Source organism: Lissotriton helveticus, chromosome 7, assembly GCF_964261635.1.
Source record: "Lissotriton helveticus chromosome 7, aLisHel1.1, whole genome shotgun sequence".
NCBI lineage: Eukaryota > Metazoa > Chordata > Amphibia > Caudata > Salamandridae > Lissotriton > Lissotriton helveticus.
The window spans coordinates 1,954,889,290-1,955,176,695 of NC_136068.1; the positions used below are offsets into that span (position 1 = coordinate 1,954,889,290).

General features: G+C 51.9%; 1 protein-coding gene across 2 annotated transcripts; it reads right to left on the bottom strand.

Annotated features, from left to right (window-relative positions):
- Nucleotides 1-39,811: 39,811 nt before the first annotated feature.
- ZYX (zyxin) lies at nt 39,812-220,646 on the bottom strand. 2 transcript variants are annotated; one of them, XM_078655845.1, is made up of 10 exons: nt 220,441-220,646; nt 137,102-137,380; nt 115,697-115,890; nt 115,418-115,519; nt 113,349-114,146; nt 92,112-92,271; nt 87,626-87,795; nt 84,444-84,622; nt 84,023-84,143; nt 39,812-41,005 (listed from the first exon to the last, which is right to left on the bottom strand). In XM_078655845.1, exons 2-10 carry the CDS (start codon nt 137,355-137,357, stop codon nt 40,895-40,897), a joined length of 2,091 nt encoding a protein of 696 aa, XP_078511971.1. In that variant the 5' UTR covers nt 137,358-137,380; nt 220,441-220,646; the 3' UTR covers nt 39,812-40,894. The 2 variants fall into 2 exon arrangements, with proteins under 2 accessions (XP_078511971.1, XP_078511972.1); XM_078655846.1 differs by lacking the exon at nt 220,441-220,646 and adding an exon at nt 154,886-155,260.
- Between the last annotated feature and the right edge of the window lie 66,760 nt (nt 220,647-287,406).

Consider the following 287,406-nt stretch of genomic DNA (forward strand, 5'->3'; position numbering starts at 1 on the left):
ATTTGAACCCCATCCTAAGAGAGTTTATAAGGTTTGGTAGACTCTCTGGTGTTCAATCATTCGGCATAACTGTCACCTCATACGCCGATGATACTCAGTTGATCATCCCCCTAGACGACAACTCCAACAACGCAGAGCTTAATCTTAAACATTGCCTAACTGCTGTATTCCAATGGATGGACTCCAACCACCTCTGTTGTAACTCAAATAAAACAGAGATCCTCCCCATCGGAAAGAACGTCTCTTTCTGTCCTGCCCTCTGGTGGCCTGATAATTCTGCTGCCCCCCCCCCCCCCCCAGACCGTCTCCACCGCTAGAAACCTCGGGGTACTTTTTGACTCTGACCTGTCTTTTGACCATCATGCCACGACTGTGGCCGGCAGATGCTTCGGCATAATCAAATCCCTCAGAAAGTTTTTTGACTTTCTTCCCCTAGATTCTAGAAAAACGGTAACAGTAGCCCTCATTCTTTCGCGCGTGGACTACTGTAACGGCCTCCTGGCAGGGACCAAGAAGTCCACCCTCTCCAAACTTCAAAGTGTTCTACACACTGCTGCCCGTCCTGTCTTAAAATTACCTCGCAAATCCTCAATCTCTGCAGCTCTAAAGACCTTACATTGGCTTCCCCTCGCTAAGGAGATTGTGATCCCGTGCTGTTTGCTGCCCGTTTGGAGCCCCGCTGGACATTGGAATCTGCGAGGGGGAGAGTTGCTGCTGCAGGAGGACGGGACTGCGAGGCCCAGCAGGCTGTGCGTGACCCATCGAGCACACCTGCCGCCTCTTCCCGTGTCTCCGCCCTCTGCCCTGTGCGTCTGATAACTCCTCGCGGCCCCCGCTTCGCGGGAGCCGCTCGCTAAGGAGATTGTGATCCCGTGCTGTTTGCTGCCCGTTTGGAGCCCCGCTGGACATTAGAATCTGCGAGGGGGAGAGTTGCTGCTGCAGGAGGACGGGACTGCGAGGCCCAGCAGGCTGTGCGTGACCCATCGAGTACACCTGCCGCCTCTTCCCGTGTCTCCGCCCCCTTTTTTATAGAACGTATAAGACCTGGTGCACCTACGCGTTAGCGGGACGCGTGTGCGGGACAAATCCCGGGACAAAGCCCGGACTAAGGGCGGACCCTCTGAGACCCTCCGAGAACCACTGAGACCGGACTGGACATTACTCCTTGGTATTTATTATCGTGCTTCCTTGTTATTACAACTTTGTGCTTTTGCGCCCTTATAACCCATTAATTGTGGATGTTTACATTTATCTACCATGTCTGAGAAACAGGGAGCGTCACTAAACAAAACCCTTGATGATTATTTTACCAAAGCTTCTCCAGACATTCCACTGGAAACTGTTCTGGCAGAGCGTCGTGCTGATCGCCGCCGCTCTGTGGAAAGTTAAAAAAAATCGGCGCATGTCACCATTATCCTTACCTCCCCTGAACATTAGTGTAAGTTCCCAGTTAACTGATGTCATTCTTCACATAACTGATAGCCAACCTGTGGTATATAAATAAATAATACCGGATCTAGGTTTGACTGGACATAACAATAACAGATAGCTCAATAAATAAGAGTCAAGATTCGAGGTAGTAGGAGTTTGCAGGTTTAATACAGCGTAAAGGACAGGAACAGGACAACCTGCACGGGAACAGGATGGCAGGGCCCTGCAGGGGGGACAGGGAATGAGCGCGCTAGGGAAAAGGAATCGGCGTCGCATTTAATAACAGTACACAAGCATATATACTAAAACAGTTGCATTACAGTGAATACAGTAGGCGGAGCAGTGGGTGTGGTCAATAGCAGTCGCGAAAGATAAGGGTGAAAGTGGGTGTAACAAGAGGCGTATACATGGACATGTGATGTAAACGTAACAGAATATGTCATAAATGGGGCGGAAACATGGAGGGGGCTACCTAAGGAGCCGGGACCTCTAACCTAATGGTGCGCGCAAACTGACAATGACGTGTTACTAGGAGAAGCTGGGGGCTATGAACTCTGCGCTAGGAGTAGAGACTGAAGTCTGGAGAGTCAGGGCGACATGTACCTAAACCCTATCTAGTATCTAATGTTTAGAGAACATGTTGATATAAACTAAGAGTCAGGAGGGGAGAGGCTAACAGACTCTAAGACTGGAGCATGCATTATTCTACATGTAGTGCGTGTTGAAGAATATTAAATGACCATTAATACAGTATTTCTCCTGCATGGAGACGTAAAGGCTAGACAATGACGGAAACTATTGATGCGATTCAGTAGCTTAGGAATGCAGAGTAGGAGGGCTGGACTGATAACTAGAATCATAACATACTCTTGGCAGACTCGTAGGCAGAGCCAGGCCGAGCCGGGCACTGCGAGGCAGGAAGTAAGTGAAGGGTCGAGGATACAGGTGGGGGCTGTATCGCTCCTCAGCGAGGGTTCAGGAGACAGGAGCTGAATCTGGTGTCCGGGCCCTTTTGAGGCCTAGAAACGGGGACTTTTCAATGAAATAACGTGCACACTGAGAAACGTGGCAAAGCAACTTTACATAGGCCTAATACTCGTAGCTTTCACGAGAACTGGAAACTAGCATACTAGAGATGGACACAACTGTAATTGCGTCTTTAATCGAACATGGGGGATACATATGCATATTAATCATGCACACATAACATAAGATGGGGGACACGTAGGGACACAGAACATGGCAAAATTTACTTTTCCACATTCCCTCCTTGTCACTACGTTTCCATCAGGAAACATCAATATTCATGATACCCTCTATCATTTCATACAGTATCATTTGCTCGTCTCGAATTTTCTTGGAACTGGATTTAGAACGGGACTTGGGGCTAGGAATACAAGAGGTAGCACAAATGCCGCAAATCGCAGGGCCACATTGTAAACAGAGGCAGCAACTGAATATGATCGCTACTGCAATACCCAGAAATGACAATACTTTCCATCCCCAGGCAGAAATTATATTCCAGAACCAACCGGACCATGTCCAGGTGCCTGGATTTTGGTGTAACATATGGGCAATATTATGGAGTCTGGTAATAGCTGAATAAACAGACGGTGCGTTATTAGGAATGAAAATGCAGCAACTAGATCCGATGACTCTACATGCCCCGCCCCTATCGGCCAGTATGACGTCAAGGACGAGACGATTCTGGAGCACGACAATTCTCATAAAGGATTGCTCTTCGGTTAAGTTACTTAGAGCAGAAGTAGTCTCAATCACTACTGCTTCAAGGGTTCTCGTTAATCTACGTATCAGTTTACTATTCACGACAGTACCTAAATAGGGGAAGACACCTTTATTGATATCTATGTATTGCTCTAGAGCAGTTTCAGTATAATCGACAATCGGAAGGTCTCTCTTGTGTCTCGTATGTACTAGGTGGGAATTCCTATGATAGTCAGGTGGGGCTAGGAAAACTGGTGGCAGTAGGAAGGCAATGTAACAGGTACCCTCCCAATCGAGGGGCAAACGAACATATGCGGTCTGACCACAAACAAAATAAGAATGACGTGAAGCTTTGAAAATAGATTTCCTACTGTCACTATACTTGACAATAGTAGTACAATCACTATGGCCTACATGTACGGAACCATTATTTCGGACACATAATTCACCTTTTACTGGTAATACTGACATAGCAGGTAAGTCTGGAGTAGTATCAGACTGAACATTCAGGACCATAAAATTCGAAGAATAATTACCCAAATTATAAACTTCATTTTCTAGATCTAACCCTGTTCTGTGGGGAAGACCTTGCTTGTCTGGAAAACATGTACTGTTAAGAAAAGACATATCTGTTGAGGATGACGTTAACGTGGACCATGCTCCACACGAACTATTATGTGAAAATGGATAAGGAAAGAGTGGCAGAACTCCCTTCGGTGTCTGGAAAGGGGGGAGTCGACCACACACCCAACAATTAGTGGCATTGCTGGTCTGGTGTGAATAATGTAACATGCGGATAAAGGAATTATTTCGCATAGCAAGACGATATGAGAGTTCATGAGGAGGCAGATCACTAAACGTGTGCTCTATTGTAACATTAGAAGACTTATTTACATGAGAGACTGGAAAACACAAATAAAATGCATAACTTGTGCAGGTAAACATAAGGCTGAGATATAGCAGAAAACATAAAATAATAGTGCAACTTTTAGAGTTCTCACTAACTCTCTCTCTGTGGGGGTCTATTATATACATGTCAGAAACCGGTCTAACCGTTTCACCTAGGGGAGGACTTAGACAATCAAACAGGCTGACTTATTTTACTAGACCTTAATTTTAGCTTGTACTCCTGCTGCGGAGTTTTCTCTAACAGGGAGGAATCTGTATCATTGTCTTTTGCGGGACAGTCCTTGAGAATAGTACTTTGGCAGTCTTTAAAATCCTCGGAAATGTTCTTGGAAACAGTCTTTAGTCCGTAAAACTTTTTCACATGAGACAGGTGGACCCAGCCCTTCCTGCCTTCCAGCTTGACGGCAGTACGGGTGGCCAGGAGGACCTGCTTGGGTTCCTTCCAGCGGGGCTCCAGCGGACTTGAACGATCAAAATTCCGGACAAGAACCATGCATCCGGGAACGATTTCATGCGGTGCCACCTCGGTATTGTCTGGAAATGCGGCGGCAACCTGTGAACGACAAGAGTGTAGGGCAGACATCAAGGAAGCTAGGTAATCTGTCAGCATATTACTTGAAACATCGGTAATACTTCGGGGTCTAGGTGTACCCCACATGTTAGGGGGGCGGCCGAATACGACCTCGTACGGGGACAGACCTGATCTGGAATGTGCGACCATGCGCATATAAAACAAAGCAACTGGCAGAGCTACCAGCCAGTCCACACCTTTCTCTTTACATACTTTTGCAATTCGAATTTTCAGGGTCTGATTATGTCTCTCTACGAGACCGGCTGCTGGCGTACACAATGGAACTTCCACTGGTACCCTAACAAAAGGGAGATGTGTTTCATGAGCTCAGATGAGAATGGCTGGCCGTTGTCAGAATATACGACCCTAGGGAGTCCATAGCGGGGGAAGAATTCACGAACCAACTGCTTGGCAGTGGTCGTGGCTGTGTAATCTGGGACTGGATATGCTTCTGTCCATCTGGACAAAGCGCATACAACTACAAGGACATACTTGAAACCTCGACATCGCTCCATCTGAATATAATCCATTTGGAGGACTTCAAAAGGGTGGTCAGGAGGCTGGAATCCCCCTTGTTCCACCGGGACACTTTTACCTGGATTAAACTGGCAACATATCATACAGGTACGGACCTTCTGCTTGGCTGCAGCTCGTAAATGCTTGTTGAACCAAATGTTCTGGATACTATCTAACATGGCTTTTTCTCCTAAATGTGCAGGACTATGTGCGGTATTAATAATGACTTGAACCATTGAGTCGGGGAGAAACCATGTGGCTTTTCCCTTCGTTACCCATCCCTGATCTGTCTGGACCCCTCCTTGTTCGGACCATTTCTTGATTTCATCGGGAGTAGCATGTAACTGGATATCTATGACATCTTGAGTAGGGTCCTTAACTGTCATACAGGTAGTCAGATCTGGAGTATGTGTCTGTGTCGGATTAACTGAAATGTCTGGAGTCTGTGCTGTAAGCTTGGCTGTGCGATCTGCTAGATCATTACCTTGAGAAATAGTGTCAGTAACTTTCGTATGTGCTTTGCACTTCATGATAGCAATAGATGTCGGTAAGTGTATGGCATCTAACAGAGCTTGAATAAGGAGACCATGCTGAATCTTGGTTCCATGAGAAGTCATGAAACCTCTCTCCTGCCAGAGCACTCCAAAGTCGTGTACGACTCCAAATGCGTAACGTGAATCTGTGTAAACATTGACTTTCAGGTTCTTGGCGTATATGCAGGCTTGGGTCAGAGCAACTAGCTCTGCTGCTTGAGCGGACAGAGTGTCAATACGGTGTGTTTCTATAACTTCAGTGTCTGTAGTCACTGCATACGCGGCTACTAGTTCTCCTGTACTAGTTCTCATACATGAACCATCCACATAAAGTGTCAGGTCGGGATCTGGTAATGGAATATCTGTCAGATCTTGTCTTGGCTTAGTCATAGTGTTAACTACTTCCACACAGTCGTGTGTGGCAGGATTCGAATTAACTGACGGTAACAGTGTAGCAGGATTTAGAACGTTGCAGCGTCTGATTTCTATGTGTGGCTGGAACAGTGTCAGTTCATAACCTGTTAAACGTGCAATTGTCAAGTGCTGAGTCTGTGTTCGGTTTAAAAGAACTTCCACAGAGTGTGGAACTTGTACTGTCAAGGAATGTCCTAATACTATGGAATCACTTTGTCTGATAGCTAGTGCTGTGGCTGCAACTGACTTGAGGCACGCAGGCAGAGCCTGGGCTACTGGATCTAATGTGCTCGAAAAATAAGCACAAGGCTTGTATTGTCCTGCTTGATCTTGTGTAAGAACAGATAATGCTGTACCTTCACGTTCAGTGACGAAAAGTGTAAAAGGCTTACTGTAGTTCGGTGTAGCTAGAACTGGAGCTTGGCATAAGGCTTTCTTTAACTCATTAAAACTAAGTGTATGTTCAGATGTCCAAGGGAGGACAGTCGATACGGCTGCCTCCTGTGTCGTTAACTGTATCAGTGGCTTGGCTAGAAATGCATACTGAGGAATCCATTGTCGGCAATAAGAAGTGAGGCCAATAAAAGCACGCACCTCCTTCTGTGTCTTGGGCTGAGGAAGACTCGCTATTAACTGGATACGGTCAGGTGTCAACTGCCTACCCCTCTTGGACAGTAAGTGGCCTAAGTAGATCACTTGCTGGACACAGAATTGAAGCTTCGAAGGGGACACCTTGTGCCCCATCTCGGCTAAGAAATACAAGACTGTAAGGGATGCTCGCTCGCAAGCACGTTCAGAACGGGCTGTGATCAGTAGATCATCGACATACTGGAGCAGGGCAGTGTCAGTTGGCATGTGAATATTGTCTAGTTGTCTCTTAAGTGCTTGACTGTAAATACTAGGACTTTCTGTGAAACCTTGAGGAGCTCGTGTAAATTGGTAGCTCCTTCCATTTAAACAAAATCCGAAAAGAAACTGGCTGTCTGGATGAATGGGGACACTGAAAAATGCGTTCTTGAGGTCTATGACTGTAAAAAATGAGGCTTCGGAATCAATGGCTGTCAATAGGGAAGAGATATCTGGGACAACTGGGTACTGGGGAATAACACATTTATTGAGTTCTCGAAGGTCAATCACTAATCGATATACTGGGGGTGCATTTGGATCAGTACGTTTCATGACTGGAATGATCGGAGAATTACATACATTGGAGTCAGTTTCTACAACTACTCCTTGAGCGATGAGCTCGTCAATAATTTTGGATAAGGCTGTTACAGCCTCAGGTGGCAATCTGTACTGTCTGATTCGTGGTAACACTACACCTGGTTTGAGAGTCACACGATGGGGTGTGATTTGCATGAAGCCAACATCAGTTGGACCTTGCGCCCATAGATGCTGTGGAACATTGGACAATCTCGGATCAAAATCTCGTAATACATAGTGACCCTTGAAGTCACGTAAAAACAAGCGTATTCCCTCGGGGGAACAGCAAATAACTGCACCTAATTCTTTCAGTGTCTTAATACCTAACAGATTTTCTGGACATGACTTCGTAAGTAACAGATCAGTAGTGCGGGACAATGGACCTACTTCTAGAGTAACTGGCTTTGAAATCTCGTTTACAATAGGCTTTCCTGAAAATCCAAGGGAAACATTTCTAGAGCCTGAGAGCGGAGCCCCTGGAACTTCGGCGTGACTTATAGTGGTCCTACTTGCCCCTGTATCAATCAGAAACTTTCTGTCTTTCCCTAATACTTGACTGTGAACATAGGGACCTTCTTGATCTACAGGTATCTCGATGAGAGGCAAGCCTACCTCCCTCTCTAGGCTGTTTCATGAATATGGCTGATACTCTGGATACTCGGACTGTGCATACTGATACATCTGCTGTGTAACATGCTGTGCTGCAGCAATAGGCTGCGGTGCTGGAACTGTCTGTTGTGCATTCTGTGGCTGGGAACTCTGTGAAACTTGTTCTTGTCTAGGCGGACGTGGTCTTTCTTTAGTCTTACCGGTAGCTATGTTGTGTTTCAGAACTGCACACTCGTTTATATAGTGACCTGGCTGTTTACAATAATTGCAGGTCCCTTTAACGGGAACTGCAGGATGACTGGCTTGATTCGTACCCCTCTTCTGACTGTCTTGAGGAACAGATTGTGCAACTAATACTTTCATTTTCGTGTCTTTCATACGTTTTCTTTCATGATCTTGCTCTTCTCTGATTCTATTCTGGTGATATTGAAACATCTGTAACATTTGGGACGGGGTACTAGCTTGCCAGGTACTTTCGACTTTCAAAACTCGGTTCTTAACTTGTGGACTTGAATTCTCGACTAATTTAGTAACAAAGAGATGAGGGTATGACTCGCTACTTGTCTTGAGGCCACTGTTAATACTAAAGCATTTCTCAAATCTAGAATAAAAATCACTAGTGTCTTCGTCTTGTTTCTGTTTACAGGCTGAGATTGCATCCCAGTCTTCCTTTTTAGTGGCTAATAATCTTGGCAAAACTTGTATTAACAGTTCTGGTAATTCTTTACATTTCTCTCCTAAACCGGTACCTGGTACTCGTATCTTATCTTCAGCTTCTAGAACTGCCCAATCGATCTTTTTCTCTCCCACCTCCCATTCTTTTTCCTTAAGTTTTTCATATACCCCTGCGGGCAACAGGACTTTTAACATTTTAATTATATCTGGATACGTGTATTCTCCCATACGGAGCATGTCTTTTAATTTTCGGTGGAACCCTGCTGGATCTTTGTCATGACAGGGAATTAATTTCTTCATCTCTAAGAGTTCCATCTTTGTAATCGGAGTGTACACAAACACTCGTTGCATTTCACCATCCGCTGTCCTAACTGGGTGTACTTCTCGTAACGGATTCTGTCTGTCTATGTAAAAGGGTTTACTTTCTGGGGGTGAGACATGAACAAAATGCGGGTTCAAAAACGTTCTACATTTGTGGCGCTGTTCTAGAATAACACTAATTAAATCGGTACCTAGACCTTTCCATCTATACTGGAGTAACTCGTTCAGGACATCGTGTAACGGACCTGGATCAGAATGTTGACCCTCATACAGAGTAATGAGGTGCTGGATCATATACATACCCACCAGTCGTTGCTCGGCTGGGGGCAGTTTCAGAAACATTTGAGCCACTATTTCATCTGGAAAAGTGGTAGAATCAGTAATCCATCGGACTGCTGATCGGGCTAGTTCTTGTTCATGCATGGTACTTAACTCACTGTAACCGATTCGTGATTTCAGAATGTGATCGGTAGCTTGAAATACTTGTTCTAGAGAACCTTGTTCTGGTGCTGGATGAGGAACAGTTTTCTTGTAATCTAGACGTGAATGGCGGTCTGGAAATCTAGATTTTCCTACATACGCTATTCTGGCGGGATTCTCGTCCTCTACCTCTTCAGTAGAAGAGTCATTTTCTTTCTCGTTTACTAGTGCTTCTTTGCGTTTCTCGTGTAACCTTATTATTTCTTTACGAATTTTCTTGTACATACTCTCTATACTACTGATGGTTCTGTGCTTACCCTCGGCTATATTATCACTCCACCTTGTCAGGATTCTCATTTCGGCCGGATCTTTAGTCGGAGAATCTTGTTCTCTTATTAAACAATTAATCAAAAACTTTAATAACATGAGCTGGATCTCAGCTTTCCTTTGAGACATGGCTTCGCCAATACTTTCTGGATCATCCCCTGTACGGATGAAATGATATATTCTGTCTAGATCTTCTTTCATATTCGGTAGGTTGTCCAAATACCCGGTCACCAGTCTTACACGGATGGAATATATAACTGTACTATCATCACCTGCGACTGGATCATAGCGGCATTCAGTAAGGGCTCGTCGGATATCTGCAACGGACTTATATTTGGGCGTACGCTGTAACGCACGTTCATGTAACTCGACTAACGTTACACGTTGGTGTGGCGGCGGGGTACCAGGAGGACCTCCTCCTGCGGCCCCTAAACTGGAATCGTCGACTGATACTCTTCGTGCTGGCAGAGTGGGAAATTGTAATGTAGGCTGGACCGGGGGTACCGTAGCAGGTACTCCGGTGACTGGAGGAGCAGGATTTACATTATTTACAGGAGCTGGCGGAACAGGATTTGCATATTCTGGTACTGTGTCGTCCAAATAGGACGAAATAAAAATATCAGCTGCGGTCGGTTTGTGACGTAGCTTGATCGGAACTAATGGTGGCGGGAAATTACTGGATGCCTCTGGGGTTGCTTTTGGCAAGCCCTCGGCAAGAAGAGGGTACATACCCTTAATAAGGGCATTCCTCTGTCTGTCTGACTGTTCGGTTTTAACTCGTTCACCTATCTCGATTAATTCCCTTTCTTGGGCTCGTTCTAAGGATTCTCTACTTAACTCTGACTTTCTGATTTCTTTTTCGGTTCTTCTATGAGATTCTTTGCGCCATAACTCGATGGCATCTTTCTGTGACTGTCTGGCTTTCTTTTTCCATAATGCTTCTTCTACTCGCATGATGCACTCGGCATCCCACGTACCTGATACGGGCCATCTATACTTTTCTTCTAACTCTTTGGTGTACTCTACCCATAAATCTAGATACAATATGGCACTTATGCCATGCTTCTGATACATAAAGTGACCTGGACTGTCCCTAGGCGGGACAGGAACTGCTGCTTCTAACAGACCTTTTCTAGTTTTCAACTGACGTAATTTAGAAAATAAGGGCATGACTGAACTGTAATCTAGACACAATACAATACACAATGAACACGATAATTACACCACTTTCATACCACGACATTAAAATACATGAATGACATTTTAAAGTAACAGTCTTGGCAAAATACTACCTGGAATACTGAAAACAGAATACATGAGTTTTCTCGAGAACAGAACTGACTAGAACAGAGACTAGATGCACTGCTGAAACAGTACGAAACTTACCGGTCTCATAAAGAGACACGTCAGGACCCGCATCCACCGGAGTGGACACTTCGTTTTGGGTCTGTGTACCACCAAAACCCACGGACCAGAGTCAATTAGATTGACCCTGTCTAGATACTACCCCAGCAATGGTACTCACCGGGCAGCAAGAACGGAAGGCCTCGGACTGGACTGGACCGCTTCGACGACGAACGGACGAACTTCGGACTTCAGTTACGGGTGGGCCTCCGGATACCTTGGACCTTGGACTCTCGGCTTGGGCTCTGGTCGGGACTCGCCGCGTTCCTCCACCGCCTCGTCTGGATGCTGGACCGCCACCTCCGTCTCCTCCGTGGGCCTGAGGGATACTTGAGGCAGAAATATCTGCACGTGCACGGTATGGTTCCGTCACGGCTGCAGAGGGTCAGGGGGCCGGCGTGGCTTCACCGGCGCGTGGGGAAAGGGCAAGTCCCTGTTCGGGCGCCATTATGTGGTATATAAATAAATAATACCGGATCTAGGTTTGACTGGACATAACAATAACAGATAGCTCAATAAATAAGAGTCAAGATTCGAGGTAGTAGGAGTTTGCAGGTTTAATACAGCGTAAAGGACAGGAACAGGACAACCTGCACGGGAACAGGATGGCAGGGCCCTGCAGGGGGGACAGGGAATGAGCGCGCTAGGGAAAAGGAATCGGCGTCGCATTTAATAACAGTACACAAGCATATATACTAAAACAGTTGCATTACAGTGAATACAGTAGGCGGAGCAGTGGGTGTGGTCAATAGCAGTCGCGAAAGATAAGGGTGAAAGTGGGTGTAACAAGAGGCGTATACATGGACATGTGATGTAAACGTAACAGAATATGTCATAAATGGGGCGGAAACATGGAGGGGGCTACCTAAGGAGCCGGGACCTCTAACCTAATGGTGCGCGCAAACTGACAATGACGTGTTACTAGGAGAAGCTGGGGGCTATGAACTCTGCGCTAGGAGTAGAGACTGAAGTCTGGAGAGTTAGGGCGACATGTACCTAAACCCTATCTAGTATCTAATGTTTAGAGAACATGTTGATATAAACTAAGAGTCAGGAGGGGAGAGGCTAACAGACTCTAAGACTGGAGCATGCATTATTCTACATGTAGTGCGTGTTGAAGAATATTAAATGACCATTAATACAGTATTTCTCCTGCATGGAGACGTAAAGGCTAGACAATGACGGAAACTATTGATGCGATTCAGTAGCTTAGGAATGCAGAGTAGGAGGGCTGGACTGATAACTAGAATCATAACATACTCTTGGCAGACTCGTAGGCAGAGCCAGGCCGAGCCGGGCACTGCGAGGCAGGAAGTAAGTGAAGGGTCGAGGATACAGGTGGGGGCTGTATCGCTCCTCAGCGAGGGTTCAGGAGACAGGAGCTGAATCTGGTGTCCGGGCCCTTTTGAGGCCTAGAAACGGGGACTTTTCAATGAAATAACGTGCACACTGAGAAACGTGGCAACGCAACTTTACATAGGCCTAATACTCGTAGCTTTCACGAGAACTGGAAACTAGCATACTAGAGATGGACACAACTGTAATTGCGTCTTTAATCGAACATGGGGGATACATATGCATATTAATCATGCACACATAACATAAGATGGGGGACACGTAGGGACACAGAACATGGCAAAATTTACTTTTCCACAAACCTGTGGAACCAGCTGTTATTACTCCCTGCATAACTAACTCTTCTCAATTGGACACGATTGGTCCTGATGTTAGTACACATACGAGCACTCCCATTGTTTTAAAACCTCCCACTCCTATATCACCAAAAATAGTGTGCAGTAAAGTAAAGAAATCTATGTTAGCCCCAAGGGTACATGGGCCACCTCCATGTAAAAGAAGGCGAAAAGGGGGGGTTCCACCACAACCAAAAATAAGTCATTCAGACTTTGGAAAAAAGAAGAAGACTCTTGTAGCTAGTACTGAAACTATCTTAGCTGCTACTGAAGGGCCTATTACTATTGCATCCCCGCCACCGCCTGCTATGCCTATAGACATGGAGGATATTGCGGAAGTTTCTGTGATGTCTAAAGCGCCCTCTATAGTTCGCGATTCTGCCACTTTAGACTCCATAGAAGGTTTAATTAACACCTATTCTGCATCGATCCTGGAGAGGTTGATTGAAGTAGAATTAAGATTAAGCTCACTTGAGCGTGTACTGGGAAAGAAGGGCGAGGCGAATTCAAAAACATTGAATCAAGTAACGCATAAAACATCTAGCGCGACCAAGCCTAGCCCAGCCGCTCTAGCTCCACCAGCTAATTCTACTCTGTTGACGAATCCTTCTATTTTGGCGCCTAAAGGGAACACTATAACAACTGCTCAACCAACTCCGCCCCCAACAAATCCAGAACACAGAATGGCATCTATGCCACTTGCTGCTATAACTAAACCACCTAATAATATAGCTAACATTCCAAACGAAAGCCAATCGACGGAGGTGGGGGGACTAAAGCCAAGATGGGGAAGGCCCAAACCGGTCCCAAATCCAGAATTACCACCAGAGGCAGTGCCCTTTGTGGTAGTCTTAACAGGGGTTCCGGTGCTACAAACTAGCAAGCGGGAGGGTTTCGTACAATTAAAAAACAAGATCATGCATTGGCTACGTCTATACAGGCCAATAGCACCCCATATAAATGGTGAAATTGTCCACGTCCGACGCCTCCAATGGTTGGGAAGCAGACCAAAAAATATCGAGGGCGACGTGGTGGTTGTAAATTTTAGGGATCCTAATGCAGTTCAATTTGTGCTAAATTGGCCCCCAGGCATCACAAGTAGCTGCATAATACCCAGGCCGTTGACATATTTTTATCCTAGGTCTGTGGTTTTTCCCTTCCAGCAACAACCAGCCTCCCATACAATATCCCAAACTATACCCTGTTCTTATCCATCAGCTATGCAGAGGGCTGGAAACACACATCAAATGATGCAACCACTTATTAGACCCAATCCTGTGGAGCCCTTTTTCCCCTTAAACCCCGTACCTGCACTTGATGTTTTTGGTTGGAATTGTGTCCCACAAAGGCAAACCAACCCCAACAATAGAAGAATGGACCACCTAAAGCCCTTTACTCCTTTAGAAACTTATAATAGATTTGACATTTTCAGCGGCCTAGACGACTGTGATTGATGCCAAATGTCTAAGGGGCTTGATGGAAACGAGTTGGAGAATGGTAATTTGTTGGGGGGGGGGGGGAGTAGGAAGTGAACTTTGTTTACAAAGAGTTGGTGTTAACATTAATGAAACTAAACATTTGGGGAATGCAAGTTTATTGCCCGTGTTAGTACCAATAACTGGGGATAGCCCAACACCGAGGGAAAGTGTTGTATTCCAAGATGATTCGATGTCTTTAGAATCTGATGTGATTAGCCCAGAATGCCATATTATAGTGCCTGGGGAGGTGGGAAACGTACTGATGCAAAAAACTTTGGAAGCATGTCAGCCCATAAAACTGGTTTCCTGGAATATAGCTGGGGTATTAAAAAATCTAAGGGATCCGGAATGGGCAAGCTTCATTGACACCTTTGATTTTTGTATGCTGCAAGAGACCTGGTCAGTTGAAATTATACATAGGCTAGGATATAAATCTTATGGCATCAGTGCAATACCCTCTAGGAGTGGAAGACCTTCGGGAGGGTTGTTGATCTGGGTAAAAGTTAACCTAAGAGTGGATATAGAAGTAATGGACACCAACTCCCCTGACATACTGATTCTGAAAATCACTGTTTGTAAAGGGAAAAAACTCTACTTGGTGAATGTCTACAATAGACCAACACCCATCTCAAGAGAATCTCCTTTACTAACCCATCTAGATCTACTATTGGGCAATCTGGACACTAGAGAGAATTATGTTATCATGGCAGGTGATTTTAATTGCAATTTTGAGCCCATTGTGGGGTTTAGTGACATCTTCTCAGAAGAAGACGAGGCAAATGGGAACCCTGTTTTAGATAATATCAAACCAGTCAAATGTTCCCCCCTGGCCCTCCAAATGACAAGACTATGTGCAGAACACTGCACTAGGGCATGCAATGGACGGCTACCATCAGATATTGTGAAGAAGCATACCTTCTACAGAGGGAAATACACAAGTAACATAGATTTTATTATTGCCTCGGTGTCATCATGGGAATTCCTTCTTGACATGGAGGTAATAGAAAGATTAGAAAGTGATCATTTCCCTCTAGTCCTTCAGATTGAGGACTCCTTATTTGGAGATATAGTTTGCTTTTCGATTGGAGAAGCAACCAATGGTGACCAAAATGAGATTCATATTAGCAACAATAGACGTTCTCTTAAATGGCCACTAATACTGGGCAATGGTGAAATTATATCAGAAATTTATAAGCTCTTTGCTAGTATCTTTGGAGCATATCTAAATGATATGCCAAAGGAGGAGAATGACAGCCATTTTATGAAGCTACATCAAAAAAATGTTGATGTCTTAAAGCCTTTAGTCACCAAGATGCCGAGGAAAGGGCAGCAGAAGACACATAATTTGCCACACAGTAAACCCTGGTACAATAAGGATTGCAGGGAGTCCAAGAGGGCACTTTTAACCGCGATTAAATCAAAGACACAACTAGACATTATGTCAGCCAGGAATAATTATAAACTGATCCAAAAGACATGTAAAATGGCATGGGAGGAAGCAAAATGGGCAGATCTGCTGCACGCAGCAAAAACACGCGATAACACAGCCTTCTGGAGGTTGATAGCGAATGGGAACCACCAAGGTAGAGTGGTCAAGGACGTCTATTTAGACGAACAGACCTGGGTAACCCATTTTTCAAACCTTTACAAGGAATATGAGGAACCCATTATAGACAGGATTCCAAGCTATGCCACCTCGAGGGATACCTTGGATTTTACTCTAGGAGAAACAGAATTGGCAATAACCCAGATTAAGTCTGGTAAAGCCCCTGGGTTAGACAAAATTCCGGGAGACCTGTATAAACACGAATTAAAAATATGGGCTCCCTATATCAACCATCTGTGTAACGTGTTATCCCGGAATCTAGACTTCCCAGAGAGCTGGAAGGGGGCTGAAATTGTTTTAATTTATAAGAAAGGTGATAGGATGGACCCGTCAAATTATCGTCCAATAAGCTTAATGGATATATTACAAAAAATGTATACAAAACATATCCTATTTCGTGTTAATGATTGGTTGGAGGAAAAAGCAATTTTGTCAAGATACCAAGCGGGATTTAGACCCAAAGTAAGTACAATTGACCAAATCTTCCGCTTTTGTTGCCTCTATTGGAAATACATTAAGATTAAAAAGGGCCAACTATATGTCGCGTTTGTCGACTTAAGGGCGGCGTTCGATTTAGTCCCACGTAATTTACTGTGGGAAACATTGAGCCTAGTAGGGATGCCACCCACCCTGATAGCGCAAATACAAGAGCTCCATAGAGGTAATTTTGCGAGAGTACGCTGGGGCCCAAAAGGCGAACTAACACCTAAAATCCCTATCGAACGTGGTGTGCGCCAGGGGTGCGTACTGGCCCCCACATTGTTTTCGCTATTTGTGAATGACATTCCTCTATATTTGGAGGGATGCAAAAACGACTCTCCCAAGTTGAATGGCGAAAAAGTTACTTCCTTATTGTTTGCGGACGATACCATTTTGATTTCCCAGACAAAAAAAGGTCTCCAAGCTCTCTTAAATTCTTTTAACGATTACTGCAATAAGAAAGGATTGGAGATAAATGGGAAAAAGTGTATGGTCCTAAATCCAACCAAAACTGACAAGGGCTGTCTAACTTTAAATGGATTGAGACTGGAATCAGTTCCGTATTTTGGTTATCTGGGGGTAACATTGGATTCCAATTTTACATGGAAAGCCCAATTGGAAAAGTGTAAGATGATGTTTAGTCAGAACACAAAACCCATTCTTAGAGAGCAAGGCCAAAGAACCAGTAAGGCCGTGTCCCCTGCAGTCGAACTTTTTAAATTCAAGGTTCAACCTGCAGTGCTATACGGTTCAGAAATCTGGGGCCCATGGTCTACAGATACTTTCAGGGTCTTGGATAATAACTTTCTGAGAAGTTTGGTCAGAGTCCCTAGAAGTACTCCTATGGTTCCACTCCAGCTTGATTTAAATTTTCGTAGAACGGACCATCATATTATTCTACGTCCTTTATTGTTATGGATCAGGCTGTGGCGTGTACCCGAGTTGCAAGTATATAGAGATGGGCTCATAGAAATCATGGAGCTTGATAGCTTCAAGGTGATACCCTGGTTTAGAGAAATAAACGGTTAAGGGGGGGTCCGAGGGGAAACAAATTATTATAGACCTACTGGTACCTACTGGTACCTAGTCCCCCAACTAGACACTAACTAACTAGACAGCAAATCTCTCTATTGGGACCTAATAGTGTCCACTATTAGGTCCCAATAGAGAGATTTGCTATTTTCTTTTCTCTCCCTCTGTATTTGTGTGACCTTCTGTACCTTCCGTGTGTTTTAGTGATACCCTGGTTTAAACATGTTAAATTCTGGTTTTCCCTACTAGGTCTGATGCATTACTGGGAACATCCAGATTTACTTCCACCTCATTCAAAAACTATGGTAAAAAAGTGCTTTTGGTCGTACATTATGGACATGACCAAAAACGCTTTATCTAGTGGGTCACTGGTGACAAGGTTTCTTACCTTTAAAGATGATCCATTCTTCGAGACCTTTTTGGATGAAATAGAACCACCTTTAGCAAAGACTTTATTTTTGAAATTCAGATATGGTAATCTCCAAATCGGTTCAACATTGGCGCGTTGGTCTGGCGGTATAAACTCGGCAAACCATGTAGAAGATGAATTATGTACCATGTGTGGATGTAATCAAAAAGAAAATGAGTTACATATCCTCTTCTTCTGCCCAGTATATGCACAGGCCAGAAAAAGATGGATTAAACCAATATGTTTAACATTAGGTGTAAGATCATGTTTCCAGGCTTTAAGGATTCTCTTGACTAACACTAGCCAACCTATTGTATTTAGTGTCAGCAGATTTTTGCATAGTATTTTTTTCCAAAGAAGAAAATTGGGTTATAAATTGTAAAATGTTGATATGTTAAAATTATTGCTTACTAATAACAGAGGGATAATTGATGGAATTTTATTCTTGCCGTCCCTAAACTGTTTCTACTAGATTGAATAGTTATTATGAATGTTTTAAACCTTTTGGTTTTTAGTTGAGAATCGACATGAAAATTGAATGAAATTATACAGCAAGTTGTGTATTTTAAAAGAAATGTTTTATTGTATTTATGTAATCGTTCTTTTATGGTATTCATGCCGAAATAAAGATTTATCAGAATCAGAATACTTTTCAAGATTCTCATCGTTGCCTTTCGGGCCTTTAACAAAACAGGTCCTGTTTACCTCACTAGACGCTTCCCACACTACAACCCGAGTCGTTCCCTCCGCTCTGCCCAAGAAAATTTCATGGCCCCTACCAGGTTTAACTTGAAGTCTAAAGGAGGTAAAACCCTAAGCTCCCTGGCTATCAAAGCCTGGAACAGCATGCCCAGACACCTAAGACATCAGACACTTGAGAAGCCTTTTAGAAAACTTCTCAAAACATGGATTTTCAATCTCCCCGACGAGTGGTCCAAAGCTTCTATTTAGTCTCCCCCCTACCTCTCTGCGACCTGGCCTCAAGGACTACTCAGCGCCATGATGCTCCTTCCGGAGCGAACACCGCGCTCTATAAATACCCCCCCAAATATCCAAATCAATTGGGGTAAATCATGCATATTCCCACTCACGGCGTCCACAGTGCAGTTCGGTCTTGACTACCCCATCACTTGGTGCAAAGGGGATTTTAAATATCTGGGCATTCACATTGAGAAAGATAGGGGTGAATTACTTAGAGCCAACTATGGCACCACTATGACGCGTATTACCGATAATATAACGAGATGGATCACGCTGCCCCTTTCCTTAGCTGGTCGGACATCCTTAATTAAGATGGTGATCCTCCCCCAACTATTATACCTATTTTTGAATATCCCATTTTACCCTGGCAGGTATTTTTTCCAGCAACTTCGGACGGAGCTCATCAGACTGGTGTGGGGAGAGAAGTCGCCTCGCCTACAATGGGAAACCTTGATTAGACCCTACAATCAGGGCGGGTTTGGCATACCAAACTTCGAATTGTATTACCAAGCAGCTCAAGCTCATTATGCCTATTTCTGGGTACACCAGCCTAGATACATGCCCCAACTAGCTGTGGAGCACTGGCTGGCCCATCCCATCCTCATAGAAGGAGCATTCTATGCCTTGGTGCCGGGTAGAGATAAGACACCTACGACAGTAATGAGCACAGTAACTGCGTGGTCTCGACTTGCTGCCAGACTGGAGGCAATAATGCTCTATGCGCCTTTGTTGCCTCTGGCTTACCATCCGCGTTTGCCCCTGTTACAAGAAGCGGGCTTTCGCAAGCTGCTTCACAATATACACGTTGCAACATGGGGGGACCTATACCATAATGGTACGTTCCGCTCTATGGACCATCTATATGAGGGCATACAGCCGACTCCGCTGGATGTCTTCCTATACATTAGACTTCGCCAGGGTCTGAAAACCCTTACACCTGACTTTCCACATGAGCCTCCGACGTTCCCTCCTCTGCAGCTCTTACTTCAAAATGACACCCCTTGTAAACTGGTATCTACGATCTATAGATCAGTGCACACACAAATAGACTACCCATCTTTAGCTGCTAGACTGCGATGGGACCAGGAATTGGACAAGCAATGGGGATTCTGTCTCCAACAGACGGAGCGCATCTCTGCTAGCAGCAGATTTTGGATTCTCCATTATAAATTTATACACCGACTGTACTACACCCCTGTCCGAATGTTTCGATTCCGACTTCGTACTACTGACACTTGTGACAGGGGCTGATTTTTTGCATCTCGCTTGGGGATGCGAGGAGGTGCAACGATACTGGGGCCAGGTATTTGCAGCTTTGTCCAAAATGATTCATGTTGACCTGGACCCCTCCCCTGTTCTAGCTCTCTTGGGATATGTAGAACCCCTACAAGCAGCACACCGCAAATTTATCGCTCTAGCCCTCTTAGTAGCCAAAAGAAGAGTTGCCTGTCGATGGGGCAGAGGCAGAGCGCCTAAATTCAAGGATTGGATTCATGACCTTACTTATTGCCAGGAACAGTTGAGTACGTATTCTGAACTGTTGCCACTCGCCTCACGTCCCAGAGATATCTGGGCCCCACTACAGGGCTACTTAATTCAGGTGCATGATGATACCTCTGATGCGGAGATCACTTGAAAGCTCCGTGGGAAGACGTTCTTAGGCATTCCTCTATGTGCATGTATGTAAACGGAATTGAAAATGTGGGTCTTGGTAGTTGCATGGGGGACCAGGATGCCCTTTTGCTAGGCGAATGGCACTGTATGCTATACAAGCAGACGTTGATTTAACTGATCTACTGGTGTGTGTGACCTGGGGCGGGGTAAACCAGACACCGTCCCTTCAGAATTGCTCACTTATGCCAGGCCTCCATTTGGGGCAATGTGTTGTGGATATCAGAAGCTGAGACTGTAGTATGCACTGTTATCGCATCCCCTGCAGGACTACTTGATGTTCTTACAATGTTATCTTGCAGCATTTGTAATGTGGGTCACCTGGTCTATGCATGCCCTGTGGATTATGGAATTTGTACAAGTAAATGCACTCTTTGAAGATGTACTGTACCTGAAAATTTCAAAATAAAGTAAAAAAAAAAAAAAAAAGAAGTAGACATAATACACATCTGAAAACAGCATATCTCGACGAGACAGCACAAGCGCTGCCTAGGCGAGACCTAAAATGAGCACAGACAATTGTAAAGCCTCAAGCTGACTTCCCTGGGTGACGTGATGGGCAATTTATCACCTTGCAGAAGAACACAGATCTGATCATACACCCATCAACTTATTTGTATATTAAAGAAACTGATCAACTTATGCCTCACGACCAACTCAGCAACCACCATAGCACAGACAGTGCTCATCGCCTCCACAGACATATGCGTGATCCTTGACAGAGGAAACATGGCAGCCATCATTCTGGACCACTCTGAGGTATTTGACATCCTCACATCCCATCTGCATCAGGTCCAAGTGGTAAGCCGGGTACCTTACTCCTCAGAAGCCTCCAATCTCAAGTGTGGAGTGCCTCAAGGTCATTATTCCTCCCCGCCCTCTCCAATGCATACATGATCCCTCTGGACAACGTCATCCGCACACAAGACATCAACATCCTCTGCTATGCACACAACGTATACTCTCCCTCTCAGACAAGAGCCCCAAAGCAAGTTCACAGCCTGCACGACCGACATCACTAACAAGATGAAAGCCAACTGTCTCAATCTCATCTGACAAGATAGTAGAAGGGATCTTCAGCAAGAACACCGCACCATCGGACTCCAACTAATGGCCGGCCGAACTCGAAGCCACACCCAGGACCCATGCAAGGAACCTACAAATAATCATCAGTGGCAAACTAGAAATGACCACACAAGTAAAAGGCCTTCCTGCTTCCACACCTTGAAGACGCTGATGAAGATCTTCAAATTGCTCCCAAACACCATCAGAAAAAATCACTCCTGCTCTAGTCAAAAGCAAATTGGACTATGGAAACACCCTCCACGCCGTGATCTCCAAGCAACTCACAGGAAGACTACAAACCATCCAGAACTTGTCAGCCAGACTCCTCTTCAACCTCCCACACAGAACTCATATCACAACCCTCCTCCGGGAACTACAGTGGCTCCTAAAACACCAATGGTCTCAATTCAAACTTCTCACGCAGACATTCAAGGCCCTACCTATCTGAACTGTTGCATCTCCATCCACCAAATCACCCAGACGCCACCGCTCAGCAGGGTTCCCATTTACACACATCCCATGCATACACAGAACAAGATCAAGAGGACAGGCGTTCTCTTGCATCACTCCTAAAGCATGGAGCTACCTTCTCAGTCCACACCAAAGCCCCCTCACCCCTTCTTGTATCCTGAATCAAGCTAAAGGCCTGGCTTTTCAATTAACTGACCTACCACAGGTACGGTTAGGCTCACACACCTGCTCAGTGGCAAGATACACTAGCGGGTGAAGCTGATTGCTTTTTGACTCAGTTCACCGAGGCCTGCTAACCAGACCTCAGTGCCCATGTCCTGACCTTAAAGTGCATGTTGAATTGGCCGTATCCATTTGGAAATGGCTAACGTACCTGCTTGACAAGGAGTTGGAGCTTGTGGCAGATTTTGGGTCAGTGTGTACAATAATCACATACCAGTATTTTGAAAAAAGGTATAGTGATGTTATGACTCAGGGTGATTTAAGTGAATCAGACATTGTGGCTCAGAGCTTTGATGCATCCGCTATCAGTGTGATGGGTCATACTGAGGTAATCATAGAATTCAAGGGACAGGAAGCCCAGATTAAGTTGTATGTGGTGATTAAAGGGGTAAATGTTATAGGATGGAGAGATCAGTGGAAACGGAGTATCATGTTGAACCCGCACAGTACAGAACCAGTTTTAGTGGTGCATGAACTTGACAAGTCTCAGTTCCCTGATGTATTCACGGAGAACGGTTGGGCAAATTGGAGAGTTACACACACTATATTAAATTTAAGCACGGAGTGCGACCTGTAAAGCAGAAGTTAAGGGGGTACCCATAGACGTGAGGGATGAGCTGAAGAGCTTCCTGGATGAGATCTTCAGTGGCAGTATCATCGAAGAAGTTGAATCTTCCGAATGGGTGTCACCCATAGTTTTAGCAGGCAAGGCATAATAGACTTTGCGGGTGTTGATAGATCTTAGAGCACTCACGGCTAGTATTGTGGTTGAATGGCATCTGTTGCCGAATATTACCGAGGTGGTGCGCTTGTTGGATTGTGCAAAATGGTTTTCCACTCTCAACCTAAGATCAGGTTATCATCAAATTGAAATGACCAAGGATTCCAAATGCTTGAGAGCATTTATTACCCTGCAAGGCCAGTTTCAATTCATGAGAATGCCGTTTGGGCTTGCATTGGTGGCATATGTATTCCAGGGCAATGTTCCACATTTTCGAAGGAATGGAGGGTTTTGTCTAGTGCTTCCAAGATGATAAACTTATTTTTTCTAAAGATGTGCAGGAAAACATGGAACATTTGAAGGAAGTGTGCAGTGTGTTGGGACAACACAGGCCGATATTGAAAGCGAATATAAGTGTGAACTCTTCCATGATTCAGGAGAATATTTGGGACACACATTGTCAAGTGAGGGTGTGGTACCCAAGAAAGCCTTGGATGGATGCGATTGTTAAGGCACCTGAACTAGACAACAAGGAGAAGTTACTTTCATTTGCAGAACTATGAGTATTATAGTAAATTCACCAAAGATTTTACCACCGACATGGAATCATTGAGAGAGTTGTCCAGGAGAAAAGCAGTTTTTAAATGGTCAGAAAGACAGCAACAAGTGTTTGATTTGATAAAATCTGAAATTGTGGGGTTGCGGTCCTTGAAACCGATTTGTGTATACAGAGTGTGTTAGCACACTTCCCACCCAATACAAACTCGCATCCACTGTTCTGTCACGGAAATGAGGAAAAGACCAGTGGAATGCAGCATTTGCTTCGCACACCCTGAATGATACCAAAGAAGGTATGCTGTAATAGAGAGAGAGCTCTTGGCATGTGTAGGAAAGTAGGATCGGCTTTCATGGTTACCCCCACTTTATGCCTGGTGTTATGCTGTTTCTGACTAGGATCCTGCTAATCAGGACCCCAGTCTCTGTGCTTTCTCCCCTAAATTAGCTATGGCAAGTACTTAGGTACCCCCAGATTGGCCCTTATAAGCCCCCAGTATATGGTACCCAGGGCATAGGTATATCAGAAGTCTCACATGGGCTGAAGCATGCATTATGCCACCCCTGAGAGACCACTCAAACTGTAACTACAGCCCTGCCGTTGCAGCCTGTGTGAGCTGGTGCTAGCACAACTTATGACAGATGTAGGTTTCCCTATATATGAGGTCACTACACTTAAAACCTATAAGTCACCCCTAAAGCAGGCCTTTCAATCCTAAAGTCAGGGTGTTCGGTGGTTCCAAGTATGAGGTGCCCCTGCATGAGCAGGGCACCCCTACAACTTTCTCACGGGTTGTAAGTGCCTCAGTCATTACGACATATAGATTGGTCATGCGTCATTATGCGATGACCATTTATAAACTGGCTGTAATAAACCCTGTCATGTTTGGTTTCAAACATGTTGGAATCATTCCATGCACTGTAAAGCTGCTCCGGGATGCCGCCAGTGCTCCCGGTGCCATTCTTCCAGAACCGTACAGCAAGCTAGTGCTGCTGCTGACCAGAGACACAAGTCTGCCCTCCTGCTACTGAGCCAGGCTCGAGCAGGGAAAGGCAGAACAATAGGTTTCCTGTCACACAGAGGTGTGAACACCACCAGACAGGGCTCAGCACATTGGGCAGGGTGCGGGCAGTTGCCGCACACTGAGGCTGCTTGAAAGGCACATTTGGAGCCCCCTTGCATACTCCAGTTCAAACTAGTTCAGATAGCCGTTGGCTCCAGCTCCGGCATTGAAATTGCACAAATGACAGGGGAGTCTCCTATCCACTGTCCAGCCCCTCCTCTGGGAGGGAGCCCAGAATGAATCCCAACCCTTTCCAAGGGTGCTTGAAGGCTTACCTGAGGGTGGAACCTCCGATTCGTCGCGGGATTCAATTCAGATTTAACTCGGTCATCTTCAACCGTCTGGACATTCTGACTGAGTCGGACTGACCATATCCGACTGACCACATTGGACTTCGCCTTTAAAACTGAGACTGCAACTGGAAAGAGACTGTCTACTCCAGATCTCATCATCTTGCAAGTCTTCTACACTGTCAGTGACCGTGCTACCTATAGGTTCCCCACATGGCCAAGACACCCGAAGGAATCTCCCTTGGAGTGAAGGAGTCACACCTGCATCCACAAGCACCACAACGTAACTGACTGGTTTGCTGCTCATGGGCTCCTATGGAGTCCGGCCAGTACAGTAACACAGGTCATGGTTCTAAAACTCCCGAGGCCTGCACTGTCTTCAGACCAATTATGTGGCAAGTATCCCTCGTGAGCATCGCTGTAACCAAGCCCCTGTGCACTGCGTCCACTGGTCGTTGCTAAGGCTGGGCAACTCTTGTCTCCGGAGATCTTCGGGTCCTTTCAAGAGACTTCTTTGATACCAGTGAGCTCCCGTGATTGCTGGGGCCTACCCAGACTCCCATGCTTGTGGTGAGTTACATTGACCTTGCTGGTCCTCACAGCTGCAGCTCCAAGGTCATTGACAACTCTCCTGCATCACCCAACATCAGTGGGCAATAGTCTCCCGTGCCTCCTGGTCACTCCTGAGTAGGAATAGACTCTGTCCCCTCTGCTTGCAGGTACTTCTCAACTTGAATCCACCTTTGTGTTCCACTGGGCACTTACACCTTGTTGAACAGCGGCATCTTCGTGAAGTCCACCATCAAGTTTGATGGCTGTTTCCAACGTCACTTCGCACCTATGCACCCGGCTTCCCTGTTGTAGGTATTCTGGATCCTGGGGTATCCGTGGATGGGGTCGCTCTCCAACCTTCTGTCTTCCATGGGGTTTCGTCAGGATCCACTGGGAAAGGTCCTTCTTTAAAATTGCAACCGCAACTTACCCATTGACTTGAATTGAGCCCACAGTTGGGTTCCCAGTCTGCCTGCGGCCTCCGTGGGATTCCTGGGTACTTACCTCAGATGGGTCCTTGGGTTCTGAACACTTCTAAGTCTACTTTGTACAGTCTGGACCCGAGTTGCAATTCGCATCCCTCTATTTTAGTATATGGTTTGGTCTTCCCCCCCGGGCGACAACTGTGGATTTGTGCTACTTACTGTTTTTATTGCAACATATTAAGTCCAATGTGTTATATCTCTAGGTAGGAGATATAATTGTTTGTTAGAGAGTGGCTTATAATAAATACCCATTTTTATAAATACACTATGTGGTTCTTTTGCCACTTAACCTATACCAATAAGATTGAGATCTGGTACAACAAGCTGCTTTACACTCCAATCAATCAAATTTATAAAGCGCGCTACTCACCCGCTAGGGTCTCAAAGCGCTGGGAGGGGAGGGGTCCGTTACTGCTCGAAAAGCCAGGTCTTGAGTTGCTTCCTGAAGGAGAGATGGTCTTGGGTCAGCCGTAGGTGGGAAGGGAGGGAGTTCCAAGTGTTGGCCGCCAGGTAGGAGAAGGATCGTCCTCCGGTGGTGGCTCTGCGAATGCGTGGGACGGTGGCGAGGGCGAGGCTGGTCGAGCGGAGCTGGCGGGTGTGTAGAAAGTGAGGCGGTTGTTGAGGTACTTGGGGCCCAGGTCGTGGAGAGCCTTGTGTGCGTGGGTGAGGAGTCTGAACGTGATCCTCTTACTGACGGGGAGCCAGTGCAGGTCTCTCAGGTGGGCAGAGATGTGGTTGTGGCGGGGGATGTCCAGGATGAGTCGTGCGGATGCGTTGGAGTCTTTTCTGTAGTTTGGCTGTGGTTCCCGCGTAGAGGGTGTTCCCGTAGTCCAGTCAGCTGGTGACGAGTGCCTGGGTGACCGTCTTCCTGGTTTCGGTGGGGATCCATCGGAAGATCTTTCGGAGCATGCGCAGGGTGTTGAAACAGGATGATGAGACGCGTTGACTTGTTTGGTCATCAAGAGGGAGGAGTCCAGGATGAAACCCAGGTTTCATGCGTGGTCCGTTGGCTTGGGGGTGGTGCTCAGGGCAGGGGGCCACCAGGAGCCGTCCCAGGCGGAGGGGGATGATCCCAGGATGAGGACTTCAGTCTTGTCTGAGTTCAGTTTCAGGCGGCTGTTCTTCATCCACTCGGCGACGTCTTTCATTCCTTTCGTGTAGGCTGGCTCTGGCGGTGGCGGGCCGTTAGTGAGGGAGAGGATCAGCTGGGTGTCGTCGGCGTAGGAAACGATGTTCAGGTTGTGTTGGTGTGCGATGGCTGTGAGGGGGCTCATGTAGATGTTGAAGAGGGTGGGGCTGAGCGAGGATCCTTGGGGTACGCCGCAGATGACTTCGGTGGCCTCGGATCTGAACGGGGGGAGGCGGACTCTCTGGGTTCTTCCGGCGAGGAACGAGATGATCCACTCCAGAGCCTTCTTTTGGATTCCGGTGTTGCTGAGGCGTTGTATTAGTGTTCGGTGGCATACTGTGTCGAATGCTGCGGAGAGATCCAGGAGGATGAGGGCCGCTGTTTCCCCGTTGTCAAGCAGGGATCTGATGACTTCGGTGGCTGCGAGGAGGGCGGTCTCGGTGCGGTGGTTAGCTCGAAAACCGGACTGGGAGGGGTTGAGGGATCCGTTTGTCTCGAGGAAGGCGGCGAGCTGTTTGTTGACGGTCTTCTCGATGACTTTGGCAGGAAAAGGGAGGAGCGAGATGGGGCGGAAGTTCTTGAGGTCGACGGGGTCCGCTGTTGGTTTCTTCAGGAGGGCGCTGAGCTCGGCGTGCTTCCAGCTCTCCGGGAAGGTCGCGGTGGTGAAGGAGATGTTGATGTCCCAGAGTTGGGGTGCGATGATGGAGTCTGCTTGTTGAAGACGTGATGGGGGCAGGGGTTGGTTGGGGAGCCGGAATGGATGGTGTTCATCGTGCGGGTGGTGTCTTCGGTGCTGACCGGGGTCCAGTTGCAGAGGGTGGTGGTGGGGAGCGTTGGTTCTGTGGTTGGGTGCGTGGTGTGTGCGCCGAAGCTGTTGTGTATGTCGGCGATCTTGCGGTGGAAGAACGAGGCGAGTGAGTTGCAGAGGTCTTGCGAGGGTGTGATGTTGTTTCCAGCGCTGGGGTTGGAGAGCTCTTTGACGATGCTGAAGAGTTCCTTGCTGCTGTGGGTGTTGTTGTCCAGTCGTTCTTTGAATGTTGTCCTTTTGGTGGTGCGGATCAGCTGGTGGTGTATGCGGGTGGCGTTGAGGGCTGTCATGTTTTCTGTAGTCTGGTCGTGGCGCCAGGCTTTCTCGAGGGTGCAGCAGTTTTTCCTGGAGGCTTTGAGTTCGTTGGTGAACCACGAGGCTTTCTTGCCGCCTGGTCTGCTGGGCGGGTTTTTCAGAGGTGTGAGGTCGTCGGCGCAGTTGGTGAGCCACTGTGTGAAGTTGCAGGCTGCTTCGTTGGGGTCCGTCGTGTCGGCGGGAGGGTTCTGGCTGAGGGAGGTGGTGAGCTGTTCGGCGGTGATCTTGCTCCAGCTCCTGTGGGGAACCTGTTGCGGGTGGTGGTGGGTCATGGTTCTCCTGAAGTTGAAGTGGACGCAGCTGTGATCAGTCCAGTGAAGTCCGGTGGAGTGGCTGAAGGAGATGTGCTTGCTGGAGGAGAAGAGGGGGTCAAGCGTGTGGCCGGCCTAGTGGGTGGGGGTGTTCACCAGTTGCTTGAGTCCGAGGTTGGCGAGGTTGTCCAGCAGGGCGGCGGTGTTGCTGTCATTGTTGTTCTCCAGGTGGAAGTTGAGGTCCCCTAGGAGGATGTAGTCTGAGGAGGTGAGGGCGTGCGGGCTGATGAAGTCTGCGATGGCTTTGTTGAATTGTGTGTGTGGTCCCGGGGGTCTGTAGATGAGAGTGCCTCTGAGGGTGATCTTGGGGTCGGTGTGTATCTGGAAGTGAAGGTGCTCGGCGGTGGTGAGGGTGTCGTCAGAGTTGGTTGTGATGCAGATGGTGTTTCTGTGGACGATGGCGATGCCTCCTCCGGTTTGGTTGGTGCGGTCCCTCCGGGTGATCTTGTAGCCTTCCGGGATGGCTATGGCGATGTCGGGGGCTGAGGAGGCATTCATCCAGGTTTCTGTGAGGAAGGCGACGTCTGGTGATGTTGTGTCGAGGAGGTTCCAGAGTTCGACGGCGTGTCTGTGGATGGAGCGGGTGTTGAGCAGGATACACTTGAGGTGATTGTTGCAGGTGCCTGGCCTTTCAGGTGCGGTGCAGGGCTGGAGGCAGGTGTAATTGCAGGCTTGGCAGGTGAAGGGTCAGTGGGTGCGTTTCGGGGTGGCTCGGTAGCAGGCGGGGTTCCGGCCAGGTTTGAGAGCGTTGATGGTGGCGGCGTCGTTAGTCCGTCGTGTGGGCGGGCATCCTCGGGGGCCAGGGGTCCTGCCACTGGGCGTGGTCCAGGCACTGACGGGCGCAGACGAGCTTGCCTTTGGCGCGCCAGCTGCGCGTGTCCGCTGTGCGGTCACTGCGTGGTCTGCATAAGTGTACTGACGGGAGGGAGGAGCAGCTGGGTGGCGGGAGCGGGGTGGCGAATGGGGATGCCGGGGGTTCCGGGGGGCGGGGCCGCAGGGAGCAGCGGCAGGAAAAGCGATCAGCAAGGCTGGCAGCGGGCACCAGGGAGAGCAGGCGGCAGCGGCGTGGGGGCGACCTAACCTGTAGACAGGGTCAGAGGTTGCTCCTGGACTAATCCTGAAGGCAGTCTCAAAAAACAAAGTCTTCTTCTAATGACTCTTGATGTAGCGCCGCCCCATACTGCTCTGCTGCTCTAGCAATTAATTCTTGGTAAGCCACATTATCATCAGGTGGAGAGGGCTTTGCAGGGAAAAGGTCTGGGTCATTGTCTAATGGAGGGCCACTGGTGTGATCCTTCCATGGGTCTACAGGTAGATGAATCTCTTCTTCTTCAGGCTGTGAAAGCTTAGTTACCGGAGGTGTAATGTGTAAAGGATCTAAATGTGGAGAAGAGGCTGGAAGTGGAGGGGATGGTGGAGCAGGATACACAGGGCTGGTAGCCACATCCTTCTTCTTTAAAGGAATTTTATAGTGAGAGTCCTCAGAAGGTAACTTGCTTTTAACTGTAGATTTCGCATGAATATGTCCTGTATCAGGACTGATATAAATCTTCTGCTTGGGATCCAGTTTGGGATGAATGTCGTCTGATTGAGAGTCAGAAGGCTTACTGCTGCTGTCTTGATTTCGGTGCTGAAGGTTTCGATGCCGGAATGTACTTGCTTTTTGGAGCAGAGTGTTTTGGCTCTGAAGAATGCTTTTCTTTTGGCGAGGAGGGTTCTAACTAGAAGGTTTTGGATTTAAAGAGGATTTCAATCAAAATGGTCCCGAGCTGGCAGGCTTGACTATGTGTTTCGGTGCCGTGCCGGAAGGCGGGGTGTCGGAAACCGTCTCGGTGACGACCTTGGCCAGAAGAACCCAATTCGTTTTTGGTATGGGCTTAAGGGGCCAGAGCTCATCGGTACTCACGGCACCCTGTCCCGGAGGCAATCCTTCAGACTCCGTTACTATCTTGTGTTCCGAATCAGTCTCTGCAACCAAGATGGCCTCTTCTTCTTTTCCTGCTGCTGCCACTTCATTCTCGTATTCTTAACCGAAGCAATCCAGTGTGTTAAATATTCCGTTCCAATTCACCATGTTAAGCCCGGTGTGAGAACGTGGCTCTATATATACTGGACCAAGATAAGGTACAGTGTGTATAGAGTCCACAAACCCCAGAGGTATAACAGAGGTTAAAGCCAGGTGTGATCTTACTCTCTAAAGTGGTAGTTTGTTCGAGCAATAAGGCAGTGCCAGAGGACAGTGTAAAGCATTTGTTGTACAAACTCAGTCGGCTAAAGGTTTCCCACATTCAAAGACTGAACTCCAGGCCAATTGTTTTTATATCAAAGATATAGTCGTTTTATTGTTAGAACCAACAGGTATAAAATATACGGTTCTCAATATGAGAGGTCTCAGATGAATACTTTGCAGAAAGATAATAAACTTTGTAAACACAATAGGTACAGATGTTGCAGTAGGCAACACAATTCTAAACACAATTTAGCATTGAGCTCAATGGGTTTTTCTATATAAACACAGCTGATTACTTTGTAGATTACACATGTAGTTCCAGGACTGGATCCTAGATTCAGTCCTGGGGTCTAAGCTGAAAACAATTTAGTAAAAACGTTTTAGTTATTGCAGTGATTTTTCAGGAATATAAAGCTATTTTAAAAGTTCACACTTTCAATGAAAATCTGGCAATGTTATCCAATGGGAGAAAATTCAGGTAGCAGATAAAGTATGATCTCGTTACTTTTGTAACCCAGCACTGGGCTCCTAGGTCCAGCATTGGGGTCTCAACTTAAAACAGGTAAGTAATTAGGTTTCAGTATTTCGTATGATTTTTAAAGAATATTTCAAGTTTTCAAAAGTAGACACTTAGAAGAAGTTTCATAGCACAGCAGACAATGGATTCCTATGGAGAAAATACAGATTACTAGTAATCCCGGTAAGGATTACTTTTGCGATTCAGTACAGGGTTACAAGGTACAGTACAGGCATCTCTCCTGTTCACAGGTGAGTACTTCGGAATTCGGTTGATTTTATAGGAATATTTTAAGGTTCCAAAACTTCACACTTCGAAGATTGTCAAACCAGTCAATGTTATCCAATGGCAGGTAAGTGAGTTACTGGTTTCCAGGCGAGTACTCGGCTGGTCAAGTTAGGGTTCTGGGCATACACTCAGGGGTCCCCCAGGGGCAGGTAGGTACAGTTGGTTCACCCTCAGTGGCACAGGGGCGGCCGGATGCAGAGGTAGTTAGGTCCAATGTTATCCAATGAGGGGCAGGGGGCCTCTGGTTGGTGGCGGCTGGCTAGCAGGCCACGCGGCTGTGGGAGCTGGGCTCCTGGTCACTTGCTCAGGGCAAATGGGGAAGTAGGAAAGGTTGCACGGCCAGCGGCACTCGGGCGGCTAGGTGCAGGGTGCTTTTGAACAGTCGGGCACTCAATGTTATTCAATGGGAAAGGTAAAAAAATGAACAAAGCCAACAGGCTCGGGAACGGAGACTCTCCAGGGGCGACCACCACTTCGAGAGGTAAGTTGAGATCTTGGAGCACAGGTAGGTACCCCGAAGGAAGACACAGGGGGCTGCGGGGTGCCGGGGTGTCTTTGGGTTTCAGGAAAGCTTACCCTCAGCTGGTCGCGGTTGGGGGGGGGGCGCCCTGGTTCTGAGTCTGCAGGCGTCGTCTGGTTCGTCGAGGAGGGTCCTTGGGCACTGGACTTCGGGTCCCAGTCGCCAGGGGGGAGGGGGGGGGGGGGGGACATCCTCGTGGTCTTGGTTAGGGTTGGCCCGGCCCGGGCTAGCTGGTGCAGAGTGGGCTGGTACGGAGCTTCCTGGCTGGCACTAGGGGTGTTGTTGCAGCAGAGCCTCTGCTGATGGGAGTCCCAATCTTCGAGAGGGTCAAGACAGGCAGGTCCTCTGGGTGTCCCAAGGTTGCTGTCCGCAGGAGTCGCCGGGATTAGGCAGGAGCAGGTTCCAGGATCGACAGGCCGGTAGGGCTGGGGCCAAGTCAGTTGTTGTCGTCGTCCTGTTAGCAGCTGCACGGCGAGTCTTCTTGATCTTCATTTCTTCTCGGGATCTGAGGAAGGAGGTTCAGGGAGCCCCTCAGTACCGAATTTAGGGGCGTTACAGGTAGGGCAAGGGCAGGGACTAATAGGTCCCTGTCCTGGGGTGGGTACACCCCCTAGCCTGCTCCTCTCCTGTGGGAGGGGGGCAGGGGCCTAGCTGTGATTGGGCAGGGCTCCCCATCTTCAAGATGCCTGGAGACCGGTGTTGCTTCACCTCGTCTCCCTCACCTGAGGGGTGGGGTGGGGTTGGCACAGGCTGGCACACACCCCTCTTCTGGACATAGATTTTCCCGCCAGAGAGGGAGTCAGGGCTGGTAGGGGCCAGTTGCTGGGTACAGAAAATGGTCTGGTGAAGCTCTCAGAGGCGGCATGCCTTCGAAGCTTCCCCCTGCCCATCCTGGGGGAGGAGACCTAGCACCTCGCCCAGGATGTGCATTGTTGCAGTCCCAGGAGAGCGGGGGCTCTCCACCCAGGGGTCCAGCAACATGTCTGCTGGGTGGCAGCCTCTGCAGCCACTCCGTCCAGACCTGGATTGTGGTTAGGTTTCAGGGGTCATCTCTAAGATGTCCTCTGTGATGCTTTTTTCATTAAATCCCACGCTGGCATCAGTGTGGATTTAATGTGCTGAGAAGTTTGATACCAAACTTGTCAGTCTTCAGTGTAGCCATTATGGTACTGTGGAGTTCATAATGACAACCTCCCAGCACCATATACTCTTAACCCCTTCGATGCGGATGACAAAGCCAGCTCGTCATGGGCGTTACCTGCGCTACGCGCATGACGAGCTGGCTTTGTCACAAACCGCGTTTCTTTTAAATTTCAGCGCACAGTGGGAAAACCCACTAGCGCGAATGCGGTTAATGGCATCACTGCACTTACAGTGCCCAGGAATGGCCCTGGGTACTGTAAGGGTACAGGGCTCATGCACCTGTGCCCACACCACTGGCATAGAGCACCCAGCTAGAGGGGTGACTGATGTATGCCAGGGCAGTGGGTTCTGTGGGCATGGCACACAGGGATGTGTGCCATGTCAACTCTGTATTGTTCTGCACCAGGACACTCAGCCTGCAAAGGCAGTGTGTGGGTGCCAGGGTACAGGGCCCCTGAGGGTGGCACAATAAGTGCTGCAGTCCTCCGGGGTCTTCCCTGGTCACCATGCCCTGGGTACCATTTACCAGGGACTGGCAGGTGACCAGAGATGCCAATTGGGTTTTAGTTTCAACACAGTTTTAGGGAAGGAACACAGACCCTGGGCACCTGGTTGGCAGGGACCCAGGGCACACTCAGTCAAAGCACATCAGCAGTCAGAAAAAAGTGGATGCATACCAATGTAAGAAAGATGGCACTTTCTCACACCCGACGATCGGGAAGTCTTTTTGGATTGAAACAACTTACAAGAGTCTCATGTCATCCACCTTGTGCTTCTGAGGTAACCACAAGTTACACAATTTATGTGAGTCGGTGCGAGGATACTTAGTGTGGCACTGAGGACAGAATTAAACAGTCTGTTCCATCGTCAGAAGACTGGACCGATGCGGTAAGGCACAAAGGCCGCCCAGAAAGTTTTTGATCAAAACTATATGTGGAGCAGTGGGAAATGCGTACGAAACCATACCATCTAGGGTAGAGTGGATTGTGCACCAAGGGCAACCCGAAGAATGGTTTTGAACTGGAGTGCAGCAATACACGTCCGAACTGGATGGTGGAAAAAAGCAATCTAACAATGGGGTTGGTGCCCATGCGTACTATCACCGAAAGGAGGAGTCACCTTACCTCGTGACTGGAAAGACTTCTTTGAAGAAAAAAAACTTGCAAACATCTGGACTCAACACTAGATGGCAGGAGTATACAAAACACGCGTCTCTATAGCACGCATGCCTCAAACAAAGTTTTGTTTCTTGATTGTTAAAACAAACAAAAAAACTTTGAAAGAAAGTTGCCTGAAGACATTTGTGCACTGAACTTTATTTAAACTTTGGTTTTGTTCACAGTAGAAATGGCATACAGCAGAGGCTGTAACAATTGTTATCAGGATTTCACTTAGTGATATTAATACCTTTAATTGGCCAATCGTTGTGCCTTATTTCTCTGGTTAGATAGGTTTCTTAACATGTTGAATTAACTACAGAACATAATGAAATGGATATACTGACACATAGGGCAAGATTATTTACAGATTGTAAGAATAACATCTACCTAAATATGTTGGGACAATATGTCCTTTTCCTCTTTTCAATCCCTACATCTTTCCTCTCATCTCTGCTCTTCAGAAATTGTATGTCACGGTGTTTAATTACGCCAATGACCTCCAACTTATCTTTAATATCTCTTCTCTCTCTTCTTCGGTTCTCAACTTTCAAATCAGTTATGACTTATCAGCTATTGGATGAATTCCAACCACCTTAAGCTCAACCCAGATAAGACCGAGCTCGTGCTTACTGGTGGTGCCTCCAGTCCCTGGTCCTTTTCTTTCTGGCCCTCTTCTCTTGGTCCCCCTCCCTCTCTTTCTGTCAAAAGTCTTGGTATTCGAGTTAGCAGTGATCTCTCCATGCACTCTCAAATCAGTGCGGTGGTCTCATCTTGCTTTCTTAATCTACGTATTATACGTAAAATCTCTTGTTTTTTTTCTACTGCGGCACTGAAACTAATCTTGCTAGCCATGGTCATATCCCGTCTGGATTACGGAAATGCTCTGTATGTCGGTATTCCGGAATACGAGCTCCGCCGTCTCTAATTAATCCAGAACAAGGCTGCCAGGTTAGTCTACAAATTCCCCAAACACTACCATGTTACCGCACTGTTGAAAACATTACATTGGTTACCGCTCTTTGAACGCTCTTTTTTCAAACTTGGATGTCTGATCTTTAAGGCTTTTGCCGGCACAGCGCCTGCCTTCACAACTGCTAAACTGAAGGCTTACGTTCCCACCCGTGACCTTCGGTCTTACTCTAAGTACCTTTTGTGCATTCCTCGTTACAGAAGGAAGAAACATGGTGGCATGAGCTTCTCCTTCTTGGCCCCCTCCTTTTGGAACTCAATAATAATAATAATAATAATATCCACATTTGTAAAGCGCACAATCACCCGTTAGGGTCTCTAGGCGCTGGGGGCCGTCGGGAAGATTAAGCAAGCTATTGCCCAGAGTCACATGGTGCTGGGCTAATCTGCCGCCGGTGCCGGGGATCGAACCGTGATCCCCAGATTCCGGAGTCAGTCGCCCTGGCTTCGGCGCCACACCTCTTCCCTTAGCATTAGGACTACTGCCTCTTACATGGACTTCCGTAGGGTTCTGAAGACCCAACTCTTCTTGCAAGCTTTTGCCGAATAGGCTGCACCCCCTTCCCCCACGTACTTCCGTCCTCAGCGCCAAGAAACCGTTTGGTCTACGAGCGCTTCATAAAACTTTTAACTTTTAAATATGTTGGGACAATATGTGGACATAATGGGAATGAAGAATTGCCCAGTTTGTACCTTTCTTCTGCAGGTGAAGAAGCGACAAATCTACGACTGCCAATCACATGAAACCTTTCTTGTAATGTTTTTGTTCGTATACTTAAGCAAGAGTTTCTATCGCCATACGTGTTAGATTTACATGCTTTGGTGGTAGATCTTCTAACTTCTAAAGATATATGGTGTAGGACACCCAATAGTCAATGTTTGAATACAATTGCATAAACTAACCCGGACACTAAAACTACAAGGGGTACGTTTGTAGGCTGAGTAACGGAGAGTATTAACTTATTGAAGAACATAATGAGAGCCAAGTGAAGTTTTTGAGATTGGAGGGATGAGAAGAAATATCAGATATCAGATCAAGGCCGGAGTAGAATTTAGGTTTTCAAGTTTGCACCCAGGTTTGAGAATGGAACATGATGGTGCAAATTAATATTGAGTTTGTGGGAAAGATAATGTGAAAGGAATTTTGCTGTCCGTGGTAATTTTCTGTTTGGTGAATAACCACTACTTAGAGGGATATGTTATGTGTGGTAAGACTGCTATTTCCACCTAGCACGTAACTGAGTGGGTTCTTGCTCCGTGGCTTTGGTATTTCCTAGAGTGTATCATGTGAATGAGATGTGTGATGTTTGGATGGAAGAGTGAAACAAGGCTTTGGTCAAAATGTGCTAGATGTATTAGGAGCAAAGATTCCATCTATTGGTGTGGCTATGAATGATGTGAAAATGATAAGATTATCTATGCTTGCGGATCAGCCTGCTTTTAATACCACTGATGCGCCAACACAGAATTAACTGCTATGCATGCGATGATTATGCAAAACCACTTAGCGCTAGATAACCTTCTTGCAAAGGAAGGTCATGTTTGCAGGTCAGAAAGTGTTGTATCTTCATCCCGGATAATAGTAGGGTGATTAACAATTATTTATCAAGTATTGTTAATATTTCTCATGAAGTCCAAGTTTTTAAAGAGTGGCTGGTTGAAACCAGTAGATTTTTGGATTAGTGGGATCGGAAAGAGATTTAATAAGTTTGGCGAGTGTATTAATAACTCGGGAGGGAGTGTGTTTAGGACCATAGGAACGCCTGCAACTATTGTGTTGATTTGTGCAATTTTTCTGTTTCTCTTTTTCAAATTTTCTGAAAAAATATTTATAAATTGTGGCTGTAAAGATAAACCAGATCAAAGAGGGTGAGATTGAACTAGAAGATGACATATCAAATGCATAATGAACAAAAGATGCTGGAAAAAGCTAATCGCAAGAAGCAGAAAGTGATGCAGACTATATTGTAGCCAATTGTAGTTTTTAATGATTATGGAATAATCAGAGGAAAGAATTTGGAGACTTTTGTGCATTTATAAAAGTGTGCATTAATGCGCAGAATATGGATTTGTGCTCAAATTCACACTAGTCTGATGTTATTCCCTTTGAAACTTTTTTTGCTATGACCTGTTAACAGTGCCTTTTCTTTGGTGATGCTAACTACATGAAGGTCTCTCCACGCATGTTCATCGTTTATTATTCTAGCTGCAAACAGTCATGCAAAGTTGTGTTTATTTACGGATAATGTTGTCGAAGAAGTCTTTCTAGCTCGGGCTCAGTAATGTTTCAGCCTTCAAGGTATCTTCCACCTGCTCTCAGTACTGCATTCTTTCACAATATTTCACTGTTTTGCAACTAGTTTTTTCTGCCATCTCCGGATGACATTAGCATAGAAGGGGCTGAATTCATATTTCTGTAGTGGGATAGTGCTTAGTTGGTAAGGAAGTGACAGTACAATTTTCTGTGCTCCGATTTCCTGAAATTGTATTCTTTTGCTCACACCAGGAGGAATCTGCAGTTTTCATTCCATCTTACGGGAAGATTTCCTAAATAAACACTTGAATTTGGGCGTGATCCAGAGGTCTTTCAGATGCTACTAGAAATGCTATTTTTATTTCAGATTTTGCTGCTCATTTGGAACTTGGAATATTTTTGATTCTGCCTATTAGTCTGTATCGCCCTATCACCGTGAGCCTTCACGGCCATGATTTATTCATCTGCACTTCAGTGCCTGTATGGTATTTATTTGGAAAGTTTTATATAGCGCGAACAAGATCTTTGCAGATATCAGAGCGCTTTACAAGGGCATGGGGATAAAAATACAAAGTAATAAAGCGTTTTACTAAGAGAACCGACAATGCCCATTTATGTGTTTAAGGACACAACAATCATGCAATTAACCGATGAGAACCGACAAGGACCATACATGACCAGAAGGAAATGGGAGTCATGCAATTATCCAATTACCTCCGACGCGGGAAAGGGTATAAAAAACGAGTCTGGTGATCCCTTCCGGCATAGTCACCGGAGCCGCGGAGGGGTCGATCGGGAGGTATTTCCTCGTAGAAATCGTGAGTAATGGGGCATAGTACCTGCAAGAGTGTTCACCACGATAACTTTGCCAAGTAAGATTAGAATCTGAATGTTCCTTTTTCTTCCCCTAAATAGGTGCTATTTAGCACACCAGACCCTAACGCATGGGCTCATGAGGTTTTACGAAGAGTCCAAAACAGTATGTTGTAAATGTGTATTAGCATGTTTTTCAATGTTCTCGTTCCTCACTCTATAGGGATAGAAACGCAACCCGTACCTCTTCCACATTTAAAAACAAGGGTGTCTTGACGACATGATGGCTCATGAGACTTTACGAATATTCCAAATCAGTATATTGCAAATATGTTTTGGCATGATTTCAGTGCTCACTACATAGGGACAAAAACACAATCTCTATTTGTTCCACACCTACCAACAAGGGTGTAATGTTCACCAGCCACTTATTTCCTCATCGAGCTTATGTTGTTTGTTAGTATGTCTAGTGTGTTTTCTTTACCAAAGATACATTTTTTACTAACAGCACTATAGTATGGCTGCAGTTTGTCACCTGTGAACCACTGGACATTTTACCATTGGATTTGAAAAGAGAGACCACCAGAAAAAAAAAAAATTGTCTCCTTTTTCTTTACAGGTTGATGGAAAGACAACGCTCTTCTTTTTGATAGGCACATAATCAGCACTATTAATAATTTTTTTCCTCACTTTTATTAGAAACTGTCTGGTAAGAGTTCGAGAAACGTGAGTAAGGTGGGGATTTGTGCACCCTGTCCTGAAGAAGGTGCCTCGGGCACCGAAACATGTTGACGCACACAAAAAAAAGGAGGTAACGCACATTGTTAGCGTACAAACCTCCTATCCTCTCTATTTTTAACAGCACCAGCCCGGGGGTTTATTAAATAGTTTTTGGTTACCCCACGAGCCAGGTTCTTTTTAACTTTCACTATTCCCCAAACCCCACGTAACACTCACATTAATTAAAAAAAAAAACACTTACACCAACACCACACATAGTTTCATACTAGTGCTCCCGCGTCTCCGTAGGTCGCAGCACGCCGTATCCCGTAGAGGGGTACGATGGCCCCGATGATGAAGCATGACACCAAGGGGCCTGTTGGTGTGTGAGGGGACGCAAAAACACAGGGTGATTCCCCACTGTGGAAGTGACCCCCTTGTTCCCAAGGAGTGGATTCTAATTGAGGTAGAAATTCAGCCAAAACTTCTATCACGACTGTGGTCTCAATCCCACTACCTGCCAGTGTATTTTCATTTTTTTTGACAGACGAAACGTACAACCAGGCAAACAACGGTGGATTGCTGCATCGGGGTCTCATGCCCAGGAAGGACCGGTCACCCCCAGTCGAGGGTGGAGATCAGACTTGTGAATCCATGAAACACACCAGAATGGACGCACATGGACCGTACAAGAGAGTGACAGGCGAGGCACACGCGACAGGGCGTCACTGCACTTGTACGCCTTAGGCCCAATCCCGGATCTTTCCGACATCTGCGCTTGATAAACACCAGGAAGCAGAAGATAAAGAAAAGTATTTTATTTGATTTATATACAAAGGGTGCATTTCCCAGTACAATCGTTATCCAGTTGTTCAAGCAAGTTTAACAGAGTCATCAACAAAGAACACCCAGGAATGTAAACGCAGGAGACACGTCTGTCTGCAGGAGTGTAGGGAGCACTTCCTGGGGCTTTAGTTCTGACTCATTCTTGGCATCTTGGCAACTTGTATTTATAAAAAGAGCAGCAAAAAGTACAAAATAGAAGCAGAAAAACAAAACCCAATCACTCACTCAGAATTTCCAGTCACCTAAGCTATCATTTGAAGTCTTGCCAACCTACTGCCAGGTGTAGAGTTGTCCTCTCCGTGCCGCGTGGGAGCTCCGAGGAAGAGCAGTGGCACGAGTAGCAGCAAAGTCCTACTTTCAGAGATCACTGTTGCATAGAGGTTAGTGAGTGTGTGCAGGAGCAGGCTGTGTGTGTCCCCCCCCCCCCCCCACTGGAGGAATGAGCTAACCGTGAAGGAATGAGGACTGAACCATTAGTGGAGGGGGGAGTGGGGGCCCTGCACTGAAAGCATGAACCTTTCGAAGGAAAAGAGCCGGCTTTAGCCTTTCCACACAGGAGGAATGAACTATTAGCAGAGCCGGCTGCGACGGTTCCTAAAGCAGAGGTAGGGGCTGGCACTGCAGGAATGGACCACTAGGGATGAAAGCAGCTGCTCAACTGCACAGAAATGATACATGTGACAGGGGCGAGAGTAGCGCCTGTCCCTGTAAAGCATGACTGACTCATAGATAAAAGGCAGGAGCTTTGCCCACAGTGAAGAAAAAGAAGAATTGAGCCCTTACAATAGGCGGAAGGGTGGTCTGAGCACGGCTGTGCACAGGGGTGGTCCGTGTGCACGGCTGGGCTCAGGGGAGGTCCGTGTGCACGGCTGTGCACAGGGGTGGTCCACGTGCACGGCTGGGCTCAGGGGTGGTCCGTGTGCACGGCTTTGCTCTTTGCTGTAGCTATGAGAGGCGACCAGGGAAGGATGAAATGCTGCAGTGGCTCAGGAGCCAGCATGTGGCCTGCATGGTGTGACTCCTGCTCCAGGGCTGGCCTCTCACCGAGAAGCCTTCACGCGGGTGGTGTGGCACTTGATGCACAGCACGTGCCCATCGAGGGGGTAGCAGCCGCTCTCATCTGCCTCGATGGAAAGAAGCTTCCCACAGTCCTGTAGGGAGAAAGTAAGAACAGAACAAACTGTTGGGATATAGACAAGGCACGACAAGGACAGAGGAATCTACATGCATACAGCACTGATTTGGTATCTTGCATAGATGTACATGTGTGCTCTCTGCCAAGTCACTGCTGGATCCAGAACAGTCTGACACATTACAAAAACATGCCTGCTGGCCTTATGAGAGACAAGTCTAAGTGAATCCATATGAGGTGAACAGGCATGCTACTCTACAATGCTTTTATACTGCAAAACTATGACTTACCTGCAATACTGGGGCTACAGCTTGAAATCTGTAACAGATTTACATGCTTGTATAATCTAGTAGTCAAATCTGTAATTTGTAAGCTAGTAGTCTGTAACAATATTTTTCCAGCCTTAGACTCCTCTAGATACAAATGCTGAGCATTGTCTGCCATGTAGTGGTTGATGGAAGTACTTCTATTATATCAGTTTTCAGGTCTCTGCCTACGTAGGCTGTGCTTGCGCAGTCTCACTGGAGAGATTTTATGTTTTCTAGTGTGGGGCTTGAACCCGCCCCTCGTCTCCATTGGCTGGCTTCCTAAACGGCGGCCAGCCATTGGAAAAGAGGTTTGCCTGTCCATTTAAGCCCTGTTATTTTGGGATTGAGGGGTGTGTTTTTTCATTTCTTTCTCTGTGACGTCTTCAGTCAATCAACAGACAGAAGTCTAAAAACACGCCCCCAGTCTGCAAAGGATGGGGCTGTGTGACAAATGGCGAGCATGTGGAACACTTAGCAACTCTTTCATTCGTTTCAAATTTGGTCGGGCAACCCTCGCCTGTACAACTGTGAAATATTTCTACACATGTGAGGGGTGTCAAGGGGCTGGACTGCGGGGACCGGGTTACAAGGAGCAGATGCCGGGGCGGCTCAGAGGGGAAGTGCGCAGAGTGCCGCTTCCCGGAGCAGGGGAAGAAGAACCCAAAGAAAGTGGCGGGGGCACTGCGCGCTGCCTGGTCCTGGAGAGCCCAGGGACTGCTGCAGGTAAGGCCCGGTGCCGGCCTCCGGGGGCGCACCACGGACCTCCTCTTTGTGTGTGGGACTCCTGTCCCCGGTGTCCGAGCCCGGCCTGAGCTGCCTAGTTGGCCCCGGGGTGCTGCAGTGGTTCCTGCAGTGTTTATTTTTCGTTACTAGTGGGAGATGTGGTTTCTGCTCGGCCAAGCTCATGTGTGTGCTTTCATGCCCAGTCATGCGGCCATGTCCATTAGCCACACTATCATCCTGCAGACAGTCTTCGAACTTGCCAACGTATACCAGACTTGACTAACAGCATTTTTGGAGGGACTTGGGAACATTTGATGGCCCTTGCAGATACCGCACTTTCCCCAAATGCCACGAAAATGCACACATGCCTATACACGGACATGCAGGCGTCTTGTTAAAAACAACTTTGAAAGCAGCATAATTCATGGCAGGAGCAGTGTGGCGTGAGAGAGGCGATGTTTCTGCTCGGCCCGCTTATGTGGGTGCTTTTAATCCAGTCCTCTGGGTGCGAGTGTGTGTGTGTGTGCGACTGTGGCTCTGTGTGGCTGTGGCTGTGTGTGGCTGTGGCTGTGAGTGTGAGTGTGGGGCTGTGTGTCTGTGTGGGGCTGTGTGTCTGTGTGGGGCTGTGTGTCTGTGTGGGGCTGTGTGTCGGTGTGGGGCTGTGTGTCGGTGTGGGGCTGTGTGTCGGTGTGGGGCTGTGTGTCGGTGTGGGGCTGTGTGTCGGTGTGGGGCTGTGTGTCGGTGTGGGGCTGTGTGTCGGTGTGGGGCTGTGTGTCGGTGTGGGGCTGTGTGTCGGTGTGGGGCTGTGTGTCGGTGTGGGGCTGTGTGTCGGTGTGGGGCTGTGTGTCGGTGTGGGGCTGTGTGTCGGTGTGGGGCTGTGTGTCGGTGTGGGGCTGTGTGTCGGTGTGGGGCTGTGTGTCGGTGTGGGGCGTCTGTGTGGGGCTGTGTGTGTGGCTCTGCGTGTGTGTGGCTCTGCGTGTGTGTGGCTCTGTGTGTGGGTGCAAATGCAATAGGTCTCGCATTTGCGAGAGATTAAGCTATTGGCATTGTAAATGACAATGCCACTTATTTATCTGTTTTCAAAACCAACACATAAATAAAACAATTGTCGTTTACAATGCCAATAGCTCCAACTTTTGCAAAGGCAAGACTGTTGCATTGTAAATGCTTGTTACTATTGTCAACCTGGGCGGAGTCAGTATGACTGACATTTACCTTGAGCCCTTAAAGTCAAATATGAAAATTCCATTTCAGATCCTTCTTTTCCTCTGGTGGAATCCAGAAGATAAAGCCGTAATGAGACTCCTTCGGTGAAGTTTGAATGAACCCCCCAATTCACCTCTCAGCCTTTACCATCACATTGGTGACAGCAGAAAGCATATCGTTTCTGACCTGTCAGAGTGGTTTTCAGCTTGAATCAAAACCAAAACTCACTCCCGGGCCGATAATGGCGCTGTGACCCCCCCCCCCCCTGCGTATGGGCAGGGTCTGAAGTGAACCCGTGGAAGCCGTTCACGCTGTGGACATTTTCAGTCTCCTGAAATCCTGGGGTCTCTAGTTGTTGGACACGGCCTCGTGGCGTGGTCCGACCCCTCCCGCATGGCGGGCCCAGGACGACATCGGCCCTCCATCGACCTGCTGTCGACCCCCCTGACACGAACATTCACGAAACCTCGATGAGAGCAGCCCCCCTGGCAACCTACGGCTCTCCCCCTTCCTGGTACCCCGGCGGACCCTGCTCGCCAACGCTGCCGGTCTGGCGACCATGCCAGGCCACCATCTCCGGCCCGACGCCATCTTGGGCCCATCACGTCCAGAGCACGTGGCCGCAGCCGCCCTGGCCCGGCCCCAGCGAAGCCCCGACATCGAGGCACCAAGATCCTCCCAGGTGGTACAGTGGCCACTTGGCGGATCCCGGAGGAGGGGAGTTTCGATGGGCCTCCAGCCGTCCCCGGACGCCTGGTATCAATCGCCCTCCAGCCTCCCTGGGCGCTGGCTCCAACCCCCTGCTGGGTGTCTGGACACCTTCATCCCGGCCCCTCTGACCCCCAGGCGCGAGGGTCCGGACATCAAAGGACTCCAGTCCTATATCTGGGCCAGCCCTGGATTAGGGCGGCAGTTGTATCTTGGAGTCGAAGCCCTGCTGACCTCGTCGCGGCTGATCCTGATCCGAACTCTTGCACCTGGAACCTTCGAGGCCCTGCTGACGCTGTCGCGGCCTGACCAAGCGGAACCACCTTCGAGGCCCTGCTGACGCTGTCGCGGCCTGACCAAGCTGAACCACCTTCGAGGCCCTGCTGACGCTGTCGCGGCCTGAGCAAGCTGAACCACCTTCGAGGCCCTGCTGACGCTGTTGCGGCCTGACCGAACTGAGCCATCTTCGAGGCCCTGCTGACGCTGTCGCGGCCTGACCGAACTGAACCACCTTCGAGGCCCTGCGGACGCTGTCGCGGCCTGCTCAACGCCGAACTATCTCGAGGCCCTGCTGACGCTGACGCGGCCTGAACCCTTGAACTATCCACGCACCAGTTGGTGCCAAGACTGTCCCGCTACCCACTTTTCCCCGAATCCAAGACTTTACGGGTCCCTCGACCCCTGTGTTCTGCTACGACGAGAACGTGCCTTCATTACTTATATAAAGATTCTTGAGAATACCTCTTCGTGTGGTGTCCATCTGTGGTAGTGTGATTACTCCGCTGTTACGATTGTAGGAGAGGAGCCTCGCCAAGGAGGCCTCCCTACGGCGCTCGGCCTATTCTAAGCAGAGAGGGGCGTCTCGGGGTGGGCAGTCAGACATCTTCTGTCTCCCCTGGGATCGCCTTTCCAACATTGGTGGCAAGCGACGGGATCCGAGCCCGCGCAAATCGTACAGCGAGTAACTCGTCACTACTAACAGAGGCACACAGCAACCATGAGTACTAAGGAAGCCGGAACGACCACAGAATTCCAGAAGGACCTATTAGAGGAGTACACCCATAAAAAACTGAAACAATTTTGCAAAGACTTGGGTATCGCTACCACCGGACTAAGCACAAAAGACGATTTTAAAGAAGCGCTGCAAACCTGGGTGGAGACCAGAGAGACCCCACCCCAAACTAACGATGACATTGTCCTAGAAGTACCCGTGAGTACCGTCATAGCCCCAGTGGAAGAAATAACCACCAACAGAGAACCGGGCCTCTCGCACGCAGACGCCCGGGAGCGAGAAAGGAGTCGGCTCCATGAACTAGAACTCGCCCGACTCCGGCTGGACGGGGAACTTCAATTAGCAGAAAAGAAAATGGCCCTTGAACAACTGCGGTTAGAGGGAGATCTGGAAGAGAGGCGAAGGCAAAGAGAACTGGAAGAAAAAAGACTCACGTACGAACACGAGCGTGGCCTCAAAGAGCTAGAGATCAAAGCCAAGATCGAAGAGGCGGGCGCCGCGGTGACCCGGAACCCTCCATCTCCTGCCGACCCGAAGGTCCACATCCCGAAGGATGTCGTCAAGGAGTACTACAAGAAAGACGATATCCAGCAATGGTTCAAGGCGTACGAAGTTGCCATGACCGCGCACCGCATCCCGCGAAAAGACTGGGCTGCCGGCTTATGGGGGAGATTTGTCAGCGAAGGAAGAGACACCCTGCTGGACCTGGCCGACGACGTAATGTCCTCCTATGACCACATGAAGGACGCCCTGCTCATCCGGTATGGCCTCACCCCCGAGATGTACCGGCAGAGATTCAGAGACTGCAAGAAAATCCCCGGTACCACGTGGGTCGAGTACGTGAACTTTTATAGCAGGGCCCTGGAAGGATGGATAAAGGGCAGCAAGGTGTCCACCTACGAGCAGCTGTTCGACCTCATAGTTTGGGAGCACCTCTCCAACAACTGCTTTGTCGAGCTCAGACAGCATCTCCTCGACAGCAAGCTGACCGAGCCACGGAAACTCACCATCGAGGCCGATCGATGGGTGAGCACCCGGGTCCCCCGGACCCCGATCGGAGAGACAGGACGGAACGGCCAGGGGCATTCCCGCAAGCGTGGCGGCGGAGGAGGCCAGAACCGGAACCGAGACTTCCCGCCGGGCCCGGGCCGGAGTCCACCTCGGGGGTCCCCCCAGAATAACACTTCGCCATCCATGATCAGAAGAGGGACCCCCCCAGCACGGCCGGGGCCCCGCCCGAACATCACTTGCCACAGATGCCAGCGGCCAGGTCACTATGCCAGTGACCCCCTCTGCCCCATGAACCAGCGCCCCGGCACCACTGGGCCTCCGACCCGCCAGTTCGCTGCTGCAGCCCTGGGAGAAGGGGGAGAAGAAGACGAAGAGGTCTACGATGAAGATCAGACCGAATATGAACCGGCCGCCATGGCCCTAGCCTGCCTGGGCAAAAGAGACATGGTCCCCCAGGCCCCGCTACCGAGTAACACTCGAAAATACCGTCAGTGGGTCCACATCAATGGACGACGGACCGAAGCCCTCCGAGACACGGGAGCCAGTGTGACGGCCGTCCGCTGCCACTTGGTGACCCCCGAACAGATCATACCAAACGTACGATGCCCCGTGAGGGCCGCCGACAACTCCGAGACTCTGTGTCAGATGGCCCGAATCCCCTTTGAATGGGGGGGGGGGGTGGCGGGTACCCTCAAGGTGACTGTCCGGGACGACGCCCCCGTGGACTGCCTCCTCGGAAACGACCTCGAGAGCTCTCCCTGGGTCCAAGTCGAGCGGAGAGAACATCTCGGCATGATGGGACTACCCGAGTGGGTCTACGCGACGACCCGATCTATGGCAGCCCGAGCCCCGGCGGCGACCGAGGCCGCCCCGACCGAAGAGCCAGAGTGGCCCGAGCCACCACCACCCGCAGTCAATGTAGAATCCGACTCCGAGCCCAGGCCATCGGAGCCCGACCGCGAAGACAGCCACGAGCTCCGCGACATACCCGAACTAGCCCAATGGCGCCAGGAGGGTGGTCCCACCCGAGACCAATTCCAGCAGGAACAGAAGGCCTGCCCTTCCCTCGAGGGAACCCGGCAGCAAGCCGCAGCCCAAGCTGCCGGGGACGCCTCGGGGTCCCACTGGATCTACTGGGACCACGGCCTCCTATACAGTGAACAGAAGATTGCCGAGCTGGGGGTCAGCCGAGTGTTGGTGGTCCCCCTACGCTTCAGAGACTTCCTTTTGAACCTTGCACACGATGTGCCCCTCGCCGGGCACCTGGGGCAGGACAAAACTTACAGCCGCCTGGTGACCCATTTCTATTGGCCGAAAATGCGCAACGATGTGCATAACCACTGCCGCACCTGCCCGACATGCCAAGCCAGCGGAAAGAGCGGGGGGAAGGTGAAGGCCCCGCTCCAACCTTTTCCAGTGGTGATCACCCCCTTCGAGCGAGTGGGGATCGACATTGTGGGGCCCCTGGACCCCCAAACCTCGCAAGGGCATCGCTTCATCCTTGTCCTGGTGGACCACACCACCCGCTATCCTGAAGCCATCCCCCTCCGAACCATCACGGCTCCCGTGGTGGGCCGAGCCCTGATGGGGATCTTCTCCAGAGTGGGGTTCCCCCGAGAAGTCGTGAGCGATCGGGGCACAAACTTTATATCGAAGTATATGCGGTCCCTGTGGCAACAGTGCGGGGTCACGTATAAATTCACCACCCCGTATCACCCCCAAGGGAATGGACTTGTGGAGCGGTTTAACCGAACACTCAAGGGGATGATCCAGGGCCTAGAAGAGCCCCTCCGCCGCAAATGGGACGTCCTGCTGCCCTGCCTCTTGTTCGCCTATCGGGAGGTACCGCAGAAGTCCCTGGGGTTCAGCCCCTTTGAACTCTTGTACGGGCACCCTGTCCGAGGTCCTCTCAGCCTGGTCAAAGAAGGCTGGGAAACTACAGTCCAAAACGCACCGCCGGATGTCTACCGGTACCTCCTGACCCTCCGAAACCAGACTCGGAAGTTCCGGGCCCTTGCTGAGGCCAACCTGGAGGCCAGTCAGGAGGACATGAAACGCTGGTATGACCAGAACTCTTCATCCATCGAGTTCGAGCCGGGCCAGCAGGTCTGGGTCATGTCCCCGGTCGAACCTTGTGCCCTCCAGGACAAATGGTCGGGCCCCTTCAAAGTGATCGAGCGCAAGAGCCCCGTCACCTACCTCGTGGACCTGGAGTCCCCCCGGAACCCCCTCCGGGTTCTGCACGCCAATCGGCTCAAACCTCATTTTGCCCGCACAGAACTGAGCCTGCTGCTAGCTACCGACAATGGAGACGAAGACGACTCCGAGCCCTTGCCCGACCTCCTAAAGTGCGCTGAGAAGGACGGCTCCGTCGAGGGGATCTCTCTCTCCCCCGACCTGACCCCCGCACAGCGCAGAGACTGCCAAGAGCTGTTGGGGCAATTCACAGACCTGTTCTCCCTCACTCCCGGGGTTACCCAGTGGTGCGTCCACGATGTCGACACCGGGGACAGCCAGCCAGTGCGACACCGGGCCTACCGGGTCCCCGACCGAGTTCGGGCATGCATCCAGACAGAAGTGAACAAAATGCTGACCCTGGGGGTGGTCGAACCCTCTAACAGTCCCTGGGCCAGCCCAGTTGTCCTGGTCCCCAAAGCCGCCGCACCTGGCACCCCTCCAGAACTCCGGTTTTGCGTCGACTACCGGGGACTGAATGCTGTTACCCGAACCGACGCACATCCCATCCACCGGGCCGACAAACTCATCGACCGCCTGGGAGCCGCCAAGTACCTCAGTACCTTCGACCTCACAGCCGGGTATTGGCAGATCGGCCTCACCCCTGGCGCCCAGGAGCGATCGGTCTTCTCGACACCCGATGGTCACTTTCAATTCAAGGTGATGCCCTTCGGCATGAAAAACGCCCCGGCCACCTTCCAGAGACTAGTGAATAAAGTGCTGGCGGGGCTAGAAGAATTCAGTGCCGCCTATCTAGACGACATTGCGGTCTACAGCCTCCACTGGGCCGTGCACCTGAAGCACCTCTGGGAGGTCCTGACGGCCCTCCGACGGGCCGGACTAACTGTGAGAGCCAGCAAATGCCAGATAGGCCAGGGGTCCGTGACCTATCTGGGACACCAAGTGGGGAGCGGCCAAGTGGCTCCCCTCCAACCAAAGATTGACGCCATCATAGCCTGGGAGCCCCCAGTCACCCAGACCGCCGTCCGAGCCTTCCTGGGGCTCACTGGGTACTATCGGCGCTTCATCAAGAACTATGGGAGTATTGTGGGGCCCCTCACAGAGCTGACCTCGAAGAACCGGCCACAGAAAGTGCAATGGACACCCGCGTGTCAGGTGGCCTTCGAGACATTGAAATCAGCCATGTGCACCGCCCCTGTGCTCCAAGCCCCTGACTACAGCCGAGAGTTTGTAGTCCAGACCGACGCCTCGGAGCACGGCATCGGGGCGGTCCTATCTCAGATTGACCCCGAGGGGATTGACCATCCAGTGGCCTTCATCAGCCGGCGGCTGCTGGCCAGAGAGCAGCGATGGAGCACCATTGAGAGAGAGGCCTTCGCTGTCGTGTGGGCCCTCAAGAAACTCAGGCCCTACCTCTTCGGCACCCACTTCCGGGTGCAGACCGACCACCAGCCCCTACGGTGGCTGATGCACATGCGCGGCGAAAACCCAAAGCTGCTGCGATGGTCCATCTCCCTCCAAGGGATGGACTTCACTGTGGAGCATCGCCCTGGCAACGACCACGCCAACGCTGATGGCCTGTCCCGGTTCTTCCGCCTCGACGAAGAGAGTCCCCAGGAAGATGGGTGACTCTCCCCGCCTTCAGCTGGAGGGGACGTGTGTTGGACACGGCCTCGTGGCGTGGTCCGACCCCTCCCGCATGGCGGGCCCAGGACGACATCGGCCCTCCATCGACCTGCTGTCGACCCCCCTGACACGAACATTCACGAAACCTCGATGAGAGCAGCCCCCCTGGCAACCTACGGCTCTCCCCCTTCCTGGTACCCCGGCGGACCCTGCTCGCCAACGCTGCCGGTCTGGCGACCATGCCAGGCCACCATCTCCGGCCCGACACCATCTTGGGCCCATCACGTCCAGAGCACGTGGCCGCAGCCGCCCTGGCCCGGCCCCAGCGAAGTCCCGACATCGAGGCACCAAGATCCTCCCAGGTGGTAGAGTGGCCACTTGGCGGATCCCGGAGGAGGGGAGTTTCGATGGGCCTCCAGCCGTCCCTGGGCGCCTGGTATCAATCGCCCTCCAGCCTCCCTGGGCGCTGGCTCCACCCCCCTGCTGGGTGTCTGGACACCTTCATCCCAGCCCCTCTGACCCCCAGGCGCGAGGGTCCGGACATCAAAGGACTCCAGTCCTATATCTGGGCCAGCCCTGGATTAGGGCAGCAGTTGTATCTTGGAGTCGAAGCCCTGCTGACCTCGTCGCGGCTGATCCTGATCCGAACTCTTGCACCTGGAACCTTCGAGGCCCTGCTGATGCTGTCGCGGCCTGACCAAGCTGAACCACCTTCGAGGCCCTGCTGACGCTGTCGCGGCCTGACCAAGCTGAACCACCTTCGAGGACCTGCTGACGCTGTCGCGGCTTGACCAAGCTGAACCACCTTCGAGGCCCTGCTGACGCTGTCGCGGCCTGAGCAAGCTGAACCACCTTCGAGGCCCTGCTGACGCTGTCGCGGCCTGACCGAACTGAACCATCTTCGAGGCCCTGCTGACGCTGTCGCGGCCTGACCGAACTGAACCACCTTCGAGGCCCTGCTGACGCTGTCGCGGCCTGACCGAACTGAACCACCTTCGAGGCCCTGCTGACGCTGTCGCGGCCTGACCGAACTGAACCATCTTCGAGGCCCTGCTGACGCTGTCGCGGCCTGACCGAACTGAACCACCTTGGAGGCCCTGCTGACGCTGTCGCGGCCTGACCGAACTGAACCACTTTCGAGGCCCTGCTGACGCTGTCGCGGCCTGCTCAACGCCGAACTATCTCGAGGCCCTGCTGACGCTGTCGCGGCCTGAACCCTTGAACTATCCACGCACCAGTTGGTGCCAAGACTGTCCCGCTACCCCCTTTTCCCCGAATCCAAGACTTTACGGGTCCCTCGACCCCTGTGTTCTGCTACGACGAGAACGTGCCTTCATTACTTATATAAAGATTCTTGAGAATACCTCTTCGTGTGGTGTCCATCTGTGGTAGTGTGATTACTCCGCTGTTACGATTGTAGGAGAGGAGCCTCGCCAAGGAGGCCTCCCTACGGCGCTCGGCCCATTCTAAGCAGAGAGGGGCGTCTCGGGGTGGGCAGTCAGACATCTTCTGTCTCCCCTGGGATCGCCTTTCCAACACTAGTGATTCGAGGCAATAGATATTTGTTTTTGGGGGGGGCGATCACATTAACACCAGTTTCCAACTGGTGATGCTACAGAAAAATTATTGAAGTCCTGTCCTCGAGCGCGCTTTTAAACATGAAGGCAGGAAACAGGCTGAAGGCTGATGGCGGATTATGCATAGTATTGAATCTAGAGAGGTCTGTGCTGTAAAAGGAAAATGCTACTTACCAGTATGCATCTGTTCATGGCATGTAGAGCTGCAGAGTTACACACTGTGCATAGATTGCCACCTAGAGTTGGGCCCGGATGTTTGCAGTTTGTTTTGTTGTAGAAAAGTCTTTGGAAGTCATGGGATAGGTGACTCCTCCTTTGGATGATACTGCACATGGGCATCGGCTCCATCCCCAGATTGTTTTTCGCCATTGGGGAAGTGATGGAGCTGTATATGGGATAGTGATTGTCTAAGATAATACTGGAACAGATAAAAGGTAGCCGGGGAGGCGGGTGGGCGTGTGTAACTCTGCAGTTCTACATGCCAGAAACAGATGCATACTGGTAAGTAGCATTTTCCGTTCAAGGCATATGAGCTGCAGATTGCACACCGTGCATAGATTATAGAGGAGTTCCTACCCCTAGCGGCGACCACCAGTATCTGTTGGAGTTGTTTAAAACAGAGTTTTTAGTACAGCCTGGCCCACAGTGGCTTGTTGTTTAGTTTGCACATCTACACAGTAATGCTTTGTGAATGTGTGCGGTGTAGACCATTGTAGGGGAATGTTCCCCAAGAATGCCAATTAAGCCACTATTTCCCTTGTAGAATGGGCTTTTGGAGGGATTGTTAATGTACGTTTGGCCTTTTGATAACATTTTTGTATACATTTAACAATCCACCTAGCGATCCCTGATTTTGATATGGGATTGCCTTTATGTGGCGGTGAGAAAGACACAAAAAGTTGTTTTGTCTTACGAAAAGCTTGTGTCTTTTCAATGTAGCACAGTAATGCTCTTTTGACGTCTAAAGTATGTAGAGCTCTTTCTGCGACTGTTTGAAGCTGCGAGAAAAATACGGGCAGCTTAGATTGATTTAGATGGAATGGTGAAATGACTTTAGGAAGGAATTTTGGATTAGTACGAAGAACCACTTTGTTATGATGCATTTGCAGAAAGGGTTCTTGAATGGTAAATGCTTGTAGTTCACTAACCCTTCTGAGAGAAGTGATTGCTACTAGGAAAGCTACTTTCCGGGTTAGGAATTACAATTCACATTTATGTAATGGTTCAAAGGGAGGTCCCATTAACCTTGTGAGGACCACATTCAAATTCCACACTGGTGCAGGTGGTGTTCCGGGAGGAATTATTCTTTAGAATCCTTCCATGAAAGCTTTAATAGCTGGTACTCTAAAAAGAGATCGATGTTGTCTATTTTGTAAGTATGCCGCAATGGCTGCTAGGTGTAGCCTGATAGATGTATAGGCTAAACTACACTTTTGAAGGTGTAATAAATATCCGAATATGTTATGAATGGACATGCCTAAAGGATTAATTTGGTTGTTTTGACAGTATATGACAAATCGTTTCCACTTAGCAGCATAACATGCTCTAGTAGTGGGACGTCTAGCTTCTTTGATAACATTCATACATTCTGGAGGAAGGTTGAGGTAACCAAACTATGACCTCAGGAGCCAGATCGCTAGGTTGTGCTGAGCTGGGTCCGGGTGTCTGATCTCTCCATGGTTCTGTGTTAATAGGCGTGGAGATAGGTTTAGTTTTTGGTGTGGTACTACAGACATTTGCAACAGCGTGGTGTACCACGGTTGTCTGGCTCAAGTTGGAGCAATCAGGATGAGCGTCAGGGAATGTTGCTGTAGTCTGCGTACCACTAACGGAAGTAGTGGGAGAGGAGGAAAAGCGTACGCAAATAGTTTTGACCAGTTCATCCAGATCGCATATCTTTGGACAATGGGTGTGGGTATCTGGCGGCAAAGTTTGGGCATTTTGCGTTTTCGTGGGTGGCAAAGAGGTCTATTTGAGGTTGTCCCCACGTTTGAAAGTATGGATGGAGAACTTGTGGATGAAGTTCCCACTCGTGGATTTGCTGTGTTTGTCGACTTAGCAGATCTGCCATAGTGTTTTGTACTCCTGGGACGTGTTGGGCTAAAAGAAAGATCTTTTTTGGTATAGCCCATCTCCATATCTGCTGTGCTAACAGAGAGCTGCAGAGAGTGTGTCCCTCCTTGTTTGTTTATGTAGTAAATAGCGGTCATTGTCTGTGCGGACTAAGACAGCTTTGCCTGACACTTGAGTTTGAAAAGCATTCAGGGCTAGAAAAACAGCTAGCAACTCTAAGTAGTTGATGTGGAGTAGCTTTTGTTGCGGTGTCCACCTGCCTTGCATGGTGTGATGCAGTAGGTGAGCTCCCCAGACGGAGAGCGATGCGTCCGCTGTCATGACTATTTGAGGAACTGGCTCTAGAAACGGTCGCCGTTTGGAAAGGTTTTGGGTGCTCCACCATTGCAGAGAACGAGGAGTCCGACCGTCTACCAACACTAGGTCTGTCAGTTGACCTTGAGCCTGGTTCCATTGGCATGCTAGGCACTCTTGACGAGGACGCATTTGCAATCTTGCGTGAGGTACTACAAATATGCAAGATGCCATCATTCCTATGAGCTGCATGAACACTCGAGCTGGTAGCGAGTGTTGCAGTTAGAATTTTGTTAGGAGAGTTTGTACACTTGTTATCCTGGCTGGAGAGGGATAAGCTAGTGCTAGTTGGGTGTTTATTGTAGCGCCGAGATACTGTTGTATGTGCAAGGGTTGTAGATCCGACTTGCTGTGATTTACTGTGAATCCTAAGTCGTGAAGCAGTTGAATGATAGCGAGCGTGTGTTGTACACACTGGCTGTATGAGCTGGCTTTCATGAGCCAGTCGTCCAGATACGGGAAGACATGAATATGCTCTCTTCTTAAGTGTGCTACTACTGCTAGGCATTTGGTAAACACCCATGGCGCTTGTAAGAACTGGGACCACCAGTTCTCCGGGGGGTAGCTTGGCTCGAGCAGGAAGGCGGCCAGGGGCTTACGTGTAAAGCAGCTACTCAACACACGCATCCACTGAGACACAAAGTGGGCGCAATAATGGAGACCCACACCAGTGGTTGTATTTGAAAATCAAGTTCTTTTATGTAGGCTTTAGATCAAAGCAATTAATGCCTTAGCAAATCAGTTGCATTTCATTCAAGTACCACATTAAAGCATTTTCATGGAAGCCTTTTAAAATGCATTCCCTGTAAAATGGCAAAACATTTCATTACGTACTTTCAGTAAAGTAGAAACTCAGAATAACACAGCCTGTCACGCTATACTAATCAGCAGGCTAAAAGGGTATTGTAATAAACCATGGACTAGCTTTCAGGAAGCAATTATAAGCATTTCCGCTTGTAAATATCAACAGTTTAGGGGCCAAAGTCAGATCATCAAAATAGTACTGTAACAAACCACTAGGATACAAAGGTTAACTCCAGCAGGAACTGTAGAAGCCAGCCCCTGCAAGAAATTCAGTACAGGGAAGTAGAAAGCCCTCTCCTCAGCAGGCTTGATAACATATAAACAGGCATGAGCAGTACAGGCAGCCCACGACAGTCACTAGTTAATGGCCTAGACGCTCTTATCATCCAGTGGGCCGAAAACAGTTAATTTCCGAACAGCCTACTTCTCCGGGCATGCACAGTTTTCCGGGCCCGACACACCTCGACACCCAATTAAGGCCTCCCAGTCACTCGAGGCACATTAGGGGCCTACGGGGCCCACTCTCGGTTCTCCCCAGGGGAGGGGCGACCTCGGGGCCTTACCCGGCCTTCCGCCCTCCTCCCCGGGGGGTTACCTGCTTCCTTCAGCTCTCCGGGGCCCTTGCATTGGCTGGAGTTGGCGGGAGAAGCTTCCGCCGGTTGAGGGACTTCTCGCGGCCTGGCACGGTGCAAGACGCTGCCACAGCGCACCAGCGCCAGGGGCGAGGAAACACACTGCGGGGCCAGGCGGAGGGGCGTCTTCAGCTCCGGACCCCCTCCGCGATGAGTCGCAGCCTGCTCCGGGTGCCGGCCTTGAGAGAGGGGCTGGTTCGGGGCAGCCAATGGCTGTGCGGCTTGGGCGGGGGCACGGCCGATGACGCGGCGGCGCTCCCGCTCACGTGACAGGGGCCCAGGCAGGCCTCAGGCCCAGTGCGGCCTGACAGACTTGATGCGGCGGCCCTCTCCTGGCAACAGGGGCCGCCGAGGGGGGGGGGGGGGGGGGGGTCAACGTCGGCGCTGGACACAGCGCAGGGGCAGTCGGCCACAGGACAGGCCGGAAGCACCTCAGAAGCGTCGCGTGGGCGGCGCCGAAGCCGCGGTGACAAGGTCTACTCAGGCGCCTCAAGGCGACAAGGTACAGCGCTTGGCGCCGATGCAGGAAAGCGCTTAGGGGGCTTCACAGCGCTGGTCGCCGGCAGGGCGAGGGCTCGATTTCAGTGATCTCTAACACAGCGCTTGGCAAGTCAGTCAGCAGACAATGCTGGCAGGAGGGAAGGCAGTCTCACATGCAGCGCTGGACAGGGGAACCGAATATAGTGCTATGAACACAGTTCAGCAGGGACTGCAGGCAGTTCAGTCAGGGGGAGACAGGTAGGGCCAGGTGGGCCCAGATGAAGGCAGAGAGTGCGCAGGGCAGCACAGTCCAGTACCTGGTCGATCCCCCAGCAGTCTCTGGTCAAAGCAAGTAATGTTCTTGGCGCTTGGATGGTTCTGCGCCCTTAGGTGTTTGTTTCTTGAAGAGGGGGGGGTTGAGTTGAAGGCTTGATGAGTTCTCCTCAGTCACTGCAGATGGACCCTGGGGTTACCTACCACTGGGCCAGATCAGGGGGCTAGTCTAGGACACCTCACCCAGCTTAAGAGGCAGCACCTAAATCCTGTCACTCCCAGTAGCATAGGTTCCCAACTAGGCCCTCCCGCCTAAAACTCCTGCGTGGGTTCCCCAGGTCAGTGATGCCCCAACTGACTAGAAAAAGTTCCTTCCCTTGCTTAAGTATGCCCAGGTCAGGTGACCACTCTCTAAGGCGGCAAAAATCAGCTCCGCCTTTCTTCTGGAAGGTTCCAGGAGCTTCCCCACTCGATCTATGGGCAGGCGATGGAAGGCTGGCATTGCAACATTGTATGGGGATCCAGCCTGCTCCTGGCAACTAGGGTGCTACGCTAAAAAGACCACGCTGCAGTAGCAGGGGCCAGTGGCAGCCATGTTTGAAGTAGAGAGCACCTGCACCCTAACATGGATTAGCCATGAAAAGGTGCCCGAAGACCTAAGGGCCAACAAAAAGATGGTGGGAAAAAGGAGGCAAGGGAGAAAAAAACACAGGGAAAGACCACCCTAGGGCTGACAGGTCTAACAGCGCTGTTGTGACTCCGAATGGGAGCACTTTGAACTGGTAGTGCTGCCCGTCTAACACAAATCGGAGACATTTTCTGTGCGCTATGTGAATAGGAATCAAGAAGGAGGCGTCCTTGAGATCTAGGGTGACCAGGAAGTCGTTTAGTACCAGAAGTGGAAGGACTTGTTGGAGTGTGACCATATTGAAATGGTCCGACTATATGTAAATGGTTAGAGGTCTGAGGTCTAGGATGGGTCTTAGAAATCCGTCCTTTTTGGTATTAGGAAATATAGGGAGTATACTCCTTTGTTTTGCTAATGCTTTGGAACTATTTCTATTGCATTTTTCTGCAGGAGGGATATTACCTCTTGTCTGAGCAGCGTTAAATGTTCCTGTGACATTGGACGCTGCATGGGTGGTATGTTTGGGGGGGGGGGGTAGACTTTAGTTCCAGACAGTAAATGTAAATGAGAATGTGAATGTGTATGTACTTGTAAAGCACAACTGTCACCCCATTTCGGGGTCTCCTGGCGCTGTACGTATACCGCTGTGGAACCCTTCCTGGCTTTCCCTGTGAGATGTCCACTCCTGGGCACCCCCAAGGTGAGGCCAGGCATCCAAGCGCTGCTGGGGCCGTTGTGGAGATTAAGCAAGCTATTGCCCAGAGTTGCAGAGTGGGACCCATGATTAGACTAGGCACCGAGGCGAGAATTATCAGGTCCGGAGAAATTGAGTCCAAGAGCCGCCGAGGTGGGAATTGAACCCTGGTCCCGGGCCTGACCTCTGCATCAGGGTCTGCCGCTCTAACCATTGAGCCACGCTTCTCCACCTTACCCCTGTAACCACCCCTTTAGTATCCCTTGCTGTAAGTGGACTGCGTAGGGGCTTTGTATGAGGTAGAAGCGTGTCTGAGGAGTATCCTCTGGTGGCACCTCTATAGGATGAGCGTCGAAATGAACGTCTGGGAGCCTGCGACTGCAGGGCTCCCATAGATTTGGCAGTGCCTGTATCCTTTTTCATTTTCTCAAGAGATACATCCACGTTGGGTCCGAATAGGTGTTGCTCATCAACGGGTTGATTAAGGATGGCAGTTTGTACCTCAGGTTTAAACCCCGCTATACGTAGCCAGGCGTGTCTGCGTAGTAAAACGCTGGTGTTAACTGCCCTAGACGCAGTATCTGCTGCATCGAGGGCACACCGAATAGAGGTGTTTGTAATGTTCTTACTCTCTTGCATAAGCTTGTTTGCTCTATCCTTGTACCTGTCAGGGAGGTATCTCATTAATGACTAACTCGTCATAATGGGCCCTATCGTATCTGGCTAATAATGCCTGTGTGTTGCCGATACGCCACATGTTTGCTGCTTGAGAGGTAGTTCTCTTTCCTGATGCGTCAAGTAACTTAGACTCTTTATCTGGTGGTGCAGCATCACCTGTTTGCGAGTTTGCTCTCTTGCGTGCGTTGGAAACTACAAGTGAGTCTAGTGGTACCGGACCTTTAATATATGCTGGGTCTGAGGGGGCAGCCTTATATTTTTTCTCTATACGAGGGTTAATGACCCGAGTTCTGACTGGGTCCTTGAAGACTTCGGGAGCGTGCTTAATCACTCCCTTAAGCATTGGTAAAATGGATTAAGACCTTTGTGCATTATCAAAGGTATCCATTAGGAATAATTCCTCTATAGGGTCTGTATGTATATCTACCCTGTGATATTGTGCAGCCCTGTGTATTAACTCGTTAAACCCTATAGTGTCTACTGGTGGGGAAGGCCTTGAGGGGTATAAGTCATCCTGAGGGACATTTGGGACATCTGGGGTGGTATAATCATCCCATGGGTCAGGTGATCCTGTAGGAGTGGCTGGATCAGGTATGTTACCCCCCCCATATCATCAGAGCTATCATCCTTGTTGTCATCGTCTGGTACGATAGAGGATGCTGTAGAATGCTTTGGTATGGGAGGTTGTGGTGATGGCATAGGTGGAGGAGAAGGGGAAGGCAGTCTTAGGGGAGAGGTAGCCATGTCCTAGTTCTTTGAAAGTGGAGCTGGAGTGTCCAGTGGTCGCTTCTTTGAGGCCAAAATCAACTGTCCAGTGATTGGGTCCTTAGCTAGAGTCTTTTGAGCAGGGTCTGGATAAGGTAAATCCTCTACAGGAGTCCGATCTTTTGGTGCTGAGGAGGGTTTCGGCACCGAAGCGGCTTGTTTTGGTTTTTTGACAATGCCCTTTACTGGGGAAGCAGGAGTCTTTTTCGGCTCCAAAGCTTTTTTCTGTTCCGGTGTGGTTTTCGGATCCGAAAATTCGGATCAGACGTTTTTTTTCCGGATCCGACGTTTTTTTCGGATCCGAAGCTTGTTTGCTTGGTTCCGACCTGGGTTTCGGTGCCGAAGAAGTAGTGGTGGGTTTCGGCGCCGATAGTTTGGACGTCGGCGTAGTCGCCGGTGTCGTTGTCTTTTTCGGTGCCCGTGAATGTGCGCCGGCACTGCGTGTAGACCGACTCGAGCAGTCTGAAGGCTTGATTGGCTTCTTAGCCGGGCCCGAAGATGGGGCAGTAGAAGCAGAGTGTCGGTGAGCACCGGAGCTCGAGGGCCTTCTCTGGGTGTGCTGAGGAAGGGTCGGGGGTCGACTGTCTTACTTACGACCCGCTGCGCTGGAGTGATTTCCTCGACTTCTGAATTTTCTTCCTCTTCGGAACCGCTGTAGACGTCGTGTTGTTCTGGGACGTTGACACCTTCTTCAAAGATGTCGTCCGGAATGGAAGTTGAAGATAGAGCCATTGTTCCTTTCGCTCTTCGGTCCCGGATAGTCTTTTTGGAGTGGAAAGAGGCACAAGCTGAACCGTCTCTGGCCTCGTGTTCCGGTGAGAGGCAAAGGTTGCAGACCTCATGTAGGTCAGTGTGGGGGAACTTCGACCGACATAGAGGACACCTCTTTAATGGCGTCCTTTCCATGAGCTGGAGTTGAGGCCTAGTTAGGCCCGATGGCCGTGGACGACGATCGGAATCGAAGTATTCGATGTTGAAGAGTAGCGTTGACTAGAAAAGCGTTCAAAACTTATTTTCTGTAAGTTGGTGAGGATTGCGCGCCAAAAGAAATTGGTTCTGATAGAGCAAGCTTCGCATCGCGACTTGCTCGAGTCATGAACCTCGCCCGTGTGTAATCAATTAATAAAATTTGTACGTCTTACTAATCTTTATTTTCATATTCGAACGAAGTAGATGAAGCTTGCACATGTATTTCTAATACAACTAATCCATGTCCCTAAAACATGGCCGCCGCTTGGAAAATTGCTTCTGCGCATGCGTTAGTCACACTCACGTGACCTGACGTAGTTATAAGTTTGGTGGGAAAGGATGCGCATGCGTAATACACAGCTTTCGTAGATAACGTGGTGATGCTCTTGTGAACGTGTATATGTTGCTAATGTTTAAACTGCATAGTATATTTTTATAATGATAAGGTTAAAGTACAAAACCATGATGTGTTTTTCATGCATTCACTTCTATGTTTTAATTTGTTTTCGCTTACTTTTCATGTATCCTCGACTCGGAGGGGTGCTGGGCTGGGGAGTCCATCTTGGAGGGTATTTCTGCGCAGAATCACTAGAGGGTGCCATGACATTGAACTCAGGCCAAAGAAGGTTGATGCCAGAGCCACCCTGGGAAAGTGCACCTTCACCCAGCAAAGGCATCATGATCATGTTCTATTGTATCGAAATGTATTCTTTCTATTGTTTGCTGTACAGCTTCCCATGGGAACCCCAATCTTGCTAGGCGGTACCCAGAGATGCAAATTAGGCTTCCAAATAGTCTGTTCTGATTGGTGTGTTACCCAAATCCTACCTTAGGACCAATCCAAATTGAGGGATTCTGACACTTTGCAACATTTGGGGGTGGTACACCGTCCCAAAACAGTATATCTACCCTGGGTTCACCTAGGGAAATTGTCCGACTTGTCTGGTTTAGCTGACCTGTCACTGACCCAACGCACTCAATAGGTGACTGAAGATACAGAGCGCTGCGGAGCACTCTGTCCGAAATTTGACCATAGACTAAGGTTTTACTAAACCTTAAAAGTGCTGGCGAAGCACTTTGCTGGGAGTTCGCTGACCCAATCGGGGTCTTGATCGATAGCTGCAGAGAGGGTGGAGCGCAGGCGTTGCTTCCGAACTGCGGGTGCCGGTCCTGTCCTGAGGGTCCTGTCCTGAGGGTCCTGTCCTGACGGTCCTGTCCTGATCCTAATCTGGTCTTCCTATCCTGTCTTGGGTGTCCATTCTGCACCTGCTTTCCATTGAGGGGTATCCTTCCTTGAGGGTTTTCCTGTCCTTAACTGACCCGTGGCCAGGGTTTGGTTTCCACACCAGTCTAGGTAAATATTGCTCTGAAAACTCGGAATCTTGCACCTTTCTAAATTTCTGTCTTTTGCTTTAATAAAGACATACCTTTGCATATGTTACTTTTCCATGCTTTTTTCCGCAACCGTTGAATCATAAAGTCATTTGCATTTATTTCATAACGTGTTCCTATGTTACCCTACCTGTTAGAAATTATATTTTGCATTGCAGTTTGTCATTTCCTGATATGGTCTAGAACATCCTTACTTAAACTGTCTAAAGAACTTTTGCCTTGAATGCATAGCGTGTTTTTCTTCATAGTCTCTCCTATAGATATATATATATGTCCCGAAATCCTGTCTCATTTCTTGAGATAATTTCAGATTACTAGTCCTAATCAAAGACTATCCCATCTTTAGTGAGTCATCCTAAACGTTCTGATTTCTGGTCCTTCACTTTGAATGTTCCATTAGCTTATAAATGGTTGCACTGACTGATTTGCTGTTTAGCTATATACTTTCTGTTATTTGATTATTGATTGCTTAATTACTGTGAATTTGATATTCTCTGAATTTTACTAAATTAGATAAAGACTTTAAAACTTCCAGTTGTCCGTGGTCATTTTACAAGGAGTTTTGAATGTTATTTGTTGGGTTTGTATTTTGCTGCCTTTCCTTTTACAGCTAGCTCCCTGATCCATTGTGGTCATAGGTACCCGCATCGGTGGATGGTAAGTCGGGTACTTTAAAGAAATAACGAAAGGAACTCACAAATTATTGATAGTAGAACGTGAGGTCATCCGATCAATGTATATGGCGATTTGAAATATATGGGCCGGAAGCGGCGAAATTATTGGTCGGGTGACCCGCGCGCTCTATCAGTTCCAACACGGAGCGCTGGAAACTCATCCGAGCCCGGTGGTGGAAAAAAACAATCTGGGGATGGAGCCGATGCCCATGCGCAGTATCACCCAAAGGAGGAGTCACCTATCCTGTGACTTCCAAAGACTTTTCTACAAAAAAACAAACTGCAAACATCCGGGCCCAACACTAGGTGGCCATCTATGCACAGTGTGTAATCTGCAGCTCATATGCCTCGAACATGTTATTTTTCACCTTTTCCAGTCCCGGCCACTAGATGGCGGTCAGTGCAGGGCGTGTGGCTCTATGACAGGCTCCTGCTGCAAAGAGCTGCCTGGGTCAAAACTGGACAAACCTCTAAATATACTTAAACATGCTCGAGAGACTGTTCTGAACTCAGACACGAGGGGGCGCGAAAAGACCAGAGTTCAAATCAGTGCTGTACTAGCAGACGGCGAGAAGCAAAACGTGTTACCTCGGGAGAGAGAGCAGCTGTGAAGAGAAGAGAAGGACAGAGGAGGAAAGGAGAGAAGGAAAGGAGATGGGAGGGAAGGCGGGAGAAGAGAAGGGAAGGAGAGGGAGAAGAGAAGGGAAGGAGAGGGAAGAGAAGGGAAGGAGAGGGAAGAGAAGGGAAGGAGAGGGAAGAGAAGGGAAGGAGAGGGAAGAGAAGGGAAGGAGAGGGAAGAGAAGGGAAGGAGAGGGAAGAGAAGGGAAGGAGAGGGAAGAGAAGGGAAGGAGAGGGAAGAGAAGGGAAGAGAAGGGAAGGAGAGGGAAGAGAAGGGAAGGAGAGGGAAGAGAAGGGAAGGAGAGGGAAGAGAAGGGAAGCAGAGGGAAGAGAAGGGAAGGAGAGGGAAGAGAAGGGAAGGAGAGGGAAGAGAAGGGGAGGGAAGGGAAGGGGAGGGAAGGGAAGGGGAGGGGAGAGAAGGGAAGGAGAGGGAAGATAAGGGAAGGAGAGGGAAGATAAGGGAAGGAGAGGGAAGATAAGGGAAGGAGAGGGAAGAGAAGGGAAGGAGAGGGAAGAGAAGGGAAGGAGAGGGAAGAGAAGGGAAGGAGAGGGAAGAGAAGGGAAGGAGAGGGAAGAGAAGGGAAGGAGAGGGAAGAGAAGGGAAGGAGAGGGAAGAGAAGGGAAGGAGAGGGAAGATAAGGGAAGGAGAGGGAAGATAAGGGAAGGAGAGGGAAGATAAGGGAAGGAGAGGGAAGAGAAGGGAAGGAGAGGGAAGATAAGGGAAGGAGAGGGAAGATAAGGGAAGGAGAGGGAAGAGAAGGGAAGGAGAGGGAAGAGAAGGGAAGGAGAGGGAAGAGAAGGGAAGGAGAGGGAAGAGAAGGGGAGGGAAGGGAAGGGGAGGGAAGAGAAGGGAAGGGGAGGGGAGAGAAGGGAAGGGAAGGGAAGGAGAGAGAAGAGAAGGGAAGGAGAGAGAAGAGAAGGGAAGGAGAGAGAAGATAAGGGAAGGAGAGAGAAGATAAGGGACGGAGAGAGAAGGGAAGGGAAGGAGAGAGAAGGGAAGGAGAGATAAGAGAAGGAGAGATAAGGGAAGGAGAGATAAGGGAAGGAGAGAGAAGGGAAGGAGAGAGAGAGCAAGTGAGAGACAGAGGGAGGCTGTATTTTATTTATCTATGGCAGAGTAGTGTCTGAAAGAGTGGAAGGACAGAGAAGGAGGAAGAAGAGAGCCAGAGGCCGAGAGAGACTGAGGAGAAGAGAGAAAGAGACAAGTAAGAGAGACGAGGAGAAGGAAGACAGAGTAGAAGAGAGACAAGGAAGAGAGAGGGGAGGCGACAGAAGGAAGAAGAGTGACAGGAGAAGGGAGAAGATACGCATAGGAGGGAGAGGAGAGAGAGGAGGGAGAAAAGGGACAGTGAAGGGAGGAAAGAGGGAGAGAGGGAGGGAAGGAGGGCAGGAGGGAGGGAGGGAGAACAGAGGAGGAAGGAAAAGAGCGAGAGGAGGAGTGAAAAGAGAGGAGAAGGGAGAAGAGTGACAGAAGAGAAGTGAGAAGAGAGACTGAGGAAAAGGGAGAAGAGAGAGGAGGAGGGAGAAGAGTAACAGGAGAAGGGAGAAGAGTGACAGAGGAGGGAGAAGAGTGACAGAGGAGGGAGAAGAGTGACAGGAGAAGGAAGAAGAGTGACAGAAGAGGAGTGAGAAGAGAGACTGAGGAAAAGGGAGAAGAGAGAGGAGGAGGAGGGAGAAGAGTAACAGGAGAAGGGAGAAGAGTGACAGAGGAGGGAGAAGAGTGACAGAGGAGGGAGAAGAGTGACAGGAGAAGGAAGAAGAGTGACAGAAGAGGAGTGAGAAGAGAGACTGAGGAAAAGGGAGAAGAGAGAGGAGGAGGAGGGAGAAGAGTAACAGGAGAAGGGAGAAGAGTGACAGAGGAGGGAGAAGAGTGACAGAGGAGGGAGAAGAGTGACAGGAGAAGGAAGAAGAGTGACAGAAGAGGAGTGAGAAGAGAGACTGAGGAAAAGGGAGAAGAGAGAGGAGGAGGAGGGAGAAGAGTAACAGGAGAAGGGAGAAGAGTGACAGAGGAGGGAGAAGAGTGACAGAGGAGGGAGAAGAGTGACAGGAGAAGGAAGAAGAGTGACAGAAGAGGAGTGAGAAGAGAGACTGAGGAAAAGGGAGAAGAGAGAGGAGGAGGAGGGAGAAGAGTAACAGGAGAAGGGAGAAGAGTGACAGAGGAGGGAGAAGAGTGACAGAGGAGGGAGAAGAGTGACAGGAGAAGGAAGAAGAGTGACAGAAGAGGAGTGAGAAGAGAGACTGAGGAAAAGGGAGAAGAGAGAGGAGGAGTGTTGAGAGAGGAGGGCAGAGAGAGAGGAGGAGGAGGGAGAAGAGTAACAGGAGAAGGGAGAAGAGTGACAGAGGAGGGAGAAGAGTGACAGAGGAGGGAGAAGAGTGACAGGAGAAGGAAGAAGAGTGATAGAAGAGGAGTGAGAAGAGAGACTGAGGAAAAGGGAGAAGAGAGAGGAGGAGGAGGGAGAAGAGTGACAGAGGAGTGAGAAGAGAGAGGAGGAGGGAGACAGGGAAGAGGGGCCAGCCAGAGCCCCGGAAAGGACCAACTACCGTGCCGGGAAGGGGGCAGTGTGTCTGGAAGGGGCAGCTATTGCAAAGGAAAGCTCTGATGCTGAAAAAAGGTTACGGTGTTGAACGAGGCAGTCAGTGTCGGAAGAAGAGGCCTGCTGTTGCGAGGTACACTTAGAGAGCTAAGTCAGTCTTGTCACTGGCTTAGTTCTTAGATGCTTGGCTCACTGTGGAGCCAAAAACCATCAGGGTGGTGTAGAGGCCAACAAGCATGGAGGCGGAGGCCACATGAGGATGGTGTGGAGGCCAACAAGCATGGAGGCGGAGGCCACATCAGGGTGGTGTAGAGGCCAGCACAAGCATGGAGGCCGAGGCCACATCAGGGTGGTGTAGAGACAAGCAAGCATTGACCCGGGGGGACAACGGACAACGGACAACAGGCAAAGTGGTGATCGGAGGTTGCAGCGCAGCCCAGCGGAGTTGCCTGAGCCCCGAGGCGGTTGGGGAAACAAAACAAAGCAAAACACACGACAACACGTCGCTGCCCAGGGGATCCACAGGGCAGGAGTGGAGAAACAGGCAATCGGGTCTTATTAAAAAAACAACGCCTATCGGATGGGAAAGGGCTGCAGCTCAGCTGATCCGGTCTTGCACGCACTTCAACCTGCCAGCAGACGCTGCACATTATAGCTGTGTTCTTGGTGTTATCATTGTCTAGACCTTCAATAAATGCTTCACTTTTGCGCCACTTTGCTGGCAACATCATAATACAGGCTAAGAAGATCTACAAGAAGGTACTGTACACTTTTTCCTTCCTTCCTTTGTTCAAAATGGCTGGGGCCATAAAGCTGTAGCAATAAATCTCCCTCTTTTACCTTCGACGCCCACAAGGCTCCCCAGCTTGACTCCTCCACACAAGACAAGACCACCAAAAACAAGCATTTACAATGCAATAGGTCTCCCAGTATTAAAGTTTGAGCTATTGGCATTGTATATTACAATGTGTTACATTAATTTGTTATCAAACTCTGAATTGTTGTATAAAGATGATTTGTGTCACGTGACTTCCCTACCATCTCCTGCATGGCCTGCTGCCTGCAATGTCGTAATGCAAGAGGATGTTCCTGAAAGAACTTTACAATCTACTTCAGTATCCCACAGTGGCCCGCACACACCGTCTCACACTGCATCATGATGACTGACTCGCCACTTTATTTATTCATGTGTTTTTGAGCGCGGACTTTACCCGAAGGCGAGCGCTTCACAATAGGAACAAAACCGATACATGATGATGAGCCGAGCGTTACATCTTAATTACGTTTTTGAAGTTTTACGTTTTTTAACTTTAACAGAGGAGAACGGACTCACCTGACCTGAGAGGGCTGGGGTCGCAAGGCGAGCTGGAGCGGATGAGGGCAGCTGAGGTGGGGAGGGGAGGCAGCTGAGAGGGGGGGGGCAGCGCAAGCCTCAAGGCTAGCCAGGTAGGGGGCGGACAATTTAAATGATTGCATGCAATTTGCAAATAAAGGCCCCGCCGGTGATGAGTCCTGAGTGACCTGAGAGCTTGGCTTTGTCTTCTCTTCTCTGCTGCGCGGCGCACGCCCCTGATGTCACACGCGCTTGAGCTAATTGCGCAATGCGCATGTGTTGTCCCTGCCAGCTGGTCGTGTGCGCGTGAGGAAAACTACCGTGGGGCGGGACTTCCGTTTCCTGCTGGAAGCCGCGCCCACGGAGTGCCTGCCCAGGAGAGGAGCGGTGGCGGCTGAAGTCCGGAGTGGCGGTAAGTGGGGGCGGGGGGGCGCTCGGTGCACTTGTGAGTGTGTGTGTGCACGCGTGTGTGTATGCGACAGCGGGGGTAGGTTCTCTGTATGTGTGGGTGCGTGCGTGCATGGGCGCTTGTGTGTGTGTGTGTGTGTGTGTGTCTGTGTATGCGTCTGTGTATGCGCATGCGTGTTTGGTGAAAGAGCTTCCCGGGAGACAGCAGCTGAGCGCGAGCGCGTGCCCCGCTCAAATCGCCTCCTTGAGGAGGCAATGCGCGCGGCCAGTACTGTCTCCTGGGGAGCACAGTCAGTGACAAAAGATCTCCTGGCGGACACAGCGCTGACGCGCTGTTAAACGCCAGGAGACCTAAAAAGAAAAGAAGGGGGGTTAGCGTGGAGCCTTCGATAAACAAAAGTGCTTTGTGATGGTGCAGCCAAGTAGTGAACGCTGTTTCAATTCCGCCCTTGTCAATGCACGTGCACAGTTGCAAAGAACACACTTCCGGCGTTTTCAAAGAAGCAAGAGCCCAACAATGTCTGTGCTGGTAAATGTCCATGACGTGGCGCTGTCACACTATAACACAGCTGGCACTGTCCTGTGACATGTGTCACACCTCTACTCCATCCTGCTTTAAGCCGAAACATTCTATATATGCTTGTAATTGTAGGAGCGTGAAATAAAACTGCAAGCCCCAGAAACCAATGCGCTGTTGGAACAAAATGAAAGAATGGGTGGAAATGTCACACGCGACGTAGGACCCCTTGGTAGCTATTCACTGTAAGTGCAGTCTGTGTGCATTGATGTCAGTAACAGGCACACACTGTTGTTGTAAGGCCGCACGCCATTTGCAGATCAGTATAAGGGAGGGGTGTTTACTTTAGAACAGAGTGTGTCTGTGAACTGTATAAGGCTACAGCTTAATACAACTCAATCCTTACAGTTACTATTAAACGTCAACAGAAGTCCGAGCCAGCATAACCCAGAGCCCCGGGCACCTATATCGGGTTACAATGCAGATGCATTTATTGTGCAAGATTACTTTGTGCTGTGCCTGATGCAGTACGTGACGTCAGTGCAAACAAACTGCAATCGGGAGGTATCGCAGAATCCTTGTCCCGTTAATATTAATCAGACAGGGATGGGGTTTGCAAATTATTCTGAAAGGCTGTGAATGGAGGCCGAAGACGGCAAACCCCCCTCCCCTTCATACCCCCCACCCCCATTCTCAGCATGATAGAGAGCTGCCCCCGCCCCTCAGCCTGGCAGAAGCTGCAATGTTAAAAACACACACACTCACAAACACCCCTTCCCCAATTGAAAGGACGTCCCATCGGGGAAGCACGCAGCTCTACGGATCCCGGCAAAGTGAAAGCTGTAACCTAAGGTACAAAATAATGACATTACGACATAAAACAGTCATTCATTCTTTTTCAATTGTCCACGATACCGCAGGAAAAGGAATTCTCCAGTTTACAATTTTTGACCTTAAGTGCACGTATGCAATTGAACTGTTGTTTGGGGCTCTGGCCACCTGTTTCTTTCTGTAATGCCAACATCCCCCTCCTCTCACCCAGCCCCCTGCAGTGTTTTGGTTTGCTAACCCCTTGCTGGCAGGGGAGGAGGAGGGCAGTGATTTGTGAGCTGGTAGCCATAAATACCCCGTGGGGGGTTAATGGGTTGCCACATGTTAAAGTTTATGGCATCTTTTAGGGTAACATTTCTTAACACCTCTCTGCTACACGTCTCTACGCACCCCAGGTCCCCACACAAGTTTCTGTGATCTGCCCCAGAGCTGATCTTTCCATGCCCACTGGAATGCAACGGCACTTTCAGCTCTAGGGCAGATGTCAACGGCACTTGTTGCTGCCCTTTGGAAACACGGAGTTGCCATAAAAACAGCTGATACCATTTCGATAATGCTCCCCGTGTCCTATGACACTTCTTCAGGCTTTCATGCATACCTAAGCATGCTGGGGCTTGTAGTTTTTTTTGGGACACAATTTGAAGACTGCCCTACAAAGCTGTTGACTTAAAACCCAAGACAGGCTGAAGGCGTCACTCCGGACACAGGGCCACCTCGTAGTTATCCTTCTAGGATTTCTCAAGGGACACTCGCTTCACTAGCATCAATAGCCCGCCATTTGGATTTGGACAATACCTTAATTTCGAAGGGGTAATTAAACCATCGATTGTGAGATAACAGACCCAGTTAGACTGCCGCAGATGATCTGACCAGTTAGAATTATTCGAGGAAGGGTTAATTCATTAAACTTGACTTCAAGACATTATTCGTCATCATGTGGCCCAAAAATAACAGTAGGGATTGTTGAAATGACAGGGGGTCACGTTGACACAAGAAAGCACAACAAACCCAGCTCTTCCCTCAAAGAGCGCGCGCCGCAGTCAGTCACCAAGCTCCCCCCACCTCCCTTTGCTATTCCAGTCACAGGCCTTACGGTAGCAGGGGCCGCAAATATCCCAGGCCCTTCCCGCACGCCACGAGGCTTTATTCCACGCACCTAAAAATAAACCATACCTAGGCCCAGAGAAGCCGAACTGCCATTTTCCGAGCTGGCGCGAGCGTGTGCACGTGAGGAAAACTACCGTGGGGCGGGACTTCCGTTTCCTGCTGGAAGCCGCGCCCACGGAGTGCCTGCCCAGGAGAGGAGCGGTGGCGGCTGAAGTCCGGAGTGGCGGTAAGTGGGGGCGGGGGGGCGCTCGGTGCACTTGTGAGTGTGTGTGTGCACGCGTGTGTGTATGCGACAGCGGGGGTAGGTTCTCTGTATGTGTGGGTGCGTGCGTGCATGGGCGCTTGTGTGTGTGTGTGTCTGTGTATGCGTCTGTGTATGCGCATGCGTGTTTGGTGAAAGAGCTTCCCGGGAGACAGCAGCTGAGCGCGTTCGCGAGCGCGTGCCCCGCTCAAATCGCCTCCTTGAGGAGGCAATGCGCGCGGCCAGTACTGTCTCCTGGGGAGCACAGTCAGTGACAAAAGATCTCCTGGCGGACACAGCGCTGACGCGCTGTTAAACGCCAGGAGACCTAAAAACAGAGATAAGACTCCCTCCCAACAAGATAGGAACTTGGCCTGCTCAAACAGAAACTGAAGCTGCCTTTCCATGTTCCTAAAATAACAGCAACAAAAAGAGGACTATCATACTTTGGCGGCCATTTTAGACTGGTCTCTCTCTCTCTCTTGTCGTCTTTACCTCCCCTTCTTGGCGGCCATTTTAGACTGGTTAGACTGAACTTTCTTTGGTGGTTTCTATCCTTGGCAGCCATCATGGACTGGTCCTCTGTAATATATGATCATGCCCTAAAAGCTGGTTTCTTTTCACTAATCTCAACTACCGAATGTTTGCCTTTTATTGCAGTATTATATTTCTATTTGTACTTAATGCACTGAACGCTACCTCAGTTAGTTCTGGCTGCTCTCTAGTCTCATTTGTGACTGAGATTGCTTTTGCCTGCACATGTATGTAGGTCCGATATATCATTAGTATTATACGTCTATTTTTAAATTGTACACTTTTATTAGCGGCAGGCAAGGCCTTTATTGGAGTACTATACTTCTACTTGTGTCTTAGATACATATACCTGCACCTAATTTAATTTAATCTACTTTTGCACCGATCGCTACCTCATACACCTCGGGCTGCTCAATAGTATCACTTGACGCCTTAACTTGCTGTGGGCATATGTATGTATTTTGCTACAGTACTTCATCAGCATTATACGCATATTTGTTTATTATATATCTGTGTAGGCTGCTAACACATATTTTGACCTCTGACTAGTCCCCCTTTTTGACCCAGGCAACATATTATCTGCATTTATTTGTAATTTGTTGCCTGCATCTATCTGTGCCCTTGTATAGCTCTTGTGTATGTTGCTATCACATATATTTGGACCTCCCACTATTGCCTCTTTTGACCAATGTGACATATTATCTGCATCTATTGGTAATTTGTTGTCTGCATTTATCTGTGCTCTTGTATATCTCTTCTGCTCACTCTCCTCTCCCACACCCTCATTTACGCCATCCTAACATGGATCTCTGCGGCAAGCACACATATAAAATAAACTTCCCACCCGCACTCACAAAGAAAGCCGCCAAACGCTTTAAACACAACTTCCTGAGGTCCCACCCTGAAACACCTTTTGTCGACACCTACTTCTCACCGGCAAATGGATCCCTGAACACTAATATCATCTTCCACACCACACAGAGAGCTCAATGGAGAAAAGCGTTTTTCTTACTCAACGTCTCCACCATCAGGAAATCCGCTCATGGACTAACACTCTCAATCGCACCATCCCAACTCTTCCCAGGCAGTACAGCCATTACTATCTACAATAACGGGATTGTCCTAATTCAATCCACAGACAGGAACCTGGATCTACTCGACAACCTGTTCCCCACGTTCAAGGAGCACCTCTCCAACCGCCGGACCTCCACACATACTCCAATCCAACTGAACCAGAACCCCTCACTTCCAACTAACTTCTCAGAACGACCCACCGCCTCTGACCCCCACAACTCGACTCTATCCCTTCCCAAATCCCCCCCACTTTCTCCACCCCCACCACTACCTACACTCCCGCCGCTCCTAGCTCCACCTCCTGCCGCGATCTCTCCCCCCCCACTCCCTGCTCCCTCCCTCCTGGCCCCCACTCCTCCCTCAACATCTCCCCCCCACCCTCTGCACTCAAACTACTCCTGACATACAACCCTCCATCATCATCTCCCCCTCCCTCAACATCGCCCCCCCCCCACTCCCTGCACTCCTGCTACTCCTAGCCTTCACCCCTCCCTCAACAGCTCCCCCCCACCCTTAGCACTCCACCCATTCCTGACCTACACCCCTCCCTCAACATTGCCCCCCCACACCCTGCACTCCCGCCAATCCTAGCCTTCACTCTTCCCTCAACGTTTCCCTTCCCCCCCCCCCACCCTTAGCACTCCCGCCACTCCTGGTCCCCACTCTTCCCTCAACATCGCCCCCCCCCCCACTCTCACGCCCCAATACCACACTTGCACCCCCGCAACAACTAGTCTCAACACGTCTCGCAATTGCCTCACCCCCCCCTGACACTGATTACCCTTCCAATAACTCTAACCCCGTACCCAACGGCACGCTGGACATAATCATGACCACCCTCCTCCAAGTGAAAGAAGAACTCCACACGCTCAAAGAGTTACTCCTCACGCACATCGAGCCCCCCCCCCCACACCACCACCTCTCAACTAATAAACAACTCCCCCGCACATCCTAGTCACCCCTTACATAGGACCTCTATCTCCTCTCGCAATACCTCCAACGGGCCGCAGCGCACTAACAAGACACATCCCACTCGCGCCTTACATTGGACCTCTATCTCCTCTCGCAATACCGCCAACCGCCCCCAGCGCGCTATCAAGACCCTCTCGGACCGCGACATACACACCCTTCTCAGCACATATGGCCCGGCAACCCAAAAACGCCTAGCCACCATCAACATATCCATTCCTACGATTCTCTCCAACCCTATCAGGCACCCCACGCGTAGCAACAGAGGCTCTGTTCCCAACAACCTCACTAAAGTCCCTCTCACTACGGAACCCTCCACCTCCCCTTACACCCCCAGACTCAAATGCACACTTCTCAACTGTAGATCTGCCCAAAAACACTCGTCGGAGGTCGCTGACCTCATCTTGTCTATGGACCTTGACCTGGCCATACTAACGGAAACATGGTTAACTGAATCCTCCAATCCTATCATGGATATCCTAGTCCCCCCCCAACTACTGCATCACTAGACTTGACAGGTCCAACAAGACAGGTGGCGGAATCGCCTGCATTTGCAAGAGCAACCTCTCTATTAATAAGGTCGCCGCCCCTTCTCTTACCTCCTGTGAATACTTCTGCCTTGATGTCATCAGTGAGAACAAACCTGTATGTTCACTACACATCATGTACCACCCCCCGGGGGACAACATCATCTTCTCCCAACAACTCATGGACACAATGTCAATCAACGCAGGACGGCAAAACACACAAATTTACCTTGGTGACTACAATCTTCATTGGAATGACTGCAGTGACGCAGTAGTTAATAGCATCAAAAATGTCCTTAACGCTTCTGACCTCACTCAAATTTGCAACACCCCAACACATGACAAAGGCTCTATCCTCGACCTTGTCATCTCCAAAGAAGGCACCACTCAACTTGACTCAATCCAACCCTGTGACTGGTCAGACCATCATATTATCACATTCCTTATCAAGGAAAAAGTAAAACGCATCCCGGTGCAATACTCCATGCCCAAAGTCTGGAAAAGAGACATGAGGAAACTCAATCCAAACTCTCTTCCCCCTAACAGCTGCAATCTCCTACTCCCCTCTACCGACGTCACTGACGTTCAGTACCTAACTGACCACTATCTCAACTCCATGGCCTCAATAATCAATGAGGCCGCCCCATTGCAACTGAAAAGAGTACCCACTAAGAAGTCCAACCCTTGGTACAACGGGAGTCTCAATGAAGAGAGACGGGCCATGCGAATGGCAGAGCGCACCTGGAGATCAGTTCCCTCGACATTCCATCTTAAAACTCTGAGGAAAAAGAGAAATGCATACTTCAGGAAAATAAAACGCTCAAAATCAGAGTTCTTCAGACTCCAGCTAGACCAAGCAAAAAACCGTCCAAGTAAATTGTTCGAGCTAATCCGAGCTCAATCTAAGGAAAAACATTTACCTGATTGTATTTTGATATGTTTTATGTATGTTATTATTATCCTACCATGTTTGTACTATTATATTGCTCCCACTATCTCTGTTCACCCCTTCTGCCCTCTCTCCGTTGTGAAGCGCTCTGATATCTGTAAGGATCTTGTTCGCGCTATATAAAACTTTGAATAAATAAATAAATAAATAAACCCCCAGCTGTCGACATGTTGAGATCTACTCCTTCCTGCGAAGATTTCTCGGTTTTCTTTAACAAAAAAACTGACAATATAAGGAGCGACCTCCTCAATGACGCAAGCCTTTACTCAATACCCAACTGCAGAACACCCAATAAACTAAAAAACAATGCGAATTGGTCATCCTTTGACACCTACTCTGAAGAAGACATTGACAGGATACTCAGCACCCTAAAACCATCCAATCACCTCACTGACCCTCTTCCGGCTAACGCCGTAAAAGACTTCATCCCTTTGCTCCTCCCACTCTGGACTAAAATTATCAATAGCTCACTACAACAAGGAACTATCCCCGACTCCCTCAAAGTTGGACAAGTTACACCTCTACTGAAGAAACCAACAGCCGACCCCACGGATCTAAGCAATTACCGTCCGATTACCAACATTCCCACTCTCGCCAAACTTTTAGAAAAATGCGTCCAACTACAATTGACAAAACACATAGAACAGTTTGATCTCCTCAACCCTCATCAATCAGGCTTCCGAGCAGGGCACAGCACTGAAACAGCTATGACTCACATAATTGACGACGCCCTTCAAATCCTAGATCAAAACGATACCTGCCTCCTCATCCTTCTTGATCTCTCTTCAGCATTCGACACAGTGAAACATGAGAACTTACTCGAACTCCTAAAGACAAGAATGGGGCTATCTGGGACTGTGCTTCGTTGGTTCACCTCCTTTCTACACAACCGATCTCAAAAATTTAAGAGCAAAAACGTGTTGTCCTCCCCAATACCGGTATCGTTAGGTGTCCCTCAAGGATCCTGCCTATCCCCTACTTTGTTCAACCTTGTTATGGAACCTCTCACCACCCTACTACAAGCATCCAATGTTCACTTTCACATGTACGCTGATGACACTCAATTATATCTCAAGCTACAATCCCCCAAAGACATCCTGAGTCTGAACTCTACGATCAGAAACACCCAATCTTGGCTGGCCGATAACCACCTCAAACTCAATGCTATGAAGACGGAGTTCCTCCTAATCGCACCTCCCACGAGAATATCCTCCGCACAAACATGGCTTAAGCACCTAACAGCACTCAATGTCCAACCGACCATCGTGGACTCAGCAAAATCCTTAGGCATAACACTAGACACCAACCTCAGCATGCAGCAGCATATCAGCAAGGCTACTAAGGGGGCGAACTTCCAAATAAATACCTTGAGGAAACTTAAACCCTTCCTCCCAGCAAAAGACTTCCAAACCGCAGTACAAGCACTAGTCATCCCTCGCATAGACTACGGCAGCGTGGCCCTCTGCGGCCTCCCCCTAACTACAACGGCACCCCTAAGAGCTTCACTAAACGCGGCGGCAAGACTCATCACTGGATCAAAAAAACATTCGCATATCTCCCCTAACTTTAAATAAAAAAAAATAAAAAAAAATAAAAATCTCTCCTGACCTCAAAGCCTTGAACTGGCTGCCCCTTGAAGCCAGAATTCAGCTGAAAATTGCCTGCATGACGCACAAGGCTATACACCTGAAATCACCCAGCTACCTCACACATAAGTTGACAATTTCCGGCGGGTCCAGAACTACCAGGAGCACAAACAATCTTCTGCTGAAACCGAGAAGATTCCGGAAGGAAAAAACGTACAAACGCTCCTTCTCAGGAATGGCGCCCAGGATCTGGAACGCACTTCCTCCGGAAACCAGGCTCATCTCCTCCTCCCTTCTTTTCAAGAAAGAAGTCAAAAATATCCTTATGGCTAAATACACTTGAACAATGCGTTTGATTTACAATGCGTCGATCAGTATTGCCAGTATTATATTATTATATAGCCTATATATTCCTATGCACGGGTGTTTTGACTTGTATTAGACTAAAATGCTCAGAGTCCTGATCCCACATATATGTATTTTCCTCTATTTCTGTTTTATTTACATTGCTTTGGATGACCCAAGTCCCAACTAGGCCATGCTACCTCATACCTGTACTATTTGTATTATTGTGGCTTTGTACATGAACTTGATGATCTACATCCTTACTATGCTCCCTGTTCCCCTATCTTCCACCTGCCTCTGTAAAGCGCTCTGTTATCTGCAAAGATCTTGTTCGCGCTATATAAAACCTTCAAAATAAAATAAAATAAATAAATAAGCATGGAGGCGGAGGCCACATCAGGGTGGTGTAGAGGCCAGCAAGCATGGAGGCCGAGGCCACATCAGGGTGGTGTAGAGGCCAGCAAGCATGGAGGCCGAGGCCACATCAGGGTGGTGTAGAGGCCAGCAAGCATGGAGGCTGAGGCCACATCAGGGTGGAGTAGAGGCCAGCAAGCATGGAGGCGGAGGCCACATCAGGGAGGTGTAGAGGCCAGCAAGCATGGAGGCCGAGGCCACATCAGGGTGGTGTAGAGGCCAGCAAGCATGGAGGCAGAGGCCACATCAGAGTGGTGTAGAGGCCAGCAAGCATGGAGGCGGAGGCCACATCAGGGTGGTGTAGAGGCCAGCAAGCATGGAGGCGGAGGCCACATCAGGGTGGTGTAGAGGCCAGCAAGCATGGAGGCCGAGGCCACATCAGAGTGGTGTAGAGGCCAGCAAGCATGGAGGCGGAGGCCACATCAGGGTGGTGTAGAGGCCAGCAAGCATGGAGGCGGAGGCCACATCAGAGTGGTGTAGAGGCCAGCAAGCATGGAGGCGGAGGCCACATCAGGGTGGTGTAGAGGCCAGCAAGCATGGAGGCGGAGGCCACATCAGAGTGGTGTAGAGGCCAGCAAGCATGGAGGCCGAGGCCACATCAGAGTGGTGTGGAGGCCAGCAAGCATGGAGGCGGAGGCCACATCAGGGTGGTGTAGAGGCCAGCAAGCATGGAGGCGGAGGCCACATCAGAGTGGTGTAGAGGCCAGCAAGCATGGAGGCGGAGGCCACATCAGGGTGGTGTAGAGGCCAGCAAGCATGGAGGCTGAGGCCACATCAGGGTGGAGTAGAGGCCAGCAAGCATGGAGGCGGAGGCCACATCAGGGAGGTGTAGAGGCCAGCAAGCATGGAGGCCGAGGCCACATCAGGGTGGTGTAGAGGCCAGCAAGCATGGAGGCAGAGGCCACATCAGAGTGGTGTAGAGGCCAGCAAGCATGGAGGCGGAGGCCACATCAGGGTGGTGTAGAGGCCAGCAAGCATGGAGGCGGAGGCCACATCAGGGTGGTGTAGAGGCCAGCAAGCATGGAGGCCGAGGCCACATCAGAGTGGTGTAGAGGCCAGCAAGCATGGAGGCGGAGGCCACATCAGGGTGGTGTAGAGGCCAGCAAGCATGGAGGCGGAGGCCACATCAGAGTGGTGTAGAGGCCAGCAAGCATGGAGGCGGAGGCCACATCAGGGTGGTGTAGAGGCCAGCAAGCATGGAGGCGGAGGCCACATCAGAGTGGTGTAGAGGCCAGCAAGCATGGAGGCCGAGGCCACATCAGAGTGGTGTGGAGGCCAGCAAGCATGGAGGCGGAGGCCACATCAGGGTGGTGTAGAGGCCAGCAAGCATGGAGGCGGAGGCCACATCAGAGTGGTGTAGAGGCCAGCAAGCATGGAGGCGGAGGCCACATCAGGGTGGTGTAGAGGCCAGCAAGCATGGAGGCAGAGGCCACATCAGAGTGGTGTAGAGGCCAGCAAGCATGGAGGCGGAGGCCACATCAGGGTGGTGTAGAGGCCAGCAAGCATGGAGGCGGAGGCCACATCAGAGTGGTGTAGAGGCCAGCAAGCATGGAGGCGGAGGCCACATCAGAGTGGTGTAGAGGCCAGCAAGCATGGAGGCGGAGGCCACATCAGGGTGGTGTAGAGGCCAGCAAGCATGGAGGCGGAGGCCACATCAGAGTGGTGTGGAGGCAAGCAAGCATGGAGGCGGAGGCCACATCAGAGTGGTGTAGAGGCCAGCAAGCATGGAGGCGGAGGCCACATCAGGGTGGTATAGAGGCCAGCACAAGCATGGAGGCCGAGGCCACATCAGGGTGGTGTAGAGGCAAGCAAGCATGGAGGCCGAGGCCACATCAGGGTGGTGTAGAGGCAAGCAAGCATTGAGGCGGAGGCCACATCAGAGTGGTGTAGAGGCCAGCAAGCATGGAGGCCGAGGCCACATCAGGGTGGTGTACAGGCCAGCACAAGCATGGAGGCCGAGGCCACATCAGGGTGGTGTAGAGGCAAGCAAGCATGGAGGCGGAGGCCACATCAGGGTGGTGTAGAGGCTAGCACAAGCATGGAGGCCGAGGCCACATCAGAGTGGTGTGGAGGCAAGCAAGCATGGAGGCGGAGGCCACATCAGAGTGGTGTAGAGGCCAGCAAGCATGGAGGCGGAGGCCACATCAGGGTGGTGTGGAGGCCAGCACAAGCATGGAGGCGGAGGCCACATCAGGGTGGTGTAGAGGTCAACAAGCATGGAGGCGGAGGCCACATCAGGGTGGTGTGGAGGCAAGCAAGCATGGAGGCCGAGGCCACATCAGGGTGGTGTAGAAGCCAGCACAAGGATGGAGGCGGAGGCCACATCAGGGTGGTGTAGAGGTCAACAAGCATGGAGGCGGAGGCCACATCAGGGTGGTGTAGAGGCTAGCACAAGCATGGAGGCCGAGGCCACATCAGGGTGGTGTAGAGGCCAGCAAGCATGGAGGCGGAGGCCACATCAGGGTGGTGTAGAGGCCAACAAGCATGGAGGCCGAGGCCACATCAGGGTGGTGTAGAGGCCAACAAGCATGGAGGCGGAGGCCACATCAGGGTGGTGTGGAGGCAAGCAAGCATGGAGGCGGAGGCCACATCAGGGTGGTGTAGAGGCCAAAAAGAATGGAGGCCGAGGCCACATCAGGGTGGTGTGGAGACCAACAAGCATGGAGGCGGAGGCCACATCAGGGTGGTGTAGAGGCCAGCAAGCATGGAGGCGGAGGCCACATAAGGGTGGTGTAGAGGCCAGCAAGCATGGAGGCGGAGGCCACATCAGGGTGGTGTAGAGGCCAGCAAGCATGGAGGCGGAGGCCACATCAGGGTGGTGTAGAGGCCAGCAAGCATGGAGGCGGAGGCCACATCAGGGTGGTGTAGAGGCAAGCAAGCATGGAGGCGGAGGCCACATCAGGGTGGTGTAGAGGTCAACAAGCATGGAGGCGGAGGCCACATCAGGGTGGTGTAGAGGCTAGCACAAGCATGGAGGCCGAGGCCACATCAGAGTGGTGTGGAGGCAAGCAAGCATGGAGGCGGAGGCCACATCAGAGTGGTGTAGAGGCCAGCAAGCATGGAGGCGGAGGCCACATCAGGGTGGTGTGGAGGCCAGCACAAGCATGGAGGCGGAGGCCACATCAGGGTGGTGTAGAGGTCAACAAGCATGGAGGCGGAGGCCACATCAGGGTGGTGTGGAGGCAAGCAAGCATGGAGGCCGAGGCCACATCAGGGTGGTGTAGAAGCCAGCACAAGCATGGAGGCGGAGGCCACATCAGGGTGGTGTAGAGGTCAACAAGCATGGAGGCGGAGGCCACATCAGGGTGGTGTAGAGGCTAGCACAAGCATGGAGGCCGAGGCCACATCAGGGTGGTGTAGAGGCCAGCAAACATGGAGGCCGAGGCCACATCAGGGTGGTGTAGAGGCCAACAAGCATGGAGGCCGAGGCCACATCAGGGTGGTGTAGAGGCCAACAAGCATGGAGGCGGAGGCCACATCAGGGTGGTGTGGAGGCAAGCAAGCATGGAGGCGGAGGCCACATCAGGGTGGTGTAGAGGCCAAAAAGAATGGAGGCCGAGGCCACATCAGGGTGGTGTGGAGGCCAACAAGCAGGGAGGCGGAGGCCACATCAGGGTAGTGTAGAGGCCAGCAAGCATGGAGGCGGAGGCCACATCAGGGTGGTGTAGAGGCCAGCAAGCATGGAGGCGGAGGCCACATCAGGGTGGTGTAGAGGCCAACAAGCATGGAGGCCGAGGCCACATCAGATGGTGTAGAGGCCAACAAGCATGGAGGCGGAGGCCACATCAGGGTGGTGTAGAGGCCACATCAGGGTGGTGTAGAGGCCAACAAGCATGGAGGCGGAGGCCACATCAAGGTGGTGTGGAGGCCAGCAAGCATGGAGGCGGAGGCCACATCAGGGAGGTGTAGAGGCCAGCAAGCATGGAGGCAGAGGGCACATCAGGGTGGTGTAGAGGCCAACAAGCATGGAGGCGGAGGCCACATCAGGGAGGTGTAGAGGCCAGCACAAGCATGGAGGCGGAGGCCACATCAGGGTGGTGTAGAGGCCAAAAAGTATGGAGGCGGAGGCCACATCAGGCTGGTGTACAGGCCAACAAGCATGGAGGCTGAGGCCACATCAAGGTGGTGTGGAGGCCAGCAAGCATGGAGGTGGAGGCCACATCAGGGTGGTGTAGAGGCCAACAAGCATGGAGGCTGAGGCCACATCAAGGTGGTGTGGAGGCCAGCAAGCATGGAGGTGGAGGCCACATCAGGGTGGTGTAGAGGCCAGCAAGCATGGAGGCGGAGGCCACATCAGGGTGGTGTAGAGGCCAGCAAGCATGGAGGCGGAGGCCACATCAGGGTGGTGTGGAGGCCAGCAAGCATGGAGGCGGAGGCCACATCAGGGTGGTTTGGAGGCCAACAATCATGGAGGCGGAGGCCACATCAGGGTGGTGTAGAGGCCAGCAAGCATGGAGGCGGAGGCCACATCAGGGTGGTGTAGAGGCCAGCAAGCATGGAGGCGGAGGCCACATCAGGGTGGTGTAGAGGCCAGCAAGCATGGAGGCCGAGGCCACATCAGGGTGGTGTAGAGGCCAGCAAGCATGGAGGCCGAGGCCACATAAGGGTGGTGTAGAGGCCAACAAGCATGGAGGCTGAGGCCACATCAAGGTGGTGTGGAGGCCAGCAAGCATGGAGGCCGAGGCCACATCAGGGTGGTGTAGAGGCCAACAAGCATGGAGGCCGAGGCCACATCAGGGTGGTGTAGAGGCCAACAAGCATGGAGGCCGAGGCCACATCAGGGTGGTGGAGGCCAACAAGCATGGAGGCGGAGGCCACATCAGGGTGGTGTAGAGGCCACATCAGGGTGGTGTAGAGGCCAGCAAGCATGGAGGCGGAGGCCACATCAAGGTGGTGTGGAGGCCAGCAAGCATGGAGGCGGAGGCCACATCAGGGAGGTGTAGAGGCCAACAAGCATGGAGGCCGAGGCCACATCAGGGTGGTGCAGAGGCCAACAAGCATGGAGGCTGTGGCCACATCAGGGTGGTGTAGAGGCCAACAAGCATGGAGGCGGAGGCCACATCAGGGTGGTGAAGAGGCCAAAAAGAATGGAGGCCGAGGCCACATCAGGGTGGTGTACAGGCCAACAAGCATGGAGGCAGAGGCCACATCAGGGTGGTGTAGAGGCCAACAAGCATGGAGGCCGAGGCCACATCAGTGTGGTGTTGAGGCTAACAAGCATGGAGGCCAAGGCCACATCAGGGAGGTGTAGAGGCCAACATGCATGGCAGCGGAGGCCACATCAGGGTGGTGTGGAGGCCAGCAAGCATGGAGGCGGAGGCCACATCAGGGTGGTGTAGAGGCCAGCACAAGCATGGAGGCCGAGGCCACATCAGGGTGGAGTAGAGGCCAGCACAAGCATGGAGGCCGAGGCCACATCAGGGTGGTGTAGAGGCCAGCAAGCATGGAGGCTGAGGCCACATGAGGGTGGTGTAGAGGCCAGCAAGCATGGAGGCGGAGGCCATATCAGGGTGGTGTAGAGGCCAGCAAGCATCGAGGCGGAGGCCACATCAGGGTGGTGTAGAGGCCAACAAGCATGGAGGGGGAGGCCACATCAGGGGGGTGTAGAGGCCAACAAGCATTGAGGCGGAAGCCACATCAGGGTGGTGTAGAGGCCAGCAAGCATGGAGGCGGAGGCCACATCAGGGTGGTGTAGAGGCCAGCAAGCATGGAGGCGGAGGCCACATCAGGGTGGTGTAGAGGCCAACATGCATGGCGGCGGAGGCCACATCAGGGTGGTGTGGAGGCCAGCAAGCATGGAGGCGGAGGCCACATCAGGGTGGTGTAGAGGCCAGCATGCATGGAGGAGGAGGCCACATCAGGGTGGTGTGGAGGCCAGCAAGCATGCAGGCGGAGGCCACATCAGGGTGGGGTAGAGGCCAACAAGCATGGAGGCGGAGGCCTCCTCAGGGTGGTGTGGAGGCCAACAAGCATGGAGGCGGAGGCCACATCAGGGTGGTGTAGAGGCCAGCAAGCATGGAGGCCGAGGCCACATCAGGGTGGAGTAGAGGCCAGCACAAGCATGGAGGCCGAGGCCACATCAGGGTGGTGTAGAGGCCAACATGCATGGCGGCGGAGGCCACATCAGGGTGGTGTGGAGGCCAGCAAGCATGGAGGCGGAGGCCACATCAGGGTGGTGTAGAGGCCAACATGCATGGCGGCGGAGGCCACATCAGGGTGGTGTGGAGGCCAGCAAGCATGGAGGCGGAGGCCACATCAGGGTGGTGTAGAGGCCAGCACAAGCATGGAGGCCGAGGCCACATCAGGGTGGTGTAGAGGTCAGCAAGCATGGAGGCGGAGGCCACATCAGGGTGGAGTAGAGGCCAGCACAAGCATGGAGGCCGAGGCCACATCAGGGTGGTGTAGAGGCCAGCAAGCATGGAGGCGAGGCCACATCAGAGTGGTGTAGAGGCCAGCACAAGCATGGAGGCCGAGGCCACATCAGGGTGGTGTAGAGGTCAGCAAGCATGGAGGCGGAGGCCACATCAGGGTGGAGTAGAGGCCAGCACAAGCATGGAGGCCGAGGCCACATCAGGGTGGTGTAGAGGCCAACATGCATGGCGGCGGAGGCCACATCAGGGTGGTGTGGAGGCCAGCAAGCATGGAGGCGGAGGCCACATCAGGGTGGTGTAGAGGCCAGCAAGCATGGAGGCGGAGGCCACATCAGGGTGGTGTGGAGGCCAGCAAGCATGCAGGCGGAGGCCACATCAGGGTGGGGTAGAGGCCAACAAGCATGGAGGCGGAGGCCTCCTCAGGGTGGTGTGGAGGCCAACAAGCATGGAGGCGGAGGCCACATCAGGGTGGTGTAGAGGCCAGCAAGCATGGAGGCCGAGGCCACATCAGGGTGGAGTAGAGGCCAGCACAAGCATGGAGGCCGAGGCCACATCAGGGTGGTGTAGAGGCCAACATGCATGGCGGCGGAGGCCACATCAGGGTGGTGTGGAGGCCAGCAAGCATGGAGGCGGAGGCCACATCAGGGTGGTGTAGAGGCCAACATGCATGGCGGCGGAGGCCACATCAGGATGGTGTGGAGGCCAGCAAGCATGGAGGCGGAGGCCACATCAGGGTGGTGTAGAGGCCAGCACAAGCATGGAGGCCGAGGCCACATCAGGGTGGTGTAGAGGTCAGCAAGCATGGAGGCGGAGGCCACATCAGGGTGGAGTAGAGGCCAGCACAAGCATGGAGGCCGAGGCCACATCAGGGTGGTGTAGAGGCCAGCAAGCATGGAGGCGAGGCCACATCAGAGTGGTGTAGAGGCCAGCACAAGCATGGAGGCCGAGGCCACATCAGGGTGGTGTAGAGGTCAGCAAGCATGGAGGCGGAGGCCACATCAGGGTGGAGTAGAGGCCAGCACAAGCATGGAGGCCGAGGCCACATCAGGGTGGTGTAGAGGCCAGCAAGCATGGAGGCGGAGGCCACATCAGGGTGGTGTAGAGGCCAACAAGCATGGAGGCTGAGGCCACATCAGGGGGGTGTAGAGGCCAACAAGCATTGAGGCGGAAGCCACATCAGGGTGGTGTAGAGGCCAACAAGCATGGAGGCCGAGGCCACATCAGGGTGGTGTAGAGGCCAACAAGCATGGAGGCTGAGGCCACATCAGGGGGGTGTAGAGGCCAACAAGCATTGAGGCGTAAGCCACATCAGGGTGGTGTAGAGGCCAGCAAGCATGGAGGCGGAGGCCACATCAGGGTAGTGTAGAGGCCAGCAAGCATGGAGGCGGAGGCCACATCAGAGTGGTGTAGAGGCCAGCAAGCATGGAGGCGGAGGCCACATCAGGGTGGTGTAGAGGCCAACATGCATGGCGGCGGAGGCCACATCAGGGTGGTGTGGAGGCCAGCAAGCATGGAGGCGGAGGCCACATCAGGGTGGTGTAGAGGCCAGCAAGCATGGAGGAGGAGGCCACATCAGGGTGGTGTGGAGGCAAGCAAGCATGAAGGCGGAGGCCACATCAGAGTGGTGTAGAGGCCAACAAGCATGGAGGCGGAGGCCACATCAGGGTGGTGTAGAGGCCAACAAGCATGGAGGCGGAGGCCACATCAGGGTGGTGTAGAGGCAAGCAAGCATGGAGGCGGAGGCCACATCAGGGTGGTGAAGAGGCCAAAAAAAATGGAGGCCGAGGCCACATCAGGGTGGTGTAGAGGCCAGCAAGCACAGCAGTAAAAACAGCTGAAGTTGAGAGCAGAGACAGAATAAAGACCTCCCTGTAGAAAGACAGACGGGTGCTTACCTCACACTTGTAACACTTCATGTGGAAGTTTTTCTCCAGGGCCACCACTCGCACCGTCTCTTCTTTGCCCGTCTCCGGCATGATGGGCTCACTGCAGACAGAGCAGCGGGGGGCGTACTTCCTGAAGGGTGAAAGATTGAGAATCAAAAGCCTGGTTTAAGAAAGCACCAAAGCGCAGCATAAGGGCCGTACATAATGGGTTCAGAGTGAACCCTACAGGACTCTTGGCTCCATTTTGGGTGGAGGGTTTTGCTTAAACCTGGTGGTCAGGAAAAGCCGTCGGGGGTTCTGCTGAACTTACTAAAGCCATGCTCTTGGCGCCCTCTAAAGGTTTATTTTGGCCACTTAAGACCCGATTTGTGGCTCGCCATGGGCCGAGGGCTTAAGAGGTTGTGGAAGGGTGGCATTAAGGGGCACGTACCTGTGGTAATCTTCAACGCAGTGGGGTTGGTTGCCCTGGTCTACGATGAATGGCGCCCCCTCAAGGCTCTTGCCGCAGACTACGCAGGTGAAACACTGGGGGTGGTAGGCATTCCCTGTTGCCCTCAGCATCCGGTCGGTGATGGTTTTCTTGCAGATGCTGCACTTTTCCAGGGTGCCCTGTGGTGACCGAGAGATAAACTCAAATTCCTACACACCCCAGCATCACTATCATGAGCACCACCAGCATAGAACCACCAACATCACCATCATCAGCACCTAACGCAGGACCATCACTAACATCATCGATACTATAAGGTTCCCCTGCACAGAGTCAGCATCATCAGCGTCACTGTTAGCATCAGCACCAATTGCACGAGCATCACTGACATGAGCATCAGCAGCAAACGCACGAGCATCACTAACCTCAGCATCATCAGCACCAAACGCAGGACCATCACTACCATCATCCATACTACCAGGTCCAGAAGCACAGAGTCAGTATCACCATCATCACTGCCAGCATCAGCACCAAAAGCACGAGCATCACTGACATGAGCATCAGCAGCAAACGCAGCAGCATCACGAACAGGAGCATAAGTAGCATTAGAGGGACGAGCGTCACTAACCTCACCATCATCAGCACCAAATGCAGGACCATCACTAACATCATCCAAACTACCAGGTTCACAGCACAGAATCAGCATTATCACCATCACTGCCAGCATCAGCATCCGCACCAATAGCAAGAGCATCACCAACTTCAGCATCATCAGCTTCAGCCTTACGAGCATCACTATCCCCAGCATCATCATCAGCAGCAGCACCATCAGGTTTAACAGCAGGAGCACCTCCAACATCAGCAGTATTGATGGAGCAAGGATTCGCATATTACGCGACTTGCTTGAATTCATGAACCTCGAATAACAAGTAACAGCGTAACCCAACCTGTTTTGTCTTACTAATTTCCCTTTATTTTGACATTTGGGGTGTCCTAGAGACACTTGCCTATGTGTTTACTAACTCAATAACGTTTGTAACTGAAAATGGCCGCTGCTTGGCAGGTTTCTACTGCGCATGCGTTAGTCACACTCACGTGACGCGACGTACTTGCAGTTCTGGTGGGAATCTTTGCGCTTGCGCACTAGCATTAAGATGGCCGCTTTGTATCCTCACATGGTGAAGCTTGTACTGCTGATTGTGTTATTGTTTATTTGCACTAAAACATAATGCCATAGTTTATATAAAGTAAGGGGTATAGAGTAGCTATTCATGGTATACAGTGTATTCATTTATTTCTGTGTTTTATTTTGTTTTCGCTTACTTTTCATGTACCGCGATTTTGAGGGTCTGAGAGACACTCGTGACGCCGAATGAGGAGCAGCCTTTCTGCGCATGACAGTCTTCTGCCGGTGGCATTGAATGGCTGCCAACCAGAGGTCCCTGCCAAGAGGCTCCTGAGAAAGTGACCTGCGACCTAGCAGAAGAAGCTGAACTGTCCTGCAAATGCAACAAATGTATTACTTTCCATTGTATTCTGTGGAGTATGTCATGGGAACCCCAAAAATCAATAGGCGGTCCCAGAAAATGCAAATGAAGTCTTGTAGAGGTGAAAAGTGATTGGTGTGTTGACCTATCCTACTTGGGGACCAATCGAAATTGGGGAATTCTTACACTTGCAACATTTGGGGGGTGGTATACTGACCCGAAAACAGTATAACTAGCCTAGGTTTAGCTAGAGAAATTGTCCGACTTGTCTGAATAGCTGACCTGTCACTGACCCAACGCACTCAATAGGTGACTGATACAGAGGGCTGCGGAGCACTCTGTCCGAAATATACTATAGACTCTGGAGGTTTTACTAAACCTTAAGTGCTGGCGGAGCACTTTGCTGGGGAGTTCGCCAACCCAATGGGGGTTCTGACTGATAGCTGCAGAGAGGGTGGAGCGCAGGCGTTGCTTCCAAACTGCGGGTGCTGGTCGTTCCTTGGTGGTCCTGTCCTGATCCTAATCTGGTTCTCCTGTCCTGTCCTGGGGTGTCCATTCTGCACCTGCTGTCCTGTCGATGACTGTCCTTCCTTGGGGTATTTCCTGTCCTTAACTGACCCGTGGCCAGGGTTGGTCTTCACACCAGTCTAGGTAATTATAGTGCTAAAAGACTATACTGAACCTTCATTTTTTCTGTCTTTGCTTTAATAAAGACATACCTTTGCGCATAATTGATTTTCCATGCTTTCGCAAAGCTACTGAAAGAAAGCTCAAACGTTATTGCTGTTTTTCTAGCATGTTCCTATGTTACCCTTCCTTTAAGCACAACTCTTCATACCGTTTATTAAATATAGATGTGGTTTATAATTTTCACCTATTAAGCTGATTGAAGTAATGTTGCTAGAACTACAGCATGTTCCATTTTTACCCTCCCTATAGATGTATAGGGTTTCCAAATTTTCACCCATCCTTTTGAAGTATTATCTCAGTAGTAAAATTCTAGTATGTTCCTAAATCTGCCCATCTATAGTTATTCAATTTGAAGTTCCATCCCTGAAAAGTTTGATTAGCATGTTCCTGTTCTTACCTTCCATTAGACTCATAAATGGTTGGCTTGATCTATTTCCTTTATGGATATGTGCTCTTTATTATCTTGGTTATTGATTGTTTAATGGTCATAAATCTTATGCTTTCTGAATCTGAACTTTAGATAAAGGTTTTAAAACTTCCTGAGTTTGTGGTCATTTTATGAATACAAAGAAATATAAAAGTTGGTATTTTGTTGCCTGCCTTTCTTTTACAGCTAGCTCTCTGATCCATTGTGGTCATAGGTACCCGTAACGGTGGATTGGTAAGTCGGGTACAGTAGAAATAAATAAGAAGGAACAAGGGTTTCTGGTAGTAGAGTGTATGGTCGCCCGATTAATAATTATAGTGTATTGAAAATATATGGGCCCGATGCGTGTATGGTAAAATTGTTGGCCGGGTGACCTGCGCGCTCTATCAGTATCATCAGCACCAAACGCATGAGCACCACTAACCCCAGCATCATCAGCACCAGCATCACTGCCAGCATCAGCACCAAACGCTTGAGCACTGCCAGCATCATCACCACCACCAGCACCTGGGCGAGCCATGTTTAAACGCACTTTCTTGCCACTTCTGACCCACACCACAGCCTGAAGACCCACTCACCGCGTAGCACTCCTCGCAGAAAGGCTTGGCGTCCACGTCGTAGAACTGCTGGCCCTGCAGCTGCTTCTCACACTTGAAGCAGGTGAAGCACTCCACGTGGAAGAGCTGTTCCAGGGCACGCACCGCGGGCTGTGTGCGGGACAGCGGCTTCCGGCACAGGCCACAAAACTCTGAGCAGGAAAGAGGACAGAAGTGAAAAGAAAGAAAAAGACACAACAGGAACAAAGACATAAGGCAGGGCTGAAAGAATTTCAGTGGATGGTACCAGGCTTGACAGGGAGGAGGAGGAATGTATAACCTTAGTGTGTCTCCTACGCATGAAGCAGAGGGCTTTGGCATTAAGACAGCTTCAGCCTTCGCTGGTGACGGGAGGCAGATGAGGCTACTTACCTGTAGCGTGGGCCTCCAGGGGAGGCTGAGAATTCCTACATGTGGTGTGCACCTCCAGAGGGGGCGGGGCATTACTTACCAGTGGTGTCAAGTCAAGTCAAGAGATTTATATAGCGCGCTACATACCCATAGGGTCTCAAGGCGCTTGAGGGGGGGTGGGGAATTACTTGTCGAATATCCAAGTTTTAAGTTGCTTTCTGAATGCTGGGTGGTTCTGAGTAAGGCGAAGGTGAGTAGGGAGAGAGTTCCAGGTTTTAGCTGCCAGGTAGGAGAAGGATCTGCCTCCCATGGTGGTTCTGTTGATGCGAGGTACAGTGGCAAGGGCTTGGTTGGAGGATCGTAGCTGACGGGAGGGGGTGTAGAAGGATAGTCGTGTGTTGAGGCATTCAGGTCCAAGTTCGTAAAGTGCTTTGTGTGCGTGTGTTAGGAGGCGGAAAGTAATCCTCTTATTTACGGGGAGCCAGTGGAGGTTTTTCAGGTGATCAGAGATGTGTTCTTTACGCGGGATGTCTAGTATGAGCCTGGCTGAGGCGTTCTGGATGCGTTGGAGTTTTTTCTGGAGTTTTGCGGTGGTACCGGCGTAGAGGGTGTTTCCATAGTCCAGGCGGCTAGTGACCAGTGCGTGGGTGACCGTTTTTCTAGTTTCGGTGGGGATCCAGCGGAATGTTTTTTTGAGCATGCAAAGAATGTTGAAACAAGATGATGAAACGGTGTTGACTTGTCTGGTCATCGAGAGTGAGGAGTCCAGGATGACGCCCAGGTTCCGTGCGTGGTCTGTCGGGATGGGTGCTTTTCCAAGGGCCTCTGGCCACCAAGAGTCGTCCCAGGCGGAGGGGGAGGTGCCTAAGATGAGGACTTCTGTTTTGTCGGAGTTCAGTTTCAGACGGCTGTGCTTCATCCACTCGGCTACTTCTTTCATTCCTTCGTGTAAGTTGGTTTTGGCGGTGTTAGGGTCTTTGGTGAGAGAGAGGATCAATTGAGTGTCGTCAGCGTAGGAGATGATGTTGAGGTTGTGTTGGCGTGCGATGGCCGCGAGGGGGCTCATGTATACGTTGAAGAGGGTGGGGCTGAGTGACGATCCTTGTGGCACGCCGCAGATGACTTCAGAGGACTCAGACTTGAATGGTGGGAGGCGGACTCTCTGGGTTCTTCCGGTAAGGAACGAGGTGATCCATTCCAGTGCTTTTCCTTGGATTCCGATGTTTTTGAGGCGCTGTAGAAGGGTGCTGTGGCAGACTGTGTCGAAGGCAGCGGAGAGATCGAGGAGGATGAGGGCGACTGTCTCCGTTGTCCAGTAGAGTTCGAATGTCGTCAGTTGCAGCGATGAGTGCGGTCTCAGTGCTGTGTTTGGCTCGGAAGCCGGACTGTGAGGAGTCAAGGGATTTGTTGTTTTCGAGGAAGGCGGCGAGTTGGTTGTTGACAGCTTTCTCTATGACTTTGGCCGGGAATGGAAGAAGCGAGATGGGGCGGTAGTTTTTGAGTTCGGTGGGGTCAGCTGTGGGTTTTTTCAGAAGGGCGCTGAGTTCTGCGTGTTTCCAGCTTTCTGGGAAGGTGGCGGAGTTGAGGGAGCAGTTGATGACATCTCGGAGGTGTGGTGCTATGATGGAGTCTGCTTTGTTGAAGATGTGGTGAGGGCACGGGTCAGTTGGGGATCCTGAGTGGATGGAGTTCATCAGGCGGATGGTGTCATCAGTGGAGATTGGGTTCCAGTCGTTGAGAATGTTCAGGGGGGGTGAAGGTCCTGCAGAAGGTTGGGTGGGTTGGTCTCCGGGTCGGTTGTCGAAGCTGTTGTGGATGTCCGCGATTTTGTTGTGGAAGAAAGCAGCTAGGGAGTCGCAAAGGGCTTGGGAAGGGGTGATGTCGTTGGAGTTGGCTGATGGGTTGGTGAATTCTTTGACGATGTTGAATAGTTCCTTGCTGTTGTGGGCGTTGTTATCTAGTCAGTCTTTGAATGCGGCTTTCTTGGCAGATCGGATTAGTTGGTGGTGTATGCGGATAGCGTTTTTGAAGGCGTCCCTGGTGCTGGAGTTTGGGTCTTTTTTCCAGGCCTTCTCGAGGGAGCGACAGAGCTTCTTTGATTTCTTAAGATCATCGTTGAACCAGGAGGCGTTTTTGCTGCCTTGTTTGCTTTGACGTTTTTTCAGTGGGGCTAGGATGTCGGCGCTGTTGGATATCCATTGGGTGAGGTTAGTGGCTGCTTGGTCGGGGTTTGAGGAGTGGGCCGGAGGGTTTTGAAGAAGCGATGAGGAGATTTGGTTGATGGTGATTTTGTTCCAGTTTCTTCGCATGGTGGGTTGAGGATGGTTGTAGATTGTGGACTTATTGTATGTGAAGTGAACGCAGCTGTGGTCCGTCCAGTGAAGAGCTGTGGTGTGACTGAAGGAGACATGTTTGCTGGAAGTGAAGATAGGGTCTAGTGTGTGGCCAGCAATGTGGGTGGGGGTAGTGACCAGTTGTTTGAGTCCGAGGTTGGCAAAATTGTCCAGAAGGGTGGTGGCGCTACTGTCATTGCTCTTTTCCAGGTGGAAATTGAGGTCTCCCAATAGAATGTAGTCCTCGGAGGGGAGGGCGTGTGGGGTGATAAAGTCAGTGATGTCGTCACTGAATTGTGCGCGGGGTCCTGGTGGCCTGTAGAGGAGGGTGCCTCTGAGTGTGGTTTTGGGGTCAATGTGGATCTGGAAGTGGAGGTGTTCGGCGTTGACGAGGTTGGCGTCAGAGCTGGTTGAGATGCGGATGGAGTTCTTATGGACGACAGCGATGCCTCCTCCTGTTTGGTCGGTGCGGTCCTTACGGATGATCTTGTATCCTTCCGGGATGGCAATGGTGATGTCTGGGGCTGAGGAGGCGTTCATCCATGTTTCTGTTAGGAAGGCGACGTCTGGTGAGATGGTGTCAAGTAGATTCCAGAGGTCGATGGCGTGTCTGTGGACCGAGCGGGTGTTGAGCAGGATGCATTTTAGGTGGTTGGTGTCAGGTCTCTGAGTGGTGTTGGTGGATGATGAGCTGGATTTGGTGCCGTCGAACTTGCAGGAGTTGCAAGAGAAGGGTCCATGGGTGAGTCCAGGAACGGCTTGGACGCAGATGGGGGAGCGGCCGGGGTTAAGGGCTAGGAGGGTGGAGGCGTCGTAAGTGATGCGGGAGGGTTGGGTAATGCGAGGGCCAGGGGGTGTGGCGCTGGGCGCGGTCCAGGCGCGGACGGGCGTAGACGGGCTTACCTTTGGCGCACCTTCGGCGCGGCCGTAGCGCGTGGGACCATCTGACATTAATGGACAGTGGAGGGGGCGGAGCGTGGGAGGGGCAGCAGGGAGGCGGTAGTGTGGCTGAGGGGCGGGTCAGGGGAGATCAACAACAACAAAATGGAGGGTCCGAGGGAAAGGCAGGCAGGGGTATCACATACAAAAAATACAGCGAGTTAACAATAAGCACAATCTGAACACAAGCGCTGATGAAATAAACACAATTACAGACTATCAAGTGAGCAGTAGTCTGGATATCACATGCGCAGACAAGCCAATAGTGAACCCAATAGCCTGAGCGAGGTCGCGCTGAGAGAGGCAGGAAATTAACAGAGGCGCTATGCGAGTGAGGCGCTAAAATACTAAGGTAGCAGCAGTTCAGTGATCAGCGCGCTGAAAACGATACCAGGGAGTTTTGCAGCTGAAGCACAGGAGCAGCGTGGTGGAGCGACCGTACTGAAGCTGGTCCAGGTGGTCCAGGTGTGACCTGCATAGGGGCGGGGCATTGCTTACCAGTGGTGTGCGCCTCCATAGGGGGCTGGGCATTGATTACCGGTGGTTTGCGTCTCCACTGTGGGGGCATCTGTGGTCTGAGCCTCCATAGGGGCGGGGCATTGCTTACCCGTGGTGTGCGCCTCAATAGGGAGCGGGGCATTGGTTACCCGTGGTGTGTGCCGTCACAGGGGGCAGGGCATTGGTTACCCGGAATGTGCACCTCCATAGGGGGCGGGGAATTGCTTACCCGTGATGTGCGCATCTGTAGGGGGAGGAGCATTGCTTAGCCATGGTGTGCGCCTCCATAAGGGTGGGCATTGCTTACCCGTGGTGTGCGCCTCCATAGGGGGCGGGGCATTGCTTACCCGTGGTGTGCGCTTCCATAGGGGGCGGGTTGTCCATCTCCCGCATCAGCTGCTGCGTCAGATTTTCTAGCTCCTCCACTTCTTTCATGTTTAGGGCGTTCCCCGGTGACCCCCCTGTGGGGCGCAGATGCGGTGGCTCCACAGTCCGTCGTATTGAAGACTGAAAGAGAAGAACACACGGACACACATTAAAAAATAATAGTTGACATCCAGTTATTTTGGCTTTTGTAAAATGAAGTTCTCGGTTTACGGACAAGCCGTGGTTCAGGTACACAGAGGGTTCACATCCAGCACCAGGTCACTGGGGCGCACCTCCACACCGGTCTAGGTTTGAGGGTCCCAACACGTGAGGCTGGCCCAGCTCAGACTTACCAGGCTCGAGGAACTTTACTTTACTTACAAACATTGGTAAAGTAGGCTTTTGCCCTAGAAGAGTTCACTGGAGCGACATGGGTGGGGCGTTGATGTAAGAGTGCCCTGGATTTGGCGCCTCTGTGGACAGCTTGTATGGTCACCTCTCCCACCCCCGCGACAGCTCACTAGAGTCGGGAAGGACCCCGAGATCTCACAGAGACATTGGGGGACCAGTTAATTCATCCTCTCCAGGCTGGTTCAGGTTCCCAGTGTGCCTGGGCCTTCCTAGCTAGACAGCGCACACACCTCTGCGTCATGGCCCAAGGGGGCTGCTGGCATGTCAGCAGCGGGTCAGTCTTTGCAAACCATGTCCATCAACTAGGTTTGCCCCGTCCTTCAGCTAGGCATGCCCTGCCCTTCAGCTAGGCACGGCCTGCCCACCAGCTAGGCACGGCCTGCCCACCAGCTAGGCACGCCCTGCCCACCAGCTAGGCACGCCCTGCCCACCAGCTAGGCACGCCCTGCCCACCAGCTAGGCCCTCTGATGTTCAGCCCTAGACCTGCGCAGACACCCGTGACCCTGGGGTGGCTTCCATGATTCCCGCTCTGCAGCCTCTGTGGTTTCTTCTCCCAGTCTCTGGCAGGTGTGATCCCTCCTACCATCTCTTTGGTGCATGCACGTCATTCCTTTGGAGGGTTCAGTGTGTGGTTCTAAGGATTCGCCTGGGTATTCTACACTTCCGTATGATTTGCTGGCCCAAATCTAACCACACATTATTCTTCAACAAGGGCCAACACTTCGGCACAGGAGCAGCTAACGGCTTACTAAGATGCAGCAAGTCAAAACTGAATGGTTCCTTACCAGTAGGAGTAGTTTTGCAGCCTGAATAGTTTTCTGGAATCACAAGCTGTACACCTATGCCGCTATCTAGTGGTTGGGTCTGGAATTGTGTTTTGTCCTCCTGTTTTTCCTCTTTTAGGTCTCGCGCCTAGCGATACACTGCGCAGCGAGAGTCCTTTTGGCCGGGCTATGAAAATGGACCTGGAAAATGCACACGCTTGTGATTTAACCTTTGCAGCCTGCTATTGGCCTTTCCCTGCGCATAGCTCCGCCCCAGGCCTATTGGTGTCTATTACGTGCATTTTCTGCCATATGGTTTCAATTATCGTGCCCAGACATGGGCGCAATAATTGAAAGCATATGGGCGTGCGCACCACTCGCGGCTTTGTTTTTTTCTAAACGTGATTGCTTTCGGTTTCACAATCAGGCTTTCAGACAGCAGAGCTATGGCAGTGGTCACTGGTTACAAGGTAAGGGGCGAACGGGGGGGGGCTCCTCCGGAGGAATTTAGAATAAGGAGCACGTGGTGGGGCCTGCATGCCTCATTTTGCACCTAGGGGGAACTTGAAGTTGCGACGACAGGCGCTACAGGGTGTGATCCCGTGAATATTAGGCGCCATTCCTACAAAAGCAGCAGGGGAGTGGCGATACCCTTTCAGTGGCAAGTGGCTTTCTAACTGCCAGATGGGCGGTGCTCAAAGAAAAGCCAAAAAAAAAGCGCGTTCTATAAGGAATGCTCGCTGGTTAGGGCTGTATCAGCCAAGGTTAGTGCACTAGACAACAGTAGTCTACAAGTGTTTGCCTGCGGGTCATAAGAGTCCAGGAGACACACCCATCCAATACCTGGCCTCTCTGAAGAGAGATATTGTATGGTGGGAATGTGTACCCCTATGCCTCATCTGTCCACAAATGAGACATTGCATGGCGTTGGCTGCCTTGTCTTGTGTCTCACTCAACTTTAATCAACATTCACGCAGCTGTATAACTTTGGCAGTTGCCACTTCTTTACAGGTCAAGGTTGTGCAGGGCAGCGTGTTTCAACTCACTTAGGATGAAATCCTATTCTGTGTCAATGGAAGTGCTTTGTCCGATAAGATGGGGTGCCGGATCCTCATGTAAAATCTGCACCAAGAGTTGATTGGTTAATAACTGACGGGTGTTGATTTTCTGACTTTTATAGCATATTTAAGTGTTATTACTTGAATCTTGTCCTTGTTTCAGTTCAAACTTTGTTGGGCGGGGTCTGTTTTGAGCGGACAGCAGGCGGAGCTTTCCGCTGAGTGGCAGGGGGCGGGAGTTGGCCGCGCGCTTGGATGGGTCACTCGGCGGCTGCGGTGTGAGCCTCGGGCTCTGGCACAAGATGGTGGGACGGCGCCTGCGGTGAACGGGACACGGAGAGGGTTCTGCAGGACCTGCGGAGGCGGACATCGGAGTGGGCAATGGCCCACGAGTCCGTGCTGGTGAGACGCTAATGTCCTTCTGAGAGGTAGAGGTAGGGTACACACCGGAGAAACTGTCCCCCAGTGAGCAAGAGGCAGGAAGCTTCTTGCACCCTTATGGAGACGGAACCTACCTCCGACAAACAGAGGTTGAAACTGTTCTCCCAAAGCTTGAAACTCCATCCCCCAATAAAGGGAAAGCATCTTTCCCCACAGAGGATAGAGGCGGTAGGAAAAACACTTCGGACAGAGAGATACTTCCTGCAGAGGGAATGCAATTACCCCCGAGAAAGATAGATGGCGAGAAAATGCCCCCCCCCCCGCTCCCCTGGAGAGAGAAACTGCTCTCAAGAGAGACACATGAATTGCCTACAGATGAGCAGGCGTGCATAGCGCTACTGTCGTGTAGAGACAAACTGCCCTAGAGAGAGACAAAGTATCTTCCAGAGAGCAACACTGCCCCATTGCGAGGCTGAGACTGCCCTTCGGAGAAACAGCTTCCCAATAGAACATGTCACCAGAGAGAAACTGATCCCACAGCGAAACGCGTCTCTTGCATAGTGAGTTGCTCCTCACGCTAGAACTTTTTGGGACAAAAGTAGTAAGTTATTAATTCACTGTGTTATATATTTTATTTTAAGTATTTTGTATAGATGCTTGTGTGAAAGGCAACTATGTGTTTGCATCCTTCGCTGAAAGCACCTTCAATAAATTCAGTTCAATTCCACCACCTACAAAGTTTTGCAAACCTCACAACAAAACTAAACATGCATTGGCAAAGCCGAAAGGAGGACAGCTAATCCCAAACCCATTGGCTTTGTCAATACTATCTCCTCTGAGAGGCACAGACAAGCGAAATCACAAGGCACTGAGGGTTACCCTATGATTTCAGCATTTTATTTTCTTTGGATGTGCTGAAGCAATCGATGCTTGACAAATTAATGCGAGACCTATTGCATTGCAAATGCTTGTTTGGGTGTGTGGGCGTCGTTGACCATCATTTGGTGGCAAGTCCACCCATTGTGTGACAAAGCGGCACCCCAGAAGTTCCTGTGCGTTGATGCCATCTTCAGCGTCTTCTTTCTCTGCGCGCTTTGTCTGGTCGTTCTCCTCGCCGGTTTGCTGTTCCCCCATTTCCGGGAGGCAGGAGGGTCGCAGGCGAATTCAGAAAACTCTTCAGGCTGCAAAACAAGTCCTACTGGCAAGTGACTCTTTCGTTTTGCAGCGCGAATCCTTTTCTGGACTCACTCGTGGTGCATCCGATTAGGTAGCGGTGATTGTTCTTTATCAAGGGTGTCGTAGCCTCTCTGTCCCACCGGGGATTCCTTGTTCAAAGGGATGTCCCCGCAGTCGTGCTTCGGGAATGTGTGTGGGGATTCCCAGGTTGAGGCCACACAGACATGGCCAGTAGGTACGTTTGCCATGCACGCAAGGGTTGCACCTGTCTCTCTGGTTGAGTGCCCCCTGGGGCTTGTGGGTAAAGTCTTCCCTGCCTTTGTGAAGTGCAGGTACTCACATTTTTTTAGGAGGCCCACTCACTTCCCTCGGCTCCACCCACGTCCCTCGGCTCCACCCACGTCCCTCGGCTCCACCCACGTCCCTCGGCTCCTCCTGGAAGTAAGGGAGGTCGGATTCAGGAAGCACCGGGACTGCTTTGAGGCACTTACACAGTCCGGTCATCCCGCTGCAGTCAGCAGAGCTGCCAAGGTTTAATATTGCCATGTATGAAGTTTTCACAATTTCCGTGAAATGATGAGTTACATTCAAGTACTACGAGTGACACTTTCTCCGAGCAAAATCAAGACAGGTGTGGAAAATGACTAAAATTAGGTATATATAAGTGGCGTTCAATCATGTTCACCACAGCCACTGTTGAAAGTAAAGTGAGAATCGTGAAACAGTGGCCACGCCATCCTGTCCCTTTTAGACCCCATCATGCTCGTAAGTGGCAGCCATTTTGTGTGTCGAGGCCTCTCTGCCCACTACCAATAGCCTGCGCGTCTCTCCCCCTCACTCCTCTGCCTCGCAAGCATTCCCCGCGCCCCGACAGCCCCCGATCTCTCCTGCTTGGGCCATAAACACACCTCTAACGCAACCCTGTCTCCGTGCCACATCCCGTGCTGAACCCCCTCGCTCTTTTCATCTCATTCAAAGGACAGGCCCTTTTGATAACCTCTTCCTCCCTGCCCGATTGCCCGGCCTGATCCCAGGCCATCACCTAGCCCAACAGATGCAGTTTATTGCCCCCTACAGTAGGACCTCGCCTAACATCAAAGGAACGGGGATTAATCAATGCTTTCGCACCCCGAAGATCCGACTGATCACACACATTCCCGTTCCCAGTGGAATGCCCAGCTGCGCGATAACCACCACATGCTGATATCGGGGTGGGAACTCTACTGTAGATGTGTGTGGGAACGGGCCTGGACTAGGGATTCCGAGGATGTCTTTTCTGTCCCTCAAAGAAACATTACGGATGCAGTGTATGTAAAAGCCATAAACCTGTGTATAAGAGGCCAGCCTCAGAGATGCGGTTAGAGCACCTCGAGAAGATACCCTGTTGTCTGATTTGACGTGTTCTGCTCCGTCGGAATAAACTCCTGTTTCCTGCCTTCCGTCTCCAGCGCCTGCCTCTTTGTTTGGTAATTTCGAATGGTATGAGAGGCGGCTAACGCCGGGCAAATACTGAAGGGTTCCTGGTCGACATCGGCCCTACCTTTTCACAATTGGCGTCCCAAACGTGGGGCCCATCAGCGACACGTGGATCCAGTGGGAGAGGTCCCAGCGACAGAGTGAACGACTGCAACGATCGGGAAGTGCACCTGCCCGATAGACCCTCGTCTGGCAGCCGATCATCCGAACTTCACTGGTTCCGAGCAGACCTCTCTCGAGTGATCTACGGTCCTGACTGGGAACCATCTGGAGTGCCACAGCAATTACGGAGAATAGAGGACGATCAGGTGCTGGAAGCGGAAGACGAGAAACTGTCCATGCGGTCCGGGTAAGGTCGTGTAACACGACAAATTGCGAATTGATTGTTTGATTGTTTGAAAATACTAGTATTACTCATTTGATTGTTTCTGAGAGATTCTCTATTTGCAAACAAGCACAGAGTCGCAATACTCTGTTTAGTCTTTGCAGATAGTGAAGGGTAGGTAACGCAGGCCTTTGCCCCCATTGTAATCCGTCGTGCCTGCTTCCCTCTCCATTTGATTGATTGTTATCCAAGCATTTACTGTTTTGGAATTGGTTCTCCTTGGATCATTCTCTATTTGCAAACAAGCACAGAGTCGCAATACTCTGTTTAGTCTTTGCAGATAGTGAAGGATAGGTAACGCAGGCTTTTGCCCCCATTGTAATCCGTCGTGCCTATTTTTATCCCTCATTTGATTGATTGTTTATCCGAACATTGATTGTTCGGAATTGATTCTCTTTGGGTTATTCTCTATTCACAAATAAGCACAGGGTCGCAATACTCTGTTTAGTCTTTGCGGATAGTGAAGGATAGGTAGTGCAGACTTTTGTCCCCTTTGTAACCCGTCATGCCTATCTTCGCCCCGTTTGTTGGTAGTTGGTTCAGCCCGGACCGTTTATTAGAGGTAGATCATCCGGCTCCACCGGAGGACACCCCTAATAAAAAGGACATATATATAAAAATACGGATTAGCCGTTGTATCGTGCTAGCAAACTATAACATAAAAATCGTTAGGAAAAACAAAAGGAATCGAGCGAAATCAGTAGGCCACTGATGGGATCTTTTTGACCTCGCTAAAATAGAAACATTAGGAACAACCCCTCAGGAAATATGAAACTAGTGAGAGGAACCGAGCTCGACGCCATGATGTCTGCAAGACAGCTCGGCTCCGCCGCCCACCCCGCCCAAATAACGACAAACTATGCGAATATTATAAATATATACAACACTCCAGCAAAGTAACATGTTAAAACTTTTATTATTAAACAACTATTTACATGGCAAACGGCTGCAACAACAAACCCAAATGCATTTGCCGTCTGCTTGACGCTGTTCCTGTTGGGCTACTTTGAGCTACTTTTTAGTAGGCTTTGGGCTATAAGAAAGTCTACAAAAGCCATCAGCCGGCGAGGTAGCGTCGGTGGCGGACCGTTGTGCGAATAGGCCGGAGGCAACCCAACGCGCCGAGGCCCATCCCCGGATCATCCAGAGGTGATGTCCAGCAAGTTGTGTGCGGGGGATGCCTTGCTGACGGCTCCCCCCTTTGTTGCCTGGTTCGGCCATCTCGTATATCTACGCCAGGAGATGGCGTGGGGCGCCCGCGGAGAGGCTGCACGACGGCCCCCTCTCCCCCTCCACCTCCAGATGGAGGTTCCTCTCCTGCACCAAGACTGCCATTAGCGTTCCACTCGCGGACCCCCCCACGGCTGGCTGACCGGGAGGGGCCGCTCCGGTGGCCATGGTGAAGGGCAGCTGCTGGGGGGCTCTCAAGATGGCGGCCGACACCCCGGATTTGGGCTTGGTCCACTAGGATGGCTCTGGGCTACCATGGAACTCGGATGCTTGCCTGCTCGGGCATGAGCCCCACTCTTGAAGACGTCCTCTCAGTTTTAAAGATTCCACGAGAGTCGTTGGCCCTCGACTCCCGCGGGCTTCCGGTGGGGGCAGCCGCCACTGTTGCTCGACTATCCCCCATGGATATGCCGCTGCCCCGGTTGACCGCCGCCTTGTCCACATCTGGTGCCGAGGGAAAGACTGATTCAACGCATCTGTGGAGGGATACGCCTGCTGTCCCACTCTCCGGAGTGGACACAACGTTGTCACAAGATGGTGGTGCTCTCATGCTAACACCAGCCTTTGTCCGAATTACTAAGAGACACTGTAGACTGCCAACTCGATCAGTTCCGGTGGGACCTCAGCGTGACCCGGTAGGGAAGATTTTTGCCTTCCTCGCCTTTAAGTCGCGGTTCATGCCGCCTGTCCCTTCTGCTGGCGTTAATGGAACTTTTTGAACTGCCGAAAGGGATTCTGGTCCGGCCGCTAGTTATTGGAGGCATTTGAACTATACTCTGGACCCGCCTGGCCTCGACCAAAACGGCGCCAGCATGGGCGGGACTTGCAACTCCTTAGGACGATTCTAGTTACTTAGCCCTGATGTTATGGGGGATGTATGCGGTCTTTGTGCACATGGCGGGCGGGGAAGAATACTGACTGGGCATGCGGACAACCCTATTGATGTCGTTTTTACTATTGATTATTGTATTATTAAAGCTCCGAAGTAATGTCACTCGTGATACTCGCCCATGGTATGCGTATGAACGATTTTATTGTAACTGATCCTGTTATACTTTCAATTATAAAATCAACCTTCACTGACCCTGCAACCTTTTGTCACGTTTAGTTTTTTTAATTAAAAATGGCTCGCTCGTTACGTACTCCTATACTAACCCTGGCTTTTGACCCTCCCCTACACGTGGTCTGTACTACCGCCCTCGGGCGATCTATGTAATGAACAGACTACCATTGGTTATCTTTGCCACACTACCAGCTCCTCTGGGCTTCAATGCCGAGACATAAGGGACTGCATCCCAGAGAGATAAGTCAAGTACGTGGTAGGTAAAAAAAATTTCGTGTTTATGCGCGCTGATGTGCTTTGAACACTGACCCCCCCCCTCTCTTTTCCCTTTTTGCAGGTTACATCGGAATTTCAGCTGAAGTATGGAGAAGACCTAAAAACCGCACCGTGTTCCACGCGAGGAAAATAGGCTAGCTCTGTGAGACGGTACATTATATGTAAGAGCTATCTCTGGGAGCGTGAAAGATTGTATGGTATGAATGTGCGCATGGGCCCTGATGCGTACGGTATGAATGTGTATGTGTGGCGCACGTCTGGGTCAATAAAAGAATGCTTTTTGTATGATTGACAATAGACCAAAAAGACATGCCAGAACTGATATGTAAATTAAACAATAAATTTTACTCTATAAGGTAGAAAAACTCATTCCAACCTGAGATGTTGCTAGCAAATAGCGATTTAGTCATTCAATTTAAGAGTAATTTTTTTACAAGAAAATTTTTCATTTTATATACAATACTACACCATTATTTCATACAAAACTCATTCGACTAGTCATCCATATCACAATCATGCAAAATCAGACATCCATATGTACACAAAACTAAAAAGTAAAGAATTACCACAGGGAAAAAAGAACGTAATGGTTAAGAAGAAAAATGGTAGGAAGAAAAAAGACAAAGGTTGCTCAAACAATAAACATCTGTAATATACCATATATCTATATATATATATATATATATATATATACACTGGCAGATTAATCACAATCAACTTAAATGATGAAACACACTGTATATACACAGATTAAAGCATTCAAATTGTCACTTTTTGGATTTTGAATTTAAAGAGAGCAACACTTTGTGAAGGGGCCTACGCGTTTCGAGTCCTATACAATGGGGGGACTCTCATCAGGGCCAAAGGAAATATCTGAAAAGAAAAATGTATATCTCCATGTAAGCAATTATACTCGAGACCTTTTAAGAAGCTTTTTAGAGTAAAAACCAATTTCCTCGGACAGCTTACCCTACTGGTCTGCAAGGCCACTTAAAGGGTGTAGAATGTATGGGCGCAGCCGGTGGCGCTCAGCTTCGGAAATGGCGTGGTCGCACTACAAGGTAAGGGGCGAACATTAGACTCCAGTGTTCTCACTATTCAGGAACACAATCGAGAGTTGTTTGGAGGACTAGTTCTTACCTCGCTCAGTCTGAGCGGACCCCCAGTGTCAGAGACGGAGTTGTTCTCCACTGTCAGGTTCAACGAGACAAGCACCTCCTACCATCAGACAAATGATTGGGTTAAATCCCATCACAGGGCACCACAAATGTGGTACCTGTGTCTGCTGCGAGTCAACAATAGAGGGATCTCTGTTTCAACACAGAGGGATTTCGTGGAAACATGACACACAGAGCAATTGTAAATCAAAATATGTGGTGTACGGAATCTTGTGCCCGTGTGGACTCCTGTATATCGGGAAAACGAATCAGGAGGCCCGACAAAGAATTTCCCAGCATAAATCCAGACTCAGAAAACGGGTTGAGACAGCACCATTGGTAAACCATTGGAATAGAATGTCCCATCAGATTAAGGATCTCCAATGGACCATAATTTCCAAGGTGGAGCGCGACCCCAGAGGAGGTGACTGGGATGCCAGGCTCTCCAAAAGGGAAGCACTCCTCATTGTAAAGTTTAACACGGCTGCCACTGGCCTGAATGAACTCTCAGAGATTTATAAACTCTGAACTATCTCAGCTTTAACCATCCTGTCCTGCACAAGGTCGGGTGATCTTACGAAGTCTGTCTCTAACCTCTGTTTGAATCAGGTTCTTACACTAGAACCTGGTGTCTAACTAGCAATTTGTGTATAGAACGCAGTGCGCACGCACTGGCGACTTGCTTCCTTTCCGGTTGTGCCACTAGTCTCTGACATACCCTAGTGCGCACGCGCCAGAGATTAGCTTCCCTCGCGGACGCCGCTATTATAGCAGACTGCTCTTACCGGACCCCTGATCCACGGCGCATGCGCGAAGGATCAGCGCTCCGGAGACGCCGAACGAGACGAGTACATTTCTATCATTAGGTGGGTCCAACCTCGCCTCAAACGCTTGATTCCTTTACAATTTTTGTGATATTCGTTGTGGTAATTCCAATACTAATACCCTGGACTCCGTTGCAGGAGTCAAGCACATAAATCAAAGAATTCTTCAAAATACGTTTGGGACGCCCTTCAACTGAGCCCCGGTGCCGACTTTGCACAGGTGATTTTTACCTACCGTTTGAATGCCCAACTAGCTGACCCTGTGTTTTTCGAGTGTTGGGCGCCAGGATGCCATTGTGTGTGTTTTAGACGCTTACACACTGTCCCTGACCCACCCTTGGCATTTTTCCCTAGGCCACCTTTCCAGATCCCGTCCTTGTCCAATCGTTGAACCTGACAGTGGAGAACAACTCCGTCTCTGACACTGGGGGTCCGCTCAGACTGAGCGAGGTAAGAACTAGTCCTCCAAACAACTCTCGATTGTGTTCCTGAATAGTGAGAACACTGGAGTCTAATGTTCGCCCCTTACCTTGTAGTGCGACCACGCCATTTCCGAAGCTGAGCGCCACCGGCTGCGCCCATACATTCTACACCCTTTAAGTGGCCTTGCAGACCAGTAGGGTAAGCTGTCCGAGGAAATTGGTTTTTACTCTAAAAAGCTTCTTAAAAGGTCTCGAGTATAATTGCTTACATGGAGATATAAATTTTTCTTTTCAGATATTTCCTTTGGCCCTGATGAGAGTCCCCCCATTGTATAGGACTCGAAACGCGTAGGCCCCTTCACAAAGTGTTGCTCTCTTTAAGTTCAAAATCCAAAAAGTGACAATTTGAATGCTTTAATCTGTGTATATACAGTGTGTTTCATCATTTAAGTTGATTGTGATTAATCTGCCAGTGTGTGTATATATATATATAGATATATGGTATATTACAGATGTTTATTGTTTGAGCAACCTTTGTCTTTTTTCTTCCTACCATTTTTCTTCTTAACCATTACGTTCTTTTTTCCCTGTGGTAATTCTTTACTTTTTAGTTTTGTGTACATATGGATGTCTGATTTTGCATGATTGTGATATGGATGACTAGTCGAATGAGTTTTGTATGAAATAATGGTGTAGTATTGTATATAAAATGAAAAATTTTCTTGTAAAAAAATTACTCTTAAATTGAATGAATAAATCGCTATTTGCTAGCAACATCTCAGGTTGGAATGAGTTTTTCTACCTTATAGAGTAAAATTTATTGTTTAATTTACATATCAGTTCTGGCATGTCTTTTTGGTCTATTGTGTTTAAGTGCTCAGCCTAACTGATTAGGAGCCAACTCTTCGTTGTTCATACATTTTGTATGATTGAGGCGTTGATCGAACGGTTAATGGCATAGGAAGATTAAGCCAGAACATGGTACCTGCATGTGAAAGACGAACAACAATATAGCACTTTCCTTACTTAGGAACGACTCTCTCTGGAGCTAGCGAATGGGAGAGTGGCCTACACCAGAAACTCGAAGGCTTATTTCAGTACGACGAACCCAACCCCAACCGATATCCCAAACGTACACCCAAAATAATGCGCACCAGTGAGTCAATTTATGTGCTGACTAAATAAGAAAAGTTAAGAGTACCCCGGGTTGGGGTTCATCCAAACCCCCCCTCAAACCAGATATTAGGGATATTGTTATTTTTTTTAGATTTACCCCTTCTCCTTCCACCCTCATAGAAAAGTCAGAATTGTACCATCGCACGTCCGACTGACACCCCTCCTTTACCTCAGCTTGGATCATCATTTGCTAGATGTTGGAAGACCCCACCGTGAGTAGAAGCACGACTGGACTAGTGTCCGACCAATTAAAAAGGAGTAAGTATTTTTGAAGCGAGGTTACCAACAAAATTGTCTACTATTAGGAAGGAAGGAGAACAAAGAGCTCGACCCCCAAAATGAATTAAAGGGAATACTGAGAATACGCAACATGCATGACAAAGTCCTTTTGCCCAAAATAGCTCTGTGTTCTGTCTTAGGTTTCCGTACTTGATGTATTTGCTGTCGCACCCTATCTGGTATTTGTGTGTACGTAAACTATGAATTTATGTTTTCCCTCAGCTTGTGTTTTCTACGTGAAACCGACCCGTACTGTTCTATATGTGTGTTCACTGAATAACCTATTATACACGTTTCTCTCTCTCTCTCTCTCTCTTTATGTTGTACGTGTACTAATAGCCTATTTTGTGCACACAACGCTCTCTCTCTCTGAGGGCTCCCTTGCTCCCTTTTTGAAAAATGACGACACTGTACCTCGCCGGTACAGGTATAATTGGCTTTAGACACGACAGTGTTTGAACAAATTGACAGAAGCAAAACGATCGTACTTTGCCATATTACTACCTCTCCTTTCTGTAAAATGAGGGAACTTAATTGGCTGAGAAAGAAAGGACAGGTAAGACGACTAATGTCCCCTAATCTGACCCTTAAAAGGGAACTATATGTCAGTTGCTTTTGTTTTAGTGCTTTAGTAACACCACCCTCATCATTTGGATTACCACCGCCCATTGCACAAAAGTAAAATGTCCGAAACGTCCCCGTTTTTCCAGAATGGTCCCAGTTCTGTAACCAGCCGTCCCAGAAAATCTTAAAGACTGTAGCTGATGACCTTGTTTTTAAAGATAAATCGTCCAAAAACTGATAAAAGTTAGCCGTTGCTGTCAGATAAGAAAAAAATGCTTAACGTATGTCCTTCCCTGGAAAAAGTAGCTGTAAGCCCATGATAATAAGCACTTCACACTTTTTATGAATTAGCAGACCTTGAAGAAAATATAGCTCAACAGGATTTGTTTTAGAAAAACACGTCTCTCTACTGGAGGAGCCGGTTTGAATTCGATGAACCATGTAATTGTTAGATATCAGACTTCTTGCCACGCTCGCGAATATAACAGGAATAAACACCAGACAGACATGATGTTTGAAAATAGAAAGATACTTGCAGACCTGCACCACAGCAATGATGCATGAGTTAACAGCATACACCGATGTAAGGAGTACTAAGCATCCACCCTATCGTGACCAATAAACGTTTCCCCAACTACTTGGGGTTGGGAGAGAAATTAAAGTGTGTAAACATTTTCCCCTGCCAGTTCTTTAAGACTTGTTTTTTTTTGTTGTAATCATTTAAAGATAACGTGCGGTCGGAGGAGGAGAGGGGCCGGATGTGACGCACAGCCTGGCTGAAGATCGGGGAATATCTATGACCTCGACCAAGGTGGAGCCACAGAGCAAAGAGTTGCGGGACAAGGCACCATTCTCAACGTGGGAAGTGAAGGAAAGAAGGGCTGTCCAGAAACCCCTGCATGTTGATGAGCTCGTGCCGAAAGTCCCAGTCCATTGTGCCCGATCGATGGGCCCACTTGCTTGAAATTTCTGCCCTCCTTGGTCCGTTTCAGACCCGATCCCACTCCACCCTCTTTTCCCTCGGCCTCCCGAAGCACGCCCCCAACACCCCTTTTTCCATATGGAGTTTTTGAACTTGACTCTGAGAAGAAAGACAGCACAAAAGATAGAATAGGGTTTGTCCCGAAAGAAGAACGGAATACGGGTACCCCGACTAAAGTACCTATGGTAGATTACTTAGGTAACAGGACAAACAGGACTGTGGTCCGAGAGCAAAGAGTGGCCACACCCTACAACGCGAAATCTGAATCCGAGCTGGACGTATAGCTCCACCGCCGGTGCTCAACAGTGCCAACGAACGAAGAAAAACAATGAGAGCCTACCAGTGATGGCTCGCTGTAAAAAGACACTGGAAGGACGAACCTTTTTTTTGACATTGCCACCCCTTGACTGCCCCTTGTATTAAGTTGAATTCCTCGCCCAACTGCTTTGTATTGATTACCACCCAATTGAGCTTTCGAAACCCTACATCGGTCACTTTCAACTGTACATGGATAACTAAGAAGGCGTTAACTCTGTATCTTGATGATTGTAGAAACACCAGTTATCCACATGAACATGCTGTCTAGTTTTGACCCCCATGGAGTCCAGACCTCAAGTGATAATAGCCCTTATCCTGCCAGAACGTTTTTTTGTATGACACCATGTTTGTATTCGAACGAATCTCCTACATCGTCTAAAGTAATGTCCCCGCCTCCAAGGTCTAACGTATGACGCAGCTAATGTAATTTTGTTTGCACTGTCTCCCCGCCCATCACATTGACTACATATGGTTATGTGCGATTCTGTCTGCATTGATAGCAGAATTATTTTCATCTGCCTGTAATGCATATGGGCTACCAAAGCGAATTGTATAACTAATGTCAGCTTGTACATCCTCCCCTGTGATGTGAACAGGAATGAACTAGCTTATGATAAAAACTGGGGACTGTGGAAAATGACTAAAATTAGGTATATATAAGCGGCGTTCATTCATGTTCACCACAGCCACTGTTGAAAGTAAAGTGAGAATCGTGAAACAGTGGCCACGCCATCTCGTCCCTTTTAGACCCCATCATGCTGGTAAGTGGCAGCCATTTTGTGTGTCGAGGCCTCTCTGCCCACTACCAATAGCCTGCGCGTCTCTCCCCCTCACTCCTCGGCCTCGCAAGCATTCCCCGCGCCCCGACAGCCCCCGATCTCTCCTGCTTGGGCCATAAACACACCTCTAACGCAACCCTGTCTCCGAGCCACATTCCGTGCTGAACCCCCTCGCTCTTTTCATCTCATTCAAAGGACAGGCCCTTTTGATAACCTCTTCCTCCCTGCCCGATTGCCCGGCCTGATCCCAGGCCATCACCTAGCCCAACAGATGCAGTTTATTGCCCCCTACAGTAGGACCTCGCCTCACATCAAAGGAACGGGGATTAATCAATGCTTTCGCACCCCGAAGATCCGACTGATCACACACATCCCCGTTCCCAGCGGAATGCCCAGCTGCGCGATAACCACCACATGCTGATATCGGGGTGGGAACTCTACTGTAGATGTGTGTGGGAACGGGCCTGGACTAGGGATTCCGAGGATGTCTTTTCTGTCCCTCAAAGAAACATTACGGATGCAGTGTATGTAATAAAGCCATAAACCTGTGTATAAGAGGCCAGCCTCAGAGATGCGGTTAGAGCACCTCGAGAAGATACCCTGTTGTCTGATTTGACGTGTTCTGCTCCGTCGGAATAAACTCCTGTTTCCTGCCTTCCGTCTCCAGCGCCTGCCTCTTTGTTTGGTAATTTCGAATGGTATGAGAGGCGGCTAACGCCGGGCAAATACTGAAGGGTTCCTGGTCGACATCGGCCCTACCTTTTCACACAGGAAGACGGTAGTAACATATAAAACTCTGAAATTACACCCATGTGAGCAAGGAGAAACTCAGAAGATCTTAAAACTGCTGCAGAGCGGCAGAAATGGAAAGGATGCAGGAGTCGGACACCCACAGGCAGACCCCTCATGTTGGACTTGGCCCTCTCTGCAGGGTCATCCCTGAACTTTTTGCCTTCCTCCAATATTCTCTCTGACCTGTTTTTGTTGGTTTAATGACTCTGGGCGCTTTACCACTGCTGACCAGTGCTAAAGTGCATATGCTCTCCCTGTATAAAATGTATACATTGATTGGGTTCCATGATTGACTTATTTGGTTTACTGTCAGTCCCCAGTAAAGTGCACCAGGAGTGCCAGGGCTTGTAAATACAAATGCTGCTAGTGGGCTTGCAGCGCTGGTTGTGCCACCCACAGAAGCGGCCTTTTAAAATGTGTCTAGGGTCTGCCATTGCAGAACCTGCGTGCAGTCTGGTACTGTGTTGCTGACTGCGCAAGTGCACACACTTGCCAGTCCCTAAACCTTCCCTTTACTTCATGTGAGTCACCCCTATGGTAGGCCCAAGGGCAGGGTGCATTGTAAGTGTAAGGTAGGACATTCTCTGATGAGAGTGGCATGTCCTAATAGTGAATTACTGCCAAATTCGTTTTTCACTATTGTAAGGCTACCTGTTCTCTTAGGCCAAGATGGGCTGCTGGAATTATTACACTCTATAATCCCAACAGACTCAGAGAGCATGGTAGAAAGTCAAGTTTAGTATGCCTGAACTCAGAATAATAAAATACTTCATTTAGTAAAGTTTATTTTAATATCCTGTGTTTGCAAATGCTACTTTTAGAAAGTTAGCATTTGCTTGCCTGACCATTTCAGCCCGCCTCTGCTCTTATGTGTATCTGCTGTCTGGTTTCTGTGAGTGACAGGGCTAGGGATGACAGGTGGTGAATGGAGCGATTACACCAGGATGGGTGGGAGGAGTGCCCCTTGACTCTGAATAGGGTTGTGCTCTGCCACCACAATGCTGGCTCAGCTCCCTGGGGAGCGACTGATCACTCTGCCCGACACCTGGTCCAGGAAGAGGGAAGACTGTCAACAAAGTGCTCCTGACTGTACTTGTCATCACAATGCTGGCTCCACCTCCTGCGGAGCGTCTGATGTCCCTGCCCTGCTCACTGAAAAGAGAAGCCAGAGTCTGCAAAACAAAGTGCTCAGGGACTGAACTGGATTAGGCAAAGGCCCCCTGGCTTGAAAGAACAAAGGATTTTGTATATAAAAGTAGGAGCCCTGCTCCTTGTAAATCAGATCCTGCTTTGAACCAAGAAGAACCCTCTGCCTGAGGAGAATGAACCGGGAAAGCTGAAGGAGGAAGACTGTCCCTATCCTGGGGGACTGGCCTGCAGTGGTTGTCTTGCTGCCAAAGGGAAGAAACCCTTTTCAAAGACTTGCTACTATCTACAAAAGACGTGTGCGTCAAAGAAACGATCTCCAAGGGCTTGGAAGAGAGCTTGCCCCCTGAACTGAGCCCCAGGACCATTGGGCTCTTATCCTGCCTTCGCTGTCTGCTGCTGGTCTGCTGTGTTCCCCCCTCGCTGGAGCCGTGATCTCTGGTACGCCTCGCCCCCTCCTTGGGCCGTGACGTTGGTGCCTGTCCGCCCCTGCCTTGTGGGAGCCCCGCTTGAGTTTGAGCCGCTCCTCTACTCCTCGCTAGGTCGCCCGCACTGTCACCTCACCCGCTGTGGAGCGCGCTGTGCGCACCTCACCCCTCCCGCCGGAATCAGATCGAAGTGCTGACTGAAGCCCCGGACGGCCCGTACGTTCGAGACGTACCCGGCCGCCCCGCTCCGCACTCCTGCATCTGAAGGGCCGCGCCGCACACTGAAGAGCCTCCAGTACAGTCCGTACTAGAGGTCCCGTGCCGCGCCTGCCTGCCTTGGAACGCCGCGCCCCTGCAGACCCGAAGGTGCGGCTCAACCATCAACGCGTACTAAAGAAGTACGCCTCGTACGCCACTAACAGACGCCTCGCCCCGCGAACGCTTACAGCCCCGGATCGTCCGCACCTCTCCCCACAGTCCCGCTCACACACCTCGCGGCCTCCTACAAGCCGGACTGCCAGTGGAAAGCCGCCGACTCAGTCCCGGGCATGCCCTCACCTGTGGCCGCATCGTACGCGACGAACTCCATCCCTAAAGGTACTGTACGACTCAAACGGAGTCTGTGTGAGCCTCGGACCGCAGGGTCCGCAACGTTGGTTAAGCTAATTTTTAAGTACGAACTGCCACGAACGGGTTGCCCAGCCAGTGCGAAGCGCACAGGACCCCAGAAACTAAGCATTTGGAAGAACTCTTTTATAAAAAAGTACTGTGTCCTCATTTAAAAACGTTATTGTGGTCTTGTGTTTAAACCTGCATAGAAACATATTTACATAAAGCATACGTATTTTTATAAAACAGACTGGTGTCCATTTGTGGTGGGTCATTTTTGATTACTGTGTGTTAGAAGGTGGTTCTGACACTATGGGCCGCCCGGATTTTTCGCTTTTTGAGCACCTAATTGTTGAGCTTTTACTGTGGGGGAGCCTCATAATCTGGGACTCACCCACAGTGGACTCATAATGAAGGAGACTGCATGGAGATTTTACTGGTGTCCGCCTGGCTTGGCTAGGCCGCTGCGCAGCAGCTGGAGTATGGGACACTGTGCTGGTTACATGCAGACACGGGTGTACATGCGTGTGCACACGTGTAGGAGCAGCTACAGAGTGAATGGCGTGGCCAGCTTATGCAGAATTGGGCGGTGACATGGAATAGGCTTTATACCCTGGGAAGGAACATGCCCGGGACAGTCAGTGTGTTTTACTGTGTTTTTACTTCATTATTTCCCTATGGGGATGTGGGACCCAGGGCTAAAATGACTTCCACAAAGCCTATAGATTCCAGACACGCACAAATGTCCAGTGTAGCAGATGTGAAAATGAGTATTCTGCAAAGTCCAAAGTCATATTTGTACTGCTTTTGGGTCGTCCAGAAATGTCATATTTCTCTGAGTCCCTGGCTGGGGTCTGGCCATGGCAGGTTAGATTAATGACCTTTCTTCCCAGAGCAAGATCTTCCCTCCAAGGAGAAAAGATAGGTGGAGCTAAAGCCAATCCATCAACTGCTGTCGCTGGGTGCCAGGCACCAGTTTGCACCCAGGAGAGAAGGCAGTCAAGGGGGAAGGAGTTGGGTTTCAGAGGCCATGTGGCCAGAGACACTGGAGGACTCCATTTTGAACAAACCCAGAGGCTGGACAAGAAGGAGGGAGGGGGCAGGGAAGTGATGCGTCGCTGTTTGATAGGACCCACAGAGACTTTCTGCCAGCCCCCTACTCAACTTTTAAAAAGTACTTGCACAGGAAGAGAAGCTCTCTCTGGGGTGTGGTCTGCTGAGGTGGAAGGTGCTGGAGCCTGGCAATGGGCAGTTGGAAGGAGAGACCCCCTGACTGTCACCCAGGCCCCTAACAGCACCAGAAGAAGCGCCCAGGACCGGTGCGCAGAAGCAGGGGCCTCTGCGCAGGGAGAAGAGAGGCGCAGGAGGAGAGCCAGGCGAAAGGCTGGCGAAGGGAGCCAGTGCAGACCGCTCCCTGCAGAGTGCACCCTCTTGGAGACCCGGAGGGTGAAGGAGAGTGCTCCCAGTGGCTGGGGGGCACCGCCAGGAGCAAGAAGATGTGAAAATGGGGCAGATCGGACCTCCAGGGGCTGCGATATGGCCCCCAGAAGGTGAGCGACCTTGGACCTGTGGCCCCCTGGCGGCGAAGCGCGTGAGGCTCCGCCGCTGGTCCAGGAAAGGCCCCCGGGGTGGGTCAGGTCCCGGGGACTGCCCTCCAACGTGGAGAGCCTGCGGGGGTCCCGGGTGGGACCGGGGCCCCGAACAAGGAAGGAGGAGCCAGGGGCCCGAGTGGGACCGGGCCCCCGACCAAAGCGTGGAGCGGCCGGGTGTGGGCTCCCTGCGCCGCATACCCGTACCAGGGGGTCCAGGTGGGACCGGGCCCCCCACCGAGGCCCCAGAAAGCAGCAGGAGCTTGAAGCGCCCCATGATGCCTTGCAAGGCCTGAGGAATGGATTGTTTTTGGCGTTTTGGTGGCCCCTAGAGGAGAGGAGTCACCCTTGAGAGTGAAAAGGTGCTGGGGGGAGCTGCTGGAGCAGCGCAGTCTCTCCCCCAGCACAAAGCTAAGTCCCACCCTAAGTTTCTTGAGGATTTAAAAGGAATAACCCCTCAACTCTCAGCGAAGATTGCATCACCTCCTAGGCTGGAACTTTTGTTCTACAGCTGGGGGTTCATTGAGAAGTGCATCAAAGATTGAAGGGCTGAGTTGGAGATGTCTCAAGCAGGGCATCCCCTGGAGGTGAAATGGCGTAATTGCACTGAAATGCATTTATAAGTGGTTATTTCTTTTAGAGGGACTGATGTTCAATGTGAAGTACTGGTGTAAGGTGATGTCACAAGCAAAGTGGATTTAAGTGGCTAGACACTCCTGCTAGGATGTCTGACGGTATTTACAACTTAATCCTGTGATCATCTGTGATGCCTTTAGGGGCTGTAATTGCAATGCATTTTTAATGATATCCAAATGTGCTGGGTACTGTCATTCTAAAGTGTGCGTAAACATGTAGTCTTGCTGCTGCGCTTAGGTGAAGACCCCAGACTGTTAGCCCTTAAGATGTAGAGGTGTATACTTTAGGGTCAGTAGGAGATGCTTGGTCAGGGTCATGTGTCACCAAGGCAGGTGTATCCCTGTTTAATGCTTGTTGAAGTAATGGGAGGGGGACGCCATTGGGATGGTGCCAGTGCGCCGGGCCCTCGCTCCAGGATAGGTTCAACTAATTGCATTGGGGGCAAGATGATGTGCATACATGGGAGTGGTGGTGCTGGAGGGGTGGAGATGTTATGCAATGTCACAAAGTAATTCCAACAGCTTATGTATATTTCTAAATTGGTGTATAGTATTGAGTGATGTGTGTGTTTAATAAATGTACTCTTACTTTTATAAAGCAAAGTACAGACTGGACAATCAATTATTGAGTGTTATTTTTGCGCACCTGCAAATGGCGATTACTAGCCCACACCACCTCCCTTGAGTAAGCATCAGACTGCTCTCCAACGCTACCCTCAGAGTCAGGCGCTGCCCTAGGGTGTTTGGTTCCCAGTGAAGGACAAATGTGTCATGTTATTTGTGCAGGCCTCACAGATGCTGCCTCGTTTTCCAACACTGTGTAACTGTCATAAATGCTTAACCTATAACACTCAGGGATCAGCCTTGTCTGCTCGCGCCACGCAACCTAGAGGGTGAGCAGGGGTTATTCTCTAGAGTAAGTACCTTGCCCTGACTAGAGGAGAGGGTCCCTGTTTGTCACAAGTGCTTCCCTGTGCCACCCAGAGACCCCCAAATCTAACACCTCACCACTGACCTTCAGACACCTACAGGTAGACCCCTCCCCACTGACCTTCAGACACCCGCAGACAGACTCCTCACCACCGACCTTCGGATGCAGGAGTCAGACCCCCTCACCCTTGACCTTCGGATGCAGGAGTCAGACCCCTCACCACTGACCTTCGGATGCAGGAGTCCGACCCCTCACCACTGACCTTCGGATGCAGGAGTCCGACCCCTCACCCCTGACCCTTGGATGCAGGAGTCAGACCCCCCCAGGCAGACCCCACAATCAATGACCAGACTCCATTTTTCTTACCGTGTTGAGGGCGGGGTCCGGGGCAAGGCCGGGCAGACGAGGCTTCTCCTGCACCATCGGGCGCTCCTTCTGCTGGACGTAGGAGAATCCTGGGGACTGCGCTGCAGGAGCGGGTCTGGCTGGGGGCCCCGAGGCTGCGGGGACCTGAGAGGGGCCCCTGGGAGGGGAGGGTGCAGCTGGAGAGCAGAAGGCTGCACCGGTGGGCAGTGGCTTCACAGAGTGACCAGGAGCCGGAGGGGCGATGGCGGATTTAGCCGGACCTGTGCCGCTGGAGCCGGAGAATCTGCCTCCCACCTGCAGGGGCCCGGGGCCAAACTTTGGAGGCGTCTGAAAGGCTGTGGGGCCAGAGTGTGGGGCCACTGGCGGGGAGAATGGAGTGGGCGCTGGGGGATTCAACACAGGAGCTTGGAGGGGAGGGGCTGCAGGGGGCGCAGGGGCAGAAGGAGGGGTTGGGGCAGAAGGAGGGGTTGGGGCAGAAGGAGGGGTTGGGGCAGAAGGGGGGGTTGGGGCAGGGGGCACTGGGGCAGAAGTGGGCCCAGGGGCAGGTGGGGGTGTTGGCACAGGAGACTTGGAGATTACTGGCACGTGCACAGGGGCGAATTTCTGCTGGGGGCGAGCAGCCCAGGGGGCAGAAGGCGAGGGTTGGGGTGGCAGGGGGGGAGCGGGGTCCACCAGCGGCACCTTGGGGGCAAAGCTGACCGGTTTGGGGCTGAACTTGGTCGGGAAGCTGGTGGCTGCAGGTGGCACCTTAGGGGGCATGGAGGTCGCTTCTGGGGGTGCAGTTGTGTCCAGGGTCACCTGCAAGAGAAGAGTTGTTAGCATGACATTCCCACCTCTCACCACTAGAGGGCAGCATTGTATTAATTTAGCTACAGTCTCTGGGGCCCATGTCCTTGTGTCCACAGCTCTCTCTCTATGGGGCCCGTGTCCTTGTGTCCACAGCTCTCTCTCTATGGGGCCCATGTCCATGTGTCCACAGCTCTCTCTATGGGGCCCGTGTCTTTGTGTCCACAGCTCTCTCTATGGGGCCCGTGTCCTTGTGTCCACAGCTCTCTCTCTATGGGGCCCATATGCTGTGTCCACAGCTCTCTCTCTATGGGGCCCCCACACACGTCCGAACCCGATGGCGGAAAAAAAAAAACCAATGGAGTCGATGCCCATGCGCGCTATCACCGAAAGGAGGAGTCACCTTACCTCATGACTAGGAAAGAAACCTTCAAAGAAAAACAACTTGCAAACATCCGGACCCAACACTAGATGCAGGAGTATGCAAAGCATGTGAATCTACAGCACACACGCCTCGAACGGAAAGTCTACGCAGTCCTACAACAGGTAGACCTAACGTAGAGTCGAAGAGATGGTTCGAATGCCCCACCATAGTCAGTGTGGATGTAGTGAGGAAGAGAAGGTATACAAAGTCCTCCAACAGGTTCACTTGATGTAGAGTCGAAGAGAGTCTTACGACATCCTACCATAGTCTGAGTAGATGTGGAGAAGGTCTATGAGGATCTACAGCGCTCACGGCAGATGCACGGTCTGTAGGATAGGTGTACAGAGCCTGTGAACGCACAGTCTGAAGGACAGACGGACAGAGCCTGGACAGTGGCTCATAAATGTACAGTGATGAGAGACCGTAGGTGGTCCTATAATAGGCCTCATGAATGTACCCCCATAAGGAAAGGTCTGTGAGTCCTACCACAGTCCACCCACACTCCGAGGGGAGGGTCGGCGCGTGGATGTGAATTTGGAAGAGTGTTTTAATTAGAGTGGACATTACGGAGTCCGGCAGGAGCACGTGAGACGGAAGAGAGGAGTGCTCCTTCAACAGCTTCTTCAGAGCAGGTCTGTGAGGGTTGTGGTGGCGGCTGGTCATGGTTGGCCTTTACGGAGAGGCTTGTGGGTAGTGATGGACATGGGCCCCGTAGGTTGGCCAGACCCTCTCTGGGGGCTTGTGTTGACTGGTCCTGGCTGAAAAGTACCCATTTCAAGCAGGAGTGTGCAGGGGGTTCTCAAGAAGACCTCAACGGTAGAGCCCCCTCTAACCCCCCGTATGATGCTCGGTCACTTACCCGCGAGCGGAAGGGGTCTTTGGCCTCCATGTCGGCCAGCATGCAGGCGAAGGAGTCGATGTCCCGATCGATGCTGTTGAGTTGAGGGCGCGGCTGAGGGTCCTGTGAACAGCAGGGGGGACAGAGGGGTTAGGGTTGGGAGCACCCGAACATTTCACCAATGTCACATGTGAGGCCCATTTGCAGCTTCTCCTGGTTACCGGTCACTCAAGATTCTACTCAGAGCCCCTTCACTCAACCATCACCACCCACACCCACCCCTCAGTCCCCCAAACTCACCTGTATTGAGATAGTGACTGCGGCTGGGGGTACGGCGTCCACATCAGGGGGCGGCGGCGAAGGAAAGACCTCCTCCGGGGCAGGCGGGAAAGGCTCCTCGAAGACTGGAGGCGGCGGGGGTGGTGGAAAGGCACTGGTGGGTGAGCCCACCCCATCGTCATCACCCAGGGGTGGGGGCGGAGGCAGCGGCAGGTCTAGGATGAAAAGAGGCAAAAGGTCAGGGTGGAGGATACCCGGGGTACAGAGGGTCAGGGTCAGGGTGGAGGGTACCCGGGGGACAGAGGGTCAGGGTGGAGGGTAACCGGGGGGCAGAGGGTCAGGGTGGAAGGTACTCGGGGGACAGAGGGTCAGGGTGGAAGGTACCGGGGGGACAGAGGGTCAGGGTGGAAGGTACCGGGGGGACAGAGGGTCAGGGTGGAGGGTACCCAGGGGACAGGGTGGAGGGTACCCGGGGGACAGAGGGTCAGGGTGGAGGGTACCCGGGGGACAGAGGGTCAGGGTGGAGGGTACCCAGAGGACAGAGGGTCAGGGTGGAGGGTACCCAGAGGACAGAGGGTCAGGGTGGAGGGTACCCAGGTGCTGCAAAGTCATCCTAAGCCCTGGGCACCCCCCGTCTTTTTTCTGACTGGGACTGGTGGTAACTGACTCTGACTGACCCTTGGCTCTGTTTAACCAGGCCGAGGGCCAGTGCCAAGCTAGGAACACATTAGAATACAGTTAAGACACCCAACATACACTAGGGTACACTATGGTATGGTGGGGTACCCCCTGTAATTGGCATGACCTACAAAACACACAAGATGATGGACGGAATGTTGCACAATGGCTAAACATTCATCCCCAGTCGCAGATCTGGGTTAAATCCATCGTTATTTTGCCACCCCAGTTCAGACATGGCCATATGCAAATCAGTCTTGACCCTGTGCCTCATGGGGGTGGTGTGGAGTGCAAAAAACCGATGGATTTAGGCCCAGATCTCTGTACTGGGGTGAATGTATGACATTGTTCTGCATTCTGTCCATCAATTATTGTTTTTGCATTTGTCACCCCGAGTGGGCTGGGTATGCTCAGACATGAGTCCCAGGCTCTCCACACCACTGGAGTCAAGCTATCCTGGCTGAAGACGGCTGTAATGCCAGAAACCGGTCCTAGGATGCTTGATTCCGGTCCGGGAAAGACATGGCTTGGCAGTTCAGGCTGGACTGTTCCCATGAGGCACAGGGTCAAGGCTGATTTGCATATGGCCATGTCTGAACTGGGGTGGCTTGGTGAGCAAAAAAACAATGGATTTAGGCCCAGATCTCTGTACTAAGGTGAATGTATGACATTGTTCTGTATTCTGTCCATCAACTGTTTTGCAATTGGCATGACCTACCCCATAAGCCCATAGTATGTAATAGGGCAGGGGATTGAAACTACCTAGAAGTCTCCAGTATCCTGGGGCAGGGCAGTTTAGAGGCCAGCAGATTTTCTGCACTAGCATGTGTGCAGTGCTGAAGCCCGAGGTCAGTTTAAAAGCATCCCTGGTGGCCAGGACAGCTTTTAAACCTGAAATTGTGCCCGAGCTCGACTTTGGGGGTAGGGGCCCTTAAAAATAAAAAACCTACCATGTTTGTGCATATTAGGGGCCCCCATGGTCACCCCTAGGTATCCCAGGGGTGAGGGGGGGGATCAGTTATCTATAAAGAGCGCCCTGATAAAATGAGTTTTTAGAAGCCTGGGTAAAGTGAAATTTTACATTTCACTCCCCACATTGTATTAAAGAGGTGCTCAAATTCGACTTTGATGCTAGAAGAATTGGGTAAGGGTGATCTGCAATATTTCTGCAGATTCAGAACCCCTGAAGTCTCCCCTAGTTGCACAGGGGTTGGGGGTGCTCTAGAAATTAGGGAAATACTTATATGGTTTTATAAGCCCTGGTGCTACAAAAGTGGCGCAAGTCATTTTTCCCCATTGCGAACCACATGGCCCATAGGTTAACATGGTAGGAAGTGACTGATTAATAAATATTGATAGGAGAAGACTAGCCGGACCATTCAAAGACTTCCCAGAATGGTCGTAGTAAATCCAACGATATTATATTGTTGAATTTCTCCTAAAGTGTACATACAAGAAGTTATAAGACTTTCTTGTTTGTAAATCCAAATTCAGCCGTTCAGTGGTCTGCCCTGATTGGTCAGAGTTAAGTGGATTAGCCAGGCTGCTGGGAGGGCAGTGATCTGTTCTATTGGAATTCCAGGCCAGGAGGTGGCGTCGTAAACTACGCTCTTCAAAGGCAAGAGGGGAGGCCTGGGTTTTAGTCCACTCTGACAAACTTGACCCAGAGTCAGGGCTAGGCTTAAGGAAGGTATTTGCAGATGTTACTGGGATGGTCCATGGAAATGAGATATCCCAGGGGGTGTGTTTAGCCAGCTCTTACCTCCTTGCTGGGAAATCAGCCATTATGGATTTGGAAGAATGATGCACCCTGGGACAAACTAATGCCACACTCCACAGGATGTGGTCATAACTATGAGGAGTTGCCCTGCTCTCATTGGTCAGCGGTGCTTGACCCAGAGAATTTTGAATAAGTATCTGAGAGAGGCCGAGCCCTCCAGATCTGCTGCTTGAAACTGAATGAAGCAAGAAGTGTCCTGCTTGGAAGGTTTTTTTTTTTGCTGTGCAAGGAACTCTAAGGCCTGACCTCTGAAGACTGCGCCATCTGAAACTGCAGCCCTGTGGATTACCTTGCTGCCAAAGGACTAAGAGTGGACTCCCTGCAAGCTACAGGTTAACTGAGCTCACCTGGTCAGCCCCACAAAAAATTCAAAGCCTGGAGTACAGTGGATTTGCAAGGGTGTTGTTCAAGTGGATTGCGGCATTGAAGTTTCCCACTTTCAAGGACCCTCTTGGAGATTCCAGACCTTGGATTGTGTGTTGGATACTTTGGGACCTGCAAGCAGAACGCCAGGAAGGTGTTCTAACTGGACCCCGCTTGCTGAAGAAGGCGGCCCACTACAGTGGTGAGAATTCTTCAGAACTATTTATAAAGGTGTGTCCCTGACAGAGTGTTGGACAGGCCACATGAAGGGCCGCTCTCCCCCGGCCCAACCAGGCCCGAACCAGCCACGCAAGTACCACACACCACCATTGCACGTCCACCGTCCCCGCAGGGACCCCTACACTCGAACCTGTTGACCGCGTAGGCCGACCCACTACCGGCCTGCGCGCCCATCCTGGGCGCCATCTTGGACACTCCACCACGAGGCCGCCTGGCCCCCGATCGACCTCAACCCTGGGCCTGGCCAGGCCTCAGACCTTCCGGCACCAACATCCACCCAGGAGGTGAGCGGGCTACTTGGTCAGTCAATGGGAGCAAGAGGTGTCGATGGCTCTCCCCCGCCAAGTGCCGCTCGCCCATCGCCTCCCCGGGCGCTGGCTCCACCCCCCTGCTGGGTGTCTGAACCCCCTCATCCCGGACCTCCCGACCTCCAAGTGCGAGGGTCCGGACATCAAAGCACACCAGCCCTATAACTGGGGCAGCTCCAGAGCAGGACGGGAGTTGTATCTTGGAGTCGAGAGACGCAAAGAAGAACTCATCCTTGACGGACTACTGGCGCTGCCGTAGCTCTGTCTTGTGCACCCTCGTCCTGCCTGCTGGCGCTGCCGCGGCTTTGGGAACCACCCTATCCTTCATCGTCGTCGGGACCTGCTGGCGTGGCCGCGGACCGTTTGTAACCACCACCTTCATCGGGACCTGCTGGCTCTGCCGCGGACCGTCGTCTTCCTTCATCCATCTCGGGACCCGCTGGCTCCGCCGCGGCCCGTTCATCTACACCACCGAGCTCGAGGATTGAGAGCTATTTCCACCTTTTTGGTAACAAGACTGTCCCGCTACCCTTTTCCCAAACAGAGACCAGAATAGAGGGGACCCCTGAGTCCAGACCTCCTTGTACCATTCTACCGTACTTAAAGAATTGCCTATAAAGTATCGTTGAACTTTATCATTGTGTGGTGTCCGTCTGTGGGGGGGAAGTTACTCGTCTGTACGGTTCGCTGGAGACGGCTCTCCCCGGAGACCTCTCCCCTTGTCCTCGGCCGACCCTCCCGGTCCGTCTAACATTGGTGGCCAGCGACGGGATCCGAATCACCGCATAAACCGTACAGAGAGTAGCTCACCCCACGGCGAATCACGATGTCAACTAAAGACAGCGGATCAACGGAGAAATTCCAGATGGAGAAATTGGACGAATACAGCCATCGTGAACTTAAACAGTTCTGTATCGAATTAGGTATCGCTACCACCGGACTAAATACCAAAGATGACTTTAAGCAGGCCCTAGAATCTTGGGCAGAAACCGGGGCTGCCGGAACCCCCGATCAAGACATCGCAGCACAAACCCCCATGGCCCCTGAAGAACGAAGAACGGGTCTCTCGCCAGACGAGATCCAGGAACGAGAAAGAACCCGACTACACGAGCTGGAAATGGCCCGGCTCAAAATGGACGTTGAACTAAAGTTGGCCGAACAGAAAATCAACTTAGAGCACCTGCGTCTCCGAGAAGAAAGAGAGGAGAAACAGAGACAAAGGGAGCTCGAGGAAAAGAAACTGGCATATGAACATGAGCGGAAATTAGCTGAAATCGACCTACGCAAACAGAATAAAGAAACAGGGGTGCCCGAGCAACCCCACACTCCAGGGGCAACAGAGAAGAAGGTACACATCCCCAAGGATGTCGTTCGAGAATACTTCCGAGAGGACGACATCCAGCAATGGTTTAAAGGCCTATGAAATCGCTATGACTGCACACCGGATCGATAAAAGCGATTGGGGGGCCGGTCTGTGGGGGAGATTCCTCAATGAGGGCCGCGACGCCCTGCTGCAACTCCCGGACCACCAGATGACCTCCTATGACCATATGAAAGCTGCACTCCTCACCCGCTATGGCCTCACACCCGAAATGTACCGTCAGAGGTTCCGAGACTGCACCCGCATCCCGGGTACAACTTGGGTGGACTATGTCAATTACTTTAGCCGAGCCTTCGAGGGCTGGATCAAAGGAAGCAAGGTCACAACCTACGAACAACTGTTCAATCTTATGGTATGGGAGCATCTGTCGAACAATTGCTTCATTGAACTTCGCCAGCACCTCCTCGACAGCAAGTTAACGGATCCCCGGCAGCTCGCAGCCGAAGCAGACCGGTGGGAGATCACCAGAGTGAGTCGAAATGGGTCCTCCGAACAGAACAGGAACAACAATGGTCAGCACCGTCCCCGAGGAGGTGGAGGCCAAGGACGCGGAAGGAGCAACGCTCCGGTCACCCCCACTACCAGCACCACCCCCCCGGCCAACCGGGGCAGCACCCCAGCGCGACCGGGACATCGAGCCAATGTTACCTGCCATCGATGCCAACGAGTCGGACACTATGCAAACGACCCAAACTGCCCCCAGTACCAGAGCCCAAGACCCCGCCAAGTAGCCGCTGCTGCTCTGGGGGAGGAACAGATCTCAGAGGAACAAGAAGAATATGAACAGGAACACCAAGAATGGGAGCCAGCCGCCATGGCTCTCGCCTGCCTAGGGGGGAGAGACATGGTCCCGCGGGTCCCCCTACCCGCTAATACCCAGAAGTACAGCCAATGGGTGGGCATCAATGGACGCCGGGCTGAAGCCCTTCGTGACACTGGGGCCAGTGTAACAGCCGTCCGCTGTCACCTGGTGACCCCCGAACAATACTTACCAAACATTCTCTGCCCTGTACGTTCAGCCGATAACTCAGAAAGTCTGTGTCGGATGGCCTGCGTCCCCTTCGAATGGGGAGGGGTCTCCGGCATGTTGAAGGTGACGGTCCGAGATGATGCCCCCGTAGACTGCCTCCTGGGTAATGACCTGGAAAGCTCTCCATGGGCAGCAGTCGAACGAAAAGAGCACCTGGGGATGCTGGGCGTCCCGGACTGGGCGTGCGTCACCACCCGGTCCATGACCGCCCGTGCCAACACCCGCCCAGAGGAACTCGAATGGCCGGCGCCACCGCCTCCGGTCGCCCCCGCCGAAACCACCGACCGTGACGTCCCCCCCGAACCAGCTCAACCTCCAGACCTCGCTAACCTCGACCAGTGGCCTCAAGAGGGGGGGCCCACGCAAGAACAATTTCGCCAAGAACAAAAGACCTGTCCCTCCCTCGAGGGACTCCGCCAGCAAGCGCTAGCCCAAAGCGCAGGGGATACCTCCGGAACTCACTGGGTCTACTGGGACAATGATCTGCTGTACAGTGAGCAAAGAATCGCGGAGCTGGGGGCCAGTCGAGTCCTAGTGGTACCCCTCCGTTTTAGAGACTTTCTGCTAAACCTGGCCCACGATGTCCCCCTGGCAGGACACTTGGGTCAAGACAAAACCTATAGCCGCCTGGTGACCCACTTCTTCTGGCCCAAAATGAGGGACAATGTACACCAGCATTGCTGATCTTGCCCCACGTGCCAAGCCAGTGGGAAGAGCGGCCGCAAACTGAAAGCCCCCCTGCAACCTTTTCCCGTGGTCACCACCCCGTTCGAGAGGGTCGGAATCGATATCGTAGGGCCCCTGGACCCGCGCACAAAACAAGGCCATCGATTCATCCTGGTGCTAGTGGACCACGCCACCCGCTACCCGGAGGCTGTTCCCCTGCGGACTGTGACAGCCCCGGTAGTCGGCCGGGCTCTGATGGGGATCTTCTCCCGGGTGGGCTTCCCCCGGGAGGTCGTCAGTGACAGAGGCACGAACTTTATTTCGAAATATATGAAATCTCTCTGGCAACAGTGCGGGGTTACCTACCGGTTCACGACCCCCTATCACCCTCAAGGAAACGGACTCGTTGAGCGGTTCAACCGCACGCTCAAAGGGATGATCGGGGGGTTGGAAGAGCCCCTCCGTCGCCAGTGGGATGTGCTGCTGCCGTGCCTCCTCTTCGCATATCGAGAGGTTCCCCAGAAGTCCCTGGGCTTCAGCCCATTTGAACTGCTATATGGACACCCCGTACGCGGGCCGCTCAGCCTAGTTAAGGAAGGCTGGGAGATGCCCCCTCTAAAGAACCCACCAGATGTTTTCCGCTACCTCCTAACACTCCGCAACCAGACCCGGCGATTCCGAGAACTAGCAAAAGCCAACCTAGAGGCCAGTCAGGAGGACATGAAAAGGTGGTATGACCGGAATGCCTCCTCCATCGAATTTGAACCTGGGCAACAGGTATGGGTGATGTCCCCCACCGAACCCTGCGCCCTACAAGACAAGTGGACAGGGCCCTTCAAAGTGGTCGAGCGCAAGGGTCCGGCTACCTATCTCATCGACTTGGAATCTTCCCGGAACCCCCTCCGGGTCCTCCACGCTAACAGACTGAAACCGCACTTTGTACGGACAGAACTCAGCCTCCTGATGGCCACAGACAATGGGGCTGAAGAGGACTCCGAGCCCCTCCCGGACCTCCTACGAACGCGGGAGAAAGACGGTTCCGTAGATGGGGTCCGACTCTCAGAGGCCCTCACCCGAGAGCAACACCAGGAGTGCCAAGTGCTCCTGTCACAATTCGCCAGCCTGTTCTCCCTCACCCCAGGTGTCACTTCCTGGTGTACGCACGATGTGGACACTGGGGACAGCCCCCCTATCCGCCACCGGGCCTACCGCGTGCCAGATCGGGTACGGGCCTGCATCCAGGAGGAAGTAGCCAAAATGTTCACGCTCGGGGTCATCGAGCCCTCAGACAGCCCCTGGGCCAGCCCGGTAGTACTGGTCCCCAAAGCAGCTGCCCCCGGCACCACACCAGAACTCCGGTTCTGCGTCGACTACCGGGGCTTGAATGCGGTCACCAGGACAGACGCACATCCCATCCCCCGGGCAGATGAACTAATCGACCGCATGGGAGCTGCCCGCTACCTCAGTATCTTCGACCTGACGGCGGGCTACTGGCAAATCGGCCTCACACCCCGGGCACAAGAACGTTCTGCCTTTTCCACTCCCGATGGCCATTACCATTTCACAGTCATGCCCTTCGGCATGAAGAATGCCCCCGCAACATTCCAACGGCTCGTCAATCAGGTCCTGGCGGGGCTCGAAGGATTCAGCGCCGCCTACTTAGACGACATCGCTGTATACAGCAACCAGTGGTCCGAGCACCTCCACCACCTCCGAGCAGTGCTGCACGCCCTTCAGCAAGCTGGCCTCACGATCAAGGCCAGCAAATGTCAAATTGGGCAAGGGTCTGTAACCTACCTCGGGCACCAGGTGGGAAGCGGCCTGGTGGCCCCTCTGCAGCTAAAAATTGCCGCCATCCAGTCCTGGCAGCCCCCCATTACCCAGACCGAGGTACGAGCCTTCCTGGGCCTCACGGGCTATTACCGAAGGTTCGTGAAAGACTATGGTACTATCGTGAGGCCCCTCACAGAGCTCACGTCAAAAAATCAGCCCCAGAAAGTCAACTGGACCCCAGAGTGTCAAGCTGCATTTGAACAATTGAAAGCCGCCATGTGCTCCGCCCCTGTGCTCCAGGCCCCCGACTACAGCCGGGAGTTCATCGTCCAGACGGATGCCTCCGACCATGGCATTGGGGCAGTCCTGTCTCAAGTGAACACCGAGGGCCGTGATCAGCCGGTGGCCTTCATCAGCCGGCGACTCCTACCACGGGAACAACGCTGGAGCACCATAGAGAGGGAGGCCTTCGCGGTGGTATGGGCCCTCAAGAAGCTCCGGCCCTACCTTTTTGGCACACCCTTTCGGGTACAGACCGACCACCGACCCCTGCAGTGGCTGATGCAGATGCGGGGGGAAAACCCGAAGTTACTACGCTGGTCCATCTCCCTACAAGGGATGGACTTCACAGTTGAACATCGGCCTGGGCCAGATCACGCCAACGCAGATGGCCTGTCCCGGTTCTTCCGCCTCGACGAGAAGAGTCCCCAAGAGAATGGGTAACTCTCCCCGCCTTCAGCTGGGGGGGACGCATGTTGGACAGGCCACATGAAGGGCCGCTCTCCCCCGGCCCAACCAGGCCCGAACCAGCCACGCAAGTACCACACACCACCATTGCACGTCCACCGTCCCCGCAGGGACCCCTACACTCGAACCTGTTGACCGCGTAGGCCGACCCACTACCGGCCTGCGCGCCCATCCTGGGCGCCATCTTGGACACTCCACCACGAGGCCGCCTGGCCCCCGATCGACCTCAACCCTGGGCCTGGCCAGGCCTCAGACCTTCCGGCACCAACATCCACCCAGGAGGTGAGCGGGCTACTTGGTCAGTCAATGGGAGCAAGAGGTGTCGATGGCTCTCCCCCGCCAAGTGCCGCTCGCCCATCGCCTCCCCGGGCGCTGGCTCCACCCCCCTGCTGGGTGTCTGAACCCCCTCATCCCGGACCTCCCGACCTCCAAGTGCGAGGGTCCGGACATCAAAGCACACCAGCCCTATAACTGGGGCAGCTCCAGAGCAGGACGGGAGTTGTATCTTGGAGTCGAGAGACGCAAAGAAGAACTCATCCTTGACGGACTACTGGCGCTGCCGTAGCTCTGTCTTGTGCACCCTCGTCCTGCCTGCTGGCGCTGCCGCGGCTTTGGGAACCACCCTATCCTTCATCGTCGTCGGGACCTGCTGACGTGGCCGCGGACCGTTTGTAACCACCACCTTCATCGGGACCTGCTGGCTCTGCCGCGGACCGTCGTCTTCCTTCATCCATCTCGGGACCCGCTGGCTCCGCCGCGGCCCGTTCATCTACACCACCGAGCTCGAGGATTGAGAGCTATTTCCACCTTTTTGGTAACAAGACTGTCCCGCTACCCTTTTCCCAAACAGAGACCAGAATAGAGGGGACCCCTGAGTCCAGACCTCCTTGTACCATTCTACCGTACTTAAAGAATTGCCTATAAAGTATCGTTGAACTTTATCATTGTGTGGTGTCCGTCTGTGGGGGGGAAGTTACTCGTCTGTACGGTTCGCTGGAGACGGCTCTCCCCGGAGACCTCTCCCCTTGTCCTCGGCCGACCCTCCCGGTCCGTCTAACACAGAGAAAACAAAAAGACTTAAGGGGCGCTGTTGGTTTCTAAGCACTAGAAAGTGACTAATCTTTAAAAATTCCTATCTCTGGTTCCCTACAGGGGATTATTTTCGTTTCGGTGTCATTTAAAAGATAAAAATATTACCTATTTTTATAAATTGGTGTTGGATTTTTATTTTGTGTTGTGTCTTAATTATTTACTGAAATGGTGTTTTTAAATGCTTTACATACCTGTCTTTGAAGTTAAGCCTGTCTGCTCGCCGCCACGTTACCAAGGGTTGAGCAAAGGAATCATTTTCTAAAACCTATGCTGAGTCCTATCGTGTGTTAGTGGCCTTATTGCCAGTGGCAGGCCTACATTTGCCCCCACCAAAAACCCACTTTCCAACACCGGGGGACAGAGGGTCAGGGTGGAGGGTACCTGGAGGACAGCTTCCTGCAGGCGGCGGGTACCAACTAGGAGATGAGAAGGAGCCTGGAGTGCAGATTACAGATTAAGAGGCGGCTCGTGCCAGGCTTAAGCCCACTGACACTCTCAGAGCCCCGGTACAGGGCGCTCTCGTAGCCCAAGGCATGGGCGTCCTCATTCCCCCAGCAGGGGGCGTCCTCGTTTCCCCAGCAGGGGGCGCCCTCGTTCCCCCAGCAGGGGGCGCCCTCGTTCCCCCAGCAGGGGGCGCCCTCGTTCCCCCAGCAGGGGGCGCCCTCGTTCCCCCAGCAGGGGGCGCCCTCGTTCCCCCAGCAGGGGGCGCCCTCAATCCCCCAGCAGGGGGCGCCCTCATGCCCCCAGCAGGGGGCGCCCTCATGCCCCCAGCGGGGGGCGCCCTCATGCCCCCAGCAGGGGGGCGCCCTCATGCCCCCAGCAGGGGGGCGCCCTCATGCCCCCAGCAGGGGGGCGCCCTCATGCCCCCAGCAGGGGGGCGCCCTCATGCCCCCAGCAGGGGGGCGCCCTCAATCCCCCAGCAGGGGGGCGCCCTCAATCCCCCAGCAGGGGGCGCCCTCATGCCCCCAGCAGGGGGGCGCCCTCAATCCCCCAGCAGGGGGGCGCCCTCAATCCCCCAGCAGGGGGCGCCCTCATGCCCCCAGCAGGGGGCGCCCTCATGCCCCCAGCAGGGGGGCGCCCTCATTCCCCCAGCAGTCACACAAACTCAGTGAATGCCTCATGTTTTGCAATGGAACCATTTCTGAGGAGGCGGAACAATACACCCGACAACCAATCCCAGGAGAGTCAGAGAGAAGGGCTGTGATTGGTCTGTTCTTGAAGCAGTGACTGAAGGGGACAGACCTTAGGAAATGGGGACAACTGAGCTGTGAAGACAGACCTAAAACAGTGTGAATGGGACACTTCTTGCGCCTGTAGCCTGACTTCTGAAGACATCAGGACAGCACTCACCCGCGTGGGCTTTCAAGGACCCCTCCCAGGTTTCAGATGGAGGGGCTCTGGTTGAGAAACAGAGCAGAGACCCACACACCAGTGCAGTGCAGGGGTGCCCGCGCCAGTGCAGGGGCGCCCGCGCCAGTGCAGGGGTGCCCGCGCCAGTGCAGGGGCGCCCGCGCCAGTGCAGGGGTGCCCGCGCCAGTGCAAGTTGTGTTTGTGCTATGCCCTCGCTTTCTTTCAGAGACAACAACTTTGAGTTAACAACTGCACTGGAGTCAACATTTTTTTGCGGCAGTTGTGTGTAGAGCTGGGCTCTTTGCCAGAGACACTGGTTGGGGGTGGCATTGCACATTGCATCGGTTTGCGCTTCTGTGCTGCGGTTCTGGGTGCACCGGTGCAAGTCCCACAGAGGATGCTCTCCAGGTGAGCAGCTCAGAGGGACCGGCTTCTTTCAAGCCCTGGAGGGAGAGGTTCTCGTTTTTTCCTCGTGACTTCCTGGGAGCCCGGATGGCCTTGGCTGGCCTGACGAGTCTGTCGGCATTCCAGGCCACAAAGGGGTGTCGAACAGGACTTCTGGCAATGCTAGGAGGTGCTGGAAGAAAGGTCAGGGTTCAGCAGATCACAGGGGACCACAGAGTGTGTGGAGGGCCCAGAGGACAGCGCTTTTATGCTCAGTGAGGAGGGAAAATATACAAAGCAATATTTGTCCCTCTGTACACATTAAATACATATCTGACCTCGCCGGAGCTTCAACAGCTGTTCAGGACCAATTCAGAGGTCACTTAATGTTTTTGACGACCATGTCAGCTCGCTCACCAGGTTGTGCATTTCTGCTCGCACTGCAGGTCTGGATTGCAATTGGCCCGGCGCTTGACTGGCCCGGCGCTTGACTGGCCCGGCGCTTGACTGGCCCGGCGCATGACTGGCCCGGCGTATGACTGGCCCGGCGTATGACTGGCCCGGCGTATGACTGGCCCGGCGTATGACTGGCCCGGCGTATGACTGGCCCGGCGTATGACTGGCACTGTGCATGATTGGCACGGTGTATGACTGGCCCGGTGTATGACTGGCCCGGTGTATGACTGGCACGGTGTATGACTGGCACGGTGTATGACTGGCCCGGTGTATGACTGGCCCGGTGTATGACTGGCCCGGTGTATGACTGGCACGGTGTATGACTGGCACGGTGTATGACTGGCACGGTGTATGACTGGCACGGTGTATGACTGGCACGGTGTATGACTGGCCCGGTGCCGATCTTGCATCTCTAGGTCGATCGTATGTGGCCCCTTGTCCCCTTTGATTCTGCTAAAGTTGCATTACTAAGGGTACATATGACCCAAAAACCAGCTACGCAGGGAAGAACCCGGCTGAGAGCCCGGTGTGTGCACGGACGCCTTCCTTGCTGGCCAGAAACTAGGAAATGTGTATGGTTTGATTTATGTGGAATTGTGATACCACCTTTGGCATGAAATGTGGATCTGTTCTCATGACCACTATGTATCTAGTAGTAGGGTTCCTGCAATGTTAGCGCCTGTGTTCACTAACTCTGCGTAGAGATGTGATTGCCACTAAGAAAGCCGTCTTTAGAGTGGGCATTTGTGGCGTTGCTTTGTGTAGCGGTTCAAATGGCGCTTTCATTAATTGTGATAGAACTATGTTTAGAGTCCATGCGGGCGCTGGCACCCTCTTCGGAGGCGCTATTCTTTTTGCTCCTTCTAGGAATCTTTTGACCACGAGAAGTGAAGAAACTGCTCCCATTTCTCCTCTTGTGTATGCCACAATTGCGGCTTAGTGCACCTTTAGGGAGTGTAGCTTAGGTTATTGTGCAGAAAATGAGTCAAGTACTTTAGAACTGTTCTCTCTTTTGTAATTTTGTTTGTGAGCCGTTTCTTAAGGCACCACTGCGTGTATCTTTTCCATTTTGCAGCATAACATTTTCTTGTTGTTGGTTTTCTTGCTTTCCTGAGAACAGCCATTGTACTCTTGGGCAGTTTGAGGTGCGCAAATTCGAAGTCCTCAGGAGCCGTGCTGCTGAGCTGAAGCTTCCTGGTTCTGGGTGTAGTCCCTTTCGTATTGCAATGTTAATCGGTCTTGCCTTCTTGGTAGTTTGTGCATTGTTCCTGGAGATATTTCCATTATCTCCGAGAACCAAGGTTGCCTGGCCCGCTGCGGTGCAATGAGAATCATTGCCATGTGACTGATTTTGTATTTGAGGATTACTTTGTGGAGTAGTGCAATCTGGTGAAAAGCGTAAGCAAATATCCCTGACCAGTCCATCCGTAGGGCATTCCCCAGGGACTGATTGCGAACTTTGGGCATTTTGAATTGTGGGGTGTTGCAAATAAGACTATTTGTGGAGTCCCACATTTTTTTGAAAATCTTTTTGAGTTCCGATTGATTTATTTCCCCTCGTGGGATGATGACGTTCGTCTGCTCAGTTTGTCGGCTTCGATATTGTCCTTCCCTGGTAAGTGTATCGCTACTAGGTCTAGGTTCTTTTGGACTGCCCATTTCTAAATTTCTTGGTCTAGAGTAGAGAGGGCTAGAGACTGAGTTCTCCCGGTTTGTTTATATAAATCATGGTCGCTGTGTTCTCCATTTGAAGCAACACTTTCTTGTTGTGGATTAGTTTTTGAAATGCTTTTAAGGCTAATAACACTGTTTTCAACTCAAAGGTTGATGCGTTTCACTGCATCCTCATGCGTCCACAATCTTCGCACCTCGAGGTTGTTCATGTGCGCTCCCCACCCTTTCTGGGAAGCATCCGTTGTTATGGTCACGGTTGGGGTTGGTTGTGTGTAAGCTGAGCCCGTGATATGTTTGTCTTGTTCCACCATGCCATCTCCTGATGAATTCTTTGCGTAACAACCACTAGATCCGCCCAGCTCCCTGTGACCATTGTTGTTTGAGACATTCTTTAAAAGGTCTCGTGTGTAGACAGATGTTGGGAATTAAATGAATGCGTGAGGCCATCATTCCTAGTGGTTTCCCCACTGTCCTCACGGTCAGATGATGCCCCCTCGGGTAGAGAGGAGTCTCTTTCATCAAGGCTAATGCTCTCTTGCTGCTCGGGAACGCCTTCCCTAACACTGTGTTTAAGTTTACGCCCAGGAACACCTTTGCTTGTTCTGGCTCTGGTGAGGATTTATTCCACTGTATGGAGAGCCCCAGCGGAACTCGTGTTTCCATCCCCTGTGTATATGCGGTTTGCACAGACGGCATGAGCTTGCTCTTACTAACCAGTCGTGTAGATACGGATAGACATGAATTCCTCGCCTTCTTAAGTGTGCGGCTACTGCAGCTCGGCCCTTTGTGAACACTCTTGCTGCTGGTTTGAGTCCGAATGCAAGCACCTTGAACTGATAGTGTGTCTTGTTGACCACGAACTTTAATAGGTTCTTTTGTTCATAGGGATGTGCAAGGTAGCTCTTTTAAGTCTAGGGTTGCCATGTAATCTCCCTGCTGCAATTGAGAAATCACCTCCTGCAGCGTGGTCTTCTTCAACCTTTGTGTCTTTAGGTACTTGTTTAGGAACCTTAAGTCTAATATTGGGCGTAGTGTCCCATCTCTCTTTGGAATTGGTACGTAAGTTGAGTGAATGCCTTTGTTCCTTGCTTTGTGAGGCATCTGTTCTATTGTCTGGTTTGCTTGAAGTTCTTGCACTTGTTCCTGTAGTTGAGGTGATTCCCTTTGTGAATGTATCTTTGGTCTTTTGTCGGGCGGCTCTATGCAGGAACCATATTGCATCATGTATAACACCCATATGTCCATTGTTATTTTCTTCCATTCTTGAAGGAAAAATGTGAGTCTGCCTCCCACTGGAGTTGTGTGTCGAGTGGACTGTTCACATACCGGCTGTTGAGCTTATGCAGGTTGTCATGCTGTGGGTACACTTTGTGATGTTTCCTTTAAGTGTGCCTTTTGGAGTGCAGTCACTTGGTGGTAGTTTGTGGACCACCTCTTTGCTGTTGTTGGCCCCTTCCCCATGGGCGCTGATGGAGCAGAGTTCATCTGCAGTCATGCATTGTTTTATTATTGTGCTTCAGACAAACTGCATTTAAATTGCCACGCACATTTTGGTGCAAGTTAAAAACATGGCACATGAAAAACATGAAAGTGAGGCCTATTCAGTCTGAAATGCTTGTGCTGAATTAACATGTGTTTTACAGTGTAGAGAAAAGTGGCCTTTTTACCTTTGAAGATTAATAGAATATGTTTCTCTCTTCCCAGCTCATCCTTGCAATCTAAATTCACTATTTCTGTCTTAAAAGACTTTGACTTGTTGCATATTTTGATAAACATTTTCAGTTAATATCACCTCTTTTTATAATGTGTGTGAATTAATAATGCATCAAACACTACACGGGGGGCTAAATGCTTTTTTGCATGAATAGCTATCTAAAAGCCTATCCCCTACTTTGTTCAACCTAGTTATGGAACCTCTCACCATTCTGCTACAAGCATCCAATGTACACTTTCACATGTACGCCGATGACACTCAAATATACCTCAAGTTACAATCCCCCAAAGACATCCTGAGTCTGAATTCAACGATCAGAAGCACCCAATCTTGGTTGGCTGACAACCACCTCAAACTCAATGCTATGAAGACTGAGTTCCTCCTAATCTCTCCTCCCACGAAAATATCTTCCGCACAAACATGGCTTAAGCACCTAACAGCACTCAATGTCCAACCGACCATCGTGGACTCAGCAAAATCTCTAGCCATAACACTCGACACCAACCTCAACATGCAGCAGCATATCAGCAAGGCAACCAAGGGGGCGAACTTCCAAATAAACACCTTGAGAAAACTGAAACCCTTCCTCCCAGCAAAAGACTTCCAAACAGCAGTACAAGCACTAGTCATCCCCCGCATAGACTACGGCAGCGTGGCCCTCTGCGGCCTCCCCCTAACTACAACTGCACCCCTAAGAGCTTCACTAAACGCGGCAGCGAGACTCATCACTGGATCAAAAAAGCATTTGCATATCTCTCCTGACTTCAAAGCCTTGAACTGGCTGCCTCTGGAAGCCAGAATACAGCTGAAAATTGCCTGCATGACGCACAAGGCTATACACTTGAAATCACCCAGCTACCTCACTCATAAGTTGACAATCTCTGGTGGGTCCAGAACTACCAAGAGCACGAACAATCTTCTGCTGAAACCGCGAAGATTCCGGAAGGAAAAAACCTACAAACGCTCCTTCTCTGGTATGGGGCCCGGGATCTGGAACGCACTTCCTCCGGAAACCAGGCTCATCTCCTCCTCCCTTCTTTTTAAGAAAGAAGTCAAAAGTATCCTTATGGCTAAATACACTTGAACAATTCGTTTGATTTACATTAAGAACAGTATTACCAGTATGGTGTTATGATACTGCCTATATATTCCTATGCACGTGTGTTTTGACGTATTTTAGTCCTTCTTTATTTTTTTACAGCGTTTTGAGGGCCTTCGCTCCAACTATGCACTGCTACCTCATACCTGTACTATGCGTACTATACGTACTATTTTTTATATATATTAATCTGTATTATTTACAGCGTGTTGATGGCCTACGCTCCAACTATGCCTGCTACCTCATACCTGTACTATACGTTATAGTGGTACTATGTTATATACTATATTGGTGCTATGTACATGAACTGGTTGATGGCCTACGCTCCAACTATGCCTGCTACCTCATACCTGTACTATACGTTATAGTGGTACTATGTTACATACTATATTGGTGCTATGTACATGATCATGTTGATCTACCTCCCTACTATGCCCCCTTGTTCCCCTACCCTCCACCTGCCTTTGTAAAGCGCTCTGTTATCTGCAAAGATCTTGTTCGCGCTATATAAAACTCTCAAAATAAATAAATAAATGAAACACTAATGCATGTTGCTGTGTGCACTATATTAATTGTGTGTGCTTTTAAAATTTACACTAAAGCACGAAAATGCTATTTTGCATATTGCACATTTTTGCATGTTGTACACAAATTAGAAAAAGCAGCTTTATACTAATAGCTTGGTTAGGTAAAACATTTATAAGGGGTATTAGTATGGAGTTGGGCAACATAATGGGCTGATTTACATGAAATTAATATTATCTTTGTGTTTGTTTTATTTTTGGGGCCTACACAAAACATGGCTGCCTGTGAATCCATCAAGGCTATGACTTGTAAAGAGAAGGGAGCATGCGCAGACTGTGGCAGCTTTCCTCATGACAAGAAGTCAAGGACATCTTGAACTATACATTCTTCTGATTGTGCCAATGTACCAGTTAGTTAAAAGTATCCATCTGACTGCACTGTGGAAGGAAGGAAGGACGAATTAGAATGAAACATTTTTCCTAGTAAATGTTGCAAACGTTTATAAATGTATTAAATCATTTGCGCTTCTTTTGTTAAAACTGGTATAGTCAGGATTTTAGAATGAGTCAGGACAGTGAGACCTAATGCCATCATGACTGACCAATCACGTACAAGTTTTCCTGAAAATGAAACATCTTTGTCTAGTCTGCCAAGAATTAGAGTATCAAATAATGATCTCTCTGGAGGGGGTTTGGCTTCTAGGCTCATTAGGGGGGTGTGTGAGCTCTTGAGAGAAGGAACAGATTAGGCCAGACATCCTATGGGTTAGGTACGAGAAACGTCCCGGGAGATTACTGAAGGGCGGAGTTCAGTCCGAGGAGAGTCAGGGGGAGGTTTCTTGCTTCCACGTCATATCTTGGCACTGCAGGCCACATTCCTTTGAGGTCTCGTGAAGGAGGGGCTGTTTTCCTCTTTAGACACGGACAGTAGCAGAGAGGGAAGTGGATCAGGATAGAATTACATGCTAAACTTTAAGTTTATGCTATGACTAATTAATTAGGTCTGAAAAGATTTGTCTTATGCATTTATTTCTCTTTATGGGAGATTTTTGCCAACTATTTAATTATTGATTAGCCTTGCAAGACTATTTTTCATAGAAACTCTTTAAGAATTTTGCGCCACATTTTCTTTCCAACATGTAATGCTTATATGCAGACTGTAATGTGTTCTTTATTAATGCTATTTTTCCTGTTTTCCAAATTCTGTAACCTGATTGATATTTTACTAATGAATAAAGGGTCAGAGAAAAATTAACTTTTTGACTAAAAAAATAGAACCCTTTAAAATAATCAACAACTCTCTTTATTGGCTTACAATAATAATTGTATTTAGACTGTTCATCTTTATTTAAAATCTCCTGAAGGTAATACATGGTGTGAAGGGCCCAACACCTTTTGAGCGGTAAATAAGAGGTAGCATGAAGGTTTTACATTGAGAAACTACCAGAAGAAATTACCGCTCCATCAGCGCCCACGAAAGGACGGTCTTTCCCGCTGGTACTGCCGGTTTTGTTGTTGGCCAGCTGTTGAGCTTGGCTTGTTCCTTGGTATGCTTGGTGTGAGGTAGTTGGTCGGTGGCCACCTCCTCCTTGAGGTCTCTCGGGTGGGGTGCTCCTACGCATGCCTCTGAATTGTAGCGCGCCCATGGATCTAGCTGTGTCTGTCTTTTTCCATTGATTTAGCTTGTCGTCCACCACGCTCTTGAATAATTGTTCTCCATTGAATGGTGAATGTATTATGTTGCTTTGGACTTCTTTCTTGAAACGTGAGATTCTCAGCCAAGCAGGGCTTCTCTCGGTGATACCGATCATCATTTGTCTACTGGATGTGTCTCCTGCATCCAGAGCCCACTTTCCCCTGCTCCGGTGGGTGTTTCAGCAGATCCCCCAAACTCTTCCCAATGTTGGTATGCATGACGGTTTAGCAGCGCATTCGAGTTAGCTATGCGCTATTGGTAGGCCGCACTTCTCTCGACCTTTCTTCCCACTAGGTCTGTTCTCTTGCTTTCCTTGTCCGGGGGCGGGCCAGCAGTGTTTGGCACAATTGCTCTTTTTCTGTCTGTGGAAGTGTTAATAGAGTCAGCCGCTATTGACGCTTTGATGTAGTTAGGATCTTTTGAGGCAGGCTTGTATTTCTTCTCACCTCTTGGTGTGACCGCCTAGCATGTAGCAGACTCCTTAAATGCTTCATTCCCTTGATCTAGTACACTTGGCAGCATTGGAAGGAATTGGCTTCCTTGATTGTATTGGCAGCAAGGTTTCCAACAGAAAGCAGGACTGTGGTTCCTCCACTTCCAAACGCACTCCATATGTTTCTGCAGCTTTCTTTATAACCAGTTTGTACATTAGGAGGTCATCAGGCGGCGAGGGTTTCAAAGGATATGTATCAATGGCCTCTTCTGGTAATTCTGCGTCGAGATCTTGCCATTGGAGGTCCTAAATCTCCGAGGCCGCCGACTTCACAAATGTGTATTAGTCAGCTTCCCTTTCTTCGTCGAAGAATGAATCTTCTTCCTCTTGCTCGTCAAGCGGTTCGGGTGTCGTTGGGGGCTGTAACTCCTAGACAACCTTGTCTGCTTCTGTAGAAGCCTTCGGTGGAATCTTGAATTTTTTCAACCTTTCTAATTATTTTTCGCGCCATAGTATGCTCGCCATTTCGGCTTTGAGGCACTTCCTTTTCTTTTCTACCTTGGCTGCGTGTGTTTCGACGCTAAGAGTTTTGGCCTTCCTTTTCACTTTTGCCAGCGCCTATGCAGTTGCGGAAGCCCGTTTCGACCTCTACTTTGTCGACGTCAAAGCGTCTTTATCGTATCAGTCTTTCGACGTCTTCGATTTTTCGAGGGTCTTTGCCATTTTCGAGTCCTTGTCCAAGGATCCGACGGGCTGCCTATCTTTGAATGCTTCTGTGATCATCGTTTGCTTCGAAGCGGAGGCTCCTCTCAAGGCTTTTGAGTCTGTGTTTAGGGGACTTCAACTTTTTTTGGGGCTAATGCATCTCTTACCTCCTTAGAAGTCTTCTTGATCATTAAGACCTGGAGATCTGTGTACTCGATGTCTGGCCCTTCTGCGACATTGGCCACTTCTTCGCTAGAGAGGCCCAGGTCTAGAAGCAATGGTGGAGGGCCCAGTCCCTGCATGTTGTAGTTGGCCCTTCTCTGCCATTCTCTCACCCTCAACGCCTTCGGGGTGAAGGTTGAGCACGCGTTGCAGTCTTGATTTTGGTGATCGAGCGGAGGGCAAAGGTTGTAAACTGGATGCTGATCTTTCTGCGCGTACTTGTGGTGGCAATTCTTGCAGAACTTGAACGGTGTCTTGTCTATTACTTCTCCCAGGGAGCCCCCTGCATGCACATTCTCCAGTTGTTCGTCAAAGTTTTGTTGTTTTCACTTTTCTGCATACTCCGAATGATGGAATCGATGACTGGAACATCAAATGTAGGGATCGCTGACCTATAGAACAAATGTTTTCAATTTTTGTAAATTCTTCTCTCCAAATCCTCGGAGCTCCTTCTGTGACGATCCAGACCCAAAGGCGGGAAAAAAGAATCTGAAGATGGCGACCAAAGGTGGGAGCTTCTGGAGGAAGCAAGTCGACGTCACAGGAGGACACCCAATGGCGGTATGTCGACGCCCACCAACAAAAACCAGAAGAAATACTACAATTCCGAACCCAACCACTAGATGGCAGAATAATGCACAGCATAGTGAATCCAGAAAAGATTCACGCTGCAAAACTGATATCACAGACAGGCACACAGACTCTAGAGGTGGGTGGATACCTCCTATGAGGCAGAGACACACGAGGAGGGAGGATAATGTATCAAAGACACTGAGGGTGGATAATAGATCACAGTTAGACAACTTAAGGTGGGCGGATAACAGATGGAAAAGACACAGACACCCTTGAGAAAGTGGATAGCCGATAGAGCAGACAGACACACTGGAGGGTGGATGCATGATATTACAAGCACTCGAGGAGGGTGGATATCAGATAGAGACAGACACGAGGTGGGTGGATGTACGACATCACAGAGGCAGACACACTTGAGGCAAAAGACGCTTGATTGGGGGTGGAGTGGGGGGGTGATACCAAAGAGACACCTGTGAGGAGGTTGGAAAGTTGGCACCAGAGGCAGAAAAAGAAATACATGAAAAACAAATCTCTGTACCTTCAGGCAGGGCAGGGATCTCCCCGACCCGTCCCATCAGAGCGCGGGCGCTGCCAGACACCGCCGGAGGGGCGGGAGTAGCTGCTGGGGGCGGGGGCAGGTCAAGCCCCTCCCCTCCTCCTGCCTTGAAGGGGTTAAGTTTTGGTTTAGGAGCCACCACAGGGGCAAACTTCTTCTGGGGGTTGTAGAAGCTGGGCGTGGAGATGTTGATGCTGACGGAGGAGGTCATCCGCGCCCCCGGGGTGCCCGACGCCATGGTGGTGGTAGGGAGATGTAGGCCTGGAGAGAGGAGAGAAGAAGAAGGGGAGGGTCAGTAACTGAGGCCAGGACCCACCTCTGGAAGTGCAGCCTGCAGAGACAGAATCAACGACAAGAGCCAGAGAGACCCCAGCCACTCCCGAGCAGGAGACAACCTACAGGAACACAGCTACTTACCTGTAACAGCGCTTTACAAGCTAGAGGTAGACTGGGGGCTGGACAGGTCCTGACATCCACCCGAGAAGTTAGAAATGTTTAACAGGTTTACAGTATTTCATCGCAGCTGTAACCAACCAATAGGGCTGTCTGAAATAACCCCCCACCCCCTTCCCCCCCTCCCATTACATCCAGTGGCGCTCAGCATGGTCACCTACTCTGGCGCCATCATTACACGGTGTCCTGTTCTGGACATGGAGACGTTAGTTTTATGACCCCTGCTGGGTCTGTGTCCAGCTCTGGGAGAAACAATTGCTCCTTTCTGGCTCGTTTCGACCTAGAGAGCAGTGGTGCAGAGTAGAGAGGCGAAGAGTGCAGTGCCCTAGAGGAGAGTGCAGTGCCCTAGAGGAGAGTGCAGTGCCCTAGAGGAGAGTAGAGTGCAGTGGCCTAGAGGAGAGTGCAGTGCCCTAGAGTAGAGTGCAGTGGCCTAGAGGAGAGTGCAGTGCCCTAGAGTAGAGTGCAGTGGCCTAGAGGAGAGTGCAGTGCCCTAGAGTAGAGTGCAGTGCCCTAGAGGAGAGTGCAGTGCCCTAGAGGAGAGTGCAGTGCCCTAGAGGAGAGTGCAGTGCCCTAGAGGAGAGTGCAGTGCCCTAGAGGAGAGTGCAGTGCCCTAGAGGAGAGTGCAGTGCCCTAGAGGAGAGTAGAGTGCAGTGGCCTAGAGGAGAGTGCAGTGCCCTAGAGTAGAGTGCAGTGGTGAAGAGTAGAGTGCAGTGGCGTAGAGTTCAGAGGCAAACAGTGCAGTGCCCTAGAGTAGAGTGCAGTGGTGCAGAGTAGAGTGCAGTGCCGTAGGTTAGAGTGCAGTGGCGTAGAGTTCAGTGGTGCAGAGTACAGTGACGTAGAGTGCAGTGGCGCAGAGTACAGTGGCATAAAGTGCAGTGGTGCAGAGTAGAGTGCAGTGCCATAGGTTAGAGTGCAGTGGCATAGAGTTCAGTGGTGCAGAGTACAGTGACGTAGAGTGCAGTGCCCTAGAGTAGAGTGCAGTGCCCTGGAGTAGAGTGCAGTGGCCCAGAGTGGAGTGAAGTGGTGCAGAGTAGAGTGCAGTGGCGTAGAGTTCAGAGGCAAACAGTGCAGTGCCCTAGAGTAGAGTGCAGTGGCCTAGAGTAGAGTGCAGTGCCGTAGGTTAGAGTGCAGTGGTGCAGAGTAGAGTGCAGTGCCCTGGAGTAGAGTGCAGTGCCCTGGAGTAGAGTGCAGTGGCCCAGAGCAGAGTACAGAGACGTAGAGTTCAGTGGTGCGGAGTAAAGTGGTGGTGTAGAGTAGAGTAGAGTGGCATACATTGCAGTGGAGCAGAGTAGAGTGCAGCGAAGTAGAAGGGTGCAGAGTGTATTTGCATACAGTTCAGTTGAGCACAGTGCAGTGGCATAGAGTTCAGTGATGCAGATTTGAGTGCAGTGACGTACAATAGATTGGTGCAGGGTGCAGTGGTTTAGAGTGCAGTGGCATAGATTAGAGTGCCGTGGCATAGATTAGAGTGCCGTGGCATAGATTAGAGTGCCGTGGCATAGATGAGAGTGCAGTGGCATAGATGAGAGTGCAGTGGCATAGATGAGAGTGCAGTGGCATAGATGAGAGTGCAGTGGCATAGATGAGCGTGCAGTGGCATAGATGAGCGTGCAGTGGCATAGATGAGCGTGCAGCGGCATAGATTAGAGTGCAGCAGCATAGATTAGAGTGCAGCAGCATAGATTAGCGTGCAGCAGCATAGATTAGAGTGCAGCAGCATAGATTAGCGTGCAGCAGCATAGATTAGCGTGCAGCAGCATAGATTAGCGCGCAGCAGCATAGATTAGCGTGCAGCAGCATAGATTAGCGTGCAGCAGCATAGATTAGAGTGCAGCGGCATAGATTAGCGTGCAGTGGCATAGATGAGAGTGCAGTCAGGTACAACTTTTACAGGGTGCCAAATATCTGAAGAGAAGCCCCTCTCGTGGGATTTGTCAATGTTTCACGGGCGCTGGACTGATGAGGGCTGTATTTTGGGCAAAGAAGAACGCAGCAGAATCAAAGTTTTACTCCATAAATGATATTTGGGGACAAGAAATGCTGCTGCAGCGTTCTTTACTCGGAAGGCCTGCAGAGTCACAGTCACACTTTGTAGTACAAGGATCGTGTATTCTGTGCCACAGCGTACAGTGACGCTGCCATAGATGTGCCGATTCCCTTACATTGTTGGGCAGGAGGGTGAGAGGGCAAAAGAGCAACGTGGAAGTGGGGGCGGTGGGTGGAAGGGAATAAAACATACGTGGACCTGGATATGGGGTATGGACTGAAAACACAAGCACTCATATGGAGTGCATGAACACAATAAAAAACAGCTACACAAGCGGAAGGAGTGGAATGACAATTACTTGGTTCATGCTCCGGGGGCGGGCCAAACACAAGAAGAGAACATGATGCATGCATGCCGTGACAAACCGGAATGAAGCAAATGAAAGCGACACTGCAGCGAGCCAATGGTAAGCTATGGGCGTGCTGTAAGCCCACTGGGTGTGAACAACATGTCTTGCAGACAGAGTGCAATCGCTGTCCAGGTGGAACCTACAAACACCCTGTGAAACCAGCTATGCTCTCAACCAATTTCAATTCTCCCTACCTGGCTGGGGCCGGAGCAATGACGTTAACCTGATGACTTCACATCTCATATCATCTTTCGTTCCAATCTGGCTTCTTTCTCCGGAAGAGTGATACGAGCCATTCTAGTCACTATCGAAAGGAACCACATGTATCCCTGGATGAAGGGCAACCCCAATAACATCGGAAATCCCTGCGTCAACCACCGACTACTCACACCCAAAATAGAAGGAACGGGCCCCATTTGCAGAATTTACCCACCATGAATTGGGTGTCCTGGTTCTGGGATGATCAGCACTGGGTAGAAATAGATTACGGCCTCTGGTCAAAGCATTTTTGTAAATATGTTAAAAAAATGGAAATGGGGTGATCCCTCAGGGACCCTGTATTTTAAAGCAGTTGGGGAGGAGGTCAAATGTCTCATCTTGACTAATCTGAACTCAATAAATAAAGACACTTTAAAGATAATCACTATGCCTTCAATCTCACAAAAAAACGTGGTTTTATCCATTTAAAGTCACCCAGAGTCCGGATAAAATCTGGGTAATAGGACGGACTGAAAATAAAAATAATTAAACAACTATTTAATAGGTTTTAAGTTTCCAATTCAATTGTGAAGGATGGCTTCTAATAAACGTTAAAGAAAAGTAACTTTTAGAAAGCTACCATTTTCATGCCGGAAGTTCCTTAAGGCTAATACGTATTCAATCTCCACCTTCTTCAAGCCAGTGATTAGCATTTGAAAAGTTGAGAACAGAGTGTGAAATGGCTCAACGACAAGGGATGCTTCTCGGCGTTAGTCCTGGTGAAATCCTCCATGATGTGACTTACAAACTTTTCTGGAAATTGTGCTGCTTCCTGCAGGGCAAACCGGCAAGTTGAATCCAACTGGCAATGTGATGTCGGGGGCTGTGGTTCGGCAGCAGTTGGGTGATAGCCTATGGTTTGTTTACCAAAAAGTTCTGAAAAACATTTCTACGTGTCCACTTTGGAAATCTAGAGGAGGAGAGCGGACACTAACACCAGCTAAAGATCCAGAACCCTTTGGGTACCACTAGGTTAGGGTGACCAGACGTCCCGGTTTTCCCCGGACGGTCCGGGGTTTTGGTGAAATGTCCCGGTGTCCCGACACTTTTCTCTAACTTGGAGAAATGTCCGGGTTTTTGGGTAGTGCCTGGGTTATTTAAAGAAATGTCCCGGTTTTTCAGCAAGGGTCAGGTGAACCTGCAACTTAACTAGTTTTGTGCAGGCTCACATTGCGACCCGCCCTCCAGGAAACGGCGGCAGAAGTTCAGTTCTTTACCTCTCCTGCTGTGCAGCTCCGCCTCACTTGAGCAGCACAGCAGGATTTAATGAGGTGTGAATCAGGGCTGCAGAGGCCACAGGGCAAGGCCAGGCCCAGCAGTAGCTGGACCCTGGTGCTCTTGACAGAACGGGAGGTAATGTGAAAATACATTTCTTTAAAGGAGCACAAATATATATGTTTGTGTTCTTAAAAAAAATTATTTATATATACATATATTTATATATACATGCATTTATATATACATGTGTGTGTATGTGTATATATATATATATATATATATATATATATATATCCCTGAAACCTAACATAACATTTAGTCCTTTTTCTATGTTTGTGCCCGTCCCGGTTTTTAATTTAGAAAATCTGGTCACCCTACACTAGGTGCATTAGGACTCAATTTTTTCGAAGGACCCTGCTGGTGGCTTCTCCCAGGAGCCACCTGCGGATTACAGGGAAAATCCATTCAGGACTGGTTAGCTGGGCTCTTTGTTGCAGGCTTCTTGCAGCTTTTGTGATACTGGGGCTTAGCAGGAGGAAAGCCAACTAGCTCTTGGAATCCATTCTTCTGTCCTGCGTTAAAGTGAGGCACAGGGTCAAGACTGATTTGCATATAGAGAACTGGGGTGGCTTAGTGAGCTAAAGAATGTTAATGTTAATGACACTTATAGAGCGCAACAGCTACCCGTAGGTGTCCTGATGATGGATTAAACCCAGATCAGTTGACTGGGCCGTGGGAGTGCTTGCAATGTTCAACGCTCCGTCCATCATCCCCTTTTGTACCGCTTTGTTCGCCCTAAGTGTGGCAGGGTATGCTCAGACGTGAGTCCCTTGCTCACTTTGCCACTGGATTCAAGCTAGCCTGGCTGATGCCGGCTGATTAGCCAGAAACCGGTCCCAGGATGCTTGTTTCAGGTCCAGGGAAGACATGGCTTGGCAGTTCGGGCTGGACTGTTCCCAGGAGGCACAGGGTCAAGACTGATTTGCATATGGCCATGTCTGAACTGGGGTGGCGAAGTGAACTAAAGAATGGTGATGGATTCAACCCAGATCAGTTGACTGGGGGTGAGTTTCTGAAAAGTTGCAGCGCTCCGTCCATCATCTCCTTGTGTTTGCGGGGTTAAAGTGAGAAGAGGACCATCCCAATGGTGATTCTCTCCACAGGTCAAACAGCAGGCTCACTCCTCCTCCTGGGTTCAAGTCCTTCGGTTCAGCCCTCCCTTTTACCACAGAGTCAGCAGAGTTCTGAGAAAGGTAATTAGGAGGGGGGGGGGCACGTTTCTGCCTTACACTAGCTTTTTGGGTCAAACATGCCGTCGAGCTCTGGGACCTGCTCAACGCAACCTCCCCAGACGTTGCCTTCCTGACAGAGACCTGGTTGAACAACTCCGCCGCACCAGACTTCGCCATAGCCATCCCAGACGGCTACAAGATCACCCGCAGAGACCGCACCAACAGAGTCGGAGGAGGAATTGCCATAGTCCATAAGAACAGCATCAGGATCTCAACTAGCACCGACGACGCGCTCCGCACCGCTCAACACATGCATTTCAGATCCACACAGACCCCAACTCCACCCTCAGAGGCACCCTCGTCTACCGACCCCCCAGACCCTGCCCCCAGTTCAGCGACGCCATCGCCGACTTTATCAGCACACATACCCTGACCTCCACCGACAACATCCTCCTCGGAGACCTGAACTTTCACCTTGAGAACAACAATGACAACAGCTCCACAACCCTGATCGATAACCTCGCCAACCTTTGACTGAAGCAACTCGTCACAACGCCCACTCACTCCTCCGGCCACAGGCTCGACCCAGTCTTCTCCTCAAGCCCGCACGTCTCCATCAGCCACACCACCGAACTCCTCTGGACCGACCACCGCTGCATCCACTTCACCTTCTAGAAACCCACCACACACCACCACACCCAACAGATCCCCCACCGCCACTGGAGCAAAATTACCAAAGACCAACTACATGCAAACCTCACTCTCAGCCCACCCACCGAACCCTCCAACACAGACGTCGCTGCCCACAGCCTCAGACGCTGGATCGAGGACTACACCCTCGCCCCTCTGAAGGAACCCCCCCCACAGAGACACCAGCAAGAGGGCCAGCTGGTTCACTCCAGAACTCCCAGCAAGCCTGCCAGAAAGTAGAGAAGAAATGGCACAGAGAACAAACTCGGGACAGCCACGCAGCACACAAGGACGCCGGCCGCAACCACCACCATCAACTCATCAGGGCTGCCAAGAAGACCTCCTTCAAAGACCGGCTCGACAACAATGCACATGACAGCAAGGAGCTCTTCAACATCATGAAGGAACTCTCCAACCCCAGCTCCAACAACATCCCGCCGTCGCAAGCCCTGTGTGACTCCCTCGCCACCTTCTTCCACGGCAAGATAGCAGACATCCACAACAGCTTCAACACCCAGACAGCCCTAACAGACAGCAACACAACAGACCTTCCGTACATCATCGACTCCGACCCCCTTCTAAACTGGACCAGCGTGAGTGTCGATGACCCCATCAAGAACATGAGCACAATCCACTCCGGCTCTCCATCAGACCCATTCCCGCAACAAGTCTTCAACAAAGCAAGCAGCTCCATTGCACCCCACCTACGCAACGTCTTTAATCTCTCCCTTGAGACCACAACCTTCCCAGAGAGCTGGAAACACGCAGAGATCATCGCCCTACTCAAAAAACCCAACGCAGACCCAAGAGACATCAAGAACTTCCGACCCATATCTCTGTTCCCCTTTCTGGCCAAGGTCATCGAGAAAATCGATAACAGACAGCTAACCCGATACCTCGAAGAGAACAGAATCCTGGACCCTTCCCAGTCAGGGTCCCGCAGCAACCACAGCACCGAGACTGCCCTCATCGCTGCCACCGAAGACATTTGGACCATGCTGGACAATGGCAAGACCGCAGCACTCATCCTCCTAGACCTCTCTGCTGCCTTCGACACAGTCTGCCACCGCACACTACGCGCACGCCTCCACGCCGCAGGGATCCGAGACAAGGGTCTGGATTGGACTGATAGAGCAAGATTTCGCATCGCGACTTGCTCGAGTCAAGAACCTCGAAAATCTATTATAATCTCGTAACTTCAATTGTTTGTTTTACTAATTTCATGTATTTTTAATATGCGTGGGTATCATAGAGACGCTTGCCTATGTGTTCTACTAATACGATTAATCCTTGTCCCTAAAAATGGCCGCTGCTTGGCTTTTCATTTCTGCGCATGCGTAAGGCATAGTCAGCTGACATGACGCAGTCCGAATTCGAGAGGGAAAAGGCGCGCATGCGTAATAGCAATAACGTGCTGAAGCTTTGTGCTGCTGCTCCTGTGATGTTATTCGTTGCACTTATTCACTAATGCATAGTATATTTTTATAATGATGAAACTAAAGTACGAACTTATAACATGTAATACATTCATTTATTTCTATGTATTAATTTGTTTTCGCTTACTTTTCATGTATCCTCGGCACTGAGGGGTGATGGGGCTGGGGAGTCCATCTTGGAGGGTATTTCTGCGCAGAATCACTCGATGGTGCGGTGGCATTGAAACCAAGCCAAAGAAGGTTGATGCCAGAGCCTGCCTGGGAACGTGCACCTTCACCCAGCAAGAGCATCTAGATTGTACCCTATTGTATCAAATTGTATTCTTTCCATTGTAGTCCCTGCAACTTCTCGTGGGAACCCCAATCTTGCTAGGCGGCACCCTAGGATGCTAAGTAGGGCTTGTAATAGTCTGTTCTGATTGGTGTGTTAACCAAATCCTACCTTAGGACCAATCAAAATTTGGGAATTCTGACACTTTGCAACATTGGGGTTGGTACCCTGTCCCAAAACAGTATATCTAGCCTGGGTTCACCTAGTGAAGTTGTCCGACTTGTCTGAATAGCTGACCTGTCACTGACCCAACGCACTCAATAGGTGACTGAAGATACAGAGTACTGCGGAGCACTCTGTCCAAAATTGACCATAGACTAAAGTTTTACTAAACCTTAAAAGTGCTGGCGGAGCACTTTGCTGGGAGTTCGCTGACCCAATCGGGGTGCTGATTGATAGCTGCAGAGAGGGTGGAGCGCAGGCGTTGCTTCCGAACTGCGGGTGCTGATCGTGTCCTGGTGGTCCTGTCCTGATCCTAATCTGAGGGTTTCCCGTCCTGTCCTGGTGTCCATTCTGCACCGGCTGTCCATTGAGGGGTATCCTTCCTTGAGGGTTTCCTGTCCTTAACTGACCCGTGGCCAGGGTTTGGTTTTTCACACCAGTCTAGGTAAATATCGCTCTAAATCTCTTGAAAACTGCACCTTTCTATTTTTCTGTCTTTGCTTCAATAAAGACATATCTTTGCATATTATTGGGACATTTGTAGAGCGCTGCGTTACGCACACCGGCGTGTCCACGCGCTATAAGTTTTCCATGCTTTCTGCAACCCATTGCATCTCATGAAACGTATGCATTTATTTTCATAGCGTGTTCCTATGTTGCCCTTCCTTTTACAAAATCATTTTTTCCATTTGCAGTTTATATCTTGTTTGATGTGTGCTATAAAATGTTCTCTCTAAACTGAATGAAGAGATTTTCTGAAATTATAGCGTGTCCTATTTTACGTTAACCGAATTGTTTAGATTTCTAAAGTTTTCCCAATTCCTAGCATAAATGATACTTGCCCTAGTTATTTCTTCATCACCCGTGTTCACTCTGTCATGATTAGTTTACTAGCTTAGCAGGTTCCCAGTCGCATTTCTCTTGAAATCCAAATGTTGTTTTTTTTTAACTGACTATCTGCTCAATGTAAGTTGGATTTTCACACTGATTGAACTTTAGATAAAACTCTATAAAACTTCTAGTTGTCCGTGGTCATTTTATGAAAGTAAAGTCATTTATTGAAGTGTATATTTTTTTGCTGCCTTTCCTTTGACAGCTAGCTCCCTGATCCATTGTGGTCATAGGTACCCGTAACGGTGGATGGTAAGTCGGGTACACTAGAAATAATCGAAAGGAATCCCACAATTATTGGTAGTAGATTGTGACGTCATCCGATCAATGTATCTGGTGATTTGAAATATATGGGCCCGAAGCGGCGAAATTATTGGTCGGGTGACCCGCGATCTCTAGCAGGACCACATCCTTCCTCTCCGGCAGAACCCAGAACGCCCACCTCCCCCCGTTCCATCCCGAAGCCTCTGAGATCATCTGCAGCGTACTACAAGGATCCTCCCTCAGCCAGACACTGTTCAATATTTACATGGCCCCGCTCACACACGTCGCCCGGCAGCACGACCTCAACATAATCTCCTACGCCGATGACACTTAACTGATCCTCTCCCTCACCAAGGACCCCATCATCGACAAAGCCAACCTCCGTGAAGGAATGCAGGACGTCACCGACTGAATGAAGATCAGCCGTCTGAAGCTGAACTCGGACAAGACGGAGGTCCTCACCCCCGGCTCCAAACTTTCAGCCTGTGGTGACTCCTGGTGGCCAACGGCACTGGGGGCAGCCCCGACCTCCACCAACCACGCACGCAATCTGGGAATCATTCTCGACTCAACGCTCTCAATGACCAAGCAAATCAACACCGTCTCCTCCTCCTGCTTCAACACCCTCTGCATGCTCCGCAAGATCTACAGATGGATTCCGACAGATACAAGAAAAACAGTCACCCGGGCACTCGTCAGCAGCAGACTCGACTACGGAAACACCCTCCACGCGGGAGCCCCGACCAAGCTCATCAATTGACTACAACACATCCAAAACGCAGCGGCATGACTGATCCTCGATGTACCACGACACGGCCACATCACCCCCCACCTGAGATACCTGCACTGGCTCCCCGTCAACAAGAGGATATCCTTCAAGCTCCTCATCCACGCACACAAGGCACTCCACAAGACCGGCCCAGCCTACCTCAGACGGCTCTCCTACACTCCCAACCGCCAACTATGCTTCGCCGACCTCTCACTCGTCATCGTCCCGCGGATTCGAAGAACAACCACCAATGGGAGATCCTTCTCCCACCTCGCCGCCAAGACATGGAACACCCTCCCACTGAGCCTACCACAGACCCAAGACCTGCTGACCTTCCGGAGGATACTCAAGACCTGGCTGTTCGATCAGTAGCGCCCCCCCCTCCCAGCGCCTTGAGACCCTAGTGGGTATGCAGTGTGTGGTAAATGAAAGATGCCAAGTCCACTTAGTAGTAAGATCCTTTATTGCAGGTTCCTTCCAGGTTAGACAGACAGGTTAAGATTGTAAGTAGATAGATAGAAAACCCCACCAGGAGCTCGCTGTTGGTAGCTCAGCCTCAGGTGACCAACTGCCACAATAGGTAATAGAAAGGTACAGTGAGCTAGAGTGACAGCCTGACATTCTATGATGTCATAGATATAGTTGTACTGTCTAGCCAGAGAGGAACAGTGAAGATAGTATTTACTACACAGTGCGCTTTACTGACTGATTGAGGGGCAAGAATCAATTTAAAATGACAGGTTCAGCAACAGTAGCCCATTTTTTCCATTCTGAGCGTCAGACCCCTCCCCAGCCCTCCCCTCAGCCTCTCTCCGAGGGGTCATGAGAGGTCGCATGTAGGGTTACAGGTTCTTTATTTGCGCAGGATCTTGTATGCACGCTATCTTCATGTATGTGTTGGATCTGCAGTTTGTACCTCCTTTTATTTTAGTAGTTTTGTATAGCGCTAGCTCGACCCGTAGGTATCAGAGCGCTCTACACACACATCCTTGAGTGCCGGACACAGACAATGGCGGCTCGGACTCACGGAGGAGGGGGGGGCGCCCCCAGCGGGGGTCCTACTTCAGCTTGAAATAAAGTGAACAGAAATCTCCACAAGTCTGCCGTGATGGATGCTGCCTTTTCAGAGGGTCAGCCCGCCCCCCCCCCCCCGTCTGTCTCCGGGGGTCAGACACCCCAAGACCTCCCAACCCAAACCGAGCCCCCCCCCCCCCCGCTGCTTCCGGATCAGGTGCAGTGACATCTTGCAGAAGTTGAACCCCCTCCCTGGACACCAGCCCCCCCCCCCCCCCCCCCCGCTCACCTCGGGGGGCCACGGGGACCCCGATCACGGCCCAGAGGGCGCCTGGGACGGGCCGAACTCACAACAATGAAGTCCGAGGCCCCCTGCTCAACATCCGGTACAGAGGCTCCTCCTCCCGTCCTGCATCCGTCACCATGGAGACCAAGGATGCTCGCAGCATCCGTCGCCATGGAGACGTCCTGGCAGCATCCCGTCACCATGGAGACGCCCCGGATCCAGCCCACCATGGCACGGGGCCTCCATCCTCTCGGAGACCGTGGGGTCCTGGCAGCACCCGGTGCCCCCCCCCCCTCCCATCAGGAAACGGTCGCCATGGAGACAGGGCCCAACATCCGGACCCTCCATCGCACCTGGAACCCAAGAGGCACTGGCAGCATCCGTTGCTATGGAGACCAAGGGTCCTCAGCATCCGTCACCATGGAGACGTCCTGGCAGCATCCCGGTCCGCCCACCCTAGCCTGATTCGGTCACCATGGAAACGAAAGGCGCGCCCAGCATCAGCACCCCTCCATCCCATCCGGTGGCTGCCGGGGGAGCAGCAGATGGTCTCGATACATCGAGGCCTCCCCATCCCATCCTGCACCCGTCTCCATGGGTCAGGAGAGTCCACTCATCCCATCATGCACCCGTCTCCGTGGGGCAGGAGAGTCCACTCATCCCATCATGCACCCGTCTCCGTGGGGCAGGAGAGTCCACTCATCCCACCCTGCACCCGTCTCCGTGGGGCAGGAGAGTCCACTCATCCCATCATGCACCCGTCTCCGTGGGGCAGGAGAGTCCACTCATCCCATCCTGCACCGTCTCCGTGGGGCAGGAGAGTCCACTCATCCCACCCTGCACCCGTCTCCATGGAGCAGGAGAGTCCACTCATCCCATCCTGTACCCGTCTCCGTGGGGCAGGAGAGTCCACTCATCCCATCCTGCACCGTCTCCGTGGGGCAGGAGAGTCCACTCATCCCATCCTGTACCCGTCTCCATGGGGCAGGAGAGTCCACTCATCCCACCCTGCACCGTCTCCGTGGGGCAGGAGAGTCCACTCATCCCATCCTGTACCCGTCTCCATGGGGCAGGAGAGTCCACTCATCCCACCCTGCACCGTCTCCGTGGGGCAGGAGAGTCCACTCATCCCATCCTGCACCCGTCTCCGTGGGGCAGGAGAGTCCACTCATCCCATCCTGCACCGTCTCCGTGGGGCAGGAGAGTCCACTCATCCCACCCTGCACCCGTCTCCATGGAGCAGGAGAGTCCACTCATCCCATCCTGTACCCGTCTCCGTGGGGCAGGAGAGTCCACTCATCCCATCCTGCACCGTCTCCGTGGGGCAGGAGAGTCCACTCATCCCATCCTGTACCCGTCTCCATGGGGCAGGAGAGTCCACTCATCCCACCCTGCACCGTCTCCGTGGGGCAGGAGAGTCCACTCATCCCACCCTGCACCCGTCTCCATGGAGCAGGAGAGTCCACTCATCCCATCCTGTACCCGTCTCCGTGGGGCAGGAGAGTCCACTCATCCCATCCTGCACCGTCTCCGTGGGGCAGGAGAGTCCACTCATCCCATCCTGTACCCGTCTCCGTGGGGCAGGAGAGTCCACTCATCCCATCCTGCACCGTCTCCGTGGGCCAGGAGAGTCCACTCATCCCATCCTGCACCCGTCTCCGTGGGGCAGGAGAGTCCACTCATCCCATCATGCACCCGTCTCCGTGGGGTAGGAGAGTCCACCCATCCCATCATGCACCCGTCTCCATGGGGCAGGAGAGTCCACTCATCCCACCCTGCACCCGTCTCCATGGGGCAGGAGAGTCCACTCATCCCATCCTGCACCCGTCTCCGTGGGGCAGGAGAGTCCACTCATCCCATCATGCACCCGTCTCCGTGGGGCAGGAGAGTCCACTCATCCCACCCTGCACCCGTCTCCGTGGGGTAGGAGAGTCCACTCATCCCACCCTGCACCCGTCTCCGTGGGGTAGGAGAGTCCACTCATCCCATCCTGCACCCGTCTCCGTGGGGCAGGAGAGTCCATCCATCCCACCATGCACCCGTCTCCGTGGGGCAGGAGAGTCCACTCATCCCATCCTGCACCCGTCTCCGTGGGGCAGGAGAGTCCATCCATCCCACCATGCACCCGTCTCCGTGGGGCAGGAGAGTCCATCCATCCCATCATGCACCCGTCTCCGTGGGGCAGGAGAGTCCACTCATCCCATCCTGCACCGTCTCCATGGGGCAGGAGAGTCCACCCATCCCACCATGCACCCGTCTCCATGGGGCAGGAGAGTCCACTCATCCCATCATGCACCCGTCTCCGTGGGGCAGGAGAGTCCACTCATCCCATCCTGCACCCGTCTCCATGGGGCAGGAGAGTCCACCCATCCCATCATGCACCCGTCTCCATGGGGCAGGAGAGTCCACTCATCCCATCATGCACCCGTCTCCGTGGGGCAGGAGAGTCCACTCATCCCATCCTGCACCCGTCTCCGTGGGGCAGGAGAGTCCACTCATCCCATCATGCACCCGTCTCCATGGGGCAGGAGAGTCCACCCATCCCATCATGCACCCGTCTCCATGGGGCAGGAGAGTCCATCCATTCCATCCTGCACCCGTCTCCATGGGGCAGGAAAGTCCATCCATCCCATCCTGCACCCGTCTCCATGGGGCAGGAGAGTCCATCCATCCCACCATGCACCCGTCTCCGTGGGGCAGGAGAGTCCACTCATCCCATCATGCACCCGTCTCCATGGGGCAGGAGAGTCCACCCATCCCATCATGCACCCGTCTCCATGGGGCAGGAGAGTCCACCCATCCCATCATGCACCCGTCTCCGACCCGTGAGCCCCTCTACAGCACCCTGTGGCTAAGACGATGCAAAGTGTGCCCATTCAATCTTTGGCCTCACTGTAAGAGTAAGTTTTAGAGCCGTCATCAGCCGGCGTGCTCAGTCGGTCTGTGGCCTCTCAGTAGAGCGGATCGGACAACTCTTGTGATCGAGAAACGCAAGGTTCCAGGACAGAGCAGACCGCTGTACAGACAGACCGTGTAGCAAAACAACTCTCTCGTCATATCAAGGACAATGATCTTCTTGACAATTGTCAGCCCGGCTTCATGCAAAACTGCAGCACTGAAACAGCCCTACTGCAAGTGGTTGATGACGCGCTGAGGATACTCGATTCGGGGGGGGTCAATCAATCAATCAAGAGCATTTGTATAGCGCACTACTCACCCGGAGGGTCTCAAGGCGCTGGGGGGGGTGGGGGGGGTCCGCTACTGCTCGAATAGCTAGGTCTTGAGCTGCTTTCTGAAGGCGAGGTGGTCCTGGGTCAGGCGGAGGTGGGTCGGAAGGGAGTTCCAAGTCTTGGCGGCCAGGTAGGAGAAGGACCTTCCTCCTGTGGTGGCTCTTCGGATGCGGGGGACGGCGGCGAGGGCGTGGCTGGTCGATCGAAGCTGGCGCGTGGGAGCGTAGAAGTTGAGGCGGCTGTTGAGGTATCCTGGTCCTTGGTTGTGTAAGGCTTTGTGTGCGTGGGTGAGGAGTTGGAAGGTGATTCTCTTGTTGACCGGGAGCCAGTGCAGGTCTCTCAGGTGTCCGGAGATGTGGCTGCGGCGGGGGATGTCCAGGATGAGTCGTGCTGAGGTGTTCTGGATCCGCTGGAGTCTCTTCTGGAGTTTGGCGGTGGTTCCGGCGTAGAGGGAGTTGCCGTAGTCCAGACGGCTGGTGACGAGGGCCTGGGTGACCGTCTTCCTGGTCTCGGTGGGGATCCATCGGAAGATCTTGCGTAGCATGCGTAGGATGTGGTCCTGTCTTCTAATTCTCCTGGACCTTTCTGCAGCCTTTGACACTGTCAATCACAACACCCTCCGCAATATCCTTCAACAGAGAATGGGCATGGAGGGTAATGTGCTTAAATGGTTTGCATCCTTCCTCTCTGACAGATCCCAAATGATCAAAATTGCGAACAGTCTTTCTTCTCCTGTGGCGGTGGGTCAAGGTGTTCCCCAAGGCTCTATACTTGCACCCACATTGTTCAATCTCTACTTAGAACCACTGGGAAACCTCCTAAGCAAATCTGGGATTCACTATCATCTCTATGCAGACGACACTCAACTCTACCTCAAGGTTGCCTCCACTCATGATCTCTCCATCCTAAGATCTACTCTTGACTCCATTCAAAACTGGATGTCAACTCATCAATTGATTCTGAATCCCTCCAAAACTGAATTCCTCCTCTTCTCCTCCTCACTCTCTCCTCCCCCGGTTCAATCATGGATGGATCAGATGAATCTACTCAACACTAAACCCATCATTGTCGACAGCGCAAAATCCCTTGGAGTTATTCTAGACAAAAAACTCAATCTAACCCCCCACATCAATTCTATTGCAAAATCTGCTCGTTACCAACTGCGCCTTCTTTGGGGAATCAGACGCTTCTTCCCGGAACAGGACCTTACAACCCTGGTGCAATCGCTGGTCCTCTCCAGATTAGACTACTGCAATTCTCTTCTTACTGGCATCCCCAAATCTCACCTGTCCCCACTTAAGTCTGTTTTCCATTCAGCAGCTCGTTTCATTTATGGGGCCAAAAGAAGCGATCATATCACACCGATGTTATCCACCCTTCGCTGGCTCCCCTTCGAGGCTAGAGCTATCTACAAGACCGCTTGTATCACCCACAAAGCCTTGCACTCCTCCTCTCCTCGCTACCTGGCGAATAAACTGAAACTCTCTGGAGGCTCTAGACCTTCACGCAATGCGGAGAATCTACTGCTTGAACCTCCCACGTTCAAGAAGGAGAGATCGATGGCCCAATCCTTTTCAGGCAACGCAGTGAGAATCTGGAACTCACTCCCGCCTCAGCTCCGGACCACTGCCTCCTCCCAGGCTTTCAAAAGGGACCTCAAAGTTCTCCTCCTCCAGAGACACCTCCAAAAGTGATTCACATCCTCTTGGTATTTGGAGGACGACTCCCCACTACTGATATTTTCCATGCCCATGGAAGTGCCTTCCCAGGGTATTCCTGGGGTTGGAGTGTCTGCCTCTTTGGAGTATTTTCCATGTACCTGTGTTCGGTGCCCTTGTGTAACATGCACACACCACTTTGCCCTGGTATCACACGGTTTGCTACCTCTCACATGTTTTTATCTTTGATACTTGCACAAGTGCCACCTTGCCTACATAATGCTTGTTCGTGTGCCTGAGTGTCTAGCACCTGTTGCAGTATTACACCTCAAATGATACTTTGTTCTCTCTTGTAACTGCACACTTGTCACTTTTTTCTTCCTGTGCACTTTTTACTACCTCATGTATTTTTGGCTGCTCACAATTCTCTCTACCTCATGTATTCTGTGTGCTCACAACTGTCACTATTACCTTTACTACCTCATGTATTTTTGGTTGCTCACAATTTTAATACCTCATGTATATTGTTTGATCACAAATGTCACCATTACTTTATGTAACGTAACGTATGCTTTTGTAATGTTTCTCTTATGTTCCATTTCTGTTCCTTTTGTGAAGCGCTCTGACACCTTCGGGTAAAGTCCGCGCTATATAAAAATGCATAAATAAATAAATACAAAAATAAATAAAAAACCGCTGTACAGACAGACAGACGCAGGGAGGGAGGGCAGTATCAAAGCGCCCTCCCCCTACGAAGCCCTGCGACGCCAGGCTCCAGGATATGATGCAATCACATTTACCGGATGTAAACTCCTCGAGACGTGGAGTTCAGCGCACGACAGTTACATCACCTGGGGGAGAGGCAGTGTGTCGAGGAGCTCTCAGAAGGGAGCGTTCTATGTGATAATCCTCCCACGTTTCTCGTGAGGCAGAGGCTTCACCGAGCTGACACTGTGTGCCCATTCATTCTGGGGCCTCTTTGCTGAGACTGCAAAGGAACCAGGTTATCAGCTTTGAGGGGGCAGATTTTCTTTCTTTGAAAGCAAGCACAGAACCTCCACCCTGTAGAGACGCGTGTGTTGTTGTGGGGGGGGGGGGGGGGGGCGGGTGCAGGGGGGTTCTCCATAGAATGGGGGTCTCTGCTGTCTCTTCCAGTGGCACGGCACCCCCCCCCCCCTCCCCGTCGGCTGGAATAAGAGTTTGGAGGAAGTCGTCGAATGCCCCCCCACAGACAAGGCTCCCGTAGGGATGAAGCATCATGTAACATGCCTCTCCTGAACACCCCCCCCCCCCCCCCCGTTCCCATGAGGCGAGGCTTATGGGTAAGTTTGGTCCTTAACTCCAAATCAGACAGGTCCAACCATGAAGGAAACATTACAGGGCTCCTTGACCCCCACCAGCCCCCCAACCCCCCAAGCATTCTAGGTCACAGTCTGTCGAAATCCGCCCTCGCCCCGCCCCCTCGCCGCCGCTGTTACCTGCACGGGCCTCGGCTGCACAGATGTTGTGTCTTGTTACAATGCCCCCTGATGGCACCAGAAGTGTGGGGAGCGCGAGGCCCCCGCTGGGGTTTGAAAGAGGCGCTGATCTGCGCAGATCGCATCATTAACACTGAAGGTCAATGCAGAAACGAAGGTCCCCTGGTGACTTCATGTTTAGAACAACTGGGGAGAGCCGCGGTGAAGACCCCATGGGTGGGATTGTTTGTTTGTTTGTTTGTTGCATCGAAAAACTCCACAAAAACCACAATCTCTGGAGCCCTCTGCACGGGGCTCGACTGGAGGAAGCACAGAAACCTCCCTTCCCTGTGAGCGACCAATGAAAGCCGCCTCCTCCGCTCCAGGAAATAGCCTACACCCCCCCCCCTCCCACCAGTGAGGGGGGGCGGGGATAACCCCAGGCGGACCAGACGTCACTGAACGTGATTCAGCAGGAGACATTCCTCCGAAATCTGTTCCTGGCCCCCTCCAGCTCCCAGGGAGGGTGAGATCACAGACTGGGACCGCAGCCAGCCCCCCTACCCCCCTCCCCCCCCTCCACCAACCACTCCCTCCCAGCAAGCCCGGGCCCAGAACACTGGGAGGTCAGCCCTGCAGGAACAACAGGAGGAGAGCACAGAGGGAAGAGAGAGCACAGGGAGGGAGAGAGAGAGAGAGAGCACAGGGAGGGAGAGAGAGCACAGGGAGGGAGAGAGAGCACAGGGAGGGAGAGAGAGCACAGGGAGGGAGAGAGAGAGAGCGAGAGCACAGAGAGGGAGGGAGAGAGAGAGAGCACAGGGAGGGAGAGAGCACAGGGAGAGAGAGCACAGGGAGAGAGAGCACAGGGAGGGAGAGCACAGGGAGGGAGGGAGGAGCACAGGGAGGGAGAGAGCACAGAGGGAGAGAGAGAGCGCACAGAGGGAGAGAGAGCGCAGAGAGGGAGAGAGAGAGCACAGAGAGGGAGAGAGAGAGAGAGAGAGCGGAGGGAGAGAGCACAGGGAGAGAGAGCACAGGGAGAGAGAGCACAGGGAGAGAGAGCACAGGGAGAGAGAGCACAGGGAGAGAGAGCACAGGGAGAGAGAGCACAGGGAGAGAGAGCACAGGGAGAGAGAGCACAGGGAGAGAGAGCACAGGGAGAGAGAGCACGGGGAGAGAGAGCACGGGGAGAGAGAGCACGGGGAGAGAGAGCACGGGGAGAGAGAGCACGGGGAGAGAGAGCACGGGGAGAGAGCACGGGGGAGCGAGCACGGGGGGAGCGAGCACGGGGGGAGCGAGCACGGGGGGAGCGAGCACGGGGGGAGCGAGCGCAAGCGCAGGGGGAGAGCGAGCGCAGCAAGGAGAGCGAGCGCAGGGGGGAGAGCGAGCGCAGGGGGGAGAGCGAGCGCGAGCGCAGGGGGAGAGAGAGCACAGGGGGAGAGCCAGCATGAGCGCAGGGGGAGCACGCAGGGAGAGAGAGCACAAGCGCAGGGGGAGGGAGAGCGCAGGGGGAGGGAGAGCGCAGGGGGAGGGAGAGCGCAGGGGGAGGGGGGAGAGCGAGCGCAGGGGGAGGGGGGAGGGAGAGCGCAGGGGGAGGGGGGAGAGCGAGCGCAGGGGGAGGGGGGAGAGCGAGCGCAGGGGGAGGGGGAGAGCGAGCGCAGGGGGAGGGGGAGAGCGAGCGCAGGGGGAGGGGGAGCCAGCATGAGCGCAGGGGGAGCACGCAGGGAGAGCGCGAGCACGCAGGGAGAGCGCGAGCACGCAGGGAGAGCGCGAGCACGCAGGGAGAGCGCGAGCACGCAGGGAGAGCGCGAGCACGCAGGGAGAGCGCGAGCACGCAGGGAGAGAGAGCGCAGGGAGAGAGAGCGCAGGGAGAGCGAGCGCAGGGGGGAGAGCGAGCGCAGGGGGGAGAGCGAGCGCAGGGGGGAGAGCGAGCGCAGGGGGGAGAGCGAACGCGGGGGGGAGAGCGAGCGCAGGGGGGAGAGCGAGCGCAGGGGGGGAGAGCGAGCGCAGGGGGGGAGAGCGAGCGCGAGCGCAGGGGGAGAGAGAGCACAGGGGGAGAGAGAGCACAGGGGGAGAGCCAGCATGAGCGCAGGGGGAGCACGCAGGGAGAGAGGGAGAGAGAGCACAAGCGCAGGGGGAGAGCGAGCGCAGGGGGAGAGCGAGCGCAGGGGGAGGGAGAGCGCAGGGGGAGGGAGAGCGCAGGGGGAGGGAGAGCGCAGGGGGAGCGCAGGGGGAGGGGGAGAGCGAGCGCGAGCACAGAGGGAGAGCCAGCATGAGCGCAGGGGGAGCACGCAGGGAGAGAGAGCACACCTCCCTTTTCCAGCCACCCTCAGACTCGGGAACCAGCCCTGCACGGACATCCTGGAGTAAAGCACAGGGAGGGAGAGAGCACACACCCTCCGCCCCAAAGCCACTCTTAGAGACAGGCCAATAGTAACAACTGAAAGGAGAGCACAGGGAGAGAGACCAAGCACACCTCCCTCCTCCAGACCCATGAGCCAGCCCTGCAAGAACATCCCCGAGGAGAGGGGTGGAGGGCACATAAAGAAAGCACCATCCTAGGTACCTTCCTCCAACAGAGAGGATCATAACAGGAGTTCCACAAGGTTCCTCATTGAGCCCACTATTGTTCCATATTTATATGGCCCCGCTCATCTCTCTTAAGCTCCTTCGGAATCGAAGTAACGTCCTATGCAGACGATACTCAAATGATCGTATCTCTCGGCAACGATAACACGGAGACCGAAGCGAACTTTAAATGCTGCCCGTCAGTGGATGAGGGATAACCATCTGAAATGTAATACCGATAAAACTGAAATTTTGCCCATTGGGAGAGATGCATATTTCCTTCCGGACATGTGGTGGCCAGAGGGAACTACTCCCCACCAGATATGGTTAAAGTAGCTAAAAATCTAGGGGTACAGTTCGATACTGCGTTGTCCTTCCTTCTGCACGCGTCAGCTACAGCAGGGACCTGCTTTAGCCTAATAAGATCATTAAAGAAATTCTTTGATCTGCTGCCGCTTCTGGCAAAGAAATCAGTAGCAGTGGCCCGAATACTGCAACAGCCTCTTTGCAGGAACGAATTAAACCACAATTTAAAAACTGCAAGTGGTCCAAAATGCGGCAGCGCGCCTTGTCTTGAGGCTTCCACGCAGAGCATCTGCGGCGCTTAAAGCTCTGAATCGGCTTCCGATTCATAAAAGAATCCTTTTTAAAATTCTTTTAATCACTTATAGAGCCATGTTTAAACTAGGACCTAAGTATCTCTCAGCACGGTTCTCCCCATATACCACCACTAGGACTCTGAGGTAATCCACAGCCAACCTCCCGACGCCTCCCATCTTCAGACGAAGAACAAAAGGAGGAAAAACTGTTGCCGTACTAGGTTCCAAAGCCTGGAACGCCCTTCCAAACAACCTAAGATTAAAGAAAACGGAATCTCAATTTAGGAAGGCATTGAAGACATGGATATACAACATCTTCAATGTCTGCTGCCCTGCGCTAATTTAACCAGGACACGAGCTGGTACGTCACAGGCCCCTCCCTCATAGTCTATTTCTCAGCGCCAGAATACTCCTAGCGGAGTGACAGCTTGCGCTTAATAAGTGCCAATTTACACTACATTACATCCAAGCCAACCTGAAATGAATAAAATCAACCCCCGACATGTGTTTCGCTCTTATTAGAGCTCTTCAGAGAGGTAGAGCTTTGTTCAGACACAAGGAAGCACCCTATTATAAGTCAAAACAATACCCTTTCAGGCATAGAGTGACGCATAAATTATGCATAAAAAGAAGCCGAGACCTCATTCCAGGTTGGCTTGGTTGGTATTTTACCAATCCGAAGCTGCAATACTGTGCCTGGAGTGGTATGCTTAAGACTTTGCTATAGAAATGGGAAAATACTTTGTCCCTTTCTATCTCAGCGTGGATGGCACTGTGCTAGTTCTATGCTTAAAAACTTTGATAGAGAAGCAGACATTTGAGGTGAGCAGATCAATAGTGTCGCTGGTGTTGAGTGCTCTATAAAGGAGCTGTTTTCCACCTAAACTTAAGAACTACCCAGAGTTCTCTGCTTCCTTTTTTTGCATAATGTATGCATCAATCTGTGCCTGAAAGGGTTTTGATTCGAGATATTATACATATACACACACACACACATTTCAGGGAAAAAACCAAAAGGTTACAGTAACGTTCTAGTCAGGCTTGGATTTCAATCAGTACAAAACCAGTGTAGTTCAGCAGTTGTAGTTAGCGGAGGTCACTAACTCGTGCCCCTGGAATGCACTCCTTATGACCTCACATATTACATCACTCATGACATGGTCAGTGACATCACTGATGTCATAATACACAAAACCACTCACAAAAGACATCAGGGGGTCGGGTAGGACTACCCTGGCCCCCTAGTTCAGGCCGTGAAGTCCCACAGGGAATCAGTCGGGGGTTAAAAACACTTCTCCAGAGATTAATAAGCTCAAAGGACGGGGTTCTGCATGGCCACCCTCCAATATACTAAATAAGGTGGCGCTCCCTGGGGCTAAAAAAGACCCTAGGAGGGGATCCTACACCTGTAACGCCGCATCCAGGCCAGTTTGTTTACTCAGTAAATAGTTTGTCTTTCTATTGTGTAACACCCGTCTTCAAACATCACTTACACGAGTTAACATTGTGAAGTTACAGCCTGGATCGCGTGCCAGCCTTTTTTTTTACTAGTAGATCGCTCAGAGGGTTAAAGCGGGGACTGCCGACCTACCCATGATATGCAGTTGACACGCTGGAGCCCCTTAGGGTCGACTCATCTTTTCATGTTTCTGTGGTCAATCAAATGAGGAGTACATTCATAGCAGCTCAATTTAAGTGGCATATGTAAAGCGAATGAGGAGGTTTTCATGGTATTGTTTTTACGCTTAAAGTGTAGACCGTTTTTCTGGATTTAGTTCAATATACACTGCTATAACCCTTATCACAGATTTAGTTATCATTATTCCATTTGTCAGAGTTATTGTTCGCGTGGATTACATTTCTTCTTTAATCCTCGAGTGTTGTATTGTATCGTTTTATACGCATGACGGTGTTGGTTGAGGAGTTTAGCACACGGATTCCGTATGTCCGCATTTGCTCCTATACCCGAAACAAAGATGGCGTGGGCCTGTCCACATGGGCCGTCCTAAAAGTGCACAAGGCGGTAACCCCAAAGCCAGTTTTTCAATCACGCGCCAGCGTTTAACAAACGATGATGCGCACCAATTGAAAACAAGGGCGTGGCCTTAAGTCACTTCGGAATCTGTATCGATTCCAAACAGCCACCGCATGGCGAGAGCAGCGCATGCGCGCTGCTAGCGCGAGGTGAGACCTAAAAAGGCACGGGTGATGGAAACGCAAACCTAACTATAACTAGCCAATGGCGACCACCACTGGGTAATATATAAATATATATAAATTGTTTTAGTAAAATTAAACGGTCTTGACTAACATTAGACCTATATACACCGTATTTGGCGGGGGCCAGAGAGCCTCCCCTATATAAATAACTAAAAACAAAGGTGGTAAAGACACCCTCGTAAAAAGAGCAGAAGCACAGGTCGAGGAGGGACTCGCGGCTCACAGTTTAAAGCAGGCAGCACCAGCGAGACAGGCAAACAGCCGGTCCAGGCCCGGTTTGTGGGTTCTCTGGCCCACCAGGCACCACAGCCCGCTCCAGTACCTCACATATCAGGCCACGCATAGAACATACAGCTTTGATCATACAGAAGGAAGACTAGGGCGACGTGTGTGAGGCAGCGGCCCTCGCGGTCAGACGTCAAGGACCTCTGCATAGAGTTATGGCCCACTCTTGGAAAAAAAGAGCAAAGGTTGCTCTCCTGCATGGCCCAAAAATAGCATTTTAATCAAAATGAGCCCATTTACTGGTTTGGTAGCTTTTGAGAGACCTGCCATAGACAAGCGTTCCAGACGTGCTTCAAAGAGTTACTTTCGGTTACCTTGACCGGTAATTGGTGCACGAGTGGATAAACAAATACGTAAAGGATTCAAATCTGATTGGTCAAGGAAGAAGCTTTTTCTTAAAATCGTCCATTGTAGGTTAAGATGATCCAAATAATGCCATGTGGGAATGCCGTCCCCGGGGCTGTAATTGGCCCAGGGAGGTGGGCTGCGTGCCACCCTACTAATATCACTGCAACAGTTGTAACAAAATGAGCGATGTTAAAACTGGGCATGGCGGGGGCGCGAGTTGTAGTTGCTTGAGATAACTGTAACTTCAATTTCTGTGGTTCTGTTGACCTAAAATCTGAACTCAACTAGAAGATCCCTGTAACCTTTGCTTTGTTCAGATGCACATGCAACGGAGTAGTCTTTCGCGACCAGTAAAACGAATATATGTTCAAATCCCGCATTCTTTTATCCGTGGGGAATCACAACGTGGTCGTTATCACGACCGCGTTGTGATTCTGCATACCATTACTCCGCAAGTCGTAACAACGACTTGCAGAAGGGGGGGGGGCGCGCTGGAATTTGGAGTAGTATAATTTACTATTCCAAGTCCAGTCTGTGCGGACACTAGGGAAGGTGATGGATTTTAAATCCAACACCCCAACCCCCCCCCCCCCCCCCCAAGTCGTTGTTCCGACTTGCAGACCTAGCTCTAGGACACCCCCGCGCCGCACGGCCACCAGCTGCTGCGTGTGCCTCCCCTCCTTGTGCCTCGCTGCCCCGGCTCCGCCGCGTGACCACGCCCCCTGCCACCGAGCGGCGTGGTCTGTGCTAGCTTCCTGGCCTGTGTACCTGTCTCTGTTGTTGTCATTCGATTTGTATTGATTTGTATTGACTTGTAAACTGTTCTGTTGATTTGTTTCATTCCCCCATTTGTGCCTGTTTCGCCTTCGTTCTTTGCCGTCCCAGTCTCATCCCTCCCCGCTCCCCGCCATCACCGCTAGCCCCGCCCCTTTCTTTGTGTACCCTCCCCGCTCCCGCCTCCCAGCTGCTCCGCCCCCCCCGCGCACTTCGCCATATATGGCGACCGTGCGAACGCGCAGCGGGTGCGCCGATTGTGCGCCGAAGGCGCGCCAAAGGCAAGCCCGTCTACGCCCGTCCGCGCCTGGACCGCGCCCAGTGCCAGGACCCCTGGCCCTCGACGACCCCTGCCCACCCGCCTGACGTACACCGCCGCCACCCTCAACGCACTCAACACCGGCCGATTCCCAGGATGCTACCAAGCCACCCCTCGACGCACCCACGGACCCTTCAGCTGCCACGCCTGCAAGTTCTCCTGCATCCGGACCTGCCTCGCACCAGCACCCGCCAAGTCGAACACCAGCAGCAACCACCTCAAGTGCATCCTGCTCAACACCCGCTCCGTCCACAGACACGCCATCGAACTCTGGAACCTCCTCGATACCACAGCCCCAGACGTTGCCTTCCTCACGGAGACCTCGATGAACGCCTCTTCAGCTCCCGACATCGCCATCGCCATCCCAGAGGGCTACAAGATCACCCGGAGGGACCGCACCGCCAACCAGTTGGGAGGAGGCATCGCCATCATCCACAGGGACACCATCCGCATCACGACCAGCACCGACGACACCCTTACCACCGCCGAACACCTGCACTTCCAGATCCGCACCGACCCGAAGTCCACCCTCAGAGGCACCCTGATCTACCGACCCCCGGGACCACGCACACAATTCAGCGAGGACATCGCCGACTTCGTCAGCCCGCATGCCCTCCCCTCCGCTGACTACATCCTCCTGGGGGACCTCAACTTCCACCTGGAGAACAACAACGACCGCAACACCACCACCCTGCTCGACAACCTCGCCAACCTGGGACTCAAGCAACTGGTGAGCACCCCCACCCACCTCGCCGGACACACACTCGACGCCGTCTTCTCATCCAGCAAAGACATCGCCTTCAGCCACGCCACAGAACTCCACTGGACGGACAACAGCTGCGTCCACTTCACCTTCGATAGAACGACGATCCACCACCACCAGCAACAGGTTGCTCGAAGGAACTGGAACAAGATCACGGCCGACCAGCTCGCCGCCTCCCTGAGCCAGCACCCTCCTGCCAGCTCAGCGAACCCCAGCCAGGCCGCCGACAACCTCGCGAAGTGGATCAGCAACTGCGCGGACGAACTCGCCCCTCTGAGGACCCCGCCCAGCAGACCCGGCAGCAAGAAAGCCCCATGGTTCACCGACGAACTCAAGAGCTCCAAGAAGAACTGCCGAGCCCTCGAGAAAGCCTGGAGAAAAGAACCTACACCGGACAACATGACCACCCTCAAGCTCGCCACCCGGAAGCACTACCAACTGATCCGCGCCACCAAGAAAACTGCATTCAAGGACCGGCTGGACAACAATGCACACAACTGCAAGGAACTCTTCAACATCGTGAAGGAGCTCTCCAACCCCAACGCAGGAAGCAACGACATCACCCCTTCGCAAGACCTCTGCAACTCCCTCGCCTCCTACTTCCACAACAAGATCGCGGACATACACAACAGCTTCAACATTCAACCGACGCACGCCACGACCACAGCAACGCCGCCCACCACCACCCTCCGCGCCTGGACTCCGGTCAACACCGAAGACACCGTCCGCATGATGAACTCCGTCCACTCCGGATCTCCGACCGACCCCTGCCCTCACCACGTCTTCAACAAGGCCGACGCTGTCATCGCACCCCACCTACGGGACATTATCAACACCTCCTTCGACACCGCCACCTTCCCTGAGAGCTGGAAGCACGCCGAACTCAGCGCTCTACTCAAGAAACCCACAGCGGACCCTACCGAACTCAAGAATTACCGCCCCATCTCGCTCCTCCCGTTTCCTGCCAAAGTCATCGAGAAGACCGTCAAACAGCTGGCCGCCTTCCTCGAGACGAATGGATCCCTCGACCCCTCACAGTCTGGTTTCCGAGCCAACCACAGCACCGAGACCGCCCTCATCGCCGCCACCGACGACATCCGAGCCCTGATGGACAACGGAGATACAGCGGCCCTCATCCTCCTAGACCTCTCCGCGGCATTCAACACTGTCTGCCACCGCACCCTAGTGCAGCGCCTCAGCAACGTCGGAATCCAGGAGAAGGCACTGGAATGGATCATCTCCTTCCTCGACGGAAGAACACAGAGAGTCCGCCTACCACCGTTCAAGTCAGAGGCCACCGAAGTCATCTGCGGCGTCCCTCAAGGATCCTCGCTGAGCCCCACCCTCTTCAACGTCTACATGAGCCCCCTCGCGGCCATCGCACGCCAACACAACCTCAACATAATCTCCTACGCCGACGACACCCAGCTGATCCTCTCCCTGACCAACGACCCTGCCGCCGCCAGAGCTAATCTGCACGAAGGGATGAAGGATGTAGCCGAGTGGATGACAACCAGCCGCCTGAAACTGAACTCAGACAAGACGGAGGTCCTCATCCTGGGCTCCTCGCCCTCCGCCTGGGACGACTCCTGGTGGCCCCCCGCCCTGGGCACCGCACCCAAACCAACGGACCACGCACGGAACCTGGGTTTCATCCTGGACTCCTCCCTCTCCATGACCAGGCAAGTCAACGCTGTCTCCTCGTCATGCTTCAACATCCTTCGCATGCTACGGAAGATCTTCTGGTGGATCCCCACCGAAACCAGGAAGACCGTCACCCAGGCCCTCGTCACCAGCCGACTGGACTACGGCAACGCTCTCTACGCCGGCACCACCGCCAAGCTCCAGAAGAGACTCCAGCGGATCCAGAACGCCTCAGCCAGACTCATCCTCGACATCCCACGAACCAGCCACATCTCCGGACATCTGAGAGACCTGCACTGGCTCCCCGTCAACAAAAGAATCACCTTCCGTCTCCTCACCCACGCACACAAAGCCCTACACGATCAAGGCCCGAGCTACCTCAACAACCGAATCAACTTCTACGCTCCCAAACGCCACCTCCGATCAGCCAACCACGCTCTCGCCGCCGTCCCCCGCATCCGAAGAGCGACAACAGGAGGAAGGTCCTTCTCCTACCTGGCCGCCAAGACCTGGAACTCCCTCCCGACCGACCTGCGCCTGACCCAAGACCACCTCTCCTTCAGGAAGAAGCTCAAGACCTGGCTGTTCGAGCAGTAACGGCACCCCCCCCCCCCCCAGCGCCTTGAGACCCTACGGGTAAGTAGTGCGCTCTATAAATGTCTTTGATTGATTGATTGATGGTATGCGGAATCACAACGCAGTCGTGCTAATTGATTCACCACGGAGAACAAGAATCATTATAAACGCTGTTTACCAAGTAAAACGGCGGCACAGCTCTTCTCAGAGGCCGTCCTCCGAGTTTCACCATTTATATATATATATATATATATATATATATATATATATATATATATATATATATTATATATATATATATACACACACACACACATCTCAGGTAACACTCCAAAATGCTGTTGCAGGCACCATCGGGAGAAAAACGGACGCTTCAATACGCTGATTGAATAACAAAGGATTACATTTGCACCAGCAATCAGTGCAGCGGTCAGACGCGTGTCGGTGATCCCAGTCGCCTTGCTCACATAAGCGCCATTGTGATATAAAACACAGTATTTGAAACCCACCCAGATGGTCGTGTGACGGGCCGTCACCTGACTAATAATGAACATAGTAAAAATACTATTGTAGTTCACTCTAGGGCACTGGCAACACACATTGCAAATGTATTTTCAAATGAGGCAGTAAAATCGATGACGGTACCAACATTGTCCCCAGATAGCTACATTCACTGGGAACTGGGGAACGCATTCATGGTGTAACTTTCATAAATATATAACAAATACTAAAGTTCATAATTAAAACTTACAGTAAAAATACAAAGATTTATTAATAAGAAATGCAACACAGTATAACTAATAGAATTACCATATTAGTCATGAATATATACAGAATACATTGCTAAGCAACGGGTTCCCGACCGCCGGTTGACAGCCCAAGATAAGTGAATAAAGTGCAAAGTGCTGAAAAAATCCAAAACCCCAATCTGGGCTAAGAACAGGTGTGCTTACAGATGTCCCTGGAGAAAAAGCAGTAACTATTCAATTCTGAACATCGTAAGTTAATATATTGCTCCTGCCGAGAAACCGCAGTGGACTGCTGAAGCCTCTCTGTCTCTGCCTCTGACACCGGACCTGCTTTCTACCTCGCCGGACCCGCTACGCGGGTCCCGCAGCGGGGTATTCTTCAAAGGGCTGCTGACTTTGGGACTGTTCTTTGGACCGGCAGGGTTGCGAGCGAAGCAGGGACTCCGTGGACCAGGAGCCCCTGCGAGCCCCATTACCATCAGCTGGGCTGCTCTCCCTGCCGGCCGCGACCCCGCCCATAACGTGAACTAGTACTTTAAGTCCTTAGCACGCCCGCTGCGCGGGAGCGCGCGGGAGAAGCCCGGGACAAGGGCGGGGCCGTCTGCGGCCGTCCTAGGCCGGAGTAGGCTGGGCTGGGCCCACCCTCTTGGTTGTGCTATTAGGTGCTAAATTCTGGCACCTGTCTCAGTGTTCTATACACTTTACCACACCTTAGACGCCATGCCATCCCAGATTAGGGAAAGCACCCCTAGGAAACAGGGTGGGCCAAAAACCTTAGATAATTATTTTCCCCGGGCTGTGGGAGACGGGGATAAAGAGGGCACCTTAAACCGGCTGAGGGTTGAACGGAGACGTTCAATAGATATCTTGAAAAACAGACCCTTGTGTGATGATCGTACTCCGCCAAATGCAGAATTGCCCCCAATAGATGATGTTCCCATTCTGTTGAGAGAGGGTAGTAAAACTCCAGTAACTTCCCCAACAAGCTCTACCCCTGCGAGCAGTACATGTTGCAACAAGGTGACTATTGATTTAATTTCCCAACGTTCCCCGATTTTGCAACCTAGGAAAGCCAAACCGAAGTTTGTAGCTGCACATGCAGCCTTTGGGCCCCCATCAAAACGTAGGAGAAAGGCGAAGGGGCCACAGGGGAAACATAGACCTAAACCCCTTATTTTTGAGTTTGGAAAGTCATCTAAGCCCATTTCATCACCTGTGTCAGTAGTGGAGGCGTCACAGATAAAACCTGCTGCACAGACTAGTGCGCCCACCGGTGTGTTGGGAAACACAGCAAATAATATTGTTAATGTCCCCCTTTCTGTTGTTCCGTTGGGAAACTTGGAATTTCTACTGAGGTCACTATTGGTACCCATCAGTGAAAGCATAAAAAAGGTGGAAATTAGATTAACCATCCTTGAGGCCACACTAAATAGCCTAAAACTTCCAGCTACATCGCAAGGAAGGGTATCAGAGCCCACCGCCATATCAATAGCCCCAGGCAAACAACTGCCAGAAAAAGGAACGAACCCTGCACCTAAATAACGAAATTATTATGTAAATGTAAATGTAAGGGACACTTATAGAGCGCTGCTACCACTCCAAGGAGTATCTTGGCGCTTACACAACCCGATGGAATAGTTGGAATAGGGAAGAGAGCATCCTGAATTATTAAGCACATCCACTAAACTAAAGTCTTACACAGAGTATCAGACATAGAGAAAATCCAGGTTTTCAATGCCTTCCTAAAAGGGGCCTCTTGGGAAAGGGACCGCAAGGAAAGGGGAAGTTTATTCCACGCCTTGGTTCCCAGTACAAAAATGGATTTGCCGCCTTTTGTAGCCAGTTTAAAACGAGGAGTGGTAAGTAAATTCTGGCTTGCAGATCTAAGGCAGCGTGTTGGGTAGTATCTTTTAAACCCCCTGCGTAGATAGATCGGGCCACGCTGATGGAAGGCCCTGAAAGTAATTAAAACAAGATTCTCCTTCCTATTGGCAGCCAATGTAATGTGTTTAAGGCTGCAGAGGCTGATGATCTACGGGGCAGACGCAGTACGAGGCGGGCAGCCGCGTTTTGGACCATCTGCAATTTGTGGAGCACGATTTTATTTGCTCCAGCGTAGAGTCCATTGCAGTAGTCCAGCCTAGAATTTATTAAGGCCACTGCGACTGTTTTCCTCGCCGAAAGAGGAAGAAGATCAAAGAACTTCCTCAGTGCTTTAATGATTTGGAACCACATGCCTGCCACTGCTACAGCCTGAGGTTTAAAAGATAGGCAGTTGTCAAATTTTATGCCTAGGTTACGTGCGGATGCAATTGTATTGGGTGGGGCTTCTGCATCCGATGGCCAGCATACCAAGGGGGAAAAAGGGTTATTGATCCCCATGGGTAGGATTTCCGTTTTTCTGGCGTTGCACTTTAGATGGTTGTTATTCATCCATTTGAATGTTGCTGCAAGACAGTTCCTAAGATCTTCCTCGGCACCTGGTTTTTCCTTATCCAGCACCAAAATCAGTTGGGTATCGTCAGCGTATGATATAGAACTGATCCTGAATGACGCGATCAAGTTCATCAGGGGTACCATATATAGATTGAAAAGAACAGGGCTCAAACTGGAGCCCTGTGGCACCCCTGAGCTGACGTTTTTAGCCTCAGACTGATATGGGCCAAGCACTGTTATTTGGCGCCTGTTAATAAGGAAATTCCTACACCAGGCCAACACCTGCCCTCCCACCCCTGCGGCAGCCAACCGGTCCAGTAAGATGTTATGGGATACGGTATCGAAGGCTGCCGACAGGTCAAGAAGGATAAGGACAGCCTGTTTTCCCTGATCCATTGCTGCTCTTACAGTTTCAGCAGAGTATAATAAAGCTGATTCGGTAGAGTGTTCTGACCGAAAACCTGACTGATTCATATGGAGAACGTTATTCTTCTCCAGAAAGTTTGTCAGTTGGCTGTTGACAAACTTTTCAGTCAGTTTAGATAGAATGGGTAGCAGGGAAATCGGGCGCAGGTTGGAAAGGGTGGTAGGATCGGCCAGGGCCTTTTTTTGGAGTGGCTTGACAGCTGCAAGTTTCCAATCCTCGGGGATACTTGCTGTTACTAGAGAAGAGTTGATGATACTGTTAATCATAGGATTAACCATCTCTATTAAGTGGTGCAACACCGGAGCAGGGCAGGGATCAAAAGGGGAACCTGATTTGCTGGCTAGGATGGCTTTAGCAGTTTCCTCCAGGGGGACTGGGGCGAACTCGTCGAAACGGGGGGGGGGGAAGTCAGTTTCGCTATCTCTCCAACATCAGTTGTGATGATGGTTTCTGATGGAAAGGTATTAGTGATTGTTAGGATTTTATTCTCAAAATAATCAGATATCGTGTTACAGAGATCTTGCGATGGAGGGATCTCTTGCGATAGAGCTGAAGGATTGATAAAATCCTTAACAATCCTAAAGATAGCTTTTTGTTCTTGGCCTGCTGAAGAAATGGCCTGTAGGTAATAGGCTTTTTTTGCTAATTTTATTCCTACGTGATACTTCCGTCTTGCTACTCTGTAACTATTGCGTGCGTCGGTGTCGTAATTACGACGCCACCTCCGTTCTAGCGTTTTCACTTCGCCTAACTCAGTCTTAAGGGCTGGTGAAAACCACGAAGCATTTTTTTTCTTATACCTAGGTTTCGTGTTCTCATTGTTGGAAGGTGTAAGCAACTTGCCTGCTCCAGTAATCCAATCACAAAAGATTTGATAATCTAAAGGAGTACAATCAGCAAGAGCTGGTAATTCGTTGTTAAGTTTTTCAACGATGAAGATGGTCAGAAGGGTCCCTTGGGTGGGGAGAAGCCGCAAATCTATAAAAGGGGACTGTATATTGGTCAGCTGTAGGGACGCGAGAACTGTTTCTTATATATGCCAGGGAAAGAACAGATCGCTAGAGTCAACCATCCAAACCCTGCAAGTGTCCTTTTTCTTTCCTCCCACCAAGGTACCTGCACATGTGACCCGGCCATATAGCAACTGGGAAAGAGTGGGTCAGAGGGGTGTTCACTACGAGTTCAACCCTAGACCATTATTTAGCCGCCCAGATTTACCCTTCCACACGTCAAATCGGTTTCATTGCCTGGATGGCCTTGAGGGGGTAGATTGACAAATAAATGAGGGCACACGGGGACTAGGGGGTAGAGGGGCTCTGTATGATGATCAGGAGAAGCACAGTTCCGAGGCAGAGCAAATTTCACCAAGCTCTGCCCGGATACAGTGGCCTGATGAATGCAGGCCTATAGATACTGCCTGTATAGGCGGGGTACAGGGGTTGGAAAAGGAAAAACAAGGGTGCGAACCAGTAGGAGGGCTATCGGGAGGAGGGGCACAAGGGGGTGAGGCTTTAAGAATAATCTCATGGAACATAGCAGGCCTTGCCGGGAAATTCAATAACATGGAGTGGCTTGATTATATTAAAAATTTCATGTGATCTGCCTGCAGGAAACCTGGGCCCAGGAGAATAACTACCATTTGCAAGGGTACAGGTGTTTCTTTGTACCGGCTCAAAAATCAAGATCAGGGAGGGCAATGGGAGGATTAATTATATATATAGACCTGTGCCTCCCGGGAAGTCATACCTGTCTGGATTGGAACTCCCACAGGATTCAGGCAGTGATGTTCTCTGGGAAAGGCCTCAGATTCGTTGCAGTTAACATCTACAACGATGAGACATTAGGATCTAATGTCTCTTTGGCTGAGGAATTAGATAACAGGTTGGGCCAGGCTATTTCAAATCAAAAAAAGGGGCAGCCATATGGGCTGGTGGTCATGGGAGACTACAACTGCCACCTGTGCCCGGTTCTGGTCCACACAAATATTGATTGGTCACGATGCCCCAGGGAGAAGGGCCCGCATTTTTCTCACACACTGTTGGGCTCTGCCCTTAGAATGCTACGGCTTAAGTATGACTTAGAACATACTATTAATATGATAGGGACGCAGTTGGATGGTACACTCCCTCCCACATTCAAGGGACGAGGATGTTTTTCTTTTATAGATTACATTCTGGTCTCAAGGTCCCTAACCAATAAGATTATCAGTGTAGGGATCGAATGGAGTGGTTTCAGTGACCATAATCCTCTTGTCCTGGATCTGTCGTACAGGGTGGGCCCAAGTACTAGAGTCCAAAGTACATTCTCTGAAAGAGCAATAGACCAGGGCAGGAGATTAAAATGGGCAAAAATAGATGGGGAAAAGTTCTACAAGGGCCTGGTGGACGCAGGGAAACTCGCCATTAATGATTGTCTGGATACTGAGGTCCAAGAGTATTAGAAGCCTTTGATCAGATTGCTAAACTGGTCGACGGTCTATTAAAGACCAGTGCGCCTCTGAAGAACCACGGAAATCCACGATGGTTCGACAATGACTGTTCTAAAGCTTTGAGGGAGCTGAAAAACTGCCTTAAAATTAAGCCAAGGGTTCCCCAAACAGTTAAGAAGTGTAGGGACACTTACAAAAAGGAGATCAAACGGAGGAAACTTGCTTTGCAGACGGAAGCATGGGCAGATTTACGGGAAGCAGGGGAAAGAAAGGATTTAGCAGGGTTTTGGAAAATAATTAATAACCCAACGTTTCAGGAAAAAGATGCCCCGGATATAGGGGCTAATGTTCTCCCATAGCAGTGGGTTACCCACTTTAGGAGCCTGTATAATCATGAGTCTGGCTCTAGTGAAGAGCCGTTGGCCATTTCAACTGAGGCTCCATTAGTAGAATTTTCCATTAGGGAGATCACTGTAGGGATGGAGGGCCTGACCAGAAATAAAGCCCCGGGGCCTGACGGAATCCCCCCAGACTTGTTCCTGAGCAATATCGAACTTTGGGCCCCTCTAATGACAAGGGTTATTAATACTGCCATTATCTGTGGCCTGCCCCAGTCTTGGTCCACGGCGGTAATTGTGCCGATTTTTAAAAAGGGCAGTAGGGATGACCCGAAGTGTTACCGTCCGATTTCCCTGATCGATGTGTCGGCAAAACTTTTGGGAAGGGCAATTCTTAATAGACTGTCCGAGTGGACCGAGGAAAATAACATCTTCTCGGACACTCAATACGGATTTAGGACAGGGAGGTCGACTAGCGACCAGTGCCTGAACCTTTATATGCTGACTGCCAAGTATACCATGGCTAGTGACGATTCCGTCTACATGGGTTTCATGGATCTGGCAGCAGCATTTGATCACGTCAACAGGGAAAAATTGTGGGGTATGATGCTTAGTATGGGGATAGAGAGGGGTTTAATTAATATATTGAGAGAATTGCACAGCGACACCACTGCAAAGGTTCGCTTTAACAGGGAGGGGGGACTGACTACCTCCTTTCCCTGCATGAGTGGAGTCCGGCAAGGTTGCATTCTTGCCCCCTTTTTGTTTTCCCTTTACATTAATAATTTGGAGCAGTTTTTGTTAGGTCTAAAGGCAGATTGCCCAAAGGTTGGGTCGCGTCATATTCCTGTTCTGCTTTACGCAGATGACGCGGTCCTGATCGCACGCACACCAAGGAGCCTTCAAATCTTGATAGATGGATTTGTTAGGTTCATGGGCGCCCTGGACCTTTTTGTTAATCTAAGCAAATCATATGTGCTTCTGGCGGGAAAAACAAAGAAAACCTCCTCTACATTCACATACACAATAGGGAGTCATATTGTGGAAAAGGTTAAAACGTTCCCCTATCTTGGTGTAACATTCGATGGTGCCCTGAGGTTCGATACCCTGGTCGAGGAACGACGTGGTAAAATGATTGCTTCTAACGGGGCAATTGCTGGCTATGGCAGGAGGCTAGGAAGATGGTCCCCGGAACAGGTGATAAACCTGTATAGCTCTGTATCATGCTCCAAGGTAATCTATGGGGCAGAAGTATGGGGCTTTGTTAATACCACTAGTATCCAACGAGAGGAAAATAAATATCTGAAATCGCTCTTAAGGGTACCACAAAGTACTGCTGGTATGATTGCCCACAGGGAGTTAGGTAGACCCTACATAGAAGATCTGATAAAATTGAGGCCCATTATTGCTTGGCTAAAAATCTGGGTTAATCCCGATGCGACACTAAGCAGAGAAATTTTATCGGACTGCCTTGAGAGGGACAAGTGTATGCGCATCCCCTGGCTCTTTTATGTGAAGAATACCTTGGAGGAGCTAGGTTTTGGGAATTTGTTTACGCACCCCACAACTATTGTAGCCCAGAACAAACTGCAGGTAGGGAGAATTTTTCTAGAGCGGAAAAACCTACGCAGAGATGAGGCTGAAGGGTGTAAAAAGACAGTAAGGGCCCATTTCCTGGTGAAGAGCAGGGAAGGTATGGAGCCTTACTTGTACCTCATGTATAATGCACAGGACAGGTTCTTGATGTGCCGTTTCAGACTGAACCTACTCCCATTTATGTTGGCATCACCAGCGGGTTTTGCTACGTCAATCGAAGAGAAGGGGTCCTGCGGCTGCGACAATAGGTCTCCGCAGGACTCCCTTCACTTTGTTTTACTCTGCCCTTTTTATTCAATGCCCAGACGTAGATACCTTGTAAACCTCCTGAAAAAAGCTAATTTGGTCCACGCTAGGGAGGCACTAGTATTTTTACAGACAGCTGCGGATCCGTTAACACTGTGTAGCATTTTGAATTTTATCAAGGTAGCGCTCCGCTTAAGGCTCACCAGAGGAGAAGATTGAATTGTTTTTACTGTAACTTTTAATAGTGCCAATAATGGATACCCGGTTGTATTACGGTGTATATTTTTTGTACAAAGAATCATGAAATGTTTAATGACTTTTTACTATGTATATTTGAGTGTGCTTTTATGGTGTTTTTTTAATCACCGAATAAAGATTCTTGAATTGAATTGAATAATATATTGCTCAAACAGAGTATCATTTAAATAGCCATTTAGATTCTACGAATCCTCACCTGGGGACACCCCTCCCCCCCCAAACTGACAATCCCAAGAGTTCACTCTTGGTGGACGTCGAAAGAAACAAACAAAACTGAACAGAGAAGTAACACAATTGATAATAGCAAGTTGATAGTGGAAGCGAAGATCAAAAATCAAACATCAGAAATCAAAACTCAAGAATCAAGGATCAAGGGCAATGAGACGGAGTCACTGATAGTCTGTGCAAAGAACGCCAACCAAAAACGCATAACACCCTCTACTCATAAAAAATATATAAATACATGGTAAAATGCATAAAAAACGGCCGCATAGCAGAGACTTAAAAACAAACACATGTCAAGAATATTATGGGCCCATCTTAAGTGTTGTAGGTAAAAAAGCAGCGCAAAAAGGCATGTATACGCAAATGACTGAGTATACCTAGATAATGTATTACAGGTAGTGGAGCAAATCTACGCAAATATTGAGCCCCCTCGGTGAATTGGCGACCAGTTAAACTGCGGCACAGCGCTTCTCAGGCTTCCGCTTACACACACGGACGCCACTGAAGTCGGTGATACTTTCGCGGGCGGGAACCAGAACACGAATTCGGTGTTCTGTTTGTCTCATTGGTACTTACCAACATACTCTACGTTGAACAACATCAGCGTCTTTTATACTTTTTCCCGGCAGCCGGGACGGAATTACAAACGGCGGAGAGCACAATAAAAGTTTTTGCAGTGCATTCAGAGACAAAATCAGCCCCATTGGAGCCCTGATGAAGTCGTGGGCTGAGTGCCCTGACAAAACACGTGTTGGCTGGGCATGGAAATTAAAGAATACGTGAAGAAAAACAACAATCAAGACAACATGTGCACTGATTTATTGTTTGCGTTGGTTTCATGTGTAATGAATAGTCACATTGAGGTCTTACTAATAAGGCGTGTTCACAGATCCCCTTGTGTATCAATTTTGTGTGGATCTAGGTCCTTATTGGGTTTTCCTCCTTTCTGTAGCACCGTCACATATAAGAAAATAGATATCTAGCGTGACACACTGTGGGCGCCATCATTGATTGACCATTAAATAAAAGCCCGGTCCGGTGTTTATACACACACACACACACATATGTTTGCTTAAAATGTTTACATTTGACTTTGTATGTGCTCATATATCTAGGTACATATAGTGACTTGCTAATTTCATGCAGATTAATTGAACAGCATCAAATTATTAGTGAATAAAACTTTAATTGCCCCCTGTTTTTGGCCCCTCCCCTCCCCCACCCCCGACAGATGTGCTCAAAACTTCACACAACTATCACTAGGCTGATCCCACTAAACGTCTGCCACAATCAGTCAAACAGTGCAAATGTGTTAACGGATGAACACGACCCCGCCCCCCCCCCCCCGCTGGAAAACTCTGGCCTTGACACCCCCCCCCCCCCCTCCCTCCGCTTAACCTGCTGAGCCTCCGGCTACATCTGATGGGTCTGCACGAAATGTATTACAAGTTATTAATAGTAAATCAAGAATGTATGGAACCTTTCTAACGCCACCCCCCTCCGCAATTCGATCTGCTCATCACCCGAAGTCCCCGCGCTGGTCTGTCACTCGCCTGTCAGAATCCCAGAATTGCGTCAGCTGTACGTAAGGAGCAGAACGGTTACGTCTGAGAAGTTAGCCTGGCATATGATGCCCACTAGTTCTAGTGGGCACCTTGTACCAGTCTAATCGACCCTTATTGATGGTGGTTGTAAAGTCAACCTTATAGACAAGCTATCCCAGTGGTAGCATGAACCAGCAGTCATAGGCTAAGACTTCAGAGAGCATGTGAAGCCAGCTGTTTTACCAATTATAATCCCTTGAATACCAAATGAAAGGACATCACACAAGGTATATATCAAATATATATGTATTAATTCTAAACAAAACCCCTCTACACTCTATGAGGTCAGAGGTAAAAATACAATACAAGTCACACAGTTAATACACAATAAGTTGCACAGTATACGTTATGTTCTAGAGGCCTCACTAACCACATACTTTTAGGTTTCAGGGTGGTAAGCATTTTAGGTTCAACAATGGGTAGTGTTAAGAGTATTAAGGGTCTTTGGAATTCAGGGATGGGTAGTGTTAAGGAGTAGTAAGGTTTTTTTTTAGGTTCCGGGATGGGTAGGGTTAAGGATCAGGGAGGGGGTTTTTAGGGTTTTGGGGTGGGTGGTGTTAAGGATCAGGGAGGGGTTTTTAGGGGACAGAAGGCTGTTATTAAGCGGTAATTAAGTGATGTTAGGAAGCATGGAAGGCTTGTGTTAAGGGGTAGTAAGGAATTTTTAGCCTCAGAGGGGTAATGTTAACGACTAGATGGTGTTTTTAGGGTTCAGAAAAAGGTAACATTTATTTATTTATTTTATAAAACTTATTGAGCGCACGAATACCCGAGGGTGTCTTGGCGCTGGGCAGAGAATCATAATGTGGCAGGGTTTATGTGTGATTAGCTTGGTCTATCGAGTAAATAGCCAAGTTTTTAATTGTTTTCGAAAAAGTATTAATGAAGGAATGCTCGAGATGATTAGGAAGGGCATTCCATAGTTTGGCAGTGGCAATTGAAAAGGATGTGTCCCCCCCAAGTAGCTTTCCTTGTTTTAGCTATCTCAAAAAGATTTGCCTTAGAAGATCTGAGAGTGCAAGCTGGCCTGTATGGACAGAGAGAGTGCTTTAGAAAGAGTGGCCTTTTTTCGTGGATAGTTTTAAAGTCTATACACAGAGCCTTGAATTTAATTTTCTGCCTCACTGGTAACCAATGAAGTTTCCGAATGACACTGGATATAGGTTTAAACTTGGGCGTTCCGGTGGGAAGTGTGGCGGCGCGTTCTGCACCAGCTGAAGTTTGTTTAACACCTGTTCTTGTGCATTGAGCAGAAGGGCATTACAATAGTCAACTCGGGACATTAGCAGAGTGGAAATCAAGGTATTTATGGGAAGGTAAGGTAGCAATTTCCTGATCATTTTTAACGTAAAAAAGGAAGCGGAGACTCTGGCGTTTGCTTGATGTATGTAGGAAAGTTTGTTGTCAAAGATCACTCCCAAGTTCCCGACCTTGGAGACTGGACAGGTGGAGGTCCTAGGTCTTGAGCCCACCAGGTAGGAGTGAGCTTGCCAAATACCAGAACCTCGGTTTTGTCCGAGTTAAGCTTTAAGGAATAGTAGGTGGTTTGTAGGGTTCAGAGAAAAGCAATTTAAAATGACAGTATAGTAAATAAATTTAATTTAACAATTACAAAAATTACATTTGAAGTACATGAAATATGTTGCTATTATGATTTTAAAAACATAATTACAATTAATAATCAACTTTGTTGAATTAAAAAATATTAAGCTAGTCGTACCTGTAAAGTAAAGGTTCCTTGAATGTTATTAAAATGAAGGGGGGAGGGGGACCACAAAGTAAATGTCCTCCTGATGTAGTCACTGATGTAATCATTGCTCACGTGAAGACAAAGTAGAGACTCCATGCCTCCAGCCCACTGACCTTTAAACTAGGAATCAGAATGAAAAATGACCTTTCACTCAAGGAGGCCATGGGAAGGTCTCTTAAGTTGATGGACATGGAGGGGGGGGAGGAGGGGGGGCTGGGACTGCAATGTAGCAACACATTCCTTCTGACTGCTGCCCCCCACCCCCCATGTGTGCTGCTCCGGGGAAGAAACAAGGGAATGTGTCTTTAAATTTTAAGTCAAGCTCCTGCCAGAACAACAGCTCGACAGCTAAGGGCCCGGCTCCGGCAGCTCGACAGCGAGGGGCCCGGCTCCGGCAGCTCGACAGCGAGGGGCCCGGCTCCGGCAGCTCGACAGCGAGGGGCCCGGCTCCGGCAGCGAGGGGCCCGGCTCCGGCCAGAACAACAGCTCGACAGCTAAGGGCCCGGCTCCGGCAGCTCGACAGCGAGGGGCCCGGCTCCGGCAGCTCGACAGCGAGGGGCCCGGCTCCGGCAGCTCGACAGCGAGGGGCCCGGCTCCGGCAGCTCGACAGCGAGGGGCCCGGCTCCGGTAGCTCGACAGCGAGGGGCCCGGCTCCTGCCAGAACAACAGCTCGACAGCTAAGGGCCCGGCTCCGGCAACTCGACAGCGAGGGGCCCGGCTCCGGCAGCTCGACAGCGAGGGGCCCGGCTCCGGCAGCTCGACAGCGAGGGGCCCGGCTCCGGCAGCTCGACAGCGAGGGGCCCGGCTCCGGCAGCTCGACAGCGAAGGGCCCGGCTCCTGCCAGAACAACAGCTCGACAGCTAAGGGCACGGCTCCGGCAGCTCGACAGCGAGGGGCCCGGCTCCGGCAGCTCGACAGCGAGGGGCCCGGCTCCGGCAGCTCGACAGCGAGGGGCCCGGCTCCGGCAGCTCGACAGCGAGGGGCCCGGCTCCGGCAGCTCGACAGCGAGGGGCCCGGCTCCGGCAGCTCGACAGCGAGGGGCCCGGCTCCGGCAACTCGACAGCGAGGGGCCCGGCTCCGGCAACTCGACAGCGAGGGGCCCGGCTCCGGCAACTCGACAGCGAGGGGCCCGGCTCCTGCCAGAACAACAGCTCGACAGCTAAGGGCCCGGCTCCGGCAGCTCGACAGCGAGGGGCCCGGCTCCGGCAGCTCGACAGCGAGGGGCCCGGCTCCGGCAGCTCGACAGCTAAGGGCCCGGCTCCGGCAGCTCGACAGCTAAGGGCCCGGCTCCGGCAGCTCGACAGCTAAGGGCCCGGCTCCGGCAGCTCGATAGCGAGGGGCCCGGCTCCTGCCAGAACAACAGCTCGACAGCTAAGGGCCCGGCTTCGACAGCGAGGGGCCCGGCTCCGGCAGCTCGACAGCGAGGGGCCCGGCTCCTGCCAGAACAACAGCTCGACAGCTAAGGGCCCGGCTCCGGCAGCTCGATAGCGAGGGGCCCGGCTCCGGCCAGAACAACAGCTCGACAGCGAGGGGCCCGGCTCCGGCAGCTCGACAGCGAGGGGCCCGGCTCCGGCAGCTCGACAGCGAGGGGCCCGGCTCCGGCAGCTCGACAGCGAGGGGCCCGGCTCCGGCAGCTCGACAGCGAGGGGCCCGGCTCCGGCAGCGAGGGGCCCGGCTCCTGCCAGAACAACAGCTCGACAGCTGAGGGCCCGGCTCCGGCAACTCGACAGCGAGGGGCCCGGCTCCGGCAACTCGACAGCGAGGGGCCCGGCTCCGGCAACTCGACAGCGAGGGGCCCGGCTCCAGCCAGAACAACAGCTCGACAGCGAGGGGCCCGGCTCTGGCAGCGAGGGGCCCGGCTCCTGCCAGAACAACAGCTCGACAGCTGAGGGCCCGGCTCCGGCAACTCGACAGCGAGGGGCCCGGCTCCGGCAACTCGACAGCGAGGGGCCCGGCTCCGGCAGCTCGACAGCGAGGGGCCCGGCTCCGGCAGCTCGACAGCGAGGGGCCCGGCTCCGGCAGCTCGACAGCGAGGGGCCCGGCTCCGGCAGCTCGACAGCGAGGGGCCCGGCTCCTGCCAGAACAACAGCTCGACAGCTAAGGGCCCGGCTCCGGCAGCTCGACAGCGAGGGGCCCGGCTCCGGCAGCTCGACAGCGAGGGGCCCGGCTCCGGCAGCTCGACAGCGAGGGGCCCGGCTCCTGCCAGAACAACAGCTCGACAGCTAAGGGCCCGGCTCCTGCCAGAACAACAGCTCGACAGCTAAGGGCCCGGCTCCGGCAGCTCGACAGCGAGGGGCCCGGCTCCGGCAGCTCGACAGCGAGGGGCCCGGCTCCGGCAGCTCGACAGCGAGGGGCCCGGCTCCGGCAGCTCGACAGCGAGGGGCCCGGCTCCGGCAGCTCGACAGCGAGGGGCCCGGCTCCGGCAGCTCGACAGCGAGGGGCCCGGCTCCGGCAGCTCGACAGCGAGGGGCCCGGCTCCGGCAGCTCGACAGCGAGGGGCCCGGCTCCGGCAGCTCGACAGCGAGGGGCCCGGCTCCGGCAGCTCGACAGCGAGGGGCCCGGCTCCGGCAGCTCGACAGCGTGGGGCCCGGCTCCGGCAGCTCGACAGCGTGGGGCCCGGCTCCGGCAGCTCGACAGCGAGGGGCCCGGCTCCGGCAGCTCGACAGCGAGGGGCCCGGCTCCGGCAGCTCGACAGCGAGGGGCCCGGCTCCGGCAGCTCGACAGCGAGGGGCCCGGCTCCTGCCAGAACAACAGCTCGACAGCTAAGGGCCCGGCTCCGGCAGCTCGGCAGCGAGGGGCCCGGCTCCGGCAGCGAGGGGCCCGGCTCCGGCAGCGAGGGGCCCGGCTCCGGCAGCTCGACAGCGAGGGGCCCGGCTCCGGCAGCTCGACAGCGAGGGGCCCGGCTCCGGCAGCTCGACAGCGAGGGGCCCGGCTCCTGCAGCTCGACAGCGAGGGGCTCGACAGCGAGGGGCCCGGCTCCTGCACCTCGACAGCGAGGGGCCCGGCTCCTGCACCTCGACAGCGAGGGGCCCGGCTCCTGCACCTCGACAGCGAGGGGCCCCGCTCCTGCACCTCGACAGCGAGGGGCCCCGCTCCGGCAGCTCGACAGCGAGGGGCCCCGCTCCGGCAGCTCGACAGCGAGGGGCCCGGCTCCGGCAGCTCGACAGCGAAGGGCCCGGCTCCTGCAGCTCGACTGTCAATCCAGACCTAACAAACATTGGCAGTGCCAATTGGTTTGGCTTTTAATGAATATGTGCGCTGCTTCATATGTTAGTACTCAGGAGTCCATTCATCCACCCACTGACTCATTACATCAATGCACTTACACAACCACAAAAAAACTCATAACATATGTAAGATAATGTAAAAGATCGAGAATAAAAGACTAGAAAAGGAAAAATGCTGTGACTTGATATGACAAGTATATATTTGTAATGAAAAATTAAGATGAAACAGCCCTGGTGGCCATCTTGGAATGGTAGCCCTGGTGGCCATCTTGGAATGGTAGCGCACATGGCGTTTCGTTGTTTTCAATGCGGAGGCCATCTTGGAATGGTAAAGCAGTGAATCTACAGACAATACCGTCCCAAGCATTTCATATAATTCCAGCATAGACTGGGAGTCTTAGCTCAAAAATAATGAAAATACTAAGACCAGGAAGGAAATGAAAGGAAAATGGAAAACTGATGGACCGGCCCACCGGTCCTGATGCTGAAGAACACTCAATCACAGGTGATGAGAAAAGGGCAATATAGCCAATGTCCGACCCGTTGCCCCCGCGGAATGTTATCGTGTATGCAAGTGCAGTGGCCCGTGGTATGGTCCTTATACTGCCCTTATGGGACCGCATAGCTCTAATCAGATTGCGATCCATCTCTTTCTCCATATATATTAACTTCACAAGATCCTGACAGACAAGTAAGCCTGTCAGACCGAAGAGATCCGAGGATGAGTTATCACAGTGCAAATCTTCTACCCCATGGTGGGGTAATAAACATCAACATTCTGAGATCCAGTGAGATTTCATGGACCAAAATACAGGCCTGCAGGTTTCACACGGAAAATCAATTGATCCGCCCTTAAAGACTTCTCGGCTTTAACCCCTTCACTGCGGCGGCTATTCCGCCGCAGTGCTAAGGGGGAGTAGGGCCGCGCGGCGCTCCCGTGCTCGTGACGGAACCGCTCCGTCACGAGCTTCGGGCGAGCTGTGCTTGTGACGGAACGGTTCCGTCACGGCCCCGCCCGCCCAATAGAACGCTCAGCGCAGGCGCGTAATTCGCGGCGAGTGGGCAGTGACGGAACCGTTCCATCACAAGCACAGCACACCCGAGGCTTGTGACGGAACGGTTTCGTCACAAGCATGCAAGGGGTTAACATACGTGTGGCGCAATCAATAAACGAAGCCGATTGCCTTCGTTGTAATCTTTATAAAAACCAGGTCAGAACTATGGCAACTGACATTGCTTTTCTCAATGAACCAATCACGCCTGCAGCCTTTATCACTGACGTGTCACAATAACCAACTTAGATCGACAGGTTCAGCGCACGCGCTCTCCCATGAGGCAACATCAGGGACACTGCAATAAAATACAAATGTGTACTACATCACAGTGTTCAACACCTTATTACATACCTCCTGAGAGGGCGTAGTAAAGATAACCACATACTAGATCTACCCTCCCCACGGTTTGTTTGAGGACGTCACGAACACCAAACCCCATGCCTACCATGGTCATCTGTGAGACTTCATTTAACAAAACACCTGCCTACAGGCTTTGGCCGCAGAGTAATAAATGTTAAACGTCTATGGTCTCCAGCATACACAGTAAGTAAGACGTGGAATGGTTTCTTATAGCTTTCCATACTAAACAGATCAAACCTATGAAATCTGACATAACTTTCCCCAATGAACCTCTACGGTTTGTCACCGTTACCCTTGGCCGACACCAAAACTAGGGGCGGGTGAAATATTCTGTCCCGCCGTCGGAACTGGTGACATTTTGCCAACTCCAAGTTACTCTTGTTCCGGACAAATTCTGTCAATCGCTGTGTGGCGGAGCCGTTTCTCACGCGCTGCTCCAGAGCGGTAAATGTGAGAGCGAGATCTGGTGTCTTCTAGCGTGATTTCTGGTTGCTAGGACGACATCCAGTGAGATTCTTCGGTTGCGACCATTTGCGGTCAGAAGGCTGCCGATCAAGTAGAAAATATACTCAAGCGGAAGCAGATACGGAAGTAGATACGCCCTCTGGCGCGCCGAGTGGTGCCGTTCGCGCTGATTTTTCAGAGCAGAACGCGCTCCAGATGCTAAAATCACAGCGCGAGCAGCGCACGTGCCACTTTCCGCCCATTGGTGGAACTCCCAAGTTTTTATGTAAATCCCACAATTCTGCAGTTCAGAGTAAAATTCCGCGAGTTCCGCCCACCCCTAACCAAATCAACGCCGGCCCACTGAAGTGTGCATTTACTCGGAACCATCATGCATACAGATATAAAATTACAAATATGTAAAAAAATTACAGTAGACAAAAGCATATACAACTCCTCTGAAAGGGCCAAACAAGGATTACGACAATGAAAATGCTCTAAAGGTTTGTCACGAGAAGAAAACGCAAAACCCTCGGCTTCGACGGGAATCTGACCGAAAGGACAACAGTTCCTTTGGACCAAGTAATCCTTTTCTGGGGACCAAACAATGTGCTGAGGCCTCCCTGTACAATACATTTACACAAACACTTCTACAGCAAGAAAGACCTATGTTCAAATTGTGTGAATACAATTTGAAAATTGCTTAACGATAATCGAGTGTGTGCTGCATGTGACGTTGGTGCACACGTGATCCGTGAAATGGTGATCAGCACAGCGGAGAGTTTTATTGATCAGGCACAATTACTGTAAGACTGCCAGACTTAAATGACAATTCAAGACCTGGGTTCGTATTATTTACATTTTCAGTCAGTAGAGTGAGTGATCGGTTTTGCATTTCCCGCCCCTCAATTCACTCAACATGATGACGTATAAGTTAGCATAGTGTGTCTAATCGAATGATGTGTTGCATATGTATTTAGGACTAATTGGTTATTTTCGTGTTCCAATTAGCAATTTCTTAGCTTAGCTCCTGTGCCGCCATCTTGGGAACTTGTCTCCGTGACCAGACTGCAATGCCCCCTCCCTTATGAGCAGAAAATCCCTGGTCTCAGCGTTTCTCTACTTGAGTTAGTATTTGCAGAAAACTAACAACGAAATGTGTTACATTGCTTTCAGTAATGTTCCCAAGCCCGGGAGGAGCGGAGTCTCCGTGGCCTTGGGGATGATAACAGAGCCATCCTCCCGTAGGTGCAGCGGCTTCATGTGTGCGCTCATTGTTCACCATTTCTCCAGTCCAGTACTTTTCCATTCGGGGCGCGACTAATGTTGCTGTAACGGGATATAATGTATTGTCGTTTTGAGAACCGGCAGTCCTCTCGGTTCACTCCTTGGAGTGAAGTCTTGACGGGGCCTCTCTATAGAGAAACTAATGGCCTAATAAATGTTTTCTAATTCTTCTCCACTATCTGGCTGGCTTATTTTATGGGAATGATATCTGAGTGAGGTACGTTTGCTCAGGTGGTTTTGAGCCACGCAGTGAGCACATCAACGTTTCGACCCAGGAGGTTAATTGTTAATTGGGTCTTCATCAGGACAACACCATGTTAGCATCCTCTGATTTACACAGAAAATATATATTTGTGTACAAACTGGACCAACTTCCAGTGATTAAATTTCAGAAGAACTCATGGTCCTATACATTTAATGTGCCTCCATCAGCATGACGAACGCGGCCTCTGCGGTGCACGATGCCGCCGGTTTCAAGACTCAAGATGGATGCACACTAGAGCAGCAGCTTCACAGACTTCCTGCCCATCAGTAATTGCACCACAGAATGTGTGACACTGGTTAATCTGTAAATGAGTACCTGCTCATCATAACTGTACCACACACACTCCTAAGTTACTCTCCTCTGAGTACCTGCTCATCATAACTGTACCACACACACTCCTCAGTTACTCTCCTCCGAGTACCTGCTCATCAGTAAGTGTGCCACACACTCCTCAGTTACTCTCCTCCGAGTACCTGCTCATCAGTAACTGTGCCACAGAATAGTTGCCCACGAGTTGCTACGCCCCAGACACCAGGCATCGGTTACTCTGCCACAACGCGTCTGAAGCGAGAAAGAACAGGGTGATGGATGGATGGATGGATGGATGGATGACACGAGGGAGTAGCCAGGTGATTAAACCCCCCCCCTTTGAACCAGAGCTCTTCGAGCACAAAGCAAGTGAAGTGAGTCGTCGCCGCCCACCCCAGAAGAGCTTGCCCATCTCTTCCATCGATGTATCGACCCATTCATCCTTCAGTCCATCTGCTGATAATCACCGTTTCCCCCTCCCGTGGTCATCCATTCAGTCTTTTATTCAACATTGTCTGTCCCCATTCTATCCGTCCATCCATCTTCAAACCGATCCAAACATATCCATCCTTTCACTCATCCATCCACCTTCATCCACCCAATCATTCATCCTTTCACTCATCCATCCTTCATCCACCCAATCATTCATCCTTTCACTCATCCATCCACCTTCATCCACCCAATCATTCATCCTTTCACTCATCCACCCTTCATCCACCCAATCATTCATCCATCCATCCATCCATCCTCCCACTGCATCCAGCCTTCCATCACCATTTCACTCATCCATCCACTCTTCGATCCGTCCATCTATCGGTCTGCTTTTTCATTCATTCATTTACCCTCCCTTTCACTTATTCATCCATCCACCCATTCATCCATCCGGCCTTCCATCACCATTTCACTCATCCATCCATCCGCCCTTTCATTCAGTGATTCATTTACCGTCCCTTTCACTCATCATCCATCCTTTCACTCACTCACCCATCCATCCTTTCACTCACTCACCCATGCATCCTTTCACTCACCCATGCATCCTTTCACTCACTCACCCATGCATCCTTTTACTCACTCACCCATGCATCCTTTCACTCACTCACCCATGCATCCTTTCACATTAATTATGAGCCTTTCCCTGCTGAGTTGAAGCCAGAAGAGGCCCTTCAGGGGGTTGGGGGTAGACGACACCCCCGGGTGCAGCAATCTCAGGCTCTGGAGACTGCCCCGGCCACATTCCACTCCATTGTTTTTCGCCCTGTGCCTGGCGCCGCTGAGGGTCAGAGCCCCCGGGGGCTCGGACAGAGGGAAAATCAGGAGGACAGACCGGGTTCAGGCGCCGAGCAGCACAGCAGAGAACAGCACAACACAGCACAGTGCAGTGCAGAACACAGCAGAGCACAGCACAACACAGCGCAGCAGAGCACAGCGCAGCAGAACACAGCGCAGCAGAACACAGCGCAGTGCAGAAGAACAACACAGCACAGAACAATGCAATACAGCGCAACAGAACACAGCAGATCAACAGCACAGTAGAACAGAGAAAAGCATAACAGCTCAACACAGCACACTACAGCTCAATTCAGAACACAGCAGAACACAGTGCAGTACAGAAGAACACAGCACAGCACAATGCAATACAGCACAACAGCACAAAACAGAGAACAGCATAGCAGAACACAACACAACACAGCTCAGCACAACACACAACAGATCAACAGCACCGTATAACACAACAGAGAAAAGCGTAACAGCTTAGCACAGCACACTACAGCTCAATGCAGATCACAGCACAACACAGCATAGCATAGCACAGCATATCTCAGCACAACTAAGCACAGTACAGCACAGCTCGCCACAACACACCACACCACAGCCCCCTGGACGTGCCTGCCCACAGCACCGTCAGAGCTCTGGCCCCGCCCCTCTGTGACTCCCCCTCACATGCAGCATTGCTGCTGGTGGAGGGACCCTCCCCGGCCCCACAGGCCCAGCCCTGGGGAGACGGACCCGGAAGAAACCCACAGAAACCCACCCAGAGCCCGGGGAGGGACAGCGACGAATCCTGGACTTTGGTCAACTCGCTGAGCTGCCTCAGGGCGGGGCCGTGCAGAGAGGGAGACGAGGGACCCCACCCACTTGGACCCGGGCAAGAAGGCTGGCAAGACGGGTACAAGGTCCAGAAGGAAACAGCATTATAGAAAAGTGTCAAAAGGCATAGCGGGTTGAACAGGAAAGAACGGTCTGTGTGGGTGGTAATTCCGCAACAGTAAAAAAACAAAAACAAAAAAAAACTGCAACTGGCCTTGCGGAACCCGCAACAAATAATAACAGTATAAATAGCAGCGCAGATAGTGACAGGCGACACGTTGTGCTGCTGGAAAGAGAGAGAGGGGGGGGGGGGGGGGGGGGTGTTCCTTCCCAGCATTGGCGGCAGCTTGGAGTGGGTTCTTCCTGTAGATCACACTCATGGCTGCTGCGTTACCCCCTTTCCGCATTGGTGACGGTGAATATTTCCTATATGGCCGTGTATGAAGCGGCCTGAACTGCCTTCCCTCTGAGGACTTATAGACACGGACTCCCTCCTTGGAGTTTGTTATTGGTTGAAGCTTTTATTCGATATGCAAGATATCTTGAAAGCGTACACAAATACAACATTTAAAAACTGGGAATAAAAAAAACATTAAGAACAGTATTGTGTACAATTTAAAACTATAAAAAGACATATGATGTCGGAATAAATTAACTAAAATACAAATTAAACCGCTATTGACAATCTCTTGCAACGAATCAACCAGAACTGTTTTAAAAATTTGGCTACGCCACAGACAATAGGAGGAGAAGTGTCCGTCATGAGGATACGAAGAGCTACCAGATAACTACGCGTGCCCATATTACGACAAAGGGGATTCAGCCACAAGCCCCTTGGTTTTGCATAGTCAGGGCATTCAAACAATATGTGCGGGATAGATTCTGTCCTCGTGGTACAACAGGCACAAAAGGGGGACGTGTGGGCACCCGATTTCCACTTAGACACCAAGGCACCAACTGGAAGGGAACCCACTCTAAATTTAAAATACAGTGCTCGATCCGTTGCCAAGGTGATTAAGTCCAGGTATGGTTCGTAGGCTACAACATCTTTAATTAGTAGGAAAGCAGCTGTAGATTTACAGTGTCTAGAGTTTGACACTAGCTGATCCACAACCCATTTCCAGTAAAGACGTTTCAGAACACCTTTTGGTGGAGCCGATCTTGATATCCAGCAGTCCCCTAACCCAATATCCTCCAAAAGTTTTTTCGTAGATACCAACCACTTGATCTTCGCCCAGCCACCCAAGTTCATTATTTCTGCTAGCCCTGCAGCATAAGATTTTAACTCTTTGACCCTCCAAATACGTGCCCATAGCAGGAGTGGTCGAAGCCGGGCTTGATCTTTGATGTTCTTGCACCCAGTGTCCAGCAGCACAGGCACTGTAGGGGTGCTTGGAGGGAGGGCGATTAAAGATTTCAAGAGCTTACTCTCTGATGTTACCAAGGAATCCAGGCAGCAATGACCCCAAAGCTCTGCCCCATAAAGGGCTGATGTTACTCCCTTGGCCTTGTAAATGTCAATTGCAGGGGCAAGCGACCTCCTTGGTGAAGCTCGAAATTCCCTCAGGAGGGCCCCTCCCACTCTCTTGTGACTCAAGACCATTTTAGCAATATGGACACGGACTCCCTCCTTGGAGTTTGTTATTCCGCATTCATCCCACACATGTGACTGGTGGCTTTTCCCCATCACCGCATAGTTGGAGATGCCTCAGAGTGACGGTCCAGTGATGCGTCTGGAACGGGCGGATCGCGAACGGAGCCACCATGTTGTTGTTCCTTGTCCTCTCCCTCGGTCCGTCGGACTTCATCCTGCCGACCCTCAGACATTGCGCCTCGGCTGGACGGCCTCATCTCTTTCTCCCCCCCCCCAGGGCCCGTCTCTCCTGTCACCTATCTCCTCTCCCTCCCCTCCCTCTCTCTACCCCCTTGGATGTCTTATTTCTCCGTTCACCCTGTTGAAAAGTAATATACAATCGTTTTTAGCCTAATCCTTGTGAAAACGGAACCCCGAGTGAATTTACTATTTTGCATAGTTACAACTCTAACCACTAGTATATGTAGTAGTTATTTGTACTTAAAATCACTATTTTGTGATTCTGAGCTTTCCCCGTTTGCATCTCTCTCCTGAGTGACTCTACGATGTATACATTTCCTTTTCTGCTATCTGTGTCTCTTCCTTGAGGGATTCTTCAACTCGCTGACGTCCTCCCTGATCCTTGCCTTTCCTGGATTCTGTCTTTTTCAGGATCGCTAATTTGCCCTGGTATTGAATGCGTTATCTTTATGTAATTAATTCGATTTTATTTTGCCGTACGCTCCCCCCCTGTTGACCTGCCAGTTCCGACCCCCCTCATAACTCCCTGCCCCTTGTTGCCCTTAGACTAAGCACTCCTTCTCCCCTTGTTGGAAAAAGATCCAATATTCATACTTTGGAGTCCCAGTGAACCACAGCGCCAAGGTAGCCAACCCACCGCTGAGGCATGGTATGGCACCCCTTGCCAAAGCACTCCCTCTCCCCTTTTTAGGTCTCGGCCTCATCCAGCGCATGCGCTGGTCTGGCTGAGACATTCAGTAGGCGGCTTGGTAAAGTACTACTTTCCCGGCGACTAGCTTACTATCACGCGCACAAGCGCGCGCGTGAAGCAAGCTGCCTTCTTTAATTGCTTGTGAAGTCCCTCCCTTACCACGCGCGCCTTGCTTCAATGCCCGCGATTTGCCAAACCTCTTTGTTGAACTCTTAAATGAATCACGGGATGCCTTTACAACATTACAGGTCTGTAAAAATCCATAGCGCCCAAGTGAGCTTCGTCAAGGTTTTTAAGACGTGTTTTCACGGAATACGTTCAACTAGCACTGGTTATGTCAATGCTAACCAGAGTACTGACCAGGCATGAACACTGTCTATTAAACAAATGTGGTGTTCACAGCCGGTGGCCGCTCCTTTGGCCACTTGGCCGCCAAACTCTGGAATTCTCTACCTCTCTCGATGAGACCGAATCATCTGGCATTCCGGAAAAATGTGAAAACTTGGCTTTTTCCCCGCAAGTAAATACTGTATCGCCAGCTCCTCCTGGCTCTGGCTCCTAGGTGTCTGATAGCGCTGGGACGCCTCGTCACTGAGGCAGCTATGCGCTTTATAAATCCCAAAAATTATAATAAAATGAACAGTTTCACCTTAGCCCGACGCACCCATTCTAGTTCTCCCTGCCATCAGCAAGTTTAAAAGCTCGACACCGAGGCAGGTTATAGACTCCCCATGGCAATACATTTAAACTAAGCAATGGATTAGAAGGTACGGGCATTACAAAAATATATTTCTAAAGGCCAAATTCAGTCCCTCAAACTTGTGATTGCAGTGAAGTTTTTTTTCCACAGACCACATTCTCGTTCTTTCCCTCCTGCTACATGACAAGCACAATCCGAGGGTTCATGTTTGTCCTTAGTAGGAGTCGCATCACGCCCGAGAAATGTTTTCTTTAGTTTTTTGGGTTTCTGCGCGGATAAAGAGTTGTTGATGATCGGCTTCTGATCTCTCTACTGCAGACCCTGCTTTAGGGGAGATGCAGGAGGCCCCTGTGGCACCATCAGCCTGAAGTCAAGGGGTCTGTGGCATGTATACAATCTCATTAATACAGAAGTGTGGGGGTTTCCGTAGTGGGTATGGGGGGCCTGAGGTTTCCCGCCCTCAGGATGGTGCGAGGGTTTCTCACGCAGTGTGTTTCTTTCCCTCACACTCAGCAGGTGCATAGGGGGGGGGGGGGGGGAGTCACTCTCTGCAGAGAGGTGCAGTGTGACTGCAACACAGGGAGGAGGGCGGTGATGACCAAAGTTCAGGGTGGATGGTGTCCAGAGGGGCCAGCGTCAGCAACGACCCGCGGCGGCGAGGGCCAGCGTCAGCAACGGCCAGCGTCAGCAAGGACGCGCGGCGGCGAGGGCCAGCGTCAGCAAGGCCGCGACGAACAGCGTCAGCAAGGCCGCGACGGACAGCGTCAGCAAGGCCGCGAGGGGCAGCGTCAGCAACGCCCCGCGGCTGCGAGGGGCAGCGTCAGCAACACCCCGCGGCCGCGAGGGGCAGCGTCAGCAACGCCCCGCGGCCGCGAGGGGCAGCGTCAGCAACGACCCGCTGCCGCGAGGGGCAGCGTCAGCAACGACCCGCTGCCGCGAGGGGCAGCGTCAGCAACGCCCCGCGGCCGCGAGGGGCAGCGTCAGCAACGACCCGCTGACTCCAGGGCCAGCGTCAGCAATGACCCGCTGCCGCCGGGGCCAGCGTCAGCAACGACCCGCTGCCGCCGGGGCCAGCGTCAGCAACGACCCGCTGCCGCCGGGGCCAGCGTCAGCAACGACCGGCGGCCCCGAATGACAGCGTCAGCAACGACCCACAGCCGAGAGGGCCAGCGTCAGCAACGACCCGCAGCCGCGATGGCCAGCGTCAGCAACGACCCGCGGCCGCGAGGGACAGCGTCAGCAACGACCCGCGGCCGCGAGGGACAGCGTCAGCAACGACCCGCGGCTGCGAGGGACAGCGTCAGCAACGACCCGCGGCATCGAGGGACAGCGTCAGCGCTGATTGGCATTAGGTGGGCCTCTGTCTAGACTGGCAGCGTGGGCCGAAAGAAGTTTGGGCTGGAACACTCCCCCGAGTGAACACCACTGGTTAGACACTCATTCATCACCTTCTGGGTGTTTGAGGGTCAGTAGTAGGCTTGGGTAGCCGTGACAGTTTCTGGTGTCCAGGCCAATGTTTGTGAACGACAAAAAGTAATACATTTGCACCCATTCAAGGAGTATGCCTGAGGGTGCAGAGTTACTATTGTTTTAGTAAACCCGTCAATGTATATTTAACATCCTGACCCATAAATGAACAAGTTAAAACCTCTAAGTGAAATGAAAACAACGAGAATAACCGACAGACAACACACCCGACTGGGGCACCCAGACCAACTACCCAAACACCTCGTTGAACCTACACGCCTGCGCGACTCGGGCCCCCAGAACAAGTACCAAACCAAGAAAGCATTTAAGGGGTGTCACACCCCCAAAAACCCCGCTAAAACTACACCCCTGTCCGTCCCCCCTGGGCCAGGTAACACCCCCTCGGATCTCATGACTACTATCAAATACAACAACAGTCGCGAGCTGCCCGGAGACCACCTGTGTTAAATGTATTTTTACTTCCTGAGTGCTTTGGCGTGGCATAAAGTGGTGTGGTGAAGCATAGATTGAAGTGGCGCAGAGTGGTGTGGTGAAGCATAGATTGAAGTGGCGCAGAGTAGAGTGGCGTGGTGAAGCATAGATTGAAGTTGGGCAGAGTGGCGTGGTGAAGCATAGATTGAAGTGGCGTAGAGTGGCGTGGTGAAGCATAGATTGAAGTGGCGCAGAGTGGAGTGGTGAAGCATAGATTGAAGTGGCGCAGAGTGGCGTAGAGTGGTGTGGTGAAGCATAGATTGAAGTGGCGCAGAGTAGAGTGGTGAAGCATAGATTGAAGTGGCGCAGAGTGGCATAGAGTGGTGTGGTGAAGCATAGATTGAAGTGGCGCAGAGTGGCGTAGAGTGGCGTGGTGAAGCATCGATTGAAGTGGCGCAGAGTGGTGTGGTGAAGCATAGATTGAAGTGGCGCAGAGTGGTGTGGTGAAGCATAGATTGAAGTGGCGTAGAGTGGTGTGGTGAAGCATAGATTGAAGTGGCGCAGAGTGGCGTGGTGAAGCATAGATTGAAGTGGCACAGAGTGGTGTGGTGAAGCATAGATTGAAGTGGCGCAGAGTGGCGTGGTGAAGCATAGATTGAAGTGGCGCAGAGTGGCGTAGAGTGGTGTGGTGAAACCATAGATTGAAGTGGCGCAGAGTGGCGTAGAGTGGTGTGGTGAAACCATAGATTGAAGTGGCGCAGAGTAGCGTAGAGTGGCGTGGTGTGGTGAAACCATAGATTGAAGTGGCGCAGAGTGGCGTAGAGTGGTGAAACCATAGATTGAAGTGGCGTAGAGTGGCGTGGTGTGGTGAAGCATAGATTGAAGTGGCGCAGAGTGACGTGGTGAAGCATAGACTGAAGTGGCGCAGAGTGGCGTAGAGTGGTGTGGTGAAGCATAAAGTGGTGCAGAGTGGCGTAGAGTGGTGTGGTGAAGCATAGATTGAAGTGGCGCAGAGTGACGTGGTGAAGCATAGACTGAAGTGGAGCAGAGTGTCGTGGTGAAGCATAGATTGAAGTGGCGCAGAGTTGCGTGGTGAAGCATAGATTGAAGTGGCGTACAGTGGCGCAGAGTTGCGTGGTGAAGCATAGATTGAAGTGGCGTACAGTGGCGCAGAGTGGCGTGGTGAAGCATAGATTGAAGTGGCGCAAAGTGACGTGGTGAAGCATAGACTGAAGTGGAGCAGAGTGGTGTGGTGAAGCATAGATTGAAGTGGCGCAGAGTGGCGTGGTGAAGCATTGATTGAAGTGGCGTAGAGTGGCGTGGTGAAGCATAGATTGAAGTGGCGCAGAGTGGAGTGGTGAAGCATAGATTGAAGTGGCGCAGAGTGGCGTAGAGTGGCGTGGTGAAGCATAGATTGAAGTGGCGTAGAGTGGCGTGGTGAAGCATAGATTGAAATGGCGCAGAGTGGCGTAGAGTGGCGTGGTGAAGCATCGATTGAAGTGGCGCAGAGTGGCATAGAGTGGTGTGGTGAAGCATAGATTGAAGTGGCGCAGAGTGGTGTGGTGAAGCATAGATTGAAGTGGCGTAGAGTGGTGTGGTGAAGCATAGATTGAAGTGGCGCAGAGTGGCGTGGTGAAGCATAGATTGAAGTGGCGCAGAGTGGTGTGGTGAAGCATAGATTGAAGTGGCGCAGAGTGGTGTGGTGAAGCATAGATTGAAGTGGCGTAGAGTGGCGTGGTGAAGCATAGATTGAAGTGGCACAGAGTGGCGCAGAGTGGTGTGGTGAAGCATAGATTGAAGTGGCACAGAGTGGCGTGGTGAAGCATAGATTGAAGTGGCGCAGAGTGGTGTGGTGAAACCATAGATTGAAGTGGCGCAGAGTGGCGTAGAGTGGTGTGGTGAAACCATAGATTGAAGTGGCGCAGAGTAGCGTAGAGTGGCGTGGTGTGGTGAAACCATAGATTGAAGTGGCGCAGAGTGGCGTAGAGTGGTGTGGTGAAACCATAGATTGAAGTGGCGCAGAGTGGCGTAGAGTGGTGTGGTGAAACCATAGATTGAAGTGGCGCAGAGTAGCGTAGAGTGGCGTGGTGTGGTGAAACCATAGATTGAAGTGGCGCAGAGTGGTGTGGTGAAACCATAGATTGAAGTGGCGCAGAGTGGTGTGGTGAAGCATAGATTGAAGTGGCGCAGAGTGGTATGGTGAAGCATAGATTGAAGTGGCGCAGAGTGGTGTGGTGAAGCATAGATTGAAGTGGCACAGAGTGGTGTGGTGAAGCATAGATTGAAGTGGCGTAGAGTAGTGTGGTGAAGCATAGATTGAAGTGGCACAGAGTGGCGCAGAGTGGTGTGGTGAAGCATAGATTGAAGTGGCGCAGAGTGGCGTGGTGAAGCATAGATTGAAGTGGCGCAGAGTGGCGTAGAGTGGTGTGGTGAAACCATAGATTGAAGTGGCGCAGAGTGGCGTAGAGTGGTGTGGTGAAACCATAGATTGAAGTGGCGCAGAGTAGCGTAGAGTGGCGTGGTGTGGTGAAACCATAGATTGAAGTGGCGCAGAGTGGCGTAGAGTGGTGTGGTGAAACCATAGATTGAAGTGGCGCAGAGTGGCGTGGTGAAGCATAGATTGAAGTGGCGCAGAGTGGTGTGGTGAAGCATAGATTGAAGTGGCATAGAGTGGCGTGGTGAAGCATAGATTGAAGTGGCGTACAGGGGTGTGGTGAAGCATAGATTGAAGTGGCGCAGAGTGGTGTGGTGAAGCATAAAGTGGTGCAGAGTGGCGTAGAGTGGTGTGGTGAAGCATAGATTGAAGTGGCGCAGAGTGACGTGGTGAATCATAGACTGAAGTGGAGCAGAGTGGTGTGGTGAAGCATAGATTGAAGTGGCGCAGAGTTGCGTGGTGAAGCATAGATTGAAGTGGCGTACAGTGGCGCAGAGTTGCGTGGTGAAGCATAGATTGAAGTGGCGCAGAGTGACGTGGTGAAGGATAGACTGAAGTGGAGCAGAGTGGTGTGGTGAAGCATAGATTGAAGTGGCGCAGAGGGGAGTAGAGTGGTGTGGTGAAGCATAGATTGAAGTGGCGCAGAGTTGCGTGGTGAAGCATAGACTGAAGTGGAGCAGAGTGGTGTGGTGAAGCATAGATTGAAGTGGCGCAGAGGGGAGTAGAGTGGCGTGGTGAAGCATAGATTGAAGTGGCGCAGAGGGGAGTAGAGTGGCGTGGTGAAGCATAGATTGAAGTGGCGCAGAGTGACGTGGTGAAGCATAGACTGAAGTGGAGCAGAGTGGCGTGGTGAAGCATAGATTGAAGTGGCGCAGAGGGGAGTAGAGTGGTGTGGTGAAGCATAGATTGAAGTGGCGCAGAGTGGCGTAGAGTAGTGTGGTGAAGCATAGATTGAAGTGGCGCAGAGTGACGTGGTGAAGCATAGACTGAAGTGGAGCAGAGTGGCATAGAGTGGTGTGGTGAAGCATAGATTGAAGTGGCGCAGAGTGGCGTAGAGTGGCGTGGTGAAGCATCGATTGAAGTGGCGCAGAGTGGTGTGGTGAAGCATAGATTGAAGTGGCGCAGAGTGGTGTGGTGAAGCATAGATTGAAGTGGCGTAGAGTGGTGTGGTGAAGCATAGATTGAAGTGGCGTAGAGTGGCGTGGTGAAGCATAGATTGAAGTGGCACAGAGTGGTGTGGTGAAGCATAGATTGAAGTGGCGCAGAGTGGCGTGGTGAAGCATAGATTGAAGTGGCGCAGAGTGGTGTGGTGAAACCATAGATTGAAGTGGCGCAGAGTGGCGTAGAGTGGTGTGGTGAAACCATAGATTGAAGTGGCGCAGAGTGGCGTAGAGTGGTGTGGTGAAACCATAGATTGAAGTGGCGCAGAGTAGCGTAGAGTGGCGTGGTGTGGTGAAACCATAGATTGAAGTGGCGCAGAGTGGCGTAGAGTGGTGTGGTGAAACCATAGATTGAAGTGGCGCAGAGTGGCGTAGAGTGGCGTGGTGTGGTGAAGCATAGATTGAAGTGGCGCAGAGTGACGTGGTGAAGCATAGACTGAAGTGGCGCAGAGTGGCGTAGAGTGGTGTGGTGAAGCATAAAGTGGTGCAGAGTGGCGTAGAGTGGTGTGGTGAAGCATAGATTGAAGTGGCGCAGAGTGACGTGGTGAAGCATAGACTGAAGTGGAGCAGAGTGTCGTGGTGAAGCATAGATTGAAGTGGCGCAGAGTTGCGTGGTGAAGCATAGATTGAAGTGGCGTACAGTGGCGCAGAGTTGCGTGGTGAAGCATAGATTGAAGTGGCGTACAGTGGCGCAGAGTGGCGTGGTGAAGCATAGATTGAAGTGGCGCAGAGTGACGTGGTGAAGCATAGACTGAAGTGGAGCAGAGTGGCGTGGTGAAGCATAGATTGAAGTGGCGCAGAGTGGCGTGGTGAAGCATTGATTGAAGTGGCGCAGAGTGGCGTGGTGAAGCATAGATTGAAGTGGCGTAGAGTGGCGTGGTGAAGCATAGATTGAAATGGCGCAGAGTGGCGTAGAGTGGCGTGGTGAAGCATTGATTGAAGTGGCGCAGAGTGGCATAGAGTGGTGTGGTGAAGCATAGATTGAAGTGGCGCAGAGTGGTGTGGTGAAGCATAGATTGAAGTGGCGTAGAGGGGTGTGGTGAAGCATAGATTGAAGTGGCGCAGAGTGGCGTGGTGAAGCATAGATTGAAGTGGCGCAGAGTGGTGTGGTGAAGCATAGATTGAAGTGGCACAGAGTGGCGTGGTGAAGCATAGATTGAAGTGGCGCAGAGTGGTGTGGTGAAGCATAGATTGAAGTGGCGTAGAGTGGCGTGGTGAAGCATAGATTGAAGTGGCACAGAGTGGCGCAGAGTGGTGTGGTGAAGCATAGATTGAAGTGGCACAGAGTGGCGTGGTGAAGCATAGATTGAAGTGGCGCAGAGTGGTGTGGTGAAACCATAGATTGAAGTGGCGCAGAGTAGCGTAGAGTGGCGTGGTGTGGTGAAACCATAGATTGAAGTGGCGCAGAGTGGCGTAGAGTGGTGTGGTGAAACCATAGATTGAAGTGGCGCAGAGTGGTGTGGTGAAGCATAGATTGAAGTGGCGCAGAGTGGTATGGTGAAGCATAGATTGAAGTGGCGCAGAGTGGTGTGGTGAAGCATAGATTGAAGTGGCACAGAGTGGTGTGGTGAAGCATAGATTGAAGTGGCGTAGAGTGGTGTGGTGAAGCATAGATTGAAGTGGCACAGAGTGGCGCAGAGTGGTGTGGTGAAGCATAGATTGAAGTGGCGCAGAGTGGCGTGGTGAAGCATAGATTGAAGTGGCGCAGAGTGGCGCAGAGTGGTGTGGTGAAGCATAGATTGAAGTGGCGTAGAGTGGTGTGGTGAAGCATAGATTGAAGTGGCACAGAGTGGCGCAGAGTGGTGTGGTGAAGCATAGATTGAAGTGGCGCAGAGTGGCGTGGTGAAGCATAGATTGAAGTGGCGCAGAGTGGCGTAGAGTGGTGTGGTGAAACCATAGATTGAAGTGGCGCAGAGTGGCGTAGAGTGGTGTGGTGAAACCATAGATTGAAGTGGCGCAGAGTGGCGTGGTGAAGCATAGATTGAAGTGGCGCAGAGTGGTGTGGTGAAGCATAGATTGAAGTGGCATAGAGTGGCGTGGTGAAGCATAGATTGAAGTGGCGTACAGGGGTGTGGTGAAGCATAGATTGAAGTGGCGCAGAGTGGTGTGGTGAAGCATAAAGTGGTGCAGAGTGGCGTAGAGTGGTGTGGTGAAGCATAGATTGAAGTGGCGCAGAGTGACGTGGTGAAGCATAGACTGAAGTGGAGCAGAGTGGTGTGGTGAAGCATAGATTGAAGTGGCGCAGAGTTGCGTGGTGAAGCATAGATTGAAGTGGCGTACAGTGGCGCAGAGTTGCGTGGTGAAGCATAGATTGAAGTGGCGCAGAGTGACGTGGTGAAGGATAGACTGAAGTGGAGCAGAGTGGTGTGGTGAAGCATAGATTGAAGTGGCGCAGAGGGGAGTAGAGTGGTGTGGTGAAGCATAGATTGAAGTGGCGCAGAGTTGCGTGGTGAAGCATAGACTGAAGTGGAGCAGAGTGGTGTGGTGAAGCATAGATTGAAGTGGCGCGGAGGGGAGTAGAGTGGCGTGGTGAAGCATAGATTGAAGTGGCGCAGAGGGGAGTAGAGTGGCGTGGTGAAGCATAGATTGAAGTGGCGCAGAGTGACGTGGTGAAGCATAGACTGAAGTGGAGCAGAGTGGCGTGGTGAAGCATAGATTGAAGTGGCGCAGAGGGGAGTAGAGTGGTGTGGTGAAGCATAGATTGAAGTGGCGCAGAGTGGCGTAGAGTAGTGTGGTGAAGCATAGATTGAAGTGGCGCAGAGTGACGTGGTGAAGCATAGACTGAAGTGGAGCAGAGTGGCATAGAGTGGTGTGGTGAAGCATAGATTGAAGTGGCGCAGAGTGGCGTAGAGTGGCGTGGTGAAGCATCGATTGGAGTGGCGCAGAGTGGTGTGGTGAAGCATAGATTGAAGTGGCGCAGAGTGGTGTGGTGAAGCATAGATTGAAGTGGCGTAGAGTGGTGTGGTGAAGCATAGATTGAAGTGGCGTAGAGTGGCGTGGTGAAGCATAGATTGAAGTGGCACAGAGTGGTGTGGTGAAGCATAGATTGAAGTGGCGCAGAGTGGCGTGGTGAAGCATAGATTGAAGTGGCGCAGAGTGGCGTAGAGTGGTGTGGTGAAACCATAGATTGAAGTGGCGCAGAGTGGCGTAGAGTGGTGTGGTGAAACCATAGATTGAAGTGGCGCAGAGTAGCGTAGAGTGGCGTGGTGTGGTGAAACCATAGATTGAAGTGGCGCAGAGTGGCGTAGAGTGGTGTGGTGAAACCATAGATTGAAGTGGCGCAGAGTGGCGTAGAGTGGCGTGGTGTGGTGAAGCATAGATTGAAGTGGCGCAGAGTGACTTGGTGAAGCATAGACTGAAGTGGCGCAGAGTGGCGTAGAGTGGTGTGGTGAAGCATAAAGTGGTGCAGAGTGGCGTAGAGTGGTGTGGTGAAGCATAGATTGAAGTGGCGCAGAGTGACGTGGTGAAGCATAGACTGAAGTGGAGCAGAGTGACGTGGTGAAGCATAGATTGAAGTGGCGCAGAGTTGCGTGGTGAAGCATAGATTGAAGTGGCGTACAGTGGCGCAGAGTTGCGTGGTGAAGCATAGATTGAAGTGGCGTAGAGTGGCGTGGTGAAGCATTGATTGAAGTGGCGTAGAGTGGCGTGGTGAAGCATAGATTGAAGTGGCGCAGAGTGGAGTGGTGAAGCATAGATTGAAGTGGCGCAGAGTGGCGTGGTGAAGCATAGATTGAAGTGGCGTAGAGTGGCGTGGTGAAGCATAGATTGAAATGGCGCAGAGTGGCGTAGAGTGGCGTGGTGAAGCATCGATTGAAGTGGCGCAGAGTGGCATAGAGTGGTGTGGTGAAGCATAGATTGAAGTGGCGCAGAGTGGTGTGGTGAAGCATAGATTGAAGTGGCGTAGAGTGGTGTGGTGAAGCATAGATTGAAGTGGCGCAGAGTGGCGTGGTGAAGCATAGATTGAAGTGGCGCAGAGTGGTGTGGTGAAGCATAGATTGAAGTGGCACAGAGTGGCGTGGTGAAGCATAGATTGAAGTGGCGCAGAGTGGTGTGGTGAAACCATAGATTGAAGTGGCGCAGAGTGGCGTAGAGTGGTGTGGTGAAACCATAGATTGAAGTGGCGCAGAGTAGCGTAGAGTGGCGTGGTGTGGTGAAACCATAGATTGAAGTGGCGCAGAGTGGCGTAGAGTGGTGTGGTGAAACCATAGATTGAAGTGGCGCAGAGTGGCGTAGAGTGGTATGGTGAAGCATAGATTGAAGTGGCGCAGAGTGGTGTGGTGAAGCATAGATTGAAGTGGCGCAGAGTGGTGTGGTGAAGCATAGATTGAAGTGGCGTAGAGTGGTGTGGTGAAGCATAGATTGAAGTGGCACAGAGTGGCGCAGAGTGGTGTGGTGAAGCATAGATTGAAGTGGCGCAGAGTGACGTGGTGAAGCATATAGACTGAAGTGGCGCAGAGTGGCGTGGTGAAGCATAGATTGAAGTGGCGTAGAGTGTTGAGGTGAAACCATAGATTGAAGTGGCGCAGAGTGGCGTAGAGTGGTGTGGTGAAACCATAGATTGAAGTGGCGCAGAGTAGCATAGAGTGGCGTGGTGTGGTGAAACCATAGATTGAAGTGGCGCAGAGTGGCGTAGAGTGGTGTGGTGAAACCATAGATTGAAGTGGCGCAGAGTGGCGTGGTGAAGCATAGATTGAAGTGGCGCAGAGTGGTGTGGTGAAGCATAGATTGAAGTGGCGTAGAGTGGCGTGGTGAAGCATAGATTGAAGTGGCGTACAGGGGTGTGGTGAAGCATAGATTGAAGTGGCGCAGAGTGGTGTGGTGAAGCATAAAGTGGTGCAGAGTGGCGTAGAGTGGTGTGGTGAAGCATAGATTGAAGTGGCGCAGAGTGACGTGGTGAAGCATAGACTGAAGTGGAGCAGAGTGGTGTGGTGAAGCATAGATTGAAGTGGCGCAGAGTTGCGTGGTGAAGCATAGATTGAAGTGGCGTACAGTGGCGCAGAATTGCGTGGTGAAGCATAGATTGAAGTGGCGCAGAGTGACGTGGTGAAGCATAGATTGAAGTGGCGTACAGTGGAGCAGAGTGGTGTGGTGAAGCATAGATTGAAGTGGCGCAGAGGGGAGTAGAGTGGTGTGGTGAAGCATAGATTGAAGTGGCGCAGAGTTGCGTGGTGAAGCATAGACTGAAGTGGAGCAGAGTGGTGTGGTGAAGCATAGATTGAAGTGGCGCAGAGGGGAGTAGAGTGGCGTGGTGAAGCATAGATTGAAGTGGCGCAGAGGGGAGTAGAGTGGCGTGGTGAAGCATAGATTGAAGTGGCGCAGAGTGACGTGGTGAAGCATAGACTGAAGTGGAGCAGAGTGGCGTGGTGAAGCATAGATTGAAGTGGCGCAGAGGGGAGTAGAGTGGTGTGGTGAAGCATAGATTGAAGTGGCGCAGAGTGGCGTAGAGTAGTGTGGTGAAGCATAGATTGAAGTGGCGCAGAGTGACGTGGTGAAGCATAGACTGAAGTGGAGCAGAGTGGTGTGGTGAAGCATAGATTGAAGTGGCGCAGAGGGGAGTAGAGTGGTGTGGTGAAGCATAGATTGAAGTGGCGCAGAGTGACGTGGTGAAGCATAGACTGAAGTGGAGCAGAGTGGTGTGGTGAAGCATAGATTGAAGTGGCGCAGAGGGGAGTAGAGTGGCGTGGTGAAGCATAGATTGAAGTGGCGCAGAGGGGAGTAGAGTGGCGTGGTGAAGCATAGATTGAAGTGGCGCAGAGTGACGTGGTGAAGCATAGACTAAAGTGGAGCAGAGTGGCGTGGTGAAGCATAGATTGAAGTGGCGCAGAGGGGAGTAGAGAGGTGTGGTGAAGCATAGACTGAAGTGGCGCAGAGTGACTTTGTGAAGCATAGACTGAAGTGGAGCAGAGTGGTGTGGTGAAGCATAGATTGAAGTGGCGCAGAGGGGAGTAGAGTGGCGTGGTGAAGCATAGATTGAAGTGGCGCAGAGGGGAGTAGAGTGGCGTGGTGAAGCATAGATTGAAGTGGCGCAGAGTGGCGTAGAGTAGTGTGGTGAAGCATAGATTGAAGTGGCGCAGAGTGGTGTGGTGAAGCATAGATTGAAGTGGCGCAGAGTGGTGTGGTGAAGCATAGATTGAAGTGGCGCAGAGTGGTGTGGTGAAGCATAGATTGAAGTGGCGCAGAGGGGAGTAGAGTGGTGTGGTGAAGCATAGATTGAAGTGGCGCAGAGTGGCGTAGAGTAGTGTGGTGAAGCATAGATTGAAGTGGCGCAGAGTGACGTGGTGAAGCATAGACTGAAGTGGAGCAGAGTGGTGTGGTGAAGCATAGATTGAAGTGGCACACAGGGGAGTAGAGTGGTGTGGTGAAGCATAGATTGAAGTGGCGCAGAGTGACGTGGTGAAGCATAGACTGAAGTGGAGCAGAGTGGTGTGGTGAAGCATAGATTGAAGTGGCGCAGAGGGGAGTAGAGTGGCGTGGTGAAGCATAGATTGAAGTGGCGCAGAGTGGCGTAGTGTGGTGAAGCATAGATTGAAGTGGCGCAGAGTGGTGTGGTGAAGCATAGATTGAAGTGGCGCAGAGTGGTGTGGTGAAGCATAGATTGAAGTGGCGCAGAGTGGTGTGGCGCAGAGTGGCGTAGAGTGGTGTAGTGAAGTATAGATTGAAGTGGCACAGAGTGGCGCAGAGTGGTGTGGTGAAGCATAGATTGAAGTGGCGCAGAGTGGCGTGGTGAAGCATAGATTGAAGTGGCGCAGAGTGGCGTAGAGTGGTGTGGTGAAACCATAGATTGAAGTGGCGCAGAGTGGCGTAGAGTGGTGTGGAGAAACCATAGATTGAAGTGGCGCTGAGTAGCGTAGAGTGGCGTGGTGTGGTGAAACCATAGATTGAAGTGGCGCAGAGTGGCGTAGAGTGGTGTGGTGAAACCATAGATTGAAGTGGCGCAGAGTGGCGTGGTGAAGCATAGATTGAAGTGGCGCAGAGTGGTGTGGTGAAGCATAGATTGAAGTGGCGTGGTGAAGCATAGATTGAAGTGGCGCAGAGTGGTGTGGTGAAGCATAGATTGAAGTGGCGCAGAGTGGTGTGGTGAAGCATAAAGTGGTGCAGAGTGGCGTAGAGTGGTGTGGTGAAGCATAGATTGAAGTGGCGCAGAGTGACGTGGTGAAGCATAGACTGAAGTGGAGCAGAGTGGTGTGGTGAAGCATAGATTGAAGTGGCGCAGAGTTGCGTGGTGAAGCATAGATTGAAGTGGCGTACAGTGGCGCAGAGTTGCGTGGTGAAGCATAGATTGAAGTGGCGCAGAGTGGTGTGGTGAAGCATAAAGTGGTGCAGAGTGGCGTAGAGTGGTGTGGTGAAGCATAGATTGAAGTGGCGCAGAGTGACGTGGTGAAGCATAGACTGAAGTGGAGCAGAGTGGTGTGGTGAAGCATAGATTGAAGTGGCGCAGAGTTGCGTGGTGAAGCATAGATTGAAGTGGCGTACAGTGGCGCAGAGTTGCGTGGTGAAGCATAGATTGAAGTGGCGCAGAGTGACGTGGTGAAGCATAGACTGAAGTGGAGCAGAGTGGTGTGGTGAAGCATAGATTGAAGTGGCGCAGAGTTGCGTGGTGAAGCATAGACTGAAGTGGCGCAGAGTGGTGTGGTGAAGCATAGATTGAAGTGGCGCAGAGGGGAGTAGAGTGGCGTGGTGAAGCATAGATTGAAGTGGCGCAGAGGGGAGTAGAGTGGCGTGGTGAAGCATAGATTGAAGTGCCGCAGAGTGACTTGGTGAAGCATAGACTGAAGTGGAGCAGAGTGGTGTGGTGAAGCATAGATTGAAGTGGCGCAGAGGGGAGTAGAGTGGTGTGGTGAAGCATAGATTGAAGTGGCGCAGAGTGACGTGGTGAAGCATAGACTGAAGTGGAGCAGAGTGGTGTGGTGAAGCATAGATTGAAGTGGCGCAGAGTTGCGTGGTGAAGCATAGACTGAAGTGGCGCAGAGTGGTGTGGTGAAGCATAGATTGAAGTGGCGCAGAGGGGAGTAGAGTGGCGTGGTGAAGCATAGATTGAAGTGGCGCAGAGGGGAGTAGAGTGGCGTGGTGAAGCATAGATTGAAGTGGCGCAGAGTGGCGTGGTGAAGCATAGATTGAAGTGGCGCAGAGTGGTGTGGTGAAGCATAGATTGAAGTGGCGCAGAGTGGAGTGGTGAAGCATAGATTGAAGTGGCGCAGAGGGGAGTAGAGTGGTGTGGTGAAGCATAGATTGAAGTGGCGCAGAGTGGAGTGGTGAAGCATAGATTGAAGTGGCGCAGAGTAGCGTAGAGTGGAGTGGTGAAGCAGATTGAAGTGGCGCAGAGTGGCGTGGTGAAGCATAGATTGAAGTGGCGCAGAGTGACGTGGTGAAGCATAGACTGAAGTGGAGCAGAGTGGCGTGGTGAAGCATAGATTGAAGTGGCGCAGAGGGGAGGAGAGTGGTGTGGTGAAACCATAGATTGAAGTGGCGCAGAGTGGCGTAGAGTGGTGTGGAGAAACCATAGATTGAAGTGGCGCTGAGTAGCGTAGAGTGGCGTGGTGTGGTGAAACCATAGATTGAAGTGGCGCAGAGTGGCGTAGAGTGGTGTGGTGAAACCATAGATTGAAGTGGCGCAGAGTGGTGTGGTGAAGCATAGATTGAAGTGGCGTAGAGTGGCGTGGTGAAGCATAGATTGAAGTGGCGCAGAGTGGTGTGGTGAAGCATAGATTGAAGTGGCGCAGAGTGGTGTGGTGAAGCATAAAGTGGTGCAGAGTGGCGTAGAGTGGTGTGGTGAAGCATAGATTGAAGTGGCGCAGAGTGGTGTGGTGAAGCATAAAGTGGTGCAGAGTGGCGCAGAGTGGAGTGGTGAAGCATAGATTGAAGTGGCGCAGAGTGGCGCAGAGTGGCGTGGTGAAGCATAGATTGAAGTGGCGCAGAGGGGAGTAGAGTGGTGTGGTGAAGCATAGATTGAAGTGGCGCAGAGTGGCGTGGTGAAGCATAGATTGAAGTGGCGCAGAGGGGAGTAGAGTGGTGTGGTGAAGCATAGATTGAAGTGGCGCAGAGTGGCGTGGTGAAGCATAGATTGAAGTGGCGCAGAGGGGAGTATAGTGGTGTGGTGAAGCATAGATTGAAGTGGCACAGAGTGGCGTGGTGAAGCATAGATTGAAGTGGCGCAGAGTGGAGTGGTGAAGCATAGATTGAAGTGGCGCAGAGTGGCGTGGTGAAGCATAGATTGAAGTGGCGCAGAGTGGTGTGGTGAAGCATAGATTGAAGTGGCGTGGAGTGGTGAAGCATAGATTGAAGTGGCGCAGAGTGGAGTGGTGAAGCATAGATTGAAGTGGCGTAGAGTGGAGTGGTGAAGCAGATTGAAGTGGCTCAGAGTGGAGTGGTGAAGCATAGATTAAAGTGGCGTAGAGTGGTGAAGCATAGATTGAAGTGGTGCAGAGTGGCGTAGAGTGGAGTGGTGAAGCATAGATTGAAGTGGTGTAGAGTGGCGTAGAGTGGTGTGGTGAAGCATAGATTGAAGTGGCGTAGAGTGGCGTGGTGAAGCATAGATTGCAGTGGCGCAGAGTGGCGTAGAGTGGAGTGGTGAAGCAGATTGAAGTGGCGCAGAGTGGCGTAGAGTGGAGTGGTGAAGCATAGATTGAAGTGGTGTAGAGTGGCGTAGAGTGGTGTGGTGAAGCATAGATTGAAGTGGCGTAGAGTGGCGTGGTGAAGCAGATTGAAGTGGCGCAGAGTGGCGTAGAGTGGAGTGGTGAAGCATAGATTGAAGTGGTGTAGAGTGGCGTAGAGTGGTGTGGTGAAGCATAGATTGAAGTGGCATAGAGTGGCGTGGTGAAGCATAGATTGAAGTGGCGCAGAGTGGCGTAGAGTGGTGTGGTGAAGCATAGATTGAAGTGGCGCAGAGTGGCGTAGAGTGGAGTGGTGAAGCAGATTGAAGTGGCGCAGAGTGGCGTAGAGTGGAGTGGTGAAGCATAGATTGAAGTGGTGTAGAGTGGCGTAGAGTGGTGTGGTGAAGCATAGATTGAAGTGGCGTAGAGTGGCGTGGTGAAGCATAGATTGAAGTGGCGCAGAGTGGCGTAAAGTGGCGTGGTGAAGCATAGATTGAAGTGGCGCAGAGTGGCGTAGAGTGGCGTGGTGAAGCATAGATTGAAGTGGCGCAGAGTGGCGTAGAGTGGTGTGGTGAAGCATAGATTGAAGTGGCGCAGAGTGGCGTAGAGTGGAGTGGTGAAGCATAGATTGAAGTGGTGTAGAGTGGCGTAGAGTGGTGTGGTGAAGCATAGATTGAAGTGGCGTAGAGTGGCGTGGTGAAGCATAGATTGAAGTGGCGCAGAGTGGCGTAGAGTGGTGTGGTGAAGCATAGATTGAAGTGGCGCAGAGTGGCGTAGAGTGGAGTGGTGAAGCAGATTGAAGTGGCGCAGAGTGGCGTAGAGTGGTGTGGTGAAGCATAGATTGAAGTGGCGCAGAGTGGCGTAGAGTGGAGTGGTGAAGCAGATTGAAGTGGCGCAGAGTGGCGTAGAGTGGCGTGGTGAAGCATAGATTGAAGTGGCGCAGAGTGGCGTAGAGTGGAGTGGTGAAGCATAGATTGAAGTGGCGCAGAGTGGCGTAGAGTGGAGCGGTGAAGCATAGATTGAAGTGGCGCAGAGTGGCGTAGAGTGGAGTGGTGAAGCATAGATTGAAGTGGCGCAAAGTGGCGTAGAGTGGTGTGGTGAAGCATAGATTGAAGTGGCGCAGAGTGGCGTAGAGTGGAGTGGTGAAGCATAGATTGAAGTGGCGCAGAGTGGCGTAGAGTGGAGTGGTGAAGCATAGATTGAAGTGGCGCAGAGTGGCGTAGAGTGGAGTGGTGAAGCATAGATTGAAGTGGCGCAGAGTGGCGTAGAGTGGAGTGGTGAAGCATAGATTGAAGTGGCGCAGAGTGGCGTAGAGTAGCGTGGTGAAGCATAGATTGAAGTGGCGCAGAGTGGCGTAGAGTGGTGTGGTGAAGCATAGATTGAAGTGGCGCAGAGTGGCGTAGAGTGGAGTGGTGAAGCAGATTGAAGTGGCGCAGAGTGGCGTAGAGTGGAGTGGTGAAGCATAGATTGAAGTGGTGTAGAGTGGCGTAGAGTGGTGTGGTGAAGCATAGATTGAAGTGGCGTAGAGTGGCGTGGTGAAGCATAGATTGAAGTGGCGCAGAGTGGCGTGGTGAAGCATAGATTGAAGTGGCGCAGAGGGGAGTAGAGTGGCGTGGTGAAGCATAGATTGAAGTGGCGCAGAGGGGAGTAGAGTGGCGTGGTGAAGCATAGATTGAAGTGGCGCAGAGTGACGTGGTGAAGCATAGACTGAAGTGGAGCAGAGTGGCGTGGTGAAGCATAGATTGAAGTGGCACAGAGTGGAGTGGTGAAGCATAGATTGAAGTGGTGTAGAGTGGCGTAGAGTGGTGTGGTGAAGCATAGATTGAAGTGGCGTAGAGTGGCGTGGTGAAGCATAGATTGAAGTGGCGCAGAGTGGCGTAGAGTGGTGTGGTGAAGCATAGATTGAAGTGGCGCAGAGTGGCGTAGAGTGGAGTGGTGAAGCAGATTGAAGTGGCGCAGAGTGGCGTAGAGTGGTGTGGTGAAGCATAGATTGAAGTGGCGCAGAGTGGAGTGGTGAAGCAGATTGAAGTGGCGCAGAGTGGCGTAGAGTGGCGTGGTGAAGCATAGATTGAAGTGGCGCAGAGTGGCGTAGAGTGGTGTGGTGAAGCATAGATTGAAGTGGCGCAGAGTGGCGTAGAGTGGAGTGGTGAAGCAGATTGAAGTGGCGCAGAGTGGCGTAGAGTGGCGTGGTGAAGCATAGATTGAAGTGGCGCAGAGTGGCGTAGAGTGGTGTGGTGAAGCATAGATTGAAGTGGCGCAGAGTGGCGTAGAGTGGTGTGGTGAAGCATAGATTGAAGTGGCGCAGAGTGGAGTGGTGAAGCATAGATTGAAGTGGCGCAGAGTGGCGTAGAGTGGAGTGGTGAAGCATAGATTGAAGTGGCGCAGAGTGGAGTGGTGAAGCATAGATTGAAGTGGCGCAGAGTGGCGTAGAGTGGCGTGGTGAAGCATAGATTGAAGTGGCGCAGAGTGGCGTAGAGTGGTGTGGTGAAGCATAGATTGAAGTGGCGCAGAGTGGCGTAGAGTGGAGTGGTGAAGCAGATTGAAGTGGCGCAGAGTGGCGTAGAGTGGAGTGGTGAAGCATAGATTGAAGTGGTGTAGAGTGGCGTAGAGTGGTGTGGTGAAGCATAGATTGAAGTGGCGTAGAGTGGCGTGGTGAAGCATAGATTGAAGTGGCGCAGAGTGGCGTGGTGAAGCATAGATTGAAGTGGCGCAGAGGGGAGTAGAGTGGCGTGGTGAAGCATAGATTGAAGTGGCGCTGTTAAAAGTTAGGCTGAAAACCGTCAACATTATCGGCGCCCTCTTGCTCTCCTTAAACCTTTTGTGCGCGTAAAACAGCCGCCATTTTGGACACCATGGCTTCCCTGCTCTCGCCGAGAGCCAGCGCGTCTCTCTCTCTCTCTCCTAACTTCGCTGGCAACCCCCCCCCTGCTTGCACCTGCCTTGAGTCATAAACCCCTCTTCGGCGCTGCTCTGCCCCAGGCCCTCATCCTGTTCCCAGCGCGACATCTCCCTGCTTCCCCGTCATGACCTCCGGCCCTTTTGATGCAAACCCCTTTTCCCCGTGTGCCCGTTTGTCTTCCCCGTTCCCAGGCCGACACCTAGCTCTGCCGATACCAATCTCTTGCCCCTCCCCATACAATAGGAAGCTTCCCTCCTCAAAGGACCCCCGAGATGATCAAAGCCCCCCCCCCCATCCCACGAGATCCGATCGAAACCCGCACACTCCGTGAATCGGCGGAATACCCAGCTGCGCAATGATCATCACCTGTTGTGAACGGGGCGGGGACTTCCACTGTAGCCTTGCATGGGAACGGGCTGGGAAGGGGGGATTCTGAGGATGTCTTTCCGTACATCAAAGTATCAACGAGAATGTGTTACATGTAATAAAGAGATAAACTTGTGTATAAGAGGCCAGGCCTCCGGGATGCAGTTAGAGCACCTCAGAACGATACCTTCTGTCCGTTTTCGTTGTGTTCTCCTCCGGAGCGAATAAAAACCTTGTTTCCTGCCTTCCAGTCTCCAGCGCCTGCCTCTTCAATAGTTTAACTTCTTTGTGGGTTCAAGAGGCGACATCGCCGGGCAATAATTAAGGATCTTATATTCTGGTTGGTAGTGCCCCCCCAGTTTGTATTTTTCTACAATTGGCGTCCCAAGCGTGGGGCCCATCAGCGACCCATGGATCCAGTGGGAGAGGTCCTTACGACAAAGTGAACGACTGCAACGATCGGGAACGCGTCTGTCCGATAGACCCTCGTCTGACAGCCGATCATCCGAACTTCACTGGTTCCGAACAGACCTCTCTCGAGTGATCTACGGTCCTGACTGGGAACCATCAGGAGTGCCGCGAGGATAACGAAGAAGAGAGGACGATCGGGCGCTGGATTCGGAAGTCAGGAAACTGTCCATGCGGTCCGGGTAAGGTCGTGTTACCACGACAAATTGCGAAAAAATTGCTTGATTGCTTGTTTGTTAAATACTAGTATTGCTCTTTTTGTTTATTTGGAGATTCACTGTCTGCAAACGGAGAAACAACAGGCTCTCTCTTTGCAAGCAGTGGAGGATAGGTAGGGCAGACAACCGTGCTTATTTTTCTCCCCCACTCAATAATCACCTGAAACTGAGCTGTTGTTCACAAACTATTGTTTCCTGGAGATTCCCTGTCTGCAAACAGGGAAGAGACCACCCTTTTTGCAGATAGTGAAAAGGGTAGGTAACGCAGATCTTTGCGGACCTACTCATTCTCCCCATTGTTATTTATCGGTCTTTTGTTATCTTGATCTATGAGGGATTCACTGTCTGCAAACGGAGAAACAAAGGTCTCTCTCTTTGCAAGCAGTGGAGGATAGGTAGGGTAGCAGCCGTGCTTATTTTTTTCTCCCCCACCCTATAATTGCTTGAAACTGAACTGTTGTTCGCAAAATTATTGTTTCCTGGAGATTCCCTGTCTGCAAACAGGGAAGAGACCACCCTTTTTGCAGATAGTGAAAAAGGTAGGTAACGCAGATCCTTGCGGACCTACTCATTCTCCCCATTGTTATTTATTGGTCTTTGGTTATTGTGATCCATGAGGTATTCACTGCCTGCAAACAACGTAGAATAGAAATATTCTGTCTAGTCTTTGCACCTAGTGATAAGATAGGCAGTGCTGACTTTTTAGTCCCTCGTTACGAGCCGTCATGTCTGTCTTCTCCCCACTGATTAGTAGCCTGTTTAGCCCGGACCGCTTATTAGAGATGGACCATCCAGCCCCACTGGAAGGCACCCCTAATAAGGACATGTTCATGAAGCATGGATTGACCGCTATTGCCTATAGTAAACTATGGCATAAATATACAAAACAGGGTCAAGAAAGTCAATGGCCCCTGACAGGATCCTTCGATGATGATAAAATAAAAATGCTAGAAACTGCCCTAGGTAAAAACAAGACAACACCCACTATGCTTGATAGCTTCGGCATGTGGCGAAAAGAAACTGAACAGCGTAAAAAGAAAACTGAGAGTAGGTTGGAAAAAGAGCTGCAAAAAGCAGCCCACCTAGCTGCTCAGAAACTAAAAAAGGAGATAGAGGAAAGAGAGAAAGCCAAACAGAAACTAGAAAGGGAAACGCCAAGCCAGTGTCCGGTTAGAACCCCCTCCATGCTCTACCCTGATTTACCCTCGAAACGACAAGCCAATGAGGACCTGCTGTTAGGTCCTCCTATCATCTACATGCCCCCTCCATACGCCCCTTCTCGACCCTTGGCGCAGCACGCGCCACCCCCAGGTACAAACGAAGGTACCGCCGCAGCGTCGGCCCCAATGGCCTCTGTGCCAGCCGAACCCCTTGTATTAAAACCCGCATCAACGACAACGTTAGACGAGCATGAGACTCGAGGGGCTGGCCTTGCAAGAACAAACAGGCTAGACAAAGATGAGCGAGCGGGGATCGACAAAATAGCAAGGACACTGGTAGAAAGGAAGGATGATGAAGAGTACATCACAGATATGTTCAGCTCGTATACAGGGAGTCACAGACGACATTTTACCGTACGACTGTGTTATCATGTCTTGAATACATACGAGGACCGATATCGAGACAAAGGTCCCGAGAGCCTAAGGACTCTGTACCGGAAGGTCGATATCGGGGATGAGGGCGAGTGTGATGTGTCGGACCTCCTTACGCGTACGCTTGAGGTTTTCCGCCACCTCACTGAACGAAAGCCGGGAGCTAAATCCGCGGCCCCCGTAGTGACCGAACCACCAACCGAGCAATCTAACACCATGATGCCGATACGTGAGGCTGCCCCTTACTGGGTTCCTCCTCGGGGTACAGGGACTCACGATGATGCAAACAACCAAGATGCGAAGGGAAGGGTAGTATACAACTGGGTCTACCAGCCATGGGACCGGCAAGAGATACTGACATTCCGGAAATCTCTACCCGACCTACGTAAAAACCCCACTGCCTTCTATACTGAATTGGGTACAGCCCTGGGTTCAACTATCATGACCCTGGCTGACATCGACTTGTTCTTCGGGTTATGTCTACCAGCTGATGTGTGGAAGCAAATCCGGAAAGTCGACCACCTTGAGCTGTTCGGACATACCTGGTCACAACTCGATGACTTGGACAAACAACGGGGACCAGGACAAAAGCCGTTGAAATCCATTCTAGACCTCCCAGATAAAATTGTAGAGAAATTAAAAACCCTAATCCCAGAAAAGAAAGTGGACTGGTCGATAGTAACAGCCTGTCGCCAAAAACCCCAGGAGGATGTATCGGAATACTTCTCCCGGTTTGAAACGGTGTTCTCCGATTACAGCGGCCAGGACATGACCACTGCAACCGGACACCATCTGTTTGTCCAGAATTATGTTAAGGGCCTATCATTGGACATCTCCCAGAAACTACAGGCCAGCGAGAGTAGTTGGGCAGCCTCCAAACCTACAGCGATTCTCCAAATGGCCCAATATTATGAGCATCAGAAAAATGAAAACGATAGGGCGACAGAGAAAAAGAAGAAAGACTTAAAAGAGGGGGTGATGATTGCCAAACTGCAAGGGGTGACTATAGGACGAGACCAATACCGGGGAAACTACCAGACAAACGTCCCTAAGACTGCATTTCCCCAGGACCGCACTCTGACTCCCTACAGTGGACGCACAGACCTTAGAGATGACCAGTGCGCTTTCTGCAAAGGGACTGGCCATTGGAAATCCCAGTGCCCAGTTCTCCTGGAAATGATCAGGAACAGAGACCCCAGGGATGTAGCAAACGGACCGAGACCTAAGGGACCACAACGAGGGCCCCCAAATGACGCGACTAATGACAGATCCAGCAGACCGAATACGTTCGATCGACCCAGACAGAACCAATATCAACAATCTGACTATGACGACACTCACACCTTTGCATAGGACAGCCAAGGGCGAGGGAGGGATCCAGTCGAGCTCTATGTTGACCAGCAGGGCCCTTATGTCACTGCTAAGGTCCTGGGTACCAAGTCTCCATTTCTGGTAGACACTGGCGCAACACGTAGTGCGTTATCTAAACGACTGATTCCAAGGGCACCCTTGTCTGGCTCACTCATAACATCGACAGGTTTCGATGGAACGCCCTCCACCAACCCTTTGTCTGCCCCGATTCTCTTTGACATAGAAAACAACACCACCGACACCACGTTCCTGCTTTCCTCCAATAGCCCTGACGCCATTATGGGACTTGACTTACTGAAACACTTCCGAGCGACGATTAGGTGTTCTCAAGATGGAGTTCGAGTGTTTCTTTACGACAACCCCGTTCTGCTTAAACATTGTTCCCCCCGACACATGTTTTCCATCACCGACGTCGACGCGTCCCTGCTTGACACCCTACCTCCGTATCTGTGGGCCAAAGCGGATTCGGACGTAGGGCGTATGTTAATTGACCCAGTGCACATTACTGTCCGACCAGACGCAACACTCCCAAAACTCCCACAATATCGGATATCGCCAGAGGGCGAGAAGGCATTGGTAATGATTATCCAGTCACTGATAGACGCAGGAGTGGTAGAGGAAGTGGTTAGCAACGTTTGCAACAGCCCTATCTTGCCCATTATCAAGAAGCAGGGAGAGGGAGATGAGAAAGCATACCGTTTCATCATCGACCTCCGAGAGATCAACAAAGTGGTGGTACCCCAGTACCCTGTGGTCTCAGACATCACCACCATCCTGACCTTGATTCCATCCACTGCCACCACCTTTTCCGTCATCGACCTCAAGAACGCTTTCTTCTCCATCCCCATCCACCCAGACAGCCGATATCTCTTCGGCTTTACCCTAAAATCCCGCTCATATAGGTTTTGCCGAGCCCCTCAAGGCTACACGGAGAGCCCTAGCATCTACAGCCAGGCCCTCAAAAGGCAACTAGACCAAGTCCGGTTACCCGACGGGGTGGTGTTGGTACAATATGTCGATGACATCCTTTTGGCAGCCGACACCACCCCTCTAGCGGTTACCGCCACCATTCAACTCTTGCACTTCCCTGCGGAAAATGGCCACAAGGTCTCCAAGAAGAAGTTGCAATTCTGCCTACCCCAGGTCACTTACCTAGGCCACCTTCTGTCCAAAGATGGAAGGAAACTCACCCCTGATCGAATCCAGACCATTCTAGACACCCCTGTCCCTAAAACCCAGAAGCAGGTTCGCTCCCTATTAGGCCTCACCTCCTTCTGCCGACAATGGTTGCCAAACTTCAGCCTCGTTGTAAAACCACTGCTCTCTCTCCTAAACAAAGACGTCCCTTTCCCACTCCCTTGGACTCCTGAGTGTCAAACCTCCTTCACAGAACTACGAGATGCCCTTTGCTCAGCCCCTGTCCTGGGTACCCCTGATTACAGAAAGCCCTTCTCCCTTTACACTCACGAAAGGGAGGGGTGCGCTTTATCTGTCCTGACCCAGGCCATCGGTCCTAAGCAACGACCGTGCGCTTACTTCTCTGCCACTCTTGACCCTGTCGCCAGAGCCTTGCCTGCCTGCCTTCGAGCTGTAGCTGCTGCTGCAGTCTCTATCCGACAGAGTGAGGGGATTGTACTCTCGAATTCCCTCACGGTACTGGTACCCCATGCAGTCGACACCCTCCTGAACCAAACCAAGACGCAACATCTGACGAGTGCACGACTGACTGGATACGAACTAACCTTGCTTGCCCCCCATATCACCCTGAAAAGATGCACCACACTGAACCCAGCAACTCTGTTACCCTTGCCAGAGAACGACCCCAATGTGCACCCCGTACATGACTGCGTGACTCTTACGGACGAACAGACCAGGAGTAGGGTCGATCTCAGAGACACAGCTTTCCCTGACCCCGACGGGGAGTTGTGGGTGGACGGTTCTTGCATCAAACTCTCCGATGGTACCACTTCCGCTGCCTATGCAGTCACCACGGCTCGAACTGTAGTAGAAACAGCCCGCATCACCCAGCGATCTGCCCAGGCAGCGGAACTGATTGCTTTGACGAGAGCCTGCATCCTGGCAACAGGAACCACGGCGAACATTTACACCGACAGCCAGTATGCCTTCGGGGTGGTTCACCATTTTGGGCTCCTCTGGAGGGAGAGAGGATACTTGACCTCACACGGCACGCCCATCCTGCACGGGGATTTAGTCTCCGCCTTAATCGAAGCTGTCCTCCTCCCCAACAAACTTGCCGTTATCAAATGCCAGGCACACAAGAAGGTGACAGACATTATTGGACAGGGAAATGCACTAGCCGACATCACCGCCCGAACGACAGCTGAAAATAGAACGACAACACGTATGTACGTGACCAGGTCACAAGCAGAAAACTGGACTGACGCCAAGGACACAATTAGAGACATACAAACGGCTAGCACACAACACGAATTGACTGAATGGGCACGGGTGGGATTGAAAGACGATGAAGGCTGCTGGCGGACAAAAGACACGAACAGATGGTTGCTACCTGATTCATACTTGATTCCCATATTAACCATGGCACACTCCCCAGCCCACATAGGATCAGCCCCCATGATCGAACTTGTCTCCAGGGTTTGGCACAATGACAAGATCCCAGATTCCGCCAAACGCCTGGTCCAACAATGCTTAATATGCCTGCAACACAACCCCGGGAAGGGAACTGTAGTACCCCGGGGGGGATTTGGGGTCCCAAACCACCCATTTGAAGTCCTGCAGATGGACTACATCCAGCTAGACAGATGCCAAGGCCTGAAATATGTACTTGTCGTGGTGTGCGCATTTAGCAAATGGGTGGAAGCATATCCAACCCGTGACAACACCGCTATGGCCACTGCAAAGGTCCTGTTAAAAGAGTTTTTCCCCCGTTATGGCCTCTGTCGTGTTTTATGGAGTGATAATGGCCCCCACTTCGTAGCCAACGTTATCCAGCTCATCCTAAATGGGCTGGGTATCAAACAGAAATTCCACGCAGTCTTCCACCCTCAATCTGCTGGGCTTGTCGAACGACACAACGCCACACTAAAGCTTAAACTGGCCAAAATAGTGGCTACGACGGGCCTGAAATGGCCAGACGCCCTCCCATTGGCATTGCTATCGATGCGCTCTACCCCCACCCGACATCACTTAACCCCTTATGAAGTTGTCTTCGGTCGACCCATGAGCGTCTGGTCTGCCCCGAAACCAACGTCCATTCATGACGTTCCGGATGTCCTAATGTCTGATTATCTGTACAAATTGACTGAAACTTTGTCTGTCCTTCATCAGCAGGTGCGGCAGGCCATCCCCGATGCTTCCAGGGGTCCGGGTCACGCCATCCAGCCGGGGGACTTCGTGCTGATCCGAAACTTTCAGCGATCAAAGAGTTTGGAACCCCGGTGGACGGGCCCCTGGCAAGTGCTGATCACCACTCGGACCGCACTTCGAGTGGAGGGGAAGAAACACTGGCTGCACGCTCATCACTGCAAAAAGGTCTCTCCAGCCCTGGCCACGACAGACACCGTCAACACCCAAGAAGAGCTCCTGAACCGGGACCGACCATCGTTGAACTGCTACCCTGATACAGAGACACTTGAACTTTCAAAACATCCTGACCCCACTGTGCCATCTCGAGAAGGGTATTTCCTGCGTCGAAAGGAGGGAGCTTCGGCTAAGTAGGCCACGGACTAGGTTAAAGAATCTCAGAACGGTGACCCAAACTACCAAGGGTTACCTGGAGAGAAGCTAAAACTGAGTCTGTGGTCCTGCCCACTACCGAGCACCTTGAAGACGAAGATGATGGAAGCGCCAGATAAGAAGATGATGGAAGCGCCAAACAAGAAGCCGACTGAGACAACAGGAAATACCCACTACAGAAATCCGAGAACAGACAGACTCCATAGCTCAAAGACAATTGCACTCTTCATCGTAATCCTCCTCTGTTTTCTCCTCATGACTACGCTCTGGATTATGGAAGAACACGCACCTGCTCACGAAACATTCCTAACCACTGCTCAGCCTACCACCATGAAGGAACATTATCTAATTTCGCTCTCTCCTCAACTAAGAGAGAGGCGAAAGGAGTTTTGGAACAACTCTTTCGTGCAGCTACTTCACCAGCACAATCTTGCCACCAACGCCACCAACTGCTGGATCTGTGGGTTGCTACCCCATGCCACTGGACATTCAATACCATTCATCCCTTCACCCTTCTCCGTCCACGGCTCCTGCCTTGCCTGGCTGATCCTCCTGCAAGAGAGCTATACGGGAAATGCCACCTCCAGCAGAGCTGCAGCACATTCTTCTCATGGGGCCGGGCGAAACAAGACAAAGACACACTTCTGCCCGCTGACCCCCAGCGACTCAATCCAAATGGACATTCCGGCCAAAGAACGAATCGAAATGCAGGTGTTCAACAATCCAACCAGACCCACCTTCTCCTATCTGCGGAAACGAACGGCTGCCACTCTGACTGTGGCCCTGACGGTCATCAACGTCACAGGCCACATGTGTGTAGAAGGACTTGGGACACAGCTGGTGGGTCACAGCGCTTGCCGCTTTACCAGAACTTTGGACTCCACGGATCCACCTTCCTTTGTGTCATCCCCAAACATGTATTTCATCTGTGGCACGAAGGCCTACACCTGGCTCCCCAAAGGCTGGGGGGGCACTTTCTACATCTCCTTCGTCCTTCCTCCAACTTATGTGGCCCCAGCGAATCACCACAGACAAAAACGAGCCAAAGACGTTGAGCAAGCCGACTCAACAGGGGCACAGTTCCTCGATGCTATGAAAGGACTCGTCCCCCTCTGGGGCCCGATGGCAAACAGCCGTGCCATCCGACATTTGACTCAGGCAGTCGAGACAACCATGAACATCACAGCGGGCATCTTTGCCAACAACACTGCCGAGCTCCAAGCGGTCCGTTTGGTGGCTCTTCAGAACCGCCTCGTTCTAGATGTGGTTCTGGCGGACCGTGGAGGAGCATGCCGCATTATTGGGGCCAGCTGTTGTACATACATACCGGACAACTCACCCTCAGTGTACAAAGCCATCGAACATCTTCACAGACTCTCTTCGGAAGTTCACCAAGAGCAAGAAGAATGGTCGCTTGGTGGTTGGTTCTGGGACACCGTCAAAAGCTGGGGCTGGAGACTGCTCACCATTATCCTGATTCCCGTAGTTGTAATATGTGGCCTATGCTTAGGAATTCAATGTTTGCCACCTATGTGTTCTTTATGTGCGAGTTGTATTTTTCCCAAAACTGTGGACATTGGAAGCGAACATATGAGGGCATTATATGATACCGAAGTTAGGAATTTGATGAAAATTGACATTGAGTAAGCAAGTTGGCTAGATATGTTGAAAAGGGAGGACTGTTAAAAGTTAGGCTGAAAACCGTCAACATTATCGGCGCCCTCTTGCTCTCCTTAAACCTTTTGTGCGCGTAAAACAGCCGCCATTTTGGACACCATGGCTTCCCTGCTCTCGCCGAGAGCCAGCGCGTCTCTCTCTCTCTCTCCTAACTTCGCTGGCAACCCCCCCCCTGCTTGCACCTGCCTTGAGTCATAAACCCCTCTTCGGCGCTGCTCTGCCCCAGGCCCTCATCCTGTTCCCAGCGCGACATCTCCCTGCTTCCCCGTCATGACCTCCGGCCCTTTTGATGCAAACCCCTTTTCCCCGTGTGCCCGTTTGTCTTCCCCGTTCCCAGGCCGACACCTAGCTCTGCCGATACCAATCTCTTGCCCCTCCCCATACAATAGGAAGCTTCCCTCCTCAAAGGACCCCCGAGATGATCAAAGCCCCCCCCCCCATCCCACGAGATCCGATCGAAACCCGCACACTCCGTGAATCGGCGGAATACCCAGCTGCGCAATGATCATCACCTGTTGTGAACGGGGCGGGGACTTCCACTGTAGCCTTGCATGGGAACGGGCTGGGAAGGGGGGATTCTGAGGATGTCTTTCCGTACATCAAAGTATCAACGAGAATGTGTTACATGTAATAAAGAGATAAACTTGTGTATAAGAGGCCAGGCCTCCGGGATGCAGTTAGAGCACCTCAGAACGATACCTTCTGTCCGTTTTCGTTGTGTTCTCCTCCGGAGCGAATAAAAACCTTGTTTCCTGCCTTCCAGTCTCCAGCGCCTGCCTCTTCAATAGTTTAACTTCTTTGTGGGTTCAAGAGGCGACATCGCCGGGCAATAATTAAGGATCTTATATTCTGGTTGGTAGTGCCCCCCCAGTTTGTATTTTTCTACAGCGCAGAGGGGAGTAGAGTGGCGTGGTGAAGCATAGATTGAAGTGGCGCAGAGTGACGTGGTGAAGCATAGACTGAAGTGGAGCAGAGTGGCGTGGTGAAGCATAGATTGAAGTGGCGCAGAGTGGCGTAGAGTGGAGTGGTGAAGCATAGATTGAAGTGGTGTAGAGTGGCGTAGAGTGGTGTGGTGAAGCATAGATTGAAGTGGCGTAGAGTGGCGTGGTGAAGCATAGATTGAAGTGGCGCAGAGTGGCGTAGAGTGGTGTGGTGAAGCATAGATTGAAGTGGCGCAGAGTGGCGTAGAGTGGTGTGGTGAAGCATAGATTGAAGTGGCGCAGAGTGGCGTAGAGTGGCGTGGTGAAGCATAGATTGAAGTGGCGCAGAGTGGTGTGGTGAAGCATAGATTGAAGTGGCGCAGAGTGGCGTAGAGTGGAGTGGTGAAGCATAGATTGAAGTGGCGCAGAGTGGAGTGGTGAAGCATAGATTGAAGTGGTGTAGAGTGGCGTAGAGTGGTGTGGTGAAGCATAGATTGAAGTGGCGTAGAGTGGCGTGGTGAAGCATAGATTGAAGTGGCGCAGAGTGGCGTAGAGTGGTGTGGTGAAGCATAGATTGAAGTGGCGCAGAGTGGCGTAGAGTGGCGTGGTGAAGCATAGATTGAAGTGGCGCAGAGTGGCGTGGTGAAGCATAGATTGAAGTGGCGCAGAGTGGCGTAGAGTGGAGTGGTGAAGCATAGATTGAAGTGGCGCAGAGTGGAGTGGTGAAGCAGATTGAAGTGGCGCAGAGTGGCGTAGAGTGGCGTGGTGAAGCATAGATTGAAGTGGCGCAGAGTGGCGTAGAGTGGCGTGGTGAAGCATAGATTGAAGTGGCGTAGAGTGGCGTGGTGAAGCATAGATTGAAGTGGCGCAGAGTAGATTGTTTTAGAGCAGAGTGAAGAGGAGTATAGTGGGTGGCATAGACTGCAGAGTGGACTGGCATAGAGTGTAGTGCTGAAGGCTGCAGTGGCGAAGAGAAATGCAGAGTAGAAAGGCACGGAATGCAGTGTGGTGGAGTACACACGTGTGGGAGCGCACGGCCATTACAGACAACACATTTTTAATTGAAACGACCATTTAACACACACGATAAAACTATACAGCGCATAAACGATAATGATTGGAAATGGCTTCACCTGATGTATTGATTAGTTTGGATGGTATTGAAATATTTGTTTCCAACACACTTCAGAAGGTCCCCCTGTAGCCAGCATGATGTCACATAAATCCTCTCGCTATGAAGTCAGAGAAAGAAAAGTAAACCCCAGACTCCCTGGAAGAGAGAGTGACATTTGACCCCGGTCTGTGGCTGCTCAGCAAAGGTGACAAGATGAGAACAGGATTTAAAGGCCTGGATCTAAACTGAAAGAGACATCAGCCCCCCCACCCCACCCCACCCCACCTCAGGGCCCCAGATCCCATCACCGGGTCCAGACTGCATTTATCTGGAGGTGTCATCCCCCCCCCCCCCCGCCCGGTGCCAGCTGTGGGTGTGACTGGCAGTCTCACCCCTGTACAGGATGGGTGAGGATGGAGTGACGTCATGTCATAGTGATCAGCTGACAGGATGCCCCCCCCCCCTCACTCCTGCCCGCGGGGGCCCCACAGGAAGTGCGTGGGAGGGAGTCTGCAGCGCCCTGAGGGGGCCCTCTCCTCAGAGGGCGGGGCTGGGGTTACAGAAGAAGAGACAAGTGCAGACACGAGGGGGAAATACACAGATGAATGAATGAATCACTATTTGTCCGGGGGGGGCGGCAGTCCCCGACCCCTCCGCAGCCCCCATGCACAGCTTCGGCCCCCCCATGCACACGGACGCCTCTTATAGACACACGCCCCCCCCCCCCCCCTCCCGCCCAGCCGCTGGTTTTCAGTTTCCAGCTCCCCCTCCGTGCGCCGCTTTACTTGTCCCGGCCCCGCCCGAGCCTGCGGACGGATCCCATGAAGCGCCCAGAGGCGGCGTCACCACCACCAGCGCTACATCCACGTGTGAAGGCCTGTCCTGCCCCCCCCCCCCCCGGGCCCCACAGGCCAGGAGCCCGGGCACAGACACTGCCTCGGGCCCGGGGGGCTGCAGGGGGGGTCCATCCTCCGTGGGGGCCACTCTCGGCGCCCACGGGACCCGGCAGGACAGAGACAGGGGCGCGGGGACTGCAGGCAAGGAAAAGAAAAATGTGTTCAAGACCTTTGCTCCATGTTAAGAAACAGGCCGGGGGGGGTTGATTCTCAAGCCCAGCTCTGTGACCCCCCCCCTCCCCACCCAGATTTACAAATACCCCCTCCTAGCCCCTCCCCAAGCTCTCGGGGGAGTCAGATCAGCGGCTTCCGCTGAAGCGGTGGACCACAACTCCCAGCATGCACCGCTTTGTAGAATGAAAAGCCTAGTCTGTAATGGAGGCGGCCTGAGCAGCCGGGGCCCCTGCTCTGGGGGGCCATGCCTGGCCGGGGGGGGGGGGGGGCTGGTGCAGCTGCCCCCTGTCTGGAGGGAGTCACAGGTACAGACTGCCCCCCCCCCTCTGCCCCCACCAGTGCGGGGGCTCGGCTTCCTTAGGGGGGGGGGTACTCTCCAGCACAAGACCCCCCCGGCCTGTCCTGGGTTGAAAGCCCCACCTTCTTATCCAGGGTTTAGTGGCCCCTCCTGTACCAGGGCCCCCGCCCTCTGTCCTGGGGCTCCCGGCTGAGGGCCCCCTCCTGCCCCTTTACCCGTCCCGGGGGTGGGGGCACGCCCCGGTACAACTTAAGGGGCCGCCCCAGGGTGAGGGGCCCCGACCTGTCCCGGGGTTTAGAGGCGCACACTCCGGGCAGGGCCCCCCTGGGCCCCCGCCGGTCCTAGGGCCCCTGTATGTCAGAGGAGCACTCACCGGTACGGGGGTCTCTGGCTGCGCTCCTTCCTCTCGGGCCCTCCTGGGTGCTCTCCTTCCTCTTCCTCTCGGTGCTCTCTCTCTCTCCTCCTCTTCCTCCTGCCCCGGCGGCGGCCGCTGAAGTCCCAGTGCCCCGTGGGCCGGGGCGGGGCCCTTCCTTCCTTCCTCCTCCTCCTCCTCACCCTGGAGGCCGCGGCTCTGCCCAAACATGGACAGGAGCGAGGGAGGCCGAAGGCTGAGCTCAGAGGCTGGGACCGAGGGGGCAGCGGGGGTGGAGGAGAGGGCATTCCAGGGGTGGAGAAGAGAAGCATTCCAGGGGTGGAGGAGGGAAGCATTCCAGGGGTGGAGGATGGAAGCATTCCAGGGGTGGAGGAGGGAAGCATTCCAGGGGTGGAGGAGGGAAGCATTCCAAGGGTGGAGGAGGGAAGCATTCCAGGGGTGGAGGAGAGAAGCATTCCAGGGGTGGAGGAGAGAAGCATTCCAGGGGTGGAGGAGAGAAGCATTCCAGGGGTGGAGGAGAGGGCATTCCAGGGGTGGAGGAGGGAAGCATTCCAGGGGTGGAGGAGGGAAGCATTCCAGGGGTGGAGGAGGGAAGCATTCCAGGGGTGGAGGAGGGAAGCATTCCAAGGGTGGAGGAGGGAAGCATTCCAGGGGTGGAGGAGGGAAGCATTCCAGGGGTGGAGGAGAGAAGCATTCCAGGGATGGAGGAGAGAAGCATTCCAGGGGTGCAGGAGAGAAGCATTCCAGAGGTGGAGGAGGGACGCATTCCAGAGGTGGAGGAGGGAAGCATTCCAGAGGTGGAGGAGGGAAGCATTCCAAGGGTGGAGGAGGGAAGCATTCCAGGGGTGGAGGAGGGAAGCATTCCAGGGGTGGAGGAGAGAAGCATTCCAGGGATGGAGGAGAGAAGCATTCCAGGGGTGCAGGAGAGAAGCATTCCAGAGGTGGAGGAGGGACGCATTCCAGAGGTGGAGGAGGGAAGCATTCCAGAGGTGGAGGAGGGAAGCATTCCAGGGGTGCAGGAGAAAAGCATTCCAGGGGTGGAGGAGAGAAGCATTCCAGAGGTGGAGGAGGGAAACATTGAAGGGGTGGAGGAGGGAAGCATTCCAAAGGTGCAGGAGAGAAGCATTCCAGGGGTGGAGGAGAGAAGCATTCCAGGGGTGGAGGAGGGAAGCATTCCAGAGGTGGAGGAGAGAAGCATTCCAGAGGTGGAGGAGGGAAGCATTCCAGAGGTGGAGGAGGGAAGCATTCCAGGGATGGAGGAGAGAAGCATTCCAGGGGTGAGGGAGGGAGACATGGAAGGTGGAGGAGGGAAGCATACCAGGGGTGGAGGAGAGAAGCATTCCAGGGATGGAGGAGAGAAGCATTCCAGGGGTGAGGGAGGGAGACATGGAAGGTGGAGGAGGGAAGCATTCCAGGGGTGGAGGAGGGAAGCATTCCTGGGGTGGAGGAGGGAAGCATTCCAGGGGTGGAGGAGAGAAGCATTCCAGGGGTGGAGGAGGGAAGCATTCCAAGGGTGGAGGAGGGAAGCATTCCAGGGGTGGAGGAGGGAAGCATTCCAGGGGTGGAGGAGAGAAGCATTCCAGGGATGGAGGAGAGAAGCATTCCAGGGATGGAGGAGAGAAGCATTCCAGAGGTGGAGGAGGGACGCATTCCAGAGGTGGAGGAGGGAAGCATTCCAGAGGTGGAGGAGGGAAGCATTCCAGGGGTGCAGGAGAAAAGCATTCCAGGGGTGGAGGAGAGAAGCATTCCAGAGGTGGAGGAGGGAAACATTGAAGGGGTGGAGGAGGGAAGCATTCCAAAGGTGCAGGAGAGAAGCATTCCAGGGGTGGAGGAGAGAAGCATTCCAGGGGTGGAGGAGGGAAGCATTCCAGAGGTGGAGGAGAGAAGCATTCCAGAGGTGGAGGAGGGAAGCATTCCAGAGGTGGAGGAGGGAAGCATTCCAGGGATGGAGGAGAGAAGCATTCCAGGGGTGAGGGAGGGAGACATGGAAGGTGGAGGAGGGAAGCATACCAGGGGTGGAGGAGAGAAGCATTCCAGGGATGGAGGAGAGAAGCATTCCAGGGATGGAGGAGAGAAGCATTCCAGGGGTGAGGGGGGGAGACATGGAAGGTGGAGGAGGGAAGCATTCCAGGGGTGGAGGAGAGAAGCATTCCAGGGATGGAGGAGAGAAGCATTCCAGGGGTGAGGGAGGGAGACATGGAAGGTGGAGGAGGGAAACATTCCAGGGGTGGAGGAGAGAAGCATTCCAGGGGTGGAAGAGAGAAGTATTCCAGGGATGGAGGAGAGAAGCATTCCAGGGGTGAGGGAGGGAGACATGGAAGGTGAAGGAGGGAAGCATTCCAGGGGTGGAGGAGAGAAGCATTCCAGGGATGGAGGAGGGAGATATCATATATGGGGTAGGGGTGGGGGTTCGATAGGTGGAGGAGGGACACATTCCAGAGGTGGAGGAGGGAAGCATTGCAGGGGTGGAGGAGGGACACATTCCAGAGGTGGAGGAGAGAAGCATTCCAGGGGTGGAGGAGAGAAGCATTCCAAAGGTGGAGGAGGGAAGCATTCCAGAGGTGGAGGAGAGAAGCATTCCAGAGGTGGAGGAGGGAAGCATTCCAGAGGTGGAGGAGGGAAGCATTCCAAGGGTGGAGGAGGGAAGCATTCCAGGGGTGGAGGAGGGAAGCATTCCAGGGGTGGAGGAGAGAAGCATTCCAGAGGTGGAGGAGGGAAGCATTCCAGAGGTGGAGGAGGGAAGCATTGCAGGGGTGGAGGAGGGAAGCATTCCAGAGGTGGAGGAGAGAAGCATTCCAGGGGTGGAGGAGAGAAGCATTCCAAAGGTGGAGGAGGGAAGCATTCCAGAGGTGGAGGAGAGAAGCATTCCAGAGGTGGAGGAGGGAAGCATTCCAGAGGTGGAGGAGGGAAGCATTCCAGAGGTGGAGGAGGGAAGCATTCCAGAGGTGGAGGAGGGAAGCATTCCAAGGGTGGAGGAGAGAAGCATTCCAGGGGTGGAGGAGGGAAGCATTCCAGGGGTGGAGGAGAGAAGCATTCCAGGGATGGAGGAGAGAAGCATTCCAGGGGTGAGGGAGGGAGACATGGAAGGTGGAGGCGGGAAGCATTCCAGGGGTGGAGGAGAGAAGCATTCCAGGGATGGAGGAGAGAAGCATTCCAGGGATGGAGGAGAGAAGCATTCCAGGGGTGAGGGAGGGAGACATGGAAGGTGGAGGAGGTAAGCATTCCAGGGGTGGAAGAGAGAAGCATTCCAGGGATGGAGGAGAGAAGCATTCCAGGGGTGAGGGAGGGAGACATGGAAGGTGGAGGAGGGAAGCATTCCAGGGGTGGAGGAGAGAAGCATTCCAGGGATGGAGGAGGGAGATATCATATATGGGGTAGGGGTGGGGGTTCGATAGGTGGAGGAGGGACACATTCCAGAGGTGGAGGAGGGAAGCATTGCAGGGGTGGAGGAGGGACACATTCCAGAGGTGGAGGAGAGAAGCATTCCAGGGGTGGAGGAGAGAAGCATTCCAAAGGTGGAGGAGGGAAGCATTCCAGAGGTGGAGGAGAGAAGCATTCCAGAGGTGGAGGAGGGAAGCATTCCAGAGGTGGAGGAGGGAAGCATTCCAAGGGTGGAGGAGGGAAGCATTCCAGGGGTGGAGGAGGGAAGCATTCCAGGGGTGGAGGAGGGAAGCATTCCAGGGGTGGAGGAGAGAAGCATTCCAGAGGTGGAGGAGGGAAGCATTCCAGAGGTGGAGGAGGGAAGCATTGCAGGGGTGGAGGAGGGAAGCATTCCAGAGGTGGAGGAGAGAAGCATTCCAGGGGTGGAGGAGAGAAGCATTCCAAAGGTGGAGGAGGGAAGCATTCCAGAGGTGGAGGAGAGAAGCATTCCAGAGGTGGAGGAGGGAAGCATTCCAGAGGTGGAGGAGGGAAGCATTCCAGAGGTGGAGGAGGGAAGCATTCCAGAGGTGGAGGAGGGAAGCATTCCAAGGGTGGAGGAGAGAAGCATTCCAGGGGTGGAGGAGGGAAGCATTCCAGGGGTGGAGGAGAGAAGCATTCCAGGGATGGAGGAGAGAAGCATTCCAGGGGTGAGGGAGGGAGACATGGAAGGTGGAGGAGGGAAGCATTCCAGGGGTGGAGGAGAGAAGCATTCCAGGGATGGAGGAGAGAAGCATTCCAGGGGTGAGGGAGAGAGACATGGAAGGTGGAGGAGGGAAGCATTCCAGGGGTGGAGTAGAGAAGCATTCCTGGAGTGGAGGAGGGAGATATCATACATGGGGTGGGGGTTCGATAGGTGGAGGAGGGACACATTCCAGAGGTGGAGGAGAGAAGCATTCCAGGGGTGGAGGAGAGAAGCATTCCAAAGGTGGAGGAGGATAGCATTCCAGAGGTGGAGGAGAGAAGCATTCCAGAGGTGGAGGAGGGAAGCATTCCAGAGGTGGAGGAGGGAAGCATTCCAAGGGTGGAGGAGGGAAGCATTCCAGGGGTGGAGGAGGGAAGCATTCCAGGGGTGGAGGAGGGAAGCATTCCAGGGGTGGAGGAGAGAAGCATTCCAGAGGTGGAGGAGGGAAGCATTCCAGAGGTGGAGGAGGGAAGCATTGCAGGGGTGGAGGAGGGAAGCATTCCAGAGGTGGAGGAGAGAAGCATTCCAGGGGTGGAGGAGAGAAGCATTCCAAAGGTGGAGGAGGGAAGCATTCCAGAGGTGGAGGAGAGAAGCATTCCAGAGGTGGAGGAGGGAAGCATTCCAGAGGTGGAGGAGGGAAGCATTCCAAGGGTGGAGGAGGGAAGCATTCCAGGGTTGGAGGAGGGAAGCATTCCAGGGGTGGAGGAGGGAAGCATTCCAGGGGTGGAGGAGAGAAGCATTCCAGGGATGGAGAAGAGAAGCATTCCAGGGGTAGAGGAGAGAAGCATTCCAGGGATGGAGGAGAGAAGCATTCTAGGGGTGCAGGAGAGAAGCATTCCAGAGGTGGCGGAGGGACGCATTCCAGGGGTGGAGGAGGGAAGCATTCCAGGGGTGGAGGAGAGAAGCATTCCAGGGATGGAGGAGAGAAGCATTCCAGGGGTGCAGGAGAGAAGCATTCCAGAGGTGGAGGAGGGACGCATTCCAGAGGTGGAGGAGGGAAGCATTCCAGAGGTGGAGGAGGGAAGCATTCCAGGGGTGCAGGAGAAAAGCATTCCAGGGGTGTAGGAGAGAAGCATTCCAGAGGTGGAGGAGGGAAGCATTGCAGGGGTGGAGGAGGGAAGCATTCCAAAGGTGGAGGAGAGAAGCATTCCAGGGGTGGAAGAGAGAAGCATTCCAGGGGTGGAGGAGGGAAGCATTCCAGAGGTGGAGGAGAGAAGCATTCCAGAGGTGGAGGAGGGAAGCATTCCAGAGGTGGAGGAGGGAAGCATTCCAGAGGTGGAGGAGGGAAGCATTCCAAGGGTGGAGGAGGGAAGCATTCCAGGGGTGGAGGAGGGAAGCATTCCAGGGGTGGAGGAGAGAAGCATTCTAGGGATGGAGAAGAGAAGCATTCCAGGGGTGGAGGAGGGAAGCATTCCAGGGGTGGAGGAGAGAAGCATTCCAGGGATGGAGGAGAGAAGCATTCTAGGGGTGCAGGAGAGAAGCATTCCAGAGGTGGAGGAGGGACGCATTCCAGGGGTGGAGGAGGGAAGCATTCCAGGGGTGGAGGAGAGAAGCATTCCAGGGATGGAGGAGAGAAGCATTCCAGGGGTGCAGGAGAGAAGCATTCCAGAGGTGGAGGAGGGACGCATTCCAGAGGTGGAGGAGGGAAGCATTCCAGAGGTGGAGGAGGGAAGCATTCCAGGGGTGCAGGAGAAAAGCATTCCAGGGGTGGAGGAGAGAAGCATTCCAGAGGTGGAGGAGGGAAGCATTGCAGGGGTGGAGGAGGGAAGCATTCCAAAGGTGGAGGAGAGAAGCATTCCAGGGGTGGAGGAGAGAAGCATTCCAGGGGTGGAGGAGGGAAGCATTCCAGAGGTGGAGTAGAGAAGCATTCCAGAGGTGGAGGAGGGAAGCATTCCAGAGGTGGAGGAGGTAAGCATTCCAAGGGTGGAGGAGAGAAGCATTCCAGGGGTGGAGTAGGGAAGCATTCCAGGGGTGGAGGAGAGAAGCATTCCAGGGATGGAGGAGAGAAGCATTCCAGGGGTGGAGGAGGGAAGCATTCCAGAGGTGGAGGAGGGAAGCATTGCAGGGGTGGAGGAGGGAAGCATTCCAAAGGTGGAGGAGAGAAGCATTCCAGGGGTGGAGGAGAGAAGCATTCCAGGGGTGGAGGAGGGAAGCATTCCAGAGGTGGAGTAGAGAAGCATTCCAGAGGTGGAGGAGGGAAGCATTCCAGAGGTGGAGGAGGTAAGCATTCCAAGGGTGGAGGAGAGAAGCATTCCAGGGGTGGAGTAGGGAAGCATTCCAGGGGTGGAGGAGAGAAGCATTCCAGGGATGGAGGAGAGAAGCATTCCAGGGGTGAGGGAGGGAGACATGGAAGGTGGAGGAGGGAAGCATACCAGGGGTGGAGGAGAGAAGCATTCCAGGGATGGAGGAGAGAAGCATTCCAGGGATGGAGGAGAGAAGCATTCCAGGGGTGAGGGAGGGAGACATGGAAGGTGGAGGAGGGAAGCATTCCAGGGGTGGAGGAGAGAAGCATTCCAGGGATGGAGGAGAGAAGCATTCCAGGGGTGAGGAAGGGACACATGGAAAGTGAATGAGGGAAGCATTCCAGGGGTGGAGGAGAGAAGCATTCCAGGGATGGAGGAGAGAAGCATTCCAGGGATGGAGGAGAGAAGCATTCCAGGGGTGAGGGAGGGAGACATGGAAGGTGGAGGAGGGAAGCATTCCAGGGGTGGAGGAGAGAAGCATTCCAGGGATGGAGGAGAGAAGCATTCCAGGGGTGAGGGAGGGAGACATGGAAGGTGGAGGAGGGAAGCATTCCAGGGGTGGAGTAGAGAAGCATTCCTGGAGTGGAGGAGGGAGATATCATACATGGGGTGGGGGTGGGGGTTCGATAGGTGGAGGAGGGACACATTCCAGAGGTGGAGGAGGGAAGCATTGCAGGGGTGGAGGAGGGACACATTCCAGAGGTGGAGGAGGGAAGCATTCCAGAGGTGGAGGAGAGAAGCATTCCAGGGGTGGAGGAGAGAAGCATTCCAGGGGTGGAGGAGGGAAGCATTCCAGAGGTGGAGGAGAGAAGCATTCCAGAGGTGGAGGAGGGAAGCATTCCAGAGGTGGAGGAGGGAAGCATTCCAAGGATGGAGGAGGGAAGCATTCCAGGGGTGGAGGAGGGAAGCATTCCAGGGGTGGAGGAGAGAAGCATTCCAGGGATGGAGGAGAGAAGCATTCCAGGGGTGAGGGAGGGAGACATGGAAGGTGGAGGAGGTAAGCATTCCAGGGGTGGAAGAGAGAAGCATTCCAGGGATGGAGGAGAGAAGCATTCCAGGGGTGAGGGAGGGAGACATGGAAGGTGGAGGAGGGAAGCATTCCAGGGGTGGAGGAGAGAAGCATTCCAGGGGTGGAGGAGAGAAGCATTCCAGGGATGGAGGAGAGAAGCATTCCAGGGGTGAGGGAGGGAGACATGGAAGGTGGAGGAGGTAAGCATTCCAGGGGTGGAAGAGAGAAGCATTCCAGGGATGGAGGAGAGAAGCATTCCAGGGGTGAGGGAGGGAGACATGGAAGGTGGAGGAGGTAAGCATTCCAGGGGTGGAAGAGAGAAGCATTCCAGGGATGGAGGAGAGAAGCATTCCAGGGGTGAGGGAGGGAGACATGGAAGGTGGAGGAGGGAAGCATTCCAGGGGTGGAGGAGGGAAGCATTCCAGGGGTGGAGGAGAGAAGCATTCCAGGGATGGAGGAGAGAAGCATTCCAGGGGTGAGGGAGGGAGACATGGAAGGTGGGGGAGGTAAGCATTCCAGGGGTGGAAGAGAGAAGCATTCCAGGGATGGAGGAGAGAAGCATTCCAGGGGTGAGGGAGGGAGACATGGAAGGTGGAGGAGGGAAACATTCCAGGGGTGGAGGAGAGAAGCATTCCAGGGATGGAGGAGAGAAGCATTCCAGGGATGGAGGAGGGAGATATCATATATGGGGTAGGGGTGGGGGTTCGATAGGTGGAGGAGGGACACATTCCAGTGGTTCAGCATAGGTGGGGGACATCATAGGTGGTGGAGCAGGAGCATTCCAGAGGTGGAGGTGTTCCAGGGCTGGTATTGCAGTGGGACGTGGGCGCCCCTAAGGTGGTGGAGGGGTAGCAAAGGTGGGCGGAGGGGGTGGTGCAGGAACCTACCACAGATTGAGGGGAGTTGGGGAGGGGAATAATCCGAGGGGTAAAAATGTTTTTGGGGGGGTGCTATCAGAGGTGGCGGAGGGGACTGTCGCACGAATGACCGCGTAGACACACGGTGTGTGATACTAGAAGTGTCCCTGGGCACGTGCGCCCGGCCCCTTTTATTTGCCCCATGGGGAGTGAGTGTTCACATCGGGTACAACAGGATGCTGAACACTGGAAGGTGTCCAGCAGGACACTACATCCCTCCCAAACTTGAATTGAAAAGAAACAAAGACAAGCATTGGCATAGCCAATAGGTCTCGCTTTTGGGACCGTATAAGTATTTAGTTATGCAGCACAATATCCTTGGTGCAACAACATCAACTGTTGCATGGCTAAAAACCTATAAGGTCCCAAAGTTGAGACCTATTGGCTATGCCAATGCTTGTTTTTAGAGGCCTGGCATGCAGTTTTAAATGTAGGCTAGTAAGAAAGGTGCCTACCCGAGGGGCAAGGTCTAGAGAGAAATAAGATTGGAAGAGAGGTGCGTTATAATTAGATAGCAAAAATAGAAAGGTGAAGCACAGAATGACAGGTCAGGTAAACAAAGTAGCAAGGCAGAGAGGCAGGTAGAGCCGGTGGGATGAAAAATAGAAAGATAGAAAGATATGAGAAGTAGAGAGAAAAAAGGTGCAGACGAGGTAGAGAGGTGAGGCTAATACAGAGGAAGGGCGAGGGAGAAGTAGAGAATAGTGAAATAGGGAGAGAGAGAAAGAGGTGAGACAAATGTATTAAACTAGCAAGACATCGGAAGCAGAGAGAGTTAACGGAAACAGTGAAGGAGATAGAAAGCGAGATGAAAGCAAAGGTGGTGATAGATGGAGTGGAAGAGGTAGAGAGAACATTGTAGACAGAAAGAAATAAAATAATGGGAAAGGTGAGGGAAAGAGGACATCAATAAAAAGAGAGACATAGAAGGAAAATAGGTGAGTTAAATTGAGAGGCTAGCAAAACGAAAGTGAAAACCAAGGAGAAACCCCACCCCACATTCACTCTCTGTGCTCATGGATTTCCACAGAATCCCTTCAGTTTCCAGGAGTTACATAAGATGTTTGCATATGTGGGCAAAGAAGTGGGAGGAAATAGGGCTGGATATGATGAACAACAAACGGGGCAGCGGTACGCAGGCAGGGAGGTGTCCGAATCAGAAATAAAACAATATGCAGTGAAAAGGGAAAGAGAAACAGCTCGCGGTTATGAATATATTTTTACAGAGCAAGAATGCAGCCTGGCTCGCGCACATACCTGTTTAGAATAACTTTCACGAATATGCCTAGCGCCTGCACGGTTTACTTGCGCTCATTCGACGCTAGGAGGAAGGGCGTGTGTGCTAAGACTTCTGAAATCTCAGTGGCAGTATTTAAAAAACAAAGCAAAAAACATAAGGCGCAATACAGGCCTTCTGAAGGATTGTTTCCTGGAATCGAATTGGCAATCTATGAACAAGGAAATAAACGAGCAGCACAGAAGTTAAACAAGGAACAAACATTGAGCAAGAATCTGCACAGAGCGTGCGATAAATGACAAAACATGGAGTGGAGTTTCAGAAGTAACTGTTATTGCAGAGAAGTGAAAACATGCAAATGCGAACGGCCTAAGCACCCCGTAACTGCTGTGTCTTGAAAAGTGAAGTAAAACAAATCATTGCGCGTGACAAGGATGGAGGCGTGGGAGAACAAAGGAAACAATGAGTGAATAGAAACAATGAATGAGCATGAAAGGGAGTGTATTTATGAACACGAACAAGTGAGGGAGTCCTTCTTTAAAAAGAAGCAACAATGACGGCTACAACAGGGGTGAGGTACGGGGCTAGTAACAAAAGGGGTTGGAGAACGGGCGGGTGAAGCAGCAACGCAGGAGGGCATTGGCATGAAAACCGCAAAGAGAAATCGAAATAGAGGGGAGGGATTTCGAGGCCAAGCAAAACAATAAAGAAACAACAGTGCAGTTCGAGAGGGAGAGATGTAGTGAAAACGCGTGCACTCTTGTGGAGTGCTACAAGTTAAAGAAACAAGAAAGCAGGCATAGAGAGCATTAAAGCACTGCAAGTCTCAGGTAAATCCTCAATAACACAGTGAGAGAGCCGCGCGGCCGATGCGCACTCTGTGCTGGGGGAGGGCCATTAGCCTGTAAGAACTCGTGGCAAGATCAAAGGAAGGGTGGGAGGGACATTGGGGAACAGATGGCCATGAAAGTTTATGGGCCATAAGCGCGTGCCTGTGGCCACGTGAACTTGAAGAAAACCGCATGAAAAAAGCGGTGGTTTCACGAGAATTTCGAGCACTTGAATTCTCGCCATTTCCCATTCCTTCGGAATGGAAAAGGCGAGACCTAAAAAACAATCAACAATACACAGCACCATGAGTCTCTACAGGCCGTCTGCCGGGCGGTGCTGGAGCTCTGGACTGCACGGTCAGGAGGCTTTAGTCCATCTCTGGAGCTCTGGTCTGTACGGTCAGGAGGCTTTAGCCCATCTCTGGAGCTCTGGTCCGCACGGTCAGGAGGCTTTAGTCCATCTCTGAAACTCTGGATCGCACGGTCAGGAGGCTTTAGCCCATCTCTGGAGCTCTGGTCCGCACCGTCAGAAGGCTTTAGCCCATCTCTGGAGCTCTGGACCGCACGGTCAGGAGGCTTTAGCCCATCTCTGGAACTCTGGACCGCATGGTCAGGAGGCTTTAGCCCATCTCTGGAGCTCTGGTCTGTACGGTCAGGAGGCTTTAGCCCATCTCTGGAGCTCTGGACCGCACGGTCAGGAGGCTTTAGTCCATCTCTGGAGCTCTGGTCCGCACGGTCAGGAGGCTTTAGCCCATCTCTGGAGCTCTGGACCGCGCGGTCAGGAGGCTTTAGCCCATCTCTGGAGCTCTGGACCGCACCGTCAGAAGGCTTTAGTCCATCTCTGGAGCTCTGGACCGCATGGTCAGGAGGCTTTAGCCCATCTCTGGAGCTCTGGTCCGCACGGTCAGGAGGCTTTAGCCCATCTCTGTAGCTCTGGACCGCACGGTCAGGAGGCTTTTGTCCATCTCTGAGCTCTGGTCCGCACGGTCAGGAGGCTTTAGCCCATCTCTCGAGCTCTGGACCGCGCGGTCAGGAGGCTTTAGCCCATCTCTGGAGCTCTGGACCGCACGGTCAGGAGGCTTTAGTCCATCTCTGGAGCTCTGGACCGCACGGTTAGGAGGCTTTAGCCCATCTCTGGAGCTCTGGACCGCACGGTCAGAAGGCTTTAGCCCATCTCTGGAGCTCTGGTCCGCACGGTCAGGAGGCTTTAGTCCGTCTCTGGAGCTCTGGTCCGCACGGTCAGGAGGCTTTAGCCCATCTCTGGAGCTCTGGACTGCACGGTCAGGAGGCTTTAGCCCATCTCTGGAGCACTGGACCGCATGGTCAGGAGGCTTTAGCCCATCTCTGGAGCTCTGGACCGCACGGTCAGGAGGCTTTAGTTCATCTCTGGAGCTCTGGACCGCACGGTCAGGAGGCTTTAGCCCATCTCTGGAGCACTGGATCGCACGGTCGGTCAGGAGGCTTTAGCCCATCTATGGAGCTCTGGTCCGCACGGTCAGGAGGCTTTAGCCCATCTCTGGAGCTCTGGACCGCGCGGTCAGAAGGCTTTAGCCCATCTCTGGAGCTCTGGACCGCACGGTCAGAAGGCTTTAGCCCATCTCTGGAGCTCTGGATCGCAGGGTCAGGAGGCTTTAGCCCATCTCTGGAGCTCTGGACCGCACGGTCAGGAGGCTTTAGTCCATCTCTGGAGCTCTGGACCGCACGGTCAGGAGGCTTTAGCCCATCTCTGGAGCTCTGGACCGCACGGTCAGGAGGCTTTAGTCCATCTCTGGAGCTCTGGACCGCACGGTCAGGAGGCTTTAGTCCATCTCTGGAGCTCTGGTCCGCACGGTCAGGAGGCTTTAGCCCATCTCTGGAGCTCTGGACCGCACGGTCAGGAGGCTTTAGTCCATCTCTGAGCTCTGGTCCGCACGGTCAGGAGGCTTTAGCCCATCTCTGGAGCTCTGGACCGCGCGGTCAGGAGGCTTTAGCCCATCTCTGGAGCTCTGGACCGCACGGTCAGGAGGCTTTAGTCCATCTCTGGAGCTCTGGACCGCACGGTTAGGAGGCTTTAGCCCATCTCTGGAGCTCTGGACCGCACGGTCAGAAGGCTTTAGCCCATCTCTGGAGCTCTGGTCCGTACGGTCAGGAGGCTTTAGTCCGTCTCTGGAGCTCTGGTCCGCACGGTCAGGAGGCTTTAGCCCATCTCTGGAGCTCTGGACTGCACGGTCAGGAGGCTTTAGCCCATCTCTGGAGCACTGGACCGCACGGTCAGGAGGCTTTAGCCCATCTCTGGAGCTCTGGACCGCACGGTCAGGAGGCTTTAGTTCATCTCTGGAGCTCTGGACCGCACGGTCAGGAGGCTTTAGCCCATCTCTGGAGCACTGGATCGCACGGTCGGTCAGGAGGCTTTAGCCCATCTATGGAGCTCTGGTCCGCACGGTCAGGAGGCTTTAGCCCATCTCTGGAGCTCTGGACCGCGCGGTCAGAAGGCTTTAGCCCATCTCTGGAGCTCTGGACCGCACGGTCAGAAGGCTTTAGCCCATCTCTGGAGCTCTGGATCGCAGAGTCAGGAGGCTTTAGCCCATCTCTGGAGCTCTGGACCGCACGGTCAGGAGGGTTTAGTCCATCTCTGGAGCTCTGGACCGCACGGTCAGGAGGCTTTAGCCCATCTCTGGAGCTCTGGACCGCACGGTCAGGAGGCTTTAGTCCATCTCTGGAGCTCTGGACCGCACGGTCAGGAGGCTTTAGTCCATCTCTGGAGCTCTGGTCCGCACGGTCAGGAGGCTTTAGCCCATCTCTGGAGCTCTGGACCGCACGGTCAGGAGGCTTTAGCCCATCTCTGGAGCTCTGGACCGCACGGTCAGAAGGCTTTAGCCCATCTCTGGAGCTCTGGACCGCACGGTCAGGAGGCTTTAGTCCATCTCTGGAGCTCTGGACCGCACGGTTAGGAGGCTTTAGCCCATCTCTGGAGCTCTGGACCGCACGGTCAGGAGGCTTTAGTCCATCTCTGGAACTCTGGACCGCACGGTCAGGAGGCTTTAGCCCATCTCTGGAGCTCTGGACCGCACGGTCAGGAGGCTTTAGCCCATCTCTGGAGCTCTGGACCGCACGGTTAGGAGGCTTTAGCCCATCTCTGGAGCTCTGGACCGCACGGTCAGGAGGCTTTAGTCCATCTCTGGAGCTCTGTACCGCACGGTCAGGAGGCTTTAGCCCATCTCTGGAGCTCTGGACCGCACGTTCAGGAGGTTTTAGCCCATCTCTGCAGCTCTGGTCTGTACGGTCAGGAGGCTTTAGCCCATCTCTGGAGCTCTGGTCCGCACGGTCAGGAGGCTTTAGCCCATCTCTGGAGCTCTGGACCGCACGGTCAGGAGGCTTTAGTCCATCTCTGGAGCTCTGGACCGCACGGTCAGGAGGCTTTAGCCCATCTCTGGAGCTCTGGACCGCACGGTCAGGAGGCTTTAGTCCATCTCTGGAGCTCTGGACCGCACGGCCAGGAGGCTTTAGTCCATCTCTGGAGCTCTGGACCGCACAGCCAGGAGGCTTTAGCCCATCTCTGGAGCTCTGGACCGCACGGTCAGGAGGCTTTAGCCCATCTCTGGAGCACTGGATCTCACGGTCGGTCAGGAGGCTTTAGCCCATCTCCGGAGCTCTGGACCGCACGGTCAGAAGGCTTTAGCCCATCTCTGGAGCTCTGGACCGCACGGTCAGGAGGCTTTAGTCCATCTCTGGAGCTCTGGACCGCACGGTCAGGAACTTTAGTCCATCTCTGGAGCTCTGGATCGCACGGTCAGGAGGCTTTAGTCCATCTCTGGAGCTCTGGACCGCACGGTCAGGAGGCTTTAGCCCATCTCTGGAGCTCTGGATCGCACGGTCAGGAGGCTTTAGTCCATCTTTGGAGCTCTGGTCCGCACGGTCAGGAGGCTTTAGTCCATCTCTGGAGCTCTGGACCGCACGGTCAGGAGGCTTTAGACCATCTCTGGAGCTCTGGACCGCACGGTCAGGAGGCTTTAGTCCATCTCTGGAGCTCTGGACCGCACGGTCAGGAGGCTTTAGCCCATCTCTGGAGCTCTGGATCGCACGGTCAGGAGGCTTTAGTCCATCTCTGGAGCTCTGGTCCGCACGGTCAGGAGGCTTTAGTTCATCTCTGGAGCTCTGGACCGCACGGTCAGGAGGCTGTAGACCATCTCTGGAGCTCTGGGCCGCACGGTCAGGAGGGTTTAGCCCATCTCCGGAGCTCGGGACCGCACGGTCAGGAGGCTTTAGTCCATCTCTGCAGCTCTGGACCGCACGGTCAGGAGGCTTTAGCCCATCTCTGTAGCTCTGGACCGCACGGTCAGGAGGCTTTAGCCCATCTCTGTAGCTCTGGACCGCACGGTCAGGAGGCTTTAGCCCATCTCTGGAGCTCTGGACCGCACGGTCAGGAGGCTTTAGCCCATCTCTGTAGCTCTGGACCGCACGGTCAGGAAGCTTTAGCCCATCTCTGGAGCTCTGGACCGCACGGTCAGGAGGCTTTAGTCCATCTCTGGAGCTCTGGATCACACGGTCAGGAGGCTTTAGTCCATCTCTGGAGCTCTGGACCGCACGGTCAGGAGGCTTTAGTCCATCTCTGGAGCTCTGGACCGCACGGTCAGGAGGCTTTAGCCCATCTCTGGAGCTCTGGATCGCACGGTCAGGAGGCTTTTGTCCATCTCTGGAGCTCTGGTCCACACGGTCAGGAGGCTTTAGTCCATCTCTGGAGCTCTGGACCGCACGGTCAGGAGGCTTTAGCCCATCTCTGGAGCTCTGGACCGCACGGTCAGGAGGCTTTAGCCCATCTCTGGAGCTCTGGACCGCACGGTCAGGAGGCTTTAGTCCATTTCTGGAGCTCTGGACCGCACGGTCAGGAGGCTTTAGTCCATCTCTGGAGCTCTGGACCGCACGGTCAGCAGGCTTTAGCCCATCTCTGGAGCTCTGGACTGCACGGTCAGGAGGCTTTAGTCCATCTCTGGAGCTCTGGACCGCACAGTCAGGAGGCTTTAGTCCATCTCTGGAGCTCTGGACCGCACGGTCAGGAGGCTTTAGCCCATCTCTGGAGCTCTGGATTGCACGGTCAGGAGGCTTTAGCCCATCTCTGGAGCTCTGGACTGCACGGTCAGGAGGCTTTAGTCCATCTCTGGACAGCACGGTCAGGAGGCTTTAGTCCATCTCTGGAGCTCTGGACCGCACGGTCAGGATGCTTTAGCCCATCTCTGGAGCTCTGGTCCGCACCGTCAGAAGGCTTTAGCCCATCTCTGGAGCTCTGGACCGCACGGTCAGGAGGCTTTAGCCCATCTCTGGAGCTCTGGACCGCACGGTCAGGAGGCTTTAACCCATCTCTGGAGCTCTGGACCGCACGGTCAGGAGGCTTTAGTCCATCTCTGGACAGCACGGTCAGGAGGCTTTAGTCCATCTCTGGAGCTCTGGACCGCACGGTCAGGATGCTTTAGCCCATCTCTGGAGCTCTGGACCGCACGGTCAGGAGGCTTTAGCCCATCTCTGGAGCTCTGGACCGCACGGTCAGGAGGCTTTAACCCATCTCTGGAGCTCTGGACCGCACCGTCAGAAGGCTTTAGTCCATCTCTGGAGCTCTGGACCGCACGGTTAGGAGGCTTTAGCCCATCTCTGGAGCTCTGGACCGCACGGTCAGGAGGCTTTAGTCAATCTCTGGAACTCTGGACCGCACGGACAGGAGGCTTTAGCCCATCTCTGGAGCTCTGGACCGCACGGTCAGGAGGCTTTAGCCCATCTCTGGAGCTCTGGACCGCACGGTTAGGAGGCTTTAGCCCATCTCTGGAGCTCTGGACCGCACGGTCAGGAGGCTTTAGTCCATCTCTGGAGCTCTGTACCGCACGGCCAGGAGGCTTTAGCCCATCTCTGGAGCTCTGGACCGCACGTTCAGGAGGTTTTAGCCCATCTCTGCAGCTCTGGTCTGTACGGTCAGGAGTCTTTAGCCCATCTCTGGAGCTCTGGTCCGCACGGTCAGGAGGCTTTAGCCCATCTCTGGAGCTCTGGACCGCACGGTCAGGAGGCTTTAGTCCATCTCTGGAGCTCTGGACCGCACGGTCAGGAGGCTTTAGCCCATCTCTGGAGCTCTGGACCGCACGGTCAGGAGGCTTTAGTCCATCTCTGGAGCTCTGGACCGCACGGCCAGGAGGCTTTAGTCCATCTCTGGAGCTCTGGACCGCACAGCCAGGAGGCTTTAGCCCATCTCTGGAGCTCTGGACCGCACGGTCAGGAGGCTTTAGCCCATCTCTGGAGCACTGGATCTCACGGTCGGTCAGGAGGCTTTAGCCCATCTCCGGAGCTCTGGACCGCACGGTCAGAAGGCTTTAGCCCATCTCTGGAGCTCTGGACCGCGCGGTCAGGAGGCTTTAGTCCATCTCTGGAGCTCTAGACCGCACGGTCAGGAACTTTAGTCCATCTCTGGAGCTCTGGATCGCACGGTCAGGAGGCTATAGTCCATATCTGGAGCTCTGGACCGCACGGTCAGGAGGCTTTAGCCCATCTCTGGAGCTCTGGATCGCACGGTCAGGAGGCTTTAGTCCATCTCTGGAGCTCTGGTCCGCACGGTCAGGAGGCTTTAGTCCATCTCTGGAGCTCTGGACCGCACGGTCAGGAGGCTTTAGACCATCTCTGGAGCTCTGGACCGCACGGTCAGGAGGCTTTAGCCCATCTCTGGAGCTCTGGATAGCACGGTCAGGAGGCTTTAGTCCATCTCTGGAGCTCTGGTCCGCACGGTCAGGAGGCTTTAGTCCATCTCTGGAGCTCTGGACCGCACGGTCAGGAGGCTGTAGACCATCTGTGGAGCTCTGGGCCGCACGGTCAGGAGGGTTTAGCCCATCTCTGGAGCTCGGGACCGCACGGTCAGGAGGCTTTAGTCCATCTCTGGAGCTCTGGACCGCACGGTCAGGAGGCTTTAGCCCATCTCTGTAGCTCTGGACCGCACGGTCAGGAGGCTTTAGCCCATCTCTGTAGCTCTGGACCGCACGGTCAGGAGGCTTTAGCCCATCTCTGGAGCTCTGGACCGCACGGTCAGGAGGCTTTAGTCCATCTCTGGAGCTCTGGACCGCACGGTCAGGAGGCTTTAGCCCATCTCTGGAGCTCTGGATCGCACGGTCAGGAGGCTTTAGTCCATCTCTGGAGCTCTGGTCCACACGGTCAGGAGGCTTTAGTCCATCTCTGGAGCTCTGGACCGCACGGTCAGGAGGCTTTAGCCCATCTCTGGAGCTCTGGACCGCACGGTCAGGAGGCTTTAGCCCATCTCTGGAGCTCTGGACCGCACGGTCAGGAGGCTTTAGTCCATTTCTGGAGCTCTGGACCGCACGGTCAGGAGGCTTTAGTCCATCTCTGGAGCTCTGGACCGCACGGTCAGCAGGCTTTAGCCCATCTCTGGAGCTCTGGACTGCACGGTCAGGAGGCTTTAGTCCATCTCTGGAGCTCTGGACCGCACAGTCAGGAGGCTTTAGTCCATCTCTGGAGCTCTGGACCGCACGGTCAGGAGGCTTTAGCCCATCTCTGGAGCTCTGGATTGCACGGTCAGGAGGCTTTAGCCCATCTCTGGAGCTCTGGACCGCACGGTCAGGAGGCTTTAGTCCATCTCTGGACAGCACGGTCAGGAGGCTTTAGTCCATCTCTGGAGCTCTGGACCGCACAGTCAGGATGCTTTAGCCCATCTCTGGAGCTCTGGTCCGCACCGTCAGAAGGCTTTAGCCCATCTCTGGAGCTCTGGACCGCACGGTCAGGAGGCTTTAGCCCATCTCTGGAGCTCTGGACCGCACGGTCAGGAGGCTTTAACCCATCTCTGGAGCTCTGGACCGCACCGTCAGAAGGCTTTAGTCCATCTCTGGAGCTCTGGTCCGCACCGTCAGAAGGCTTTAGTCCATCTCTGGAGCTCTGGACCGCACGGTCAGGAGGCTTTAGCCCATCTCTGGAGCTCTGGACCGCACGGTCAGGAGGCTTTAGTCCATCTCTGGACAGCACGGTCAGGAGGCTTTAGTCCATCTCTGGAGCTCTGGACCGCACGGTCAGGATGCTTTAGCCCATCCCTGGAGCTCTGGACCGCACGGTAAGGAGGCTTTAGCCCATCTCTGGAGCTCTGGACCGCACGGTCAGGAGGCTTTAACCCATCTCTGGAGCTCTGGACCGCACCGTCAGAAGGCTTTAGTCCATCTCTGGAGCTCTGGTCCGCACCGTCAGAAGGCTTTAGTCCATCTCTGGAGCTCTGGACAGCACGGTCAGGAGGCTTTAACCCATCTTTGGAGCTCTGGACCGCACCGTCAGAAGGCTTTAGTCCATCTCTGGAGCTCTGGTCCGCACAGTCAGAAGGCTTTAGTCCATCTCTGGAGCTCTGGACCGCACGGTCAGGAGGCTTTACCCATCTCTGGACCTCTGGATCGCACGGTCGGTCAGGAGGCTTTAGTCCATGTCTGGAGCTCTGGACCACACGGTCAGTAGGCTTTAGCCCATCTCTGGAGCTCTGGACCGTACGGTCAGGAGGCTTTAGCCCATCTCTGGAGCTCTGGACCGCACGGTTGTGGAAACTAACTGGGGGGCACTACCAACCAGAATATAAGATCCTTAATTATTGCCCGGCGGTGTCGCCTCTTGAACCCACAAAGAAGTTAAACTATTGAAGAGGCAGGCGCTGGAGACTGGAAGGCAGGAAACAAGGTTTTTATTCTCTCCGGAGGAGAACACAACGAAACGGACAGAAGGTATCGTTCTGAGGTGCTCTAACTGCATCCCTGAGGCCTGGCCTCTTATACACAAGTTTATCTCTTTATTACATGTAACACATTCTCGTCGATACTTTGATGTACGGAAAGACATCCTCAGAATCCCCCCTTTCCCAGCCCGTTCCCACGCAAGGTCACAGTGGAAGTCCCCACCCCGTTCACAACAGGTGATGATCATCGCGCAGCTGGATATTCCGCCGATTCATGGAGTGTGCGGGTTTCGATCGGATCTCGTGGGATGGGGGGGGGGCTTTGATCATCTCGGGGGTCCTTTGAGGAGGGAAGCTTTCTATTGTATGGGGAGGGGCAAGGGATTGGTATCGGCAGAGCTAGGTGTCGGCCTGGGAACGGGGAAGACAAACGGGCACACGGGGAAAAGGGGTTTGCATCAAAGGGCCGGAGATCATGAAAGGGAGGCAAGGAGGTGTCGCGTTGGGAACAGGATGAGGGCCTGGGGCAGAGCTGCGCTGAAGAGGGGTTTTATGATTCGCGGCAGGTGCAGGCAGGGGGGGTTGTCAGTATGCGGGGGATGCCGGCGAAGTTAGGAGTGGGAGAGAGGCGCGCTGGCTCTCGGCGGGAGCAGGGAAGCCATGGTGTTCAAAATGGCGGCTGTTTTACGCGCACAAAAGGTCAAGGAGAGCAAGAGGGCGCCGATAATGTTGACGGTTTCAGCCTAACTTTCAACAGTCCTCCCTTTTCAACATATCTAGCCAACTTGCTTACTCAATGTCAATTTTCATCAAATTCCTAACTTCGGTATCATACAATGCTCTCATATGTTCGCTTCCAATGTCCACAGTTTTGGGAAAAATACAACTCGCACATAAAGAACACATAGGTGGCAAACATTGAATTCCTAAGCATAGGCCACATAGTACAACTATGGGAATCAGGATAATGGTGAGCAGTCTCCAGCCCCAGCTTTTGAAGGTGTCCCAGAACCAACCACCAAGCGACCATTCTTCTTGCTCTTGGTGAACTTCCGAAGAGAGTCTGTGAAGATGTTCGATGGCTTTGTACACTGAGGGTGAGTTGTCCGGTATGTATGTACAACAGCTGGCCCCAATAATGCGGCATGCTCCTCCACGGTCCGCCAGAACCACATCTAGAACGAGGCGGTTCTGCAGAGCCACCAAACGGACCGCTTGGAGCTCGGCAGTGTTGTTGGCAAAGATGCCCGCTGTGATGTTCATGGTTGTCTCGACTGCCTGAGTCAAATGTCGGATGGCACGGCTGTTTGCCATCGGGCCCCAGAGGGGGACGAGTCCTTTCATAGCATCGAGGAACTGTGCCCCTGTTGAGTCGGCTTGCTCAACGTCTTTGGCTTGTTTTTGCCTGTGGTGATTCGCTGGAGCCACATAAGTTGGAGGAAGGACGAAGGAGATGTAGCAAGTGCCCCCCCAGCCTTTGGGGAGCCAGGTGTAGGCCTTCGTGCCGCAGATGAAATACATGTTTGGAGATGACACAAAGGAAGGTGGATCCGTGGAATCCAGAGTGCTGGTAAAGCGGCAAGCGCTGCGACCCACCAGCTGTGTCCCAAGTCCTTCTACACACATGTGGCCTGTGACGTTGATGACCGTCAGGGCCACAGTCAGAGTGGCAGCCGTTCGTTTCCGCAGATAGGAGAAGGTGGGTCTGGTCGGATTGTTGAACACCTGCATTTCGATTCGTTCTTTGGCCGGGATGTCCATTTGGATCGAGTCGCTGGGGGTCAGCGGGCAGAAGTGTGTCTTTGTCTTGTTTCGCCCGGACCCATGAGAAGGATGTGAGGCAGTTCTGCTGGAGGTGGCATTTCCCGTATAGCTCTCTTGTAGGAGGATCAGCCAGGCAAGGCAGGAGCCGTGGACGGAGAAGGGTGAAGGGATGAATGGTATTGAATGTCCAGTGGCATGGGGTAGCAACCCACAGATCCAGCAGTTGGTGGCGTTGGTGGCAAGATTGTGCTGGTGAAGTAGCTGCACGAAAGAGTTGTTCCAAAACTCCTTTCGCCTCTCTCTTAGTTGAGGAGAGAGCGAAATTAGATGATGTTCCTTCACGGTGGTAGGCTGAGCAGTGGTTAGGAATGTTTCGTGAGCAGGTGCGTGTTCTTCCATAATCCAGAGCGTAGTCATGAGGAGAAAACAGAGGAGGATTACGATGAAGAGTGCAATTGTCTTTGAGCTGTGGAGTCTGTCCATTCTCGGGTTTCTGTAGTGGGTATTTCCTGCTGTCTCCGTCGGCTTCTTATTTGGCGCTTCCATCATCTTCTTATCTGGCGCTTCCATCATCTTCGTCTTCAAGGTGCTCGGTAGTGGGTAGGACCACAGACTTAGTTTTAGCTTCTCTCCAGGTAACCCTTGGTAGTTTGGGTCACCGTTCTGAGATCCTTTAACCTAGTCCGTGGCCTACTTAGCCGAAGCTCCCTCCTTTCGCCGCAGGAAATACCCTTCTCGAGATGGCACAGTGGGGTCAGGATGTTTTGAAAGTTCAAGTGTCTCTATGTCAGGATAGCAGTTCAACGATGGTCGGTCCTGGGTCAGGAGCTCTTCTTGGGTGTTGACGGTGTCTGTCGTGGCCAGGGCTGGAGAGACCCTTTTGCAGTGATGAGCGTGCAGCCAATGTTTCTTCCCCTCCACTCGAAGTGCGGTCCGAGTGGTGATCAGCACTTGCCAGGGGCCCGTCCACCGGGGTTCCAAACTCTTTGATCGCTGAAAATTTCGGATCAGCACGAAGTCCCCCGGCTGGATGGCGTGACCCGGACCCCTGGAAGCATCGGGGATGGCCTGCTGCACCTGCTGATGAAGGACAGACAAAGTTTCAGTCAATTTGTACAGATAATCAGACATTAGGACATCCGGAACGTCATGAATGGAAGTTGGTTTCGGGGCAGACCAGACGCTCATGGGTCGACCGAAGACAACTTCATAAGGGGTTAAGTGATGTCGGGTGGGGGTGGAGCGCATCAATAGCAATGCCAGTGGGAGGGCGTCTGGCCATTTCAGGCCCGTCGTAGCCACTATTTTGGCCAGTTTAAGCTTGAGTGTGGCATTGTGTCGTTCGACAAGCCCAGCAGATTGAGGGTGGAAGACTGCGTGGAATTTCTGTTTAATACCCAGCCCATTTAGGATGAGCTGGATAACGTTGGCTACAAAGTGGGGGCCATTATCACTCCATAAAACACGACAGAGGCCATAACGGGGGAAAAACTCCTTTAACAGGACCTTTGCAGTGGCCATAGCGGTGTTGTCACGGGTTGGATATGCTTCCACCCATTTGCTAAATGCGCACACCACGACAAGTACATATTTCAGGCCTTGGCATCTGTCTAGCTGGATGTAGTCCATCTGCAGGACTTCAAATGGGTGGTTTGGGACCCCAAATCCCCCCCGGGGTACTACAATTCCTTTCCCGGGGTTGTGTTGCAGGCATATTAAGCATTGTTGGTCCAGGCGTTTGGCGGAATCTGGGATCTTGTCATTGTGCCAAACCCTGGAGACAAGTTCGATCATGGGGGCTGATCCTATGTGGGCAGGGGAGTGTGCCATGGTTAATATGGGAATCAAGTACGAATCAGGTAGTAGCCATTTGTTCGTGTCTTTTGTCCGCCAGCAGCCTTCATCGTCTTTCAATCCCACCCGTGTCCATTCAGTCAATTCGTGCTGTGTGCTAGTCGTTTGTATGTCTCTAATTGTGTCTTTGGCGTCAGTCCAGTTTTCTGCTTGTGACCTGGTCACGTACATATGTGTTGTCGTTCTATTTTCAGCTGTCGTTCGGGCGGTAATGTCGGCTAGTGCATTTCCCTGTCCGATAATGTCTGTCACTTTCTTGTGTGCCTGGCATTTGATAACGGCAAGTCTGTTGGGGAGGAGGACAGCTTCGATTAAGGCGGAGACTAAATCCCCGTGCAAAATGGGTGTGCCGTGTGAGGTCAAGTATCCTCTCTCCCTCCAGAGGAGCCCAAAATGGTGAACCACCCCGAAGGCATACTGGCTGTCAGTGTAAATGTTCGCTGTGGTTCCTGTTGCCAGGATGCAGGCTCGCGTCAAAGCAATCAGTTCCGCTGCCTGGGCAGATCGCTGGGTGATGCGGGCTGTTTCTACTACAGTTCGAGCCGTGGTGACTGCATAGGCAGCGGAAGTGGTACCATCGGAGAGTTTGATGCAAGAACCGTCCACCCACAACTCCCCGTCGGGGTCAGGGAAAGCTGTGTCTCTGAGATCGACCCTACTCCTGGTCTGTTCGTCCGTAAGAGTCACGCAGTCATGTACGGGGTGCACATTGGGATCGTTCTCTGGCAAGGGTAACAGAGTTGCTGGGTTCAGTGTGGTGCATCTTTTCAGGGTGATATGGGGGGCAAGCAAGGTTAGTTCGTATCCAGTCAGTCGTGCACTCGTCAGATGTTGCGTCTTGGTTTGGTTCAGGAGGGTGTCGACTGCATGGGGTACCAGTACCGTGAGGGAATTCGAGAGTACAATCCCCTCACTCTGTCGGATAGAGACTGCAGCAGCAGCTACAGCTCGAAGGCAGGCAGGCAAGGCTCTGGCGACAGGGTCAAGAGTGGCAGAGAAGTAAGCGCACGGTCGTTGCTTAGGACCGATGGCCTGGGTCAGGACAGATAAAGCGCACCCCTCCCTTTCGTGAGTGTAAAGGGAGAAGGGCTTTCTGTAATCAGGGGTACCCAGGACAGGGGCTGAGCAAAGGGCATCTCGTAGTTCTGTGAAGGAAGTTTGACACTCAGGAGTCCAAGGGAGTGGGAAAGGGACGTCTTTGTTTAGCAGAGAAAGCAGTGGTTTTACAACGAGGCTGAAGTTTGGCAACCATTGTCGGCAGAAGGAGGTGAGGCCTAATAGGGAGCGAACCTGCTTCTGGGTTTTAGGGACAGGGGTATCTAGAATGGTTTGGATTCGATCAGGGGTGAGTTTCCTTCCATCTTTGGACAGAAGGTGGCCCAGGTAAGTGACCTGGGGTAGGCAGAATTGCAACTTCTTCTTGGAGACCTTGTGGCCATTTTCCGCCAGGAAGTGCAAGAGTTGAATGGTGGCGGTAACCGCTAGAGGGGTGGTGTCGGCTGCCAAAAGGATGTCATCGACATATTGTACCAACACCACCCCGTCGGGTAACCGGACTTGGTCTAGTTGTCTTTTGAGGGCCTGGCTGTAGATGCTAGGGCTCTCCGTGTAGCCTTGAGGAGCTCGGCAAAACCTATATGAGCGGGATTTTAGGGTAAAGCCGAAGAGATATCGGCTGTCTGGGTGGATGGGGATGGAGAAGAATGCGTTCTTGAGGTCGATGACGGAAAAGGTGGTGGCAGTGGATGGAATCAAGGTCAGGATGGTGGTGATGTCTGAGACCACAGGGTACTGGGGTACCACCACTTTGTTGATCTCTCGGAGGTCGATGATGAAACGGTATGCTTTCTCATCTCCCTCTCCCTGCTTCTTGATAATGGGCAAGATAGGGCTGTTGCAAACGTTGCTAACCACTTCCTCTACCACTCCTGCGTCTATCAGTGACTGGATAATCATTACCAATGCCTTCTCGCCCTCTGGCGATATCCGATATTGTGGGAGTTTTGGGAGTGTCGCGTCTGGTCGGACAGTAATGTGCACTGGGTCAATTAACATACGCCCTACGTCCGAATCCGCTTTGGCCCACAGATACGGAGGTAGAGTGTCAAGCAGGGACGCGTCAACGTCGGTGATGGAAAACATGTGCCGGGGGGAACAACGTCTAAGCAGAACGGGGTTGTCGTAAAGAAACACTCGAACTCCATCTTGAGAACACCTAATCGTCGCTCGGAAGTGTTTCAGTAAGTCAAGTCCCATAATGGCGTCAGGGCTATTGGAGGAAAGCAAGAACGTGGTGTCGGTGGTGTTGTTTTCTACGTCAAAGAGAATCGGGGCAGACAAAGGGTTGGTGGAGGGCGTTCCATCGAAACCTGTCGATGTTATGAGTGAGCCAGACAAGGGTGCCCTTGGAATCAGTCGTTTAGATAACGCACTACGTGTTGCGCCAGTGTCTACCAGAAATGGAGACTTGGTACCCAGGACCTTAGCGGTGACATAAGGGCCCTGCTGGTCAACATAGAGCTCGACTGGATCCCTCCCTCGCCCTTGGCTGTCCTATGCAAAGGTGTGAGTGTCGTCATAGTCAGATTGTTGATATTGGTTCTGTCTGGGTCGATCGAACGTATTTGGTCTGTTTGATCTGTCGTTCGTTGCGTCATTTGGGGGCCCTCGTGGTGGTCCCTTAGGTCTCGGTCCGTTTGCTACATCCCTGGGGTCTCTGTTTCTGATCATTTCCAGAAGAACTGGGCACTGGGATTTCCAATGGCCAGTCCCTTTGCAGAAAGCGCACTGGTCTTCTCTAAGGTCTGTGCGTCCACTGTAGGGAGTCAGAGTGCGGTCCTGGGGAAATGTAGTCTTAGGGACGTTTGTCTGGTAGTTTCCCCGGTATTGGTCTCGTCCTATAGTCACCCCTTGCAGTTTGGCAATCATCACCCTCTCTTTTAAGTCTTTCTTCTTTCTCTCTGTCGCCCTATCGTTTTCATTTTTCTGATGCTCATAATATTGGGCCATTTGGAGAATCGCTGTAGGTTTGGAGGCTGCCCAACTACTCTCGCTGGCCTGTAGTTTCTGGGAGATTTCCAATGATAGGCCCTTAACATAATTCTGGACAAACAGATGGTGTCCGGTTGCAGTGGTCATGTCCTGGCCGCTGTAATCTGAGAACACCGTTTCAAACCGGGAGAAGTACTCCGATACGTCCTCCTGGGGTTTTTGGCGACAGGCTGTTACTATCGACCAGTCCACTTTCTTTTCTGGGATTTGGGTTTTTAATTTCTCTACGATTTTATCTGGGAGGTCTAGAATGGATTTCAACGGCTTTTGTCCTGGTCCCCGTTGTTTGTCCAGTTCATCGAGTTGTGACCAGGTATGTCCGAACAGCTCAAGGTGGTCGACTTTCCGGATTTGCTTCCACACATCAGCTGGTAGACATAACCCGAAGAACAAGTCGATGTCAGCCAGGGTCATGATAGTTGAACCCAGGGCTGTACCCAATTCAGTATAGAAGGCAGTGGGGTTTTTACGTAGGTCGGGTAGAGATTTCCGGAATGTCAGTATCTCTTGCCGGTCCCATGGCTGGTAGACCCAGTTGTATACTACCCTTCCCTTCGCATCTTGGTTGTTTGCATCATCGTGAGTCCCTGTACCCCGAGGAGGAACCCAGTAAGGGGCAGCCTCACGTATCGGCATCATGGTGTTAGATTGCTCGGTTGGTGGTTCGGTCACTACGGGGGCTGCGGATTTAGCTCCCGGCTTTCGTTCAGTGAGGTGGCGGAAAACCTCAAGCGTACGCGTAAGGAGGTCCGACACATCACACTCGCCCTCATCCCCGATATCGACCTTCCGGTACAGAGTCCTTAGGCTCTCGGGACCTTTGTCTCGGTATCGGTCCTCGTATGCATTCAAGACATGATAACACAGTCGTACGGTAAAATGTCGTCTGTGACTCCCTGTATACGAGCTGAACATATCTGTGATGTACTCTTCATCATCCTTCCTTTCTACCAGTGTCCTTGCTATTTTGTCGATCCCCGCTCGCTCATCTTTGTCTAGCCTGTTTGTTCTTGCAGAGCCAGCCCCTCGAGTCTCATGGTCGTCTAACGTCGTTGTTGATGCGGGTTTTAATACAAGGGGTTCGGCCGGCACAGAGGCCATTGGGGCCGACGCTGTGGCGGTACCTTTGTTTGTACCTGGGGGTGGCGCGTGCTGCGCCAAGGGTTGAGAAGGGGCATATGGAGGGGGCATGTAGATGATAGGAGGACCTAACAGCAGGTCCTCGTTGGCTTGTCGTTTCGAGGGTAAATCAGGGTAGAGCATGGAGGGGGTTCTAACCGGACACTGGCTTGGCGTTTCCCTTTCTAGTTTCTGTTTGGCTTTCTCTCTTTCCTCTATCTCCTTTTTTAGTTTCTGAGCAGCTAGGTGGGCTGCTTTTTGCAGCTCTTTTTCCAACCTACTCTCAGTTTTCTTTTTACGCTGTTCAGTTTCTTTTCGCCACATGCCGAAGCTATCAAGCATAGTAGGTGTTGTCTTGTTTTTACCCAGGGCAGTTTCTAGCGTTTTTATTTTATCATCATCGAAGGATCCTATCAGGGGCCATTGACTTTCTTGACCCTGTTTTGTATATTTATGCCATAGTTTACTATAGGCAATAGCGGTCAATCCATGCTTCATGAACATGTCCTTATTAGGGGTGCCTTCCAGTGGGGCTGGATGGTCCATCTCTAATAAGCGGTCCGGGCTAAACAGGCTACTAATCAGTGGGGAGAAGACAGACATGACGGCTCGTAACGAGGGACTAAAAAGTCAGCACTGCCTATCTTATCACTAGGTGCAAAGACTGGACAGAATATTTCTATTCTACGTTGTTTGCAGGCAGTGAATACCTCATGGATCAAAAAACCAAAGACCAATAAATAACAATGGGGAGAATGAGCAGGTCCGCAAAGATTTGCGTTACCTACCCTTTTCACTATCTGCAAAAAGGGTGGTCTCTTCCCTGTTTGCAGACAGGGAATCTCCAGGAAACAATAGTTTGCGAACAACAGTTCAATTTCAAGAGATTATTGAGTGGGAGGGAAAAAATAAGCACGGCTGCTGCCCTACCTATCCTCCACTGTTTGCAAAGAGAGAGCCCGTTGTTTCTCCGTTTGCGGACAGTGAATCCCTCATAGATCAAGATAACAAAAGACCGATAAATAACAATGGGGAGAATGAGTAGGTCCGCAAAGATCTGCGTTACCTACCTTTTTCACTATCTGCAAAAAGGGTGGTCTCTTCCCTGTTTGCAGACAGGGAATCTCCAGGAAACAATAGTTTGCGAACAACAGTTCAGTTTCAAGTGATTATTGGGTGGGGGAGAAAAAATAAGCACGGCTGCTGCCCTACCTATCCTCCACTGTTTGCAAAGAGAGAGACCGTTGCTTCTCCGTTTGCAGACAGTGAATCTCCAAATAAACAAAAAAGAGCAATACTAGTATTTTTTAAACAAACAGGCAATCAAACAAATTTCGCGACTTGTCGTGGTTACACGACCTTACCCGGACCGCATGGACAGTTTCCTGTCTTCCGAATCCAGCGCCCGATCGTCCTCTCTTCTCCGTTATCCTCGCGGCACTCCTGATGGTTCCCAGTCAGGACCGTAGATCACTCGAGAGAGGTCTGTTCGGAACCAGTGAAGTTCGGATGATCGGCTGTCAGACGAGGGTCTATCGGACAGACGCGTTCCCGATCGTTGCAGTCGTTCACTTTGTCGTCAGGACCTCTCCCACTGGATCCATGGGTCGCTGATGGGCCCCACGCTTGGGACGCCAATTGTGGAAACTAACTGGGGGGCACTACCAACCAGAATATAAGATCCTTAATTATTGCCCGGCGGTGTCGCCTCTTGAACCCACAAAGAAGTTAAACTATTGAAGAGGCAGGCGCTGGAGACTGGAAGGCAGGAAACAAGGTTTTTATTCTCTCCGGAGGAGAACACAACGAAACGGACAGAAGGTATCGTTCTGAGGTGCTCTAACTGCATCCCTGAGGCCTGGCCTCTTATACACAAGTTTATCTCTTTATTACATGTAACACATTCTCGTCGATACTTTGATGTACGGAAAGACATCCTCAGAATCCCCCCTTTCCCAGCCCGTTCCCACGCAAGGTCACAGTGGAAGTCCCCACCCCGTTCACAACAGGTGATGATCATCGCGCAGCTGGATATTCCGCCGATTCATGGAGTGTGCGGGTTTCGATCGGATCTCGTGGGATGGGGGGGGGCTTTGATCATCTCGGGGGTCCTTTGAGGAGGGAAGCTTTCTATTGTATGGGGAGGGGCAAGGGATTGGTATCGGCAGAGCTAGGTGTCGGCCTGGGAACGGGGAAGACAAACGGGCACACGGGGAAAAGGGGTTTGCATCAAAGGGCCGGAGATCATGAAAGGGAGGCAAGGAGGTGTCGCGTTGGGAACAGGATGAGGGCCTGGGGCAGAGCTGCGCTGAAGAGGGGTTTTATGATTCGCGGCAGGTGCAGGCAGGGGGGGTTGTCAGTATGCGGGGGATGCCGGCGAAGTTAGGAGTGGGAGAGAGGCGCGCTGGCTCTCGGCGGGAGCAGGGAAGCCATGGTGTTCAAAATGGCGGCTGTTTTACGCGCACAAAAGGTCAAGGAGAGCAAGAGGGCGCCGATAATGTTGACGGTTTCAGCCTAACTTTCAACACGGTCAGGAGGCTTTAGTCCATCTCTGGAGCTCTGGTCCGCACGGTCAGGAGGCTTTAGTCCATCTCTGGAACTCTGGTCCGCACGGTCAGGAGGCTTTAGTCCATCTCTGGAGCTCTGGACCGCACGGTCAGGAGGCTTTAGCCCATCTCTGGAGCTCTGAAGCTCTGGACTGCACGGTCAGGAGGCTTTAGTCCATCTCTGGAGCTCTGGTCCGCACGGTCAGGAGGCTTTAGCCCATCTCTGGAGCTCTGGACCGCACGGTCAGGAGGCTTTAGCCCATCTCTGGAGCTCTGGACCGCACGGTCAGGAGGCTTTAGTCCATCTCTGGAGCTCTGGTCCGCACGGTCAGGAGGCTTTAGCCTATCTCTGGAGCTCTGGACCGCACGGTCAGGAGGCTTTAGTCCATCTCTGGAGCTCTGGACCGCACGGTCAGGAGGCTTTAGTCCATCTCTGGAGCTCTGGATCGCACGGTCAGGAGGCTTTAGTCCATCTCAGGAGCTCTGGACCGCACGGTCAGGAGGCTTTAGTCCATCTCTGGAGCTATGGACCGCACGGTCAGGAGGCTTTAGCCAATCTCTGGAGCTCTGGACCGCACAGTCAGGAGGCTTTAGTCCATCTCTGGAGCTCTGGATTGCACGGTCAGGAGGCTTTAGCCCATCTCTGGAGCTCTGGACCGCACGATCAGGAGGCTTTAGCCCATCTCTGGAGCTCTGGACCGCACGGTCAGGAGGCTTTAGCCCATCTCTGGAGCTCTGGACCGCACCGTCAGAAGGCTTTAGTCCATCTCTGGAGCTCTGGACCGCACGGTCAGGAGGCTTTAGTCCATCTCTGGAGCTCTGGTCCGCACGGTCAGGAGGCTTTAGTCCATCTCTGGAGCTCTGGACCGCACGGTCAGGAGGCTTTAGTCCATCTCTGGAGCTCTGGACCGCACGGTCAGGAGGCTTTAGCCCATCTCTGGAGCTCTGGACCGCACGGTCAGGAGGCTTTAGTCCATCTCTGGAGCTCTGGACCGCACGGTCAGGAGGCTTTAGTCCATCTCTGGAGCTCTGGACCGCACGGTCAGGAGGCTTTAGTCCATCTCTGGAGCTATGGACCGCACGGTCAGGAGGCTTTAGCCAATCTCTGGAGCTCTGGACCGCACGGTCAGGAGGCTTTAGTCCATCTCTGGAGCTCTGGACCGCACGGTCAGGAGGCTTTAGTCCATCTCTGGAGCTCTGGACCGCACGATCAGGAGGCTTTAGCCCATCTCTGGAGCTCTGGACCGCACGGTCAGGAGGCTTTAGCCCATCTCTGGAGCTCTGGACCGCACCGTCAGAAGGCTTTAGTCCATCTCTGGAGCTCTGGACCGCACGGTCAGGAGGCTTTAGTCCATCTCTGGAGCTCTGGTCCGCACGGTCAGGAGGCTTTAGTCCATCTCTGGAGCTCTGGACCGCACGGTCAGGAGGCTTTAGTCCATCTCTGGAGCTCTGGACCGCACGGTCAGGAGGCTTTAGCCCATCTCTGGAGCTCTGGACCGCACGGTCAGGAGGCTTTAGTCCATCTCTGGAGCTCTGGACCGCACGGTCAGGAGGCTTTAGTCCATCTCTGGAGCTCTGGACCGCACGGTCAGGAGGCTTTAGTCCATCTCTGGAGCTATGGACCGCACGGTCAGGAGGCTTTAGCCAATCTCTGGAGCTCTGGACCGCACGGTCAGGAGGCTTTAGTCCATCTCTGGAGCTCTGGACCGCACAGTCAGGAGGCTTTAGTCCATCTCTGGAGCTCTGGATCGCACGGTCAGGAGGCTTCAGCCCATCTCTGGAGCTCTGGACCGCACGGTCAGGAGGCTTTAGCCCATCTCTGGAGCTCTGGACCGCACGGTCAGGAGGCTTTAGCCCATCTCTGGAGCTCTGGACCGCACCGTCAGAAGGCTTTAGTCCATCTCTGGAGCTCTGGACCGCACGGTCAGGAGGCTTTAGTCCATCTCTGGAGCTCTGGTCCGCACGGTCAGGAGGCTTTAGTCCATCTCTGGAGGTCTGGACCGCACGGTCAGGAGGCTTTAGTCCATCTCTGGAGCTCTGGACCGCACGGTCAGGAGGCTTTAGTCCATCTCTGGAGCTCTGGACCGCACGGTCAGGAGGCTTTAGTCCATCTCTGGAGCTCTGGACTGCACGGTCAGGAGGCTTTAGTCCATCTCTGGAGCTCTGGACCGCACGGTCAGGAGGCTTTAGTCCATCTCTGGAGCTCTGGTCTGCACGGTCAGGAGGCTTTAGTCCATCTCTGGAGCTCTGGACCGCACGGTCAGTAGGCTTTAGCCCATCTCTGGAGCTCTGGACCGTACGGTCAGGAGGCTTTAGCCCATCTCTGGAGCTCTGGACCGCATGGTCAGGAGGCTTTAGTCCATCTCTGGAGCTCTGGATCGCACGGTCAGGAGGCTTTAGTCCATCTCTGGAGCTCTGGACCGCACGGTCAGGAGGCTTTAGTCCATCTCTGGAGCTCTGGTCCGCACGGTCAGGAGGCTTTAGCCCATCTCTGGAGCTCTGGACCGCACGGTCAGGAGGCTTTAACCCATCTCTGGAGCTGTTGGACTTTGGCCCTTAGGGCAGGTTCACCCCTAGACTTTTTGCTTGAAATGGTGACCTGGAGATGGTGATTTTTGGATACTGCGCACTTTCACTGTGTCCCAGTGGAAAGTGCGTGCGCACTCTGAGTGCATGTGCTGAGCTAGGCCTGCCCGCCCATAGGAATGCATGGGGAATGTATGTGTCCCTGGTAGTTCCTGATGCGTGGGGTGTACAGGCTTGAGTCTGGTATGTGTGAACTCGTGAGAGTGAATGCTGCGAGATGGTGTATGCAGCATGTATGTGTCTAGTAGCGAAGCATCATTTCTAGACATGGCTGTACGTGTGCTGTGAGGGTGCTGGCGTGTGATTGGCTGGAGCTGGCTGGGATGCCAGGCTCCAGGAAGTCTGTGTGGGTCTGCCCCGGTGGTGAGTGGGAGATTAGCATGAGTGATGTGTGGGAGGAGTGTACCTGTGTCCTGGATGGGCTGGGTTTTCCCCACACAATGCTGGCTCCGCCCCCCTGTGGTGTGACTGATGACCCAAGCCCTGCCAGTGAATAGAATGGGTGGTTGGGCCATCAAGAGTGCTCCAGAACCAGCTGCGACTGGTTCTGCCCCCACCCTGCACCTAAAGACAAAGGGAAAAGGTGTATAAAAGAGGGGCTGTGACCCCATGAAAATCTTCTTGTTTGCTGCTTGAATCTGCCAGGGGCGTGCTGCTGCTTGGGCTCAGGGATGGCTTGCCTCCCTGAGCCCTGCCCAGCCCCTGGCTTGCTGATGGGCCCCTGAAGGACTTGCTGTTGCCCTAGCACCTGGGAGCGCTTTGGATTTCCCCTGTAGCGCTTGAGAGCGCTTTGTTGCCCCTCTAGCGCTGGGAGCGCTGAGATTGCCTGCCTAGCGCTTGGGAGCGCTTCTTGCTGCTGTTTAGCGCTTACGAGCGCTTATTTTTGCCTGCAGCGCTTGGGAGCGCTGGGGTCTGCAGAGGCCGGTGCCCACCCGGCCTCCGATCGCCCCGTGTGGTGGTTGGACGGCGCGGGTGCCACCCCGCTCATTGCCGTATTATTTTGCCCAAGTGCCGATTTGTTGGATTCACGAGGGAGCCCACTCCTCGGATCCTGGGAAGCCGCCTGCCTGCCGAAAACGGGCCGCCGCGCTGCCCGCGACGACCCGGAAGCACTGGGCCGGCTGGCCAATCAGAGTGCGGCCCCAGAAAGGCCGACCGGAAGTCCCGCCTCCCCCGCCGAGCCGCGAGAGAGCCTGCCGAGGCTCCCCGAGAGGAGAGGAGAGCCCCGGGACCAGCGGGAGAGACCCGCCGCCGCTGGAAAGCCCAGCGCCAGACCGGTAGGTGCCTGCAGAGGAGGGGGGGAGCGTCGGGACACCTTGCCGGTGTCCGCCCCGCCCCCTCTCTGTAGCGCGACCTCGCGCCTATGTGTTGTTGGAGCCTGAGGGCTCCGGGGGCATTTCTTTACTTCACGAGCCCTGAGAGGCTCTGAGCGCCCCACAATCACGTCGAGTCCCCAGAGGGGGGACTCCCAAAGAGAGGCGCCCGTGTGTTTCGAGCCTGAGGGCTCAGGGGGCATCTCCACGTTTTGGAGCCACGAGGTGCCCCGGGGGCACCAGTTGATTTAGAGCCCAGCGTGGCTCTTGGCGAACATCACTGCTTTGGGTCCCCAGAGCGAGGGACCCCACAGCCCAGCGAGGCTGCACCTTTTGTTGCTGGAGCCCTGAGAGGCTCAGCAGCCCCCTTACTTGTGTAAGAGAGCCTGAGAGAGGCTCACCAGGGCCACAGTGGTGGTTCTTTGAGCCCAGAGAGGCTCCAACTTTGCGCTAACTTTCCCTGCTCCAGTTGCCCAGCACTTTGTGGGCAACTGCCACGTTTAGGCCCTGACATTGGGACACCGGGACAGTCACAGGTGGTGACTGGTGAGTTTGGGGAAATTGGTATTTGTTCTGCACCTCTGAATGTATTGATTATGCGTCATGTGCCTTTACACCTCTGAATGTTACGGCATCATGTGTTTTGCTTACACCTCTGAATGGGTAGATTATTCATCATGTGTTCTCTTTGTCCTTTTACACCTCTGAATGTTACGACATCATGTGTGTTGCTTTTGCACCCCTACAGGGAGTGTGACGTGTAGGTGGTTGTTTTCTCCCTAGTACAGGTGGTGCTAGTGAGGCCCTGTTACCAGTAATGACTGGTTGTATGCTATTACTGAAAGTATTGCTTTATTACTGAAGGTATTGCTAAAGTGCTATTACTGAAAGTATTGCTTTATTACTGAAGGTATTGCTTTATTACTGAAAGTATTGCTTTATTACTGAAGGTATTGCTTTATTTCTGAAAGTATTATTTCTGAAAGTGCTACTTCTGATTCCTGACAGTGGTCCCGGTGGCCCTGTCTTGTAAATAATCCCTTGTAAATTCTGCCCGTGCCTCTGGCACATTGTAAAGTGTGTGTTTTATCTAAATGTGTTTTGGTGTAATACAAAGGCTATTTTTATATAACCTTGTGTGGAGTTTCCTTTGTGGTGGGCCTTTGGTGGTTGTTGCTGGGGTGCGTGCGCAAATACTTAGCCTACATCGCCTCCAAGTTTAGCCTTGCTGCTCGCGCCACGTTACCTAGAGGGTGAGTAGGGGTTATCTTGGCGTGTAACTCCCTTGCCCTGACTTGGGTGTGGTGGTCTCTGACTGACTTTGGCGAACGCCCTGGCCAGCCGGGGATCCCATTTCCAACAGGAGCTCTGGACCGCACGGTCAGGAGGCTTTAGTCCATCTCTGGACAGCACGGTCAGGAGGCTTTAGTCCATCTCTGGAGCTCTGGACCGCACGGTCAGGATGCTTTAGCCCATCTCTGGAGCTCTGGACCGCACGGTCAGGAGGCTTTAGCCCATCTCTGGAGCTCTGGACCGCACGGTCAGGAGGCTTTAACCCATCTCTGGAGCTCTGGACCGCACGGTCAGGAGGCTTTAGCCCATCTCTGGAGCTCTGGACCGCACGGTCAGGAGGCTTTAGTCCATCTCTGGAGCTCTGGACCGCACGGTCAGGAGGCTTTAGTCCATCTCTGGAGCTCTGGACCGCACGGTCAGGAGGCTTTAGCCTATCTCTAAAGCTCTGGACCGCACTGTCAGGAGGCTTTAGCCCATCTCTGGAGCTCTGGACCGCACAGTCAGGAGGCTTTAGTCCATCTCTGGAGCTCTGGACCGCACGGTCAGGAGGCTTTAGCCCATCTCTGGAGCTCTGGATCGCACGGTCAGGAGGCTTTAGCCCATCTCTGGAGCTCTGGACCGCATAGTCAGGAGGCTTTAGTCCATCTCTGGAGCTCTGGACCGCACGGTCAGTAGGCTTTAGCCCATCTCTGGAGCTCTGGACCGTTTGGTCAGGAGGCTTTAGCCCATCTCTGGAGCTCTGTGTAAAAAGTTCAATCGGGTCGGGGACAATCGATATTTGCCCGGCGGTATTGCCTCTGTGACCCTCTAGTTATTTAAATCAATGAAGAGGCAGGCGCTGGAGACTGAAAAGCAGGAAACAAGGTTTTTTATTCTCTCCGGAGGAGAACACACCGAAACGGACAGAAGGTATCGTTCTGAGGTGCTCTAACTGTATTTCGGAGGCCTGGCCTCTTATATCCACATTTATGACTTTATTGCAGATTACACTTACATGTTTAAAGCTTTGATGTACGGAAAAGACATTCTCGGAACTCCCCTTTGGGCCCGTTCCCACACACATTTACAGTTAAAGTCCCCACCCTAGTCACAACAGGTGATGAGCATCGCGCAGCTGGATAATCCGCCGATTCACGGAATGTGGGCAGTCTGATCGGATCTCATGGGGTGGGGGGCTTTGATCAACCCGGGGATTCTTTGATGGGGGAAGCTTTCTATTGTACGGGGAGGGGCAAGGATGGTATCGGCAGAGCTGGGTGTCGGCTTGGGAACGGGGAGGAAAAACGGGCACACGGGGAAAAAAAGGGGGTTTGCATCTAAGGGCCGGAGATCATGAAAGGAAAGCAGGGAGGTGTCGCGCTGGGAACAGGATGAGGGCCGGGGGCAGAGCAGCGCCGAAGAGGGGTTTATGACTCAAGGCAGGTGCAAGCAGGGGGTGGTCAGCGTGCAGGCTTAGTGAAGGCAAAGGGCTATGTCAGGGGCCAGCGGCATGCAAAAGGGTTTGTTCTGATCGGGACATCTTAAAATGGCGGGCGCGCACGACAAAAGTGTGGCATCAGGGGAAGAGGCAAGATGGCGCAGATAATGTTCACCAAAACGCACTAATTTTCCACAGTCCTCCCTTTAACATATTCAAGACATCTTGCTGGTTCATTTTCTACTCGGGTCTATTGTGGTGGGCATGAGAAAGAACCGGTAGGAACCCTAGAAAAAGAGTTGTAAACAATACATTTTGAGGTTTCTAGTTTTTAGGAGGTGCACCTATTTGATAAACTTTGATAAATTTGTTCAGCAGGAAAGTCATAGGAATGAAATACAAAAAAAACGGCGAGCAGCAAGTACATATCATAACGTGAACTGGCAGGTTAATACATATTTCAGATTCGGTTTGGAGCAGGATCAATACAATGGCGGCTGGGAGAGAAATGAGGCAAAAAAAACGGTGATTGAGGATGTCAAATGTTCGAAGTTTACGAGTTCTCATTGTTCTTTGTGGTCTTTCGTTGGCGCTGTTGAGCACCGGCGGTGGAGCTACAAGTCCAGCTCTGTTCTAAGTTCTGCGTTGCAGGGCACGACCCTTTCCTCGCGTTTCTGGTCGGAAAGGTCCTTTTCGCCCTGTGTCCTTTGAGGTGATTGTCAGAAAGTTCCGATGGAAGAAGAGCGTTCAAAACAGTCCATAGGGTAGGTCAGAGGAAAAAGGGGGATGGAGCAAGGCCAAATTAGGAACAAACTAGGGGAACGAGAGACTTCAAATAGGCGGGCGTGTGACGGAATTCAGAGAGCGGGGACTTGTCGACAGGCACTGGACGTCGAGCAGGGGCATCAGGTCGACCCTTTCTTTTCATGCTGTCGAAAACAGTGCCTCGTCCTGCAGCTCTTTTCAGTCGTGGTCTCGCCTTGGCTAATGTCGCAGGTGTCCCTTAGTCTGCAGTCAGGCCTCGTGCTCCCACATCCGGTCCTTCTCTCCTCCAACGGCAGTACCCTTAAACAAGTTTGAAAAGACAGTCTTTTAGAAAATTTGCGGATGAAGATAATCAAAAAAGTCTATTTCTCTCCCAGCTCCAGGCAAAGAATGAAAATGTCCGTTATATTTAACGTTCACAACTGGCATATGAATGACCGGTGGCGGACCTGTTGGATTTACTATGACTTTCCTTCATAATCATTTATTACAGGCATGACAGTTCATCTGATGGTAACCCACCTTCGGGAGACAAATCTGGCAAAGATATGCCGTTCTCTAGAGTTTCACATTTACAAAAGGGTACAGTGAGTCGTCAACATGGTACTACACAGGTATTTTGCTGAGAGACGAACATGGCTAAACATTTCCTTTCTATCGGTGCATCCTGTTTTTCAACTACTGCGGGGTTCATTTTGACGATTTCTTTACCTTGGTCTAGTCTGTTAACCTTGTAAAACATCATTCTGGGTCCTACGTAACCTTTTACAGCCCGGTTACTTAACTAGGAAGGACAGGGGTTTTATGGGAAACAACCAGGGACATAGACAGGGGAGGTAACGGGGGTGATCGTTTTTCTGGTTTGGGTATTGCGACGATTCGGGGAGGGGAGGGTCGCGTATTCTGAGGTCCTTGTTTTATACTATAGGAGCCGTTGACATGTAGTTCCCTTATTTCGGGCCAGATTAGGGAACCTCTGTCGTCTTACCTGTCCTTTCCCTTACGGCCCAACCTGGGTTCATTGACTTCTAGCGGAAAAGGAGAGGTAATGACGCGGCCTCAGGGTGATTGTATTAAAGACAAATGTTTGTGCAAATACTGACGGTATTTGAAGCCAATTAGGTGGTGTGCTAGGGGTGGCAATCTGCCAATTTCGGGGCTAACCACTCGGAAGAGTGGTAGTGCAAAAAATAGAGAGAGAGAGTGAGAGAGAGAGAGAGAGAGAGAGAGAGAGAGAGAGAGAGAGAGAGAGAGAGAGAGAGAGGAGAGAGGGAGAGAGAGAGAGAGGGAGAGAGAGAGAGAGAGAGAGAGAGAGAAAGAGTGCAACGGCAGGCTAAATAGTACACGTGCAACAGAGAGGGCGGCAGTGCATTCAAGAAAGGCTATTTAGTGCATTACACAGTAAAGGGTATTCACGAGTCCGCGTTAGAATCTTGTAATCATACAGTTTGAGCATTAGACAGGGTAGAGGGGACGTGCTTTGAGAAAAGGAAAGAAGAAAAAGGAGGTACCATTTTGTCGCACTTTCTCGCATTCTCGGTCCTTTGACCAGTTGGGTCAACGCCTCAGTCACACACACACACATTCCCTCACAGTTTCGCATCATACGTAACGTGGGTTCATTCGTCCGGTCTGGTTTAAGGGTGATCACTTTTTATCAGGTTGTGCTAATTTTTCGGGTTTGTTCGATACGTGAGTAGTTTGCAGGCGTGCTTAGACACCACCCTGCGGCGCTAGTCCGTTTCGTGTATTTAGACATGGCAAGGTCTCAGATCTTCGCCACACCTTGGCTGTAATTTCTGATGTAACCTGCAGAGGGAGGAAAAAAGGGGGGGGGTGGGGGAGACAGCATTCGCGCGCATTCAAATACATGGATTCATAAGTCCTTTACTTACCTTTTACTCGTCTTTCCTCCTTGGGGCAGGGTCCCCGGGGATATGGTTTTCGGAGTCGGGGGGGGGTAGTGTGTTCATGTAGGGCGTGTGCGGGGAAACATAAAAAGGAAACCAGAGGGGCCTAGTGCGAGGTATCTAGTCAAAGGATATATCTCACTATCGGGATCCTTAAACCTCTTTCAACGCCGTGGCGTTCTAAAGTTCTTCGGTTCTTGGGTCCCTGCTACTTTGGAACGTTGTACTTTACAATATTTACATTATTTCATTTCACCCTCCTTTTACATTCCCTCATTTACACCATTCGTTTTACCCATCCTTGGAAGTCACGGTCTTCCTCTACGCGAGAGTTCATGAGTCAGTCGCGTACTTTTAAGACGGAGTGTCGTGTTGTCGATCCGATCCGTCCTCCAGGGCTGGGCAACCATCTTCCTTTAACCTTAAAGAGAGAGCAAAGTAGGGTGCACAGAAAAAGGACTTTCCTACCCATCCCATATTGTTTTAAAATAAAGCATGCAATACCCGTCCATAGTTTCAAAGACTTTATTTTGCAAATTCATTTCAGCATATGGATTAGGAGGGTGTGGTCGTATTTGGTCGGTCGTGGCAATGGCTAAAGTGCGTACAGTGGGGGGGGTGTCGTTTGCAACAGTAAAAACATCGGAAAGTTTTACTCATTCATTTGTAAGAGACTAAAACGTCTATTAATTGGCTGGGGGTTCGGGGGCATATATTTTCATAATTTAGAAACATAATCATAACAGTTGTAATCAGATTTCCTATATGCATACCGTACGTATGCATCGTAAATGAGGTTTACATCAGTTATAAAAATATAATACATTGTATATTCGTAATCAACATTTGTAACGGGGATCTTTTCATACTGTTCGTCGAGTGAGCTCTCCTTGTCTTTTCTAGCCAAGTGTACAAAGGACCACAAAAATCTCAGAACATCAAGTTTATATTAGTGCGAAGGAACACCACGAGGTGTTCGTAAGTTCCGATTGATACCAGCGCCATTTTGGGCGGGGCCGGCACAGTCCGGAAACAGCATCAGGGGGAAATGTTTCCATTACTGGCAGTTTGGACCAGAGTCCTTTTCGGCAGTTCTAGAATTCACGCTAACAGAAGGTGTGGCAATGTCATGTTTGTTTCGTTGGCGATCGAGGCAGCCGTCCCTTACCGGAAACCTGCAAAGGCCGAAGGCTCCGCCGGGGACCTTTGTATGATCTTCAAGGCTGCGGAGATGCTGTCGGAGATGGGGGCTCGTGCTCCATGGGACAAATGTTCGAGTTGTATGGCTGGCCAAAGTTACTCTAGTGGCCGGGGCCCGCCTTCCAGCGGATCCAGACGCCATTTTGAGGCCCTACAGGGGCCACTCTCGTCGAGTTTGCAAGAATGGAAGAGACCCTTCGGAGTGAAAGGAAGAGGTCCCTGTTTTGTGAGAGCGGGACGTTCAGCTGGGGTGCAGCTGTGATGCCCCCACCTGGGGGGCGAGGGAGACTCGTTCACATCGTCTCCTTCTCCCGGTGCACTCCATGCCGCTCCTTTTCATCGCCCCGCATGAAGGCCTCTCCACATCCGGTGTTCCCCAAGTGCCACCATTGTACGTTCGGTGCTGCGCAAATACTGGGGTGCCACCATTGTGTGTTCGGTGCTGCGCAAGTACTGGGGTGCCACCATGGTGTGTCCGGTGCTGTGGAAGTATGGGCACCATCGCCTGACTGGGGGTGTTCGGCGCCGGGCTGGGGGCTGGGAAACCTCCTACCGGTGGAGGTGGGAGAGGCTCGTCCGCGTCGCCTCTCCCTCCCAGCCCATCTTGGACAAATTGTTGTGGAGGTACGTGCAGGACATCCCGCCGTCCAGGACTGCTGCGGCTGTGACGGAAGAGAAAAGGAAGAGGTGCCTCGCTCTCCTCTTGACATGTGGCGGGACTACCTTAGTCTTTCCAGGCCCGTTGCGGCCGGCCAAGGAGACATGTGGCGGGACTACCTGCAAATGCCCAGGCTGCGGGCTCCTGTCTCTCCTCCGGCTCCCCCATACGTTAAGATTTCCTGACCAAGAGTTGGCGGCGGGGCTCGCCTTATATGGGTTGCCGTTGGTTGGGCGTAGCCGTAACCCTGCCCTACTTTGGAAGGTTCCAGAATGGGGGGGGGCGAATGTTCTGTTTGACTTTCATTTTCTACAGTTTATCGTTATTATTCCTTGTTTGTTGTGTTAAATTAAAAGTTCAAGTTTATTAATGGTCTACGGATTTTGTTTTATCATTTCTTTCTTTCCAGGTTGCTTTTATGCTAAGTTTCTGCTAACAGGGGTCGAGTAACACGGAAACACGTGTAGAGGGATGACGCAGATTTGTACATTACATACACACGAACTCAGACGGGGGACAGTACAAGTACGACATACAAAGACCCAAGACAAATATAAAAACAGTTATTGGTCATAATTATCTCTTTCCGTCTGTGAATTTTAAACGAGGCTGGGTTCCCGTCTTGACATTGCCCGACCTAGGAGAACTTGATCATGCCGCTGAGATTTTCCTGGCGAAATCTGTGCCATCGGGCATAATCAAACGTGGTGGTTCTGTCTGGTCTGTCTATGTAAGTCGGGTTCTTCTCTGTCTCGCGCCTTTTCTCGTACTGTCGGTCTGTCGTTCTTGTCGGCCCTTTGCCTTTACTCACGCTCAGTAGAGTCGGGCATTGGGCTTTCCAGTGTCCGACATACCTACAAAAAGCGCATTGGTCTGACCCTAAGTCTGGTCGTCCTTTGTATAGTGTCGGGGGATAAGTTGTGGGTAGCGGTGTCCTGGGGTTGTCCTGTCGGTATATTTCCCTACTTGGTTTATCCTCGTCTTTTCTCTGTCGTTTCGTAGCCTCTCTGCGCCACATACCGAGACTGTCGAGCATAATTGGCGTCGTCTTATTATTTCGAAGGGCTATTTCTAACGTTTCTATTTTATCAAGGTCAAAGGATCCTGCCAGTGGCCACTGTTTGTCTTGGCTATCTTCGGTATACCTGTGCCATAATTTATTATAAGCTATGGTGACTAACCCATAGTTTATGAACATGTCCTTATTAGGGGTGCCTTCTAGTGGAGCCATATGGTCCACCTCTAACACCCGGTCCGGGCTAAACAGGCTATTTATCAATGGGGAGAAGACAGACATGACGGCTCGTAACGAGGGACTAAAAAGTCAGCACTGCCTATCTTATCACTAGGTGCAAAGACTAGACAGAATATTTCTATTCTACGTTGTTTGCAGGTAGTGAATACCTCATGGATCCAAAAAACCCAAAAGACCAACAAAATAACAATGGGGAGAATGAGTAGGACCGCAAAGATCTGCGTTACCTACCCTTTTCACTATCTGCAAAAAGGATGGTCTCTTCCCTGCTTGCAGACAGAGAATCTCCAGGAAACAATAGTTTGTGAACAACAGTTCAGTTTCAAGCAATTATTGAGTGGGGGAGAAAAAGAACAAGCACGGCTGCTACCCTACTTATCCTCCACTGCTTGCAAAGGGAGAGAGAGCCTGTTGCTTCTCCGTTTGCAGACAGTGAATCTCTAAATAAAAATAAACAAGGCAATACTAGTATTTTTGAACAATCAAGCAATCAAAACAAATTCTTTCGCAACTTGTCGTGGCAACACGACCATACCCGGACCATGTGGACAGTTTCTTGTCTTCCGAATCCAGCGCCCGATCGTCCTCTTTTTCTCGTATTTCTCACGGCACTCCTGATGGTTCCCAGTCAGGACCGTAGATCACTCGAGAGAGGTCTGTTCGGAACTAGTGAAGTTCGGATGATCGGCTGCCAGACGAGGGTCTATTGGGCAAGAGCTCTCCCGATCGTTGCAGTCGTTCACTCTGTCGTCGGGACCTCTCCCACTGGATCCACGAGTCGCTGATGGGCCCCACGCTTGGGACGCCAATTGTAAAAAGTTCAATCGGGTCGGGGACAATCGATATTTGCCCGGCGGTATTGCCTCTGTGACCCTCTAGTTATTTAAATCAATGAAGAGGCAGGCGCTGGAGACTGAAAAGCAGGAAACAAGGTTTTTTATTCTCTCCGGAGGAGAACACACCGAAACGGACAGAAGGTATCGTTCTGAGGTGCTCTAACTGTATTTCGGAGGCCTGGCCTCTTATATCCACATTTATGACTTTATTGCAGATTACACTTACATGTTTAAAGCTTTGATGTACGGAAAAGACATTCTCGGAACTCCCCTTTGGGCCCGTTCCCACACACATTTACAGTTAAAGTCCCCACCCTAGTCACAACAGGTGATGAGCATCGCGCAGCTGGATAATCCGCCGATTCACGGAATGTGGGGAGTCTGATCGGATCTCATGGGGTGGGGGGCTTTGATCAACCCGGGGATTCTTTGATGGGGGAAGCTTTCTATTGTACGGGGAGGGGCAAGGATGGTATCGGCAGAGCTGGGTGTCGGCTTGGGAACGGGGAGGAAAAACGGGCACACAGGGAAAAAAAGGGGGTTTGCATCTAAGGGCCGGAGATCATGAAAGGAAAGCAGGGAGGTGTCGCGCTGGGAACAGGATGAGGGCCGGGGGCAGAGCAGCGCCGAAGAGGGGTTTATGACTCAAGGCAGGTGCAAGCAGGGGGTGGTCAGCGTGCAGGCTTAGTGAAGGCAAAGGGCTATGTCAGGGGCCAGCGGCATGCAAAAGGGTTTGTTCTGATCGGGACATCTTAAAATGGCGGGCGCGCACGACAAAAGTGTGGCATCAGGGGAAGAGGCAAGATGGCGCAGATAATGTTCACCAAAACGCACTAATTTTCCACATCTGGACCGCACGGTCAGGAGGCTTTAGTCCATCTCTGGAGCTCTGGTCCGCACGGTCAGGAGGCTTTAGCCCATTTCTGGAGCTCTGGACCGTACGGTCAGGAGGCTTTAGCCCATCTCTGGAGCTCTGGACCGCACGGTCAGGAGGCTTTAGTCCATCTCTGGAGCTCTGGACCGCACGGTCAGGAGGCTTTAGCCCATCTCTGGAGCTCTGTACCGCACGGTCAGGAGGCTTTAGTCCATCTCTGGAGCTCTGGATCGCACGGTCAGGAGGCTTTAGTCCATCTCTGGAGCTCTGGTCCGCACGGTCAGGAGGCTTTAGTCCATCTCTGGAGCTCTGGACCGCACGGTCAGGAGGCTTTAGTCCATCTCTGGAACTCTGGTCCGCACGGTCAGGAGGCTTTAGTCCATCTCTGAGCTCTGGTCCGCACGGTCAGGAGGCTTTAGCCCATCTCTGGAGCTCTGGACCGCACGGTCAGGAGGCTTTAGCCCATCTCTGGAGCTCTGGACCGCACGGTCAGGAGGCTTTAGTCCATCTCTGGAGCTCTGGACCGCACGGTCAGGAGGCTTTAGCCTATCTCTGGAGCTCTGGACCGCTCGGTCAGGAGGCTTTAGTCCATCTCTGGAGGTCTGGACCGCACGGTCAGGAGGCTTTAGCCCATCTCTGAAGCTCTGGACCGCACGGTCAGGAGGCTTTAGTCCATCTCTGGAGCTCTGGACCGCACGGTCAGGAGGCTTTAGTCCATCTCTGGAGCTCTGGACCGCACGGTCAGGAGGCTTTAGTCCATCTCTGGAGCTATGGACCGCACGGTCAGGAGGCTTTAGCCAATCTCTGGAGCTCTGGACCGCACGGTCAGGAGGCTTTAGTCCATCTCTGGAGCTCTGGACCGCACAGTCAGGAGGCTTTAGTCCATCTCTGGAGCTCTGGATCGCACGGTCAGGAGGCTTTAGCCCATCTCTGGAGCTCTGGACCGCACGGTCAGGAGGCTTTAGCCCATCTCTGGAGCTCTGGACCGCACGGTCAGGAGGCTTTAGCCCATCTCTGGAGCTCTGGACCGCACCGTCAGAAGGCTTTAGTCCATCTCTGGAGCTCTGGACCGCACGGTCAGGAGGCTTTAGTCCATCTCTGGAGCTCTGGTCCGCACGGTCAGGAGGCTTTAGTCCATCTCTGGAGCTCTGGACCGCACGGTCAGGAGGCTTTAACCCATCTCTGGAGCTCTGGACCGCACGGTCAGGAGGCTTTAGCCCATCTCTGGAGCTCTGGACCGCACGGTCAGGAGGCTTTAGTCCATCTCTGGAGCTCTGGACCGCACGGTCAGGAGGCTTTAGTCCATCTCTGGAGCTCTGGACCGCACGGTCAGGAGGCTTTAGCCTATCTCTGAAGCTCTGGACCGCACTGTCAGGAGGCTTTAGCCCATCTCTGGAGCTCTGGACCGCACAGTCAGGAGGCTTTAGTCCATCTCTGGAGCTCTGGATCGCACGGTCAGGAGGCTTTAGCCCATCTCTGGAGCTCTGGACCGCATAGTCAGGAGGCTTTAGTCCATCTCTGGAGCTCTGGACCGCACGGTCAGTAGGCTTTAACCCATCTCTGGAGCTCTGGACCGTTTGGTCAGGAGGCTTTAGCCCATCTCTGGAGCTCTGGACCGCATGGTCAGGAGGCTTTAGCCCATTTCTGGAGCTCTGGACCGTACGGTCAGGAGGCTTTAGTCCATCTCTGGAGCTCTGGTCCGCACGGTCAGGAGGCTTTAGTCCATCTCTGGAGCTCTGGACCGCACGGTCAGGAGGCTTTAGTCCATCTCTGGAACTCTGGTCCGCACGGTCAGGAGGCTTTAGTCCATCTCTGAGCTCTGGTCCGCACGGTCAGGAGGCTTTAGCCCATCTCTGGAGCTCTGGACCGCACGGTCAGGAGGCTTTAGTCCATCTCTGGAGCTCTGGACCGCACGGTCAGGAGGCTTTAGCTTATCTCTGGAGCTCTGGACCGCTCGGTCAGGAGGCTTTAGTCCATCTCTGGAGGTCTGGACCGCACGGTCAGGAGGCTTTAGCCCATCTCTGGAGCTCTGGACCGCACGGTCAGGAGGCTTTAGCCCATCTCTGGAGCACTGGACCGCACGGTCAGGAGGCTTTAGTCCATCTCTGGAGCTCTGGACCGCACGGTCAGGAGGCTTTAGCTTATCTCTGGAGATCTGGACCGCTCGGTCAGGAGGCTTTAGTCCATCTCTGGAGGTCTGGACCGCACGGTCAGGAGGCTTTAGCCCATCTCTGGAGCTCTGGACCGCACGGTCAGGAGGCTTTAGTCCATCTCTGGAGCTCTGGACCGCACGGTCAGGAGGCTTTAGTCCATCTCTGGAGCTCTGGACCGCACGGTCAGGAGGCTTTAGCCAATCTCTGGAGCTCTGGACCGCACGGTCAGGAGGCTTTAGTCCATCTCTGGAGCTCTGGACCGCACAGTCAGGAGGCTTTAGTCCATCTCTGGAGCTCTGGATCGCACGGTCAGGAGGCTTTAGCCCATCTCTGGAGCTCTGGACCGCACGGTCAGGAGGCTTTAGCCCATCTCTGGAGCTCTGGACCGCACGGTCAGGAGGCTTTAGCCCATCTCTGGAGCTCTGGACCGCACCGTCAGAAGGCTTTAGTCCATCTCTGGAGCTCTGGACCGCACGGTCAGGAGGCTTTAGTCCATCTCTGGAGCTCTGGTCCGCACGGTCAGGAGGCTTTAGTCCATCTCTGGAGCTCTGGACCGCACGGTCAGGAGGCTTTAGTCCATCTCTGGAGCTCTGGACCGTACGGTCAGGAGGCTTTAGTCCATCTCTGGAGTGCACGGTCAGGAGGCTTTAGTCCATCTCGGGAGCTCTGGATCGCACGGTCAGGAGGCTTTAGCCCATCTCAGGAGCTCTGGACCGCACGGTCAGGAGGCTTTAGCCCATCTCTGGAGCTCTGTACCGCACGGTCAGGAGGCTTTAGTTCATCTCTGGAGCTCTGGACCGCACGGTCAGGAGGCTTTAGCCCATCTCTGGAGCTCTGGATCGCACGGTCAGGAGGCTTTAGTCCATCTCTGGAGCTCTGGACCGCACGGTCAGGAGGCTTTAGTCCATCTCTGGAGCTCTGGTCCGCACGGTCAGGAGGCTTTAGCCCATCTCTGGAGCTCTGGACCGCACGGTCAGGAGGCTTTAGCCCATCTCTGGAGCTCTGGACCGCACGGTCAGGAGGCTTTAGTCCATCTCTGGAGCTCTGGACCGCATGGTCAGGAGGCTTTAGCCTATCTCTGGAGCTCTGGACCGCATGGTCAGGAGGCTTTAGTCCATCTGTGAAACTCTGGATCGCACGGTCAGGAGGCTTTAGCCCATCTCTGGAGCTCTGGACCGCACGGTCAGGAGGCTATAGCCCATCTCTGGAGCTCTGGACCGCACGGTCAGGAGGCTTTAGCCCATCTCTGGAGCTCTGGACTGCACGGTCAGGAGGCTTTAGCCCATCTCTGGAGCTCTGGTCCGCACGGTCAGGAGGCTTTAGCCCATCTCTGGAGCTCTGGACCGCACGGTCAGGAGGCTTTAGCCCATCGCTGGAGCTCTGGACCGCACGGTCAGGAGGCTTTAGTCCATCTCTGGACCGCACGGTCAGGAGGCTTTAGTCCATCTCTGGAGCTCTGGACCGCACGGTCTGGAGGCTTTAGTCTATCTCTGGAGCTCTGGACCGCACGGTCAGGAGGCTTTAGCCCATCTCTGGAGCTCTGGACCGCACGGTCAGGAGGCTTTAGTCCATCTCTGGACCGCACGGTCAGGAGGCTTTAGTCCATCTCTGGACCGCACGGTCAGGAGGCTTTAGTCCATCTCTGGAGCTCTGGACCGCACGGTCAGGAGGCTTTAGCCCAACTCTGGAGCTCTGGACCGCACGGTCAGGAGGCTTTAGTCCATCTCTGGACCGCACGGTCAGGAGGCTTTAGTCCATCTCTGGATCGCACGGTCAGGAGGCTTTAGTCCAACTCTGGAGCTCTGGACCGCACGGTCAGGAGGCTTTAGTCCATCTCTGGAGGTCTGGACCGCACGGTCAGGAGGCTTTAGTCCATCTCTGGAGCTCTGGACCGCACGGTCAGGAGGCTTTAGTCCATCTCTGGAGCTCTGGACCGCACGGTCAGGAGGCTTTAGTCCATCTCTGGAGCTATGGACCGCACGGTCAGGAGGCTTTAGCCAATCTCTGGAGCTCTGGACCGCACGGTCAGGAGGCTTTAGTCCATCTCTGGAGCTCTGGACTGCACAGTCAGAAAGCTTTAGTCCATCTCTGGAGCTCTGGATCGCACGGTCAGGAGGCTTTAGCCCATCTCTGGAGCTCTGGACCGCACGGTCAGGAGGCTTTAGCCCATCTCTGGAGCTCTGGACCGCACGGTCAGGAGGCTTTAGCCCATCTCTGGAGCTCTGGACCGCACCGTCAGAAGGCTTTAGTCCATCTCTGGAGCTCTGGACCGCACGGTCAGGAGGCTTTAGTCCATCTCTGGAGCTCTGGTCCGCACGGTCAGGAGGCTTTAGTCCATCTCTGGAGCTCTGGACCGCACGGTCAGGAGGCTTTAGTCCATCTCTGGAGCTCTGGACCGCACGGTCAGGAGGCTTTAGTCCATCTCTGGAGCTCTGGATCGCACGGTCAGGAGGCTTTAGCCCATCTCAGGAGCTCTGGACCGCACGGTCAGGAGGCTTTAGCCCATCTCTGGAGCTCTGTACCGCACGGTCAGGAGGCTTTAGTTCATCTCTGGAGCTCTGGACCGCACGGTCAGGAGGCTTTAGCCCATCTCTGGAGCTCTGGATCGCACGGTCAGGAGGCTTTAGTCCATCTCTGGAGCTCTGGACCGCACGGTCAGGAGGCTTTAGTCCATCTCTGGAGCTCTGGTCCGCACGGTCAGGAGGCTTTAGCCCATCTCTGGAGCTCTGGACCGCACGGTCAGGAGGCTTTAGCCCATCTCTGGAGCTCTGGACCGCACGGTCAGGAGGCTTTAGTCCATCTCTGGAGCTCTGGACCGCATGGTCAGGAGTCTTTAGCCTATCTCTGGAGCTCTGGACCGCATGGTCAGGAGGCTTTAGTCCATCTGTGAAACTCTGGATCGCACGGTCAGGAGGCTTTAGCCCATCTCTGGAGCTCTGGACCGCACGGTCAGGAGGCTATAGCCCATCTCTGGAGCTCTGGACCGCACGGTCAGGAGGCTTTAGCCCATCTCTGGAGCTCTGGACTGCACGGTCAGGAGGCTTTAGCCCATCTCTGGAGCTCTGGTCCGCACGGTCAGGAGGCTTTAGCCCATCTCTGGAGCTCTGGACCGCACGGTCAGGAGGCTTTAGCCCATCGCTGGAGCTCTGGACCGCACGGTCAGGAGGCTTTAGTCCATCTCTGGACCGCACGGTCAGGAGGCTTTAGTCCATCTCTGGAGCTCTGGACCGCACGGTCTGGAGGCTTTAGTCTATCTCTGGAGCTCTGGACCGCACGGTCAGGAGGCTTTAGCCCATCTCTGGAGCTCTGGACCGCACGGTCAGGAGGCTTTAGTCCATCTCTGGACCGCACGGTCAGGAGGCTTTAGTCCATCTCTGGACCGCACGGTCAGGAGGCTTTAGTCCATCTCTGGAGCTCTGGACCGCACGGTCAGGAGGCTTTAGCCCAACTCTGGAGCTCTGAACCGCACGGTCAGGAGGCTTTAGTCCATCTCTGGACCGCACGGTCAGGAGGCTTTAGTCCATCTCTGGATCGCACGGTCAGGAGGCTTTAGTCCAACTCTGGAGCTCTGGACCGCACGGTCAGGAGGCTTTAGTCCATCTCTGGAGGTCTGGACCGCACGGTCAGGAGGCTTTAGCCCATCTCTGGAGCTCTGGACCGCACGGTCAGGAGGCTTTAGTCCATCTCTGGAGCTCTGGACCGCATGGTCAGGAGGCTTTAGTCCATCTCTGGAGCTCTGGACCGCACGGTCAGGAGGCTTTAGTCCATCTCTGGAGCTATGGACCGCACGGTCAGGAGGCTTTAGCCAATCTCTGGAGCTCTGGACCGCACGGTCAGGAGGCTTTAGTCCATCTCTGGAGCTCTGGACCGCACAGTCAGAAAGCTTTAGTCCATCTCTGGAGCTCTGGATCGCACGGTCAGGAGGCTTTAGCCCATCTCTGGAGCTCTGGACCGCACGGTCAGGAGGCTTTAGCCCATCTCTGGAGCTCTGGACCGCACGGTCAGGAGGCTTTAGCCCATCTCTGGAGCTCTGGACCGCACCGTCAGAAGGCTTTAGTCCATCTCTGGAGCTCTGGACCGCACGGTCAGGAGGCTTTAGTCCATCTCTGGAGCTCTGGTCCGCACGGTCAGGAGGCTTTAGTCCATCTCTGGAGCTCTGGACCGCACGGTCAGGAGGCTTTAGTCCATCTCTGGAGCTCTGGACCGCACGGTCAGGAGGCTTTAGTCCATCTCTGGAGCTCTGGACCGCACGGTCAGGAGGCTTTAGTCCATCTCTGGAGCTCTGGATTGCACGGTCAGGAGGCTTTAGCCCATCTCAGGAGCTCTGGACCGCACGGTCAGGAGGCTTTAGCCCATCTCTGGAGCTCTGTACCGCACGGTCAGGAGGCTTTAGTTCATCTCTGGAGCTCTGGACCGCACGGTCAGGAGGCTTTAGCCCATCTCTGGAGCTCTGGATCGCACGGTCAGGAGGCTTTAGTCCATCTCTGGAGCTCTGGACCGCACGGTCAGGAGGCTTTAGTCCATCTCTGGAGCTCTGGTCCGCATGGTCAGGAGGCTTTAGCCCATCTCTGGAGCTCTGGACCGCACGGTCAGGAGGCTTTAGCCCATCTCTGGAGCTCTGGACCGCACGGTCAGGAGGCTTTAGTCCATTTCTGGAGCTCTGGACCGCATGGTCAGGAGGCTTTAGCCTATCTCTGGAGCTCTGGACCGCATGGTCAGGAGGCTTTAGTCCATCTGTGAAACTCTGGATCGCACGGTCAGGAGGCTTTAGCCCATCTCTGGAGCTCTGGACCGCACGGTCAGGAGGCTATAGCCCATCTCTGGAGCTCTGGACCGCACGGTCAGGAGGCTTTAGCCCATCTCTGGAGCTCTGGACTGCACGGTCAGGAGGCTTTAGCCCATCTCTGGAGCTCTGGTCCGCACGGTCAGGAGGCTTTAGCCCATCTCTGGAGCTCTGGACCGCACGGTCAGGAGGCTTTAGCCCATCGCTGGAGCTCTGGACCGCACGGTCAGGAGGCTTTAGTCCATCTCTGGACCGCACGGTCAGGAGGCTTTAGTCCATCTCTGGAGCTCTGGACCGCACGGTCTGGAGGCTTTAGTCTATCTCTGGAGCTCTGGACCGCACGGTCAGGAGGCTTTAGCCCATCTCTGGAGCTCTGGACCGCACGGTCAGGAGGCTTTAGTCCATCTCTGGACCGCACGGTCAGGAGGCTTTAGTCCATCTCTGGAGCTCTGGACCGCACGGTCAGGAGGCTTTAGCCCAACTCTGGAGCTCTGGACCGCACGGTCAGGAGGCTTTAGTCCATCTCTGGACCGCACGGTCAGGAGGCTTTAGTCCATCTCTGGATCGCACGGTCAGGAGGCTTTAGTCCAACTCTGGAGCTCTGGACCGCACGGTCAGGAGGCTTTAGCCCATCTCTGGAGCTCTGGACCGCACGGTCAGGAGGCTTTAGCCCATCTCAGGAGCTCTGGACCGCACGGTCAGGAGGCTTTAGCCCATCTCTGGAGCTCTGGATCGCACGGTCAGGAGGCTTTAGCCCATCTCTGGAGCTCTGGACCGCACGGTCAGGAGGCTTTAGTCCATCTCTGGACCCCACGGTCAGGAGGCTTTAGTCCATCTCTGGACCGCACGGTCAGGAGGCTTTAGTCCATCTCTGGAGCTCTGGACCGCACGGTCAGGAGGCTGTAGACCATCTCTGGAGCTCGGTCAGGAGGCTTTAGTCCACCTCAGTGATGGAGTTCATACCGGCCTGGTCTCGAGTTGTCGAAGTCTATTTACACAGTTCCAATAGCGGTCCATCTGGAGTAGTGGGGGAGTCCACTTTGGGGTTCTTCTTGCAGGCGCTCAGGCTCCGGTGGATAGGCAACCTGCAAATACTGAGGATGACCTTGGTGGATGAGGGCTTTCCTTGGAGGCGATGACGCTTTCCAGTTCCCGATAGCGCAGCAGCTTGAGACTTGCCTCTCCTGCCTGGACTCCCCTCTCACAGGAGTCTCCTGGAGGGCCTTTCTGCCGGGCTGCCATGGGACCGCGTGGACTGTGTAGGCCTCTTATGGGCCACGCAAAGGCGTAGCTGAGGAACTGCCAACAGGACCACAGCCAAATCGCTCATGCAGCCGCAAAGGGGGGTGTCTCCGAGTCTGAGGGCTCTCGCTGTTAGGACTCAGGTTCACATGCCTCCATTGGATGGTCTTTAGGTGACCAGGCTTCGTCTGTGACCTCCATTCGTCCCGTGGAGCTGCTGCCGACGCATCTCTCCGGTACGTATTCCCCTCTCACAGGAATTCCGTTGAGGCCTTTGTCCCTGGATTGCCACGTGACCGCGTGGGCTGTGAAGGCAGTTCCTAAGCAGCGCTGAGTGGTCGCTGTGAGAAGTTGGCCTGGCATATGCTGTCCACTATTCTAGTGGGTACCGTGCACCACTCCAAACGACCCTTATTGATAGTAGGTTTAGTCAACCTTTATAGAAGCTATCCTAGTGGTATCTGTGGAGAGCAGCGTTCAGGCTAAGACTTGAAGGAATGCAAAGCAACTTGTTTTACCAGTCTATAATCTCTTGAATGACCAAATGAAAGGAGAAGCACGCCAGGTATATATATAAAATATATCATATATGTATTTATTCTAAACACACCCCTCTAGTCTCTTTATGAGGCTAGAGGCAAAAGTACACAAGTTAAACGTATTTAGCACACAGTAAATTAGCACAGTATACGTTTTGCCCTAGCGGCCTCACAAACCATATACTAAGTAAGTGGTATAAGTACCGCTGGGAACACAGTGACAAGCCCTAGGCCTGTAGAACCGCTGGGGTAACCAGGAAACACCCAAGGTAGGGATGCAGGAGACCCACGGGAGACGCGTGCAGTGTCTAAACCCAGCCGCGGATCACCATTGACTTCTATGGAGAAAGTTGCGATTAGATGTTTAAAGATTAAGGACACTTAGAAGTGGACTAGGAACAAGCCTCTTCAGTACTGGACAGTTCAAGAGTCAAGGCCCATGGGAGCACTGAAGTACTCGTGTTACCTCACCCAGGGAAGCCGGGTGCATATTTGTCTTTTTGTGTTGGGTATCGTCGTCGTTTCCTATTGAGGGCTGCAAAAAGTGCTGCAGGCGACCAGAGAAAAAGTGTCTGGATGGATCCAAGGGTGGATCGAAGATCTGAAGAACCTGAAAGCAGAGGGGACAGAGACTGGGTCACTAGCCAGTGACCAGGGAGGCAGTAAGAAGATTCCCACCGATGTCGGGTGATTTCAGGTGCAGGAGGTGAAGCTTGACTCTTTAGCCACGAGCACCAGGAGGTGTCGACGACAACCAGGAGCTGGATTCCAGTTGTCCCATGTCGGATGTCGAGTGCTCCAGCGTCGGTATTCAGATTGGACCCAACAAGCCTTGGCAACAGCAACCCACGCAGAATGCAAAGATTGGCTTCGAAGCACACCAGCAAGGTCTGAGGGACTCACCCTTTGGAGGGGAGCCAGGGCACATCTGGATTAACTAGGGAAGCCCAAGAAACAAAAGAGTTACCTTCGTGGGGACCCACCAGTCAATGGTCCAGGGATCGTGAAGGGGCCTCGAGCAGAAATGCTAGAAGCAGGCTCACGGAACACTCGTGGAGTGTAGGCCCACAATCGTCGATGCAGATGGTGCTCAGGGCTTGGACTACGAGTAGCCGAATGCACAACTTCGGGAAAACTCGAGAAGATGATGCACTAGCAAATATGCACTATGTCCAGGAGTTCCTGTCTCGCGTCTCTCGTGTCAGCTACAGGTCTCAGCTTTGCTGAGATCTCGTGTCAGCCTCAGAGGTGTCTGGAAATCCGTGCCCTGTGTCGCAGATTCTTTGGGATCCGGCGGGAGCCTTGAAAATGCAGACTGGCAAGATGCTTCTATGGTGCCTGTTTGAACAGGGGAATCACTCCTTGGCCCCAAGGGAGATTTCTTCCGTCTTCTAGTCGAAATAGAATGTCGAAGTTCCAGGATATATTTTGCAGAGTTTCACCCAGGGTAATGTAAAGTCCTAGGGACTGGGTTCCTATACTTTTACCAAGTTTAGGGGTTGGACTAACTCTAAGGTCCCACCGATGGGAGGACATGGGTAGGGGGTGGTTACAGCCCTTCCTCTTTGTTCAGTTTCACGCCAGAGCAGGGGCCGAGTGCCCCAGCAACCGGTTTGAACTGTGGTATGCACAGGGACACCTTGTGTGCCCCCAGGCAGTGTCTGGAAAGCATTAACTGAATACAACCCACCCTGCCCCAATACACTAAAGCCTGTCTGGGGAGGAGGTTACACCTCCCTGGACAGGAAACCTATTGTCCCGGCCTCCCCTGCCAGAGTTTCGTCCAGCAGTAGGAGGTCAGACTCATGTCTGTTTGTGATGCTGGGGCTCTTTTAAACTATTACCGGTCAGGTTAGTGTGAACATGTCTTCTCCCCCTAGAAGGGTGGAATCCTACCCCGGCCGCCAGGACTGGTATTATTCCAAAGTGTTTGACACCAAACACAACATGTTTTGATGCAGCCATTCCAAAGTTAGCATTTACCGCAAGGTTATAATGCACTTAAGAGTATATGGTATGGCTGTATCACAGAACAGCAGCAGAGAAGTGATTCCGAAAGCTGCAGAGGGGCTCAGCTCATACTTGGGCACCCTCTCACACAAAACCCAGCACTCTTCCTTCAGGATTGTTAAGGCCTGCCATAGGAGGCAGAGTGCTTGGTTTTAAGTGAGAGGGTGCCCTAGCATGAGCTGAGCCCCTCCGCAGCTTTCGGAACCATGTCCTTATAGCTGTTCTGTGATACAGCCATACCATATACTCTTAAGTGCATTATAATCCTCGCGGTTAATGCTAACTTTGGTTTGGCTTTATCAAAACATGTCGTGTAAGGTGTCAAACACTTTGGAATACTAACCCCCCGCCCCCTCGCCAGTCCTGGCGACGGGGGTAGCATTCCACCCTTCTGGAGGGAGAAGACATGTAGTTACTGCTTTACCTGGTTAAAGTTAAACAGAGCCTCAGAATCTAAAACAAGCTGTTGCCCCATTTCGCTTAGCAGGTTTTAGAAAGTGTTTTTTGATCTTGCCAAAGAGGGTATCATGGATGTTGACCACATCCCCCAAGCCAGAAGAAGAAACGCTAATTGATTCCATCGCTAGTATAGCTTGGTCAGTTTCATGGGTGATAGTATCAATGGCCTGTTGGTTGGTCACTACGCTAGCCCATCTGAGCCTGCGCATGTTGTTTTCTGGGATGATCAAAGGTGGAGCAAGAGCATTCGAGCAGGTTGGGTTAGTCCTAGCGGGCCACCATTTATGCTCCACGCATAGGGGGTTGTGGTCGCTCTCGGGTCTCACGACAACCTCCATGTCACAGACAGATGGCCACAGAATCATGCTACAGATTACATAGTCTATTTGACTTTTATGTCTCCCGTTATCAAAGGTCATAGAGCCATTTTTATCCCGTGCTGTTCTTCCATTTAGAGCTCTCAGGCCCTTCTCGAGACACATGGCATTCAGAGCTATTATGTCCTCGGTCCACCGTGTGACTGACTTCACTTGTAGCTCAGGGATACCCTAGTGAGAGTCCTCGTCTGCTCCAAAGTAGGCCTCACCCGCGACCAAAGGCTCAAACGTCCGATTAAGGTCGCCTGCTATAACAATATTATTACCATGAGAATGTGTATCAAGAAAGTTATCCAAGGCGATTAAAACTTCAGATCGGCCACCCTTAACACTTCTAGCATATATATTATAAATGTCGAGTGACCCTAGAATATCATTAGTTATCCTGATCAACTGGATGTCATTATGGCTAGTCCCTATACTTTTGGTTGTGAATTTAAGGGACTGTCGGACCCAAATTGTGAGACCCCCCATTGGTCTCCCTTTTGGACCCTTTATTGCTGGCACAGAAAAATTTAGATATCCTAACACAAAAACAGGTTCACGTGCCCAAGTCTCCTGAAATATGCACACATCGAATAGACTAACAAAGCCAAGCCAGTCACCACAGTCTAGTTTAGAGGACAGACCAGCCAGATTCCAAGAGATTAGATTCGCCCCCCCAGTAGAACAACCAACTAGCACTTCAGGAGTAACGTTCGGGATTCTAGGCTCACCTGCTGCTATCACTACTGGACTTGACTGGGCTATATTACTTGTAGCATCACTATTACCTGCCCCCTGGAAACCAACGACAAGATTGCAGTGTACAGAGGATAAGGCCGTAACTGTTTGAGGATCCTTCTTGCCGAACACGGCCCCCGGTTTAGTCCTCATCCTATTTCTGCAAGAATTGACATTCTGGACAGGCAAGCTGCATAAACTCTGATCGGTTGTAGCTGATAATGCTAAACGTTTGCCCCCAGGAAGTCAATCACAATCGTTCAGATTAGAGAGAGCTGAATACCTATTCTCCAGATTTAGTCCCCACTCAGTGGATTGGGCAACCCTCCTCCCCTTAGTTGAAACCACATTCCATTTTGTCCTTAACGTACACCGGTTAGGAACCCTCCCACTCCGATAGTAAAAAAAGTCTAAGGTGAGTGGGATAATCTCGGTGGATCTTCGTTGTGGCGGAAGGAGGTTGGGCAGTATGTTGGTTAAAACATCCGGATCTGAGAAATTCAAAACAACACAGTCACCCCTGAATCTTTTTGGACTGTTTCCAATCCACTCCACCCTCCTGGCCATAACTAGTTCTTCTGCCAACTGTTGCTTACCCCAGGGAGTTATCACCATATTGTCTGTCAGCCAGTGTAAGGCCTTAGACAGCAAGGATGAAGTAGTTTCATCCTGTCCTGGAGACAATGTGGGGACGTTAGCTAGGACCAGGACTAGAGGAGAAGCCTCAATTATAAGCTCGACCGAGCCTTTCACAGGTTCCAGAGCAGTAGATACAGCTGGAGGGACAACTTTCCCCTGCGGACCATCCAGTGTGGCTACCTGAGGAGCCGCCGGTTGATTGAGCAAAGGGAAGGCTCCGCCGCCGCCCACAGATGTAGAGGTGCCCATCCTTAACTCAGCCCTATTAGTGACTTCATCAGGCAGCTTTTCTACTTCAGCTACTTCCGCTAGTCGGTTAACCTCACTAGTGAGCTTCTCTATCATGCCTACCAACGGCTTTACAATGCCCTTAACCTTAGTGTCTATCATGCCCAACAGTTTCTTAAATTGCTCGTTAGTTAAAGACATGGAATCTTCATCAATTAATCCGTCTTCTTCCACCACAATGTTACTAGGGGGGGGACAGGCTTTTTCCGGCTTGATCGAAGCCCTCCTCGCTTGGGCAGTCCCTTTCTAACACCTCTAGTAGAACGCGGCGCAGGCACTGGGGTAGGGGCTTTTTCCTCAGTTAGATGTAGTTCAACCTCATCCTCGTTTTCACTGACTTCCGCAACACAGTTTATCTGAGCCGAGATCACATTGTCAGCCTGGTCAGATATTACAGCAGTACTACTACAATTGTCTAACTCAGGGAATTGGGCCAGGTCTGGTGCCGGTGAAGTGGATGTAGATGATTTAGGAGATACACCCAACCCAAGTGAGGATCTCCTTTCGCTGTTGATTTTAGCAACTACATGGACTAGGTAATTGTCCATAGTATTTTTAGCCGGAGATAGCTTTTTACAAGACATAGCTCACCAGTGTACAATACCCTTTCCAAATACCCTTTGTGGGTACGTTGACAACGTGTATCACAAACCCTCAGAGCGGCGTAGCCACAGTTCAACAAAGTCTGTAAACGATAGTAACCAAGTTGGGCCTCAAGCAATGTCTCACCTTGAAAATACGGACAGAGTAACTGGCACAGCCCAGTCTCTACCAGTCTCGGACTGTCTTAGACTGTCCGCCCTTAGTCCGGGCTTCGTCCGGCACGTCCCACGCACGTCCTCGCGGGACGAGGGACCTGACGGTGCTTTATGCGCCGCCTGGCGCGCTGTTTGCTGGCGTCGTCGATTCCCCCTGGAGGCTGCTGGGAAATGGAGTTTGACCGGCGGAGCCAAGCCCGGCCGGTCGATTTCAGGGACGATGTGGCGGAGCCAAGCCCGGCCGCTGGACAAGCAGGTAGAGTGCCTCGAAAAATCAGGTTATGCTGTGTAGGCATCAGCCTCTCTCGCCTTCACTTCCATTTCAGAAGAAGCCTTTCTCACTGTCTTGGATAGGTGACAGACTGGTACACTGAGCCTCGTCAGAACCTTGGAAGTGACGAGTGTTTTCGAAGAACCCAGCGAGTAGTCCCGAAATTACTCAACAGAATCCAGGAATTTTCTGAAATACGGGAAGTGTCCCCCGTGGCTCGCGTCCAAAACGTTGTGGTAACAGAATCACAAAATGGATGCTGCTGCCACAGACACGAGTCTGACCTCCTGCAGCTGGACGAAACTCCGGCAGGGGAGGCCTTGACAATCGGTTTCCTGTCGAGGGATGTGCTAGCACCTCCCCAGACAGCCTGTAGTGTATTGGGGCAGGGTGGGTTGAAAGGAAAGATGCTTTTCCAGACACTGCCTGGGGCACACAAGGTGCTCCATGCATAGCCCGGTTCAAACCGCTTGCTGGGGCACTCCAGCCCCGCTATGGCGCGAAACTGGACAAAGGGAAAGGGGTGTAACCACCCCCTTCTCAGGTCGACCCATAGGAGGGACCTAGCAGGTAATCCAGCCCCTAAATCAGTGTAAAGATAGGAGCTGTGTCTAGAGACTTTAGATTATCCTGGAACGAAACTCTGTAATGAAACTCTTGGACCTTCAACATTCTATACCGACTAGAAGACAGAAGACATCTCCCTTGTGGTCAAGGAGTGACCACCCTGTGCAAACAGGCACCACCAGTAACTTGCCGGTCTGCTTTGTCGACGCTCCCGACAGATCCCGAAGACTCAGCGACTCAGGAACTGGACTCTCAGACTTCTCTGACTCCGACCCACATCCACAGCAAAGCTGAGACCTGTGGCAGACACGAGAGATGTGGGACCGGACACCCTGGATATCCAGCATCTTGCTAACTGTGCAACGACCGAGGCACCCTCGCAGTGTGCATTGGGGTACGAGAAGCCCCAGACCGAGCGCCATTTGCACCAAAGCTCAGCCCTCCACACTCCACGAGTGCCGCGTGGGGCCTGCTCCTGCATTTCAGCTCGACGTGTCTTCCCGGTTGCTAGCCCGTTGGCAAGTGAGCCCTCTGAAGATGAACCTTTGAATTTACACTGCTTCACTCGTTGCTCCAGGCTTGCTCCAGCTTCCCTACAAAGGAGAAGTTCCCCAGACCTTGCTGGTCTGACCTGAAGCCAATCTTCACTTCCCGCGTGGATTGCATTTGCTGAGGCTTGTTGGGTCCAATACGGATACCAACACCGCTGTCAACTAGTTCTATCATGGGATAGCTCGAATCCAGATCCTGGTCATCGTCGACACCTCCTGGTTCTCGTGGCTGCAGAGACAAGCTTCACCTCTTTACCTGATTGCATCGCGACATCATCTGGTTCCTTCCTGGTTCCTTCCTGGTCACTGGCTAGTGACCCAGGCTCTGTCCCCTCTGCTCTCAGGTTCTTCACAGCTTTGATCCACTCTTGGATCCACCCGGACACTCTTCCTTCGGCCGCCTGCAGCACTTCTTTTGCAGGTCTCCATTGAAACCATCGACGAAACCCGACACGAAAAGACACCTATGCACCCGGCTTCCCTGGGTAAGGTAACACGAGTACTCCGGTGCTCCCGTGGGTCTTGACTCTCAAAGTGTCCTAGTTTAAAGGGGTTTTGTCGTAGTCCATCCGAAAGTGCCCTAAATCAGTAACTTTGTAAATTCTTCGTCCTCCATTATAAGTCAATGGTAACTTGCGACTGTGTTCCCACACTGCACGCGTCTCCCGTGGGTCTCCTACTTCCAAACCTTTGGCTCTGTATTGTAGCCCTAGTGATTCCCTAGGCCTATTCACTATTCCTGTAGTGTACCTTATACCACTTACTTAGTATATGGTTTGTGAGGCCCCTAGGGCTTAACTGTATTTGTGCAACTTATCGTATGCTAATTGAGTAACTTGTGATGTACTTTTACCTTTGACCTCATAAAGAGTGCAGAGGGGTTGTGTTAGTAATAAATACATATATATTTGATATATACCTTGTGCGAAGTCCTTTCATTAGGTATTCAAGGGATTATATAAGGTAAAACAGCTGGCTTCACATGCTCTCTGAAGTCTTAGCCTGTTGACTGCTTTGTCCATGCTACCACTAGGATAGCTTGTCTATAAGATTGACTTTACAACCACCATCAATAAGGGTCGTTTAGACTGGTGCAAGGTGCCCACTAGAATAGTGGACATCATATGCCAGGCTAACTTCTCACAGGGTGCATGCACCCCCTTACCCAGGCTGCAGGAGCAGAACTGTGGAGCCATTTTGGAAGGCTTCCCAGGGTGGCATAATACATGCTTAAGCCCCTGGTAAGCCTCTGGGGTACCTATGCCCTTGGTACCTAAGGTACCACATACAGGGGCTCACAAGGGTGACCCAGGAACCAATCTGGAGTGGACCTAAGGTAGATGCAATCAATTTAAAGAGGAAAGCAGATAGGCTGGGGCCCTGAATTGCAGGATCCCAGCCAAACTAAGTCAAAAACTATCAAAACACCAGGAAAAAAGTAGGGGCAACCATGTAGTCAGATTCCACCTTCCTACAGTCACTGTAGAACTCCCAACAGGGCCACCGTCAAGCCTCGTGTAACCCCAAGGGTGGATAGTCCAATGGCACCGGGAGTGCCTCGTTGAACTCGGGATCTCCTGAGTGTTTGGATCCACTCTGGTGGTGGGATGCTCCTTAGACGTTCTTGGGATAATGCACATGGGTCATGAATTCAATCATTTTCTTTCAGTTGGCCACAGGCGGCGATCTCTTGCTTTCAGTGACCTCTTGGAGTGAGGAGGACTAGAGGGACTTCCTGCCCACTTACGGTTGTCTTCTGGCAGGTGAACTTGCTAGATGTGGTGCCGTCGATGCCAAGCAGCTGGTGACAGGTGAGTGGACGGTCGCACCGTGAAGCGTAGAGCCTGGACGCAGATCGCGCTGGCTAGCGGCTTATGGTTGGTCCTCTCACAAAGCTGTCTCCAGTGACGTCTCTGCACCCCGGTTGCTAGCTTCTGCTGATGAACACCTTCTCCAGTGCTGGCACGCGTCCTCTGCCCTGTCGCTCTTCTCCTTTTCCCTCCTGATCGCTTGTGGTGATTGTTTGCCCTGTGGCGTTGTGCCACCCTCCTATCTTCCTTCGCGGAGTGGTGCCCTGCCACCCTCTTCTCCTTTGCTAAGTGGCATCCAGCCATGGTCTTCTCCTCCTTCCGACCAGTTACCTCACTCGGAAGTGGCGTCCTGCCACATGTCTCATGTTTGCGACACATGGACATCTCACTGGTCGTGTCCAGTTCCTAGGACTGTCTTTACTTGCTGCGGACCTGTGGCTGGCCTGTCCTGTCGCTAGGACATGCTTCTCCTTGTGGACCTTTCGCCGGCCCCATCTCCTCCTCAGGGAATTTTTCCCAGTGCACCTCTGCCATGAGGTTACCTCTTTGGCGTCATGCTTGTGCCTTGAGCCTGCGCCGTCATGGCACCTGCCGCTGTTCAGGCATGCTTCGCGGAGTCAGTCACTTCGTATGATGTGCTCCTTTGTGGTGCGATGTGGCATCCGGCCAAGTGTCGCCTGTCGTTGGAGCACACGTTGCAGTGGCAGCTTGCCACGTGGAGCGTGTGACTCTCCTCTTGCCTGTCTTGGGCCACCGGCGACTCCGTCTTGAGGCAGTGTGAGGGAGGACACTCTGCGGTCTTTTGGCCCACGGCAGGGCTTCACTGATGCAGGTGCGGTGGAGATGTGGAGGTTCTCTGTGCCGCCTTCCGCATTGCTTCTTTTCTGCGAAGAGATCTCACTCTCCTGGGTACCTGCTACCTGCCCATGCAATCGAACTTCTGGGTGCAAGCTTTGGTGTATCTCGGGTTTCGCGTTCTTAGTCCTTCCTCTCGGTGCCCTCTCCTGGCGCTTGATATGTTTGTCCCTCTTTCTTGCAGTGGTGGTCGTTCAAAACTAGTGGGCATGCAGCATTATCTTCTGCATGTGCAGAGCCCTCGGATAGCCACTGGGGGCAGGAGGGCGCGTATTTCCCAGTGCTCCTTGTGCTTTGAGTGTGCTTGCTGGCTGGGCTTGCTGCCTTTTGGCTCTGCTGCTTGGAGCTTGTCTGGCTTTGGTTCCATTACTCTGCCTGGACTTCTCTGGGCCAGGTAGCGTTGGGTTTCCTGGGGGCTCTCACTGTGTGTGGGACCCAATCTCTCACTGCATACGGTGGCAGCGGTACTTTCTTTGGCTCTCTCAGTCTGCGTTGAATCGTTTTTACTGTGGTTGCATGGGCTCTACAGACTGTTTGTGATGTGGGCAGCTATCTGCCCACGTCGAGGCCCCGTGCATGGTACTGGCCCATGTCATTGTAGTACAAGGGGGCTGCAGCCACTTTCTACAGTTTCCAGTCTGGCCACGGCTTTTCCATCAATCAGGTTGCAGTGAGAGATGGAGTGAGGCGAGCAGGGCTCTTCACAACATCCTGTGGCAAAGCAACTTGTCCTGCATTTCATCCCCTTGGGGCTGCCTCTCAAACGTTCTCTTGTAGGCATGCGTGCACTTGGGCGACCGCTAGGTGGCACCGCTGCAGTAACCCTAGGCCTCGGCAGCATTTGCTGACGCGTAGGCCCGTGCTGCAGGCACAGAGGGGCAGATTTACGAGTCCCGTGCGCCACATTTGCGCCGCCGTTGTGTCACTTTTGTGACGCAGTGGCACCGTAAACCATGCGCTACGTTGAGCCCTATTTACAACATAATGCATCTAGGGAGATATGTCATGTTGTAAAGCCCTGCGCCACATGAAACCTGCATCAGGTTTCAAATGGTCGTTCTAGCTCGGGGGGGGGGGGAGGAGGGGGGTTCCATCGCAGGAACGCCTCAGAAAAGTGCCGGTGTGAAATCTACAAGATTTCACTTCGTCACTTTTCCGACGCCGCTGGGTCAAAACCTTGCGCCTGCTTGAAGCAGGCGTAAAGCGTGATTCACCATGTTCTGGATAGGCCAGGTTGGAACAGTGCTGGAGTTGCGTCACGCCCACGACACAACTCCAGCACTGCGCCAACCTTACGCCGGCAGATGCGACACGCATCTGTTTATACTTGCGCCATGATGCGCTGCATTCTAAATGCGGCGCATCTGTGGTGGCGCCATCCTTACATCCACCCTTTCACACATCTGCCCATCCATTCCCCCTTTCACTTCATCAAGTCATCAACCCATCGATCCTTCATTTCACTCATCCATCCACCCATTCTTTCTCTCATCATCCATCCATTTACTCTTTCATTCATCCATCCACCCTTTCACTAATCCATCCAGCCATCCACCCATCCCTTCACTTACTCTCTCACCCACCTTTTCACAGTAATGGTGAGATGACCCTTCATGTGCAGAGTTGCAGACAGAAGAGGCCCATCAGGAACTTACCCCTCGCTGGGGTTCCTAAAGCAAGGGGTGGGGTGGAAGAGGGTTCAAGATGCCCCTCTTTCACCCCACCCCTTGCTTTAGGAACCACAGCGGAGTGCGAGGCGCCCCATCAGGGAGCTGAGGCCTCTCACAGGGGAACAGTGCTGTTCCCCAAAGGCCACAATTACAGACAAAAGGCGTCCGTAAATGGGATCCTCACGGACGATGGACTTGAGGTCCCAATTGCGGACGGTCCGGGAAATTTACGGACGGTTGGTCACCCTACCTTACTGGCAGTTTGATCACAGCACAGGGGGGAACGGCCTTTACAATTTTCGGTGTTGTGCAAGAAATGAGATTAGAAGTTTTTTTCTCTTTATACTGCCCGGCCACATCTGTTTGGAAAATTTCACTGTGGGCATGTTCTTAGCTAATCATGCAACGTACATAATGTATCTTTATGCTTACTGTTCCTCAGTTCCCTCTGTAGTACTCTTATGAGATTATGCAGATGGTGCCCCACTCTGAGCGTATTACTAATAAACGATTATTGGTGTATATTCTCCACTGTTTTTCTGACTCTTCATTCGGTATGGAAGGCTGAGAGGTGGTCTGGTGACCCGGGTAGCCCTAAGCGTGTCACTTCATTCATTTGGCACCTGAACAGGGACTCCATTATGACATGACCCATCCATTTTCCACAGATGGAAGGGAGGACGAGAACACCATCAGGTTGGACTATGGCTCGGGGATCCCTGCATGAAGAGATACATTTCTCGCAGCTGCAGCCTCTGTCCCCCCAAAGGGTGCCTCGCCAAGCGGTCATCCCAACTAGAGTCCTGAACGGTGAACCCGTGATCTGACTGTTTGGTCTGAAATCAGGTGAGTCTGTTTCAGTTTATGTGGATGTGTTTTGTTTCATCACTAAGAGCTGTTTTGGTGAAAAGTGTTTGCTAATACTTTGCCAGGTAAAATAACGACTTTGTTTTTCTTTTCTTTGAAATGCCTGCTTTTAGTAAACTTTGGAGTTTGTGGTGTGTTTGTTGTTCTACAGATGCACAGTTAGCCGAATCCCAGCCTGTTCTTCCTGAGGGGAGTCCTAATTTTGATATGTATATAAAACATGGCCATGGCCCTATTATGTTTAATACGTTGTGGTACAAATATACGAGGGACAGTGGCCTTCCACAGGCTCCTTCGATGAACAAAAGATAGGATTTCTTCAGGAACAGTTGTTTAAAAGACACAGTAGACAGCCCACGTGTTGTGCTTACATATGCTTGTTTAAGGTTCTACATAGAACCTTTATGTGTTGTCATGGTGCTCTGTGGTGCATGTTCTAAGAAGAGTCAGTTGGTGCCTCTCTTCTGTGCTGAGAGGAGCGGTGGCTCGTTGATTCCACGAATAAACTCAACAGACTAATTAATTGTGTCCTGTTGTATTACTGTGCCTTGGAGGACACAACACCATGTTTGACTCCCTCCGTACTTCTCAGAAGGAGGCCAGACAGAGGCGATTAAAAATGGAAACGGATGCTAGAGAGGTATGCAGACCCTTACACAGGAGGCTGCCGCTTATGATAAGGAGAAGCAGGAAACAGGGATAGAATTTGTGGATAGGAGTTTTCGGCTGCAAATTGATAGGTCCTACATGGCTCAGGAGGACAGGGATACTTTTATGAAGACCCTATTAGATGCCCGACCTTCGCCACCATATGTCCCAGAGCGGATATACCCTGTTGTTCTCATCAGCAACAAAAACCCGCTCCTTTTCTTGTTGTATGTAGGTATCGTTTTAGACCAGCTTAAGATTTGATAGTACTTGAATTTAGAAATTGTGTTATCCGTTAATTTTTGAAGTTCTGTCCACGTGTTCAAATTTGAACCATTCAGTAACTGTCCCCAGTAATTAATGTTTGCAAGTTTTAAGGGAGTTGCCAGTGAGTCTTTTACGCATTCTGGAGTACCTGGTGAGCACCAGATTGGGGCCATCTCACTATAGTATGGAATTTTTAAAGTTGTTCTTATTTGTGTCCACAGTTTTGCTGCCTCCCTTAGGATCTTCAGTTTTATTTTTTTGAAGTACTTGGGGTGTCCGAATTTGAATAAGAAGTGGTCATTAGATTCTGTCGTTGCTTGTAGATGTATTGGGTAATTTTGATGTATTTTTAAAAGCACTCGGGTGTTTTTGAAATAGAACGCCCTGTGATACTCCATCAGATCTGGGCTAGCAAGTCCCCCATCTTGATTTTTCCTCCGAAGTTTTTTTAGTGATATTCTTGTGGCCTTCGAGGCCCATATAAAACTTGAAATTTCGCTTTGTGGTTTTTTTAGCAATGTTTTCCGAAATTCCAATGGAATTGAATTGAAGAGAAATGTATATTTTGGTATTATTGACATCTTGATGGTGTTAGATCTTCCTATCAGACTTAATGGTAAGGTGGACCATACCTTAAGCAGTTTTCTTACATCTCCTGCTACCTTCATTATATTGCGTTGCGGGATTTTGTTTAAGTCATGGTTCACTAAAATTCCTAGATATCTTATTTCTTTTTTTATGTTTGGATTTTTGAACTTGGTATTCCAGGTCATGATTTCTGTTTTTGCGTGGTTTACTAAATAGCCCGAGACCTTTCCAAACTTGCTTATGGTTTCTTCTATATTTTCTTTGGCTTTGATATAATTGTCCGTGAAAATCATTAAGTCGTCCGCGTATAAGGCAATCTTTTTTTCCCATGTTTGATATTTGAATGGTGTTATTTCTTTAGCATTTCTTAGTTTGTTTGCTAGCGGTTCAATATATAAGTTAAAAAGTAAGGGCGAAAGAGGGCAACCCTGCCTTGTGCCTCTCCCAATCTTCACATCGTCTGTGAGGCTTCCATTGATTAGAATTTTGGATCTTGGTGTCTTATATATTTGCTTCACAACTTGCAAGAAGGAGTTGCCGATGTTGTTTTTGATCATGACTTTCTCTAGAAAGGCCCAGTTAACTCTGTCGAATGCCTTTGCGGCATCAACAGTAAGTATGGTGAGAGGAACTTTCTTTTGTGTGGCTACGTCTATTGCGGTCAGAAGTTCTTGAGTGACCTCGTTCAGCTGTCTCCCTTTAATGAATCCTTTTTGGTCGATGTTTATAATTCGTGGCAATACTTTACCTAACCTTGCTGCCAAGATTTTTGTGAATATTTAGCAGTGATATTGGTCGATATGATTCACATCTAGCAGGGTCTTTACCAGGTTTTAAAATAATGGTAATTATTGCATCGTTCCAGGAATCTGGTATACTGCTTTCTTGTTTCAGAATCAGGTTAGCCAGCTCCGTGATATGTGGGAGCAAGATGTCTTTTAGTTTCATGAAGAACTCGTTAGGCAGGGCGTCAGGTCCTGCTGCTTTTCCTTTTTTCAAGCTTTTAATGACCTCCTCTACTTCTTTTGTTGAGATCTCTTTATTTAGTTCTCTCTTGTCTTCTTCCGTTAGGGCTAAGGATGGAACGTCTTCAAGATAGGAATTGATCATACTTTCTTGTGGATTAGTATCTTCCGTATATAATTCTTCATAAAATGCTCTGAATTCCCGCTTAATTGTATCTTCGTCCGTGCTTTGCGTTGTTTGGCCTTCCTGTTGTATACTCCTTACTTTATTTCTGGCTAAGTCTGTTTTAAGTTTCCACGCCAACCACTTTCCACATCCCTCCCCATATTCATGTTTTGCTAATTTGCTTGACTCCCACTTTTTCCGCACTCTTTCTTCCAAAATGTCTTCTAGTTTTTCTCTGCTCTGTTGTCTCTCTTACAATAATTCTTCTTTTCTAGTCGTATCTTGTTCACTTAGTAAAAGAGAATCTAGAATGTTGATGTTACCT

What these genes read in the sequence shown, in the direction of transcription:
- ZYX (XM_078655845.1), bottom strand. Translation starts at nt 137,357, where the DNA reads ATGGCGTCGGGCACCCCGGGGGCGCGGATGACCTCCTCCGTCAGCATC. An exon ending in CAGTCACTATCTCAATACAG is followed by an intron (nt 115,520 to 115,696) that starts GTGAGTTTGGGG and finishes TGCTGTTCACAG; the next exon opens with GACCCTCAGCCGCGCCCTCA. An exon ending in TGAAGTGTTACAAGTGTGAG is followed by an intron (nt 41,006 to 84,022) that starts GTAAGCACCCGT and finishes TTCTCCCTACAG; the next exon opens with GACTGTGGGAAGCTTCTTTC.